Source organism: Anomalospiza imberbis, chromosome 14, assembly GCF_031753505.1.
Source record: "Anomalospiza imberbis isolate Cuckoo-Finch-1a 21T00152 chromosome 14, ASM3175350v1, whole genome shotgun sequence".
Lineage (NCBI taxonomy): Eukaryota > Metazoa > Chordata > Aves > Passeriformes > Viduidae > Anomalospiza > Anomalospiza imberbis.
Window position 1 is genome coordinate 16,268,766 of NC_089694.1, and position 277,657 is coordinate 16,546,422.

Genomic DNA, 277,657 nt, shown 5'->3' on the forward strand with positions numbered 1-277,657 from the left:
GAAGGTGTCCCTGCCCGTGGAATGAGATGAGCTTAAATTCCCTTCCCAACCCAAGCCCTTCTGTGATTCCATGATTCCCACAGCCTGGGTTTCCCCTCACTTGTGGGGTTACCCCCTGCTTTTCACCCTTGCTCTCCTTTCTGCTGCTCAGCGTGGGATCTCCTGTACTGCCCAAGTCTAAAATCCTGCACTTATTTCCATGTGGGGATGGGAGATTTCTTCTCCATGCCCAGCTCCCGTGGGAGCTTGTGCCTGAGTCCATAGCCCCAGCCCCATCACAGAGGTTGAGTTTTCACAGGATCATGGAATTTTCATAAGACCATGGAATGGTTTGGGTTGGAAGGGACTTAAAGATTATTTTGTTCCAATGCTGTCTGGTTTGCTCAATCCATGTCCCTTTCCTTTGGATAATGCTGGGTTTGAGGGCAGCAGGGTTGTGCGTCTTGAAGGTGACCATGTGATTTTCCTTCCACAGCTCATCCCAAATCCCTGCTGTCCCAATCCCGGCTGGCTATGAGGCGTCTCCTGAAGCAGCCCAGCCGCTCGGCCACCCTCGGAGAGCTGGAGATCCCCAGAGCCCTGGCCAAATACCTGCAGCACCAGCTGTGATCCCAGCCTGTCCCAGGGACACCCCAATTAAAACCTGCTCCACCCCCCAGAGTGAATCCCTCAAATCTGCGGAACCCCTGGGAATTTGTGGTCACAAGTTCATTTTTGCTGCTGAGGTGTCTCCAGAAAGCAGTGCCCATGTGGAAAAGTGGGAAGGGAAGGGAAGGGAAGGGAAGGGAAGGGAAGGGAAGGGAAGGGAAGGGAAGGGAAGGGAAGGGAAGGGAAGGGAAGGGAAGGGAAGGGAAGGGAAGGGAGAGAAAGAACAGGAGACCTCAGCTCCCGATTTGCAGCAAAAGATAAGAGCATAGAACAGGATCTGATTCCCCTGGGTTTGCCTCAGACCATCTTTATTGAGGGATTGTACACCTTTAGCTGATTTTGGTTGGAGCAGGGGCTGGGAAAGAGTGTGGAGGAATTCTTGGCTGTGAGGATGAGAATTTTCCCTGTGAGGGTGGGCAGGCCCGGCACAGGGTGCCCAGAGCAGCTGGGGCTGCCCCTGGATCCCTGGCAGTGCCCAAGGCCAGGCTGGACAGGGCTTGGAGCAGCCTGGGACAGGGGAAGGTGTCCCTGCCATGGCAGGGGTGGCACTGGATGGGCTTTGAGGTCCCTCATGATTCCACTATTCCCAGAGAAGTTCCCAAGTGCCTCCTCCACTTGGGAGGGGCAGGATTGGGGCTGGCCCCAGCCGTGTGTGCCCACCCCAGTGGGGGCAGAGCCCAGCACTCCCAGCTGGCAGCACAGGAGGGGCTGGGAGATGTATCCAGAGTCCCAGCATCCCCACTCCTCTCCCTGCCCCAGCTCTGACCCTAAACATCGTCTCCTCACCCCAGAAGTGCTTCCTGTTGTGGCCGAGGGTGTTCCCTGACTGGGCAGGGCTGGGGTTTGGATTAAAATGTTCTGTTCTTGGTATGAAACTGTTGTGGCCTGTCTGGTGAAATATCCCATGTCGGGCAGCCCTGCCAGGATGGCAGGGCAGGGACGAGGGAATGGCTGCACACGGGGAATTCCAGGCTGGAGCAGGGCGTCCCAGCACCATCTTTGTGTCCCTCCATCTGTCCCGCCCTGGACACCGGGATTGCCCTCACCAGTGGGGCTGCAGGTGCCTTCCTGGCTCTTCCCACAGCCAGGAGTGGATGGATCAATGCCGGGGCTCCCTGGCAGCTCAGCGCCCACCCAGCAGTGCTGTTCTGGAGCACTTTTGGGACGCCACAGCAGGTGTCCCATGGTTCATTCCTTCCTGCCCTGTGCCATCCCAAAGGGAAGTGTTCCCAGGGCTCAGAGCTCCAAGGGTCGCTCTGGGCCGAACACAGGCACCTCCCTGCAGGATTTATGGGCTTGTGTCAGGGGTTGTGGGATCTATTAATTAGCATCTATTAATGAGGCTGTGGGGCCTCTCCCAAGGGGAGCGTTAGGGCTTGGAAGGAGCCTGGACAAGGCTCCAAAGGGAATGATGGCACTGCTGCCACTTCTGAACCCACCCAGGCGCCTTCAGGAGCACACCAGGAGGTGGGGGCTGGGACAGGCTGTCCCGCGGGGACATTGCCACGCCCTGCCGTGATTCCCACTCGTGGCATCCTTGCTGTCATCCTCACGCAGAGATTTGAGGGGCTTTCAGGATTTGGGGGTCCCAAAAATGGGGAGGGGTCTTCCCTGCCGGGCTGAGCGGCTGTGCAGCGGTGGGTGGCTGGCAGCGGCGTGGCGTGGGTGACACAGCACGCGCCGGGAGGTGTCCCGCGGCACACACGCCGTGTCACCGCCCCGCCGGTGTCACACACGGTCACAGCCCTGAGCCCCGCGGTGCCACAGGACAGGACAGGACAGAGATCCCCCCGTGTCCGTGACCCCGCGTGGCCCGCGGCTGTCGCTCCAAGGCCGCGCCCCGTGCGAGACCGCGCCCCCTGTCAATCATACCGCGAACGGGGCCACGCCCCCAGGACGAGGTCACGCCCTGAGGCCACGCCCACTCCGCGCCGGGCCACCGGGGTGGACACGGCGGGACGGCCACGGGGGGACACCGCGGGACGGCCACGGGGGGACACCGCGGGGACCGCGCCCAGCTGCCACGCCCCTCATCGTGACCCCGCCCCGTTACATTGGGCCCAATGTGGAGACCGCGCCCTCCCTCACGCAGAGGCCCCGCCCCTCCCCCGCCGCGCCCCGTCAATCACCGCCCCCCGCCAGGAGGCCCCGCCCCGCCCGTCACGCGGCGCCGCCCCTGCCGCCCGCGCCGGGCGGACCCGCGGCCCCGCGCCCCTCGCGCGGCCTGAGGGCTGGGCCGGGGCCGGGGGCCCGGGGCTGCCGCGGTGCCGCCGCCCCGCCGGTAAGTGCTGGGCACGGGCCGGGCGCGGGGCCGCCGCTCCCCGCGCCGCCCCGCCGCCTCCCCGCGGCCGGGCCCGACCCCCCCCCCCCCCCGATCCCTCCCCCGCCCCTCGCATTTTCCCGGATCCTCCCGAAAGTTTGGGAGCGCGGCGGGGGGAGCGGGGCGGGCCGGCCTGGGGGAGCGGCCCCGTGTGGGGCTGGGCGGGCCGGGGGTCCCCGAGGGTCCCCTCTGCGGGTGAAACGCCGCGTTTCATTGTTACGGTGCTGCTTGTTGTTGCTTTTAAACCTTATTTTTCATGTTCTGTTGGTCGTGGCTCTTTGCCCTCGGTGCCCTTTATTTCCCTTTCTTTCATTTTTATTTATTTCGTTTCTCATCCTTCTCCAGCCTCCCCTCCGCAGCAGTGCCGCGGTGCTGACGTGGAGCTGGAGAGGAATGAATCCCAAAAGGAATTTTTGTAACGCTGGCTCTGTCTCATGCCCTTCCCCGGCTGTTTTCCAGCAGCCCCAGTCCAGGTGCAGGTTTGGGGTCATTCCACCCCCATTTTCCAGCAGCCCCGCACGTGTCCAGGTGCGGGCGTTTCTCCCAGGCCCCTCTCTCCAGAGGCTTTGGAGACTCCTGGGACTCGTGGTGGGCTCTGGCAGAGCTGGAAAAGCCCAGTTTGCCGCTGGAGAGGTGGCCGTGCCAGCCGGCTACGCCCCAGCTGCTGCTTCACCAGTGGGACAGGTGAACGTGAGGAGTTATCAGCAATCCCAGAATTCCAGAATCATGGAACGGAACGGGTTGGGAGGGACCTTAAAGGCCATCCAGTCCCAGCCGTTCTGAGGGCAGCGATGCCAGATTAATATAGAGGCAAAGCAACCCAGACCTGAGGAATAAAAATAAACCTGGAATTGCAGGTTTGCTGTGGGGCTGCAGGAGCAGAGAGCATCGTTTGGATGTATTTTTAATTTGGGATCTCTGGTTAAACACCTCGGGAAGGTTTCCTTGGCCTCCTGTCAGTCAGAGCTCAGCCTGGGGCATTAAAGCTTGGGAGCACATTAGGATTTTATTGCATTTAATTTCTCCACCCTCACCTCTGCAAAAGAAACATGATTATAATTGTTTTATTTCTGCTGTTCCTGACAGCAATCCAGGGTCAAATTTCAAGCCTACCTCTCTGCTTCTGGGATAATCTGATCAGGGGGTTCACAGTGGGTGTTTTTAAGGCGATTCTCTCTGGCTGGATAGATTATTTTAAAAACAACTGAAATCTTCTATTGAAAAAAGCCAGGGTAGTAACCAAAGTGGTTTTTCCCCGGACACGTGCGTGGGGGGGCTGTGTCCTGGTTTGGCCTCCCTCAGGATGCTCTTTGGAGCCTGGCATGAGGCCTGGGAGAGAGCTGGGAGGAGGCTTGGGAGGTGCTAGCTCTCCCTTTAAGGTAGCCAAACCTGATCACCCTGGAGATGAAAAATCTGGGAAGCTTTAGGGCTTGGAGCGAGCAGGTGCAGGGGTCAGACCTGCCTGTCCCCAGGCATTCTAGCCAAGGGAGATGTGTGATTTTCCTGCTCTGGCGAACTGCTACATTTAAACGACATTCTGGTGCCTGGATTTTGGAAGTGGAGGAAGAGCTTGGAGGCTCCTCCAGCTGGTGAGAGAGCCCCGAGACTCCGGTGCCTTCAGCTCTGCCCCTTCCGCTGCCGTGTCCTCACCTGTGTCCTCTCCCTGTGCCTCAGGTCGGCGGTGATGTGTTCATCCCTGCGCCCGGAGCGCCGTGCTCCCAAAGCCTTGGGAGCCGCTTCCAGCTAGATCCAAGCCCGCCCGCTGCCATGGAAACGGGCAGCCCGGAGGAGCGGGACGGAGGGGACCAGCGGCGGCAGGAGGGCGGGGACGCCCCTCCCGACAGCGCCAGCGGCTCCGTGGTAGCAGCGGAGCCGCAGCAGCCGCCCCCCGGCAAGCTGAGGAAAACGGCCTTCAAGCTGTTCGGGGGCAAGCGCAGCATCTGCACCCTGCCCAGCTTCTTCGGCGGCCGCGGCAAGAAGGGGCTCAGCAAGTGCAAGACCCACGACGGGCTGAGCAGCGCTGCCTGTGACAAGGGTGGCGGGACACGGCCGGACAGCCCCTCGGAGGGCAGCAGGGATGGGCAGCCCGGCCCCCTGCCCGGCTCCCGCAGCGCCCAGCTGGCCGTGGACACCGGCGCCAGGGGGGATTTGGGCCAGCAGGATGGCTCTCCCCCCGGGAGTATTGAGGGCTGTGACAAAAAGCCCAGTGGGGAGAAATCCTCTTTCCCCAGACCCAAAAAAGGACTGAAAGGGTTTTTTAACAGCATCCGGCGCCACCGGAAGAGCAAGGCTACCGAGAGTGAGAAGGCAGAGCTCCCTGAGTGGAACGGGGACACGGAGGAGGCTGGCAATGCTCCTGGAACGGGAGTGGAGAGCCGAGGGGCTGTGGAGGGCAGGGGAGCAGGGCCGGTCCCTGAGACCACGGCTGGCCCAGGGGACTCAGGGGGTGACTCCAGCTGTGGGGAGGCCACCGAGCCCACGGGCCCCACAGCGGATGGAGGCACCTCAGAGGGTGACACGATAGCTGCGCCAGGGAATGGGGATGTTCCAGATACAAAATCAGAGGCTGAGGCTGCTGCCTGCGCTGAGTTTGACCGTGAGAGTTTGCTGCTGGCCTTCCACCCTGACTTCATGGACAACGAACCTCCCTGCCTGCACTCTGGGGACCTGCTGAGCCTCATGCTGGGGGACGTCACCTCCCTGAAGAGCTTTGACTCCCTGACGGGGTGCGGGGATGACATCGCTGAGCCCGATATCGCCGAGAGCAGCATCTCGGTGGAGCGCAGCCGTGATGCCGCCAAACGCAGCTCTTGCCTCGTCACCTACCAGGGTGGCGGCGAGGAGATGGCCATCCCTGAGGAGGCTGAGGAGTACCTGCACCAGGTGTGGGACAGCGGCGTGCCGGGGGACAGGAGCTACGGGGCCCAGGTGTCCAGCAGCAGCCTGGAGACGCACGCCTCTCACGAGGCTGACGCCCACCCCTACATGGGGGATGCCATGGATGGTGTTGACCTCCTGACTCCCCAGAGTGACCAGCAGGAGTCTGCCCCAAACAGTGACGAGGGGTATTATGACTCCACCACGCCAGGGCCGGAGGATGAGGCTGGAGAGGAGCTCAAGAAGGACCGACTGCCCCGGGACAGCTACAGCGGCGATGCACTTTACGAGTTTGACACCCTGATGAGCCCCTCTCACGGGGAGGAATCCCTGTTCGAGGGCAAAGTCCCATGCCAGGGCATCTTCAGCTACTTCATGGACTTCTGCCTCCCTGCGGAGAAGAACCTGATCCAGCAGATGATGGATCAGAAAAGAGGGCTGATGGAAACTGAAGAAGAGGGGCTTGCAGCCATTCAGAAAGAGCTGCTGTATTGGGAGCTGCAGAGGGAGCCGGTCCTGAAATGCCTGGATGTTTCCAGCAAGAAGTGTCCCCGGGAAAAGCAGTGCATTGAATGTAAAAGCAGAGCAGCCAGCTCCATTGGCAAGAGTCAGAGTGGCCTTGGGAGTGAGCAGGTGGCCTCGCATACCCCAAGCCGGGCTGTCAACGGTGGGGTTGCAGTGGCTAGGGCTGAAAATCCAGAGTGGAGGGATTTTCCAGGGACTGTGTGTCTGGAAAACTGTTACAACAGCCAAAAAGCCCCCGGAAATTGCCTTATTCAGCTCACAAAGAACAACCTGGGGTTTGATGCAGACCTGGACTGTGGGATGTTCGGGGACTCCATCCACGGCAGTGTGGCCCCAGCCAAGGCAGGGATGTTCCCTGGGTTCAGGCTGCCGGAGCAGGAGCACGGCGGCGGAGCAGAGCCCACCCCTGGCGAGCCCCAGGTGGGCAGTGAGCCTGAGCATGCCGTGAGCTTCTCACAGGCTCTGGTGGAGTTCGCCAGCAGCGGGACCCTCTTCTCCAGCCTCTCTGAGAGCCTGGGGAGCTCGGCCTCCAGCTCCTCCTTCACCCAGAACCTCCCTGCCCTCCCTACCATGGTCACCTTCGATGTGGTGGACGTGGAGCAGGACGGGGAAGGGGAGTGTGAGCAGCACCCAGAGCTGACCGCAGGCGAGGACATCGCCGAGGCCTTTGATGATGGCTATGGACAGAAAGAGTCATTGGCTGAATGTGACGAGAGAATGTCCCTGGGCTTCTCCCCGGGCTCCTTCCAGAGCTGCAACTGGGGGGTGGCCAGCCTGCCCCGCCACCTGCGCCTGCACGGGCTGAGCCCCTCCATGCCCGCGCCGCTCTCTGTGGACCGGAGGAGCCGCTCGCTGGACACGGAGAGCCTGGAGTTTGAGCTGGCCGAGCCACAGGGGTCCCGCAGCGGCCCCCAGCCCTGCCGGCTCTGGGCCAGGCATGAAACTGGCAGGAAGGACTCTGCCGGAGCCAGGAGGAGCAGGAGCAAGGAGGAGGGTGAGCTGGTGGCTCCCGAGGGTGGCTTGAGCTGGCCGGGCCTGCGGCACCTCCAGCACGGCACTGACACGGCTCCCGCAGGGATGGAGCTCTGGGACTTCGCTCCGGCTGGTGCTGTGGAGAGTGTTTGGGAGCCGTCGGAGCCACAAGACACCGTGTCCCCTTTCCTGCCTCTCTCCCGGGGTGGCATCAGGGAGGCTCCGGAGAGGCGGCCCCAAGAGCCAGAGCTGAGCAGGCACCCGCTCCGGCCCTCCAACCTCCCCCTGCAGCCCGAGGCGAGGCGGGCCCGGGAGGCGGCTGGGTCCTTCCGGTTCCACGGGGACGTCCCCAAGCTGTCCCGCTTGTTACCCCTGGGAGAAGCGGAGCTGCCCCCGAGCTTTGGCTTTGCCTGCTCCCCGGAGCACCGTGCCAGGGGCAAACCTGTGGGCATTGCCCAGGGCGTGCCACAGCATCCCGGGAACAGCAGCGGGGATGCTGAGAGCCCGGAGTGCTGCACTGAGCCCCTCAAAGGCAGGGCCGCCCTGGGGCACGGCAGCTGCCGTGGCACCGTGTGCAATGTCACTGATGCTGAGTAGCTGCAGGAATGTCACCGTGTCACCGAGGCTGAGCATCTGCAAGAATGTCACTGTCACCAAGCCAAAATGCTGCAGGAATGTCACCATGTCACCATACTGAGGCTGCTCTGGGCAGGGGTGAAAGGGGAGCAAAGAGAGGGAGAAAACCTGGAGCAGTTTGGGGAGGACTTGAGTTTGAGCTGGGCTGATGCTCCTCTCCTGCAGCCATCCATGGCCTTGCCCCTGTGGATGCTCTGGAGGTAGCTTGGAGCTGCCTCTAGGATTCCTTCATCACCACTGAGGCACTTTGTGGTTTTCCAGCCCTCTCCAACACCAAGTGCAGCAGCAGCCCCTGGCAGAAGCTGGGGATGGACCCGTTGCTGGTGTGGCAGGTTGGGGTTTGTGCAGGGCTGAGGGAACGGGCGTGGGCAGACCTTTGAGGGAAACGGGGCTGTTTTCCTCTTCTGGGTGAAAGGTTTTGGTTCAGACTCATTTTGAATGTCTTCCAGCCCGGGCTCAGTGTGGGGAGCTGGGAGGAAGGTTGCCGCTTGTTCCACAGCAAGGACAGGGCAGCTGGAAAGGGGAACTTTGCAGCAACATTTTTATTTATTGGATTTGTCCTCACCCCAAAGGGAAGCAGGAGCTTTTGTGTGTGTGCCGATAATGTTCTCCAGGTCTAGTTTTAGTTTGCTCAGAAACATGTGCTGTCCATGGTGTCCCTTCGAAGAACAAAGTGTTGGTCCCTTCTTTGTTGTGGTCTGTCTTCACGGTGCAGAATTCCTGGTGGAAACCTTTCCCATGCTTTGTCCTGGGCTCCTGGCCTCTCCAGGGCCATGGGGACAGGGATGAGGCCTTTGAAATAAGCTAAATTTGCATCATGCCTGTAGCTGTGAAGTGGCAGATGATGTTACTTTCTCAAAAGGAAGCTTTGTGGCTTTTTAATTTAATTTTATTATTTTACGGTTGTTTTCTTTTAATTTCTTTTTATTATTTTACGGTTGTTTTTGTGTTCCCCAAGGAACACAAAATTTGGGATGGACTGCAGCTACATTGGGCTTCACTCCTCCTGTCTGGAGGGAACAAAAAACCTGGAAGCTGCTGGAGGTTTGGAATTTTTTTTTGCCTCTTTGGAGGAATGTGGAGGAGAGACACAGGCTGAGGGGACAGACTCCATCCTGTGAGCTCTGTGACATCTGTTCCAGGCTCCTGGTCCCCTCTGTGATCCCAAACCTCCTCAGCTCTGATCCAAACCCCCAGTCCATGACACAAAGCCGCTTCCCTGTCCTGTCCAAGCTCGTGTTCTGATTTAATTCCATTACCAGTGATTTTTTGTTTCCCCCCAGCTCATTGCCCTTCCTCTATTTTTCTTTGCAGCAGAGTTTGTAGCATTAAAAAAAAAAAATTAGCCCAAAGTGGAAATACTGGAGTTTTACCACATTTGTGGAGGGATGGCTCTGCTTGGGCCAGACTCGATTTTCCTGCTGAGTCCTGCCCTGCTGGGTCACTCTTCTGCTCCACATGCATGTGGCTCCATCAGCTGCTCCCTGCCATCCTTGGATTTCCAGGCACAAGGAGCTGGTTTGGGTTTGATGGGCTTTTTTCCCCCCACTAAGCAAAATGAGGTCTTGATATTCCTTTTGAGAAAAGATTCCTCTGCCCTGTCCTTGGATGTCTGGGAAGGAGCAGGGAAAGGCAGGCCCTGGCTCGGTTCAGTCTCTGTGTGTGATGTGATTTTCCTGCCGAGGCAGAGCAGATCTATCTGTGCATCCACAGGCTCAAACCTGAATTTTTCCATATTTTCCTGCCAGCCTGCTGCAGGGAGTTCCACAGGAACCTGCTGTGCCATGGTTCTTTTCCCTCATTCCTCTGGGGAGGATTTCCTGGGACACACCTGGCTATTGGTGCCACTGCCACACCCGGAGAGGAGAATGTGGTGAGCCAGGGGAAGGTGCCCTTGCTGGGAGGTTGTCTCCCCTCGTTAGCACAGCTGCTAATGAACATTGGATATCCCTCCCTGGAGCAAGGACAGGACCAGCTCTGTGCCCATCTCACCGCACTCCCAGCACACAAACCACGGGCACACCCTGCTGGGGACACCACAGGGACATTGTCACCCCCTCATGCCCCTGGCTGGGTTTAATCCCTGTTTTATTTCCTTTCAGCGTCTCACCAAAGGCATCTCGGGGGTTCCAGGCTCTGGAGCTTTGTTCAGCCAAAGTCCTGCTGAGGGCTGGGAACGTCTCGGTGCTAAATGAATGTTCCAAGGTGTCCATAGGATCCTGGGGTTGGGTGTAGGTACGAGGTGGGGAGGTTCAGTGGGAGCAATACAGCCAAGGCTTGGTAATCTGACTTTATACCAAAGGTTTCTCCTCTTAATTCGATGGGAATTCAATGAGGCAAATATCTCTGGAATTCAAAAGGGTTTTCCTAATGCAGTTTAGTCACTAATTTGCTGGATTATTGGCAGATTCTGCCCCATTAACCCAAAGAAATTGGAATTTCTAGTGCAGTAATTCAGCTTGTAAATGATCACTGCAGTAGGGATTGGATTTCGCTGCCTGCTGAGCCACTCTTCCCAAAAAACCCCACTTGGGATCCATGGGAACAAACCTGGGCTGGAGCTGGGTCAGTCCAACACTGCCTTACCCGAGGAGCTCACATTTGGGGGTAGTCACTAAGGCTTCTTATGCAAAAGGGCTTCCCAACCAGAAATCAGTTGGAAAAGCCAGGAACAGCAGAATGTCATACTAGGATATTTAGGGAAAAACTTGAGGAATGTGCCTGTTCCTTGCAGGGAAGTGAGGGACTGGGCTGTGAAGCTATGATGGAACCACTGCCGTTGGGGTCAGCCTGCCAAGAGGTTCTGTGTTCCATTCTGGGGACTTGAGGGTTTTCTTTCGTTTGTTTGGTTTTATACACATAAGAAAACAGTCGATTTTCTCTATTTTTGTATAGTTTTGCATTTTATAATCATTGGGAGATTTTACAAACTGTTCTTTTACTTGTGTGTCTTGTCTTTCCAAGTGGTGTGGTTTACTTTTCCCCTGGATAAAAGGCCATTCCTGCTGCTGCCATGCCCGGATCCCACCCTGCTCCCTGGGAATGTGCTGGGGCCTCTGCCCAGCCCCTCACAACCACACTTTGCACACACTTGACATGTCCTTAACCCTCCTCTGTCACACTCAGCTGTCCCTTGTTTGCTTTTCAGTGTTTTTAATCTGAATTTGTGGATTTTGGTGATTTCTCCCTCCAAGTGTTGTAAAAAGCCCACAGGATTCAGCTGAGGCTTTTCCCGCTGTCTGCTGTTGTTATTTTATCTAAAATTGGGGCTTTTCTTCAATCCCTGTGCAGGAGATGCTGTTGGATGGTGCATGGAAATGCTCTTGGACAGGTTTCCTCTCCCCTTGGTGCTCCCTGGTCAGGCTGGGAGCTGGGATTTCGCCCTGGTGCCTGAGGATTTCTCCTTAAATAATCCTGGGATTAGCAGGGCTCCCCACCTTCTCCTCCTCCTCCCTCCTCCAGGGAGCTCCAGCCCTGTGCTCTGCATCACTGAAACAACTCCCAGGAATGACACTGCCTTGAACTTTGGGATCAGAGAGGAGAGCTTCTGGAATGCTAAAATCCAGCCCAAAGCAGATTTCCCCCCTTTTTTCCTTCAGCAGAAGTGGCAATTGTCACTGATTTGGCTCTGCAGAGATTTTTTTTTTTGACTTCTAATTAATAACTTGTCACCTAATGGTGCTTTTAAAAGTTTTTCTGGATTGGGTTTGCCCCATTCCCCATAGGAATGGACGGGAAGGTTTCTCATTGAACAATCCTAGGGCACTCAGACCCATCTTCCACATTCCCTCTGCCCTGGAATTCTGGGCTCCCTCCTCTCCAGCTGGGGCCTCCTGCTCTTCTCACCCACATTGAGTCACCCCAAAGCTCCATTTGGGTGAAGTGAGAAATTCAAATCCCAGAAAGCCTCTCAGTTGTAAGGAAATAATGACTTAGCCCTTGTCCTCGGCTGCCCCATCCTGCTGCCAGGCTGGCAGCTCCTCCCAGGTGACCAACCTGGCTGAGTTTGGGGTATTTTTGTTTCCTTCCTGGTCTCATTGCTACTAGTCCTTTCAAGTTTTTAATGTATTGATTGTGTTTTAAATTGAATGTTCCTTTCACTGAATTCTAATGAATAAACTGCAGATTTTTAGAGAACATTGGATGTCACTGGTGGTTTGGTGTTTTTGTGCTTATTTTATCCTTGATTTAATTTTTTTCTTTCCCTTCCTCTTCGTCTCTGGGTTATTTGCCAGTGAGGTGGAATTTTCCATGGGAAAGGCAACAGAGACCCTTTGGAACAGGGTAAGACCTCTCAAATTCTCATTAAATGAACCCTGGAAATTATCCATCCTTTAAGGCTCCAAGGCAGATTTTCCCTCTTCTTTGGGCTCCAGCAGTGATGGGGAGCAGAGATTCCCTGGCTCTGAGGTGACCCCACCTGTCTGGGACGTCCTGGGATGGCAGAGAAGGGCTGGCAGGGATGGTTTTATCTTTGATCCTGCTGTATGCGTTCCTCAAGTGCCTCCCAGGATTTCCAAACGCATTGGGAGACTCGGAAGAGCCTTGCCCTCCCCAGGCAGAAATTGAATTGTGAGAAGCTGTAATTTTCTGGAGAGCCTGATGAGCTGCGCCCTTAATGAGCCCTGGGGAGGCTCTGTCCTTCCCCTCCATCCACTGGAGATCCCCGGCCACCCATCAGGCTGGAGGGGCGGGCAAAGCTCTGCGCTGAGGCCTGCGAGCCTCTCCTCCCCCTCGTGCCAAACCTCCTTCCACTTTTCCAAACCCTCTCTGGAAATGCTGAGCTTCCATCAGAGCTCCCTCTCTGCTCCCTGGCCCTTCCCCAGGGTTGCACCATGGAGAGTTTTCCCCTTCCCAGCCTGGATCCATTCCTGCTTCATTTTAGAATCAAACAGGATCTACCCTGGCCACGGGTTCTGCTCCTGGGCCAGCAGATGTGGCTGAGCAGCTGCTGGAAGAGCCTCCGTGTGCCTTCAGATACTCTTCAGGCACCTGAGGAGCTTTTCCAACATCCTAGTGCAAATCTCCTCCCCCTGTGACCCCACAGAGAGGGCTCAGGGCTGCCCCAACCCAGCTCTCCCCTGGAGCAGCAGTTGCTTCTTAGTATTTTTTAGTATTTATTGATTAATGTATAATAAATACATAAAATCTAGAATTACATATTTTTATTTTTATATGCTTTTAAATATATATGCTTTAGAAGATTTTAATATTTATTTATACATAATAAATATGTATTTATATAAAATTATATATAGCTACATATATTTATATTTATTTATATACATACATGTTTTAAAATATTTAAATATATATGCTTTTAAACATTTTTTAGTGTTTTTTCACTATATTGTTTTCTGCTGCATTTCAGCTGGGAATAACCTCCCTCATCCCACTGGAAAAGCCTCCAGCAGCTCCCAAAGCTCTGGTGCAGAGGGTGTGGCTTCTCCTTTGGGGTTAAATAAGGTTGGTGTGTCCCAGGAGCAGCTTTGACTGTGACACTCGTGTTTGTCACAGCTCTGGTGGCTTTTACCCCAAACAGGAGCTGGGGGAGGGGGCTTGGGGCAGCTCCATCCCTGCTCTGTCCCCAAGAACCCTCCCACGGGAGCCTCCCGAGTGTGGGGACAGCGAGGGACAAAGGCAGCAGCTGGGGCCACCTCTGACAGAGAACAGAGGGACCAGCACGGGGCAGAGGCCACCAGCCCAGTGCTCCTGTGGGGATGGGGCTCCTGAAAACCCCTGACTGAATTCAGGGAGGGAGAAAGCTGCCCAGGCAGGGCAAGGGCAGAGGGCAGGAGCTGATGGATGAGCTCTGCTGATTTTCCTTCATTTTAAGCGTGGGAAGAGTCTGGAAGGCAATCAGCTGGGAAAATGACACGTGGGGCTGGGTCAGCACTGCCAAGGCTGGAAAACTCTGCCAGAGGAGCCAAAAAAACTGTGGAAAGGCTAGGCAGGGGTGAGTGTGCTGTGCCTGGGGCTTCCTGGGTCATGAGCTCAAAATTCAGGCTTCAAACTCCCCCTCTGGAGCTGTGATCCCACCAGCCTCCCTACAGCCTGCTGGGCCCTTATCCCAGGCACCCTCTCTGCATCCCAAATGCTTCCTGGCTTCAAGAACATTCCCCAAAGCCCCGGGGTTGCCTTTCCACATCCCACTTTGAGGTCTGAGCCCGCAGAAGCTGCAAGAGCATTTTTTCCGAGGTGCTGGCAAAGCTGGGATTCCCTGGCAGGGGCTGGGGTTATCCAGGGGATCCTGGCTCATGCCTGGGGGTGTTTAATGCCCTGTTTTCTGTGGTGCCAGAGGAATATCCCCCTTGGCTGCACCCCCAGCTCTGGCAGGGAGGGATGCAGGGGATACAGGAGATGGATTTCACCTCGTCCCTGGGTTTTTTTCTCCTTCCGCCACCACCTTCCCACTGCGGCAAGTGGCAGTGGAGCGTTGATGATGATGAGGACAGCGGGATCAGCTCTTGGGATGGCCCATCCCACTGGGAACGCTTCAAACCCTCAGCTCTAATTGCCTCCTTGTAAACACAAATTGACTCGTTTGCTGCAAACAAATTCCTGCAGACAAAAAACCTCCCTGGAAGTTGCTTGTCATCACAGGAATGTATCTCACTCTTTGAAGTGTATCTTTTTTTCCCCCTTTTTTTCTCCAAAGTGATTTGAAAAGCACCGACACAACAACTTTGCTCTGTGAGGGAACACGAGGGGTTTGTGGTGCTGCCAGGGTCCTCAGGCTCCTGTGCCCAGAGGCTGCAGGGAACGGCTCTGCCATGGCCTGGTGACCTTTGTGTCACCTGTCACCTCTGGGGCAACTGGTTTAGTTCCTTCCGTATTTCCATGGATCGAGTGGAGCTTGTTCATCCCATCCTATCCTGCGGGGTCTGTTCTTGTCGGGCCTCACTCCCTGATTGGGGTGGCCCGGAAAGGTGGAAAAGTCTCTCCTCCAACCCGAGCTTCCAAAGAAAGACTCAGTAGTCTTCAGTCGTCCAGTCTCAAGGTAGTTTATTGTATGTTATCTAAAAGATTTCTCCCTGAGCTGCTGCGGTCCGTTCAGCAGTCAGGAGAGGGCACACTCCGACGCCCAGGGGGCTGGTGCGCTCTTTTATATTATATATTACATATTAGATGTTTACAGTTTTCCCCCAGTGCCCATCACCTATATTGAACAGTAACTTTCTACTCTAAACCAGTCTGTGAGTGCCAACATCACCAAGAACATGGAGCTTAGGAAGGAGAAGGAAAGAGGACAGGGCACACCCAAGTCCCTCCATCTTAGAACTTCTGACCCCCATGTACAAAACTCAGGCCCCTCTGTACAAGGCCTAAAACCCCCCTGTACAGCACTCAAAAACTCTTCCTTTCACTTTGTGACTACTTCTACTACAATATCTAAACTTTTGTGATTTCTTGTTCTTCCTGCAAGGCTGGTAAATTGTTCCATGGATCAGGTTCAAAGCCACAGGGGTCTGTGGCTGCATTCCAGGGTCTCAAATGCTTCTGACCTGGGCCCGGAACATCCGAGAGTGTCCAAGGGACATTCTGGGTTCCGACACTATCCCATCCCATCCCGTCCCGTCCCATCCCGTCCCGTCCCATCCCATCCCATCCCGTCCCGTCCCGTCCCGTCCCATCCCGTCCCATCCCACCCCATCCCATCCCATCCCATCCCATCCCATCCCATCCCATCCCATCCCATCCCATCCCATCCCATCCCATCCCATCCCATCCCATCCCATCCCATCCCATCCCCACCTGATTTTATGGGGTCAGCTCCCAGCTGGTGGCTCCCACCAGGTCAGCACAGCCAGGGAGAGCCCTGGGACACCTGTCTGGGATACCTGTCCTGGGGACACAGCAGTGCCCCCACCTCACCGTTTTTGGGGGTTCCTGGGGGTTCCCCAGCTCAGCCCCAAGTTCCAACCCCCCAGGGCAGGCACCAGCCCCGGGTGCCACATCCCCACAGTCGCTCCATGCTGGAGGATTATTTCTAATCCCTCTATTTTTAGAACAATGCTGAAATCTGTTTAATGCTGGAGGGATTTGGAAAAGAAAAAGACAAACAACAAAGAAAGAAGAGTAATTTTCTTTCTGATGCAGGAGCTGTCAGTGAAGGGTTTTTTTGGGTTTTTCATTTTGCTTTTTGGAAGGGTCTCTTTGTTGAGTCGTGTTTGCCTGTTGGAAGGGAGGAGTGAAGGAGGAATTGAGACGTAAGGAAAAGCTCTGGAGGCTTGTCCTGGCTGTTCTGGGCATGGAAAATTTCACAGTAGCAGGAGCTGCAGGACCAGGCCATCCTGCTCCCCAAAATCTGGAGCTGGCCAGGCTTTCCCCAGGCAGGGGGGTCCCCCGGGTGGGGCAGACACAGCTCAGAGCAGTCCACGCATGGAAAGGAGCAGGAGACGACCTGGGAGAGCTCAGCTTTTGGGAATATCCTTTGGCAACACCGAGGGGAGGGGCTGCAGGCGCTGGGACCGTCCCCTGCCCACCCTGAAGGGCCTTGGTAACCCAGTGCCAGCTCTGGGCAGGGATTGCAGCCGTCTGCGGGGAATTTGGGGCAGTTTTGGTGCTGGGCTGACCTCTAAGGGACAGCTCCGATATTGCAGCTCATGGAATCCCGGAATCTCCGAAGGGCTTGCATTAGGAAAACCTTAAAGCCCATCCAAGGCAGGGACACCTTCCCCTGTCCCAGGCTGCTCCAAGCCCCAGTGTCCAGCCTGGCCTTGGGCACTGCCAGGGATCCAGGGGCAGCCCCAGCTGCTCTGGGCACCCTGTGCCAGGGCCTGCCCACCCTCCCAGGGAACAATTCCCAATTCCCAAAATCCCATCTAAATCTCTCCTCTTTTAGTTAAAACTGTTCCCCTTTGTTCTATTATTATGTCCAGTGCTGACCTGGGTCTCTCCAAAGTTCCCCTGAGGCAGCCTGGGGCCCTGGAGCACTTTTTGGGGACATGACAGGGGAAACATGGAGATGAGCCAGAGCTTCAGATTCCCTCAGAACCCTGAGCCTTCAGCATCAACAGCTCCGAGTCACAACCCAGTGTGAGGGGTCTGTGACACCCTGGGGACAGATTGGGAGGACAGGAGCTGCCAGGGCGCAGGGATGGATGGGATATTGGGATATTGGGAAGGAATTATTCCCTGGAAGGGTGGGCAGGCCCTGGCACAGGGTGCCCAGAGCAGCTGGGGCTGCCCCTGGACCCTGGCAGTGCCCAAGGCCAGGCTGGACACTGGGGCTTGGAGCAGCCTGGGACAGTGGAAAGTGTCCCTGCCATGGCAGGAGTGGCACTGGATGGGCTTTGAGGTCCTCCCAACCCAAATCAGCCATTCTGTGACCCTGGAGGGGTTCGGTGGCTTTGGTGCCACCTGGATTGGCACCTGGGTGTGAGGGGACTGCAGGTGCTGGGAGCTGTGGGGGTTTGTGGGGTCTCACACCGTGAGGGGACCCTGGGTGCCAAATCTTTGTGACTCCACAGGGACTGGGACCCAGGCAGGCACAGCCACCACTGCAGCGTGCCCAGGCTCCAGTGGCACCCCTGAGCCCAGCGTGCTGTGCCCCAGGGATGGGCATTTTGGGTCACTGCCTTTGGGAGAGAGCTGCAAAGCTGTGCTGTGTTACAGCCCCTCACACCCACAGCACACCCACACTGCTGCCCCTGTCCCACAGCACAGCTGCCTTTATTCTCTTTGGGATGGTTTCATTTTTTTGTGTTTTTCTCTCCTCTGGAGTCTGCTGAAGGTTGGGTTCTGTTGCAGAGCTGGTGGCAGCTCCCGCTGGGATGGGGGAATGTCATCCCACCCCAAACCCCATCGTGGGCACCACAGGCCCCACTGAACCCCACTCCCCTCCTCCCAGTCCCACCAGTCCAGAACTGGGAGTGTGTGGAAACAGCCCAACGTCCAGGCAGGAAAGTTTGGATTCCCTGGCTGCCCCGGGACATCCCGGAGTGGGAGCAGGACAGGAGCTGCCGTCTGCCAGGCACCAGCTTCTCGTGTGTTTCCTCCCTTTCCGTGCTGCCAGTAAAAGAGAAAATCCTGTTTTCCAAAGGAGGGCGGGCTGGGACACGGAGTGCCTGGGGCAGGGCGGGCTCGGCACGGATGGGAGGGAACTCCGAAGGGCTGGAAAATCAGAACGAAGATTTGATATCCGAGCACTGCCCGTGGTTAATGAGGGATGCTTCCAAGCAGAAACTTCCCAAAAAAAAAAAAAAAAAAAAAACCCACCCCGATAAATGAGGGGCTGAGTTCCTCAAGAAAGTGCTGGAGGAGACCATGGAGCCCCTCTGGAGCCAGGCTGGGAGAGCTGGGGGTGCTCATCTGGAGAGGAGAAGGCTCCAGGGAGAGCTCAGAGCCCCTGCCAGGGCCTGAGGGGCTCCAGGAGAGCTGGAGAGGGATTTAGGGTTTTAAGCACGGGTTCCAGAGCAGGAAGCAGTGATGGAAATCTCCCTGGGCTCTGCAGGGCTGGGAAAGTCGCTGGTGTGAAGGTCAGCGTTGTCTGGATGGGACCTGGAGCCTCCGTGGGAGCCCTGGGAGTGATTTATAGGAAGCATCTCCGAGATGAAGGAATGCCAAAGGCAAAGAGGACTCAAATCTGATTAAAAAGTGATCAAGGCTGAGTCTGAAAAACAGGAGTAGAGGAAAGAATTCCTACAGGATAAACAGAAGGATTTCCCTGCAGGGTCAGCCTGGGGAAAGGGCTCGAGCCCCTCTAAGGGCTGCTGAGAGCCACAATGACCCCAACAGCGGCCAAGCTCTCCCTGAGTCCCAGCTTCCATCAATTCATCCTTTTTTTGGTCATGGCATCTCTCTCTTCCTCCTTCCCCACAGGATGCCTTTGGAGCCAGCAGCCCTGGGGGCACGGCCAGCCCTGAGCAGCCTCACCTGGGACCACACCCATGGAGCCAGGAGCACATTTCAGCCCAGCCCGGCTCTCCCTGGGCACCAGAGTCCCGTGGATGATTGATTCCCAGCCCGGTGTGAAGCTGCCTCATCCTCACTGGCGTGCCCTGCTTGGCCTGGGCCACCTTCCTTGTCTTGCTCAGGTACTGTGGGGCCAGTGCTGGGGGTGTCACCCCTGCTGCCTCCAGTGTCCCCAAAAGCCCCTGAGGGCTGTCCTGGGGCCAGGCCAGGCTGGAGCAGGGATGTCACAAGGGCAGGAGGGTGCCAGGGATACCCCAACCCTTCCCAGAGGCCCCTGAGCCTGGCTCCTTCCTCTTCTCCCCGCTTTGGGAAAGCACAGGAAGTATTTCTGGGCACTACCTGGCATCTCCCAAAGGTGGGCAGTGATTTTCCACCTCCCTTTCCCTGCTCCCTCTGCTCCCTGTGGGATTTCTCATTCAGTCACTTTTTACAAGTTTGGCTCCGCTCTGATTTTTTGTTTTTCACTTGGGAATACCCCAGCCACCACAGAGGGGCTTTGGAACCTGCTCCTTCTGGAGCTGTGCTGGGAGCCTCTCCAGTCCCGCTGGGAGCTGGGCCTGCCTCCCTGCTGGGACCAACCCCACTGGGACCAATCCCACTGGGACCAACCCCACCTGGGTGTCCATGCTGAGGGCTCGGTGCTGGGAAGAACTGGTGTTTCCTCCCACAAACCCAGGTGAGACTGGGCACAACTCCTGTGGCAGCTCCCACACGTGTTTCCAGCACTCTGAGAACCTTCCTCCTCCTCCTCCTCCCCCTCCTCCTCCGGTCACTGCTGTGGGACAGTGACGTGTGAGGCTGTTCTAGCTTTGATCTGGAGGTTTGATCTGAGCTGTTTGATCTGATTCCTCCCCCCACACTCTGCTGCAGCTTTCCCTGTGCTTTTGTGCACCCAGGGAAGTTATTCCATGTGCACATGAACAGCCTGCCAAGGATGTGCTGTTATCTCCCATCTCCTTTTTGGATAAACTATTTGTTTATGATAATAAGGTGCCTCTTGGTGTGAAACCAGGGGGAAAAAGTAAAATCTGGACGTGAGCCAGGCCCAGGGAGGGAGGAGTGCTGCTTTCTGTTGTTGTGTCTTCCAAAACAGCCCCAAGAGCCAGTCTAGAACAGAAAACTCCCCGGCGTGTGCCTTTAGATTTTCATCAAGGTGACACTTGGAGCTGGGAAGTGCCTATGTTTGAGTGCCTGGAGCAAAGCTGGGGTTTGCTGCTCCTATTCCACATCCCAAATGTGTCTCCTGCCCTCGTGGGGTGCTGGTTTTGCTGGGTATCTCCCTGCTCTGGTGGCTTGGGGAGGATGGCACAGCTCGGCTTCTCTGGGCTGCCACCTGCCCCAGCTCCGAGGCCCCTCTGGAGATGGAGTTGTTGCACTTTGCTGAGCTCCGTGTGAGAAAACCCGCCAGTTTTGACCCAAAGCAGCATCAGCTCAGGTGTTTCTGAAGGCTGGAGCAAACTGCAGCTCTTCAGGGCCCTTCCCTGGCTGGAGCAAGGATGGATTTGGGATCAGGGCACGGTGCTCTGGCTGTTTTACTGGCACATCTCACCCCTATGCAGCGCCCATTTCCCTCTTGTTGAATCCTCTTATACCCCTGGCTACCCTGGGAATCTTTTTTGCTTTCACACAGCATCCTCAGCTCCTTGTTTTGGGAGTTCTGAGGCTCGTGAGACACCGGTGCCCTGGGGGAAAGGGAGTCAATGAGAGCTGGGACCCAGGGAGAGGTTCATTTCCATTCCTCTGCTTTTCCATTCAACAAAAACGCCCTACCATTTTCTGGCATCTGGGAGAAAGGCTGGCACCTGGGTCTAGGGGGACACGGAGCTCTGTGGAGCAGGGGAGCTGCAGGGGCCACAGAACAGAGGCTGTGACCAGGAATTTTTGGGACTGGGCTGATTTATGGACATGACACCACAACAAGGAATTGTGAAGCCGAGGTTGCCAAGGGTGTTATTTGTGCCTCGGGGTGTGTCAGCCACCACAGCTCCATACTGGAGGGGCTGGATCTCCCCCCTGGCTGGGGTGAGAGGGACCTGGGGGGGTGGGGATGGTTCCTGTGAGGAACACTGAGGGAGCTGGGGGTGCTCAGCCTGGAGAAAAGGAGACTCAGGGTGACCTCATCACTCTCCACAGCTCCTGAAAGGTGGCTGTGCTCAGGTGGGGTTGGGCTCTTCCTCCAGGCAGCACTGACAGAACCAGAGCACACAGCCTCAAGCTGTGCCAAGGGAGATAAAGGTTGGACATTAGGAAAAGGTTTTTACAGAAAGGGAGATAAGTTCTGGAATAGCTGCCCAGGGATGGTGCAGTCCCCATCCCTGGATGTGTTTAACAAAGCCTGGATGTGGCACTGGGTGCCAGGGCTCAGTTGAGCTGTTGGGGCTGGGTTGGACTGGAAGATCTTGAAGGTCTCTTCCAACCCAGTGATTCTGTGAATTCTGGGGATGGGATGGGGACGGGACGGGACGGGACGGGACGGGACGGGACGGGATGGGACGGGATGGGATGACCATCCTGCTGGACGAGGGAGCTCCATCCATCACCTGCAGCCACCCCGGATGCTCCTGGGGCAGCTTAGCAGCTCCCTTCCTCCACAAGGATTTCCTGGGGATTGTGGCTCCATCTCCCCATTCCAGAAGGAGCTGCCAGGACTCCAGGAAACCCTCCCAAGGTCTGGCTGGGAGTGGTCATGCTGCCGCTGTGCTGTTTGAGAGTTTGCTCAGGGGAGAGCCAGGGCTGGAAGCTGCGGGGCAGGAACCTCCCCAAACACGAGGTACAGGATTTGCAGAGGGTATTTGGCAGCTGAGGGTGCTTTCCAAGGTGGGTGGGAGACTCCCCATTGCTCTGAAGGCTTTTATTTGAAATTAGGTGTTTTCTGCATTGTGGGTTTTACCTCCAGCAGCACCTCCAGGGCAGCAGTAGGTGAAACTCCGTGGTTTCAGAGCAGGCTGAATAAATAAAATTATTTCTTTCATGCTGCAATATTTTTCAGGGTACTGGGACCGTCCGTTCTCCCCTCTTTTCCCTGCTGGAGCTGCACCACTGCAGAGCCCACGGAGGAGACGGATCCTTGGGGGATATTTCTGGGGGATCCAGAGATGAAAGGGCTCTTCGCCAGCATTCCACCATTCCACTGTGTTTGCCACCTGTCTGCAGCTTCCCCGGAGCTGGCCGTGCCCTTGTCCCGCGCCCCCGGTGTGCCCGTGGCCGGGCAGGAGCTGTCCCGGGGTGTCCCGGTGGCTCTGCCCGGATCCCGGCGCTGCTCCAGAGGCAGAGCGTGAGTCAGGCTGCAGAAATCTGCCCGGGGCTGCTCCCGGCTCCTGCCTTTGGAGACCGTGCCCATCTGCAGCGAGCACGCTGCGACTGGTTCGGGCAGAGCCGCTCAACTGGGGGAATGGTTTGGCACCCCCGGCACGGGGAGCGGGGCTGGGGAGAGCCCTGGGGGCTCCTGCTCGGGCTGCCCCCGCTGCTTCCAGCTCTAATCCCAGCCCGGCTAACGGGGGTGGTCCCACAAACGCCATCCCCTGTGCCTGGAGGCTCTTGGATGAGCTGTGGCAGGAGGGTGTCCCTGGAGAAACGTGTCCTCACAGGGAGGGCAGCAAAGGATGGACACCGAGGTGGGGAAATGGGGCTTTGGGTCCCCTCGTGTCGCTGAGGGGTGACTTTGGCTGCCCCCTCTATGCTCCTTCTGCCCTGCTAGCTCCCAGCACCATTTGCTTTGCCAAGACAGGAGATCACAGCTTCCTGCTCCCCAGAAACGAGTGAGATTGCAGGAGACTGATGTTAAAAATGCCGTTCCCAGAACCCCGGGCTGGGGAAGCAGGGAGAACGTGGGTGCTGCCCTGATCTTCCCTCGATGCTGTTCTCCTGAGAGGAGTTTACAGGGCAGCTGCAGAGATGTAGTTTAGAGAGTGGGTCCCACCAGGAGCAGCCCCTCCTGGGCACGGAGGGGTGTCAGGGCAGGCACTGGGCTCCGGGAGCCCCAGCCATGGCTCTCATCCACCCTGTGCTATTAATAACTCCCTGTGAGGCTGCCAGGCCGGAGGAAACGGAGGAAATGAAGTTAATACATGGAAATGTTTCCTTGTTTTCCCACTTGCTGCTCGGGGCCGGCCTGTTGCTCCCTGTCACTGCCGTCCAGCCTGGCTTGTGCCTGGGCTCAGGGGCTGGGTGGTGCTTCTGAAAGAACCCAGCTGGGGAAGAAGTGTTGAGGAATGGGGATTCTGCGGATACAGGAGGGAAAAGGAGTGTTAGGTGTGTCAGAGCTGCTTAGAACCAGGGAGAAGGCTGTTCCTTGGGGTGAAGAGGGAAAAAGGTGCCTTTCCTGGGGGATTTGGGGACAGTCCTGTGCGGGATGTGGAGCCTGGAGAAGGAGGCCGGGGCGATGCTCCGTGACTCAGCCCCGCCGCCCTTCCCACGCCGGCAAGTCCCTTCCTGCAGCCACCGGCACGGGCTGGGCCCTGCTCTGCCCAGGCTAAACCCCCTCAGCCGCCTTCCCAGCTCTCGGGTTATTCCTGCCCTTCCGCAGGTGCATGCTGTCCCGGGGGATGCCGCTGTCCCCGGGGATGGTGTCCCGGGGGATGCCGCTGTCCCCGGGGGGATGCCGCTGTCCCCGGGGGATGCCGCTGTCCCCGGGGATGGTGTCCCGGGGGATGCCGCTGTCCCCGGGGATGGTGTCCCGGGGGATGCCGCTGTCCCGGGGGATGGGGTCCCGAGGGGATGCCGCTATCCCGAGGATGGTTTCCTGGGGAATGCCGCTGTCCCGGGGGATGCTGCTGTCGCCCCGGCTCTGACCCCAGGCACACCTCGAGGCTTCACCTCGGCAAGGAGCAGCTTCTCCCGCAGATCCCAAAGCCTGTGGCAGGGCAGAGCACGGCTCGGCCTCTCCTCGGCACGGGGCGGATTTGGGGGATGTGCTAACTCCTGCCGCTGTTGTTCGCTCCTCTGCCGGTTGGTTTCTCGCTAAGACAAGATCCTCCGCAGCGCGTTCCTGGGAGGAGCAGAGCCGAAGGATGGAGCTGGAGCCAAGGACACGCTCTGGGATGGAAGGAGACTCCTGCAGTGGGTGCACTACACGAAGAAACCTCCACAGATGGAGCAGCACATCAGTCCTGCAAAGCCGGGCAAGAGAAACCGGGACACCAAGAAACACATCCTGCAAACTCTCTGCTGAGTTATGGATACCCAGCCAGGAATCGCAGCAGGAAGGATCTCCTGGAGGCAGAGCAGCTCCAGGGAAGTGCCCCACGCTCAGCTCTCACCTCGGGGGGCTGACCCTTTCCTTCAGGTTTTCCTCCCTGAGTTGATTGCCTGCCGTGGTTTGCCACCGCCGGGATCTGGCGGTGTGGGTGATGCTGAGGCAGCTCCTGTTGGTCCAGGAATATACTCCCAGGCTCCTTCCCCTCCCTAAAAATTACCCTTGCAGAGAAGGAATAAGCAAAGCCCAGGGCAAGGACAGGAGTCACGCGTGGATTAACACGGGGTGGGTGCAGGGTGCAGGAGCACAATGAGCCCTCATTACAGCACCCATTAATGAGCGGCTTTGGTAATGAGCTGAGCTTTTCTCTGCCCCGTCCTGCGGCCACTAAAACGTTAAAAGGAGGGAAAACCAGTCTCTATCTCCTGCTGTGGGTGGGCCTGCCTTGCCTTATCTTATCTTTGGGTAACCAAACCCTGGGTGATGGGTGCCAATGCCAGGGTGAGGGCACCCATTCCCTGCCCGGGCTGGGGGCACCTCCCCCTGCACCCCCTCCCAGTGGTGCTGGAGCCAAAGGGCTGAGCTTTATTTAAAACGTGGACTAAATCTGCTGCTGGGCCCTGGGATGTGTGTGCAGCCCACTGTCCCTGACCTGGCATCACACCGGTGGTGCCTAAAGCTGTCCCCATCCGTGCCCCGAGCTTGTCAGGGCCACCACACCCGGCCCACGGGCCACTTGATGAATTAATTGGAGGCTCTGAAAGTGGCTATTGGGCTAAGACACGCGGTGCCTGCCTCCTTTGAGCCCACACACTGGGAGCACCTGAATTTAAGCCTCCCCTGCCCAGTTACAGGCGTTTGTCCATCCTGAGAGCCAGGGCGAGCACCAGAAACACAGCGAGGTGGGAAACTGCCTGGTTTTAGGAGGCCGTGCTTGGGTTTGACTCCCAGGGTTGGGGTGGGGAGTGTTTCTCCTGTGGCGTGGTGGGGGCTGGAGGGAGTTCCCGGGATTCCCTGCCTAGATCAGGGCATGGCACCAACTGCTAGCCAACTGCTAGCCAGGCAAAGCTCAGCCTGTGCCCACCTGGGAGCTCTGATTTGATGCCCAGCTGTGGTGGGAGGGTGCTGGGTCCTGCCTCAGCTCAAAAGGTTTGAACTGAATGTAACAGAAAATGAAAGGAGACAAGAAACTGCTGGGACCTAATAAAGGTGAAAGCTTAGGAATATATTGGGAGTATGGAAGTGCTGAGCCCTTCTGGGCAGGGAAAGGAGCCTGCAGCACCTGGTCTGAATTAAAAATGAGGATTGAGGAGTCTGTGAGCTTGTGTTGTCATGGATTTCAGGGCACCCATCACAGTGAGAGCGAGTTGAGAGTGGCAGGGACTGCAGGTTATGGGATGGGGTGACACTGTGGGTCCCTGCCCTGGGTACCTACCAGGAGAAGCTTATCAGGACCCATTTTTATCAGCCTGGGTGTTTTGTGAGCCACTCCTGACCTGACCCAGCTGTGAATCTGAACCCCTGCAGAAGCCTGAGTTCTCCTGGCCAAGGCAGCTGCAGTTCAGTAGGGCTGAGCTCCTCACAGGCACCCCAGCAGGGAGTGGTGGGGGTGTCTTAATCACATTTAATCGCATTTTCTGACTCCTCCATCACTGCAGAAACGTTGTTTGGGTTTCCAAGAGGCTGCTAATTCCTTATCACTTTTGTGTTTTTCGCACTTCAGAGATATTTCAGGAGCCGCGTTTGGCTGGCTCTGCGGGGGTTACGTCCTTGGATGGCTCTGGATGCAAAAGGTCAGCTGGGGGAGAGGTGAGGAGGGAGGAAGGGACGGCGGCTGGGGAGGCCACCCCAAGGGCTGTGGCCCTGTCTGCTGGGTTATGTTTAAAATTTCAGGGTTGATACATGATCAAAGGGTTTAGGGGGAAAAAAGGGCTGGGGGTTGTGAGGTGTTACCTTCATCCATTTGGACACGTCAGTGTTGCTGCCCCTGGATTTTGTGCTATTTGTGTTTTTTCTTTTCTTTTAAATGCATCCAAAGGTTTTCTTCAAGCCCAGCTTAGGCAGCTGTGTGACCCCCTCGGATTCTCACCTTTCCTGGAAAAGGGAGGGAGCTTTTAGCTGCTTCCCCTGAGGAGGAAAACAGGAGATGACACCAATTAATGTTCCCAGTGGGAATATTAAACATAATTTGGAGGAGAGCCCCATTTCCCCAGTCCCAGGTGTCTGAGCCCCAGGACAGCAGCTCTGTGGGTGCTTCCCGTGGTGCCAGGTGTTTATGGGATGGGGAGGGGGCTGGATGTGACCCCTGTGTGGCACCAGCAGGGCTGAGCTGTCCTTGGGAGACAGCTCAGCCTCAAACGCTGCTCCATCAGGTGTTGGTTCCTGGGAGGAACTGGGATGGAATTTTGCCTCTCAGATTAACTCCTCATCAATGGGCCAATGGCACAGAAAGTTAAGGAGTTTCTTGCTGCTCCTGGTGAATTCCAGGTATTTTCTTTGGCTTTGGTGCATCATGGAAACCATCAGAAAAGCAGGTGGAAAACTCTGCGCTTGTGCTGCTCCAAAGAGTGATTGATATGATGCTCCCAATTATACTTAATTGTGGTTTTCCTATTAACAACAGCCTCGTTCTGTGGCACACAGCTGCCTCTCCATGGGAAACACTGTTAACATAACTTAAAACACCAATTACAAGCAGCAATTAAATCCACTAAGCCTTGTCCAAATAATTATTTCATTTCCTTGTAATATTTTTAATGTTCTAAAGGCAGTTTCTTCAAAGCAATTCTTTTATTTGTGTGATCTCCTATTTATCCATGTGGGAACATGGGTGGAGAGCAGGCCTGGGTTTGTAGGGATTTATGGAGAGGGAGATGTATGGTCAGGGTGGGAAAGCTCTGCCTTGTCGTTTTAAGCTTTCAGTGTTCAAAAAATGTGTGGATGTGGCATTTGGGGACATGGGTGAGTGGTGGCCTTGACAGTGCCGGGGGAATGTTGCATTCAATGGTCTGAGAGGGCTTTTCCAGCCTTCGTGATTCTTGGTTCTGTGGGGAACGGGCTGGTAACGTTCTCCAGGTGTTTCTGGTTTCAAGGGGTGGTTTGAAGCACCTGGTCAGGCCCAAACGAGCTGGATTTGCCCAGGTGGGTTTGTGGCTGTGTAGAAAATCTCCTCTCCCAGCAGGGGAAAGAAGGCATCTTCCTCCCCGAGACAGGGAACAAGAGAAGCTTGAAAGCAGTTAACGTAAAAGATAATGGAATTAAAACAACTCTAGCTGGGAATCAGAACCCCGGATAAAATCGAGGTAAATTTAATTCCCGACATGTGGGCTGCTCAGTAGTGATGGAAGAGCCGGCGTTGGGTGTTGTGAGTGTGCCCGAGGCAAGGCAAGGTGTCCTCTGGTCACTGTGGAAGGGATCTTGGGGCTGATGTGGTTGCAGCCCCCGGCAGGGGCTGGAGCGGCCGGGCAGCTTTTGGGGGGCCGAGCGCGGGGCGCGCAGAGCCCGGCCTGCGGCTCAGCCTGCGGGGCCGGGGGTGCCGGGGGTGCGTGGGACGGGCCGGGGCCGCGGCCGCGCTTCCTCCGATTGTTCTTCTGGCCGGAGCGGGGCGGGGACACGGCGGGGACACAGCGGGGACAGCGACCCCCGAGTGCTGCGTGCGGGCATCGCCCCCAGCCCCGAGCAGCTCCCGGGACAGCGCGGCCGGGCCGGGGCGGCGCCGGGCGGGCGGGGGGGCCGGGCCCGGCGGGCGGGGGCACGGCGATCCCGCGGCGATCCCGCGGCGGTCCCGCGGCTCGCAGCGCGGCCGGCACCGCACGGAGCGGCCGCTTCGCCTCGCGTCGCTCGCCGTCGGTGCCGTGTGCGCGCAGCGGCGGCGGCGCCGGGCGGGCCCCGACGGGACGGGGCTGCGGGGGATGCGCGGAGCAGCACGGGCCGCGCCGGGCCCCGGCGGCCGCCCCCCGAACCCCGCTGCCCGCGGGCGGGCGCCGGGGACGGCCCGAGCCCGGCTCGGGGGGGGCCGCGCCGCCGCCCCCTGAGCGCTCCGCCGGCCCTGCCGGGGCTCCCGGGCCGGGGCCGGCGGGGAGCGCCCGGCGCAGCCGGGAGGGCGGCGGGAGCGGCTCCCGGAGCGGGGCTGCTTTCTGCTTCTGCTTTTCAGCTCGAGTCCCTCTCAGGAGCTCGCACCTTCAGGCGCTTTTTAAATTTTTATTTTGTTGTTCTTTTTGGTATTTTAAAACTTTTTTTTTTATTTTTTAAGATTTTTTTTTTTTTTTTTTTTTTTAACATTTCAACTTTCTGACGCCAGCGTAGAGTTTTGCCCTGATCGCCGGGACGGCGTGAGCGTGCGGCGCCGAGGCCATGCGGTGAGCGAGGTAAGAGCGGGGCTGGCACCGGGACCCCCGACCCCCGTCCCGGCTTGGGGCCGGGGCTGCCCCCGGAGCCGCGGCTTCAGTGGGAGTCAAGTGTCGCATCACTCCTCTTTGTGCTCTCACCCCATAAACCCGTGTCACCCCCGCGCAGGTACCTGCCGCACAAACCCTCCTGTCCGTGTCCCAGAATGGTCACAAAGCCGCGAAGTTCGGATTAGTTTCGCCGAACCTCCCTTTTTTATATAACATCACGTGGGAATCTTTTCTTTGTTGGGCTTTTTCGGCTGTGCTGGAGCTGCTGAGGAAGCACCAGCTCGAAGCTGAGCGGGGCAGTTCCTGCCGCGGGCCCGGGACTGGGTTTATTTTCCGCCGCGTGTGTCACAATTGAGAGGTTTGAGCGTGGTTTGCACCCGTGTGAGCTCCCGAGGAACTGGGTCACTGCTCGCCCAGGGTGATTCAAGGCGCGTTTGAGTCCAGGGGAGCATTTCTGTGGGTTTTGGTGGGAGTTCCGTGCCTGGGAGCGTTACTACTGGTTTGAGTGGTCTTGGGGAAGCTGACGGACAGAAAGTCTCACTCGGGTGTTCACAGAGCCTGGCTGGAGGGTTCCTGTTCCCACCTCCACCTTGGTGGGTTGGTTTTACACCTGAACGTTTACGAGGTGGGAGATTTCAAAACGCGGGGATTAATGGCTGATATCACCTCCCTGCTCCTCCCTCGGGTTTTGTTATAAAACAAGGCACGACTCCTTCCCCGAGTGACGCCAGATCCCGGCACCAGCCCCGTGCTCCAGCGGGACCGGGCTGCGGTGCCCGGGCCAGCCCTGACCCCAAGGGCTGCCTGCGTGCAGCTGATTAAACCCTCGCTCTGCCGGGTCCAAACCTACTGTAACTGTTTAAATCGAGTATTTATGGAATGCTGCTCACTCCCTTCCTGGTATCGTCTCTGATTGGCTTTGTGGAAAGTCAAATTGCCAAATTTAGGTCTGTTACAGTAAGTGCTGGAGCAGGTGGATGCCTTGCTGGAGCTCCTGCACAGAGGGTCTGGGTGTCCTGCTCCAGTGCTGGCAGTGTGGCTCATTCCAGTGGCTTTTGGTGCCTCATTGACCAGACAGGGACTGGGAGTGCTGAATTTCTGCTCTGCCACCTTGTTCTCCTGGAATTAATCTGATTTCTGTGCATTGCAAGGAGAGCTGACCGGGTGTTTGTGTTGGGTGGAGAGGGAACACCATGCTGCCCCTCATCCTTGGTGTCCAGGGAAGCTACAGACCCAGAGCCACTCCGAGTCCCCCTGTGTGGCACTGAGGTGCCCACTGTGGCCTCAGGGAGGGCTCTGTCCTTCAGAGGGGTGACAGTGACCTCGCTGCCTTGCTCTCTTGCTACAAAGGAGCTGTTCCAGAGCTCAGGAGCTTGTCCAGGTGGGACTCCCAGGAGCTCTGGGTGGTGACATCACTGGCACAGGTGGAAAGGCATGGTCCAAGAGAAGAAGCCGCTGGTGGGGAGGAGGAAGAGGCAGGTGCATCATCACAAGAGGAGGGAAAATGCATCCCTTCCTTGGAGGACCTGCCTTCTGATAAATTGAGCTGGAAGTGCAGCAGAAAGGTCTGGTTTGGAAAGACGAGTCTGGAAACTATGCTTGAACTAAAATACACAGGTGCAACAAGTTGATTTCTGGTCCTTTGCTCCGTTTTTGGTTCATCCCACACCTGTTTTAAAAGTTATTTCTTCCCATCCTGGTTCCTAAGCTCCGGAGGCTCCTGCCTGCTGTTACTGCTCCTTTTCCTGTGTGCTAATTGCTCTCAGCCACCCTATTCTGTGGGTTTTTGTTCTCTTCAGCTTGCAGGCTCCTCTGAAACTTCCAGGTGAAGTTCGAGAATGGGTTTCCTTTTCAATTTACCTTACTAAGCCTCAGCAATAGTCTGGGGCATCCCAATGATCTGAGTTGGGGAGCTGAAAACCCCACAGTTAATTACTGCAACCCAATGCCACTTGGAACAGTTATTTCTGCCTGTATTCCTGCTGCTGTATTTGTGTCTGCTGATCCCAAAGACTTCCCCAATTTTTGCACTGATATCAGCTGATTTAATAGAATTCCTCTGCCTCAGGACGGGCGGGAGCAGCTCCCACCCCCGTCCCTCCATGGGCCGGGTTCCTGCTGGCACCACGAGCCAGGGATGTCACCACGTGTGCTGCCCCGTGGCCCTCTGCCAGCCTTGTTTCAGCACATAAGCATCACCAACTTGGATTTTTGTGAGGTGTTTTTTATGAAAAGTTTGTTGTATTTGGCCTTCTTGCATCCAGCAGGCAATAGCTGTGGGGGGAGGAGGTTATTTCTGGCTTGGTGCTGACACTAGGACACAGTATTAATTTTCCGTTAAATGACAGATTTATTGGAGTTTTCTTCATCGGCACAGCCTGACCTGAAAACCTGAGTTGGAATTTGCCAGAAGGGGGCATTTTGCAAACATCACAGGATTTTGGTGGCGTGGAGATGGGCAGGGTGAGCTCAGCTGGAGGATTAGGCAGCGATGCATGTATGGGAACCGTGGAGTTTTGGGGAAAATTCTTGTGGAAATAAACACTAACAAATGAATTTTAGGTCATTTAGGGCTGAGGGCTGAGTGCAAGGAGACCAGCTCCCAGTCCCACTGCAGCCTGCTGGCTCCAAGTAGTTGGTAAAATAAGAAACTGTGGAGTAGCCTTGGATTTTTTTTTCTCTGAGGAAACTCTTTAAAAATGACTTTTCCAGTTATCTCCCAGTAATTGTTTCTTGCTGTAGGTTGAGCTCTGGTGTTCTTGCATGAGGTTTCTCTGCTTTTCCTCTCTGGAAAGAGGGTGTGGAGCCCACAGCTCTGTGTCCCCTCTGTTGGAAGGTGGTGCTGAGCTGCCCATAGCTCATCCTGATCCAGTCCTGCCCAGTAAAGCCAGTCCCTCTCTGAGGAACACCAGGAGCTGTGCTGGGCTCTGGGGGTTGGTTTTTTGTGGGGGGTGTGTGTTGGATTTGGGGTCCCAGGCAGTGTGTATTTTCCAGCCTCACCATCTCTGTCCTCAGCTCTTCTGTCCCCATCCCAGACCCATTAAGGGCCTTAATCCTGGCATCAAGGCTTGGTTTTCTCCTTAATCCTGGCATCAAGGCTTGGTTTTCTCCTTAATCCTGGCATCAAGGCTTGGCTTTCTCTGCCCTTCAACATTTACCTGCTGCAGGTGCAGGGGGGATTGTAAAGGCTGCTTGGGGTCAGCCTTGCCCTGGTGCCCACAGCCTTGGCTGGTGGGAGCCTCGTCCCCTCTTCAGCCCTGGGGAGAACAAGGCAGAGGCAAATCAGGGGAGTGATGGAAGAAATGGGGTGAAAACCTTGTTTCTGTTTCCCTGGTTCCCTCCTTGCTGTGCTAGCTGCTGGGTTCCGGTTTGTGTGCTAAATCCAGCAGGAAGGGACAGAATTTGGCCACTTGTGTTCGTTCCAGGAGGTCTCATGGAGGTGCTGAAGCATCCCCAATGGTTCAGGGTTGTGCTAAGCCAGGCTCAGGTGCCATCACCCATTTCCTGAGCTTTTTCCTTCTGCAGTAAATGCTGATCTCTCTGCACATCCAGAGTGATGGGTTTCCTGGAGTGATGGGGAAGGTGTGCAGAAATAAAACCAGATCTTAAAAACACCTTCCTGCTACTCCTCCCTTCTTCCCAGGCTTGACTTCTGTCCCAGTCTCTTCCCTTTCTCCCCCTCGGAGGTGCAGGGTGATGGAGAGTGGTGGCTGTGGGCCAGCTTATCACACCTTGGCTCTGCCCCTCCTTTCTTCTCAGGGCACTCCTTGTGCTCTTCCCCTGCTCCAGCCTGGGATCATCCACCATTCCTGCTTTGCTATAGGAGCTTGTCCTTGGCTTTTCTCGGGGTTAGGGGCTGTGCTCATCCCTCGTTCCAGACAGACGCTCCAACAATGGGGCATTTTGGCTGCAGTTGCAGCCTCTGTTCTTGCTGCACCTGTGCCATATTTCCAGGAGAGATGGAGACATTTCCATGAGCCCCCCAAACCCCAGCCTGCTCCGTGCTGCTTTCCCAAGCACTGCAGGATAAGAAACATCCGTGAGAGAAAAGCCAGGTCCAGATGTTGCAAGAGGCTGCTGCGGTAATGGATTATCCACAGCCATTCCCGGCCTGGATGGCTCCTGTTCCAAGCCACTGGTGTGGTTTTTTCCCTTCTTCCCGGCCTGGGCTCGGTTGTGGTGCTTTCCCTGATGCCAAAGGAGCATCCCAGCACAGGCAGGAGCCGGGAGGAGCTGCTCTGACGCCGTGTTCCCGTGGCAGAGCTTTCCCAGGGTGTTTTCTCCCGGGAGCTGGCGCGCGCCGCCGCACAGGAAATTCTGGTTGCACCATTATTGCAGAGCCTATTGTTTGGGGCAAGGGCAGGATTCGGGCTTGCTCACATCCTCCAGTGCCTCGCTGTGCTGAAAGGATGTGGTGGGGTAGCCAGGGTTGCAGGAGGAGCACAAAGCTCCGGGCTGGTTTTGTGCAGGGTTCACGCTTAGCCCGGATCCCTGCGTTTCTGACCAAACCCGCCCCTCTGGTTTTTCATGGGAAACCTCAGGGTTAAGGAAAACTTGGAGTGAGGATTAAGCAGGGCATAGTCCTTTGTTGCAGATGGCAGTGTTTTGCTGCTCAGCCCGCTCCTGTCTGTGAGTGGTGTGTGGTGGACACCTTGTGTAGCCAGGTGGGGTGGAGCAGGTGCAAAATCAGGATTTGGGGGGAATACAGAACCCACCAAGCGCTGCCTTGGAGATGCCAGCACACGTGGCCTGGCTCTCAGGGTGTGTGTAGGCAGGCAGAGCACGTGGCAGCTCTGTTTTCACCTGCCACAGCCCCGTGGCGTGACCAAGGCCGCCTGTTCACCCTCAGTGCCTCAGTTCCTTATCGTGGTGTTGGAGTGAGCTGCTCTGCCCGTGTGTGCTTTCGCTTTGCCTTTCCCCCTGCACTAATCTTTGTGGCTTAGATGGTTGGCAGTGATAGCTGCCTTTCCCAGGCTGGGCTCTGTGGGTTGCAAAAGCTGCTCCTCACTCACCCGTGTGAGCCACAGCTCCTTTCAGGCTGCCTGGGATGGTTTGGCTGCCAGCAGGAGCAGGAGGATCCCAAAGCTTTGTTGTCTGGACTGTGCAGGGATGGCTGCTCACCCTCCTCGGGTTTTTCATTCCCTTTTGGCTGCCATCCCAAAAGAGGGAAGGCACCAAACCCGGGCGGGTGTAAAGAGCAAAGCTGCACGTGTGACGTTCCTGCCCTGCTGTGTGCCGGGGCAGAATTCAGCTTGGAGGTTCCCAGGGCTTTCACCTGAGCTTCTCCTGCCCCAGTAGAGCCCTGGGCAGGCTGCGCAGGGGGAGGCTGTGCTGGGTTTGTGGGGCAGGGTGGCTGAGCTGGCACGGAAAGGGACCCAAGCGGCCTCTGTGCCGTGCCCGTGCTGCCACGTGCCTGGCAGAGGGACGGGGAGCCTGGCAGCAGCTGTCCTGTGTCCCTCAGCTGAACAAGCCACGCTGGCGGTGGCTGTAGCTCATCTGCTGCTGCTGCTGCTCTCGCGCTGGCACAGGGCACCAGCTGATGCCGTCCTGCTGCCACTGGGCTGGCATTGTCTGCCAGGGGCCTCCTGCACACCCAGGGCTTGTTTGAGAGAGCCATTAATCAGTTTAAAGCTGCCTCGTGTCACTCGTGGCTGTGAGGAGTGCCTATTGTGTGAGGGAACAACAGCACCGATGTGAGCGGCCGTCCCCGGCACGGGAGCTGTGTCACTGGAGGGGCAGGTCACGCGTCCTGCTGGCACGTGGTGGCTGCAGAACCTCTGGAGCGGAGTTTGGCCGGGCACTTGGGCTCCACCACAGCCCTCTCCAGCCTCCTTTGGCCAGGCTGGGGCAGGGGTGGCACCAGGGTCCTGCCTGAGCTCGGCACTGCAGCTGAGAGTGAGAGGAGGAGGAGGAGGAGAGCGTTCACCAGGTCTTTGAGCAGTGGGAGGTGTTGGGTTTGCACTGGAAGGGCGCTTCCCATCAGGCAGCCCAGGGTCTGTTACCATCTTCCCATCCCTCCCTTGCACTGTCGGGAGTTGGACAACGTTCCTGGGTGCAGAGCACATCCTAAACTGGACTTCCACCCTGTGTACTGGAGCTGGGAAAGGCTCTGAGAGCTGTGAGAGCAGCACACCCCGTGTCCCTCTGCTGTCACACTGGGAGCATCCACTTACAGATAATGGGGAAAACTGGGACAAGCAGCAGGGCTCAGGGTGATGTCCTGGCATTTCCACAGAGTGCCCTGTGCGGCATGGGGTGGGTGATGGCAGCAGGGTGAGGGTGACCCCATGGTGTGGGTGATGGCAGCAGGGTCAGCGTGGCCCCATGGTGTGGGTGATGGCAGCAGGGTGAGGGTGACCCCATGGTGTGGGTGATGGCAGCAGGGTGAGGGTGACCCCATGGGGTGGGTGATGGCAGCAGGGTCAGCGTGGCCCCATGGGGTGGGTGATGGCAGCAGGGTGAGGGTGACCCCATGGGGTGGGTGATGGCAGCAGGGTGAGGGTGGCCCCATGGTGTGGGTGATGGCAGCAGGGTCAGCGTGGCCCCATGGTGTGGGTGATGGCAGCAGGGTGAGGGTGACTCCATGGGGTGGGTGATGGCAACAGGGTCAGCGTGGCCCCATGGTGTGGGTGATGGCAGCAGGGTCAGCGTGGCCCCATGGTGAGGGAGTGCTGAGCATGGCCGGGGTGGGTGCCTGGGAGCCCAGCTGAGCCTGGGGGATGCTCTCTGCACCCTGTGCTCGCTCTCTCTCTCTGTGTTTTTCAGGGAGATTTCACACACCACTGGCTGATGAGTTGACTTTATGTGGTGTAAGTCCTGCCAAAACAATTTCTTCCTGTTATTGCTGCTCCAGTTTTAGAGAAGTGATAAGAACCTTTTGCAGGGACCTGGTTTCTCCCAGGGGCTCTGCTGCTCTGAGCTGGGAGCTTTGAGCAGCAGTTCCCAGGGTGACTTTTCCTCAGTCCTTCAGTTAAATTTCAGAGTTAGATTTAGTTAAATGATTTAAGGAATGTCTGAGTATAGTCAGTGTAGGGTCTCTCCACAGCCAGATGGATCTGGTTCATTTTGGATGATATTTCCTATGAATTATCTCTTCAGTTGCTCATGGGGGTGATTAATGAAGGGCAAAGACCTTGGAGACAAGGCTTGTGTTAAAATGAGAGCTGAGACAATGCAGGGCTGTGTTTGGTGTGGATTGGAGTTGTGGGACCATCCCAGGTCTCAGCCCTGGTGCCTTCAGCTGTTGGCTGCTTTTGTCGCACCATTTTGTTTCCATTCCTGCAAAGGCAGATTTTTAAGGTCAGACCTTAAATATTCCAATGGGGGTGGATCTTAAACCCCCTTTTGCTTTGTTCTTAATTTGTTTTGAATGAACAAACTGAATATAAAGCAGAGCCACCAGAAATACAGAATCCTAGAATGGTTTGAGTTGGAAGGGACCTTAAAGAACATCTTGTTCCAGGCCCTGGATGGGCAGGAACACCTTCTTCTGGAAGGTTTGCAGGGCTGCAGCGTGGGCCTGTGCCAGGCAGTGCTGGATCAGCTGTGCTGACTCAAGATAAAGGAATAATTCTGGGTTTCCCAGTGGCAAGTAGAGCTGGGAGGGCTCCGGCCGCCGCTGAGCAATCTGGGCTGAACAGGCTGCACTCCTGTTCCTGAGAGAGAGCTGCTGGGAGGAAGGAAAACCAGGAAAAAAGGGGTCACTTAGTCATGAGGTGAGGGGCTGCCCCTCTGCTCAGGGTGGCAGGGCTGTCCCAGCACCTCAGGTGTGGAGGGCAAGAGAAATGGGGGCCACAAAAGCCCCTTGTGAAGGCAAACATTTGAGCCACGAGGATTCTGCCAGGAAAAGGAGGGAGCTGAACTCTTCAACTGGGCTGTCCACAGGAGCCTCTGGCCAGGTCTGATGCTGGGAACTGTGTAAATGAGTTGGTGCTTGCAAACAGGGATCCTGCAGAAGAGATCTGCTGCAGGAAGAGCACAATCTTCGCTTCTGACCCTTCAGGGGTTGGTGTTTTCTCACTCTGGGATGCAGCAGCAGTGCCTTGGAGAAATTCTCCAAGGGCAGGAGCTCCTCTGTGGCCTCTCTCTGGTCAGTAATTTCTCCCTGTGACTTCTTGCCATAATAATTAAAGCCAAGTATTTAAATAAACTTTTGTGAAGCTAATGAGTTGCATTAGGTAGAAATATTTGTATAAAATGGAAGTAAATAAATGACATAACCCAGCCCATGTTTGACATAGCTAGAAGCAGTTTTCTCCAAGACACAGATTATTCTATAATTGCTCCTTAATGAAGTTCTTGCCTCTTTGCTCTGAAGGGTTTGCCCTTGTCCAGTACACAGGGGGAAGCAGCAGGTTATATGGAAGCTACATGATCCAGGCTGGCATGTTCATACCCCTTAAAGCTCCTCTGTGATCAGTGGGTTTTGCATCCATAAAGAATGAGGACAATGCTACAAAAAAGGTCTGTAGGAAATACAGGGAGTCCATCCCTGTGATTTCTGGCTGCAATGTTGTGTGTGATAATTACTCTGAAATTTTTCTAGGCACCTTGCTTTGATTCCTGGAAAGCCTCACCTTTATTTACAGCTACAGCATGTGTTAATTAAGATAGTCGAAAAAGAAGAATTTATTTTGGGAAGAGCTTTACTGCTCTTTATTGGTACGTGGATTGATTGCTGGATGCTCCTTGAGGCACTGCTCAGAGGAGCCAAAGCCTTGCCCATCTTCCCTCAAACACACAAAAGGAGGTGCAACTTTGGCTGGAAGCAGGAAGGAGCCATGGATTTAGGTGGTGTTGGAGGACCTTCCGTGGTTCTTTCTATGCCCTCTGCTGAATGAGGATAAAACATGGGGAGAATGAATACTGAGATCCCTAATTTGAATTTAGTTTAGGCACCTAAATACATGTTGGCACATGTCAGTGGGAAATCTGATTTTGGTGTTACCGGCACAGTTTTCCCCCTGGTGATGCCTCAGGTTTTGGCTTTTATATTTTTCAGATTCTGGGCTGCTTTAGTGTGTGGGTATGGGCTTCATGTTAGGGGATGGTGAGCTCTCTGCACAGAGCAGGGAGACAAAACAATTCCTTCTCCAGCTGGGGACCAAGGACAAATTATCCAAATCTCAGGCCCAAGAGCACAGTGCAAATGGAGCAGAACTGATCACAGTGAGAGCCCCCGGGAGCGCTCGTGCATTTTGGGACCATTTGGGTTCATCTTGGGTGCAGCCCTGGCTGGGCTCTTGTGCTGCCCAAGGTGGATCCATGGAGGAGATCCTTTTAATGAATCCCTACTTTATTCTTTAGCTCCATCCAGCCTCTGCTCTAGGGCAGCCTTCACAAGGCATCACTGGGAAGGAGCTGGATTAGAGGTGTCTGGGGGCATTTCCTGAGTGTGCAGGAGGGTCTCTAGAGAAGCAACAGCCTGGGACAGGATCTTGTGCAGAGTCCAGCCAAGTAGCCTTCAGAGCCTGCTGTTAATCTGCTCTTTTGCTGGTGGGAGGGTTTGGGTTCAGACTCACATGGCTTAAATTGTGATTTCTAATTGTGGAGGTGTGGGGACACCACATTTTAAGCTGAATAAATAACAGTTGGGTTTGGTCTGGTGGCTGTGGAGCTTCATTGCTGTAGAGATGGGTCAGAACTTTGTGTTCCTGAGTTGGAAGGGACCCACAAGGATCACTCCTGGCCTTGCACAGGAGGACCTTTAAAATCACCAAATAACCCAGCTCCCAGATGAGAGGCTGGATTAATTTCTCTCTTCCTTTGCTCCTTCTCTGCTCATACCCCCAGTGGAGGGACAGCTTGGGAGGGAGGTTCAGCACAGGCTTCTGCCAGGCTTGGAACAAATGAAACAAGGGCGATGCCTTGGACGCGAGGGTCTCGGATTTCAGTGGGTTTCACTGATTTTCACTGGGTACTTCATTCCTGCCTCCTTCCTGCCCTGCTGGACCTGTCCTGTCACCCCCTGGGGGCTGTGGGGCAGAGGGTCACTGCCTGACCTGTGTTTCTGTGTCCACAGGCAGGACTGAAACACCCCCCTGCCCTGTGCCAGGGATGGCTCCTTGCAGCCCTTCCCAAGTGCTCTGTCTTGCAGGGAGATTATTTCTGGCACGCTCTGTCAGGTTTCTTGATTTTCTTGCTGCAGGTGGTTGTGAAACAGCAGCTGTTCTGCAAGTGCCACTGCTGGGCTGGCACTCGCTGACTGCTCCTGTGGTGAAGAGGGACAGTGAATTAAGGACAGACAAGAAAAAGAGGGATTAAAGTCAATGGAGGATCCCTCTGCTTCTGTGGGAATTGAGTTTTGCTCAGGTTTTCTGCTGGACAAGCCCTTATTCTTTAATGTTTTCTTTTGTGAAGCATGTCTGTTGTTTCCTCTGAAGGAAGAAGGGGTCACTTTTTCCACACTGCTGACGTGAGCTGTGAATCACAGTGCTTTTGGGAAGGTGCTGTCACTGGGACCAGTCACCTGTCAGAATATTTGCTGCCTTTGCCCCTCTGTCCTGAGGCATTTTGCAGCCCGTGTGCCAAAGGGCTGGGTATGACCACAGCTCAGAATGCACTTCTGATGCTACTCCAGGGGGATGGGCAGGAAGGATTGGCTTCTTAAAGGTCTGGGTTTCCAAGCAGCCCTGTAGCCTATGGATGGGAGGTGATTTTACTACAGGAAGGAAATGTGTCAGCACGTAGCAGAGGTCCAGCACATGGCCTGGAAGCCAAGGGGGTTCTGCCTTGGTGCTCCAGCCACAAGAAAGGCACAACTCTGGAGGGGCATGCAGAGAGCTGAGCAGGTTTTGTGGATGCTGGTGGTGCTGGGGAGCTCCTGGGAGCTGGGGCTGGTCCTGCCCTGCCTGTGCAGGCACGTGGAGCCTGCGTGGGAGTTCCTGCAGCAGCTGAGCAGGGTTTGAAACCCAGCACTGAGGAAACGTGAACTGGGGTGCCCTGGCTCACTGCACCCTCCACAGGGGGCACATCCTTGCAGAACTCATATCCTTGTCTCTTCTAAGGATTTGCAGCCTCATGCCTGGCTGCTGTGGAGCTCCAGGGCTTTCCAGAGCTGTGGAAGTGTATCACTGCTGCTCCGCATTGGCTGAACACTGTCTCTTAGAAAGAATTTAGGTTTGTGTGACATGAGCTGGCAAATCAAGATGTTGTTTTTTTTGCTCGCTGGCAATGTTTGGATATCCATGCTGTGCAATTTCCTGCAGAAACTAGATATTGCCTGCACGTGTTCCCAGACTATTTGTGTTTTAAAGCCTGGGTGAAGCTGCAGGTGTGCCGGGCTCATCCTTGGGTCTGCACCTCAGAGGGGATGGGCACTTTCTGGGTGACTGGCCCTGTCCTCTCCTGCTTGTGACTTTTGTATAGACCTTTGCCACACGTGGCAATAAATTTGTTTGCTGTTGAAAAGGAGTAATTGGAGAGACTGTAGAAGATACAGAATACAGAAAAGGGGGAAATAGAAAGGTGCCTAATACTCAGAACACACCCCCCAGCTCCTTGTAAAAAGATTCAGGATTTGTTTCATAAATAGGGACAAAGGGAGCCTTTAGCTGCTCCTGCTCTGCTGAGTTTTGATCCCTAATAAAAGTGGGTGAGCACCCTTGGGGAGAGCAGGGTGGGCAAGCAGAGGAGACACGGCTGTGTGGCCACCTGTGCCTGCTGAGCCCCATCCGTGGGGCAGGAGATGAGAAGCTCATCAGCAGGGATGCTAATTGTGTGCAGTGTTGGCTCCCTGCATGGCTGGAGTGTGGCCCTGGAGCGTGAGCACTGACAGCCCCTTTGGCAGGGCAGAGCCCTGCTGAGGCCACGGGCATGGCCAGACAGGGCCTGTGCTCCTCGTCCCTTCGCCTCGGCTGCTTTAGTGTCACTGTGGCATGGTCCTGGAGGGCTGGCCTTGGTGAACACTGGATTTGAAGCCTTGGGTTAGGAGATGAGGAGCAGCTGGGCTGCACAAATGCAGGATAACTCAGTGCCAGCAGCATTCCAACCAAGGCATCACCCACCCACCTGTAGTTCCTGCAGGGCATCGCTGTGTGCCAGCTTGGGCTCAGCGTGTGCTGCTGGCTGGTGGGCAGTGCCTCTGGATGCAGATAAGGGTGAGTTTTGGTTGCTGCTGTTGAGGGGGAGAGCAACAGAAAGGTGTCAACCTGTCCAGGAGGCACCTTATGACTTTGGAGTGTTCTGCACCAACCTTGTGAGGGAAAAGTAAGGTACAGGCAGGTGTCAAACTACTAAAAGTTCTCTGTGTGACCCCTAAAAAAGGGGGCTGGGGTGAAAAGCCCCAGCCTGAGAGCAGGCCAGGCACGTGGCAGGCACTGTGGTTTTCTAGAAACACCAGAGCACTTCCTTCATGTGCCCAAAGGCAATTCAGGGCAAAGCCACTGGCCTTCCTGAGCTGGATATTCCAGGATGCTGCGATGGACAGAGGCACAGCAGGTGTCACTGGCCTGTTTGGGACATCAGACCTTCCAACAGCCAGAAACTGGATCGATTTTGTGGAAAAACAGTGCAGAAGTCTCTTCAAGGAATTGTCTGCTGCTGAGGGCAAAGACACTTGTACACTTGATACCTGGGGCTCTACAGTGAGACTTGTCACCAATTTCAAAGCAGGGCAGGGAGATACCTCACCTTGTAGTCAAAAGGCTGTGCTGGATGAGGTGGGTTTTCCACAATGAGGTGCTTGGGGAGTTGAGAGCCAAGCCCTGTGCTTGTATGGTTGTGATCAACTGCTGTGAGGAAAAGGGGAAAGGAGGACAAGGGTAAATTCCACCTGTGCAGCTGCCTGAGAGGAACAGGTCACTTGGGATCTGTTTGGAGGTAGAAATAGGGCTGGAAGTGAGACAATGAAGTAGAGGTGAGGTGTTCTTTGACATCACCAGGGCCACGTCAGGGAGCTGCTGAGTAACTTGCTGAAAATAATCCTTGAAAATGTTTGAGCAGAACGGGTTGCTGCCTGTGCTCTGAGTCTCTGCTTGTGAATTTGGGGCTGGTGTTGGCACCCAGCTCTTTGTTTCTAATCCTGATCTGAATGTGCTGAACATACATTAGCACAGAATCCCATACTGGGATGTCTGTAACTATGGCAGTGTCCTCCAAACGTGACCCTCTGCTCCTCATCTCAACGCTGGCATCAGCGGGCTGCTGTGTAATGTGGCACTCCTTTCTTCTAGTAGTAATTCCATGTCAAAGAGGAAATATAAATAAACTCCCCAAACAAAAGAAGCAAGGAAAAAATAATTCTTTCAAACATTTGAGCAGGAACAATAGGGTAGGATATGCACTCTCTGGGGAGGGCTAATGGCTGAAACCGATAGGAGCACAGTGCTGCCTTGGTCTGTACCTAGCTGGGCTCAGCGAGGATTATTTATAGCAAATGTTATGGCAGAAGCATGTGTGACCTGCAGGCTCCCAGCAAGGGGAAGAGCTTTCCTGTGCTGTCTCTGGGATACAATAGACAATTATTTAGACACTATCTTTGTCTCAAGATATAAACAATTAAACGCTGGCTACTGATTTCTGCTCTGATGTTCAGACCATGCTTTCTTGCTTAGGGATTTGTGGAGAAGGCAAGGATTTTTCAGAAATGTCACAGCTGTGACGTTCCTGAGGCATCTCTACCAAACTGACTAATTTGGAATGCAGAGTAATGTCGCAAGCACCATGAAGTTGTTGCTTCCCAAAGGATGGCAGCCAGTGGTTCAGTGTTGTTCAGCTGACATTAATGGGGTGTGGATGGGTGTAGACCCCTGAATCTGCCTGTTCCATTGTGTTTTGGCTCATCACTATGGTATTAACGTACCTACAGCTGCTACGGGATAGTAATTAAATGTTCTTACATATAATTAACTACTTTCAGCTGACTACTGAACAGCTTAAATAATCTACATGTAATGGCAGATATTTTGGTATTAGAATGGTGACAGTTGGTGCCAAATAGCTGGAGAGGTTGGGGAAACAGCTACTGTGCATCAAAACAGCCTTGTTCTGGCAGCTCCTTCAGGCTCCTTCCTTTTCCTGGGGGTCCCTGTCCATCCTGGGTGCCAGTACCAGAAGGATCCTTTTGGATCTCTTCAGGACTCTCCTCAGGTTTATTTTCTGTAGAGCAGAAGAATTTAGAATTGGAAAAAAGGGGAGATGTGTAGGGTGCTGCTGCTGTGGCTCAGTGGGCAGAGGGTGAATCTGCATTTGCAGTTCCTTGAGCAGCAGTGTGGATCTGGAGGAATATTTAGCACAGGTGCGGTGCCAGAGGTGTGTGGGCTTTGTGAGAGGCTTGGTCTGAAATCCACCTTCAGCAAGAGCTGTTCTGTTCAGTATTTCATTCCAGTTCTATTCCAGGGATTTTATATCTCTGTGTTTTTATCTGGAGCTTCTGCTCAGCTTTGCACAAGGAGCTGGGTGCTGGCTCTCCTTCCCTGTGTGTGTAAAGCTGATCCTGGCTTGGTGTAAGGTTTTAGTGCTCCGTGTGCTGCAGAGCCCAGGGCTGGTGCCCTGTTCAGCTGCCTGGCACCTCCCTGCAGTGCCAGCCCATCTCTAGTGTGGAGCTGTGGTGTTTGCAGTGAGCTGCTCCCTGCCTGGCAGCACCAGCCCAGTTTGTCTGACAGATGCAGTGGAGCAACTCTCTCTCTCTCTCTCTCTCTCCCTCTCTCTCTCTCTCTCTCTCCCCCCCTCGGCCGCAGGCAAAATGAGTCTCCTGCTCTAATTTCATTGTGTTTAGCCATCTCACAAACTCTAAAGCTCCCTGAAATGGGAAGGAAGTAATGTTTAAATTTTACATGAGTGAACTGATTTACTCAGCCTGAAGTTTTGAGTTCCGTCCTTACAAATACAGGGCTGGAGCTATCAGTCTGTGCATCCATCCATCTGCCTGGTGAAGATTGAATTAGCAGGAGCACAAATGCAGATCCAGGACTGTAAAAGCTTTGGCTTAAACCAGTGCAAACCATGTGGGGCAGATGCTGCTGCCAAAGGGAACGTGTTGTGTTTGCCTGGGGTTATCTTGTCTGCTAGTCTGCCCTCAGTGATGGAGCAGACCATTGCTGCAGGGTCCCTTCTGCCACTGGCAAGTGGTGAAGTCACGGTCCCTGGAGGTATTAAAAAAGTGTGTGGATGTGACACTTGAGGACGTAGTTTAGTGCTCAGCATGGTTCTGGTGGTGCTGGGTTGGAATCGATCTTGGAGGTTTTATCTAAAACTCAGTATTTGATAATGTCTGTCCACTCCTGACTGGGAAGGGATTCAGACTGCTCCTCTCTCTTCTGCTCCTAATGGAGGGGTTTAGCTTCCTGTGGAAGGGATTTTGCAGAGCATGTGAAATGCTGGTTCAATTCTCTGGTCACTTCCTACGGGCACCGGCCCTGCGCTCCTTGGGGAGCCCGGTGCCGGAAAGTCGTAACTGCGCTCGCTGATGGCCTGGAGATCCCTTTTGCAGATGTTTCACCCAGGTCTCTCCTTCCACCTATGTTGAAATAAACGAACAGTCAAGCTGCAGTGCTGCCATGCCTGGCCGGGGCCCAGCAGCAAACCGTCCTCCTTGACCCAGAAACAGAGGATGCTGGATTTTTGTAGGGGCTGCATTGGTTTGTGGGGTGGGGATCTGCTGGCAGGGATCTGCCAGGTGGGCACGGACTTGATCATCAGGCTGGATCCTCAGGGTGTGCTCTGTGAGCAAACACAGCTCTGCCCTTGGTCCTTGGATGCAGCACCCAGCAAGTCTGAAATGTCTACGGAGACATAAACAGAAAGGGGGAGAAGTCACGATTCTCTCCCTATTTGTTTGACCTAAATACACTGAAGTAACTGTACCCCCATGAAAGAGATAATTTCCTGACGCTGGAGAGCTTAACATCTGTTTCCTCCCATTTTTTTTCAGTGGTAGAACATGGTAACGGAAGAGCTGGCGGGGTTTTCTTTCCTCTTTTTCTTTTGTATAGCAAGAGGCGCTGCATGCTTGGGCTAAATACGCTCCCCGAGAGCAGACAGGTTTCTCTCAAGGGTTATATGATCATTTGTTCTCTATTTTCTCTCCTTCCTGCCTCCCCCCGCCCCTCCTGGAGAGGAGCGGATACAGCGAAGCCCAGGCAGGACTTCCTTAGCTCAGCCATGCCTTCTGGCAGGCTGCGCCGCGTGCCCTCTCCCTGTCACCCCCCTTCCCTAAAAAACAATGGCCAAAGGCTCCTTCTTGTTTGTTATTTTGGATCCTGCAGAGGAAGAGGCGAGTGGAAGATCGTGTCCCCGGGGGCCCTCGGTGCATTCCAGCTCTGGCAGTGCCCGGCGAGGCTGTCGGCGCCTGGGCCGCGCCGGCCCCGGGCCTTTCGCTCCAGCCCTGTGGTGCTGGGGGGGACACTGGCTTGGAAGCAAATTTAGCACTGCTGAGAGGTGAGAGGAGAGGGATGGAGAGCCTTGGAGGGGTGTCTGGAGTCGCTGCTCCACAGTGAGTGCAAGTCCTGTCCTTGGAACATCCAGCACAGCGCAGGTTGTCACAGAGCCAGGAGGAGCTGGCCTTTTCTACCGACTGTTCTGACATCATTTAAACCCTCCAGCTTCTCCTTTGCTCGTGGGGTGCAGTGAGCCTCAGATCCTCTCTGGCTCCAAAACCTTCCAGGATGAGCGTAGGTCTCTCCAGGTGCTCTGAGCCAGCGGCTTTGTGGTGGAGAGCACAGTGTCTGGCACGTGATCCTGTCTAGGCTGCCCCAAGGGCAACCCCACCACCAATTTCCTCTTTGTTCCCTTCAAAGGTTTGTTGTTTCTCAGGGCCCCAGTCAAAATAGTTCTTTCGGGTCACTTGATAAAAGGGATTTACCATTTGCCTGGAACCTGGAATACGCATGCTTCACAACACCAAGGGATCCTGGAAGCACAGAATGGTTTGGGTTGGAAGGAACCTTTGAAATCATCTCATTCCACCCTCTGACATGGCAGAGACACCTTCCCCTGTCCCAGGTTGCTCCAAGCCCCAATGTCCAGCCTGGCCTTGGACACTGCCAGGGGATCCAGGGGCAGCCACAGCTGCTCTGGGCAGCCTCTGCCAGTGCCCTCCTGGTGCTTCAGAGCACTAAATATATTTTTATTTTATATATATATATATATATAAAATAAAAATATATTCTGCTTGTTGCCCAAAATCTGCAGTGATCTGAAGAAGATTTCAGGGACTGTGTAGTGCTTGCCTGGCAAACAGCCTGAACTGTGTGTTGTAAAATGAGCAGTTTCTTTCCATCATTAGGGTCTCTTGAGAAAACTCAGCCTGGATCAGGCTAATCCTAATTTCCTAATCGATGCTTCCTTTCTAGTAGGTCTTGCTACCCTGCTGCCTTTGGACCTGGTGTCGTGGTTTAGCCTGGTTAAACAGCCTGGTTTTGCTCTGCTTGTGGATAACTTGTGTAGGGCAGCTCAGCAGCAGGAGATTGCCTATGGGAAGTGTCCCTCCCTGAGGGGTGGCTTGTGACAGCCCTGCTTGCTTGGGTCTGATTCAGTCCTTTAAGTCTACTAGAACTGTCATCTTCAGTGGGTGTTCCCTGGGCCCGTGCTGTTATTTCTGCTGGCTGTCTGCTAAATCACACTGAAAAGGAGCAAAATTGCTCTTACTCCCACCTGTATCTTGCAGGAAGAGCCTGTTGCCAAGGGAATGTTGTGCAACCACGAGTGAGATACAGAGCACCTATTTCTTTCTTAGAGATGGGGATAATGCAAAAAATATGGAAAGAATTTGGCGGGGGAATCATGGCTGTAGATACAGATGTTTGTGTAACACACCTGGTGCCCTTGGCTGGGGATTTTATTAATCTCAGTTTATTCATCCCCCTCAGTGACCTGGAAAAGGAAAGTGAATTTTCAGAATGAAGGGCTGCTGCTTTTGTGATAAGAAGAGCAGGGCAAGGCAGGGACCCACACAGCCCATGTACACTGGGGCTGTTGGCAGTATTTGCTTGATAGCTGGAATTTTATAAAACCATCTTCCCCTCCAGGTGAGATTCTGTGTGTTTTGGAGAGCAAACACACGAGCCTTTGGTCTCCAGACCTAGATGAGCCACCCTCCTTAGGCTCAGGTAATGTAAGGGCAGTGGAAGAGGCAGAAGGTAATTGTGTTTTCTGTGGTTAAAGCCCTGCTGTAAGTGATGGTAGTCCCAGCTCAGCTGCTGGCTGGTAACTTGCAGCTCAAGGAGGGGAAAAATAAACATGTGGTTGACAAGTGGTGTAGTTTTCTGACTAATAGCTGTTCTCAAAGCGTTTCTTCAAAGCCTCTTTCTCCTGCACCCCAGAAAGGTGAGCAATGGTTCATCAGACACTCTTGGGGCTGCTTTCCTCCATACTCAAATTTTGTTTTGTCATGATGGGCCCAATGCCCCCAAGGCCATGTGGTTTGGTTGGTAAAGCCACCTTTGCCCTGCTTGGCTGGTGGGAGGCACGGGTTTCCCCCGGCAGCTGCTGCAGGTGTTTGCACAGCAGTGGATGCTGCCTTCAGCAGCTCCAGCAGGCAGTGCAGCAGAGCAGATTTTGGCTCCTACTCAGGGAAGATTGAAGGAAGCTGGTTGACATCCGCCTCGGAGGTGGGAGGTTTGCTCTGGGTGAGGCAGTGCCAGTCCTGGGGCTGGAGCTGGTTTAGGGGCAGTGCTGGACTGTGGACACTGAGGAAGCTGTGCTGGGAGTTGGCTCCTGCCGAGGTCAGCCTTTGGTTTTGATGCCTGAAGTTTTAATTTTCATGTTTTCCAGATTCTGTACTGCATTAGGATATAACTCTGAACTTCATATAAAGTGTCAGCAAGTTCTCCTCACAGTTCAGTCAGACAAAGCAATCCTTTTCCAGCCCCAGGACCAAGGACACCGCTGCAGCTTCAGGCCCAAAAAGTGCTAACAACAGGGAGTTGAGGAGAGCAGACTGGGAGGATGGGACTGCATCACCTGGAGCTGTAACTGGACAATTAACCCCAAAATGGAAATGGACCAAAACTTATAAAGGTGTGAAAAGTCATGACTTGGGGTCCATCTTGGGTGTAGCCTCAGCCGGGCTCTTGCACTGCCCAAGGTGAATCCTGTGAAGGCCTTTTAATAAATCCCAGCTTTATTCCTTTAACTCTGGCCAGCCTCTGTTCCAGGAGCCTCTCAAGGCATTAGTTTCAGTGTGTGCAGTCCTGCAGGTGTGACTGGGGGGAATTCAAACACCAGCAAGGTGGTTTTGGAGATGAGGAGAGGTTCAGGTGAGGCTGTGGTGGAAGGGGAGATGGAGAGGAGGAACCAAACACTGGTCACAGAATGGGTCTCCTCTCTGCTTAGGAATGCTTGGGTCTGGCTTCATGGTGGCAGCTCTAATTTACATCTGCTTTAAAGCTTAAAAAAAATAATACACCCCCCCCTTATTTAACTTTAAAGCCACCCATGTGCCCTGTGATTCTGGATTCTGTTGCTTCTCTGGGGAGGGCTGTGCAGGATCTGTCCCTTGTTATGGGCTCTCTTTTGCCTGCCACATGAGGAACAGCCTGTCTCCTCTGTGCTAGCATCCCTCCAAAGACTTCACAGGCAAGCCTCTTCCCTTTGAATCTTCTTTCCTCATGCAGGATCCACCCAGCCAAAAACAATAAAACATAAAACTGGAAAGAGAAAACAAACAAAAAACGAGGACTGTTTGTGATTTCTGTCTTTTGCTGCCAGTTGGCTGCATGACTTGAAAGGACTAAAGTACTCTTTTTCCCCCTCCACTCCTTCCAACCCATTCCAATGTGTGAGTCTTTAAGTTGCAGCAGGAATGTCTGGGAATAACTCACATCCCAAAGTGACAGCCTGAGAAATGAGGAGCTGGTCTCCTCCTCAGGCACCAGATGGAGGAACTGTCCTGCTCAACCCTTGGTTTTTTGGGAACAAAAGCTTCTGTGGACTCTGCAGGGACCCACAACAGCACAGCTCCCACATGAATTTCTGCTACAGGGTTTAAATGGAGACAGGTGGTGCTGAGGCCCCAAAAGTGCTTGGGGAAGGAGGTTCTCTCTTAAAACCTCCATGGTGGTGGGAACAAGAGGCTGAGTAAAGAGGTGGCTAAAGCAGAGCAGGGCAGCGTGTGGAGCATCAGCACTGTGCTTGGGCCGGGTAACTGGGGTGTAACTGGAGGTACCCACTGAGCTCTGTGACTGCATGGGGTGTGTGGCCGTGGTGGTTGGGCTGGGGAGCTGTGGGGTATATCTGGCAGTGGGCATTTAGGATGTGTAATTGTAGGGCATGTTTGGCTGTATCCAGTGGTGCTGTGCAGCTGTGGGGTGTTTTTGGCAGTGCACATTTAGGCTGTGTCACTGTGAGGTGTATTTGGCAGTATTCCATCAGGATGTGTAACTGTGGGTGTATTTGGCAGTGCACAGTGAGGCTGTGTAACTGTGGGGTATATTTGGCTGTATCCAGAGATTTTGTGTAGCTCTGGGATGTATTTGGCAGTGTGCATTTAGGCTGTGTGAGTATGGTGTGTATTTGACTCTAGAGTATCAGCTTGTGTAATTGTGGGATGTACTTGGCTGTATTCCATCAGGCTGTGTCACTGTGAGGTGTATTTGGCAGTGCCCATTTAGGTTGTGCCACCATGGGGTGTATTTGGCAGAGCCCATTTAGGCTGTGCCACCATGGGGTGTATTTGGCAGAGCCCATTTAGGCTGTGCCACCATGGGGTGTATTTGGCAGTGCCCATTTAGGCTGTGTGAATGTGGGGTGTATTTGGCAGTGCCCATTTAGGCTGTATGAAGGGGGGTTTATTTAGCAGTGCCCATTTAGGCTGTGCCACCGTGGGGTGTATTTGGCAGTGCCCATTTAGGCTGTGCCATCATGGGTTGTATTTGGCAGTGCCCATTTAGGCTGTGCCACCGTGGGGTGTATTTGGCAGTGCCCATTTAGGCTGTGCCACCGTGGGGTGTATTTGGCAGTGCCCATTTAGGCTGTGTGAATTTGGGGTGTATTTGGCAGTGCCCATTTAGGCTGTGCCACCGTGGGGTGTATTTGGCAGTGCCCATTTAGGCTGTGTGAATTTGGGGTGTATTTGGCAGTGCCCATTTAGGCTGTGCCACCATGGGTTGTATTTGGCAGTGCCCATTTAGGCTGTGCCACCATGGGGTGTATTTGGCAGTGCCCATTTAGGCTGTGCCACCATGGGTTGTATTTGGCAGTGCCCATTTAGGCTGTGCCACCATGGGGTGTATTTGGCAGTGCCCATTTAGGCTGTGCCACCATGGGTTGTATTTGGCAGTGCCCATTTAGGCTGTGTCGCCATGGGGTGTATTTGGCAGTGCACATTTAGGCTGTGCCACCGTGGGGTGTAGGGCACAGTCAGTGCCACCAGTGTCTCCACCACAGCCCAGAGCTGAGCCAGCAGCAGCAATGGCAGCAGTTCACATGGTTAATAAAGGGTAAAAATGGCCCGGACGAGTGAAAGGGAGATAAAAAACGGTGAGAAGCCGCTCTGTGAGCACTGTGGCTGGTGAGGATGGTGAGGATGGGGCGCTGAACAGGGGGTGATCCCTGGCAGGAGCTGTGGCCTGTGCAGGCCCCAGCAGGTTCTCCTGACAGGAGTGGGACCTGTGATGGCTCCACAACACAGGAATGGGACCTCTGGAGGCTCCACACAGGAGCAGAAGGATTTTCCTGGTAGGAATTGCACCCCACGGAGCTAATTCCTGGCAAAAATTGTAACCAGTGGAGGCCCCCACAGGAGCAGGTTCTCCTGACAGGAACCGTGGCCTGTGAAGGCCCCATGGGAGCCTGGGATAAGTGTGAGAAGGAAGGACAGCTATCATGTCCCAGCCATGCCTCTCCCAGTTCCCAATCCTTCTGCACCCCTCGGTGTGAGGTAGATCCCTCAGAAGATGGGGAAGTTGAGCCATGGTAGGTGGGGGTAAGACACTGTGTTTGTTTTATCTTTGTTTCTCATTATCCAGATCAGTTGACGATAAATCAAATGGACAGGGATTGGAAAGGGATCGCCGTATTTTTATAGCACCCATCAGCTTTTTCCTCTTATTTCCCCCTTTGCCTTGGTTGGGCAGCACAGTGAGTGGACATCTGGCAGCCCACCACAGCAGCAAACACTCATTTCTGCTACCCTAAGCACAGATGGTGCCAAAAATGCTTGGCACAACCCCTGTGGCAGGGCTCACGGAAAGCCAGATGACTGTTGTCCATTAAAAAGAGGGATGCTGTTTGTTTCTGCTGGCTGTGCTCCGCTTCCATGGTGCCTCTGCCATCTGTGGGGGTCTCCCTTGTTGGAGGCAGACATGGTGGCAAGGTAGAAACAGACTTAATTGTCTGAATACAAGGGTCATGAGATGCCCAGGGCAGTAGCTGCTGCATGAATAACCTTAGTTTCAACAGAAACAGCAAATTTAAATGTTTTTTAGTAGATATGGGACTTGTTCACAGTGCTCTCCTGCTGCTTGAGAGAAAGTGGAGAGTTTCTCCATTGTCAAACCCATGTCTCGGGGGTGCTTGCTGTTTCTCTCTCCTTCCCCCTAAGAGTAGGATTGGAAATTGAGGGAATTTAACCCTGTTGGGTGCCTGGCATGTAGTTCTGCTTTCTAGACAGCAAACCCAGGACCAGCAGATCCAGCCCCAGGAAGCTGTAATGTTGAGATAGGGCAGATGTACTCCAGTGGAAGGGAAGTTTTAGGAGCTGAGCAGGAGTTCATCTGTATTCCCATAGCTGCTTCAGAGTGGTTTCCATTGCTGCTCCGGATGGGGGAACTGTATTTTTAATGCTGTCCACTGGAACTCAATTGAGGGGAACACATTTTTTGTAGTGTTGAGTGGTGGCCAAGCAGCTTTCATTGAGCAGACCAGTGCCAGGAGGGATTCCCGTGCTGGTGCCATCACTGCTGTATGAAAACCCTGGCTTGGATATTCCATGAGTTTTCTGATGTTGTAGTATTTTAGAGTTGCATTGCTTCCAGGAAAAGTCTCATCCTGACTTTTCTTTGAATGGCTGCCTGGAGAGACAGAGCTATTGGGAGCATGGTGCCAGTTCCTGGCAGATGGGGATGGTGGAGATGACAGTGACATGTACAGGGACCCTCACTGGAATTTCCTCTCTCCTCTCTGCCATGAACTCTGATGCATTTTGAGTCTCCGCGACTTGCAAAACGAAGATGTGATTCATGGGATTCTGAGCATACTTTGTGGTAGCTTTATTAGTGCAGGAAGTTTATTTGTGGTCACTAAATGTTCAGTCATTTAAAGCAGATTTAAGTAGCTTTAAAATTTATATGGTTTGGAAGCAAAATTTCAGCCTCCCTGGAATCAATGGGGAAAACCACCACTGCCGCTGGGATAAGGTTTGACTTGTGATGCTGTAAGAAATGTGTCTTCTAAAAGTTTTCTGCTCTAATTGCATTCCTTTGTTCTTTTCCCTTAAAGTCTTGTGAAGAAAGCAATCTGAGGACCATGCATCCATAACTCCTGGAACCAGCCTGTGAGCCAGGGCGATGGAAGTTCTAGAGGGCCTCCAGCGTACTGCTTCCATGAGCATTCCCAATGGATATGCCAACAGGATTTTCCAAGGAAACATGGAGGGAGGGAGCACTGATGCCTTGGAGGCCTGTGGTGCTGAGCACTGCGCCTCTGGCGATGCAATCCCCAGTGAGCAGGAGGAAACACACAGGTATAAGAAGACAACCAAGGGCAGCCGGATCTGGAATTTCGTCAGACGAAGGAAAGGACTCTCTACGAATAAAGATAGGCCCCAGTCCATGATTCTGCTGGGAGTTACCTCTGAGGTCTCAGAATTAAAAAAGCCCTCCTTCATGGACAGGGTACGCTCATCAAAAAAGGGAAGATCCTCCAGGACACCCAAGAACGTGGATTTGAGAGCCTCCAGGGTGCAGGACGTGTGTGACCCTGAGGAGGACCTTCATGGCAGTGGGCAGAGAGCTGTCTACAGGGTTAGGAAGCTGGGCGATGGCCGGAGGCCCTCCCGCCACTCTTACGCGGGGTACATCGAGGATTTGGACTCTTCTTTTGAGGACATAGAGCTGAACATCAGCATTCCTGAACTCGATGCCACTGAAAGTAAATGTCTCAGGGATATCAGTGGCAGGTTACACGGTGAGGATAATGATGGTAACTGCCACAGAATACCGGCCAGGAAGAGCGAGTCTTTGAATTTTGAACACATTAAGAGTCCTGCAATTACAGAAGGGGACAATCAAAAGAGGTGTGCTGTGCTCCCACAGGAGAGCAGGAGAGGAAGGAGCTCTGATGTCTGGAGCTATCTGAAAGGAATTTCATTAGCCAGCAAAGATAATTCAAAGCTCCCAGATCAAAGGGCTGAAACCAATTTCCAGAACTTTGAAAATACAACTGATCATTCCGCTTCTTACTTTGACTTTGATACGAGATGTGAGGAAAATCTCAGCCAGCGAAAAAAATCAAACGGTGCTGCCAAAGCTACTCACTTTGGGGGCGTTGTGAGGTTCTTAACCAGCGTGGCCGAGGCAGCTCGGCGGCTGCGAGGCTCCTCGAGGGCGTTCTCCCCCGATGAGAAGAGGCCTCAGCGCAGTTTCCGGGGCCGCAGGCAGGATGTTGCCTCCCCCAAAGAGGGCTTAGTTATCGAGAACGAGAACGCGAAAGCCTTCTGCACAGTGGGAGCCTGTCTGCAGTCCCCGGATTCAGGCACGTGGGAGAACCTGAGCTTTGAGAGTTTGGCAGGGAAGGAGCCCGTGCAGCACTGCAAAACCGCAGATGGGCTGAAAGGCGTTGGTTCCTCTGGCCTGGACAGTGGCAATGGCAGACTCAATGAAACCTCACCTTCTCCCTTTGGGCCAGAACCATCCATATCCCAGATGGCAGAGCTTGCTGATGGCTCTTTCACTGAGCTGAACAGCAAAGACCCTTCTGAGGATCTGGTTGAACTTCCACAGACAACTCTGGCTGAACCAATTGAGGACTTGGGCACTACTCCAGAGAAGACCCAGGTCATGGCCAGGGACCTGCCACCTTCTCATGATCTTCCTGTGAATAGTCTGGATACTGTGGACCTGGGCTGTTCTCCAGCTGCCAGCAGGGACTTTTCTGCAGAAACTGAAGTGCAGACTCACCTTCCACAGGCATCGCCAACTAAATTTGATTCTGGGGATGTGGATTGTGCCCCAGTGGTTGCTAAAGACATTGAGCCCTCTCCAGCAGTTGCTCAGGAGCTTTCAGAGACAGAACTGGATAATCAGGACTTGAGAAATCCTGAGCTGCCTTTGCAGAACTTGTCTGGAAGTGAGCTGGAGTTTCAAGACACTGGCAGTACCCTGGAGAGGGTCGTGGGCAGGGACCTGGCACCTTCTCCTGATCTTCCTGCCAGTAATCTGGATGCTGCAGGCCTGGGCTGCTCTCCAGCTGCTGATGGTGCCTTTCCTGCAGTGACTGAGGCTCAGGCCCACCTTCCACAGACATCACTGACTAAACTTGATACTGAGGACGTAGCTTGTGCCCCAGTGATTGCTAAAGACATGGATCCATCTCCAGCTGCAGCTCAGGAAATTTCAAGGACAGAACTGGATAATCAGGACTTGAGAAACCCTGAGCTGCTTGTGCAGGACTTGTTGGGAGGTGAGCAGGGGATTCAGGACTCGGGCAGTACTCCAGAGATATCACAGGTTGTGGGCAGGGATGTGCATCCCTCTCCTGATCTTCCTGTGCATAAGCTGGGTTCTGTGGACTTGGACCATTCCCCTGCTGCCAGTGGTGACTTCTCTGCAGCACCTGAGGCTCTGATCCACCTTCCCCAGGCAGCTCTGACTGAAGAGATCCAAGATACTGTCAGTACTCTGGAGAAGAGTCAGGTTACGGGCAGGGACCTGCCACCTTCTCACGACATTCCTGAGAACATTCTGGATGCTGCGGACATGGGCTGTTCCGCAGTTGCTGATGTGGACTTTTCTGTAGTGACTTTTTTAAAGTGTTCCACAGTGAAAAGGCAGGGTTTGGAACAGCCTGGTGGCCGCATTAAAAAGCGGGGAAGCACTTCATTTGTGGAACAAAACTCTGTGGAAGTCATGGACAGAGTGGAAGAGTTTGACTGCAGCACAGAGTGCAGGCCCTTCCAGGTGCACGTCTCGAGGATTGTCTCTTCTGGACGCCTCAAAAATGGAAAGGTAGGAGCACCTTTGCAAGGTTTGCAATAAGACCACGCTGTTGTACATCTCAAAAAGCTGGTTTGCACTTGAAACCATTTTTTTACATCCCTCATTGGGATTTGCAGCTGAGGAAGTTGTTCTGTGAATAGTGGCAGCAGACACAGCTCTTAGATCAGTCTGAGTCTGAGCTCTTAAACCTCCAGAGCTGCTTCTGCTAAGACCCTTCGTGTGTATCCGTGTCTCTTGAAGAGGGTGTAGCAGTTTGTGTATTCCTAGACACTAGCTTTAGTTTTTTCCCTCTCTCCATTTAGGTTCATTTGAAGTAGAAGCTCCTAAGAAGAGGAGCAAATGGAGAGTTTTTAAGTGTGCCATGGACAAACAGAATTCAGCAATTGCACATTGGCCTCTGTGTTTTCTTGCCTTAAATAGCTGGAGTGATGGGGTGGATGAAGAATGAGAGGTGGGCAATGCTAGGAGCTCCAGTCATGGTAGGATGTGTCTGTCTGGTACAAGCAAGTCTTTCAAAGCCCTTAAAATCCTCAAAACATGTAAGTGGACATTGCATTTTCAGCTAGGTTCTGAGTGTTATAAATCTGTCTTGTCCAGCTTATTGCTATGAAACCTCAGAAGTCCTGTGGAGCCAGCATGAAGCCCAACTTTAGGGTTCTTTTGGCTATCTGCTGGTTAGTTGAGGCTGGAGTGAGGATTTTTTTTCTTTTTTTCAAGGTGCCAAGTTAAAAAAATAGGTTGGTTTGTGAAGAAACTTTGTCTTTTCCTTTTGGGTTTGGAGAGACAAGAGATATTCCAGAGGTGGTGACACTGTTGCCTGTTGGAAAAGGGGTTGCAGTAACTTCTGAGCCAAGAGGGGAAGTGTTTGAAAATTGGCAGCAGATTAGAAATGCTGGAGGAAAAAATCTGAACTTCTGACTTGCAGCTAAAACAGGCAGCAGTATTGTTAGTTATTCCTGGTTTTGTTTTTCTGCTCTGTTTCTGTGTAATACAAAGAGTTACAGAAGCTCTCTGTGTAATCCCAGGCACTCCAGAGTAGTGAGTAGTAGTTGGTCACTTCTTGGGGTTTCTGGAAGAAACATTTTTAGGAGGAGCTTGAGAGGGCTGTGGTTTGATATCCCTTCACAGGGACTGAGCTGAAAATATTCTGGGCAGGAGCAAGATGAGAGAGGCACGAAAGGATGAAGTGGAGCAGAGGGAAATCCCAGCCAGGGACATCCCAGAGCAGCCACATCCCTGCTGGGAGGGCAGGGGCTACCTGTCTGATCCCAGGGCTCTCAGGGCACAATCTCAGCGTTCTCCCAGCTCAGCTGCATGAACAGGAGATGCCCTAAGTCCCAGCTCAGCTGTTGCAGCTTACTAACATGACCAAGAAACTTAAATATGGTGCTTGAGATAACTGGACAGGAAACTTCCCCTGAGTTCCCGTGGAGCGTGGCGATAGCACACGACCTCCGGGCTGCCGTGGCTTCCTCTGGCCGGGAGGGCTGGCTCCTCCTGGGCAGGAGCTGCAGCAGGGAGCAGGGAAAGCACACAGCCCACCTGGGCTCTGGACACCTCCTGCACCCAGGAACTCCTGCTGCAGGTCTGGCAGTGCACAGAGATCTGGTGGTGGCACCCAACCCAGAGCAAAGAGAGGCTGAAGGAGAGATCTCTTGGACAGGAACAGCCCTGGAGTGTCTGCCAGCAGCTCCAGTAACAAATGACCTGAGATACCCCAGGGATTTGCTCGCCTATCTCCCATCAGGGAGCGGCACTCGGAAACACTTCACCAAAAATAAACATGGAAGAGGAGTAGCTTCAGCCTGAGCGTGACAGTAGCAGCAAACTCCAGCCTCTTATTGTTTTAGGGCTTGATCCATGTCTTTGCTGGCACCTGTTTGTCAGGACAGTTGCTGGCCCTGCTGCCTCCACTCCAGGCTGCTCTGATTAACTGTAGGATTTGTATTTCAAGGGAAGTGCTCAACCCCAGGCAGGAGAAGGTGCTGCCAGGACAAGGTGGCTTGGCCAGGCCAGCTGCTCTGAGCAAGTTCCCAGCAGTTTTACAGTGTGTGAGCAAAGTAGGGCAGAAAGCATTTCCCAAACAACTTAAAAATTGCCCCGAGAAAAGCATAAAAGTGCCTGTTCTCACAAAGGCTCCTGTGGGGAGATGGTGTGAGAAACTGAGGCTGGTGTAGCACAAGGGGTGCTGGAGTGGGATTTAGGGGATTATCTGTACATTGGTTGTCAGTAAGTAAATCTGTTTAGTTGTATCTGCAATTAACGCCCCTGGTTTTTGCTTTCCTGGGCTTGTCTTTTAAAATTGTAATGTCTTTGGGCAGGAGCTGAGTGATGATATGGGCAAGTAGTTTGTTAGGATTTGATCCTGGTGCTTTAAAGGAAATAGCATTGAAGCAGGATTTAGTAAAAGCAGATGAAGAAAAGTAGAAAAGCACATCCCTGATAGTTGCTTTCAGACTCCATCCCAAATTCTCATGTGTTCTGGGAACTTGTGAAACTGTGGGGATAAAATGTTTTGAAGAATTGGAAGAACAGTAAAGGTCAAAACAGTCACTGGGAAATGCATGACTCCATTCACACTGCTGCAGCTCTGGAATCACAGTGCCATCCTTATTCTGAGACATGAGAAATGGAGTAAAAGATGACATGGAAGTTTCACTAGTTTTTGGACAGAATTTCTATATTCCATGACTCTGCTGAAGTGAATTATCTTCCCCCAGCCTCTAAAACCACCACAGCATCCCAACAGGGAAAGTGTTGCTGCAGGAAGTCAGGCATAGCCCCAGGAGTTATCTTTGAGCATTTCCAGTAGCTTGAGATAATGTTTAGATGGAAAACAGCTAGATATCATGTATTTTGCAATTCCAGCCTTCCATCAGGGCTCCAAACTGGCTGGTGTGTCCACGGACGGGGTTTGTGGGTGATTTGATACCTCCTTTGGTGTGACATCAGGAAAGGTTGCAAAATAGGCATCCGAATTCATATTTCAGGTATCAGTTTGGAGTTTTTAGGAGCCAGAAACAAGTGTCAGGTTTATTTCTGGCAGAGAGATGTGCCATAGGGTGAGGTCCCTGCTTGTCCCAGGGCCGTGACCAGGAGCGTCTCGGAGGCTCTGGGCTCGTGTCGCCCTCGCAGTGACCGAGCAGAGGGCTTTCACCGCAGTCTTTCTGTGCCCTCTGCTGGCTTGCTTGGGAAATAAGAGGTTATTTTCATGGGCCAGACAGTCTAATCTTTTCCTTGGAGTTCAGAATTTTATCTGCAAAGGGTTTGCAGGCTGCAGCTTGCTTCTGGCTGTTCTGCACATAGACCCCAGCTGGGTTTGTGAGGCCGTTCTCTGGGGGAATTAGGATTGCCAGAAGTGTGCAAATGAGATTTCTACAGGCTTGTCAGCCTTGGCAAAAGCTGTGTGTCCCATAGGATGAGGTGCCAGGCTGATGGGATGCTGTGTTTGGTTTCAGGGCTCTGTAAGGGGCTGTGTGCTCAAACTCCTGCATCACTGCAGATGTTTCCCTGGAGCAGGTGGTGAGGTTGTTCCTCTGAGTCCTGGACTCAGATCCAAACTGTCCCAGTGCCACAAAGTGGCAGAGGGTGCTGCTGTTCTGAGTGGCTCACATGGATAGGGTGCTGTCAGGGTTTTTGGGGCTCCTGTGCCATAGCTGCTCCGTGTGGGAAAGCCTCTCCCTGCGGTGGGTCGGACTGGAAGCGCAGGATTGCTGATTTGCCTGAGTGTGCGCATGCCAGGGGATGGGTTTGCAGATCTGCTGCCTGATAGCTGGGGCATAGCTCAGATCCTCCCACAGCTTGGGGGTTTGGCTTTAGTGCAGCTCCAAGTGCCTTTTCACAAGATCCAGCAAAGTTCCCTTTTTTTATCTGTGTCTGTGGAGAAATTGCAGGTGATGCCCATAGTGACTTTTAGCTTGAGGTTGGTTTATTATGGGAGCAGCTGCAGAGATGGGATTGCTGAGTGGATTTATCCCTTCCCTCCCACTGCTGAATGACACTGACCAGGAAATAGTATCTCAGAGAGTTGATCTTCAGAGCTTTCTTCATCTCCTGGTTATTCAGCTCCTGGGTTGTGTCTCAGCCTGCTGTAACAAAAGACTTTATAGTCCTTCCAAATTAAGAAATAGTACTTCACTTTCTAAATCCTGCTGTTGCCAAAAGAGTGCTGTATTCCTTTCTGCAGTGAGGTGCAATTTACTTGCGGAATGGAGATTTTGGATATTTATGGCTTTTAATATGGTTGTGTCTGACAATCATTTTATTTTTAGAGGAGACAAAACCTCTAAAGTCTATCTGCAAGCTGTTCAGATTCTTGTATTCATAATAACCAGGAGGTGCTAGCAAAATCTTGAATTAAGGCCTATATTTAGTGCTATCTATAGTGGAGTAGGGTTTTTTGGTAAATGTATTTTTAACATCATTAGGGAAAGGCAGGTTGAGTTTGCAAAGCTGATAGGCTTTGCATGTATATGGAACCAGCCATAGAACACATGGATAATTCAAATTTCCACATTTTTTCTTTAAACACATGGTGTGGCTTTCCTTTATCCCATTCCCAGCCTCAAAATTTTAAACAGGGCATCAGAGTAGGGATGGGAAGGGGCACATCTGGGCATTGCTGGCCTTATGCTGAAGGGACTCTCTGTTGAAAATGCCCTGGACGGCAGGTTTTCTTTGGCTTCTACCTCCTCCTAGCTGTTTTCCAGCCAAGAGAAGTGTGCTGGCTCACTGAATGTGATGCTGCTGCTGGGAGATGGAGCCTTAATTGATCCACGGCTTTCTTCTGTGGTAATTACAGCCTGTCTGCTTTGTTCTTCATCTGTAAATGAAAATAACAGCACATCAGTGGAAGTGAGCTGCTGGAGTCCAGAGGATGGATCCAGCAAACCATCCCAGGCACCCAGTTATTAGCAGGTTCCTGGAAGTGTGACAGATGTGTCTCTGATTGAGCCTAGAAACCTCTTAGAGAGGAACACCTCCTGCTTGCTTCCCTTGACCTTTGTCAAATGATTCTTCTGATTTCTTGACTCTAAGATTATGCACAAGACTTCCATGGTGTCACATGTCACAGAGAATAAAATGAAAATGTAGGAGTTTGAATTGTGATGTTTTTAAAAAGAACATTCAATTCTGCAAAATGTCACTGTACAATTGTCATTTTCAGGAACTTTTCCTCCTGAAACAGAATAATAAAAGTTGGAGTGAGGAAAACACCAACATTTTTCTCCACTTAGCTGTAAATGCCAATTCTTTGGATTAGTGTTACCAAGAATTAAGGTATAACTGAGGTATTTGACCATTTTATGGGTGCTTCAATCAATTGCAACTGTTCTATTCAAGTAAATATTTTGTAGTCTATAGATGCAAGGACATGGTTAGCTGTTGTCATCAGTGAGCTGCCAACCTGTTTGGCTGCTCTTTGCTGTCCCTTGGAAGCAGCCAGCGCTTGCTGGTACGGGGTCCTCAGCACCAGCTAATTCTGGGACTTGGGAAAGGGAGAGCAGCCTCCGCCCCAGAATGCAGAGCAGCAAGTGGATCTCCATCAGGGTCACTCCCAGAACTTCCTGGGACACTCAGTGCCACTGGAAGTGTTGGGCTCAAAGCTGTACAAGGTCTGCAATGGGGGCAGTGGGGGCTGCACACCAGGGCCAGCAGGTCCTGACCTTGCAGTCAGAAATGCACGGGGTGCAGATTGCAGCGAGCTGTGCTGCGACAGTTCTGTGTGTCATTGTGTGTGCTGCGCTTGCTTTGCCCGAGACTTGAGTGCTGTTGGTAAAATTCTTCTGTGCCCCTTCTCTTGGCAGCCGACGTCTCGCCCTCCGCAGCCGTGCCCACAAGCAGAGCCCTTCAAGGCGCTGGTGGAGCGCTGCCGCTCCGAGCCCCTCTCGCAGAGCACCCCCATGGGGCTGGACCAGGTGGGAGGGCGCATGCAGCACCTGCTCCGCAGACGTGGTGAGTGCCTCTTCTCTCCCAGCTCTGCTTTCCTGGGTGTCACCCATGCTGCACAGCCATGGTGGATGCCTCTTCTCTCCCAGCTCTGCTTTCCTGGGTGTCACCCATGCTGCACAGCCATGGTGGATGCCTCTTCTCTCCCAGCTCTGCTTTCCTGGGTGTCACCCATGCTGCACAGCCATGGTGGATGCCTCTTCTCTCCCAGCTCTGCTTTCCTGGGTGTCACCCATGCTGCAGAGCCACGGTGAGCGACTCTTCTCTCCCAGCTCTGCTTTCCTGGGTGTCACCCATGCTGCAGAGCCGTGGTGAGCGCCTCTTCTCTCCCAGCTTTGCTTTTTTGGGTGTCACCCATGCTGCAGAGCCACGGTGAGCGCCTCTTCTTTCCCAGCTTTGCTTTTTTGGGTGTCACCCATGCTGCACAGCCATGGTGGATGCCTCTTCTCTCCCAGCTTTGCTTTTTTGGGTGTCACCCATGCTGCAGAGCCGTGGTGAGTGCCTCTTCTCTCCCAGCTTTGCTTTTTTGGGTGTCACCCATGCTGCAGAGCCACGGTGAGCGACTCTTCTCTCCCAGCTTTGCTTTTTTGGGTGTCACCCATGCTGCAGAGCCAGCCAAGGGCAGCAGGAGTGGAAAAGTCAGGAATGTGGTTACAGCTGGTTACATCCCTGACGCCAGGTGAGGGAGCTCCTAGAGCCGCATGCTGAGGAGTTTCTTGCTGGCTAATAGGATCTTCTTGTGTACAGTGTGTTTATGAAATAAGGCTGTTTTCTCTCTCTAATGTCTCTGAACACAGTCCCCATAATCTGGTTATGAGAGTATGAACAGGGGTAGGCACGTGATGTGTAAAATCTGTTCAGCAACTGCTGTGTGAGTTTGTATTTGGTGATTTTCTCTTGAATTCCTGTTCTCTAAGAATCCTCTGTGGTGAGCACTCACTGAGTACTCACCATTTGGAGATGGTGAATGATGATGGATACTGAGATCACAACTCAAGTCTGGTGTTTGTTTGGAAACACAAGAAGTGAGGGTTTTTTTCCTCTTGTGCTTGGGTACTTTTCATGATGAAGGAGGGAGTCTCATGAGCCAAAGACTGGAGTCACCTCTCTGCATTTGTTCTGCTCACAGTGACACCAGAGAGAGCACCGTGGAATGCATTTGCTGGCAGGGTCTCGTGCTGGCAGGTAAACTGGCTGACGGCTGAATAGATGACATCATTTTCTGTACCTCCTAATTAAAAAGATTGATAATAAGAGAAAGGAAATGCTTTCCTGAAGGGCCACTGCTGGCACGAAGGATCCTGTGATTTAGCGATGGGCGAGCACGGAAGCGCTGCCAGGTTGTGCTGGCATCGCTCAGGAGCGCTCCGGGGATCCGGGCAGCTGATGGATGGTGGCAGCACATCAGGGCTCAGAAGAGCTGGGGAGGACAAGGCCAATTAGCTGCCTGTGCTGTTAATTGACGGCTCTGCTGCTGGGGTGCAGTGGTTCCCAGCACAGGGGGGTCACACAGCCCCTCAGAGTGAGCATTCCCTGTTTGCACGCCGCTCCCAGCGCTGCTCCATCCATCACCTCCTCCTGCTGGAGCCAGCACCGTGCTGCAGCCTGGCTCTCCAAGAGTCTCCAAAGTGAAACGTGGGCTGCTAAAAATAGCAGCAGGCTGCCTGCATCAGCATTGAGGAAATAGGTCTCAGTGCAATCTCTCTCCCAACAACACTGGAAGAAAACCAGGATGGCTGCCCAGCCAGCCTGCAGCAGCATCCCAGCCCTGCTGCGCTCTGGCCTGGGCAGAGCAGAGCCCCACCTGTTTGGTTTGGGGGTCTCCACTCTCCCAAAGCCTGGAACCATTTATTCTGATCTCAAACACCTCAGGACTGACACAGTCTGAAAGCTCTGCCTGGTGAGAGGTACGTCAGGAGATAGAAATTGAGTGTTGTGCATCTTTTAGGGAAGAATTCCAGAGTGTGGCTGTTTTCTGTAGATCTTTGCTCCATGACTGGGATGAGGAGTCTCCAGGTGCTGGGAACACCTGTGGGGATCCATGTACCACATATGTGCACTGCCTGGATCACATGTACCTGTACTAGCAGCTGCTCTGGGGGCACCAGTGGTGCTCAGCTCTGTTTCCTTTCCTCCAGCCCAGGCGATGTGAAGAGCCTGATGGAAGAAGGGATTAAAATCCAAGCTTGCCAAATGTGGGAGGGAAAGCTCTGGTCCTCATACATAATGGCAGCTTCAGCCCAAAAAGAGAGAGATAGGATGTGGAGCTGAAAATTTCGGTTGAATGGAAAAGTAGAACTCATTTGCCTCTTTTTCACAAGCTGCTTTGTGCCTGGGTAGTGCCATCTGCAAGGCCAGGCTGGGGTCTGGTGTGAGTGGTGTAGCTCAAAGCAAGAGCAGAACTGCATCTGTGAGGGCTTGGCCTGGAATTCTGGGGGCGTGAACCAGCCCATTTCCTTAAAAAAACAGCTTTTATGGCCTTACCCATTTCTGTTTTGTGTGTAAATTGGAGGGGCTGTTTCTTTTCCAAGGCCTGGCATCCTGTGGACCATGGTGAGTGTGCAGCTGGGATTGCTGCAGGTGCTGCTGCTGGAGCAGTTGGGACCCAGGACGCTGCTGCCCTGTGCACACTGGTGCAGGTTGATTTGATGAGGGTCTCCTGCTCCTGGAGCTCCTGGCAGAGCATCCTGGCTCCACACCCAGTTGGGCTGACCCCATGTCGGGATGTGGCTCCCGGCTCTGCCTTTTTGTAGTATCCAAGCTGCACTGTTTCTCTTGTATCCCAAGAGCACTGAATAAAGCACCTAAATATACTCTGTGCTCTCTTTTTCTAAAGGAGAGGTTGAATGAGTCTCTTGCAAACAATTTTGTTTCTTTCATTTAAAAGAACAGCCTCCGCCCCCAGCCTGAGCTAAAGCACAGCATTTATCTTTTGTCATTCCTTTTTATTTTTTTGTTCCCGTGGATTTTCTCCTGGCAGCTGAGAACGAGCAGGCTTCAAAGACCCTGAAGGTGCGCGGGAACTGCAGGAACGGTGGCCGTCGATGGAACCTCTTCAAGCCTGGAGCTGAGAAGCTGCAGATCAGTCGGGTAAGGAGCTGTGTGGAACGTGCCAGTGCCTGCTTCAGGGCTGGGATTTGCCTGCATTGGGCTTTGTGTTTATAACAATATGCTTGACTAACGGCTTCCTCAATCCCCGGGTCCTTCAGCCAGAGAAGGGGATTTTTTTGGTTTGGTATTGTAGTAATAAAAGCTCAGGTGCATCGTCTGTTCCCCAAATCAGTGTCCCTTCAATGTATAGCAGAGGCTGTTGGACTGTCACTGGGCCTCCTGTGCCTGTGGCTCAGTGCTCCTTGCAGGTGGAGGGAGTTGTGACGTTTCACATTGCCTTCAGATCTGCTCTGTGGTTTGGATGGGTTTATTTTTTCTCCTTCCTTTTTTAGCCCCGTGTCCTTTGGGTTTGGTGCAGCTCCCAGCACCATCTCGGTGACAAATTCATGTCACTGCTTCTTTCCCAAAGTGTTTTGCAAATATAGGCACAATAGGTTCTTTTCTTGTGAATGATGCTTCTAGTGGGGGAAGTAAAAACTGTTGTGGGCCTGGGAATGTTCATGTTTTTCTCTGGGAAAAATTCAGAAAAGATGGCAAAAATGGTATAATTTGTCTGATATGTTTCCTTGCTTGGGTGAGGGGTTGTTTTTTTTTTGCTGTGCTCTGTGTTTCAAGTCTGGAAGCCTTGGTTATTTCATGGTCTCGTTTTGGATTTGTAGTGCTCACGAGTCTGGTTTCACTGTACCCAACAGATCCGGATTGTCCCAAACCCAACAGATCTCCCAGCTTGCACTGTGATGCAGGCAGATTTTTCTACTGGGTATGGCAGAAGAGGTTTAGCCCTTGCTGTTCCTCTAGGGCACAGGAACAAAGGATGGTCTGGGAGCCAGGAATTTCCCTGCTGGAGTGGAAAGGGGAACTGACCTTCTCTTGTGTCTCTGTGGCTCTTTCCCGCCCCACTGCTGTCCTTCCTTACCAGACCTTTATTGCATTCCCTTCCCCTTTGATATCTGACGAGCTGCCTTCCTGAAATGGGATTTCCAGGAGGTCCCTGGCCTCTGTGTGTGCTTTTCCATCACAGTAAGTTGGCAGTGAGTGATGCTGGCTTCTCCACCCTCCTTGTGTTGGGTGTTGCTTTCCAGGGAACATGCGCAGGGATGGACTGCTGCATTTTTGGTCGCTTGTGACTTTCTGGAATTCCATCTTGCATCACTTCTGTTTTCTTTGCTGAGTTTTTGTGGGCTGAGGTACAAAGGAGAGATAGACAAGGAGTTCAGCTCTTCTTTTTCTCTTCCTTCCCTTTGGGTCCTACCTCACTGCCGAGACATGAATTGCTCCTTTCAACTCAGGAAAGCTGTTCTGGCTTCAGACAAGCTGAACATCTAAAGCTTTGAACAGAGTTTTCCTGGAAGATGAAATGATCCATATCCAATAAAGCTGTTTGTCCTTGGGGCCAGGATAAAGGCAGGTGACTGCAGAGCAGTGAAATAGCCTGATGTGCAGTGTGCAAGCCCTGCCTTGGAATGTCTCAGTGTGTTATCCATGAGCTGTGTCCATGTTCAGGATCTGGTACTGACCAGTGCATGGATGTATCTGCTCCTTAATTAATCACCCCATTACACCTTAGTTAATCACTTTATTAATCCTTTAGGAGGAGCCTTTGCTAGCTGTCCTGGAGGCCCTCCTGGAAGCCAAGGTGCTGTTTTGACACAAAATTGCTTCTGAATTATCTGTGCCCTGAGCATCCTGATAAAGCCAGGCCTGTTTCAGATTGCAAACAGAGCCCAGATTGCATCAGAGACCCTTAGAGAAGCTGTGGAAAACTGAAACCTCAGCAAACCAGGCACCCTGCTGAAGTTTGGGAAAGGTTAGCTAAGAAACTGCTTCTCCTGTGCTGATAGCTGGGAAGGAAGTGGAGCTGGAAAGGGAAGTGAGCTGCTCATGACCCCAGAGATCTGTGGGTGCTGTTTGGCTTAGACATGGCCATGCCAAAGACCTGTGCCCCCCTGAGGCAGAGAATTGGGTTTGGGGAGGTCTGCTCAGCTTGGTTTTAAATCATGGCAAGCAGGCAGCTCTGAAACCTTTGGTTTATAAATCAGAAGTGCTGTGCAAGTGCTGCAGGAGCAGGATAGAGAAATGTGGCTCACACATTTCTGGCTGGAAAACTCATCTGCCACCTCTGTCCCAAGCTCAGTGAAGATCTACAGGGCTGCACATCACCTCTCGGCCAGAAAGAAGTTTCTGCTCCGGCAAGATGTATAAATCTGGGGCAAGATTTGTGGGCCTGGGTGTCTCTGGTCAGGTGCTTTCATTGACAGCTGACAGCAGTGAGGTGGCAGAGCAGTGCAGAAAGCAGGGATTTATCCTTCCAAGAAAGAGTGCCTGAAATCTGGGCACAAGCTGGAGAAGTTTTTTATGGTGTAGATAAGGCTATTGTTCCACTTTGGAGGTGGGAATAAGAAACTGAAGTACACATGGAGCCATACAATATTTTTTTAAATTTCTCTCCTAATTTAAGAAGCAAGTAAAAATAAATAAGGTCAGACTTCTAAAAATTTTCAATTTTTTTTTTTTTTCCCAAAGTACACTCTTCAGCCTGGGGAAAACTGTGTGTTGAAGTGGTTTATGTGCAGAGCATTTTGGTTTAGCACTGAGGTCACTTAGAGCCTTTGCTTTTATGGGAGCAGTTTGGCACAATTAAGACCAACTTGCAGGAGACCTCAAGGTGCCCTGAACTGCAGGCTTTGCTGCAGCAGAGATCACAGAGTGCCCTGAAAGGCTGCCCTGACAGGACCCTCAGCATCTCTCCTGCCTCTGATTTACCCTCAGGCAGGTCCTGCCAGCTGGGATGTGCCTGATCCTTGGAGCAAGGGGAGCAGTGAGTTCCCTTCTGCAGCCCCACAGCGGTGCTGGGAGGTGTTTGATGGTCTGGATGTCAGAAGCAGAGGGTGACAGTCCCATCCTGACCCAAATCACTGGCCTCTGCTGCCCCTTGTCAGGGAACTTTTTGCTTCTTGTTGGCTGCCCAGTCAAAATCATCTCAGCTTTTTCCAGACAGATGCTCTGGGGATGTGCTGCAGGAGGAATCACAGAACCCCTAGATTGGAAGAGACCTTTAAGATCATTGAGTCCAACCCATGCCCTAACACCACCTCAACTAAACCACGGCACCGAGTGCCAGGTCCAATCTTTTTTTAAAAGAAGGGAGATTCAGCCCTTCCTGACACGGGAAGCCTCCTCTCAATGTGTGTTAATTCTCTCTGTCTTACCTGAGAGTTTTCATTTCCAGCCTTTAAAGATGACTGCAGCCATTCCTGTCCTCTGCTCCTTCCCTCCCTTCCTGCCCTGTGTGCTTGTGTACAAGGGACTAAAGCCCAATTTTATGTGCTGGAGGATGCCACTGTTAATTAGCTAGACTGGAAACTTTGCATGACAGGAGCTTCTTTGACATCCCCTATACTAATAATAGGCAGGCCTGCTGTGCAGAGGTGTTGAATATTCACAAAACCCACCCCCCCAGCCTGTCCTTTCTCCTCTGGAAGTCAGGAGCTCTTTCCAGAGCCTGGTGGGGGGTTGCCAGAGCGATGATGGTGGATGTGCCAGTCTGCAGCTCCCCAGAGCTAAATCCCCACTGGCTGTGTTTATGAGGAATAGGAAATTCAGGCAACGTGCAGCCTGCAGGAGAACAGAGTGAAGGGGAAGTTGATTTGGGTGAGAATGCTGCTTGATATTCAGGGCCAGCTCTCCTGCCTGCTATTTTTATCCTCTCACATAGTGCTGAGTGGGCAGTTTGGGCAGAGGGGGGATTTTTTTCCCTTTGCCAAGTGTCCTGTCCTGTGTTCCTGTGTACTTGGGCAGGAAGGGTGTTGTGCTGGGGCTCCTGGGCTGCAGCATCCTGGGATGTGAGTGGGATGTGATCACAGTCAGATTTTGGAACCCCCGTGTCCCTGGGAACAGGCTGGGAGAAAAGCACAGTCCCGAGGCTTTCCTGGTGCTAATTAGTTTAAATATCAGTGTGGTGCTACAAGAGGTTTATGTGCACGTATGGAGGGCTGCCAGGAAAACAAATCCTCATTGAATCTCTCTTCCCTCATCTTAAACATTGAATATTTCTGCTGGCAGGGTATATCTGAGCCATATATTTTGGGGAGGGCTGCTTTATATCTTGATAAACCTATTGCTCTACTTAGCAGTGCTCTGAAGTCTTTATGGATTTTTTTTTTAAAATTTTAATTTATTTAGCAATTTATAAATGTTTTTTGCAAGTTCTGAAAAACCCTGTGTGCTGTTGTACAAATAATTCAAAACTGGCTTGCTCAATCGAGGGGGAAACAGGGATTGACCTTCAGAATAGTGCAGTGCTGTGATCCAGCCCCATCTGTTTGTGTGAGGAGTGCCCAGGCAGGGTCCCTGCACCCCTGGCTGCAGCACTGCAGCCTTTTCAGCACCTGATCTGCTGGGTCTGGGAGCTGAGCAGAGCAGGCAGAGCTGAGTGTGAACTGCAGGTCAGCCCTGAGCCCATTTGCATCCCTCTCGCATGAGCAGCCCTGCTCTGGGCTCCCTCCCCAGGGACTGGCATGAGGAGCAGTGCAAAGCACACATTAGGAAGCCTGGAACTAGAAATGAGTGGTCTTTCCAACCTCACCATGCTCTGGGTATTCAGAAAAACATTCAGAAGTGCCATGGTTTTGTGTAGAGCAGGGCTGGGGGAGCATTGGTGGCTTGGGTGTTGCTCCAACACTGCCATGAGCCAGGTGTTTCCCAGCACTCCTGGGGACAAACAGGGCTTCATTGGCTCTGAATCTTGCAGGAAGGGGAGATTTAAAATGACAGATGGTCACCTTTGAGTTGTGGGTTCATGTGCTGGGGAGCACAAGAGAGATTTGGAGTTCCAGGCTCCTCAGCTCTTCAGCAGTTATGTATAAGTCCATATTAAGAAGAATCTCGGCTTCCAGATCGTGATGGTTTTTATAGTGCCATTGAACCTCGGGGTGTCTCTGTGCAGCTGCAGGTGGTAGGTACTGCATCCTACATGGCATTCAATGTGTGCACTGGTGACTGTACATAATCACTTCTATACTTCAAACGGAGCTCTCAGCCTAACTTTAAATAGCACTTTGGAATGGCTCCTTTTTCCTATTGCTCAGTAGTTCCACCTTGATTGCTCTGCTTCAACTCATTACTCAGCTCTGTCACTGTGTTTCACTCTGGGATATGGTTTATACAAAAGAAGCTTTAATGTAAACTCAATTTGTGTTGCATTGCTAAAACCTTAATGACATTTTGCTTGGCAGCAGCATAGACTCTGTGGTTTGCCCTTCCCCAGTGCACTATGTTCCCAATAAACTAAAGGCCATGGTAGGTGTAGCATGAAAAATCCCTGAGTAAATATTGGAACAAATGCTTTTGTAGTGCTTCCTAAGCCCTGGCTGTGCTCGTGATTCAAGGCCACTGTGGTGTCACCAGCATTCAGCTGAAAATGAGCTAAATTTGGGAAGTTCAGGTGAAAGCACAGGTCAGAGCTCCAAAATGTCTTCTGCAGCTGCTGAGATTCACTTCTGAGATGCATCAGGTTTGAGATGCATCCCAGAAGTGCTGCTGGAGCCACAAGGTGTGTGGATGCACCCAGGTCACCAGAGGACGGTGGGGAATGGTTGTGTGTGGCTCCCTGGACTCTGAGGTGAGCTCTGGGTGCTTCACTGCATCACCAGCCTGACGTGGCCCAGGGCAATTCCCTTGGGATCCTGGAGAGGCAGGAGCACCATCCTGCTCCTGTGAGGAGCTCTGTGATCCCACAGTGTCCAGAGCACTGGTTTGGTTCTGTTGATGACCTGGGAGGAACATCTGGGACCTGTCCCCTTTGCTGTTCACCCCAGCTGCTCAAATGGGATGATCCTCCTGCAGTTTGCAGGGGGTGTGTTCATAAACTCCAAATTCAGAGCACCTGCCCACACTGCTGAGGGTGGTGCCACCTGAAAATTTGGGCTCACAGGGAAACTGCAACTGCTCTGACTTTTGGCATTCAAGAAGCTGAAGTGGATTTGGTAACACTCTGTCCCTAGTACCAAAGGTGGAATAAAAGGTCTAATTTTGTCCCTGGTTTGGTCCTGCAGAATTTTGGAGGTTTTCACACGTGAATTGAACTGGGATATTGACCCAACACTGTGCTTGTACTTGGAGGAGAATGAAATGAACAGGACAGGAGGCTGCAGAGGGGACTTGGGTATTATATCAGCGCAGTCACATGGCCTGCAGTGAAAGCTTCATCTCATAATGGACTGCACAGAATATAGAGAATAATTCCCCTAATAAATCTCTTTCAGTCTCTAATATCTAGGGAAATGTATTATCCTGTTGTCCAAAAACCTTGAGAGATCAGTCTTTTCTGGACAAGAATAGACATTTCATGGTAGCTCTGCTGTGATAGGTTCAGGGATTGCACTGGAAAGGAGATGGAATAACAACTGGCTGCAGTGCTGCTGTTCCCAGTGTGAAATCCCGTTTGCCACCCAGGACCAAGACAGACTGTGCAGCAGCACATGCAGGGAGCATCCTTTGGGGAGTGGAAGGCTGCAGGGATTGCACCACTGTGAAGCAGCAGCAGAGACACAGCACAGAGGTTGTGGCCACTGGGGACTTTTGGAGGGCCTTTGGCCACTGGCCTTGGACCACTCTTGCCCTGAGCAGTGGGCAAACCTCTGAGTGTGGAGAGCTGCTTGGGCACAGCTTGCTTCCCAAGTGAAGCTGTTTTTCCTGTAAATCTCTGAGCTCAGCCAGCGCTGTCTTTGCCCCACCTTGCTGGCACTCCTTGTGCTGATGTCCCCTGCAGGGCTGTCCCCAGGGGTGCCGTGTGTCATCTGGGAACAAGTGCTGCAAGCCAGCAAGGGGCTGCTGCAAGCTGCAGCTGGAGTGGGATGCCCAGGAAGCAGCTCCAAGAGGGTTGAGTCCCTGTGGGATGACTCCCTTTCCACTCCTCCTTGTGCAAGGACTTCACCTAAAAGCAGGAGTGACTCCAGTGCTTTGTATGGTGGGTGCTCCTTAGCTCTGCCTCTTGACATGTTTCCAGATTTTGAGGTGGGTTTAACGTTGCCTGGAGGAACAAACATGTCCCGCTGCAGTCAGGAAGGGATTTGGCTGTCTTTTAGAGGGGTGCTGTGGGGGTACTTGGTGTGTCTGAGGTGCTCAGATGTGGTAGGGGCTGTGTCAAATCAGTGTCACCATGGTGCTGGGAAGGGACTGAGTTGAACAGGGAGCAGCACAGTGCAAGCAGGGCCAGGCCTGCCTTGCTGCAGGTGTCTTCCAGGTACCTGAGCAGGCTGCAGTCAGGAGAAATCCTCCAGCAAGCAGGAAAACAAAGAGACAAAGGTAAATGGAAGTGTTTGGAGCCTTCTGGTGGCAGTGATGCCATGGGGTGCCCTGGCCATGCTGTGTGTTCTGGACTGGTGATGCCTTTTGAAGCCTGACTTAGAACAGAGACTAGAGGGAGTTAAATAATAAAGTAGGGATTTTTTAGGAGGCTTCAATAGATCTACTTTGGGCAGCACAAGAGCCCAGCCAGGGCTACACCCCAGGTGAACCCAAAATGGTCACAAAATGGACAACTGGTCATGGGTCTCACACTTTTTTAAGTTTTGGTCTATTAGTATATGGGAGTTAATTGTCTAATTACAGCTCTAGCTCATGAAGATTTCTCTTTCCTGTTCTTCTCTCTTTGGTCTACTGTTGTTGTTGTTTTTGAGATTTGGATCATCTGTCCTTGGTCCCCAGCTGGAGAAGGAATTGTTTTGTCTCCCTACTCTGTGAAGAGAGCTTACCATCCCCTAACATGAAGCCCAGACCCACACACTAAAGCAGCACAGAATGTGAAAAATACAAAAGCTAAAACCTGAGGCATCAGTGGCACAGGCAGTGCTGGCAGCAGCTGTGCTGGGGGATTGCCTTTGCCTTGGCAGCAGGGAGCTGTGTGTGCCACTGCTGGCTCCAGCACCTCTGGAGATTCCCTAGGACAGGCCTGGGCTTGGCACTGGGGGGCTTCCACCCCACAGTGACCCCATGGAATGGTTGAGACACCAAAGCAGAGCTCTGTGAACATTTGTTTGGCATTTTGTTGCCATCAGAGCTGCTGCACCATGTGCTGCCAGGTGTTTGCTCTGTGATTCCCTGCTGGAATACAGCACAGCACAATGCTGTCCTTCCAGTGCAGGCTAAGAAAGATGTTTCTGGACTCTCCTCCCATCCCTGGCAGCTCAGGGATTTGTGCAGTGAGAAAATCCTGCCTAGAAATGAGGAGGGAGAGCTCCCAGCCTCTGTCCCTGCCCTTCACTGTGGCTGGGCTTTGTGGGGGTTGAGCTGCTCGTGTGACCTCCCCTCATTAGCCATGGCCTTGGACTCCACACATTCATTGCTCTGTGACTTCCCTGGGAGTGTGGGAAGTGGGAAGTGAAATGCCTCAAGCCCTGTTGGATGGAGGGGTTGCTGAGGGTGAGGGATGAGAGGAGGACAGTGAAGGGAGATGTCCCAAGTGGACCTGAGCAATAATCCTGCCCAAATGTGGAGTTCTTGCTTGAGCAGCACCATCCTGGGAGTGAAGGAGGAACCTGGTAATTCCAAAACATCCTGTGCTAAAACAAAAATGGCCAATTCCCTGGCTCAGTTGGCTGTGCAGACTAGGACAGTGTTCACCCTGCCTTTACAGTGTTTTTCAGTGACAAATTTCTTGCAGAAATGGATTTTGTCCCTCTTTTGCCAGGAGTTGGGACTTGGACAAGAAGAACCAGTAGTTGGATCCTTCTGTACGCAGGATTTATTTCCATCCATTCTTTATTTGAGCCATCTTTTTCTTTTCTAAGATATCTCACATTTTATTTTTAATACTGGACAAATACCAAATATTCCTCAAGAGAGATCTGTGATTGCAGCTCAGTTCTGACAGTTGAGAATAGTCCAACGACGTACTTGCCTCATCTGAAATGCTGCTATTTTGAGCTGTGCTTTTGTTTTTAGCCATCAGTGATAAGTTTGCATTTCCTGCAGATGATATTTTGGGTTGACGTGAATTGTTAAGGCCCCACTGTGTAAAATGGTTTTCTTCCTGTGTGACTTTGGGCTTGTCTTTTCTGGTTTGATACCCTCATCCAAAGCAGAAGCAGAATTAAATCCCCACATCCCAGCTGGTCATCACTAAATAATTTGTATTACATCTTGCTGAAGCATTTTATAAGTGATGCTGCAGGAAGGCTTGTTTCCTGTTTGGTTTTTTGGGGTTTTTTTTCTTTTCCTTTATTTTGGACTTAAGATAAAGGCAAACTGAACTTTGCAGGCACTTATTTGGAATCAGACATTTTCCAGCTATTATTTTGCAAACTATTAGAGCGGCAGATCATGAGGTGGGAACCCAGTTATGCAAACAAAGCCACGTCACTCTTGGCCAAAAATAGTTTCAGTACATGTGCAGTAAGGTGGAAATGAAGGCCTTTGGTATACACAGAGCAAACTGGGAGGGAGGAAAGAGGGGAAGCTGCAGCTTTTTGTTTAGAGCAAAATGTATTTTCCAGAGACAAGCAGAGTGTTGCTGCTTTGTAATTTCAGTGGGATAGGAGTTATTCCCTTCCTTACAGATGAAGGGGACTGAGGGTTTGAGACATGGCACTCTGGTCCCAGGGGTGTTGGTCATTTTAACACCCAGGTCCCACGCAGAGCATGAAGAAATACTGAAGGAAAGTTAAAAAATGTTCCCTTTCCTTCCTCTGCTCAGGCCATCTCCAGCATGGGGAAAACCTGGTCCTTGCTGTGTTCCCCTGGGATTCTGACAGAGCTCTGGGGGCTGGCTTCACATCTCATGCAGAGATGCTGCCTGGGCTTAAGTCTTCATCTCCTTTCATTTCAGCCTCATCCAGCACTGCAGTGCCCTAAATAATTATGAGATCACCCCAGTGGCTGTTTGCTGTGTACTCAGGGATTTGCTGCCTGGGAGTTTTCTGGGTGTTTGCAGCAGGGCTGGAGTCTGGCTTCCTTTACAGTGCTGCAAGTTCCTCTCCACCAGGCTTAAAATAATCTTGTGTCTTCCTTCTGTACCATCAGCATCCTGATGGTACAGAAGGAAGCTCCCTTGCAGTGATGTGGTTAATTGCAGTTTGTTACCGAGCTGTTAGGAGATGGTTTTGGGCCAGGAGAGGAGATAAAGCAGGAGCTTGGCTATGGAAAATGCAGCTGTAGGTGTGCAGATGTAGCTTCCATTGGATTAAAGCCTCCTTTTTATGGAGATGTGCAATTTCTTATCTCCCAATACTTTTCTGGGATGAGGCAGAAGGGGGCTATAAAGTTGAGCAGAGGCTTGATGCCTCCTGTAATGGGCAGAGTGATTCCCAGGCCCATTCCCTATTCTTCACAGACAGTTTTTGTCTCAATTAGAAATGGTGTTCAGATTATCTCTGTATTCATCCAGAACTGCACGTGCCTATCAGAGCATCTTAATGGTTTCAGCTGGGATTCTGTATTCCTGCTCCTCCTCTTTCCAAAGGGGTACACAAAGCTTTACTCCTGCCAGAATTCCCAAACATGGGTTTTTATTGCTCAGGTCCCCCCTCCAAGTTTTGTTACAGGTTTCAAGGTTTGCCTGGAGTGTTTTCCATGCAGGATTCCTGTGCATGTTGCTGCTTAGGTTGTGCCAGTGGGATGTTGCTGAATTCCAAAATAGCTGCACATCAGCATGCACAGCTACACAGAGAGGGGAGATTAGTGCTGATTTATTGGCCTGTCAATTAAAGAGGAGCACGAGGATTCTCAGTGCATGGCTGAGATGAAGTGTTGTGGTGGCAGCAAAAGATCAGCATTCTTAAACCTAACTGCTGGTTCCTATACATTTCTGTTTAATTAAAGTGTTCCTACATCCTGCACTCCTCAACATTAATTCAGAGATATATTTTGAACCAGTGCCAGGGGAATACATTGTTATGGCATCCTCTTTCCACATCTATTAGCAGGAAGGGGATAATTGAGGAAATCTCACACAGATTTAATTGGGGACTGAGGGCAGGAGCAGGGAGGGGGAGAAGCACAAGGCAGAAGTAGGTCAGAAGTTGGGTAACTCTGCCTTGGCACGGGGCAGTGAGCAGAGCTGCTGGAGGCACCGCGGGGCTGCTGCTGATGACCAGGGGGGTGACCAGGGAATGCTGGGGTGCCACAGGAGCTGCCTCCCATGTGGCTTTATAGTGTCCTGCAGCTCTGGGCACTTCTGCCGGGGTCCCAGGGACGCTGATCCCTTGGGGAGTTGTGTGGGATGGATAAGGAATGGGGGCTGGGGGCAGGATTTTGCAGTTTTAAACTCTGATCTGGAAGGGGAACATTTTGCTCCAGTTTGCAGCTGCCTGTGCCAAGGTGGAGAGCAGGGTCCTGTAAGGGATGAGCCCTGGGGAGCAGGGTCCTGTCAGGAATGAGCCCTGGGGAGCAGGATCCTGTCAGGGATGAGCCCAGGGGAGCAGGGTCCTGATAGGGGTGTGCCCTGGGGAGCAGGGTCCTGTCAGGGATGAGCCCAGGGGAGCAGGGTCCTGTCAGGGATGAGCCCTGGGGAGCAGGGTCCTGTCAGGGATGAGCCCTGGGGAGCAGGGTCCTGTCAGGGATGAGCCCAGGTGGAGAGCAGGGTCCTGTCAGGAATGAGCCCAGGGAAGCAGGGTCCTGTCAGGGATGAGCCCTGGGGAGCAGGATCCTGTCAGGAATGAGCCCTGGGGAGCAGGATCCTGTCAGGGATGAGCCCAGGGGAGCAGGGTCCTGATAGGGGTGTGCCCTGGGGAGCAGGGTCCTGTCAGGGATGAGCCCTGGGGAGCAGGGTCCTGTCAGGGATGAGCCCTGGGGAGCAAGGTCCTGTCAGGGATGAGCCCAGGTGGAGAGCAGGGTCCTGTCAGGAATGAGCCCAGGGAAGCAGGGTCCTGTCAGGGATGAGCCCTGGGGAGCAGGGTCCTGTCAGGAATGAGCCCTGGGGAGCAGGATCCTGTCAGGGATGAGCCCAGGGGAGCAGGGTCCTGTCAGGGATGAGCCCAGGGGAGCAGGGTCCTGTCAGGGATGAGCCCAGGGGAGCAGGGTCCTGTCAGGAATGAGCCCTGGGGAGCAGGGTCCTGGCAGGGCCGAGCATCCTTGAGGGGATGTGGAAGCTTGGCGTGGGAAGTGGCAGGAAAGCAGCAGAGGGGGAAGCAGCACAGCTCTGGTGACTGGCAGACTCTTTAGCAGCTCATTTTTGGTGTTTGCCAGCCCACCCTGCAGCATGCTGGGTGTGGGCAGGGCTGGGTTAGAGCCCCACAAACAGCAGATAATCACAGCAGATGGGGCTATTTTTTAATCTAATTTTGCTGACTCAATGTGTGACACAGGAAAACTCCCCACTTTTGCTGCACTTGGGCATTCCCATCCCTGGCAGGGCAGCACAGCACGGCCTCCACTCATCCCAGTTTCTCACACTGAGAGTGGCTGGGTACAAGATGTTTCATCTGGTTTGTGTCCTTGGGGTTGTGCTGCTCAAGGCAGCCGTGTCCCTTGGGAATTTTGGATGACTTGATGGAAGCCAGCACTGCTGGGAGGTGAACTCTGGCCCTGCTGGCTGGGGTCACTGTGCCCAGGGATGCTCCAGGAGCAGGAAGAGGCTGCTGCAGGATGCTCTGGGAGCAGAGGATGGCCAGGAGCAGAGCTGGCCTCGGGAAGAGGCAGGAGAAGGGGATTTTATCAGTCTGTCCCTGTGTGCAGGGAGGGCTCAGAGCAGGGCCCAGCAATGGCACCAGAGGAACGGGCAGGGAGTGATCCCAGCGAGTTCCACCTGGGCATGAGGAAGAAATTCTTCCCTGTGCAGGTGATAGAACCCTGATTGCTCAGAGTGATTCCCTCCCTGGGGATATTCCAGAGCAATCCTGTGCTCTGGGATGGCCCTGCTGGAGCAGGGAGTGGGACCAGAGCCCTCTGGGGTCCCTTCCAGCCTGAGCCAGGCTGAGATCCCATGAACCAGGTGCACTTTTCCATTGTCCCCTTAAGTGGAGCTGGGCTAATTCCATGCCTGATGCCTTTTGCAGGCCTGGCCCTGTGGTTTTGCTCCAGGCTGGAAGTGGAGCAGCCCATGGAGAGGTGTCCATGCTGTGTGTTGGGCTGGGCAGAGCTTGTGGCACCATTTGGGGCTGGGTCTGTTGTTCTGAGCTTGAGCAAACAGCAAAAAGCAGCATTTGCCCTCAAGAGCCCACACTGCAAACACAAACACTTTCTAACAGACAAAACATGAGAAAAAAAAAGAGTTTTAATTACAAATCTTGCTGTTGAATATTTTTTCTGGCTTTTCTGAAAGCCTTTTCCATCAGCATTGCCAAGCTGAAGCATCAATAAATACAGTTCTGGCTTAGTGTAATTAGTGTACAGTTCTGGCTTGGTGCAATTAGGAAATGCAAACACACAGAAAAAGGTGGGGGCTATTTACCTCTGTTTTTGAGCCTTGAGGGAGGCTCTTCTCAAGCTTTTACATCCAGTTACACAGAGCAGAAATATTTTCGCTTGTATTAAGGTTAATAAAAAAAAGAAAAATGATTCTCACAATAGCAGCAGGTCAGAGGGTGTTTGTCAAAGGGGCAAACCCCTTGTGCCGCTCAGGGCTGTGGCTGCCATGCTTCCCTGCCAGGGTTTTGGGTTTATTCCCTCATTCCTGCTTTCTAGGATTCTCCCCCACTGCAGGGTGTTGCTGGGATGGGTAACCTGTGCATTTTCTCTGGCATGAGTTTTCCTCTCCAGCTATCAGTTGTAAAACCCACTGGGGCTGCAGATGTGCCAGCTTGTGCTGGAACAGAATGTACAAAATATCCACTCCTCAAGGACTTGGCTTTGTGTTCTCCAGTGGCTGATGTCAGAGCATGGAAAAGGTCTTGTTTTCTCCGGAAATCTTTATTCTTAATGTGCATTCGAGACAGAGAAGCAGAAAAGTGTGTTCCTCTAAACCTAAGTTAAGAAGCTTGTTCAATTTTTAAACAGTTACATAAAGCCATCAAAGTCTGACAGGAGAGAGATGCAAGTTGGTGCAAAAGAAAATGGGAAAAAGAAGCTGAAATGGAGTGTTAAACTAATTCCCCCGGGCTTATACCTAAAACAGCCTTAACTCATCGATGAACCTGCTCCTGTGCTTTCTTTTTTTTTTTTTCCTTCCTTTCTCATTTTTTCCTTTTTCTTGCCAACTGTGGTCTTCATGTTGCTGAACCCTGGCTAAGTGTGAATGCTTCTTGAGCCAACACTGCTGCTTTTACCAGCCAGTTCTGGGTCCAGATGAGCATTTCTGTGCTGCTCTTGGAGAGACAAACCTGTGGACAGGAGTGGTGGGAATGGGACCTGGCTGAAGCACAGGAAAGGATCCTGGGCTCCTGAGTTGTTTTGCTGCTCAGCAGCCAGGTCTGGGTGAGATTCCCTGGTTTTGCTGCAGCCAGACCTGGGTGAGATTCCCTGGTTTTGCTGCAGCTCAGTGAATATTTGGGATACTCAGCAGCACAGAGACTCAAACCATGGTGAGGAACAAGCGCTGCTTTGGCCCATGGCTCAAAGCCAGCTGAGCCTTCCCAAAAAGATCTGCCAGTTCCTGATGGAGGCTTTGTCTCAGTGAAAGGGGAATTTGCAGGGTTAGCATACTGAGCTCGATGCAGGGATCACTCTGAGCACTGGTGAGGAGGAGTTTGGGGCCCATTCGTGGGGGTCACATTCCCCCTTCCCAAGGGAAGGAGGAGGGATGGTCTGCAGGGACAACACTGCAGTCCCACTGTGTGAGTCCCTCAGTCAAATCTACCTGGGAGAGAGCACAAGAAACAGCAATCACACAAAGTTTGGATGCTACTCCTCCTTCACTAGGTTGGATGCAGCTGGAACTGAATCCCTTTGGGTCTGTGCTGTCCATGGACCTACACTGGGCATTCCCAGGGGCTCTGGGCACAGCAGCCTCCACTGGCACTGGGGGAGATGCTGGGGGAGCTCAGTTCATGCCTTGTCTGGGCTGTCACAGGATGGGAAGAAGAATTTCTTTGGAGTTCAGAGTCAGGAACTCACCTGCTGCCTGTAAGGGTTCTGAAGCACAGCCATGGGCATCAGACCCAGGTCTGACCTTACACTGGGTTTTCTTGGCCACTGATTTGACTTGAGCAGTGAGGTTCCTCTGTGACTCAGAGCATGGAAGGGCTCTTTGCCTGCGTTCTTTGGATGCCATTTCCTCATCTTTAAAGTTTACTGAGCTTCAGTTCTGTTGTTGGTTCTGATGGTGTTTGTCACTGCCTCTACCAGAGCAGGAGTGGACTCTGAGCAACTCCCCAGCACCCCTTGCCCATTTTCTCCCAGATACTTCCATAGAATCCCAGAATGATTTGGGCTGGAAGGGACCTTAAAGATTCCAGGGACACCTTCCACTGTCCCGGGCTGCTCCAAGCCCCAATGTCCAACCTGGCCTTGGACACTTCAGGTATTCAGGGGCAGCCACAGCTGCTCTGTCCCAGCACCTCACCACCTGAACAGGGAACAATTTCTTCACTCTTCATTAGCCAGCAGATATTCATGAAGGGCTCTAGGATCACACCTCTCTGGCTAATGCATAGAGACGTTGCAGGTCTTTGAGTAATATTAATCTATTTATATCTACTACCCTGATCCTAGAAATCCATTATAGCTGCTCCTGTCTAGACATGATCAAGGACATACTTTCAACTGCCATTATTTTTCGATAGCATTAATATTCACAGGTCTTTGTCTTAAGCAATGTATTCTGAAAGCTGCGGTCATTGAGGAAATTCATGGAGAATAAAAAGCAGTCCTGTGACAGAAAGGATGTCACCTCCCAGAAATATCCACAGAGGGTGGCTGGCACGGCTGCTCTCACAGAGCTTTTCACCCCAGTGACTCTGAGCCATCATTCCTGTGAGGCTCAGGAGGCAAATGAAACTCAGAAAAGCCTGATGATTTCCTGCAGGTCATGGAGGAAATGAATTGGAGGAAATGAATTACCTGCTTTCCACTCCTGCCCTCTCTGGAGGTTATGAGCCTTTTTATTCAGGCCTTGGCATTTCTGAGGTCACATTCAATCTGGAGAACCTGGCTTTGGTTAACCCCAGGCACTCACCTCCCTCACACCTGCTGAGAAGGAGCTGCTCAGCTGAAAATAGCTCCCACATCGTAATTGTGCCTCTGAATCTTCAGGGAGTCACAGTTCAGTGGTGCTTGGCTGGAGCTGGAGCCCTGCTTTGCTGCTCCTGGGAGAGGGGAACACAGGTGGGAGCCCAGAATCTCTGAGAGAATCTTCTTTACATGAAGAAGCTTTTGTCAGGAGTGGATGCATCTCCTTTCTCATGCACAACAAGGCTGTGGTCTCTGAGAAGGATTCCTTAGAGAAAGCAGCTGGGAGAAAAAATGCTCAAAATTCAAGGTTTGCATAAGTCTGCCCTTTAAAGAATGAGCAGCATTGGAGATTTCCAAATGCTCTCTGTAAATTGCAGTGTTTCCTTCCTGTGTTTGAGCAGTGCCTGCACCTCCTCTGAGCTCTCCTCAAGCTGCAGGACATCAGTGTTTACTGTAGGGTCCCTGACTCTGTGGCTCCAGCCTCAAGGTCTGACCAAAAAAAAAAAAATCTGTTTTCAGCACATTGAGAGCACGAAAGCTTCTGTGTTTTCTGTGCTTGTGAAGAGCCACCCCTGTGTCTGCATGGCGGCGTCCCAAAGGCACTGCCTGGGGTGGGAGGACTGTGCTGAAGGTCTCAGTGATGAAAAACAAGCTGTAAACAATTTTTTTTTCTTTTGCCTTCTCGTCACAGGTTGGGAAAACTTCCTCTCATGCCCAGGTTGCTGTATTGTGTTAGAGCTGCCACCCTGCATTGCTGGGGTGGCTGCAGTTCAGGGATAAATAAAGTGCTTTTCACAGTTCTGGGGGATTCTTTGGCGTGCCAGTATGGAAACACAAGGAATTGTCATTAGAAAACTCAAAATATTTCTGCTCACACAGACTCAGGTAAAGGACTAATAACAAAGATGGGTCACAAGGGAGCCAGTTTTGGTATAATTAAATCCACTGGTGTTTGCTAACACATAAACCAGGAATATTTTATTTTAGGTGGGTGCAGTCACTGCTCAGTCAAAAATCATGGAATCCTGCTGGGTCTGCCACACAGCCTCTCCTGCTTTCAAACACCACAGATGTCACTCACGCTGCTCCTGGAATCTCCATTTGTCTCCTCCTTTCTGTTTTCTTGCTGTTAAGAGGAAAAGGAGAAGTGTGGGGGAAGCAATTTTGTGGCCCCAGTAATTGTTGAAGCATCAGCAATCATAAAGAAGAAGAGTCTAAATGAAATATATTTCCTTCCTTTCCTGCTGGGGCTCAGCTTATCCACTTTGTCACCTGAACTTCCAAGTATCCATCAGTTAAGAGGATGGAGATTTGCATAATTAGTGTTTTTGAGGTACCTTCTGAGATGCAGGAGAACTCTTAGGTGTCTCAGCTCTTACCTAATGAGGTGCTCACAAAGAGGTATCCATGGAGACATCCATTATGAGACACTGTTCTGAAATTGGTTCTTTCCAATGCCTGTTAAAATGCCAAAGGGTTTTCTTCAGCATAATTTATACCATTTCTTTGCTCCATTTGTAAACAAAACCAGTTATGCCTGAATATGATGAGAACCATAATTTTTAAAATGAGGTTGGCAATTAAGAAATTGTAATTAAGAAACAGGGATAGGAGTGGGTTTGGGAGGAAGGTGCTGAGGTTTTTAAGGTATCCTACAATGTATTGATCATGGAGACCTGCAAAGGGCCAGGCCAGGAAGTCTGCAGCCCTTTTGAGGAGGAGAGGTGCTGAGCATGTGGGTGAGCAAATTCCACCCCTCCAAATGGGTCCATCCACACTGTTCATGGAGATGTTTTCCTCACTGTTCATGGAGATGTTTTCCTGTGAGGAGGGCACCCAGGCATCCTCCAGGGCTCCATGGCCTCTTGCTGAGGGGCTGGAGGGCTGTGGCTTCAGTCCCTGGGGCTTGCCAGCGTGGTGGGAGTGAGGGAATTGTTCAGGTGGGGAAATAATCCCCTATTCTGCAGGCTTGGCAAAGTGGGCAGCCAGGTGATCACAGCAGTGTTGCAGTGCTGGATTTTCTTGAATTTCTTCTCTTTACTCCCCCTCTGCCACTGCTCCACTCACAGCACTCTGCACTTCCACAGCTCCTTCCAGGCCTGGAAAAGATGCTTGAGGAAATCTGTGCTGTGCCTTTCCTGCTGCAAGCCTGGAGTTCCAGCCTTCCTCTGTCAGACATCATTCCAGGCTTTCCCAGTGTGGCGTTTGGGATCCTGATGCTGCACAGGATTTCTGTAGACCTCTTATCTGTTGTTACAGCAATATGCTGTTTAAAAAAAAAATCAATCTAACTCCACCTTTTCTCCTTGTCTTTCCTGTTTTCTTGAAGGGTGAAAATAGGAGTTTACAGAATCCTGCATGTCTGACTTGATTATTTATAGCTTGAAGCTGTTGGGGTTTATTTTTGAATTCAGCTAATGGGTTATTCTTTTTTGGAGCTGTGGAAAGGATTGGAAAAATCTACAAAATATTAGAAAACAAACTGAAGTGCTGATTAAGGCATGTGCACTCTCCTTCTCTGATCCCTGATTGTGTGTCCACATGAATACCTGGAGTTGTGTGTTCATTAAAGAATAAATCTCAGTCCCCAAAGGGAAATCTGGCCCGTGGTTTAGGCAGCATTAACTGCTGCGTGCAGCTCACACTGTGCTGCTTGCTTATGTAAGGAAACTAATTGTCAGCACACCCTGGGAAGGCTTTCACTGGAATTTGGGGGCTGGAATTGTGCTCCTGGCAGCTCGGGCAGGGCAGCCCCATCACTTCTGCACAGCTGCTGCAGATGCACCAAATCCAGCGGGGTGAGTGGGTGAGATGGTCCTGCAGGAGTCTGACGAAGGTGGGATGGGTTGTTCAGCATGGAGTTGCAGCATCTCAGTATTTGCACAAAAGGAAGATGGGCTCCTCATGGACACCTGGATAGGGGGATTCTTCACCCAGGGGTTTAGGGCACTCCTAGATAACCGAGCTGAGAATGAGGAGATAACAGATTGACAATTAGTGTACTGTTTCAAAGAGAGGTCACAGCCTAAAACTTTATCCTTCACTGTCACCTCAGCCTTCCCTCCCTCTGTAGGAAAGTACAGGTTTGCTGGGCAGCCCTCAAGCCCTGGAAATTTGCCAAGCTCCAGGAGCTGATGCCTCAGGTGAATCATTTCAGGCTGCGGTTGATGAACTGTGCTCCCTGTGCTGCCTTAGAGGGATCTCTAAACAATAACCAAGAGAAGCGAGTCTAAATAATGAGCAGCTTAAATTCATCTTGGGGTGATCTGTTGCCCTGTGCTTCTCTCCGTGGAAATTTTTTAGGGGCTCTACAAGCTAATTTGGCTGGATAGCATGAGGTGAGGCACCTGGAATTGAGCTGCCTGCTCAGGCATGGCCGTTGTGGACAGTCCAGCAGCTGGAAAGATCTGGAGAAAATTAAACAAACAACTGCACGCCTCTGGCAACGAGCTTTGGGAGAGTGCACCAGGATCAGGGAAGAGACAACTCCAGCACCTCTTCTGCATAAAGGGACTACAAGGGTTGTTCAGAGTGTCTGCTGGTGACATTAGTACCCAAAGACCAAGTTATTTATTTATTTTGGTGATCATACCAAAGGAATGGGAAGCGGGGCCGGGGGGAAAAGGCATTTGGCTGATGAGGAAAACAAAAAAAGATCTGAGCATCTCGGGGCATTTGAAAGAGCTGGGCTTCTCTTTTTTGACAGTCCCCTTTCAGCACAGACTGGAGGCATCCCTTCGTGTTATCTGAGCTATTGGAATATTCAAGTTGCTGTGCATAACGCAGGCTTAAGTGGAAAAACAAAACTGCAAAACCAGCCACTTCTGCCAGTAGATTTCAGCCTGACATCAGTCTCAGGCTGACAGTTTGGATACTGAGCAGGGCTGCACGGAGAGGGAGGAGGGCTGGTGGAGCCAGTTTTGTGCTGAGCAGGAATTCTGGAAGCTTGGAGGAACTGCAGCATCCCAGATCTTTAAATACAGTCTGACAGAATTCTCAGTGGGGAGCTCCCACTACGCCAAAGCAGAGCCTGTGTCACCTCTGCTGTGCTCCTTCCCTCTCCATCCCTGCGGATGCTGTGGCTGCGAGGGCTTTGATGTGCAGATCCAGTGACGCATGTTTCAGTCCCTAATCACAGCCTGGATGGTTTTGGAATAGGGTGAATATTCAGGGTGAATATTCAGGACTCCAGATTGTACTGCTGCGGCAAAGGCAGGAGGAGGGAGGGAAAGGGGGGCACTGGAGTGGGTGGGAGAGTTTGGGTGTAGGGGAGCAGCAAAATGTCACTGGAGACCCCTCTGGGGTGGCCCCTTGCTGCTCCTGCAGCTCTGCAGTTCTCTGGTTGCAGGAATACTCTTCAGAGTTGAGAAAAATGACATTTTGTGGTGGTTCCCCCATCCCTGCAGCACTGCCAGCCTGAAGCATTCACGAGTCCTGAGTCAGCCCTCAGGACCTACCCCCAAATTACAACACTGAGGGGGAAAATTGCATCTTTGTTTTGAGTGGAAGTAAAAGGAATATGTTAGTTTGGGGCTCTTTCTCCACAGCGGCCTTTGGGCTGGAGTTGTTGTGTTGGGTTTGGTTCGTGTGTCTCAGTCCTGTGCCTCCCTGCCTTGGGTTTTGTTCACATCAAGTTCATGCAGACTGGTGGCACTTGAGAGAAAGGAATTAAAATTCAGCACTTGAGAAATACAGGAGTTTTAGGGGATCCATGACTTGAACCAGGCTTCAAAACCTGTCGTACCCTGAGACCCCCAGGCAGAGTTGGGTGCTGGCAGAACTCTGCTGGGAACACCCTGTGCTGGTAAAAGACTTAAATAACCAAACTGAGATTTCAGTTGCAAGGCAGAGAATTACTGAAGGTCTGTGGGCTTGCTAGAGGCCCTTGATATCTTTCATGGATTAGTCAGACAAAAGTGTCAGGACTAGATGTACCACAAGGCAAGGTGCTGTGTTCATCACAGGAGAGATCCCTCTGCTTGCCTTCAGCTCCAGCCTGCAGCCACTATTATTTTTTGACCCTAAGGAGTGTGGCAGAAGTGCTGTTTTGGCATTGGGCTGTGGAGCACCTTGGAGGAGTAAGAGAGCTCCCTGTTTTCTTGCAAATCAGTCCATAAAGACAGCAGATATCAGATTTTTTGACCCTTAGTGCTGCTTGTTATCTGAGCTCCCAATTTCCACAGGACTGGCAGGGCAGGAGCTGAGCAGACTCTTGTTGCCCACATCCCAGAGTGTGTGGCTTCGCTCCCCCAGCTCCAGTGGCACAGGAAAAGGGACTTTCCTTCACTGCTCAGTGCCCTTCTGCACCACCAGCTGATGGCTCATCTGTGTCTCACCAGCTTGGCAGCACTGAGTGGGGTTTATGTCCCACTTGTGGCTAATGTTAATTTAGAACCTCTTTTCTCTCTCTGGCAGCTTCTGATTTGGAAATGAAGCTAATAGCATTTCTGGTAATTTAAAGACTCTGTATGTGAGTGTATGCCTGGTGGGAATGTGCAGCAGGTAGTTTCCCACATAAAAAAGGTGAAAGGCCTTTGTGAAGGCTGGAAATTTCCTCTGCTTTCAAAACAAGCTTCTCATCCAAAAATAGCAGCGAGCTGATAGCTTGGCTTCTCCTTATTTATTAGCAGCAGATGCTGCTGATAGATGCAGAGAGTTGACTGGAAGAGTGATGGGCACCAGGGCACTGAGGTACCTCGCTGATTGCTGATCCAAATCAGACACTCATCACAGGATCAGAGCCACGCATCTCTTGTGGGATTCCCAGGCCTGCTCCCATTGCAGGGAGAATGCAGCAGTGACAAGCTGTCATTGCTCTCAGCTGTCCAAATCAGCAAGGGAAAAATCCACCCAGAAAGCTCCTTTCTTGTGTAATAGTGATTAGCTCCTAGACCTGTGCAGGCAGATGTTCCCTGTCTGCATGGGAGGGTTATGCAGGAATTGGGCCAGGGGGTGGATTTTGAGTTTTGGGGCCCATCTGGGAAAATCCACATCCTTCCACTGCAGAATTGTGCAGTTTGCAGGAACACAAAAATGAGTGAAACCAGGCTGGTGTTCCTGAACAAAGGTGACCTTCCCCAAATGCCAGCACTGCCTGTGTAGCCTCTGCTGTTCCTGAGGTCAGGGCAGCATCCCAGAGCTGGCGTGTTGTTACTCTCCAAAAATAAACACTGAAGCACTGGAAGCTGCTTCTGTGGTTCCTGGGGGGTTTTTGGGGGGTGATGTTCACATTCTGCTGTGGGGTGTTGCCTTCCTTGGCTGCTTTTGGGGGAATGAGGGATACAGCACTGAGAAATTCAGAATGTGCTGTGGAGTGAGCCCGTCTTGCTCACACTGTGGTAGAACTTCCTCTGCTGGCTCCCTGTGCATGGCTTTAGGACAGAGCAGGGCCATGGATATAGGATTTGGCCATGGATATAGGACAGAGCAGGGCCATGGATATAGGATACGGCCATGGATATAGAACACAGCAGGGTCATGGATATAGGATTTGGCCATGGATATAGGACACAGCAGGGTCATGGATATAGGATTTGGCCATGGATATAGGACACAGCAGGGTCATGGATATAGGATATGGCCATGGATATAGAACACAGCAGTGTCGTGGATATAGGATTTGGCCATGGATATAGGACACAGCAGGGTCATGGATATAGGATTTGGCCATGGATATAGAACACAGCAGGGTCGTGGATATAGGATTTGGCCATGGATATAGGACACAGCAGGGTCATGGATATAGGATTTGGCCATGGATATAGGACACAGCAGGGCCATGGATATAGGATATGGCCATGGATATAGGACACAGCAGGGTCATGGATATAGGACACAGCAGGGTCATGGATATAGGATATGGCCATGGATATAGGATGGAGCAGGGCCATGGATATAGGATTTGGCCATGGATATAGGACACAGCAGGGTCATGGATATAGGATATGGCCATGGATATAGGACACAGCAGGGTCATGGATATAGGATATGGCTATGGCTATAGGATGGAGCAGGGTCATGGATATAAGATAGACCTGGGCTCTGCAGACAAGGGGACAGATCCTGCCTGGATGCCGAGCCAAGAACACACCTCCCATCTAATGGGATCCCCAAATCTTCCTTGTGCCCCTGTTGGATGTCCTTTGGTTATTGACTGTTTTTGTCATTGTTAACATCATCTCTTTCCACAAACAGCAATTCCTCTCACTCTCTCATGTGGTTCCTGGAAAACTTCTTTGTGTCTAGTGGTGCTTCATTTTCCATTTCCTCTACCTCCTTGTTTTTTTAGCTGATAAAACAAGGCAGGCACCCTCCTAAATTCCTGTAATTACAGTCATCCAAGCACATTCAGAATGGGCTTAATACGGCCACAATGTGTCAAGCCTTTCATGGAATCATTCAGATTAGAAAAAGCCTCCAGGTTCATCAAGTCCAACTTTTGTTTCTGAGAAAGAGGGAAATAAAGTCCTTTAGTAGTTCAGTACACTGTATGACTATTTCTGTGTAATTTGCAAAGCATTAAAGCCAGGCCTGGTGATGGCCCAAAAAGGCAGAATGCAGTAATGAAAATTGAACCAAATTATGCAATTATGCAGTTGCCTAGTGTTATCCAGCTCCTTGAAAATGAAACATCCAGGAGGAAATTTAACTCATGGTTTTTGATGCTCTAACCTAGTTGTAGCATGGCTTTTTGCAAGGCAGGAGTTAACTCCATTTCCATTTGTTGTGGAGTTGGGTCTTTCCCTCTCCTGACCAAGGTGAACCAAGAGTGAACACTGAACCATCAGGTGATTTATAGTTTAAAAATTAAAGAAATGGGTGTAGGGAAAGGGTAGCAGTCATTTCATCCCAGGGATCCCATGTTCAGGACGGTGTGGTGGGACCAGAAATGAGGAAAATGGGATGGCAGGAGCCAAACACACCTGGTAGCCCAGAGATGACACTGGAGCTCAGGGTCCCACTGCAGCTGTGTGGGCTGCTGGGCTTTGGGTCAAACCCACTTTTGTCTCTTTGGGTAGCAGAAAATCTGCAAATGCTCGTTCAGTTCCCTGAACCCTCTGGGGATTTGCAGTGAGGGGAACACAGAGAGTTTCACCCCATTGCTCCCCACCTGGGCCTGCAGTGTGGTCAGGAACACAGGTGAGGTGAGTTAGGGAGAGCCACTTGAGCTGGCCAGAGGCTCTTCCTTCCTTATCTAATTTGGAGAAGGCCCAAATTCAGCAGTGCATCTGCTTTGGCTGGTGTGCATCACTTCTGTCCCCTCTGCCAGTGGGTGTCACAGGCTGACCCGTGGGCTCTGCCCAGGCCCTCCAGCAAGTGACAGCTGAAGGCTCTTGAAGCCAACAACAGACAGGCTGGAGGAATAAGACCTGCAGCTGCACAGACAGGCAGTTTCATCACCTTTGTTCTCTTTTTAGCCACCTAACTATTCCTGGAAGAGCTAATATTAGCTCCCCCATCTATTTCTTAGAAGCTGGGAAAACAAGAATCTGATTGCACGTCCTGGTTTCCAGGTGAACTGCTGGCTGCTCGGTACAGTGGGCTCTGAAAACCCTCACAAGCTCTTGCATCACCTGCTCTTGGTGTGGGGAGCCATTGAAATCTGTGCTTGTGGAAGTGGCAGCACGAGAAGGATTAAAATTGTTGAGCGCTGTGTTTAATCCCAGCAACATACTGTTTGGGAGGCACTTCCATGCCAGCCCCAGCTGGGCAGAGAGTCATGGAACACACTTGCTTCGTTCTGCTGCACTCAAGCAGGTCCTGAGATGCTTTTAGTCAAGGCTTGGTGCTAAAAGTCAGTTTTGGCAGGGTATTTATGCAGGATTTGCCAGCTTGTCTTGTCGTATCGCTCCCGTGCCGTTGTGTTGGGATGCTAAAGGGCAGAACAGAGACAGGGAAGTGAGAGTGGCAATGGGTTGCAGAGGCTGGGGTTTGTTCCCTGAGTGAAATCCATGCTCTGATTCCAGGGAAGGGATGATCCTGCTCCCTGCTCACTGCCTCTCCAGGCTCTGAGTGGGACCTGGCAGGTGTGTGTGCTCCTGCTGCATGTGCACGTCACAGTTAAAAAAAGCCTTTTTGTCAGCCAGACCCAGGTCAGAATGAACTCTGCTGTTCTCCCAGAGCTGTCATGTTGCTGGGCAGAGAGGGGAGTGAGCAGTACTTTGCCTCTGCATCCCTCTGGCTCTTGGGGAGCTGGGAAGAATGCCATGTGGAAGGGGGATGTGTTGTCCTGGGACTGAAGGAAGGAAAGCAGGGGCTGATGTGAGATTCCCTTCCCCAGAGCTGGGGCTGCCCTGGCTGCTCTGGGACTGCTGGCACTGGAGCAGCAGCACAGTCTGGCCACGTCCCTGCACCTGGGCTGGCCATGGGCTCCATCACGATGTGTCTGTGCTGGCAGCAGTGCTGGGATGCTCAGGGAATATCAGGGCACCCCCACCTGCATGCAGAGAGCACCAAACCCAAGGCAGGTGTGGGACAGAGCCATCCTTGCTGCCTGAAGAAAGGCTGGGCTTCTCCCAGGGGTGTGTGTGCTCAGGGGAGGGTGCTTCTCCTCATGAGTGAATCATGAGTGGCAGTCAGGAGCAGAGGTTTTAATTAAACAGCTCCCTGATAGCTGGCACCTTGAAAAACACCGTGTGTGGCATCCCTTGGTGAGCAGTTGGCATCAGAGCCACCGGAGGCACTGGGATCCATTCTCAAGGACTCTGTAAAACCAGCTAAATAATTAAAACTAATAATAATAATGAAAAAAAAAAAACCTGACAACTCCAATGTTTAAAAATTCAACGTTTTGATGAAATATTAAATGCTAATTATTTCCTTGCACTTGTGCTGGCACCACTTCTCTTGATGTTGGCAATTTAGCATCACATAGCAGTAATTGAAGTGTATTGTCAGCTTTTGTGTTACATTTACCACCCAGGCACCAAACCCAACACTCCTAAAGCTTCTGTTTGATTTTAAGTGTTGAAAACTTTGAAGTCTGCTTTAGTGGATTGGTCATACTGCTGTGAATACCAAAGCCAGCTGGCTAAATGGCTGGTGAAAAATGTCCCGTGCTTGCTGTGAGGAGCTGCCAGTCTGATTTCAGCAGTGAGCACAGAGAGATGGGCTCAGTCAATACACCAGACACTAAATGAAATGCAAAATGAGAGGGCAAAAGGATATTCAGAAAGCATTTTATGGCTTTCATGTTTTATGTGTCATTTTAATTTCTACCCAGTGTGGTTGGATTAATTATTTGATATTAAAAAAAAAGGTGTTGAACTTGGCTCAGGGTGGGCAGATGAAAGATGTGATTGGCAGGAGAAAATGCTGCATAAATTCCTTTGTTTACCTGCTTTCCTTTTTGTGTGAGGATGTATCAGTGCCTTGGTTTTTTGGAATGTGGAGGGGGCACAGGGTGTGGATAGAACCAGTAGAATCATAAAATCACACAACTGCTGAGCTTGAAAAGACATTTAAGGTCACCCAGTCCAACCTGTTGTTTGAAGACTCCAGTTATCTGAAACTGGAGAAATACTTGCATGTTTGTCCCGCTGTTTCATTGTCTCAAAGACATTCAGGCAGCTTTCATGGACAAAGAGGGCTTTTTTTCCCTCCCACTATATCAGTTTATGAATCTTCTAACTGTTCTGATATGCAGTTCTAGCTGGGATTTCCAAAGCAGGCAGGAGATGCACATGAATGCACATGTGGGAATAAGAGCAAGAGCCTCGATGAAGGAGAAGGGTTTGTTGCTTTGTTAGGATGTGCCTTGTTCAAGGCATCTCTCAGCTCTGAAAGAGCAGCTCCAGAAGACACATCAGAGTGGGGAGGCAGTGAGAGCCCAGGAATGCTTTGGGATCCCCAAAGCTCGGCTCACAGTTTGCATTGTGGGACGTGTTTTCAGCCTGGAAGTTGAACATTGAAGGCTGACACTAAATGCTGAACTCTTGGGGAGAGAGCAGAGGGTCTGGGTGAGGATTCACAGTCAGCTCTTTCCCACTGTGCCCAACACAACAGGAGCAGCAGCTCCCAGCTGGTGTCACTGGGCTGGGCAGGGGGAATGGGGTGTGCTGATCACCACATTGCTGAGGAAAAATGCTTCTAAAAGGGTAAAGAAGCAGTGGTTTGTTCTGGGAAGCCTCAGTGGGGTGGCACAGGTGGGACAGATGGCAGCCTCGCTGTGATGGGGAGTGGTGGTGCCTCCTGAGCAGATGCCCCAGTGCCCATGTCTGTGCCCAGATGGGACTGGGAGTGCTCTGAGGGCACATCTGCATGTCCAGGAGCGCTGGCGGGGCTGTGCTCGGCTCCCTGAGGAGGGGTTTGCCCTCAGGAGGGGTGGGTGGGCTCCTGCCCTGGTTGGGGTTACGGTGGCAGTGGCAGGGTGAGGAGTGGCCTGGCTGGACTGTGCTGTTCATGGGGCTTGGTCTCTCAGCCCTGAGCAGTGAAGAGTGCAGGGAGGCTTCTGGTGGGGGTGCTTATCCAGTACCTGCTTTGGAGTCTGGGGGGTGATTAAATTAGCATCTCTAGCCAACTCTAAACTCACTGGTACCTTTTAAAAGCACAGACAATTAGCAGACTCAGTGGGAGAAGCAATTTAATGTGCTGCCAGCCTTTGTTTCAGTGGACTGTATGAATAGAGCAGAGGTGCTTTCCCAGCAAGCTTCACATACCCTGAGCTTGCAGGGTTCAGTAATCCTCCTGAACTCCAGAAAGCACTAACCTCCTTCAGGGAACAAATAAAGCAGGTGGGCAAAAAAACCCAAAGGTAATTTTATCAAGGATAAATGGCCCTGTTGTTCCTGCCAGTGTGCTCAGAGCAGCTGCAGTCACAGAGCTGATCCTCAGGGAGCTCTGCAGGTACCTTGGTGGTCAGACCCACGAGCCCCTGGGACTGGCACTGCCAGGCATTTGGGAGTCCTGCTGGAGGTGTTCCCTATGGAATGTCCCTGCTGGCACCATTGCCCGTCCTGAATTGCTAAGCCAAGAGCCACTTGATGAGCAATGCAACATCTTGGGTTTGCAGTAAATCCAAATGTAAAACTCCTGCTGGAGGCAGTGGCACCACGGTGTCCAACAAGACATCTGCCCATTTTCTCCTCTTTATTCATCATTAACACTGCAGGGACAGGCCAGTGGACACCCAGCCTTTTGCTGGATGGTTTCCTTAAGGGCTGTTTGGACATTTTCCATTGTGGTTTTTGGTCAGAAAGCCAGATTTACAACAATTTTTTGTTTTTGTTCTGCTATCTGGAAGTTTCTCCCTACTTTTTGAGGGTGAAAACTCAAATGGAAAAATCAGAAAGTTTTAAGGCTCTGAACTGTAATCAAGTCTCCACACTTTGCTTTCAGGTGAAAATTTTCTTCAGAAAGCTCATTTAAAAAAATAAACAAAATAAACCCTCCACAACCAAAGGCAGCTTTAATACATGTGAGTGTTTTGTGCAAAAGCCACAATTGAGTGATCAGCTCTGTGCTGGCTGGGGCACAATGGATGTTTGAGTGCTCTTTACTTTGGGGCTTAATCTATTGTAGGGTTTTCTGTGGGCTGCCATGAATGGCAGCCCTCAACAGCCAGCTCTGTTTCAGTGAAAGAGAAAGGGGATATTGTAATTCCTGCAAATTAGTGGAAAATGACTGGAGTGCAAAATCTCTTACAGGATTGAACATTAAAATTATTACAAAGAAGTGAATGTTTGAAGAGCACTAAAGCTCAGCCCCTCTGCCTGGGCTGGTTTGTGTGGGCTCAGAGTTAATGGGGGCAGAGAACTCCTGGGGTGTCCCAGGGCTTGGCCCCATCAGGGGTTGGGGAGCAGAGCTGTTAATGGTGTTAAAAATAACACTGAAATGCAGGAAAAGTAAAGGGAGGGGGAGAACAGAAAAGGAAAAAACTCATTCTGGGGGGAGAGCTCATAATGAGCCATTTTACCTCTCCATGCATTTTTTGTTTTTTTGTAGCCATCAAGTCCAAAATATTCTGGGAAGTTTATGTATCACCAGGAAACTGAGGCTGAGCATCAAGGAAGGAATGAAAGAATGTGGCTGTGATTGGAACAACAACTGTCAGGCCACAAGGGTTGAGCCTAAATATCAAGTCCAAGCTTGCTGTGCTGGATGTGAGGGGTACAGGGCCATCTGGAAGTTCTGTATGAGTTTTCTGTGCCTTTATGACAAAAATGCTCGAGTGTTAGTGAAGGATTAGAGTCATTTAGAGGTGCAGAGGAAGCCCCTCCCTCCTTCCTCTCCATGAATTGCATGGGATTGATGATGCCTTGTGAAGGCTTCCCTAGAGCAGAAGCTGGATGGAGCTAAAGAATAAAATAGGGATTTATTAAAAGGATCTCCTCCATGGATCCACCTTGGGCAGCACAAGAGCCCAGCCAGGGCTGCACCCAAGATGAACCCAAATGGTCCCAAAATGCACGAGCGCTCCCGGGGGCTCTCACTGTGATCAGCTCTGCTCCATTTGCACATTGGAGTTCATTGTCCCACTCCAGCTCCAGCCCATGCAGTCCCATCCTGATTGTTTTTCTCTCTCCAGCCCACGTTGTTTGTGCTCTTGGGCCTGAGATTTGGATAATTTGTCCTTGGTCGCCAGCTAGAGAAGGAATTGTTTTGTCTCCCTGCTCTGTGAAGAGAGCTCACCATCCCATAATATGGAGCCCAGAGCTACACACTAAAGCAGCTCAGAATGTGAAAAATATAAAAGCTGAAACGTGGGGCATCAGATCAGTGTGTTCTTAATGCAGGAGACTCCATCAAATTCTTTTTCTGGCAGAGCTGACACCTGAGCATTCCTATCAGTTGGAGGTACCAGCATCAAGGATTCCTGAACCCAAAGTTGTGCTCAGCCAGACACCAAGTGGGATATTAATATAAATAACTGAGATTATAAATAGAACCCAGCAGCCAACATATGGCTGTGTAGTGGAAGCAGAGTAAAGCATAAGCCACACATTCCTTTTTAAGAACATGCATTCACACCTTTCCCTTCACACAGGATATTTTTGGGATGACTCCACAGTTAGTCTGCTCTCCCCAACAGGCTATTTTTATCTCCTCACAACACGGCTTAGTTAAGAAAAATGGTGTTTTAGCAACAATTCTGTACATTTCAAACCCACTCCCTTCCAAAATAACCCCACCCCAGCAGATGCAGGTGGGAAATAGCAGTGGAGTGCTTGCATCAGCACCAGACAGGGGAATTTTCTGGCTGCATTTCCAGCCTCAGGCACAGCTCGAGCCGCGTTGTGCTTTTCATGGATTTCAAATGCCATTCTAGGGCCCATCTGGCAGAGTGCAAGCAGGCAGGGGCCACACTCCCATCATTTATCTCAGCACCTCTTTGATTCTGGCTTGGTTTTTTCACAGCTGAGACTTGAAGGAGTCTTAGGGATTGTCTTTAGCCACGTGAGCTGCTTGTGTTTTCCAGCAGCTTTAGCTTTGGGGGAAAATCTCAACACCTGGTCTTGCAGCCTTACCTGGCTTACGGAAAAAAATCTTGATTTCTTTGTTGAGGGACTGTATGTTCATCTGTATTCTGTGCAAATTGAGGGTAAACCACGAAATGTATTCTTGTAGGTGGAAGGCAGGGAAATTTCCAATGTCTGCCTGCATCACTTATTTCTCATGCCATATTTTTAACGTGGTTAAAATTGGCAGTTTACAGGAATTGCAGGCTCGGAGGTGTTAGGACACTCATCCTGCCTGCCAGCATCCCTTTCTAAGAACCTGGGAAGATTAGTGCAGTGTAGATTTTTCCCATGTCGAAGTTTCTAAGGATGAAAAGCTCCATGTGGAATATATCTGTGCAACTTCAGTGGCAAAAATTGCTAAGCACATTATATATAGATAGAAAAGTGCCTTCTTTAGGGACTGCCACAGACTGCTCCTGAGATAGCTAAGCAGACAAGTAAATAGTAAAAATATGGGTATATTTAGCACTCCAGAAGGCAATGGATGGTGTTCAGACTTCACATCACACGGGCTCTTAAAGTCCTTACCTCTGTGTAATCCCTTGTAGTCAGCTCTGATGTGGTGGCACATTTGGGACCTAATTACAAGCTCCACTGCCAATCCAAGTACCAAATGGTGAAGGACAGTTCTGGAAGGCAAAAACCGGAGGCATCCTGACTCACAGATCATGAGTAGCAGGGAAGGAGAGGCAGGAAAAGGCCGACACAGTTTAATGGGATTTGGATTAAATGTGGTTTAATGGGATTTGGGTGTAATTGTGGGTTTGAATGCCTGCCTGCCTCTCTGGTTCGTGCAGGCACTGCTTGGGTGGATGTATCCTGGTTTGCATCCACTTCAAAAATCACACTGGAGTGCCTGTGGTCAAACTGGGGATCTGATTTCACAGAGGCCCCTGCCAGGCTTGTCACAGCACATCCCCCTGGGGTAGTGCCTGAAACGGTGGCCAGAGAGCCAGAGGGGTTGTGGGAAGCTCTGGTAACCTTTCCCACATGAGTTCAGAACAGATTTACCTTCTGGATGTTTTTTTTTTCCTTCTTGATGTATTTTTCTTCTGGATTTTTTTTTCCTGTTTGTGTCAAGCTTGAGGCCTTCCCACTTCAAACTCCCCCTCTTTTCCTGAGGCTGTTGAAAAGACTCAGGTGTACTTCTGTCTGCCATGCCAGCCTGGAAAAACTGCAGAGAATATTTGCAAGTGTTATCTTTGAATCAAACCCACCACCTCACTTGGACAGCATCCATCTCCTCTTTCTTCCCTTCTTCCTGGCCTTTTGTAAGAACGTTTCTGCTCTTGTTGAGGATATTCATCCACATTCATACCCACACACAAATTCTGTGGTGTTGTAATGGTGCATTATTGACAGAGCGCCTTGGGATTTTTAGCTCAAACACATGAAATGGTAGAGCTGTATTGCAGTTAGTGGAAAGGAGCTGAGTTGAGCTGGTTTTGATGTTGTTGTCTTCCTTCCAAGGATGCTGTCCCTCTAAAAACAGTGCTCATTATTGCAAATTAAGGTCATGGACCCTGCTAGCTGTCCTTAGAGGAAGACTTACGTGGAAACAAGTCCCAGCTCTCCCATAACTGGAGTAGCCACATCACCAAATCTGGGAACGTCAGGTGTGGTGAAGAGCTTGGTGTTTCTTTAAAATCCTTCAGAAGCAGCTTATTGGGGAACTCTTCCTCCTGTGACAAACTGAGTTACTCCTTGCTTTGTCTCACTGATGTCTCCGTGCATCTCTGGGTGCCTTTTTATGTCTCGTGCTTTCCTACAAGCTCGGAGATGTTGTAAGGAATGAGCAGAGCTGGCAGTCTGGCTGCTGTGGGGTGACACGGTGACAGCAATTCCGAGTAGCTCTTGTGAGTTCCTGGCAGTGGGACATGAACAAGGAGCAGTCTCGTGAAGTGGGGACATTGCAGGGAATCCAGACAGGCAGGGGAGTGACCGGTGCAGTGACCCACAGGTGCCCGGTGGGGAGTGACCATGGCAAAGGGTGTGATCCCTTTTCTGGGCTGGCTCCCTGGGGCTCTGGGGGACAGGCAGCCCGGGACAACCCCATTTGTTCCCACAAATTGCAGGGTCATGTTCCATCCCCTTCATTTCCAAGCCTCCAGCCACTAGAGGGAGAGAATGCCACATATTTATGGCTTCGTTTGCACTGTGTTTAATGAAGGAATTCACCAAAGCTTGCCAGGCAGTCCCAAAGCTGGGTTTAACCCTTTCATTCATCCGGGGTAGTTTTGTAACTGCTCCTGAAATCTGACTGCTCCTGGAGACCTCGGCTGGCGCACGACCTCCGACTGAAACGCTCTGGAAGCTGTTGGGCGATCCCTGCCCATGTTTTACACCTTGTACTTTCTGTCGAGCATACCTGCTGTGGAATGGGAAGCCTTGGTGGGGACACCTTTGGCTGCTGCTGGATGTGCCTGTCTGCTCGCGTTACACAGCCCAGCGCACCGAGCAGCGCGCACAAACCCCCTTCCCTTCTTCCCAGCAAGCCTCAGCCTCCTGGAGCCCACGGCCTGTTCCCTCTGCTGGAATCAAACAAGCCCAAGAGGCAGCTGGTTTCATTTGGAATGAAAGCATCCAGTCAGTAATTACTGTAGGCAGACGAGTTGTACCAATTTCAAAGGACACCAGCAAGAGTTGTGGGCTGAGGGGAGGGAGCAGGGCTAGGAGCTTTAAAAAGGCAATGTCAGAAAGTGAATTTTATACACTTCTGAAAGGGAGACGAGATCGAAACTTGCCTTTGCAGATTGAGCCCAGTAGGGAGGACCTGTGGAAGTCTGAGGAGGGGACTGTGGGATTTGGAGGGGTGTGGAAAAGTAGCTGGGAGTGAGAGCAGCACATTCAGTGGTTTGGAGAACCACAGCCCTCGGCCTGCAGTGCTGTTTATCAGGGGAATGAATTCACATCCCTCTGCACGTGGTAAGAAGGGAAGAGAAAATCGCTTTGCTCTGCTTTTGATTCCAGAGGGTGACTCAAGGCAAGGCTCTCTCAGAAGGGAAGCCTCACGATGCTTTAGCAGACTGAAGTATTGAAAGACAGCATTTCTTTGGGAATTGTTCCTGGCTCTAAAAGTGACTAGTTCCATTTAATAGAGAGGCTCAGCAAAGAGGTTTCCTTAGGCTGATGGAGCATCCATGCAGATGATGCCCCAGCTCTGGAAGTTCTCCTGGTGAGGCTGGGGCTGGTCTCAGCTGCTCCTTTCCCCTCTGTTTGTCTTGCCCAGATGTGCCCTGGCTGGCACAGCTGAGGGCAGGCATGGGGAAGCAGGGAGGGAAATGTGCAGGAAGGCACTAGAAACCTTGAGATTGACCTAACGCAGGCACACGGGAAAAATGGGCATGTAGGGACTAAATGTACATCATCCTGGTCAAAACACTCCTCATTGTCCTGGGCGTCCATCACTGCACAGCCCACACTTGGAGAGCTGAGGTTGGGCTGCTCCAGGAGCCTTCCCTGCTCTGTGTGCTCCTTCCTGCACCTCTGGGCCTCCCAACACATCCTGGAAACTCAGACTGACTGAGGCCATGAGAACAGGGCTGGGAGCTGAGCTGCTTCAGCTCAGCATCCAGGGCCAGGGGTCACAGCTTGAATTAAATACCAGAGCAAGAGGAGCGCTGGGTGAATGTGAAAGGCTCCTCCGATGGCTCCGTGCATTCCAATGAACTGTGCCCATAAATACCAGCTGCTTGTTAAGCCCTCACCTGCCTGGTGGAGATGAGAGGTCCTGGGGGACCAGCCTCCTTGCCTTGTGCTTTGCTGGTGGAGAGCCAAGCTGTAAAGTTGGTTTTGAGGCAGGAATCCCGTGGGTTCGAGTGGGAGCTGTGCTGTGTGTGCATCAGGCCGTGCCAGTTCACTGCTGTGCTTTCCATGGCAGGAAAACCAGTTCTGACTGGGGCTTTGTGTGTGTCTGTGGGTGTAGGACCAGGCTGGGCTGCTCCTCCAAAGGCTCTCAGCTCCAGTGAGATCCCCACAGGCTTTGGGTGGGAGAGAGGGGACAGGCAGGAGCTCAGGTGTGAGTCTGGCTGTTGGTTTGGGACAGGCAGGAGCTCAGGTGTGAGTCTGGCTGTTGGTTTGGGACAGGCAGGAGCTCAGGTGTGAGTCTGGCTGTTGGTTTTGGGAAGGCAGGAGCTCAGGTGTGAGTCTGGCTGTTGGTTTTGGGAAGGCAGGAGCTCAGGTGTGAGTCTGGCTGTTGGTTTTGGGACAGGCAGGAGCTCAGGTGTGAGTCTGGCTGTTGGTTTTGGGACAGGCAGGAGCTCAGGTGTGAGTCTGGCTGTTGGTTTTGGGAAGGCAGGAGCTCAGGTGTGAGTCTGGCTGTTGGTTTTGGGACAGGCAGGAGCTCAGGTGTGAGTCTGGCTGTTGGTTTTGGAAGAGGGCAGGGCTCTGAGAGCCCCCAGGCCATGAGACAGGGCCATGCTGAGGACCGTGGAGCTCCATCCTGGGCTCCTGCACGGAATGTCCCTCCAGGCACCAGGGAGGAGCACAGCCTCAGGATTTATGGACTTGCCAGTCCCTTGTGACCTCAAAATGCACGACCCAGGGCAGCATTTATTGTTTCCCTGTCAATCTTCTCATGAACAGCAATGCTAAGCTCTAGTTTTCTTTAAAAAAAAAATATTTTTTGGCTGCAGATTTCTTAGTAGACAAATTAAATGAATTCATATATGAGCATTGTGCTGCTTGTAAAGCCCTTTCAGTTTCCAATTTAGTTTTATTCCTTTTTTTAATCTCCATAGGATTTTCCCTAAATAAGCAGAACTAGGGCAGTGCTAGTGACAGATGGATATAAAGAAGACTTGGATGCTGGAAAGACTTTACTGGGCTTGAGGATCTGAACTGGGGTGCTTTCCTCATCACCCAAAGAGTTTAATTTGTCTGCGGATTATTAATTTTCACCTCTAAAGCAGAGGGCATGGCAACAGAGAGCGTTCCTTGGTAACAGACTCCTTGGGTTCATTAAAGCAGAGGTGGGAGGTTTGCAGAAGGAAAAACTTGAGAGATATTAGCAAATCAAATGGGTTGAGGCATGAGGAGTCTTGTCAGTCAGGCGGGGGTGACAGGAGAAGGAATAGTAAACAACATGCAAACCATCTTGAAGGAGACGTTCTGAAGGAGGCAGATCCAGGATTTGCCTGTTTTCCTGCCTTCCCAAGGGCAGGATGGGTTGAAGAGGGCTGGGAGGAACCTCTGTGTGTCTGGCAGACTGTAGGCAGTGAACTCAAGAGGTTACTTAGTAAAAAAATTGCTTTTTACAAACAGGATTCCAGACCGTGGTTTCCCACTAGGGCTTTCGTAGAAGTTCCAGTTTATTTTGATCCTCTCCAAAACTGAAGCTGGCATTTTGTTGGTAAAATCCCACAAAAAGCCCTTTGAGGGGAGTCTGTGGGAGCGTGGCCATGCCCAACCCATGCCCAATCCATGCCCTCCCTCCTTCCCCATGGAGCAGGCTGTGTGTGCCACACACCTCTGCCTGGAGCCAGATGGGGGCTGTTTGCACTGTGACTGCTAAATATAAATACTGCAATTAATTAATAATGCCCAATGCACATAATTAAATTAGAAATAGCTCGAGTTTGTACCAGCATACAGAGTGTGCATACAACTGATCCAGACTGGAGAAGGGGTTTGGAGCAGGGGGAGACAGGTTTGGGCTTGCCCTGCCTGTCCCTGCCAGTGGCCACTGTGTCCCCTTGGGAGGTCAGGGGAAGCCTCTGGTTCTCAGGTAATGATCTCTCTCCCTTGCTGTGTTAAACAGCCAGATCCCAATCACATCCATCAGAGCAAAGCATTCCAGGCACTTGTTCCAGTCCTATGGTTCTATGATTCTATAATTTATGACTGAAACTATCTTTGTGTCAGAGTTAGTTCAGGAGGACAGTCGTATCTGGGCTTCTGAATATGTCATCTCCTATTAAAGAACAAACAAATTCCCTTGTAATGTACCATAAATAATAATAATACTTTGCAAGAGCCCGAAGCGCTGTGTTATTGCTGTGCTAATCAGGGAGGCACTGGGCCATTATGAGAGTATTCCATGGGGTTTGGGATTTTTTTCCTGCGGGAAGGTACGTGTTTCATAGCTGTATAGTGTGGCTGATTGGTTTATAAAGGCAGGCTGGATACTTCCTAGTAGAGGTTAGACAAATTCCCCTCCTTTCTCATTAATTAACCTGTAGGATTTGGTGCCTGTTCTTTGCAGTTCAATAGAGACAATGACTGCAGGAACATATTTGTGCTCTCTGATATGGAATGAAGAACATCTGCCTTCTGCAGCAGTGAAATACCAGCGTGTGGCAGGGCTCTCCAAAGGGCACTGCCAGCCTCTCCTGCCTCAGTGAGGAAATTCCAGGCTGAAATTTCAACGAGGAGGTGCTGGCTGGGGGATGTTTTCCAATGCAGCATCATAGCTGGGGAGGGAAGGCCGTGGGTGAAAAGCAAAAAAAGGGAAATCCACTCATGAAAACAGCAGCAGGGTGGAGGAAAAAGCATTTTGGCAAAAATTCCCACGTCCAGAGAGTGGTTTAAAGCAAAACTCTTCCAGTGGGATTAAGGAAGGGAGGCCTTGAAGAGCTAAAGGAGATTTCAGTGGTCATGTGGTAACACAATAGCAGGAAGAAAAGAGGAGAGGCAGGTGAAATCCTGCAGTGCTGCTCTCACAGGCTGCAGGAAAAGGAACCTTCATGTTTGGGATCCCAGGGCTGTGTTCTGGGTATCTCAAACCAGGGTTCTGCTCCCAAAAGCCGCCCTGCAATACTGTAACTAGTGGTGGCAGAGCAGGGTGGCTTCTGGGAGGACTGGATTGGAGACTGGATTGCATTGGGAATGTTGGTAAAGTCTCCTCTGTGTCTTTTCCACGACTCCAGATGTGTTGGATGAGGCACAAGGATGGAGGTTATTTTTGCTGTTTCACTGTGGTGTGATGCTGAGTGTCCTCCTGCTCATACCCAGTTGCTTGGCTTTTGAGTGGCTCTCCAGCTGCAGAGAATTAGGAGAAAATAAGTTCCACGTGGAAAAGTGGCATTAATCTGATAATTCAGGCAGTCACTGCTACTGTAGAGGTATTCACTGTCCCTTCCTCCCCTGCCTTCACTTCTCTGCTCCCCTGGGAGGTTCTTGCCCATTATTGGTGTCATTGGCAGTCACAAGGAGACTCCAGACTGGGCTGGGCTGTCTGAGGGTGGAGCACCTCAGCTGATTTTGGTCCTTATTCTGGAGAGACATTTTTGTCAATATGACATTTGGTCAAATATGACCAAACCACAGCTCTGCTGAGCCTGACTGGGACATTGTTATTGATGAGCAATCCTGCAGTTCTTCCTGGGGATTTCCTCGGGAGTGATCCCCCAGACAAACCACCAGAGCAAAGCCTCGTCCCTGCTTCCCCAGTGGGACGTGCTCACACACGTGGTAGAAATCCCATTTTCTTGCAGGCTAAATCCCAGGGCAGGAGCCTGCAGTGCAAACTCTGTGCCCAAGCACCACACACTGAAAGCTGCCTCTGTTTCCCTGTGGGCAGTGTGGGTTTTCCTACCAGAGCAGTGCCCTGTGGCACAATCCCACAGTGCTCTGTGACTCACACCCAGCTCAGGGGTGTACCTGGCAATATTCCATGTCTGGGGTGTGCTGGCTGGGCACAGAGCCCACTGCACCCTCAGGTGTGCTGGGCTGCAGCATCCCCTGGCACACCTGGCATGGGAGCCAGCATGTGGTGCCCTTCCCTGGAAGATGCTTTCTTCCAGTGGGGGGAAGTGGAGAATCAGAATCACTGAATATCCTGAGCTAGAAGGAGCCCACAGGGATCATCCCAACCCAGCTTCTGGCCCTGCACAGGATCCAGAAGAAGCTCACAGGTGGCTTTTCCCTGCTCCCCCTGCTCTGGCAGGGACTCTGGGCTTGGTCCCCTGCCCGCTGGCTGCCTGCAGAGCACTTTGCATTGACAATGAGGCAGCAGAGGTGCATTTTCTTGGCAGGGAAATGCAGCTGGGTTCTCTCTGAGGTTCCCTGTGCCAGAGAGAACGGCTGCCCCAGTGCTCTGGGCAGGATGGGATTTGTGTACAGCCTGCTGCCCATTCAGAGATTTGGCTGATCTTGGGGCATTCTTGCCTTTCAGCACCTTCACAGGGAGCAAGAACTAACGTGGCAACTCTTGGTTTGCTTCTCAAATCAGCTTAGTGTAAACAAGGCATAGGAAGTGATACAGTGGAATATGAGCCTTATTGACAGGCCTGCTCAACAGCTGGCAGGAGGAGAGAAACTGGGATCATTCTGCTCGTGTGTAACAGTCCTCCACAGGAATTGTCCTCTTCCTCCTCCAGATCCACATTCCCAGTTAGAGCAACAGGGTGGGATGTGCCAGACAAATCCCCTTCCCTTTGCACTGCCAGGGTGTAACCTTGACCAAAGTGAGTGCAGTTACTGGGATGATGCAGTGCATGGTTTAAAGCTGATCTTGTGCTTGACAGGGTCATTGTTGCGTGTGGTGACAACAGGGCAGATATCATTTAGTATTTCCTGGTAGAAAAAGCATTTACCCTTCAGTTAGAGATCATTGCTCTGTCTTCAGTCCAAGTTTCTGAGGGAAGCAATGTCCACTCAGGATGTCTGTCTTTCTGTCAGTTCTGTTGTCCCAGCTCTCCCAGCCCCTGCAGCTTTTGAATCAGTTAGTGAGGCTGTGCTGGCTCTGTCTGACATCCCGAGCAGGTGAGGTACCTGTGAGATCTGAGTTCCAGGGCTGCAAAAAGCCGTGGCCATCACCTGCTGCAGGAGATGGGGCTCTCCCCAGAGAGCACCCTGACTGACAAACACATTCCAGAGTGGCTGTCAGAGGTGGGATTTTCCAACCAGAGCCCTCCTGTGGATGGAAATAACTTACCTGGAGTTTCTGTCACTTGAAACTTAGGCAGAATTCCAAAGTTTGGACAGCTATAAGCGTTTGCCTTCTGACTCCTTCTTTTGTCAGCCACCTCTGGGAATAATGATGGCTGTCAGTGCCTGTGCAAAAGGTGATGGGATGAGGCTTGATGGAACTGGAGCAGGCTGTGTGGGGCCCCAGCAGTGCAGAGATGCTGGGCAGCATCCCTTCAGTCCTGCCTGCACTTCTGGTCTGTCCCATTTCAGTAAATAAGTGAAGACACCTAAGCTCTGATCCTGCTGAGTGGCACAGGACCAGCAGAAAGTGGCAGTCACGAGGAGCTGCGTGTTGTTCTCTGACTCAAAATCTCCAGCTGCAGGAAAAATGTTGACTCTTCCAGAGGCCAGGAGCGGGAGATCCAAATGCCCTTCTGCCCTTGAGGCGTGGAGAAAAAACCTATGCAAACACAACCCTAAATCCTCTGCAGCTGTAACTGAGGAGATTGGAGCATCTCCACAGATTTTACAGCATATCCTGTGCGTGGATCCAGCATGTCCAGTGTCCCCAGTGTCCTGCCTGTGCCCAGAGCACGCTGCTAGCCATTCCCCACGTTGTCTCCACGTTTCCTACCTGCCCTCTCCTGTCCCTGAACCCAGCTGCAGACTCAGCTGCCAAAGAGGGGATTTTGGGAATATTGGTGGGGCATTTTCCTGTACTCAGGGGTGTGTCAGTCCTTCTCCGGGCTGCCCCTTCCTGTGGGCACCGAGCCCCGGGATGGCGGCAGGGGCTGCGCCACCGGCGCCGTGAGCGGCCTTGGCCAAGTCCTGCCAGCCCCGTGTGCTGTGCCCACCATGGGGAGAACCATGTCGACGTGCGTGTCCCGGCTGGAGGATCCGCGAGGATTCAGCCCCGTTCCCAGTTGGCTCTACACATCCCATATGCTGCCGCCGCCTCTTCTAACCAGCGCCAGACACCGCGAGCTCCTCTCCCTCGACGTGGTGGGTGGCCGGATCGATGAGCAACGCTTAACGAGTGTGTTTGCTTTCTTCATTGTGCAGCTGTGACCAGAAAGTGGGGAAAATCCGGGGCAGCAGGCAGGGGATGAACAGCCGGAGTGGGGATCAGGGCGCCGCTGCTCGGGGAGGATCACCCCGGGCAGGTGCAGCGCTGGGCTGGGCCGGGAGCTTTGCTTTCAGTGGGAAGGGGACTCATCCTTCATGTGGAGAGCAGAATGAGAACCTGCTGCCCTTTGAACGTCAGCAAAATCCCCAGCCCTTGCTGAGCGTGGAGCATGTGCTGGCTCTGCAGAGCCGGCGTCCTGCAGCGCTGGGGGCGAGGGTGACCGGCCATCGGCAGGAGGGCACGGGCGCCTGCGGGGACCCTCCCCAAGTTCCCATCCGTCCCCCCTCCCTCCCCTCGCTTCCACTCCCCTCCCCTCCTGCAGAGTTTCAAAGCACGGCAAGGGAAAAAAAAAAAAAAAAAAAAAAAAGAAAAAGGACATCCCCCTCCCCTCAAATCCCTCGGTCCGTGACTGAAATAAATAAGCACAATCCCAGGTAGTGAGGAGGCTGCTAATAACGTGCTCCTGACAGGCACGGGATTGCCGGGCTGAGGGATGGCTGACTGAAAGCTCCAGGCTAGGGTGGGGGTGGGGGGGCTTCTTTTTTTTCCTGCCAGCTCTCGCCAGGCAGTAGGGATTTTTTTTCTTCCCCTCTCTGATAATAAGGACATCATCAGAAGCAAGATGCAGTGGCTAAGGGATGGAACAGGAATGGTGAGTTCAGGTAGCTATGTCTTTCTCTTTTCCTCTTATTGCAGTACTTTGACAGGGAAATGAACCTCCGTCCTATCTCCTGACTCCTCCTTTACTCCCTGTCCTTGAAACCATTGATCACTCTGTAGCCATTTTATAGACTCTGCATTCCCCAACTGCTGAGCAAAAGAAGAAATTAAAAGAGAGGAAGGAGGGTGGGCATGCCTCGGGGCGTGGGAGGGGGTTCCGTAGGGCGAGCCGGTGGGTTCGGGGGCAGAAGCAGAGGATTTGCCCGGTTCCCCGGCGTGTGGGGTGTGCGGTGGGAGAGCACTGGAGGAGAGGAGCGCCGGCACAGGGCTGGGTGCTGCCCGGGGCAGCCGCGACTGTCAGCCGTGCCCCTCCGCCGGATGATGAGTTGCGGTGCGGGGGGAGCCCGATGTGCCGAGCCCTGGGCGCGCCCGCAGCAGCCTGGCAGACTCTCCTCCGGCTCGGCAGAGCCGCCGAGCGCCGCCGCCCCGCCAAGGCAGCTCCTGCCGCCCTGCGAGCCGAGCCGAGCCGCCTCGGAGGGCTGCGGGTGCCGGGGGCAAGCGGGGAAGTTCCCCCAGCCCAGCAGGGCCCCTCCGTTTCATTCAGGAACTTCCCCGGGAAGCGATGCGGTTGTCGTGAGATCCTCCTCCCGCCCCGGCTCCGTGCCCAGCTCGCCTTTGCGCTGGCGTTTCCCGCACGGCTCCGTGCGGGGCCGGGCTTTGCAGGTGGTGTTGGATTTGCCCTTCCCTGCGCTCTCCGTGCTGCGGGAGGCTCGGGCATCCCTGCGGGCCGGTCCCGGCTCCGGAACCGCTCGGGCTCAGGCCGAGCTGGCGTCACCCGGCTCAGCCCCCGCGTTCCGGCTCCGGGGGCACCGGCAGATGCCGCTGGCAGCGGGGAGCCTTAGGGAGGGATCGCTGCCCGTCCTCCTGCTGCCCTCCATGCCCTCTCCGCTCCTCACACAAACGGGCCGGGGGGTGTTGTGCTCCCGAAAGGCTCCGGCGGTGCTGGCAGTGCCGTGCGGGGTTGTAGGCAGCAGCCTGCAGCGGTACACACGCTTGTTTAGGGTCCTGTTTAAGGCATGTCTGCCACCCAGCAGCACCTCGGGGGGTCTGCTGCTGCCGTCCACCTTCGGAGCATCCGGAGGGATGGGATTCCTTCCTCTATCCTCCTTGTCCCGCACTTTGCCCCTCTCCGCCCCCCCTGTCAGGGATAAAAAGTGGCGCCGGATGAGGCTCTTGCCTCCCTTTCCCTCTTCTCCCAGGTGGCTGCTGAGCCCCGCTGGGGAGGGGCTGGGCATGCTGCAGGACGAAGTGCTTTTCTAATTGACACAGCACAGGACTTGACACTTTCTTGTCCTCTCATCTTCACAGATTCCTCCCTTGCTGCCGGCTGTGTTATTCTGTTCTCATTAGACTAATCTTTGCTTTCTTTTTTGAGAGAAATTACAATGGTTACTGTAGGCTGTAATAGAAGATATTTTGGGGGGAAAATAAAACTCCGTTAGTTGATTTTGAAATGGGAATTTCCCAATATTGCTTCTTCTAACAAGGGAAAAATAAAAGAGAGAGCTGTGGTTTCTGTATTTCATACAGCAGTTCAACAGCCTCAGCAGTGTTTGGAGATACTCCACATATCTCCAGATATCTGAAAATAAAAAAAATATTTCAAAGCAGCAAAGTGAAACTGAACCAAATAAGATAAATCCAGTGGAGATGTTTGCAGTCCCTTGGCGGAGAGGAGTCTGTTTCCTTGGGGATGGGTGGCCTGAGGGTTCAGGGGCTCCTGCCCTTGGAGCACAGGGATATTGGGAGCACCTAAAGCTGAGGTCCTGACAACACTTGGTCCCTATAAGTTCTGCTCCTTTAGCAAGACATGATGTATTGGTCCAAATGTCCTGGGCAAGTGCCAGTGTGGATAGCAGTATTCCCTCCAATGCAGATTTTCTTTGCTGTCCCCACTGGTAAGTTATTTGAAATTTTAGTACTTCAGATGTTGATCGTTTGGTGGACTGTGCTAAACAAGTGAGTTATTCCACACCAGGAGTAGCTGCATTTCAGTAATTCAATGGGAATGTTATCACCTCAGTCTGCTGGCTAAAATGTACTGTGGAACTACCAACCATCTCTGCTCCTTAGTGAAGGTTGGCTGCTCTGTTCACACAGCCTCCCATGCCATGCACAACCTCAGCCTTTCATCCTGAGCATCACTGGACCCATTTCCATGGGCACTGTGTCTCTGTTACAGTTTTTTAGCTGTCTTTTTTACTCCAGTATTATTTTCTCTGTGCTGCTAAAGACCAGCGATACACATTTATTTTGGCAGCATCTCTGGACTTTGTTCTGCTGAGGCACATTGGTCAAAACCTGGATTTTTGCCTAGTTTCTCCCAGATTCTGCACAGCAGTGATTTATTCAAAATGCTGTTTTCTGTTGTTCTCAGCATGGGTTCAAGACTCAGATCTGCTTCCTTTCGGAGTTACTCATCTTTAAGAAGCGTGTCACTATTGCTTTACAACTGAGTCCCTTTTGTTCTTGTGGCAGGTGGCTTTTTTTTCCAAATCAGCCCCTAAATCCAAGCTATTATTCCATAATATTAAGCTGTCGGAGCTTTTTTTCCCCCTCCTTTGCATGTGCTGCTTCCCATTTTTTAAACAATTAATCTTTTACCAATTATGCTGGCATCCCACGGGGGTGTTTTCCATGCTTCACTGGTACCACGTTGCTAAACTCTCTAGTATCTGTTCCTAACCTAGAAAAATTCAACTAATTGTCATTGGTAGTGATGAGAATCAATCTGCACATCTGAGCAGTGTGTGAGTGCAATGATTATTTGCTTTAGCATTCTTCAGAGGGTATTAATCCAGCATGGTAATCAAATGAGTTGGATTAAATCAGGACAAAATACAGCCTCTTCTGGAATAGTTTTTTATCGGACAAGGACAGAGTTTTTTCCCAACTCTTTGACTGTATTGCGAGTAACACAAGTGTGAATCTTGCATGGTATTTTCTCACAAAGGGTCTCCTTTTGGGTTTAATGTTGTGCCTGTGACAGTTCAGGTAAGTGCAGCCATCAGCTTTAACAGGTGCAGTCCCAGCTTTTTTCTTTTGCAGCCATAAATAGTGATATTTTTACACTGCCTGTTGTTGAAGTATTTAAAATCAAGCTCCTGTTGATATTTTCCATTTCTCTTGTAAGCAAAAATTAAACTCTTGTAAATCACCACAACCTAAAATATGGTGAAAATTAATTCAGTGAATCAAAGGGCCAAGTGCTGCAAGTGGTGGAGATGCCCCTGAGTGGGGCAGGTCAGCAGCATTTTTCCTCACTTAATCTTTTCCACTTGTCAGTCTGAAAATCACAGGGTATTGGAAATGCAAAGTACTCTTTGCACTCCGTAATCCTAAAAATCTCAATGTGAAGTCTGGAAAAGAGAAGTAGAAAAAAAAAAACAGTTTGGGTTTGACTTTTGGTTTTGAAAGTTTGGATAAGCAAAAGCAGCTGGTGGAGAGCAGCCAGGCCAGGGCAGGATGGAAAGAGAAGCTTGTGGTATACATGCATTAGGGAAAAATGGGACTGAAGAGGCCCAAGAGCAGTTTTTCTGTGGAGATCAAAGGGAGCAGGGAGTGCTGGCTGCTGCTGGAGCAGTCCCAGGCAAGCTCCTGAGTGCTGTGGGTGTCCTGCAGAGGATGCTGCCTGCTCTCCATGCCCTGTGGCCTCAGCAGGGAGGGATTTCCACAGCAGAGTGGGAAGTTTGGAAGTTTGTTCCTGTTCATCCAGGTCCCCTGTCACTGGAGGTTGGTGCTTGACTTGCCTGAGCTCTGCATGCAGTGGAGAATTCTGTGGGTGCTGCAGGGCTATGGAGCCCCCAAAGCCTCATGTCCATCCCACCAAATGCATTTCTTTGTGGGATTTTTCTTACACGGTTGCCGTTCAGTTTTCCATTTCTCTCCCACTTTGGGGTACCTTAACCTTTCAGTTACAGCCTCCTGCTAGTGCTGCTATGCCAAATGGGCAGGTTAAGAAGGAGCTGATGCTGTGGTAAATAAAGTGTTTGATAAATCCATGCTCCATGCTGATGATTGTCCTTGTGTCAGTCCCAGGAGGGGCTGGGAGGAGGCCTGGCTCCATTTCCATGGAGTTCCCACCTGCTGGATAAGGGACATGCCAATAACTCCTCTGTCTCCTGACATACATCAGGGGTGTCTGGAAAACCCTGTGAGGGTGCCATAGGCATAGGAAGCAGGATTTCGTGGAGCTCTGAGCAGGCTGTGCTTGCTGGAAAGCCACACACCCCATGTGGTCACCATGTCCATCTGTCCCTCCTGCTCAGGGTTTGTGTTTGAGCACCGCAGCCTTTGCAAACCACAAGGTTTTTTAACTGCTGAGAACCTGGTTTCCTTGTATCTCATCAAAGGGTTTTTCTTTTTTTAAACACTTCTTGAAAAATCTCTGAAACGCTTCAAGCTGACATCTTAATGTATTTATGACATTAGCTGCTTCTGCTCTGGAATGGTTGCTCTGAATCTCTTTGAGCCTGGCTGTTATTTTGAACATGACTAATTCCCTGAGTGACTAAGCTCTTAGATAATAGGAAAAATTCATCAAGTAATCTCGGGCTCCAATAGTTTCTATTGTTATGAAAAGACAACTTAAAAAAAAAAAATAAAGATGTTTATTATGTAATATGGGCACGGAGAGGAAAGGCGAGTGTTGGTAGGGACTGGCCAGAGTGCCGTGTCTGGGAAAGGCAGGAGTGCAGCTTCAGGCTGTGACATCTCCAGCTTAGTCTGGATGAAAAGTAAAGAATTCCTTGACTGGAGCTCTGGTGACTCCCACTGAAGCCGAGGAGTTGTGCTCTTGTACAGAAGTGTGTTCAGAGGGGATCCCAGCCTCTTCCTCCCCATTCTGCCACACTGCAGAATTCCTGGGATGTGACCCAGGATAAGGCTGGGCACACGGTGAATTGCACCACACCTTCTCTGCCTGGTTGTTTCAGGCAGCACCTGAAGCACTCAGCACTCCTACAGGGCTGTGTTCCAGGCAGCACAGCAAACCTCAGCTCCATCCCACTGGATTTTCCCCTTGGAGCTGCTGATCACCAACACAGAACTGCCAATGTGCTGCTTGGAGCAGCCAGCACAGCACCAGGTGCCTTCCTGTGCCTGTGTGTGCAGCTGTGTCCCACACAGGGGGGGTTGTCCCTGTCGTCCCTCACAGCCAGGGTCCCTTTGGCACGGCTGGGGTCCCTCTGGCATGGCCAGTGTCCCCTTGGCTGTCCCACATTGTCATGAGCTGCAGGAGGGCAGTGCTGGCTGTTCCTGGAAGGCAGCAGCCTGTGCCCACTCTCACTGCAAGGAATCCCACTGAGCTGGGAGAGGGAATGAAGCCTACTGGCATTCACCTGCCTTGCTTGGAGAAAGGAAAAAAAAGTAGAGAAAGGCTCTAAACTTATTTTTTAATGCTGATATTGCTGATAAAAATGAGTGTGCTATGTTCTATTCATACACCTACTGCTATCCATCTGGAGTTCCTACTTCATTAGGTTGGCTTGCACTGTTTTCTTCATTAAAAGAGTGCCAGATTCAATAGGCTGTTCCCTCTCCTTTTTTTTGGGAGGCAGAGAGAGGGGGAGAAAACGATTTCTATGAAACACATCCAATTCTCTGGGTTAATTTGTGTGAAGAACATGAGACCCATGGGTCAGCTTCTTAATGAGATGGTTTTTCCTTTTCTCAGTGTCTTGACAAGGAGAAGCCCAGGGAAGCCAGAGCCAAGTGTTGCAGGAGGGGGGTGAGGAGGATGCAGGGAGCTCTGGCCGATTGCTTTTTGTCCTCATTCTCTTGCAGGTGCTGAAATGCACCCTTTGATTTTCATGCCAAAGAGTTTCCCTGTGCCTATGCAGCTGAATTTCTCTGGGTGACACTGACCCTGAATTCAGAATTCAGAATTTAGTTTCTAGCACGTAATATTATTTTTTTTTCACACACCACTTTGCCCAGACATGTGCTGATGTGAAGATTCTGCAATTTACTGTCAGATTGCCTGGAGGGAGCACTTGCCTTCCCCCAAGGAATGGACGTGGCTTTTATTTTTTTTGCATTTTGGGCTTTGTTTTCCTTACCTTTTTCCAGGCCCAACAGTGAGCCCAAAAGCTGAGTAATGAAATTAAGGAGTAAAGGTCTCTGTGTTCCTTTAGACCAGGGGCTGGGGTTTTTTCAGACAAAGAGAACTTACATAAGGTTGAAACGAGCATCTGAATTGGATGGATCCTTTAAAACAGAACTTGCTTGGCCCTGAAGTCTTTCTCTGTGACCAGGGTAATTGGTGTTACCACATCTGATTTCTGCAGGATTTGAGGGGGGTTTATTTTCTTTTTCACCATTGGGAGTCTGAAGATGCTTCTGGAGTGCAGGCTGGAGTGTGCAGTAGATGCAAAGAGAGCAGAAAGCACTCTCAACACCATTGCCAGGGGCAGGAGATTTTAGTCTGTCTTAATGCTTTAAGTTCAAGTAAACTTAAAAATAGGAGATTTGTTGTTCTCACTGCAATCCAGAGGAGCACAATGGACTCAGCCCCCCCAGACAGGCTCTCTGTGCCATTTCAGCATGGTCTGTATGGTGTCCCAGGAGCTGTGGCACTGATTCCATGGGGACATTGCTGCTGTGGCTCAGCTGCTGCCCATCTTTTGCTGGAATTCTTGTGCATTTTTTCATGGAATGCTTGGAGCAGTGACCCAGAGATGCTCAGGTCCTTCCCCGTGGCCTCTGAGCTTTGTGCAGCTCTTGGCCGGGTGGTCATGCAGGTGCACCTGAATTCAACCTCCAGCAGTGCCCTCTGTGCTCTAAACGTTGCAAAGTGGGCTTAGGAACCTCATTTCTTCTCTTTCCAGCACTCCTGGCCTTGCCAGAAGGGCATCTTGCTTCATGTGGTCCTTCCCTGTGCTCTCCCACATCCACCTTCTCTCCCACTCCACTGCTTTGCTGGCTCTCAATTTATGCAGTCCTTTAGAAAGAGGAAATTACTGGAAAAAAGTCCCAAGTTCATGTGGACAGTGAGGAAGCTTTCCATTTAGGGATGGAGTGGACAGGCAAGGAACTGTGGGTGACTGGGAAGCTGATTTTTCACAGCCAAAATCAGGCCCAAGTCCAAGTCTCTACATGTATTCTTCCATTTTGCAGTTTGGGTAAGACATTTTAGGTGTTTGGGGATTTTGAAAGCTTCCCACGAAGCCATTCTATAAACATAAAAGATTATAGAGATTCCTGAGGAAAAAATCTGCCCTTTGCAGCAGCTCTGCAGTTTGCAGACTGGTGCCTTCCATCTGGCCCAGGATGGAAAAGGGGGCTCTGTCGGGCATTCTGTGAAGAGAAAGGAAAAAGAGGCAACTCCCAGCTTAAGGAAATCCTCCTTTTTGGAAACATAATCATAATCTCACTGGCCTTTAATCTCTGAAACCCCGAGCTTAATTCCTGCCTAGATTTAGGAAAAAAAATAATTTAATGGTTTTCTTATAATCTCTGCTGGAGTCTGTGAGTCACCCCCCACGGTGTCCAGCGTCACAGCAGTGTTTGTGAGCACCCGGCACGGGACACTGGGAATGGAGGAGCAGGTGCTCACACATCCCTGCCTGCCACGGCTGCCTGTTCCTTCCTGGGGGCAGGATTAATTCAGCTGGGAAGTTTAACTTCCCCCAATGTGTCACAAAGCTCTGGGCTGGGGCTTGTGCTCCAGGCAGGAGTACAAAGAAGCTGAGGCAGTTTGGGGCTGACAGTCACCTGCAGTGTTTTCCCCTTGGCCATGGATTTCATCCATCCCGAGCAATTTTGTTCCTGCTCAGGTTCATGAGCCACACTGTTTTGTGTGAAAGTTCCCCCGGTTCACTGAGATTTATCTCCTTTGGCCAAAGGGCAGCAGATTTTAGCTCCTCCTGTCCCATCCCAGAGCCCTGCCACACCACTTCCTACAGCGGCATGGCTGGAATTCTTTGGTTAATTAATTAAGGCTGAGAGTTTAGTGGCTCATTTCCCCAGGTAATAGAAGGTGGAGCTGGTGTGTTGGGACAGGACTCTGCACCTCACAGTCAATTGGAATTGTTTGTGATGAACTAGAGCCCTGACCAGTCTAAAGGAAACCCAGCAGGGTACAAGTCCTTGCCACAGGAGCATCTAACTCTCCAGACTGCCTCTCGGGAGTCTATCTGATTTATTTTGTGTGTGTGGTTTGACATTTCTTCATGTCAGGCTTCAGTTAGTCTTAACAGTAGGAAACACAACATAATGAAAACATGATCTTCCTTTGTAATTATGACACAATCTTTAGTCTGAGTTTCCTCTTCCAAGGTTAGGCATGTAAAATAAGTCACTCCACTCTGCCTGTCCCAGAGTGGAGGCTGTTACTCTGCACAGGGATCGACAGCAGGACAGGGAATTGGAGCTGACACCGTGCACAGCCCCACGCCCCTGGACTGTCCTGGCACCTCCCGTGGTGACCTGGGACGTGTCCTTGCACGGGGAATCCAGGAGCTGTAAGCGTTGCAGCCCCGAATCTGTCTGCCGAGCTGTGTTTGCTGCGAGCTGTGTTTGCTGAGCTGCTGGAGTGGGATGTGCTAATTACTGGAGACATCCATTGGAGGGAGACGTGGTCACGAGGCTGAGCCGGTGTGTTCCGCACGGGAGGATTTGGCATCATCCGTTTCCTTGGCTTGCTCCAGAACCCCTGTCTTGTAATTAATGTCAGTGTAGGGCCCCTCTGGTTGTTATGCGGGTGTCCAGGATTCCCTGTCCGGCACACGTGTCCATCAGATGGGCGCAGATACGGGGCGGGATGGGTGTGATGGGAGCGGGAGCCCCGGCTCCTTCCCTGGCTGCTGTCCCTCCGCAGAGGTGCTGAAATTCCAACCTCCTTTCTGGTCCAGCACGAGCCCTCGCTGGTCCTGCATCACAAACTGTGCTCCCCCAGGCTCCTGTAGCGTGTTCTGTGCACTGAGGGACGTGGTGTTTTATGTAACGGGTACAAATCCTCCCGTTCCTCGTTTCGCTCTGTACGGAACCTTAGGCCAAACTTCCCAGGAAGAATTCCATGAAGTTCAACTTCACCGTGGTTTTATATAAACCACTGCTGTGTAGGTGTGCTTTATCAAGAAGGCTTCTAAGAGAAGGTACCATCCATTTTCGTAATAAAATTAACATTTAGTGCACGCAGAAGGCATGGGAAATTATATAAAGCAGCAAGTACTGTTGGGAATACTGTGAGTATAATTTAAATGGACGCTTCTCTGCAGTAAATCTGTTTGTGACGCTGTTACACACACAGAACCTCCTCCGGAGCCCCAAACCTGTTCCTGGGTGAGGTGAGGCACCCGGTCCTTTCCTGCCTGATCTTTTAGGGGGTGTTTCACCTGGGGAAGGGGATGCTGTGGCTGAGCCTCCCAGGGTGCAGCATCCCCCGGGCTGCAGCATCCCCCGGGCTCCCCAGGGCAGGCAGCACAGCAGTGGGGTCCCCCCCGCCCCCCGTGGCTCCCGTGGTGGGGGTTTTGGGGGCCGGCAGCTCAGCAGGGGCTGGCTCTGTGCCGCTGTGGCTGTTTGTAATCCGTGCCCTCCCCCGCGCTCTGAGTGGCTCAGCTCTTGCAGAATGCCAGCCCCAGCCCTGCCAGGCTCGGTGCTGGCAGTGAAACGCTCCCGTTGGGCTCCGGAAGTGGTTAGTGAGCATGTGTGAGGTGTGCACCTTTGTTCTGGAGGTTTCCCAGCCTCTGCTGCTCCCCCTGCCCTGCTCCGGCTCCCCTGGCTCCGTGCAAAGCCTCAGGGCTTCTGCCGCGAAACCTCGCTGGCACTTCCAGGAGACAGAGCCACAGGGATGGGCTGTGGCTGCTGAGGGTCCCCAGGCCCTGAGGGGGTGTGGACCAGCAGAACGTCTCCACCGGGCTTCTTCTAACATTTCCTCTGTGCTCCACACCCAGGCTCCCTCTGTGCTCACTGCAGTTTAGAGGAAAAGATAAACTGGCCATAAAATCCCTCTGAATTCAGGCTGCTTGTATGTTTTGGGGAAGTCATTGCTGCTTCTGAGACTGAAACTGGAATTTCCTGGCTGTTTTTGTGAGTTCAGGTTTATGTTTTGGAAAATTGCCTGTGTTGTTTTGGGAAAGGATGGTAGCAATAATAATAAATATTCCACATCTATTACATGTTGGAACTAAATGATCTCCAAGGTCCCTTCCAACCTGAATCATTCTATGTTTGCTATTCTGATTAGTCTAAAATTACATCAGACAGACTGGCTATCCTAAAAATGGATCCTTGATAGAAAATGCAGGTTTGGAAGCTGGGGATGAGGCAGATCCATCACCTGGATCCAGCCTGGCACGTGTGCTAACGGGGCAGCCTGGGGCAGCTTTAAGGCAGCTTCCTGTGATTTTACAGGTGAAAAAGGGCTTTTCACTGTCCTCCTGAATGAGAAGCACCCTGCCTGGATGGAGCAGGGGCCTCAGATGCTGGAGAGAGCCTCTGGCTGGCACTTACCACCCAAAATAAACCACCTAAGGAACCCAAACTGCTCTTGTTTCTAATGCTGCTCAACACGACCCACCCTCTGCATCTGCAAACGCATCACAGCCTGCACGTGCTCCAGAGCTGGTCAGAAATGAGCAGCATGGTGCTGGCTGAGTGTTGGTCTGGCACAAACCAGGAGGCCGTCGAGGGAGACCCTGTGAAGACCCAGTCCTGACATGGTCTCTCCTTTGATGGTGTTTGGGGTGGATACAGGACCCTCCTGTTTTTGAGGGAGCCCGCTGGCACAGAGAGAAGATGAAACCAATCCTTGCATGAAGCAGCTGGGTTTGGTGTTGGTGTGAGTGGTGAGCTGGGGCAGGAGCATCACCCCGTGCCCCTTCCCCAGACGCTGGTGCCCTGGAAGGACACCACAGGACAGGCTGCCCTTGGTGGTGGGGCTGAGGTTAAAACATGAAGCTGGCCAGGTTTAGACATGAAAGTCCTCCCCAGCTCCCACCGTTTGCTGCAGGAGAACAAATGAGGTGCTGTGTGGTGCCTGTTGGCCTCGTGTCTGTGTGGGAACGTTCGGAGGCGCAGCTTTCCTGGAAGGTGCTGTGCTCAGCCCCCGGATGCACATTTTAGTGCATTATGCATATGCATTGGCAGCATTTCTATATTTGTCTTTGTCTGGAAAATCATTTGCTTTTTCCAGCTGAGTGTATCTGGTCTGTGTGCGTTGTGATGCCTCTCTGAGGTACTTGCTGGTTCTGGGAGCTAAGATTGGGGTTTGGGATAGCACCTGGCACCTGGACCATAAACCCTGAGCGTGTGTGTGTGATTTTAATGTAGGAATGAACATTTCTGGCTGCTGCAGAATGAATAAAGGTTCTCCATCTGTCCTCCCCCCCCTTTTATAGATCTCTGTCTGTAGAGTCAGAATTCAGTTTAACTCTTAGATGGAGACAGCCAGCGCAGTGCCGAGGGGAGAGGTTACAGGATCCGTGATGGGAGAACGATTGCACAGAGCTAAAACGTGATTCCCCCTGCCCATCTCCCACATTTCAGGCTCACAGCGAATTCCCAGGTTACCATGAGTCGCCTTTTTGTTATTTTGGCCGCTTTGCTGTTACTCCCCTCCCAGCTCCGAGCGGGCTCCCAGCAGCAGCGGCTCTCGGGGCTGCGTTTTCCAGGGAAGCTGGGCGCTTCCAGGGCAGCCGCATCCCGGGGCGGTGCGGAGCGGGATGTGCGCGGCTCGGAGCGCTGGGAGCCGCCTCGGAGCCGCCTCGGAGCCGCCTCGGAGCCGCCTCGGAGCCGCCTGGCCGGAGCATCCGCGCCGCCCCGGGAGCGCGGGGCAGAGCCGCGGCTGCGTGGCGCTCGCTGTCACGGCGGGCGGAAGCCTCGCGTATTTATGGAGCCAGCGCTTCCTTCTGCGTTTGAGTGACAGCCAGGATGCCGTCGCTGCCTGGTCACTGGAGCTGATTAGTATGCGCCAGGGTCCGCCTCGCTCCGAGGGATGCAGCCGCAGCAGCTTGCAGAGCTGTCACACTCACACGGGCTCCGTATCTGCACTGGCTTGACGAATTAAAAAGCGAGCCAGCCAGCGAGAGAGAGACCCGGAGAGAGAGGGGGGACGAGACAGAGAGAGAAGCTTGCAGACAGCGCTCGCTCTTTTCCTAAAGGAAGGATTTTGCATCCCGAGTGCTCACTGGTTGTGATGATGCTTCACTTAGCGGGCTCAGAATGAGCTAGAGACAGCAGATAGGGGAGAAACTAAAGGCAGAGCACAAAGCATTACGAACCAACCCAAAACCAGGAACAGTTTTCTCCTCTATTCTAGCATGGTGGATGTATGGACAGTCTTACAGAGCAGAGGTTGACTTCTCCAAATCTGCCAGCCCCACACCTCGAACACTACAGTGTTCTGCATTGCACCATGACCTTGGATGTTCAAACGGTGGTCGTTTTTGCAGTGATTGTGGTGCTATTGCTTGTGAATGTCATACTCATGTTCTTCCTGGGCACTCGTTAAATGGATTTTTTCTCCTGAGCTGTTGGGGGCTACTACTACCACTAGCAATTCAACAAGAGAGCACGAGCGGGAGAGAGAGAGAGAGAAAGGCGAGAGAGAGAGAGAAAGAGAGAGAGAGATTTCTTACTGAGGGGGGAAACGCGTTGAGCTTCAACATGGCCTCGCTGTGATATGTATGACGTTGGTATTATTATCTCTCCCTAAATCTTTTGTCATGTCTTGTCTTTTAAGTATGCCTGTAAGTGTAGCTGCTTTTGCCGGGGTTTTAAATGTGATAAATAATAATAGCGATCCAGTCCTCCGTGGTTCTGTGCTAGCGAGACAGAGCTGTGCTTCTTTAGGCAGCAGCAGAGTGAAAATGATCTGTCTTTGGTGAGCACTGGCTGTGTTGTTTTGCTTTCCTTTGAAATAGAGGCTCAAGTTAATAATAAGTCATTTTGTGTGCGATTTCTAGCAAGCAGTTAATGTGCAATGTCTGTGAGAGTAACCATGTAGGTGCCAGGTGAGAGGTTCTGCTGTGTGCAACGGAATCGAGCTATGGGCATTTTTTAGGGGGGAGGGTGGTGTTTGAGAAATCCTATTAAAGGATTCAATCTTTGCTAAAATAACATTCAGCCACAAAAAAATGTATTTACTGTATTTATTTATGTTGCCTTGATGATCTGATTTGATTTCTGAAGATTCAGCCCCAAAGCCTCCAAATTCTATGTCCACACTGATGTAACCCAGCTCCTTTCTTTAGAGATGTGAGAGGCACCAAAACATAACCTGCTGGGTTTTTATTCTGGTTGTACGTGGTTTCTGTCTGCAAATTGGGAAGGAAAGATCAAAGGGAGAAAGGGCAATGCAGCTTTGTTTTTCTTTTCTAAAGCAACAGATACAGAGGGGTTGGGTTTTGCTTTGATTTTTGAGAGATCTGATTTTGGCTTGCTTTTGTTTTTTTCATGTGTGTGTGTATATATCAAATTTTGGGGAATGTATCTAAGAAAAATCTTTGCCCACCTCAAGGATAACGAGCTTTTGAGATAGGTTGCTTCGCGTGACTTTATTTACATTGATTTTCTGGAAAATGAAGTGCTAAGTTGTGTATTATGGGCTTGCTGGAAAGGTGTCCAGCAGTTAGAGGTGCTTCTAGCCTGAAATTGCAATGTTTACAGCTTGCAAGCAGGGTTGGTGGGGGATCCAGTGGCAGCACGAGAAGTTTGGAGAGAATACGAAGGGAATATCTGGAAAGAGTAATGCCTTTTCCTCTGGAAAATGTGTCTCTGTTCTATGCTTCGGTTAGAGATCTTCAGGATTTTTTTAATATATTATTTCACCCTTCAGAAAAATCAGAATTGCTTAAAACAAGCAAAAATATCAGTTTGAAAATGTTTTTATCTTTGCTGATAGTCACTGGAATTTTATTGCCTTGATAATTTAATTTGTTCATGCTTACTCCAGCTGTCTATTGTTTATTTGATGTCCTCTGAAAAAAAAAATCATGTAACTGATAGATAAAGACAAAGCTGGAGGTTACAGATGGAGACATGGAGTTATTTCCCAGTGGGGGTTTGTGTGCTGGGAGTTAAATGCCGAGCAGGGCTCGGGAGCCGATATCTTTTCCATGGTGGCATGATTGGAAACGGAGTTAAATCCTGCAAATTTGGCACTTCCGAAGTGCTTTCAGCTCTAAATAAAAGAGAAAAAAAAAATTTTCTGAGTCCCAGGGTGGGAACAATCGTCCCCAAAAATGTTATGGAGCAGTTTTAGTGGGAGGAAAGGCAGGAGCCAGGGATCTAAGCCCAGGAAGATGCTCCGGTGCCTGCTGGCTCCATTTGCCCTCTTCACTTGTAGCTGTCTGCAAGAGGTACCTGCTTCACTTCACAGGGGACTGAGTCAATCTTCTTCCCTAAAAAAAACCTAGTGAATAAAATTGATGCTGACGATGGTTTGGGTTGTTAAAAAGCTGAAATTTGCTCTATTTGCCTGTTGGCCATCCTGTGTCATTAGTTTTATAGGTTGCAGAATCTCCTGGAAAGGTAATAAATGAGCTGAGATCACCATGGAGAGGGAATTGATCAAACAGCAGCCAAAATCATCCTTTCAGGGGAACAGCCTTGAACGACAAAGGGATTTGGAGGAGAAAGGGTGGAAAAATGAGCAAAAACCCAATCCCAGAACTGATCAGTGAGTTACAATGGGCTGTGGCTGTGCCTGAATGTTTATTTTCTCAGGGCTCTCTGGCACTAAGGTTTACCTTTCAATATGATTTCTACGAGGAATGCCCAGTGCCTGCCGCGGTTTCCTGGGCGCATTCCTTGATCCAGAGCTTGTACTCCTGGGGAGATGTTTGGGAATCGTGCGTGTTTGGTGGTGGATGTTCCTGCCATGCCCCACGGCTCCTGCAGTGCCTGCCCCTCTGGTTCCATCCCTGGGGGCTGTGCTGGGGCTGCATGGGGAGGACGAGGGGTTGTGCACGCTCAGCTGCTGGGAGGGAGTGCCGGGAGCCGAGTTCTTCCCATCGCGGAACGTGCTTGGGAGAATTCCTGTGATTTCATTACAACTTTTTGCCTTTTATCCTCCTGAAGGCTGGTGGAGTTAAAGAAGGAAAGTTAATGCAGAGCAATACGAAAAGTTGGCAGCAGCAAACTTTGTTATTGTAGCAGCACCATTCTCGTTATCTCGGGCTTCCTGTTGGAATTTTGGGGGGAAAGAGAGGAAGCGAGAGATGAAAGAGTGAGCGAGGGCTGGGCTTGCTGCTTGTTCAGCTTGCTCTGTTTCCCATGCCAGGCCTCAGTGACCACCTCTCCAGCCCTGCCCCAGCCCCAGTTTTGTATTTTGGCAGCTGCACTTTGGTGTTTCCAGGCGTGCAGGAGCCCCTCTCTCCTGCCGAGCTGGGCACAGCGGCTCAGCCCATGCTGAGCACTGGGAGCTTTCTGGGGTGACAGCACTGCCAGTCCCCACTAGATCCCTGTGCCCCTAAGGGACTGTGCCTGCAGCATTCCGGGTGGCATTTGCATGCTGTGAAATTCCCTGGCATTGGAGCTTTCCGTGTTCCAGAGCTCCGTGGGGCCATTGGGGTCACGCTCGGGTCCCTGGGGGTGCTTCTGACCCGTGACTCTCCTGGGTTTCTTCACCTTTGTGGGGATGCTCAGACCCAGGGATGAGGCAGAGGCATCATTCCTTTAAAGGAATCAGAGTGCTGACCCTCTGGAAAAAAAGGCCCCAAGATAAAAAAAAAGAGTTTGTCTGCAAAAAGCCTATTTGTGATGCACATAATCTCTTTCAGTGTTTCTGCTGTGTGTTTGCTGAGGCTGGGTGATGGGAGACCTGCCTTGCTGTTGTCTGCTTAAGCAGGATTCAATGTTATTTGCCACAGGATTCATGAAAATGCCTCTGCCTGTATCATAGCAACCTCGTTTCCCACAGTCCATAAAAAGTCCATTCCTCCCGAGCAGCAATCTGCCGTCTTAAAGATTCAGGCACCCTCCTCGGCATGGGGAAAGGGTGATGTGCCCCTCTCCGGGTGCTTCCCTGAAAGCTGAAGGGTCGGGATGATCCCGGCTTGTCCCTCCGCACAGCGTTTTTAATGCTCTGTCTTTAAGGCAGATAAAGTGCTTTCCTTTGGGGTTTCTCAAGGCTTCCTCCCCCACGCTGGCTATTTCCCACCTCTGTTTAAAACCTCACATGACAAGTTGGAGGGGATGGGACAGCTCCGAGGTCTGTGACGCGGTGGCTCTGCCCTGTCCTGCCATTTGGCTTTTCCCCCGGGATGGCAGCAGCACAGCCCTGGCTTTTGCCGTGTAGGGAGTGAAGATCTGCCCCGATGCCAGCCCTTCTGTGGGAATGCAGAGGTGCTTTCTTAGCCCGTAGATGACTGTTATTAAGAGCTGCATGTTCACCTGACTCCTGCCCCCATCTGTTTGCATAATGTGGTTATATTTCTTTTTGGATCAGGTATTCAGTACACAGCCCAGCTGCTGTGTATAATGTCTGAAGGAAAATTGCCAAAAATCCATGTAAGTTTTATGGTTTGTTGGGTTTTTTTAAGTTGTTTTGCTTTTTTGGTTTTGGTTTTTTTTTTTTTTTTGGTTGCTTTGATTTCATTTTGTGACTAGAACCCCTGTCTGTGTTGTCATTTCATTTTGTTGTGGTGCTCGGTTTGTGTGTTCAGCTGGAGTGCTCTGTGTGCCGTGCCTGCCTGCATGTGTGTCCGTGTGCTGCCGTGCCGTGTGCTCCGTGTTGGAATGATGATCTCTCCCGGGGAGGCTCCTGTGTTTTACATTTCCTATCTGGATTTTCTCAGCTGGCTGTGAGAATCGTGCTCAGCGTGTCTCTCCCAGTGAAATGTTGGGAGAGATGTTCTGGTAAAACACAAGGGTTTGTCTGGGAGCTGCAGAGTCTCCAGTGAGGAGAAGTTGGGAAGCTTGAGGCAAACTCCCAAATGTTAATAATTATGTGAGAATTGTCCTGTTTAAAGATAATGCTTGTGCAGGGGTTCCAGGGCTGGCAGAGGAGAGTTCTGACAGCTCCTGGCTTTGCCACTGATGTACTCTATGGCCTTGGGCACGTTCCTTTGTTGCCTTGTGGCTTCTCTTCTTCATCTGGGATAGAGGAGTATCTCGCAGTACTGAAGTGTAGCCATGCCTGATGTTCTCCTGTGTGTCCCCTTTCTGACTGGGCAGGTGGGGGACGTGTGTGTGCCCACGTTGGCCCAGCTCTGCCTGCCTGGGTTTTGCCTGTTGGAGCTGTTGTAGACAGCAGGAGCTGTGGTGATTGATGCTTCCCACTAAAAATAGATGCTCCTGGAGGAAGAGCTGCTGGAGGAACCGTGATTTATTGTCTTTATTTTATTAGTTGTGGTTGAATTTCTTTCCTGAGTGGAAATGAGTCTTAATCTGCAAGCACCGACAGACGGCTGGGTTGGCTCTAACCAGCAAAGGGCCGTGTGGCCTCCGCTCCTTATTCCTGGTTTTCCTGGGAATTACTCTGGCCTTGTCAGAAACACCACCTTGATGAGGTGTTCACAAGGGCAGGAAGCCCCCAGAGCTGTGCTGCTGGGGACTGTGTTGGGCAGCCTGAAAGCTTCACCATCTGTATTAAAGAGAATTTTGGGGGATGAAGGGAGTGCGTGCATGCAAGGATTTAAAGAATTAGGTCTGGATCTCAACTGACTCTGGTTTATCCACAGGGATATAATCTCATAGGAGTGTGCTGCTTTGGGGAGCTACCCCTCATGCTATCACAGAGCTGGGGAAACTGAGGCACGGGGTGGTTGCAGAGTGGCACATTCTGAGATGGGGGTTAGTGGTTCTGGGATCTGGAGGAGGATGTGGGGCCTGCCAGTGGGGGAGGGTGTTTGGCGCCGTGTTTGGGGTCTGGCTTGTTCATTTTTCTGCAAACCTTGCTGTGGGGCAGTGTCGGGGGGCCAGGCTGGTGCCGGGCTCAGGATGCGTTTGGGGGATTTTGGAGCCTGGAGCAGCCGAGTGTGGCCGTGCCCATGTGAAGGGCCATGTGGCTCAGCGCCTGCCCCTTCCTTTGCATCAGCTGAGACATATATAACACAACGTATGGGCTGCTGGCAGCCGGCGTGGGGCTATTCTCGGCTGCATCTGCGCCTCGGCGGAGCCGGGGCCGCGCCGAGCCCGCCCTGCTCGCCGGGCTGGGCTCAGTCTCCAGGGATGAGCTGTTCCCAGCCCCTTCCCCTCCTCCAGAACCTGTCCGAGATGGGCAGGGCAGGCACTGACCCTTGTGGGTGCTGGGGACAGCCGGCAGCCCGCTGCCAGGGAGGCAGAGCGGTCTCACCCCGGTTCAAGCAGCCCGGCTCTTTGTTTTCCCCTTTTGTCCCTGGATAAAGCCCCAAGTGGATTTCCGGGCTGCTCACTGTGGTGACATGAGCCGTGTGTGCTCCGGTGTCCTCCTGTCCTTCTGGAGCGAGGCCGTCCCTGCCCGGCGTGCCCGGGGCTCTGTGCTCTGCCGGGGGGACTGAGGCTGGAGTGTCCTTCCCGCTGCTCCTGCTTGGGAAGGCGGCGAGCCTGGCTGCCCTACAGCCTGCCAGGGCCTCTGTCCCCAGCGCTGCTCCCCTCCTGTCCCGCCTGGAGTGGTGAGGACAGTGTCTGGGTTTCAGGGATGTCCTGCCCTGTGCCGCAGAGAGCCCGCAGCCTCGCCAGGCATCCCTGCGTGTTGCTGGCTGGGTTTGTTCGCTCCCGGTCCTCGGGATGTTTGCCCCAAAGTATCCAAAGGGTTGAGCTGCTGCTGCTGCCAGTTCGGGGGGTTCTGAGCCCCTGCACGGGAGCTCAGAGCTGTGAGAGCGGCTGCAGCTCACGCCGGGAGTTGCCAGGAGAGGAATGGGCCCAACTCGGAGGGCTTGGAAAGCAGAAAGGATGGAATTGTGCACGGAACTGTTCCCTTGTCATCGGGCAAATGCAGTCTGGCCTCAGCCACACGAACGGGAGTGCGCAGCAAGCCCCAGAGGATCCGTCTTCTACCCCAATAAGTGTGGGTTAATTTGCCCGGCATATCTGGGGAAAAGTTTTGTCAAATAAAATTTTTCCGTTTGGCAAAAGCATCAGCTCTCGCTGGCATTACCAGAAAACAGGGTTTTTTCAAAGCATTTCTGTGGACCTCATTCCCCTGCTATTTCTGCTGCTCCACTCCCCTGTATTGTGTTCAGTAAATCTGACAAGGTTCTCTCAGTACGTCGTGCACTGAAGTTTCTGTTCTGATACCAAATTTAGGGAAGGCTTGTTATCTACAGTTCTTTCTTCCTGGCTTGATAAGGTGCTGATTAATTTAATGCAACTCTCTTTCCTTATCTAGTTGAGCTTCAGTGAGTTTTAGTATAATCTTGGAAAACCGTGATCAATCTTTAATGCTTGTTTTCAATGTTTATTCCAAAGCCTTTTAGGCATGCTGGATGTTTGCTCTTTTGTGAAGTTCTAGGAGAATTAAGTTAAAAAGTAACAATTATAAAACTGGTTTTGAATGCAGATGGAACATTTTAAAAGTTGTTCTAAAACAAGAAAGAGCAGTTGGCTCTGATGAAGTTTTAGGTGTTAAACTTGAATTGTCTTAACTCTGGTGCTGGCTGCGTAAGGCAGGGAATATCACCAGAGCCCTTGTATGGGCACGAGGATGGTGCAGGGCTGAAGGAGAGGGCTTGTTCCCCCTCCAGAGGTGTATTTAAGGTGAGAAGGGACAGGGACACTGTCACCCGCCCCTGTGTGTGGAATTGTCCCCTGCCTTTGCCCGAGCACACAGGCACGAGGATCAGGCAGTGCATGAAACCGGGCTGTCATCGGTGCGGAGCTTCTGCCGTGATTTGGTGATCAGGGGCTGACATCTGGATAGATTTTCAGTCTCCTCTGGTCCAGGGGAGATGGATTTCTGTTCCAATGCCCAGCAGCAGATCGATCCCATCTCCTGGATACTGAGAGTTTTGCAGAATTGTCAAAAAGTCTTTTCTAAGGAATTAAAAGCGCACCCAGGCATGGAGCAGAGGAGCTAAACCTCCCAAATCTGCAGGCTGGGAAGCAATTTGCTTTAACGGGCTGCCTTAGAATTAGAAATGTTCAGGCAGGAGAAGTCTGGCTTCTTCAGTGCACACACAGAGCCTGGGAAGTGTGTTCCCAGGCATTAACAGGAGCCAGACTGTAGATTTATGGAATTCAGGGAGCACTGGCCCTGCTGCCCCCAGCACCCCTCTGCAGGGGTGGGTGCTGCTGAGCCACGTGCTGAGGCCACCCCTGATGGCTTTCTCAGCCCACTGCCATTTTCAGATTGTCACCGTGGCCCCAGCTGCCAGAAACCCCATTTTCCCAGCTGGATTTGAAGCTCAGTACGAGTCTGTGTCTGGTCCCCAGAGCCCTGGTATGGCTGGAGGTTGTTGGCAGCGTGTGCTCGGTGCTTCTCCCTTTGCTGTCTCCCTCCCTGGCTTCCCTGGTCCCTGGTCCCTCCTGCACTGTGTTAGAGTTGTGTGCTTTGCCCCAGAAAGCAGTGCTGCTTTAATCTCTGTTTTCCAGCAGCTGCCAGGCTGTCCCTGTCCCTCCTCCCCAGCCGTGTCAGGGCACACATGTGTACACCCGTGTGCAGGCAGCACTGCACCTCCCTGTGGGTCACTCTGGGCATGGGCAGGGAAACCTATGCATTAAAACACATGTGCATATGTTTTCCTTCCCAGATATATTTTGGAAAATATGAGTCAGCAGCAGCAGCAGCAGCAGCAGCAGCAGCAGCAGCAGGCAAGAACATGTTACATAATCTCTGGAAACCAAGAAAACCTCACAGTTTATTAGGAGGGAGGCTTTCTGCAAGCATTTTACCAAATTTTTGGGGCCACACATTGGCCTGAGCCCCTTGGTCAGTGGCCTCCTTTCCATCTTATTCTCTTCTGTGCAGTGCTGGGAAACAGTCCTAGCAGCCTTGGGTTTTGTTATTTTTAAACCCCCCAGTGCTGGTAGAATCTCAGGGCTGTGCTGTTGGTAACGACTTCTCTCTTGTTCCTTAACATGTTCTCCTGCACAGAGTCTGTGATTTTCCTTTTTGGTTCCCCCCACTCCCCACCTCCTGCTGTTTTCTCTCAACTCTCAGCACTGAGAGAAATGGCACATGAGTGCAGCTGGAAATAGCTGCTGCCCCCTCCGCCTCCCCTCTGCTCACAGCCACCCACCTCCTCCACCTACTCCCTAATGGGAGAGTGAAGTCAACAGCCGCTTTTAGCCCCGGGCTGCTGCTCCTCGGCTCTCCCCCTCTCCCTCGCCGTGCGTGCCCTGCCCACGCAGGATTCAGAAGGGCTTCATCGCTGTTTTAAGGCTCCTGCAGCTGGAAGAGAGCTTCTCTGGTCCCGTTGGCATGGGGGGATCTGGCTGGAGCATCAGGGATGAGAGGGATGTGCCGTTTGCCCCGTGCTGGCCGGGCAGGGAGAGGGGAGCAGCAGGAATTATGGACACGCAGAGGAGCACAAACAAAAATCCAAGGGAGTCAGACAGCAGGAATGTCAGGGGTTTGAATCCTGGGCACGTCCGTGTGAGCGTTGGCACGGGCAGGGATGGGAGCAGGAGGCACGGAGCCCTGCACGGTGGGTGGGTGCTCTCAGCTCTCCACAGAGCTGCATCTCTGCTCCTCCAGCTCTAATGCCAGGCTTAATTCCAGGCTGCTCATCGAGTCCCTGTATTCCTGCAGGATGCCTGGAAAGCCTAGGAGGGGAATGGGCGTTAGCAGAGAGAAAGGAAAGGAAGGAAAGGCCTTGTTTGTTATTAATTTGCCTGATAAAAGTGAAAGGTTTTGAGCCACTTTGATCTCTCAGGGCAGTGCAAACGCTTTCGCAGTGGCTGAGCCCGTGGGTGCCCTTCAAGCAAAGAGGAAGCTCGGTTGTGGTTTTCCAATATCAAAGCCTTGCCAAGGAGGCTGAAAAATGCCACGCTGGCTGAGAGCAGGAGTGCAGGCAGCTCCGTGCCCTGGCTGGGACAGTCTGAGCCACTGGCTGCAGAGCACATTGAGAGAGACACAACAGTTGGTGGTGACAGAATAACCTGTTTATCCAGAGCACTCTGTCTTCACCCCTATTAGCTCTTGAGTTTCTGGTGTTTGGAGACAAGAGAATTTAAATCTTCTATATTTTTAGAACCACAAAAGTCTCTGTTACAACCAGAAATTCTAATGAGCTTAGCAGAGGGGGTGGGCTTTTCTGTCCGCCGTCCATCAGGGCTCTCCATATTTTATTGAAAAACCTGGTTTGAGCTGTGTCTGCCCAGTGTTTGGAGCAACTGGGGAATGATGGGGCCCTCCAAGGGCTGGGGTCTGGGAGAACTGCCCCCCATTCCCCACCCCTTGCTGCCAGGGTGATGCTGCAAGGGCTGTTTCATCTTTCCATGTCTTTGTTTCACTTTCTGTAAAATGCATAGAAGGAAATTGCCCTTTCCTGTTCAAGGGTTTGGCAAGTGAGGATGAAAAGTGCTGTGTTGTAGGCAGGTGGGATTGGAGCAGATGGATGAAAAATGCCTCTCACCCTCTGGGGCTTTGCGGGGGCCCCTGGCAGAGCAGAGCTCCCACCCAGGAGCTCCCTGCTTTAATTTAAAGCAACATCTTGAATTCCACCCGAGATTCCAACAGTGATGTCAGCAGGGCTCCACCAAAGATTCATTTGGCCTCAGATATTTTGCATATGCAGCGTCAGAGCTCAGCCTTCTGTTTTTGCAGCTAGAGAAGAGCTCTGCACCTCTTTAGAGCCTTCAATAATAATACACTTGCTCTCTGTTACTAATTCATCTAAATGAGGCTTTTTTTTGTTTCTCTAAGCTGTTTGTGGTATTTCTGTGCTGTCGAGAAATTAATCTGCATTAAGTAAGAATACCTCAGTAAAACGAGGAGCTTTGGAGTAGCTGTTCAGCCCCTCGTGGCCTAAGCTCTGGGGCAGAACCACTCAGGGTATCCACAATTCCCACCCCAAAGCCAGCAAAAAAAGCCAGGAGAGGCTCATGGTGCACAAAGGAATGGCACAAAAGCCACCCAAGGCAGCCCAGCCATGCCCTGGATACTGGCATGGCCTGGAAGTGCTGTCTCTGACTGAGTGACATGAGTTCACATCTTTATTCCCAGATCTTTCCTTTTCAAGCTTCTGTGTTTGGCCATCCTCTCCCCAAAAGGAGGATTGTTCCCTGGGGCACGTTCCCTCCCGTTTTGTCAGGACAGGCAGGACGTGTCTGTAGTGGTTTTCTCAGCTGGTCAGGGAAGATTTCTGCTTCTCCTTTGAACAGGTCTCCCACAGCTGGAAACATTTCCCCATCACTGCAGTGGGTTTTGCTGCCCTTTTTGCCTCTGTTTCTCCTGCAGACAGTTTTACCTTTGCAGGGTTTTTCCAACTCAGGTTGAAATTCAAGCGATAATAATACTTGACATTCTTCATCCTGGCATCTTAAAAATATTTTCTGACGTTTTAAAGCCTTTAAAGCCTTTGTGCTGTATAAATACTTGAGTACTTCCTCTATTTTTAAATGAAAATGGTGCCTGAAAACCCTCAAAAATCAAATGAAGATCAAAGGCTTGGGAATACCAGCAGTTCTCTGTATTATTCACAGCAGCTCAAGACTGAGGTTGTATTGGCTAACTGCAAAAGGACTGCTGTGCTCATAGTGATGCAATCATGGAATTATGGAATGGTTTGGGTTGGAAGGGACCTTAAAGCTCATCCCATTCCACTCCTGCCATGGGTAGAGACACCTCCTACTATCCCAGGTTGCTCCAAGCCCCATCCTGGGGGCATTTCCAGGGATCCAGGGGCAGCCACAGCTTCTCTGGGCACCCTGTGCCAGGGCCTCCCCGCCCTCACAGGGGAGGATTTAGGATTTCTTCCCAAAACCTGCCCTTTCTCATTGGTCTCTAGTTAGTCTGTCCCAGCTACTCTGTAGAACTCAGCCTTGGAGCTCAGGAGAGCTGGGCTTGGTGTCTGACATTGCTGCTGCTGCCTGGATGGAAATCCCATGTTTTATCATCTTGTTTTCATGTCCATCCCAGTGCAGGAATGGCCAGTAAAGGGCTGGAGCAGGGATAGTGGCAGCACTGCCCTTTTCAGGGGGAGCTGGCCTGGCTTTACAAGGTTTTCAGCAAAGTAAATCTCTTTTCCTGTAGTCCAGCCTTCCTCAACGTTTTCCTCCCTCCCTGTGGCTTCTGAGCAGGAGTCAGGACAATAGATGGAAATTGATGTCCTGAAGGCATGGGACAAGGGGATCCTGAGGGCTCAGGGCAGCTCACAAAATAATTGCCTCTGATAAATGCTCAGAGGTTTCTGTGGGTTTGCTCAGAAGCTGCAGTCAGGGCTCACAGTGGGGATTTTTACCACTGCCCAGGGAATTGTTCCAGGGCTGTGTGAACCACCACCAGCAGCATCCTTGCTGGAATAAAAGGTAAAAATGGATGCAGAGCAATTTGGCCAGAAGAAGAGTGGAAACAAACAAACAAACAAAAAAGTTAAGATCCAAGGAGTGGCTGTTGAAATGCAAAAGGATCTAGAAAGCAAAGATGCAAAAATAAAATCTGAAACGGAAATGAGTGATGTTTTTCCAGCATTGTGTAACTCATTTTAATTGCAATCCATCTAGAAATCTATTTGAGGCAAGAAATCAGTGCAGAATTGTAGAGCAAAGCATTGGCCTTCCAGATGTTTGCAGCTTTCTGGATTGTTATTTTCAGCTTCCTCCCACAGTTTATTTGAGTCCCTCCTTCCTGACAGTGGCCAGGGAAAGATGTCCCCATGAGGTGTGGCAGGTGGGAAGTGAGGCCTGTCCTGGGGCTTTCTGCTCTGAGATTGCCTCTTGTTATGTCTTAAGGAGCAGCCTGGAGTGGTTTTGGTGCTGGGAACGGGGTGTTGGGATGTGGAAGCCCCAGGGTTTCTGTAGGGTCACCGCTCATCTCCCAGGTGTGGCTGAGGGCTCAGGGCGGGCTGTTGTCCCCTCACAGGGAGTTTTCCTGGGCAGGAATTCTGTGTGAGCGGTGGAGCTGGGGCCCTGCTGTGCTCTTCTCTCTGATCAGCTCCTTTAAATCCATGGGATGAGGTCGTATAGCACAGGCATGGGAGCTGCCTCATCATCTGGAAGTTCTTTCACCGGATGGATTTTCCCAGCCTAAGAGACTGGTGAAAGTCCATCAGTGCTCAAGGCTTCTGGTAATTCAGCAGAATTAAGTCCTTACTTTCACAGATGTCATCCATGTCATTCCCAGCAGTCTCCTGAAAGGCCAGCATGACATTTCTCTTGGATTTGGTGGCATTTGTGAGGGAGGTTTTTCCTTGTTTCTGGTCCATCCTCAGCGTTGGGCTCTGCTGAGGGTGCGTTGCTTTGAATCCAGTTTTGGCAAGGGCCTCGTGGAGACTGCCCAGGGATGTGTCTGGGCCGAGCTGGGGCTGCAGGAGGATCCCTGTGCTCCTGGAGGGAGGGAGGCTGTGCTGCCATGGCCTTTGGAGTGTCCCTTTGCTCTGCTCCTGCCTCTTGTCCTGCTTGGAGATGGAGTCAGGCAGTGAGGCAAGGACAGAGTTCCCCAGGAGGCAGCCAGGCTCCTCAAAGATCACAGAGCAGCTTCACAGGCAGGTGAGGCTCTGAGACAGCAATCCAGGGATCAGCTGAGCTTCCTGGCAGCCAGACACTCGCATTCCCAACAGAATAGCCCAAAAGCAGTGGACTCCTGGTATGGAATATCTCCCCTGACCTCCCTCCTGACTTCCAAGCGTGTCCCCCTCACCGTGTCACTCTCAGGCTGTCACTGCAGGGTGTTAAATGTGTTTGTGTTGAGAATACTGGCTTGGAGCAGCAGAGAGAAATGGGAACAGAGTTTGCAGCAGGTTAGGATGAGTTGGGATGAATCTGATGGAATTGCGTGCAAAGGAACCATCCTCAGTCTGGGAAAGAGGCAGGGAAAGGGAAGATTCAGGCTTTTCCAAAGAGAGTGTGGCTGAAAGAGGGGGAAGGATACAATGCAGGAGGTAAAACTAAGAATAGAGGAGTGTGTTATAAAGGGAAATCTGGGGCTGGAGGTCAGGACAAATTAGAACATGCAGAAAATGTACTCCACTAGGCCATGGATTTGTAATTCTGGAAAATAACTGAAGTGTCTTCACGTGGGGCAGTTCTCATGAGATTATAGAAAATATCAGAACATGTTCTCAAAGAGACAGTCTTCCTTTGGCCTGTGAGCAGAGCAGAGGATTAAAATCTGGGTTTTGGAGCACAGAGCCCTGTGAATTCTGAGAGGCATGGCTTTTCCTGCAGGCACCTCTGGGCAGTAGAGCTTCATGGAGGGCCAGCACCAGCAGGCTGTGCCCAAAATACAGTTTATTCTGATGATGACTGCAGAGAGGGGCAGCAAATCTCCCCAGGACAGATGGAATCAGGAGTAGGAGGGCTCTGGAAATGGGTTGTGGGTGAGGCTCAAGCAGGGGAAGGCAGTGTTTTATTGTTATTACCTGGAGTGTATCCAATCCTTTAACAGACAGGAGGATTTGCCAGTTTGGCTGTGCTGGAAAGCTGGGCAGTGGAGCCATCCATCCATCATCCATCCATCCATCATCCATCCATCCATCCATCCATCCATCATCCATCATCCATCATCCATCCATCATCCATCCATCCATCATCCATCCATCCATCCATCCATCCATCATCCATCCATCCATCCATCCATCATCCATCCATCCATCCATCCATCCATCCATCCATCCATCATCCATCCATCCATCCATCATCCATCCATCCATCATCCATCCATCATCCATCCATCCAACTACCATCCATCCCTCCATCCATCCATCCATCCATCCATCCATCCATCCCTCCATCCATCATCCATCCATCCATCCATCCATCATCCATCCATCATCCATCCATCATCCATCCATCCATCCATCCATCCATCCATCATTCATCCATCATCCATCCATCCATCCCTCCATCCATCCATCCATCCATCCATCATCCATCCATCCCTCCATCCATCATCCATCCATCCATCCATCATCCATCCATCCATCCATCCATCCATCATCCATACATCCATCCATCCATCCATCATTCATCCATCCATCCATCCATCCATCCATCCATCCATCCATCCATCCATTCATCCATCCATCATTCATCCATCCATCATCCATCCATCCATCCATCCATCCATCCATCATCCATCCATCCATCCATCCATCCATCCATCATCCATCCATCCATCATCCATCCATCCATCATCCATCCATCCATCCATCCATCCATCCATCATCCATCCATCATCCATCCATCCATCCATCCATCATCCATCTATCCATCCATCCATCATCCATCCATCCATCCATCCATCCATCCATCCATCCTGCAGTGTCCTGTGGCCAGCAGTGCTTTGGGAAGCTGCTGGACTGAAAGGTCAGGGTTTGCTTTGGTGGTGGTTTGGTGCAGACTGTGGTTGGAGGTGCCAGGAGCTGCCCATATGTCTTGGGTTTGGCACTGGTCCTAGAGAAGGAGAAACAAGTGAGATTCTGCAAATGAGTGTTTTGATTATTGCTTTTGAGAAGATGGATAGAGGTGGACTGGCTGCAGGAGCAGGATTTATCTTGGCAGTTCAGCAGCCTGCTCCAGGCCTTCCTGGTGTGTGTGGTGTGGCCAGAAGTGCTCTGGATTTATGGATGACCTTTGGAAGCACAGACAGTTCTGGGGGAGCTGGGGTGCTGCAGAGACAAGGCCACAGAGCCTTATCTGTGTCCAGCAGCTTCAAGGTCTGATTTTTAAAAAGGCTCCTGTATTCATTACCAAGAGCACGGGGCTCTTCTAACATAAAATAAGCCTTAATTCTTAGATAATTCTGTTGCATCCTGTGCTACTTCTTCAGAGCCTCTCCCCACCTGATGTTGGTGCATAAATACAGACCAGACTTTCCCCCCATTTTCTCTCCCTGCAGTAGCTCCAGCCATTTTAAATCTGTGAGCTGGAACTCCAGGGATCTTGCTCATCCTGATGGACCTAAAAGTGGAGCACACAGGGGACATTCTGGGAGTTTGGCCATGAGCCCAAGACCTTTAAAATCATGAACCAGATTCTTGGTTAGCTAAGACTTTGGAGCTTTCCAATGTGTTAGGAAGTCACAAGATTTTTTCAGCCATCAGGTTTTAATTTTTTTTGTCCTACACTGCCCTGCATTGACATAAGATACCAATAATTTAAAGCACTCCACTTCCTGGAGAATCCTTTTGAAATAAAACTAAATATGTAACCAGTTTGTGGAGACAAACATAAAGGTTTAGTTTCTTTGGAGTCTGTATTAATGGATATGGCCACGCATTTCTAAGCTGCTTTCTACACATGCTCACTACCCATCCACCCCAAGAAAAGCCTGTTTTTTACTACCTGATGTATATATAGGATATCTATATATAAATATAAATACAAAGAATATAAATATAGGCTGTTACATGTTGCAAACACACACAGTGTGAGCAAGACATTGATTTGCAGCCCCACACATCAGAAATGACCTGCCGAGGTGCTGGGGGGTCCCAGGGCAGTAAAGGTGACCCTCTGTGCATGCAGGGACTGTTGAGCTGTGTGCAGCTCCAGAGACCCAAATCAGTGGGTTTGGGCACCTGGGCTCTCAGGTGGCTCCTCTGGGCAGGGATGTTGCACATCCAGACAGAGCTGGCTGCTCCCAGATTCCCACGGAGATGCTCACATCCACTCTGACTCACATCCATGGCATTTTATTGTTGGGTTGAAGACTGTCTAAAAATTCCCTGGCATTTCTCCAGAGAGAGTGCCAGCAGCCCTTAAACTCAACTCATTTCCTTTCCATCAGACCACGGAGCTCATCAATAGCAATCTCAGGCTCCAGCAGGGAACTCAGAGGTGGGTGGGATTTGCCACCCTCCACAGCCTGGTGGTAAATAGGTCATTACCAACACAACAGCAGGAATAAAGCACAGAAAGGGAATTTGGAGAGGGAGAGATGATGGTCCTTTCCCTTTGGTAGCAGGTATTTTTGCTGGTGCCAGCAGAATGATTTAGGGATTTTTTTGCTGGTTACTTTATAGAATCAATGAACAGCATCTTATTGTAGGTCTGTATCTGGGGATTGACAAATGCTTGGTTGCTTTTGCACCTCTGTGGTTGCTTTTATTAACTAATGGGAGATGAAAAGACAAGGTGAAGCCCAGGAGCTCCCTGCAGACTGGAGCTCTTACCAGTTCATTGGAGCCTTTTCCCAGCAAGTTGCTCTCAGAGCCCTTTTTTTCTAGTAGGAATGTCACATACTATAGAGGGACTATAAGGGGCCAGTTTTACCTTTAAAGTCTAGGTTTAATTTTTTTTCTGTTAAAAAAAAATGTGTTTCGACAGTTTGTCACATCGGCTCAGCCTGCCACGTCGTGGGCAGTGAAGTGTTAGGAAGGAAGAGCAGAAAGTATTTTGATGAAGGATCAAGTCAACTCACTAATGTTTTTGAACATCTCCTGTGTTGACCTTGGTCCGCACAGACACCCGCCCGCTCCTGCAGCTCTCCTGGCTCCAGGAGAGCTTCTGGAGGTGCTGAGGGAATTGCCAGGCAGGGTTTGGGGAGATAGCAGGAGAAGTTCTTGCAGGAGGTCTGTGCTTTGCAGCAGAGGCATTTGCCAGCTTCTCCCAAAGCCTCCATCCTGTGTTTATTTTGGAGCTGAGGAGGAGGGAAGGAGGGAGGGAAGCATCATCATCCTTTTGGTAGCTATGGAGAGTGGGGAGGGCAAAGTCTGTGGAGCACAAGAGCCCCCAGATCTCCACGCTCAGCTTCCAGAAAAGCTCAGTCCCTCCTGTTGGGCTTGTTTTTATCACCAGACAAACATTTAATTATTTTACCTTCACGCTGCCGCTGAATCAACTGAGAGAACTACAAAAGATAATGCACTTCTATTTTTATATCTTATACTAATGAAGCTCAGGCTGGAATTTTCCCCTGCACGATTGGCTGGAACAGGGGAGGAAAAATTCTGAGGGAGAGGAGGAGGGAGCGAGACGCTCAGCATTTAGCAGTGAGCATGGCTGTGGTTGGAGCAAACCTGCAGCACTCCAAACACTGCTGGAAAGTGAGGAGAGCAGCATTTTCTCCATCTGCAAGGATCATAGAGGATTTTCTCCGTGGTGAGGGATGGATGGAGGCAGTGACACTCCAGGACTGTGCTGCTGGCTCTGCTTTCTTGGCAGGGCTGAGCACCAGGGCTGGGCTGCCCCCCTGCCCCCAGCGTGGGCTCACTTGCTCCCTGGAAAACATCCCCTGGGACTTGGCAGGAGCCGAGTGCTCCATCAAAATTCATTAATATGTTGAGTTGCCACACGGCTGCGTGCAGCCTGCTGGGAAGTCCAGCACTGGGACAGGGTGGACCAGGCTACCTCAGAGAGAGTGAAAAATGCGTAGGGACTGTAACATGAGTGGGGAGGCAGGTGCTTAGGGCTGGCCTGGGGTGACACATTAATCTGAGGTGGCGCGATGGCAGTGACCGATGGCCCCTGAGCTGGATGGGTGTCTCTGGAGAGCTCGGCTTACCCAGAGCTGGTGTTTGCAGCTCAGCATCGAGATGAAAATCCGATCTAAAGTCTCCATATCTGATAAGAATTTCAGTGCCTGGCAGCAGAGATTTGGCCTCACTGCTGGGAGTCAGCCTGGCAGGATTTGGATTGCAGCTCTGCTGGGATCAGCAGTGGGGTCTGGGGCTGTGTGTGGAGCAGCCTCTGTGAGCCCCTTTCTGAGGTGAGAAACTGCTGCTAAACTGCTCAAAGGCTCCTGAAAGAGTCAAATGAAAGGATTTGACATTTTCTTTCATAAAAAAAGAAAGGGAGTAATCAAGGCATAGTCGTGCATGGGTTTGTTAATTTGCTGAACCGCAGCGCTGTCAGTCAGTGGGAAATGAGACACTGGGTTTTAGTTGGGAAACACGAAGGGGAAAAGTCAAGTAGAAATCCCAAAGAAACAGCATTTTCATAGGTTTTCCAGCATCTGATTTGAGCTGACCCGAAGGACCTGAAGGCCGTGGGTCCTGAGCATCCTTGCGGGCATTTTGGGCATGACAATGTTCAGTATCTGCACCCTAGAGAAAGCAGCTGCAGTATTTCAGTACCTGACTGGGTGTGTCACAGGTCAGATGTCCTTTGAAGGGGACAAAGAGGATGAGGCCCAGTGAGGAAAACCAGGAATGTGCTTGAAGAGTCACCCTCAGATCCCAGAAGGTCCCTGTAGAAATTTGTCCTCTTGAGCAGTGCCCAAATGTGGAATGGTGCTTTATAGTGCTCATAAAAAGAGCTGTTAATAAAATTAATCTGGGAGGGAAGGGCAGCACAGAAAGAAAGATGAAATTTTACAGCCCCAGCCCTGAGTAGATGAAAAGTGTAAATCCAGTGGTAGTGCCTGGAAAGGCACTGTTTGACCCCAAGGAATGTCACAGCTTCAGTCCAGCTGGACAGGTGCCACCAGCACCATCACTGCCATAACTCCTGTCCCTGTGTGCAGACCTTGGTCAAGGCCAGGGATGGAGCTGCCTTGAGCCCAGGGACTGCCTGTAGTGTCCATCAGCAAATTGGTGTGGCACAGCCTTGGGCAGGGCTTCAGGCTGCCAGGGAAGAACAGTGTGGCCATGAGGGCAGGAGAAGGGAGAAAAAGAGAAACCACTTTAGTCCATTCATGGGAAATAGGGAACTACATGGAGGAGATTTAGGGAAACTGTACAGCCCAGGAAGGTGGGCACCATGATTCCCTGGGATCCTGAGGCTCATCATGTGATGCTGTTCAGCTTGAAGGGTCCCATGACAGGTGATTTCAGATTTTTAGGAGAAGTTTTATCTCAAAAATGCAAAAAGAGCACTGGATATTAGGAACATTGTTTCCCAGAGAAGCTGTGGCTGCCCCATCCCTGGAGGTATCCAAGGCCAGGTTGGAGCACCCTGGGATGGTGGAAAGTGTCCCTGCCAATGGGCTGAGCAAGATGAGCATTAAGGTCCCTTCCAAGCCAAACCATTGTTTGCAATCCTCCTTCCTTTGATGACACAGACCAGCTGGGTGCTGCCACACCTTTCCATGATTCAGTGATGAGGAAAGCTGGGAAAAGTAGATGGCAGCAGGTTAGCATGGGAACCAACTCCTGTGCACTGGGAGGACAAACCCGGGGAGCTGGGAGGGACGGCTGGGTCCGTGATGGATGCTGATGGCTGAGGCTTCCCTGGCTCAGGGAACAGTTTGTGCCTCTGGCCTTTTAAAAATTGAACCTTGAAAATCTGGAGGAAATAGACTTTTTATCTGGTTAGTGTTTTGGACCTATAAAAGTGGAAGTCATAATACCCTGTAAAACATTTGAGGCAATTTGGGAATATGGCATTCCTTATTAAACTCTGTGGGTTTTAGAGACTTCTTAGGTTTTCACAGTGGTGCAGGCTGTGACCTCTATAATGTTCAACAGGATTCTTGAAAAATTGAGACCAATTTAACAAGAATAGCTGCTGCCTTGGTGCTCCAGCTCTTCCATTTCTTTCCTGCCTGGAGTTAAGTTCATAATGGTTTAGCAGAACCTTTTTAGTTGCTAAAAAGATTATTGTGGTCTGGGCATAGGGGACCACTTTGTGACAGATATTTTAGCAGAACCATTTGTCCATGGCTGGAATAACAAAGTGAAATGTCAGAAGTACAATATTTTGAAGGTCAGAAATCATAACTCTTTGCATATTTTCAAGGTTATTTTTGGCCAGTGTAACAAAATATACTGTTATTTGGGTGTTTGAGGGAATATAAACCTCTGTGTATAAAGAGGAGACCTGGCAGTTGTTTACAGCTTTCCTTGCTTTCCTCCACACATCATGTTTCCTGATGTCTGGGGGGTGGCAGAGTGTTTGTGCCAGAACTAGAGATCCCAAAATGCAGCAGCAGGGATGTTTTTCTGTAGCTGGAATTTTACTCTGTGTCTGAAAATCCAAAGCCTCTAATGGTTTAAACTGAGAGCTGGTGCACATCAGAATTCTGTGGCACTGGGATGTTTCCTCCTCTGGGATGCCAGACTTGTCTTTTATCTCATTTTCTCTTTATTCCTGAATGAACTTTGCCCAGTTTGCTGCACCAAGCAGAGAATGTTGGTGCTGTGCTCTCTGCAGGTGGGATGCTCTGTGCCCTGCAGTCTTCCCTGGAATTCTGCTCCCAAATCTCTGTGTGTTTACAGGGTAAGCAGCATCCCTTCTATGTACCTGTCTGTGGCACTTGGGAAGAGCAGGCAGAATAAATATTCCTGTATTTCCTTCACACACCAAATTCCCTGAGGTGGCATAAGCATGGGGCTGCATTTCTCCTGCAGGAAGCTCACATGAGCTCTCAGAGGCTGCAGGACCCTGTGCCACAGGAGCTTTTGGTCTTTAACCTTCCTCTAATTGATGAATAATTTGTTGCTGTTCCATGCAGATGTGAGTTTTTTTAGGGATCTCATAGCACCTCCCTTTTCCCAGTGTTGCCTAATGAGGAGTCTGAGCTGAGAATTCGTTGCTCCAAGACTTTCTTCCTCCTGATGCCTTGTGAAGGTTGACTTGGAACAGAGACTAGATGGAGCTAAAGAATAAAGTAGGGATTTATTAAGAGGCTTCAATAGATCCACCTTGGGCAGCACAACCCAAAATGGTCACAAAATGCACAATTGGTCAAGGGGTCTCTCACTTTTATAAGTTCTGCTCCATTTGCATACTGGAGTTAATTGTCCAATTGCAGCTTTAGCCCATGAAGTCCCATCCTGCTTGTTTTTCTCTCTTCATTCCACATTGTTTATGCTCTTGGGCCCGAGATTTGGATCATTTGTCCTTGGTCCCAAGCTAGAGAAGGAATTGTTTTGTCTCCCTGCTCTGTGCAGAGAGCTCACCATCCCCTGATATGAAGCCCAGACCCACACACTAAAGCAGCTCAGAATCTGAAAAAAATCAGTAGGAATATGTAAGAAGGGAGAGTGATTTCACTCAGGTCTGGCTGTGGTTATCCCAAAGCTATTCCCGGGAATGCCACAGGGCTGCCCACAGAAGGATGTGGGTAGGAAATGCAATGGAAAATGAAATGGAAATGCAGAAACTGCTCACCTTATCTCTCAGTTAAGATCCCATCCTCTCCTGACATCCACGATCCTGGGTGTCAAGGTTTGGAAGACAGCATCAAAGGAGTGCCTTGGGCTGAAGCCTGCTCAGGCAGAGAGGCTTTCCTGGGAGGAGTGGATCTGCCAGGCTGGGAGGGGGTGGATGCTGGTGCTGCTGCAAACCCCAGTGTCTTCCTTTTCAATTGTATAATTCATCTGCATGGACTGTGGGAATTATCCACGTGCTCTGGAGTCAATGTGACAGTCCCAGCTTGGCCCAGGGAGCTGAGCTTTGGTTTGGAAGCAGGGATTAAATGATGTCTATTAAAACTTGACCAACTGAGGAAAACCTGCTGGCCAGGTTGTTGGGAGGAGAGGGGAGTGAGCATGGTGAGCTGCTTTGATACGAATTGCTTTTCCACAGTGTGGGATGCTGCACACTGTGAGATCCTGTGGTGATGGAAAATGGGAAAGATCAATCCAAGATTGCAGGGAGCCCTGGCCAGGCTGCTGTTCCTCCCTGGTGGAGGATATGCCCTCTCAGCCTGGCCTGGTGCTCACCACAACCACCACAACACAAACATTCTTGGCTGGTTTACCATGACCTCAGCATCTCCTTGGACTTCTGTCTCCCAGCTGGATTTGAGCACAGTTTCCTCTTGAGTTTAATAATTTGTGAGGCTGCTCTGCTCCCCTTGCCAGGCTTGTGGCTGATGTCTGTGGCTGCTGCAGGGAGAGGCAATGCCCTTCCTGTGTCTGCAGCACAGCTCTGAGAGGGTAGATCTGGATGGCACAGAGGTTTTGGAGGTGTGTGTACCCTTTCATTGGGCCCTCAGTATATTCTGTGCCAAACTCTCAAGCACTCAGTGGAAGCTGAGTGAGGAATTGCTGTTGTGGGACCTTCATCCCACTCGTGGTCCTTCAGAACCAAGGCACACACAGACACAAAAAATCTTCTATCGGTGTTTGCAAATTACTGCAGACAGGAGCTTACAAGCTCAGAGCAAATCTCTCTTGCTAATTTTCCAGAGGCAGCACTGAAAGAAAGAGAATTTCACACAGGACACTGAAAAAACACTCAAAAAAAGCCAAAATAAAGGAAAGTCCCTCCAGCTTTCAGTTCCAGAATTACCCTGATGTATCAGCTGCCCACGGTTTTCTCTGCAGAATGTCCCTTGGGTCCCTCTGAGTCTGGAATTCTTTCCAGCACTGAGCATGGGGAGTGGAGGAAAACAAGGAAAGCTCCTTTTCATCCAGAGCTGTGCCACAGGAGGCTGAGCATCCTCAGGGCTCCAAGCATGGCTCTGGTGCCTTCCCCCGGGCACCATCCCAGCTGCCAGCTGGTCTGCAAAGGTTGGCATCTGTAAGGTCTCCAGTTTAAAAATAACAGAGAGAAATCTCCCTTCTGCAAGGCCCAGATAAAAAGAGGATGGTTGAGGTAACAGTGATTTAAAAACTCCTGGTACTGCCTCGGGCACTGCAGGGAGGGAATTGCAGGGCCATGACAGCTTTTCCCATGGACACCAGGTGCTTTCCTTGTCATCCAGCTGGGGGAACCCAGTTTTGAGTTTCATTTTTCTTTAGGTTTTCTTCAGTTTCTGTATTTTTCTTTAGAATTCTTAAGCTCACTCTGTGCTTGTCAGCCCTGCTGCACTGGTTTGCAGTGGGGATAAAACAAGTTTAGGAGGGTATGGGAGAAGGCTGTGTTGTGTTGAGCTTAATTTCTGTTAAAAACCAAGGTGCTGGAGAAAAGGACTGTCTGTGCTGGTTGAAGCAAGGAATTTGGGATGAGATGCTGTAAAGTGCTCAGAAGCTGAAAATGTGGGGTTGGGAGCAGCTCATATATCTGTGACCTGCTGAGCTGTGTACCTGCAGCACCTTCTAGGAGAAATTTGGTGGATTTTGGGGTTGGAGGTATAGATAAGTAATGCCAAGTGATGCTTTGCAGCCCTGAGGGAGGCCAGACACAGGCATGGTGCTGCTGCCTCGTGGCTGGGATCTTCTCTGTGAGCCTGGAAAATCTGAGGGATGGATGGATGGATGGATGGATGGATGGATGGATGGATGGATGGATGGATGATGGATGGATGGATGGATGATGGTTGGATGGATGGATGATGGATGGATGGATGGATGATGGATGGAGGGATGGATGGATGGAGGGATGGATGATGGATGGATGGATGGATGGATGATGGATGGATGATGGAGGGATGGATGATGGATGGAGGGATGGATGGATGGAGGGATGGATGATGGATGGATGGATGGAGGGATGGATGAATGATGGATGGATGGATGGATGGATGATGGTTGGATGGATGGATGATGGATGGATGGATGGATGGATGATGGATGGAGGGATGGATGGATGGAAGGATGGATGGATGGATGGATGATGGATGGATGAATGATGGATGGATGGATGGATGGATGGATGATGGATGGAGGGATGGATGGATGGATGGAGGGATGGATGATGGATGATGGATGGATGGATGAATGGATGGATGATGGATGGATGATGGATGGATGGATGGAGGGATGGATGGATGGATGGATGATGGATGGATGGATGGATGGATGGATGATGGATGGATGGATGGATGGATGGATGATGGATAGATGGATGATGGATGGATGGATGGATGATGGATGGATGGATGGAGGGATGGATGGATGGATGGATGGATGATGGATGGATGGATGGATGATGGATGGATGGATGGATGGATGGATGATGGATGGAGGGATGGATGGAGGGATCGATGGAGGGATGGATGGATGGATGATGGATGGATGGACGGATGGATGGATGGATGGAGGGATGGATGGATGATGGATGGATGGATGATGGATGGATGATGGATGGATGGATGGATGATGGATGATGGATGGATGGATGGATGATGGATGGATGGATGATGGTGGATGGATGATGGAGGGATGGATGGATGGATGGATGGATGGATGGATGGATGGATTGATGGATGATGGATGGATGGACAGACTGAGGGCTGGACTGAGGGATGGATGGATGACTCTGTGAGTGTTTTCACCCAGGTGGAGGAAGCATTGCACACACCTTGATGGCCTTGGGAATGAGGAGGTGGTGGAGGCCCCTTCGGATCCTGCACAGTGACATTTCCAGAGCAGCCTCGCACTGCAAACTCCCGGCTCTGTCCGAAGCAAGTTCCTGCATGCTGGCATCATTTGCATGCATCAGGATAAATCTGCCTTGCCCGGGAAAGCTCTGGCAACAAGAGCACTGCAGCTCCCAGTGCAGGGCAATGCTCAGATGAAAGCTGCTGGAGAGAAAACGTAGGAAGAGCAGTGAGGGGAGAGGGGAGATAAGGGGAGAGCCTGAGCTGGCAGCACAACTGGAGCTTCAGTCCCAGCTTGGCAGGGCTCACAGCTGTGCAAGCCCAACATGGGGGGCTTGGAGGGAGGCAATGACTGGCAGAACATCCAATGTGGCCAAATAAAAGGTATTAAGTCCTGGAGGGAAGGATCAGGGGGGTGTTCCATCTCTTATCCAGGGGGTTTGCAGTGGAGGTTGACAGACATGTTTGGTAGCTCTGAGAGGCACTGAAGTAGCGGTAATGGTTGAGGCAGAGCTGAGGAGCTGCAGGGAAGGGTTGTGGGCATGTGGCTGGTTTTGCTGTGCTGCTTCTCGGTGCTCCCTCCCCAAGCATGTCCCTTGTCTCCTTGAGCTGCTTAGTTTTGGTGGCATTCAGTGTTCCCAGGTTAGACACTGGAGCAAGAATCACTCCTGGAGATTGGCAGGCCTAGAGCTTCCCACATTTCCACATGTTCCAGAGCTGCAGAAGCCTGGACAAGCAGCACTCCTCAGCTGTTCAGTGGCTTACAGGAGGGGAGAGATTGCTCTTGGTAGGCAGATCCTCGGATCTGTGCTGAGGACCCAGAGCAGCTGTGCTGTGTCAGGTCACTTGATCTGAGCGCTGGTGAGTCGCCAGTGACAGCGCCTCCAGCTCCTCACATTGTGTTCCTCTGCTTTAGCCTTTGCCTGCCTGTCCCCAGCCCTTCCTTGGGGCAGGTCCTGGCCTCAGTCACAGCAGTTCCATCTGGGGTGAGAGCTCCGTGGGTGAGACATGGCTCTGGCTCCAAGGGTGGCAGGGGACTGTGTCCAGAGCAGGGCGTTATTGGCCCCCGGGTTCATCCAGGGTTGGCTCTGACAGGCAGAACTGCACAGCCACACCCACTGAGCAGTTCACAGGAGTTTTTGGGTTCTCTCTGTAATAAAGACATCGAAAGTCCATAAGCCCCACTTTGTATAAGGAATTATGGCCTGAAGCAGCTGGAATTGGATCATGGCATTATTGTGTGTGGGCTGTACCTGCACCTCTGCATGTACAGGGCTGGTAGTGCATGGCTGTGGCCCCTGGGGCTGTGTGCATGTTTATTATTTTTTCCTGGATTTTTTTTGCTTGGATACTCACGAAATGCCTGGGAATTATCCAAGTATAGTCATATCTTGTTGAAAATTTGGATGATCTGTCTACTTTCCTCATTTCCCTTAATTCTTGATCTCCCTTGTTATTCTTCCCTTTACCAGGAATCCTGCAGGAGCAGGTAACCCAATCCTACCTTGGCACAAGAAGACCCAATCCTGATCTCGTTCACTCTCCTAAAACCCAAAAATTAAATCTACTGGATTTAGCATATTGACACTGATTTCCCAGCTCTGCTGGTGCTTTCTGGATTCCCATCTGCTTGAAACTGGACGGAGAACTATTAATTCAGGAAACAGCAATTTGGGCTTGATGGGGATGTACTGACCTTAAGCCTTCATTAATATAATTAGTGCCCTTGGTTTGAGGAGGGCTCTCTCCACTTGGACTGTGACATGAAAGCTCTGAGTCCCTCTGACCTGAGGTAGAGCAGCGGGCGTGGGGGCATGGGAGATGCTCTGCACTGTCAAAAAGTTGTTTTTCCAGAACCTGAGTCTTTCTTGTTTTAGGTTTCCCATTCAGCTGGGCTTTGGAGACCAGCCTTGGTTTAGCATTTCTGTTCCTCACTGTTTATGTCTTTTTTGGGCCCTTGATTTATGTAAGAGGAAAGCAAGTCACTGCAGAAACATCAGCCTGTGAAGGAAAGTTTCTGGAGCTTTTAGCACAAGGCACAAATGTTTTTCCCCAGAGTTTGGAGAGTATTTTGAGGAGGGATTTGAGCTTGATGGAGATGCCAGAGAAGGTTTGAAAGTATAGAAAATGTTTTCATCTTCCCTTAGGTGCAAAAACGACTATTTATTCAAGATGAGAAAAACTCCTGCAGGTGGATTGCTAGAAAATTATGTGAAGGGCTGGAGAAACCTGGCAATGGGGATCTTCAGCTTGATTTCTTTAATGGCTTGATGAAATTAAATTTTCTTAATGTGGATACTCCTGGAGAAGCTGAGCTTGCCCTCATAACTTGCTCTGGTGAACCTGAACGTCCCATTCTTTCCCTTAAAATCCAGAGGTGTGTGGGTTGGTTCTCATTACACAGCTGTGCTGAGCTGTGGCATGGCTGGTGCTGCGGTGTGAGAGAGGAGAGGATCTGCCGAGTGGGAAGCAGTCCTGGAGTAGGAGGAGTTGTTTGGAGGTGGGATCATGTAGGAAGCCACCACACCTTCTGCAGGGACATGTTCATCCCTGTTCCTTCTTCAGGATTTGACACAAGCCATGTATATCCTTCTGCAGAGAAAGAAGGGGAAAAGGGTTAAAAATGTCATATCTGGCTCCTTCCTAGTGAAGCCTTTGTAGGTGCAGGGGGAAGGTGGTTGCCCTCAGCAGGGTGGGCTCTTCCTGGGGTCTCTGCTATTTCACAGGATGGAAAAGCCAATATTCTTTCTCTTCCAGTAAGTGGAGGAGAGGGGAATCTGCCTTGACCTGCTGGTGAGCACCTGGCCTTTCCTTCCTCAGGAGCTGGCCCAGCAAACTGCAGGCAAATCCCTGCTTTCTTTCAGGTTTTGTTGGCTGGGGGAAGCTGGGATCTTGTTCTGCTTCTGAAATACCTTCTTTACCACAGTGCTGAGATTTGGGTCTAATTTTACCCAGATAGTGAAAGTGGACTATTTAGAAGCCTTAAATGTTCCTGCAGAGGAGGATGTGGAATATTCCCAGGGTTCCAGCTAAGCAGCCAGCAGGATTGAGATCCCTGGCAGCACAGGGCAACAGTGTGAGGCTCCCAGGGACAGCAGTGCCTGCTGCAGCTTCCAGGACAAAGCCTGGCTCCACCAGGGGATCAAAGGCTGATGGGGAGCTGACAGTGTGGCATGGCCAGGAAAAAGCAAGCTATGATTCAAGGATGGATTAGAAAATGGATTTCCAGGAGAGATTGATGCCCTATACCAGACAGTGGTGCAGCCTCACTTGGACAGGGGCAGACTGATGGCCAGCATTGCACAGGAGTGGAATTGCACAGGGACAGGCATGGGGGAATGAAGGATGGGTCTGAGCAGGTGAGCACAGAGAGCTTTGGCTGGCCTGGCAGGTGCTGCTGGAGCAGAAGCTGCTCTGGGAGTGCTCTGAGGACAGAGCTGCCGAGCAGAGCTGCTTCAGGGGAAGGAACCAGCAGGTGTGGATGATCCCAGCAAAATCCAGGGTCTTAGGAGGAGTGTCTGATCACCAGGCAGGAATGTGATGATGGAGAAGCCTCCCTTGGGGTGTCACAGGGCTGCAAATCCAGAGGAAGAGAGGCTTGGGAGTGGAGATCCCTCCAGGCAGGGGGTGTTTGGGACCCCTCCAGAGCAGCCTGGTCACTGCCATGGCTCACCCTGCTGCTGACAGCAGTTTGTGCCACAGGCTTTAAGCTGGGGAAAGGTTTATTGATAATCATTGATAATTATTTGCAGTGAGTGCCTGGGGCTGGGCACATGCCTGAGCTTTTTTCATACACCCTCAGCTTAACCTGTTTTGCTTCACTTTGATTCCTGCCATGGTCCTAAATTGTATTTGTTAAACATGAGGAAAATGGAGCCGGTGCTCAGACTGACCCTCACAGTAACTGGCCCTGATGTCACAGAATCCCAGAAGGATTTGGATTGGAAGGGACCTCAAAACCCAACCAGTGCCACCCCTGCCATGGCAGGGACACCTTCCACTGTCCCAGGCTGCTCCAAGCCCCAGTGTCCAGCCTAGCCTTGGGCACTGCCAGGGATCCAGGGGCAGCCACAGCTGCTCTGGGCACCCTGTGCCTCCCCACCCTCACAGGGAAGAATTTCTTCTCAATATTCCCTTTAAATCCACTCTGCTTCAGCTTAAAGCCATTCCCCATCACCACAGATCCTTGCAATATCCAGGTTTTTAGAAGTTTTTCCAACTTACACGGAGCAGAGAGACGTCAGAGCCTCCATCAGAGAGCCAATCTGGCTGCAGCACGTCCCCAGCTCTGGCACTGTTGCTGCTGGTGCGGGGCTCTTGCCCACGTTCACTTCCAACATGGTGAATTCTGTGGTGCTAACGAGTGTTGCTGGGTTCCCATGGCAACCCTTGCGCTAATTAACGCACAGTAGCCAGGGAAAAAAAATCTGTCCTTACTGATGAATTAATTGGACAGGATTGATATGGGAGGAAGAGTTGGGAATGGCCTCTTCAAAGGTGTGTGCAGGGATGGGACTTGCACTGCTTTGGAAACACAAACCTGTGTTACTCTGACCTTGCAGCTTTCAAACTGAAACCCTGCTCACCATTTGGAAAGGGTTTGTGTTTTGGAAGGAATAAAATTATCCTGACAAATGTCTAGGAGCATAACTCAAGCAGTTGCACTTTTTTGTTCCTTTTTTTTTTTTCCTTATTATGACATTTTAACTTGTTTTTTTGGTGTTTAAAAGATTAAATAAAGCCCAAATCAATTTTAGAAGTTAAATGCTTGAAAGAATCAGAAATTGCACATTTAAAGACTACATTATTTTATGTCAGGAAAAAACCTCCAGTTCCTGAGAACTCCTCCCAGATTCCAGCCTCCTCTGCTGGCTCTCGCTCCAGTTGCCCTGGTAGCTGTAGCTGTTAGAGATGGGCCCAAATGGAAACCATGGATCCAGCCTGGTGTTCTGAAATGCAGAGGACATTGCCCATTCCCAGCGTGGTCCTGGTGGTGTAGTGGTGGCCTTGGAAGTAAATCAGGAGTAGGAAAAGCAGTCTCTGTGTGCTGGGGATGAGTCACGGAATGGGTTCCCATCAGCGGTGACAATTAAAAACTCCTTCAGCACTTTGTGCACAAAGCATTGGGCTAAGTCACAGTGTCCTGGCAAATTCTTCCTTGGATAATTGTCCTCAGACTTGCTGAATGCTCCCCTCCTGCAGTTTTAATTAGCTGGAGCTGTGGCTCACCAGCTCCTGCGTGGTGATGGCCACGACCTAGCAAACCTTGGTGGAGACCTGTGATCCCATGACTTGCTGCCTCGGTCCTGTTGTGCCTGCAACGATTACCTGCAGCCAAAAGGAGCCTCAGGAAATAATGACTGTACTTTAGGACTCTTTAATGAGTTTTCCAAACTCTCTGCTGCCCTCAGCACCGAGAGCTCCCAGAGTCTCAGCTCTTGGTGCTTGGGGGGTCAGACATTTGCAGGTGGGAAACCAAGGGGTTTTCCCTGGGGCTGTGGCTCCAGGACGGAGTGGTTGTTACACTGCAGGAGAATTTGGGGTGTCATCAGCAGGAAGAGCTTTGGTTTTGGCTGATTGGTTATGGGTTTGGCTGCTCTGGTGCATGTCCCTAGCTGGAGAGCAGCGACTGACTGGGGATGGTGCTGCCATCCCAAGCAGCTCTGAGGAATCTGCCTTTCCCCACGTGTGCAGCAGGACTGACAGGATAAGGACTGAATGAGGTTCTCCCATGAGACTTCAGCCTCTCCCAGTCTCTGGGCACTGCAAGGTTGTGCCTTTTCCTTGTGACAGATCTGTGCTCCCCTGGGAAGTCTGTCCTTAGGTACCTGTGCCAGGTGACAGCATGCACAGGTCCCCTTTGCCAGCCACAGGTGCCTCAGGCTGTGCACACCTGAGACAGCAGCATTGGATGGACACAGCAGCTCCTGGAAAATGTGTTCCCAGTGTCCAGAGTTCACAGAAAAGTAGGAGCATTTATTATCTCTGTCCATGGTGGCCCCTGTGAAACAGGAATGCTGCATCCAGGAGAACGTTCCTTTCCTTTCCCCTGGATAGCTGCTGCTCTTTGAGTGCACCTGTGCCAAAGCTTGATACCAGCACCTAATTTGGATTTTATTTCCTCCAGCTCTAAGTGCAAAAAATATTCCCAGTTCTTCCTCTGAGTGACCCCAGGGGCTTTGTCCAGTGCAACAGTGCTCTAAACTGGCACTAGTGATAGTGCAGACACCTTTATTGCAATGTTCTGTGGTATTTATATATCTATTCTTACTTAATTAAGGCTATTTTGGGCACTAAAGTGCTTTGAAACATTGACAAATGTCCTCTGGATTTACTGGCTGGTGATTTGAGTTGTTAAAAGTTGTTTGAGGAGCTGCATTTCCAAGGAGTGTAATAAATAATAGAGATGGGATTATTTTTGCCTTTTTAAGGAGAGAAAGAGGATGTGTCCAAGTACATAGGTACCTTTTGGGACAAGTGAGTTCCCAGAAGGGTGAAAAGGTGAGGCTGAACGTCCAAACAGCCACAGGCTGTTGGCACAAAAGTGTGGAAGGATTTGAAGGAATTGCCTCAAGTTTTTGGCAGCACTGTGTTCCTTCCAGGAGGGAGGCTGGGGCTGCTGGGGGTAGGTGGGTCCAAAGCTCTCATGGTTTGGAGAGTTCTGGTTCCTGGTGCAGAGAGAGGCTCTCCCCTGGCTCTGCTCCCTCCAGCCTTCCTGGACTGCCTTGGTAAAATTCCTTAATTGATTTTATATTTCTCACCTTGTTGATCCTCTGTTTGAAATCCTTTGTTGGTGTTTTCTTTTCAGATGGTTAAAATGGAGCCTTTCTCCATTTCAGACTCTCAGCTCTCTCCATTATACATAACTAATGCCTCTCTGGAACTATTGAAGCTGTGTTAGCAGGCTCTGAAATGGGAGTTTAGCTGAGCTTTTAACGGGTTTAATCTTTTCCTGGGTATTAATCCCTCCAGAACCTCTGATAAAATTTGTTGCTATTTCTCTGAATGCCTCCCACACTGTCGATATCTGTCTGGAATGAGTTGCTTGGTGCAGAACAAGCCATGGAGGGGGGAATCCTACAGCCTCCCATGGATCTTGCTCTCATTTCAGTGCATTCCCAGCTCCTCTCTGACTCCCTGCCACTGCTGCTCCTGTGGTTCCTTGCCCTCGGAGCATCTCTCCCATTGAATATGGGGTTGGAATGAGTTTGCTTCCTGTTTATCAGATGTTTTTTGGTTCTCAGATGCATTTCCAAGGTTTGCCTGTTTGATATCAGCAGAGAATGTCAGGGAAGAGCATCACCTCTTCCACACTGCCATGGAGATGGAAAACTATCAAAGACCACAACAAATGTTGGCTTTGGTTTTTTGCACTTTTTTTTTATTGCTTTGTGCTGCATCACAGGATCCTAAACCTGTGTGACAGCAGACTTGGGCTGTGATCCAGATTATCAAAGACTGCAGCTGAACTGGAGGGGAAATGATCCTTTTTTCCATCATGTTGGTGTGGAGATGATGCCATCTCCTGTGGGGTAACAGCAGACGTGGGACAGCCCCTCCCACCTGTGTCAGCTCTGGGAAACACAGGATCTGAGCCAGAAAACCAACCCAACATAAACCCAAGGAAGAATCTCTCCAGGCTTTTGAGGTGTCCAGGTTCTCCCTGACTCCAGCTATTACAGATGAAATAGGAAGGAGAAGGGGGTTGTCCATCATGCCTGACTATGGAGGCACTGGCCCAGCTGCTCATCCCACCCCTTGGCCACATCTATGGCCACACGTCTCCAATGGCAGCTCTTTTCCATAGCTCTTCCTTTTGGATGCACACCCTGGCTGCCCCAGCTGTGCAGTTCCAGGAAGGCAGCTCCTTTCTTGAGCAGAACTGACCATAAAAATGATTGTGCAAATTTGTGAGAGTAGGATAATTTATCGTTTCCATGGCAGTGCTGGGGGAGAGAAGAGCACTGAGGAGTGAGGTATGGAATAGCAACAGAAACCTGGGAGACACAGATCACATTCCATCTTCCCTGTTTCTTTTCTTCTGAATGGGTCATAAAACAAAAGCAAATGAGGCAATTGGAACTCCCTGTCCACTTTCCTGGGGCTTGTTTAAATGAGGATTTACTTCAACTAAAAGCTCCTTAGAGCCACTTAATTCTTCCAGGTGAAGTAAATATCTAGGCCAGTAGTAAAAATTCCTTACAGATGTCTTCAGGAGGGTACTTAGCAAGCACTTTCCTGAAGAGAACATCTTGGACGCCTTCAAAGAGCAGAAGCAGTTCAATGATGGTACATTTGATAGTGGGGCAGGACTTGGTATAGCCTTGGGAATATTTGGAAATTGCTCCAGTGTTAGAGGAATGAAATGGGCTTCGGAGAAGTGAGGGTACATGCTCTGATTTTCAGCAGTTAGTCAAAATAACTCTAGCTAAAGTTTTATTTCAGAGATTTGGGCATATTTCACTATCAATTAAGATAATCTCCTGTGGTACTGCATTGCAAAATCCCTGCGAATTCCCTGGGTGGATCCCTTTGCCATGCTTGTCCCTTCCATAGCGTGGTTGGTATGACCTGCCCACCACATGGAACATCTGAGGGAAGCTCACACGTTCAACTTCTGCTTTCAGCTGAAAAAGAAAACCCACACTGAAAAGAGCTGGAGATTGTCCATTAGGTCAGAATTTCCCACCTTTGTTATTTGGTCTCTTTTCTGGATATTCCTGTCCTAGAAGTGCCAATCCTTTAAGGCATCCTTTCCATGTTCTGCCTTGGGAAAACCTGTGTCTGAAAGGAATAATAATTATATACTGGCTATAACTGAGTGTAGACTGCTTGCCAGGCAAATAATATATGGAATAGCTGAGGCTGAGCCTGAGTGGATCCTTGGATGGGAATTCCTTGGACTCAGCCTTGACAGCTCCATTTTGGCATGTTTCAATCCAGACCCAAGCTCTGTGTGCACTCAAATCTCTTTGTACCTGTGTGTGCCAGCCTCCTGGACTGCCATTTATGCTTTACTCCAGTTTTGCTGTAAAAATGGAAAGCAGCACTGGAGTTGTCCATCAGCCACAAGAGCTGTGTGTTCCTTGAAGGAAGAACCCGAGTTGTTTGAGGAACGTGGGCTCCCAGGTGTTCCCATGGACTTTGGTGACACTCCTCGGTAAGGACAAAGCCTCACATGAGGCTGGCTGTGCTCAGTTGGCTGCAGGAGGATTGCAGAGAAATCCCAGCTTCCCCCAGTCCTGTCCAAGCAGGGAACAGCAAGAACCTCTTGCAATTTGGGCAGTCTGGGGGATGGATCAGAGGCCCGCTGCTCCAGCCCAGGAATGCATCACCTCCATCCAAGAGCTGCCACTGCCCACCCAGTGCTGCTTCTGGAGGCACCTTTCCACCAGAGGCAAAGTTGAGATGCTTTGGAGGTCTGACTGAGAGGGAAGTTGGTTGCTTTTCTTCAGAGTAGGAGCCCATCTGTCTGTGAGGCTCCTGGATAATTTCTGAACTGAAGCCAGAGCAGGACTTGCATTTACCCTGCTCATTCCTGGCACTCCATGGTGTGGTGACATCTGGTCAAAGGTTGGATTTGATGGCCTCAGAGCTGTTTTCCAGCCTTAATGATTTGGTAGCTCTGTGACTATGAGTGCTCCTGGCTCGAGGGCTATCCAGCTGCTATGAGTGACCAATTTACTGCCAGTGGTTACCCCAAACATGCAGGAGGAGAGAGCCCAGGCCAGGCAGGAGCTCTGCACAGGGAGCCAAGGAGGATGAGCAGAGCCCTGCTGTTCTCATGGAAACCACTGCAGGATTCTGTAGATCAGGTAGTGGGACAGGCCAGGGAAAGGACAGATCTTCCATATCAGCACAGCCAAGGGTTAGCTTCACATGGGCTCTGCTGCTGCCAGTTCTTCTGGGGTGAATCACATCCCAGACGAGCTGCTTTCCACCCAGAGGCTGCTAGGGATTTTATACACACTCCATTTGCCTTTCCCCTCAGCTTGGACAGTTGAATTTTTTTCAGGTTTGGGGTTTTTCTAAGCTTAGGTGTTTTGAAGGTAACATTTTGGTTCACCTTTGGAGTTGCCATTTGACTTCTCTGTAGCACGTTGTGATTAGTGATTAATTACACAGGACATGTTGTGACTCCAGCCCGTGTCCTGGGGTGCTTGTCGCAGCAATGATGCACTGGGTGATTACTCACTCCCCTTAACCTGACAGCTGTATTTCTTCCCCTGACTGCTTAATGACCTTGGCCAGGTACGTGCCTTGTGTTTTGTTGGAGGGCGTTGGGGATGTGCAAATTTTTCTTCCCCTTGTGTGACCTTCATCCTGCCTTGGGATGAAGAGAAGGGAACTGTTCCATGAACAGATGGAGCATTATTTCTAGAGGAAGGTGGATAACACAGGAAATTATTCATTCAAAACCCCTTCAGACAACTCAGATGTTTGCCCTGAGAGAGTGTTGCAAATCCTAGTGCAAATACCTGCTCACACAAACTATCCAGCTATCTTGAAAATTTCATGTGAATGTGGAAGTCATCCAGTTCCAGAACAGAACAGTGCCAGGGGACTTAACTGAGCCATTAAGGAAATTAGGAATAAGCAGGATTTTAAGCAGTAGTTACAGAAGAGATATTTTGTAAGCCATGTGTAGGCAAGTTAGACTAAAAAAGGTTGTCAAGTCATAGCAGGTAAAAAAAAAAAAGTGCAAACCAGTCTGGGGATACATAATTCACTGCTAAAAGCAGCAAGGTTTGCTGCAAGTGGTGCTTGGCTCTTGTTATTCCTTAATGAATCAAATCTATTAGCCAGGGAAAACATCATGTTGTCTTGAAAAACAAATCCTATTTGGATGCCTCTTCCCCTGCATTTGTACCCATTTTAACATGAGCACACTAATTATGCTGTGGAGATGATTTTGTTATGGCAGAAATGGAGCTGAGTTTGCAGCTGTAACTGTGGAGCTCTGGAGTGCTGGAATAGGTACATGGGGAGAGATGCCTTTTAATTCCATTGCCTTTCTCTTTAGCATTTGTATCCCTGTGCTTCACAGTGTTTCTGCTCCCTTGGGTGCAGAGGCAAAGGCCCAACTTTGGGGGCTCAACAGCCTCCAGGCTCCCACGGATGCCGGAGGAATGGTTAGAGGAATCATGTCCACGGCCCAGTTTCTACACAGATGGCAACGGGCTCACAAATTCCCAGGCTTCCTGACATGTTTCCCAATGCACAGGGAGCTGCATGAGTCATATTGCTCCAGCTCTGGTCCTTTTGGATGGAAATTATACTTTTAAATACATTCTGTGATTACATGCAGGGCGATGGGCTCGTTTGGAGGAGCTGGAATTCGAGCCATTAAGTTGAGTGGCTGCCATTACGTCCCGTGTTTGCCAACAGATAATACACAGACATACTTCATCTGTGACAGCTTTGCCCTCTAGACTTTGAATAGAATTATCTTGGTACAGAGCTGATCTCTCCAGCACCTTCCAGGTGCTCATTTCCTTGCACCAGGCAGCAAATGTGACCTCCTGACGAGGTGAAGTAGGACAGGGAAGGGACAGCACTTGCTCGTGTCCTGTGCAGCATGACCTGGAGAGAGGGGAAAGGGCCAGTTACACAATGTGACACTGATGTGTCCTGGTGGAGTCCCTGCCCATCCCACCCCTCTGTCAGGATTTTCAGGGCTCCTGCCAGAGCTCTGAGCTCGCAGGGTGTGGGGCCATGCAGGCAGCTGTGAGGTTGGGAGATGGGAACAGGAAGATGTGGATGCTCATGGCTGTTCTCACTGTGCCTGGATTGCTGCTGGCTCCCTGAGCAGCCCAGAGGGCAAGGGGGGAACTCCTGGGTCAGAATGTGGTGATGGCTTGGAAAAACATCTGCTATTACCTTTCCATCCTGTGGAAGTGTCATCCAAGCCATAGCCCAGCTGAGGTAGCAAGCTCTAGCCAGTGGCTGCCTTGAGTTACTCCCGTTGAAGGGAACATTTTGGCTGTGACATTTGTCCATGAAAAGTGAGAAGCCATCAGCCATGACTTCATTCATTGCTAGGCTGAGCTGAGCAAAGCAGCTGAGAGCTGGAAGGCTGCCTATCCCCGTGCTGATCTGGCCAGTCCCTGTACTGGGCTCACAGGATCCCATGGCAGTCTGTGGGACAATCCCGTGCCTCTAAGGAGCACCCAGTCATTGCCTCCCTGATGAGACAGCCTTCCCAGCCAGCGCTGTCCTTTCAGTTTTTCGGAGGCAAAAGTGATGGGAATAAGAACATGAAGTCAGATCCCAGCTGGATTGTCACTGTTGGAACCCAGGGACAAAGGTGGGGTGTGACACAGCCCTGCAGTGCCACCCCTGTGCTCTCCATTGCCCCAGGTGCTGCTTCCCAAAACAAGCAGGAAGGCAGGGTTTGCTCTGGGAAGGTTCAGTGCTTTCCAGCTCTGAGTGAGGCAGGGCATGGGGCAGAGTGTTCCTGGGCCACTCCAGGACCTGGCAGAGCCAGAGGATGCCACAGGCTTTGGCTCAACCAGAGTCTCAAGGGGAGAAACTGCTTTGCTCTCATCTCCTGGCTTCATCTCTTTGAAGTCCTGCCTCTTTGCCCTCTCAGGAGCTTGGGATGGAAGGTGAGATGTGGGTGTGAGACGTGGTTGCTGTGAGGACCTGAGCTGTGCCTGGCTGGGTTTGCTGTGCTCTTGCTGCCAGCATGGGGGTGCTGGATGGCAGGGACTGCTATTCCCTGTGTTCCCTCGGGATGCCCATGGATGCTTTTTGGTCCAGGTGCTGGAGTCCTGGAAATCATGAGGAAGACTTGTGGTTTTGCTGGAATAATTCTTATGAATATCATCATTTTGGTGGCAAAAAGCTTTGTCTGGCTGTTTCTTATTCTGGGTGCTCATCTTGGTTTTTCCTTTTGCTACTGGAAGTGGAATCAATGGGGTTTTTCACTGGGTGGCTCTTGGTTTGCACAAGAGCAGCTGGATGGGCTCTGCTTCCCCCTGGCTTGGGAGAAAAGGCTTTCAGTGCCCCTGCAGCCACCCAAAGCCCAGGCTCATTCCTGGGGCCAGGCGTTGCTTCTCCAGCCATTGCTCCTTTTGTGCTTCCTTTAATTTAATTTTCTGTGAGCTCAGGGTCTGTGAAACAGTTTGTAGATGTCGTTCCCCTCCTCTGCCAACAAGCCCCTCCTGGACTTTGTTAGATGGGAGCTGCAGGGACATACCCTGCGAAACCAGGAGATGAGAACAGCAAATAAGGAGCCCAGGTGGTGAATTTAATCAGTGTAATACATTCATCTGGACTTTAATCCAGCCTGGGCATTGATTTGCACTAATAGCAGCCACCACTTTTTAAGTTCCAAGTTCTCAGTACTAAAAATATCCTTTTTTAAATATTATCATGTTGGCCTCTTACTGCAATACCAATATATGCATTATTGAGGATTCCTGGGGATGTGTTTAATACATTGTGGTCCAACATGACACAATCCAGGCCTCTGCTTCATTATTAAATTGGGTTTTAGAACACATGGCAGTGACGAAGGGGCTCTTGCTGCTGCTTCCCTGTTCCTGGCCATCCAGGACTGATGTTCCTGGTTTGTATTCATAGCTCTGCATTTGAGTTCATTTCCATCCCATGATTTTTAAACCTGGCCAACTGTGTCAGCTTTTAGAGGACAAAGTATCCACACAGAGTTTTGTGAGCTCTGCTCCTGTCACTTTCTTCATTGCCCTGGGGATTCCTGGATCTGGGTGAGGGAAGTGGCTGCACTGGATGCTCCTGGTGTGCCATCACTCCTGCTGGGGACAGCTGCATGGCTGAGCTGTGTGTCACCAGCTTTGGGCTGGCTGGTGGCACTTGTGCAGCTGCAGGGATACAGATCCCATGTCTGGGATGAGCAGATACGTGTGTTGTTCCCTTTGTAAGGAGTTGTGTTAAAGAATTCAATCCACTGGGAGTAATTTGTGTGATTTACCCCTTAATTCCTGTCTGCTTTGGAAACTTCCATGTCCAGAGTAACAGGTGACGTACATTTTAACATAAATATCCTTTAAAAGGAGGGTTACTCTTGCTTTCCTCAGAGCAATGACAATTTTATTTCCTCTCCTTGCAGAAACCATTCAGTTGCTCAGATGAACTCAGTTTTCCCAGTCTGCTCCATGGCAGGGAAGTTGTTTGCTTTCCAGTTCGAATAAGGACAGGCTTTGGGGGTAAAATGAGCATGGATTTTACATTCCTGACGTTTCCAGTCAAGTCTTGGTCCTCCATGGAGGGGTTTTGAGGCTGTGGAGTGGCTGCACCATGGGCATAGGGATGCTCAGGATGGTGTTGATGCTGTTTGTCCTCACTGTGTCCCTTAGCCCTGGGCTCAGCATTCCTCAGCAGCATCTTGTCCTTCTCTGTACATTCCCAGAGCTGAATTTACAGCTATTTAGTGATATTTATATTTATTTAGTAATATTCTGTTTGCTGATCTGCCTTACTCTGTCCCTTGGGTGACTGAGAGAGAGCCAGGTCCCTCCTGGAGCTGCCGTGGGCTGTTCACAATGCCTTGATGTTACTGGGCCCAGTGCTTGCTGGGCTGGGACTTTGTGGAACTGGGAGCACACCTTGGGAATCCTGACTGCTCCCCACCCAGGCAGCATCCTGCAGGCTCAGCCAGTGAGGCTGGACTGGGTGTAAATCAAAGCTCCAGCCCCCTGCTCAGGAGGGATTTCAGTACAACTCCAGGTCTTTGAGGCTGTTGTGGCCTTGGCTCGCGAATGTCAGGAGTCCCTTCTGGGGGCAGGAGGCTGGGCTTTGTGTGAGTATCTTAGGTTTGGATCTTGGAGGGTGTTTATTGTTTGTTGCTGAGTGCTGCAGTGAGGGATCCGTGCTGACAGCCCCTGCCGGCCCCGAGCCCACAGCCCTGGCAGCTGCCCTGGCTCTGCTTGCTGAAGGTGCTGCTTGCCCTGGAGCACTTCAAACTTGGACTTCCAGCCCCAGTCTCATCATTTATCTGAGTTAAAAGTTGATGGCAAGGGGCTATTTGTAATTACTCTACATGAAAGATGTGATGGGGCAAGGGGAGGCTTGCTGTACCCCATGCACAGGAGGAGTTGGGGAGCGATTAGGGTGACATATGCTCCATCCAAAGAGCTCACACCTGCGTGGGCTGTGCTTCAGTGGGGTCCCTCTGCCTCCTTACCACCTTCCATTCTCCTCCTCACTGCTGCCAGGGTTTTACTCAGCTCTCCATCCATGGCCCTGCCTCGTGGCTGCTGTTATTAATAGGAATGACATGGGCACTACTCAAAATAAGGTGGAAAATGAGATTAATGCCATCCCCTGGGCTCTGCTGCTGCAGCCTGGCTGAGGCCAGGTAATTTCCTATCTTGCCAGGTGAGATCTTCTCAAGAAAGTGGAAATCAATGAAAAACAGAACAACCCAGTCCTAAGGAACCTTTCTGTCTGTACTGACTCTCCCCATAACATATAGATAAAGAAAAGATAGAAAAAGCTTCCAACCAAGTGTGGCAGCCTTCCCAGAATATGGGATATGGGAGACTCTCACTCCAATCAGCCTCTTTCAACTGAAATGCAGTCATTAGTTAAATTCATCAAGGGGCTTGAAAGCAGAAAGGGAAATTCTTTGACTTGTGCTTAACCTTTGGGTGATTGCACCTCTTGAGAGAATGAGCAAATCAAGAGGAGCTGCCCTCCCCTGTGTTTGGTGAATGAGCCGTGGGGCCATTCACCGAGATTGGGCATTATTCACTTTGCAGAATTCCTGACGAGAGGTTTAAAAATAAACACACCATCAAAGGGACTCTGGGGAGATTATGCAAGAGCAGGGATGCAGCGGGATGGGCTGGGTGATGTTCTCCTGTGCTCTGCTCCATCAGCTGAGTGGCCCTGTCCTGGCTGGGAGGAGCAGCAGGGTGTGGGACTGAAACATGGGATGCACTGCTCCCCTCCTCACTCCGTGGGCACGGCTGTGCTGGGAATTCACGGGAGTGAGTCCCAGCAGAGCTGTGGGGGGGTCCGGGAGGTCCCAGCAGGCTCCCAGCCCCAGCAGGCTGTGTTGCTGTGGAGCAGTGTGAGGTGCCTCTCCTCCGGGATCACCGGGAGCAGAGCTGTGCTCTCCCTTGGCTGGGGCTCTGTGGAGCTCTGCTGGGTCCTGTCCTTCCCCTGAGCAGTGATTGCTTTGAACACCAGCTCTGTGTATCCTTCTTTGAAGCTGTTTTGGCTGCATCCATTGTGGAAGGGCCGGTGAACACAGTGTGGGAAATGCTATTGTGATTTTACAGGGCTTTTATGTTGTCTGAACAAAGGGCAGCTCTGTACAAGAAAAAATTTGAGCAAATGGCATCCACTCACCACATTTCTCCCTCCTCCCCTCACAGCCTGCTCCTATTCCTGCATCCTGCTCCTGTGGAGGAGGACACAGTTTATGTAACACAGATTTGAAAGGGAACTACCCAGAGCTCACATTTTTTACTGTTACAACTCTACTGATGCAGTAATAAATGATCTAATAGAGAAACACTTTCCTGCCTTAAAGATTATTCATATTCCCAGAGACCATGGTGCTGGAAACTTTGAGGTCCTTGATGTTTTTTAAGGAGATGATGAATGATGATAGATTTATTTGGGGGTTTTTGGGAATGTGGTTCTTCATAAAGTGCATTTTGGATTAGTGAGAAGCTCTGTGCTGAAAAGGGTCTTGGAATCTTGTGGGCTTGCAGTGATTACTTATCCCTGAAAGAGGAATGGACAGGTGAGAGTGGTTTGAATGGCCCTTTTGTGCATATTTCAGTGTCCATGGACCACTAAGCCCCTGATTTCTTCTTGAAGTTGGCCCATAAGAAGCCAGTAAGTGTTGATAGCTTGGGAATATTTAGCAAAACGTTGCAGTAGTGGCTGATTTCACTCAAAGATGTTTAATCCTTGACTGCCTCACTGCAGGCAGGGGCTGAGGTGGAGCAGATGTTCTTGTCCAATTGTGCATCTTGGCTTGGGAAGTGAGCAGAGCCAGGGAGAATGCATCAGACTGGAGGCAGAGGCTCACCCATTCCCCAGAATGATTTTCCAGTTGGCCCTGTCGTGTGGAGCTGGAGCAAAGTCCCTCTGCAGGGGCATGGCTGGGTCATGGCTCAGAGATTTAAACGCTGCAGTGGCCGGGGAGGAGCTGTAACCCCTGGCTCAGAGGTCACTCTGTGAATGTGCTTTGGGAAGCCATCCTAGGTGGTGCTCCTGGGCTTTTTTCATCAGAATGTGCTGTGAAAGGCTGTGAGAGGCATTCCCCTTCCCTTCCTCTCCTTTGGCTCATGTGGATTTGCTCCAGACCTGCTCCAGTAACAGGGTCAGACACATCCCACCAGCTCCTGTAACAGGGAGCTGTTCCGGTTATTCCTTTTATTCTTTATTTTCCTGTTTACTTTGATGGGGACATTTATTTGATCTTGAAAAAGGTGCCACAAAGGCATGGCCAGAAAAGAAAGTTGTAAAATCTGGAGTCAGACTCCCACTTTTGAGCACCTCCGTTTTATTCCATGGAAGCTCCCATTTGGCATTAATGACACCTTAAAGCCCTTTGGCTTTGGGAAGTGCAAGGGGAGAGGGAGACAGAGGGGATCTTTGGCCAGATGGACCTTTCTGAGCTTTCCCAGCACAGGTGAGGACTGAGTTCAGCATCCCTGGCATGTGCTGTCAGAGGTGGGGCCTTGCAGCGTCCCCTGAAACCCGTTTTTTACTGTTTGTTGTTGTTGTCATTTTATTTTGGCAGCACCTCTAATGTAATTCTGTATTTCCAGTGGCCACGTTCCATCCTGGAAATGCACCAGATGGGAAGAGAAATCATAATCCCCCCCAGCCCTTCAGCAGGAATGGTTTCATTCCTTTCCTCTGGCTTTGCTCGCTGGTGTAAAGCACTCACCTGTTGTGCTGGGCTGCTGGGAGTGTCTTGAAGGAACGTCTCTAGAGGAAGGGTTTGTGACTGAGTTCTTGGAGGTTTGCTGTGGAAACCTGCAGAGAAAATCCCTGGGAAGGCTGAGGGTGTGGTCCTGGTGGTTCAGGGATCATACACCCTGTTCTTAGTGTGCTTAAGCTGTGCATGGAGCCCTGTCCTTCTGCCCTTTTTCGTTTCCTCATTAAATTCATTTCTTTGTGGTGCTGGGATGTGGAAGTGGCCTCTCCTCCCTGTGCCCTGGAATTTCGCTTTGCCCATGGTGTTTGTTGGACCAGTGCCTGGTGCCCAGCCCACACAACATCCCAAGAGTTACTCTTCTCTTCTGCCCACTGAGAAAGTGTTTCCTCCACCCCAGAAAGTGCTCTGCAGGCTCCTGTAAAGCAGGGATCATTATTCTCAGGTCTGCAGTTCCCAAGTGCTCCTGGGCATTTCTGCACTGATGTTAGGGGGTGAAAGCATCGAGGAATTTTCTCTTTGAGCTCCTTACTTTGAACAAGCAACTGACAAGAATAATTGATTTTAATAGGAAGTAGAATTTCCACCTGGCAGACAGGCAGTGTTCAGGGGATGTCACACTGAGTGTCCTTGTCACCTGCTGCATTTCTTCTCGCTGCTTCTCTTTTCCTATGGGTAGGACACTTTCCCAAATATCTAAGTTCTAATGGTTGTAAATTTACAAGGCTAAGATTTTGTGAATTCCTCTGGTGGGCACAGAGAACATAACTTTATTTCCACCAACCTTCGCCCTACAGAAAACTTATGTGTCTGGGAGAGTGTGCTTTAATATTTCACTATTCCTATAGAGATTATTATTCTTAAATTCTGTCCTTTGGTTTTGATATGGGCCAAATTGTAGATGGGATGAACATTAGGATGTGGGAAATGTAAACTTCGGCCTCAGCCAGTTAAACACAGAGTCAGTTCTAGGGCATGATTCACCTGGCTGGAAGGTAGATTGCTGAAATAGCTGGGATGAATCACACTCCAGATGTGTCTCTTTCTCTTCACTGGCCATCAGGGAGTCCAGATGACTCTCTCAGCTGCAGTGTGGGAGAATCTTTACGGCAGAGAAGTTCTTTCCAAGGTCTTTGGCTGAATATCTCTGACCAGAGCAGTAAGCCCGGCTGTGAACTTTCTGGAGTGAAGAGCTCCTGTGTTGAATTCTGTGAGAAATAATATTTCATGCTGACCTTTCTCCAGTTTGTCATCTCCTGCTGCTGCAGATGTCAGGTTCTGTCTCCATAACCCTGCCCTGAGAGAGCTGGGTGGCTCCACAGATGCAGCAAGATGTCCTGCAAGATAAATTCAAGTGGATCTTTTCATTTTAGGCCCTGACATTCTCTCAGTGGACTCAGCATGTGGGATGGCTGGAGCTCCCGTTCTCGCCATCCTTTTGCTACAGGCTGAGCTGCATTTGTGTTCCAAAAGGGCAAGGCTTGCTTGCAGGATTCCTGAGATGTGGATCCCTTCCTTGAGCTGAGAGCAAGGACCAGGAGCTGGGCAGGACCAGCCCCTGCTGGCACTGATCAGTGAGAACCAAGGACTTGGAGCTTTTCCCCTTGAGATCAAGAAGCACCTTGCAAAGCCACCCCAGCTCCTGACATGCCCTGAAAGCACCTTGCAGACCTGTGTGCTAACAGCTCTAAAAGGCTGAGATGTGACCCCCTGTCCCTCTGTGTCCCTCTGCAGTCCCTGTCAGCTCCTCAGAGCTGGGATCTGCGCCTCGGGCTCAGGAATGGATTTTTGCAAAGTAGGCTGGGAGGGTTTGAAGCACAGTCCCTCTGAAGTTTGGGCTCAGTGACGTTTCTGTGGCAGTTTGTGCCCAGAACTGGCTGTGTGCGAAGTGACAGCAGAGTCTCTGTCAGCTGAAGCAGAAGCAGCAGGAACACAGCTCCTGCGTAATAGCTCTGTTCCTGGTTCTTCATCAGTGCAAAAGGGACTAAAATACCCAGTGGCATTAACAAAAGGAACAAGTGTCAGGACAACCCGATTCATTTTTTGACAAGAAAACTGATTTTGGAGCCAAAGAGAACATACTCTAGTGCATTTACTGAGAGGAGCTGAGTGCAGGATGCCTGTGAGCCACGGGTGGGAGGTGGCCGTGGGGAAAAGGGGGACATGTGAGGTGTTACTGGGAGTTCTGTGACACTGGAATAAATATTTTGTGCTGTTCCACAAATCTCTGGTAAGGTCCCTTTGGGAATAGTATTTGCAATTCTGGTCATCTGTGCTCCAAAAGAATGCAGGCAGGGTACATGGAAGCCTGAGAGGGCTGGTGAGATGCCTGGGGGAGGTGAAAGCTGGGGGCTGGAAGGGCAGAACTTCCTTACCTGGGAAACCACACCTGGACAGCATCCATGAATATGGCAGAGGGCAAGCACTGGTGAAGGAGAAGAGCTCAGTCCTGGCAGAAGAACAGATACATGGTACCTGGTTTCCAGTGTATTGTGGGGTTTCTTCAGCTCTGAAGTCTCATCCCTTCCAGATCTGTCCTGGGGGTGTCTGTGCTTTAAACTGATCCTTATTTATGAGAGCATCCAGGAACCCTGACTGGGAGCAGAGCAAGGGGTTGTGAGGAGGCACTGAAACACCTCTGAGCATCCAGCTGTCGCACTGGGATCAGAAATCAGTCTCTGTGACTGTTAACTTCTCCAGATGTGGCTCCCCTGCTTTGCTGAGCCCAGCTCTGGGGTGAGCTGGGGGTCCATCACCATCTGACTGCAGCTGCTGCTGGTTCAGGTGGGACCCTCTGGTGCCCAGCTCCCTCCAGCTGTGTCTCAAAAGCCCAGCTGTGGGATGACCCCTCACTGAAGCAGGAGGTGCCCACGAGTTCAGCCATCACCTGAGGGCTTGTTCCATGCTTTGGTTTTCTGCCTGGTGTCCCAGGACCTTATGAGGCTTGTGTGGACAATCCCCTGCATGACACACAAAGGGGACAGGTTTCTTCTACAACTGATTTTGAATTAGAAGGGACAGTTTGTCAAAGTGGAAGTGGGAGGAGCACAGCTTTACTTTGCTGCTCGCTGACTGGATCTGCCTGGGTTTTGAGCATGAAAGGCACTGCCAGGTTAAGCCTTGTAGGTCTTGCTGCTTTGTGTGACTGACTCTACAACTGGCTGGAACTGCAGCTCCAGCTGTCCAAACCCAAGGAGATCGATTTGTAAAGGAGAGCCAGTCCAAGGCAAATGGTAAATCAGGCCCTTTAATCTGTTGTCTGGATTGTCTGGACAGCTTCAGTGTTCTCTGCTGATGCTGAGAACCTGAAGCTCTGCTGGAAGGTCTCCTTCAAGTTCTCACTGTGCAGGCAGTGATTAACAGGGGTTTGGGGATGCCAGACTTGCATTAAGAGCTTCTACACTTGCATACCCACAGCGAGGGGTTATTGTCTGTGTGCTTTGTGTTCTTCCCCCAGCTGAGGGGACACACTGGCTCTCAGAGCCTTGCCACAACAAGGTCTGGAATGGTTACAGGGTTGAGCTCTGTCCCTGTGAGCTCCAGCAGGGACTTGGAGGCAGCCCAAGTCCATGGTCAGGGTGTCTCGTGGCAGAACTAATGAACCCAGGATGGCTCTGACAGGCTGATTAGCACATGGGGAAAATCTGTGTTTGCTGGGGCAGCCTCAGTGCTCAGCACAGAATGCCTGCAGTGGGCAACACATAAACACAACCTATTACTCTGTTAAACACAACCTTTTACTCTGTTAAAAACACACAGCTGTCAGTCAGAGGGTCAGGGATGTCCTGGGCATGGATGGATGGCTGGTGGTGTGGAAGCCACCAGTGCTGGGATGCTCCCTCCTGCCAGCAGGGAGCAGGAGTTTCATGGCTCTCACAGAGGAGACCGGGGCTGTGCTGGGGCACTCCTGAGGCTCCAGGAGCTCCACAGGTCCTGTCAGACACCAGGCTGGCCTCATTGAGAGTCCAGGGTCCACGATCTGCTCCATGCAGACTGTCACCACAGCCAGGAGCAGCAGGATTGTCCTGGGCTGTGCTCCAGGCCAGGGCTGGGGCAGGGCAGCAGCGTGTCACAAGTGAGGGGTGTCAGTACATCACCAGCACTAAAACAGGCAGCCTCCGGTTTCAAAAAAGGCCTTCTAAATACGTGCACTAACTTTGCTTGGGTGTGCATGGAAAGCTTCCCCAAGCCTCTGACATTTCAACTGAAGTGAAAATTCCTTTGCGGGACACCATCGCTTGTTTTTGGGAATTGCACGTTGTGTCAGTGGACTTGTCCCTGACAGATGTGTCTGTATGGAGGTGGGAGGGGAGGTGCCAGGCCTTGGGGGACACGGGACACGGCACCTGGAGCTTGCCTGGCATGGTTGGGAGCAGGCTGAGGGCAGTGGGAATGGCAGGGTGGAATGGAAATGTGGTTTGGCTGCGAGCTGTGCTGCGTGTGCTGCTGTGCATGTGTGGGGCTGGGCTGCAGGCATTCCCTGACTGTGCTTTTCTCTCCCCAAGCTGATCAGTGGTGGTTCCATTGTCAGTGCTGAGGCAGTATGGGATCACGTCACCATGGCCAACCGGGAGTTGGCGTTTAAAGCAGGAGACGTCATCAAGGTCCTGGATGCTTCCAACAAGGACTGGTGGTGGGGTCAGATCGACGATGAGGAAGGATGGTTTCCCGCCAGCTTCGTGAGGGTGAGTGACTTTCTGCTTTTTACTGCTCTAATGAATCACTGCCGATGCTCAGGACATCAAGAACTGAGCTCTTGCTCAGTTTTTACTGTGTTTGTTCTCACTGATGCTGATTCCCACTTCTTTGCCCGTTTTCTGTCCAAAAAATGGGGAGCAAAGAATGTTTCTGCTTGCTGCTGTCCCCCCACCACACATTTTTTTTCCCCTCTGGTGCAGCTCTTTTGTTTTCCCCAGGTCTGGCCAGTGCCAGGAGTGAAAGATCCATGATTGGAACTGGAGCTGGGCTGCCCAAAAAAGTTCATGCTGTTACTCTGGCCTAGGATAACAAATTGTGTTTGGTATTTTCGGTATACAAATTGTGTTTGGTATTTTGGGATTTTGGTATTTTGGGATAACAAATTGTGTTTGGTATTTTGAGTCTGACCCCGCAGCTGGTGGTGGCAACAAGTCTGGATAATGGATTTGTGTCAGGTGTGATTGAGGTGAAAACCTTCTTGCAGAAACACTCTCACCTCTTGTCACTAACACATCTCCTCTGTGCTGCAGCTGGAAAGGCTGAACGAGAACAATCTCATTTTGTTTGCTTAATTTAAACACTGAAATATTCTGGGCCAGTTTAACCTCTCAGTGCACTGACCAGTGCTGATTTCTCTGTGGTTCTGGGGAAAAGATTTAACGGCCCTTTGGAGTGGTGTCACAAACAAACGGTCTTTGGAGGTTTAAGAATAGTCTGGAAAACACTGTCCTGTTTTTTTAAAAACACACCAAAAAACCAAATGAACCAGTGTCTTTAGGGCCCCAACCCATGGATCACTTGTCTTGGCTGAACTCCCCATCTCTCCCTACACTTTTCAAAGGCTGCGAGGATGGTTTTAGAAACTGTGGGGAACAAAGGAGAGGGGACTCAGTGAATCTCAGACAAATGTCTGGAACAAATCCTAGATCCTCATCCTTGGTCCTGGGGGTCACAACAGCCTGACCAGGCAGGTTTCTTGCCTGTTCTGTCCAGTATCCCATTGAGAGGAATCCTTCCATCAGCTCTGCAGGGGGCTGGCTTGGCTGTTCCATCTGGGAATCACTTGTTGGGGGCAGGCAGGGACCAGACACCTGCCCTTTCCCCCCACCAGAGGGGAGCAACGCCTGGCTGTGCTGCCTTAGTGAGAATTAATATTTAAAAACAAAGAGTTCTGGCTCATTTTATCTGCAGGTCTTGAAGGGAGACTGGAGGGAAAAATTTGCCCCTCAGGTTTCCAAAGCAGCTGAATAAGGAATGAAAGAACTGCGAGAAGAGCAGATCATCACTCACATCATGAGCAGGCTGCGTTTTTCTCTGTTGTACTTTGAGCCCTGCTTTTTTAAGATGATGCCAGAAAACTGCCTGATTTAGCCTGGGTGGTTCTAGTTTTACTTGCAAAATGATTGCTTTTCTTTATATCTGTATTTCTCTTCTTCAAGCACAGAAGGAAAAGGGAGCAATATGTTGCATAGAATATGAATAGTATTCAAGTGAGGGATGTCAGACAGACCAGACAGGTATAAAGCCAAATAGGATTAATTTCAGGACACTTCAGACTTCAGGCCTCTTGTAAGTACTAACAGGAGTGCAGGAGAAGATCACTGCACAGTTGGGCTCCTCTCAAAGTCCTTTGAATCACTTCTGAGGACAGAACTGGGCTGGGAACCCAGTTTGCAATGAGATGTCTGACGCTTCTTGCTCTCCAGCCAGATCATCTGAAAACCTTTGGCAAAGCATTTGGCACTCACGAAATCTCATAGCAGGGAACTTCACATTTGCAAGTGAAGAGGAAAACAGGAGCCTGCTGATTCCCTTGGCCTCCTTTACATGACAGCCAGGGGTGGCAAACCAAAACGCTCCTGAATTCCCTGCACACACAGCAATTGTTGTCTCCCTACGCACACCTGCGCTAATCCTCTTAGTAGCTTGGGACTTGGAGAGAAGGAAGGTGGGGAGAGGGAACCACGGAGGTTTGGGAACTCAGGAACTTTCAAGGAGAAACTGGATGGATAAAGCAATGTTTTTCTGGGGGAAGAGAAAGCACAGCGTAGGAGAAGTAAAATTTGGAGCCAGCAGGGAATGGTGAATGATTTCTGCAGGGAGCTGCTGCACTCAGGGAGAAGGTTATGAACACCCCTAAGTCAGAAAGGTGGATAAGAACTCCAAAACTAAATTTAAGACCCAGCAACAAGCTGGGTTTAGACAGGTGAAGGTGTCTGTGATGTATTTTAGCCTGTTCTGAGCACAGTGGACACCCACAGGGTGCAGCCATGGTGGCTGCACAGTGTCTTTGAACATCCTGTCAACTTCCAGTGGTCTGACAGGTTAGGAGGTACAGCTGAGAAAAACCAGGAGGACTTTCAAACAAGATTTCACATTCTTGTGGTGGTAATGCCACTTCTTTCCCCTCTGTGGATGGCAGAGCCTCAGGCTGTCTGTACATTGTGGGCTAGAGATGAGTTTTTGCATAACCAGCACATTGACACTGGCTCAGAAAAACAGGATCAGTGTAGGGAGGGATTTGCAGCAGAGAGTAACAGTCCAGGGCTGCCCATGGATCCATTGTTGTACCTTAGGGTCTCCTTTAGAAAGCACAGCAAGCCTCAAAACAAAGTTTTGATTGCAGAGCCCCTCATCAAGGCTCCAAAACAGCCCAGGTGAGACACTCCAAACACAGGAAATCAAATGGCTTAATGTTTGGGCTCTGACATATTTCCACTGCAAGAGAAATAAAGAGTAAAGCTTATGGATGCTGTGCAGTGGAATCTCTCCTCAGAGACATGGCAGAGTGCCCCTGTCCTGGGCAGAGAGGGGGATTTATTCCTGTGTAAAGCTCTCCTTAGTCTCTTTGGATACCAGACTGAGCTTGCAGAATATATTTCTTCTCACCTCAGCAATACTGAGTCTCCCTTCCTTATGTTGCTAAGCCAAGGTAAAGAGCAAAACTGGAGCTGAGGAGCTTTTACTGCAGCTTCTTGTAGTGCCTGGTGACTGAAGAAAGGAAGAAATGGTCCTGGCAAGGAGCAAGGAGGGGCTATGAAATCTTCATGGTCTCCTCTTCCAGGAGAAGGTGCAGGGGTGGAGAAGTGCAGGGGTGGCAGTGCTCCATGTTCTCTCTCACCACTGCCTTGGTTCTCCTAAGTGTTGTAATTTTAGATTGATTTTCCTGCTGAAAAGCTGCCTTTGACCCACTTTATTTTCTGCTGCTAAAAGAGAAGTGCTGGATAAATTGGAGTGAGCTTTTAAGGCACTGTGGAGAAGGAGACTCTGAACCCAGAGCGTGGTCCCAGTGCCTGGCAGCTCGTGCCTTTACTGGGCAGCTGGGTTTAGCTTTTAGCTGTGCCTGCACTGTGTTGCAGGTGTAATTCCCCATTTTGCTGCCCCATCTGCTTCTTTTTGCCTGTAAAATCTGATTGTATCTTGTTGAGCTCATCACTCACCTGTTCTTCCCCTACTGCAGCCCTTGCATTAGCATTCCCCTCAGAGCCAGGGGCATCAGATTTCCCAAAGAAAGAGAGTGGAGCTGCAGTCAGAGCCGTCTAAAGGAGATTTGATTCTCCTGTGGCAAATCCAGCTTACAAATAGCTGTGCTGGAGGTAGGGCCCAGCACGGGCAGCACTGCTGGGGACAGGCTGAGCTGCAGAGTTTGGGGTTTCCTAAAGGCAAGGAGCATTTCAGCACCCCAGGGCTCCCTGTGCCACCTGCAGCCCAGACAGGTCCCCCAAAGGGTCACACACTGGCACTGTGCCCTTCCCTGGACAAGCTGCTTTGGAGGTGCAAAACCAGAGCTCTGGGGCCTTCCTCCGAGTCAGGCAAACCAGGCAGGAATCTCCAGAGCCCCTTCCCTGGTGCTGCCCTTCCTCAGCCTGGCAGGGCTCTGCAGTGAGCTCCGAGCCTCTGCTCGCCCGCCTGCGTGTCAGCAGGGATTGGCTTTTGGGAATGGGAGGGCTGAGCCCTAATTCCCAGCGTTCTGATGGATGTAGCAGAGCACATCCAGTTTGCTGCAGTGTCCAGGCAGCTTTTGGTCCCCGCTGGAGCTGCAGCCCCTGGAATCTGGGTTTGGGTTGCAGGGATCAGGGAGGGAGCACAGGGCCTGTTCTCTGGAGCTGTTCTTGTTCACCTTTTGGGGATACAGAGCCTGAAACTGTCCCTACAGAATCCCTGTCACTAGAGGACACAAGGAAAAATGGTGCACCACGGCTATGGTTATGATGAAGAGATTACTTTATTTTTTTGATTCTAATATTTGTAGTTTTCAAAAGGTGCCAGTGGATTGGAGGGTGAACGTGTCACCTCTCCAATGACACTGGACAAACTACCAGTACATTAAATTTCTCTGCTCTATGAAGGAATGTAAAACAATAGGTTGTTTACAGAAAGTTGTGTGAGAAAGTTCTCTACAAGAATGTAAACTCAGAAGGCTTTAGAAAATCTTAAAAAATCAGGGCGACAAATCCCCTGTTTTCTCCTTCTCCAGAAATGAGTAAAGGGTGTTTCTTGTTTCTGACCTTGGGTAAAGGGAATTTCTGAGGCTGAGAATGGAGAGTTTTAGAGAGAAGAGGAAGAGCTGAAGAGGCTTTGCTAAAGCTGTGGGGAGTTGGAGGGAGGAAAGAGAAGGAATCAAAGATACCTGGGCTGGAAGGTGAGGACACTGAGGCTGGAGCCAGATTACTGAGGGAAAAATTCAGGCTGTGGAAGAAAAGAGTAAAGAGTAGCAGGGCCACAGGAGGGGAAAGCACCTTGCTTCAGCTGCCTTTCCTTCTGCTGCCAAATGTCCTATTCCTGCTCCTGGAAGGGGATCCAGGAGATGCCCTGTGCTTCCAGCAAACTGCATCCCAGCCACATTGCCAGCCCTCCCACGCTGGGCAGAGGCCGGGGCTGGCTGGGACGGCTCCGGGGGACACACAGCATCTCCTGGCAGCGCCTCGCTCCTCCTGGAGGCTGGGGAGGGGGAGCACCTCGGCAGAGCCCAGCACAGGCTGAGCCTGGAGGCTGCTGATGCTTTACTCGTGCAGAGCTCTGCACCACGGGCCCTGCTGGGCTGCAGATCCTGAGCAACCGAGCTCCTTAATCCAGCGGGGATGGACAGTGCTCGGGGATGGACAGTGCACAGGGGTGGGACACTGCCCAGGGGTGTGACACTGCACAGGGATGTGACACTGCACAGGGGTGGGACACTGAACGGGGATGTGACACTGCACAGGGGTGGGACACTGCACAGGGCTGTGACACTGCACAGGGTGGGGATGTGACACTGTACAGGGGTGTGACACTGCACGGGAATGTGACACTGCACGGGAATGTGACACTGTACAGGGGTGGGACACTGCACAGGGATGTAACACTGCACGGGGGTGGGACACTGAACGGGGATGTGACACTGCACAGGGGTGGGACACTGCACAGGGGTGTGACACTGCACGGGGATGTGACACTGCACAGGGATGTGACACTGCACAGGGGTGTGACACTGCACAGGGGTGTGACACTGCACGGGGCTGTGACACTGCACGGGGATGTGACACTGCACAGTGGTGTGACACTGCACAGGGTGGGGATGTGACACTGCACAGGGATGTGACACTGCACAGGGGTGTGACACTGCACAGGGTGGGGGTGTGACACTGCACAGGGATGTGACACTGCACAGGGGTGTGACACTGCACAGTGGTGTGACACTGCACAGGGGTGTGACACTGCACAGGGATGTGACACTGCACAGGGTGGGGATGTGACACTGCACAGGGATGTGACACTGCACAGGGTGGGGATGTGACACTGCCCAGGGGTGTGACACTGCACAGGGGTGGGACACTGCACAGGGGTGTGACACTGCACAGGGTGGGGATGTGACACTGCACAGGGCTGTGACACTGCACAGGGTGGGGATGTGACACTGCACAGGGCTGTGACACTGCACGGGGGTGTGACACTGCACAGGGATGTGACACTGCCCAGGGGTGTGACACTGCACAGGGGTGGGACACTGCACAGGGTGGGGATGTGACACTGCACAGGGGTGGGACACTGCACAGGGGTGTGACACTGCACAGGGTGGGGATGTGACACTGCACAGGGCTGTGACACTGCACGGGGGTGTGACACTGCACGGGGCTGTGACACTGCACAGGGCTGTGACACTGCACAGGGGTGTGACACTGCACAGGGTGGGGATGTGACACTGCACAGGGGTGTGACACTGCACGGGGATGTGACACTGCACAGGGGTGTGACACTGCACAGGGGTGTGACACTGCACAGGGATGTGACACTGCACGGGGATGTGACACTGCACAGGGGTGTGACACTGCACAGGGGTGTGACACTGCACAGGGATGTGACACTGCACGGGGATGTGACACTGCACAGGGGTGTGACACTGCACAGGGCTGTGACACTGCACGGGGATGTGACACTGCACAGGGATGTGACACTGCACAGGGGTGGGGATGTGACACTGCACGGGGGTGTGACACTGCACAGGGGTGTGACACTGCACAGTGGTGTGACACTGCACAGGGGTGTGACACTGCACGGGGATGTGACACTGCACAGGGTTGTGACACTGCACAGGGTGGGGGTGTGACACTGCACGGGGCTGCAGACAAGGCCCAGCCCTGCAAGCAGCTCAGAGAGGCAGGAAAGGGAGCAGAGCCTGTGGGAATGGAGCTGCTCCACCGAGCAGGGCAGGGTGGATGGGTGGGAGAGGGTCCTGAAGCTCTGTGCTTCCATGGATTCCTGCAGATTTTTGGAGCCTCTGGCACTGTAACCCATGGCACTGCCCACTTGTCCTGTACAATCCAGATTCCCTGGGATGGCAGGAGCTTTCTGAAGGATGTGTGTGTACCATTAATCTGCCACGTTAGTTAATTGGGAGTGAGAATCCAGAACGGCACATCATCTGCTGGTTTTGTCCTTGTGAATATCCAGTGGAAGCAGGTTAATCATCCAGCTGGCTGGTAAAATGTTTGCTTTATTGTGGTTTCTGATCATTACGAGGTGATCAGGCCTCGGTGCCTGTTGAAGGAAAAAGTCCTCTCCATGCAGTGCCTGCACTGAGCAGGGTAAATCTGCAATAATTGCAGGTCAGTGGTGCTGGCCCAGTGCCACCGGGTGATTTTGTGCACCATTTGGGTAAAGCTGCAAGCTGATGAATTGTATTTATAGAAATTTTATATTATAGAATACCAGACTGGTTTGGGCTGGGAGAGACCTTAAAGCCCACCCAGTGCCACCCTGCCATGGCAGGGACACCTTCCCCTGTCCCAGGCTGCCAAGCCCCAGTGTCCAGCCTGGCCTTGGGCACTGCCAGGGATCCAGGGGCAGCCCCAGCTGCTCTGGGCACCCTGTGCCAGGGCCTGCCCACCCTCCCAGAGAACAATTCCCAATATCCCGTCCATCCCTGCCCTCTGGCAGTGGGAGCCGTTCCCTGTGTCCTGTCCCTCCATCCCCTGTCCCCAGTCCTTCTCCAGCTCTTCTGGAGCTCCTCAGGCCCTGGCAGGGGCTCTGAGCTCTGTAAGGACCTTGTCACAGGTCACTGACTGTGTCAGGCACGCTCTGCCCTCAGGGAAGCTGTGGTGGTTTTCACCAGTCACCTCCTTGTCTTCCACGTGCCTGAACATATTTTCCAGGAATCTGCTCCGTGCTCTTGCTGGGCACTGAGGTGAACCTGCCTGGCCTGTGGTTCCCTGCGTCTTCCTTTTTTCCCTTTCTAAAAGGATTTCAGTCATGGAGAACATGAATTAGCACAATGCAACCAGCAGCTCTCTGTGGCTCCCAGAAGTGGTCCTTAGGGAAAAGGGCCTTTTTTATGTGATCATTTTACTTTTATCTGCCTCTGCAAGTTCTTGCATTACGCAAGAGCTGGTCATGACTTCCCAGTTAGGGTTGAATTTTGAAATAGGACTGGAAGCCTCACCATAAGCCTGTTCCATCCCACATGGAGGGGTCTTTCAATGAGAAACATCATGTAGGACCAGCATTATGCAACTTGATTTTTTTTTCTGTAGTTTTCACTGATTTCTTTTAATTAGTTCTTGATAGAGTGCTCAGAATGGCTCTCGGGGCTTGGTGGTTTGTCTGCTGGACATTTTTCATGGCCTGGGGGAAGCCCTCCCAGTGCTGTTTTATTTTACAGCCCCTGATGTTTTCCATTGCAGAGGTGTTTAAAGAGACCCTGGATTTATTATTGTAGAGTTCCCTGGAAATCCCCACAGGGATGGCAGCCACCCATCCTGAGCTGGGAATGCTGGAGAGATGGGATGAAACTGGGAGAAAACAAGATTTCTGAAGTTTCTTTTGTAATAATGGAGATACTTGCACTGAGAGGGAGGGGCAGCTGTGCATTTGTGTCCCTTTGGAGAGATGGGGAGCAGACAGATGTTTTTCCAGGAATGTGATCTCAGCTGTTCCCCACAGGAAGGAGGGAAATTCAGGCATTTTGGGGAGCCCCATGTGTGTGAAACAGAGGGATCACCCTATGAGAGGTGCTGGGCTGAAACAGGAGCGTTTGCAGCTTTGTCCACATCACTCAATCTGACATTCCAGAAGTTTCTGGGCAAGGCCAGCATCTCCCCAGGGTGGCTGTGCCACCTCGCTGTCACCTGCAGCTCCATCAGTGTCAGTGGGGCACAGAGGATCCAGCCTGGGCTGGTGGCACTGGGACAGAGGCCACAGTTAACCCTTGAAGTGCCACCTTGCCTTGGCCCAGCACGGCCCAGCTCCTCCCCAGTGCTGAGAGCTGGAGGTGCAAACCCAACCCCAGGTGTGTCTCACCAGAGTGCTGCTCATGGCTGAGAGCAAGAGTCTGTGGTGCATTTCAGCCCATATTTCAACAGCTCCATCGGTTTTTCCATGATTATCCCTGGATTTGGGTGGGAAAACTTCCTCCAGATGCAGGGACTGGCCCAAGGTCAGTGCCAGAGCTGCCACTGCATCTCAGCTTTTATTAGTCATGGTCCTAACTTCAAATGATGCCCTGGAAGAAGGATCCTTGCTGGAATTTCAGAGAACTTCAGAGGTTTAGATGGAAACAGGAGTGTTTGAACAACACAGTGGGATTCATCCTTCCAGCAGCAGAGGCTGCAGAGTGCAGGGTGGAAACACCTTCAGCTTCCTCTGGAGCTGATAAAATTGTTGCATTTGTTTTTAATCTAAGGCAGAAGTCATCCAGACTAGAACTGTATTTTTTTTTCCCTTTGGGAACATGGATCCTAGCAGGAAGGAGCAAAAATTTCATTAAGCAGGAAAGCAGGACTCCTGAGATTTGCAGATGAGGAAGGAGGGAATGCTCCTGCTGTGCACAAAAGGCAGCCTGAATTTGAGGAATCATGAAAGTTTGTAAGTTTGCTATCTGCCTTGGTCTCAAAGCCTTTAGGATTCATGACTCAGGCTTACACACACATGCCTTGTAATGATTAGATCTTTCTGGCTTTTTTTAAAGTGAAAATCGAATTTTTTTCTCACAATCACCTGACTCCAGGAGGTAGAGCTTTAAAAATATGCTCTGCTGCCAAACTGGCAGGAATGTCATCAAACTTGGAAACAAGCTGTTCCAGTTGGGTTTGGGAAGGCTGCAAAATCCCTTTCTGTAGGAGAAGAAAAGCAGGGTGGGAAGTTATTTTAAACTTCAACCAGCAGGATTTAATTCCACCCTGGCCCTGCTGGATTTTCCACATCTGTTTGTTGGAATGCCAATGAAGCTGTCACCAGGACACATCCCTTGGAGGACTCCCTGTGCCATTCTGTCCTTCCCAGGACACATTTTCCCTTCTCAGGGTGCCCCTAGGTTTTCCCAGCACTGAAATTGGTGGCACTGATGTCAGTAGCTGGCCCCCGAGGTCACTTACCCCAAGAAGGACATTGCTCAGCAGCAGCACTTCTATTTATTTATTTAGTTTTTATTTTTAATTCATTTTTCAGCATAAACCACTGGTTGTGTTCGTGGGGTGTTGTTCTGCCTCAGTGGACCCCAAACCTCTTCCAGAGGAGGGTGGGTTTGCTGAAAGAGACTTTTCTAGCCAGCTTTTGGGTGGCTTTTCTGAACAGGAGACATTTGTTTCAGTGTGCCAGGAGAGGTTTTCCATGCTGAGTTCCACTATATTTGGTGGGATTGGATCAACAGCTCCCTCACAGTGACCCAGGGCTCAGCCAGGCCTCCAGTGCTGATGGAAATCCTACAAAACCCCTTTTGGATCCCCCAGATTTGCAGCATCAATAACATCCTGCTAAAGAAGAGATGGGTTTGGGATTTTTGGTGGTGTTTTTTTTTTTTTTTGGCCTGTACAACTCCCTGTGGGAGGGCAGAATGTGGGAGCTGCAAGAGGTGGTTTAGCAGAGCAGCTGCTGGTTGGGAATGCAGGGAAGGAGCAGGGGTAGGTTTGGAGATTTTACTTTCCTAATTTACAGGAACACTGCCCTTTACAATCTGTGGAAAGCCCGGTTTAAACTGAATAATGGGAAAGCAGGAAACACTATTAACATTGAAAGGGAGCCTGAAGATCAGGTTAATGATGCTGCTTGGTTTCCTTGTACTCTGTGTGTGGACAGTTCCACTGCGCACAGGAAAATGTATTTTTAGGTTTGAAAGTCCCCAGGATTTGGGGACTTCAAACACTGAGAAGTTGCTTCATTTCCATCACTGAGGTGAGGTGGTCTGTGAAAGACAGGGGTATTTCTGTCAGCTCTAAGCTTTACTTAATGTTTGTTTACAAACTACCCAGAGCCCAATTTGAGTCAATCAGAGTTATTTTAAGCAGGTTTTGTGGGAAAAGGTAACAGAAGGAGCCCTTGATCCATATGGTGTGTGCAGAGCTCAGGCTGGTTCAGACACACAGGGGAGAGCTGGAATTTGCAATTTCTATGGATGGTTTTTATTTGATATTGGAAGGAAGCTTCAGTGTGCTGAGAACACACAGATCTTTTTCACTGCTTTTTGTAATTTTCAGTGCCCAGTGCACCTGTCCCAAGCTGCCCTCAGCCCCCAGGTTTGGGAGACTTGCTCAGGGGTGTCCATTCTGTGTGCTTTGGGGATGCCATGGTTTGGGGATCCCAATGCTGGGGTGCTGAGACGTGGGATTTGCCTGAGCCAGAAAGGCTGTCCCTGTGAGTTGATGAGGAAAGCTGCTGAGAAATGGGACCAGGGCTCCTTCACAGCCCTTGGCCTGGGAGGTTACAGAGCTCCAGAAACACAACCCAGAGCTGATGGGCACTTCAGATCTCTGAACCAGCCACATCTCCACCTGGAATCAGTCCCCTGGGACGGGCTTACCCCTGCTCCCAGAGGATCCTGTGTTCAGGGAGACCCCAGCTGGCGGTGGCAGGAGCTGGGACAGCGGTGCTTGCCACCAGCACTGCAGTTTTCCTTGGGCTGCTCTGTCTCACTCGTGTCCGTCTCAGTCGGGAGCGCTTGGCAGCATTCATTCATTCACCCTGTCACAGGGTCATTTTATATTTGGGGTCCAAGCAGCCAGCACTGGCAATCCCCAAGAGATAGGGAGAGTGTGGGGAGCGTTTGGGGCTGGTTGTACCAGTGTGGAACTGGGCAGTGTGGGCTGGGAGCTCTGTGCACACCCCACGGGGTGAGGAGGGGTGGATCCAACATCTCCCAGAGCCGCGCAGCCTGAGCCAGCCCGCCGAGCTGCTGCTGCTGCTGGGAATGATCCCTGTGCTGTCCCTCTGTCCTGCAGCTATGGGTGAACCAGGAGGATGGGGTGGAGGAGGGAACCAGCGAGGTGCAGAACGGCCACCTGGACCCCAGCGCCGACTGCCTGTGCCTGGGCAGGACCGTGCAGAACCGCGACCAGATGAGAGCCAACGTCATCAACGAGATCATGAGCACCGAGCGCCACTACATCAAACACCTCAAGGACATCTGTGAGGTACCTGGGGCTGGGGACAGCACGTGGGGGCTGGGGACAGCACATGGGGGCTGGCCTGGGCCTGTCCCCACTACATCAAATACCTCAAGGACATCTGTGAGGTGGCTGGGAGCAGGACATGGGGGCTGCTCTGGGTCTGTCCCCACTACATCAAACACCTCAAGGACATCTGTGAGGTGCCTGGGGCTGGCCCACCTGCCCGTGATGGGGAGCTGGCAAGGGCTGAGCCTAGGTTTGTCCCTTTGGGAACAAGCTGGAGTGTCTGAGGACTGTGTCTAATGGAGGAGCAGCATCTGTCAATCTGTATTGACAGTTCTGAGAATTTCCTGCTGGATCTGATAATTCCTTTAGTTTGTATTAACCAAAAGTGCAATTTCCGGACCTTTATTCCACAGCTCTTTGACTAAAACATGATGAGGTTGAGATCCTTCAAGCAGTCCTCTTAATTAAAACCCAATGCCATCTACTTTTGAACTTGTGATTGAGGAAATTAGGTTGTAATTAAACCAATCAGTTACCCATGTCATCTGTGCCTTTCATGTCGGGTTCACAATTTCCCCTGGCTCAGGATAGCCCCCATTTGCCTTTTTTATGGCGAGACTGAGGGCAAAATGTTTCCACCATGTGAAATGAGGAAGGGAACCAGCAAGCAATGGACTTCAGTGACTGACCCCACAAATCCCCAACTTGGTTCTTGTTCATTAGGTTACAATTAACCTCTACAACCCCTTAAGGTCAGGATTAGTGCCCTGAGATGAGCCCAAAGTGCAGAGCCTGTGGTGCTGGGTGTTTGGGAAGGGGAACACGTGGCAGTGCCAGAGAGGTTGGGCACTGTGTGTAGAGATGTCCTTATCACCGAGAGGCAGAAGTTTGTGAGCACTGAAATCAAAGTCTGGGGATGGCTTTCAGCTCATCCCTCGCAATGTTTAGGATTTAGTGAGCCTGTGCCCAGTCAATGTGGTGAATCCCCTTGGGAACTGTGCTTAGAGGAATGTCTTCCTCCCTTCATCCTTGCTGCTTTTCTCCCAGCAAGGCAGAGCAGCCATCCAAAAAGCATCTATGACACTTTTCAAATATGGAAGAGCCTTGGGATTTCAATTTGGAAACAAATGAGCTTAATTTCAATGTGCTATTTCAGTCAGAGAGCTTTGCATTGAAGAAGGGAAGACTGCAGACACTTCTCCACATATTGTTTCTTTTCCTGCATTTGCACTTTTCTGTTGGAAATGAAAATAAAAGAAGCAAAAATAAGCCTTAACTTGCATCTCCAGCCATATCACCATGTTTCTGCCAATTGGGATTCTCAGGAGGTGCAGACAGGTTCAGCTGCAGTGAGGGAACACTGATTTACTGGCCCAGTGATGTATCCCAGACAGCAGAGATCCAGAAAGCTCTCTCTTTTCTCTGTATGATGCAGACTGGGATTGAGGGGATAAATCTTACCTGCAGGTAGAGCACCAGGAAATGATTCAGCTGAGCAGGGAGGAGGACTGAAATGGGCATTCTCATCTGTGGAACGATGGGCTGTGCCTTGCTGGAGAGAGGCTCATTGTGCTCAGTTAAATCCCAGCAATCCCTTACTGGGGAAGGCTCCCAGAGCTCTGTCAGCCGGAGCTGGCACAGCAGGGTGTGAGCAGGGCTGGGCTTGGAGAGCTGGGCTGGACTGGGAGAGCTGGGCTGGATGGACTGGAGGGCTGGGCTGGACTGGGAGAGCCAGGCTGGACTGACTGGGAGAGCCAGGGCTGGACTGGGAGAGCTGGGCTGGACTGACTGGAGAGCTGGGCTAGACTAACTGGAGAGCTGGGCTGGACTGGGAGAGCCGGGGCTGGACTGGGAGAGCCGGGGCTGGACTGACTGGGAGAGCTGGGCTGGACTGGGAGAGCTGGGGCTGGACTGGGAGAGCCGGGGCTGGACTGACTGGAGAGCTGGGCTGGACTGGGAGAGCCAGGGCTGGACTGACTGGGAGAGCTGGACTGACTGGGAGAGCTGGGCTGGACTGGGAGAGCCAGGGCTGGACTGACTGGGAGAGCTGGACTGACTGGGAGAGCTGGGCTGGACTGGGAGAGCCAGGGCTGGACTGACTGGGAGAGCTGGACTGACTGGGAGAGCTGGGCTGGACTGGGAGAGCTGGGCTGGACTGACTGGGAGAGCTGGGCTGGACTGGGCTCCCCGTGCCCCTGGTGGGGTGGGCAGGGCTGTTGTTTTGTGCCACAGCACGAGCAGGCAGCAGACAGCCCCTGATGAGCTGCTCTGACAGTGGCACATTCCCCTCTTCCCGGGGCTCTTTGTTTTAGGGTGTTTTAGGTGTAGGATGAAGGATGTGAGGTGTGAGAGGGATGGCAGAGCAGCTCCGGCTGGCCTGAGCCTGGTTTAGTGCTGAGTTTAGCAGTGTGTGGTTTTTCTCTTGTTTCTGAGCTGCAGTGAATAACAAATCCTGATACCAGTGAGGCACCTGAGGATGGGAGGTGGTTCCTGGAGGGGGGTGATGAAGAGCCCTCCCATTGCTCCCCTCTGCTTCAGGATGCATTTTCACTCCCTGCTCCTGTGTCACTGCACACCCTGTTATTACTCCCAACACCCATGCCATGAGTCTGGCCAGGCAGGGAGCTCAGGAGCTGGCCAGCACCAGGGTGAAAATCCCCTGTGCCAGCCAAGACTTGTGGGAAGCAGCTGGATTGGAGGGAATTCCTCACCACAGCAAAGCCCCACTGCTCCCATGGCTTGCTGTGGACCAGTATCCAAGTCCTGGCTGCCTGGGAGCAGCTCTGGCTCTGGTTTGCCTTTCCAGTTCAAACAGTCTGAACTTTGCTCCTGTGCTGGTTCTGGTTGTGTGCCCTTCAGCACCACCCTCACCTGTGTGCTGGGAGCCCTGCACAGAGAGCACTGGGTTACAGCCCAAGGGGTGCTGGGCCTGGCTTGGGGGTGGTTCCAGGGCAGTGTAAACAGCCCCAAACTGGCTCAGAGAGGAAAAAATGTGGAATATTCTCACAGCTGCCCTTGAAGTTACACCCTGCAGCCTCTTTGGTCTTTCCTTCACCCTGCTCTCAGCTACACAAGGAGGATGGATGGAATGGATGGATGGATGGATGGATGGATGGATGGATGGATGGATGGATGGAGGGATGGATGGATGATGGATGGATGGAGGGATGGAGGGATGGATGGAGGGATGGATGGATGGATGGATGGATGGATGGATGGATGGACTGACCACCTCTCCTGGCTGTCTCTAAGCCCACTGTGGGGTGAAGAAAACTTAGCACTTAACCTCCTGCAAATCCTGCCCAACTTTGGCCTATACTTCAGGGACTACATGGAAAAGTACCTTAAAGTCAGACAGTTTGGCAGCTATTTTTAGGTATTCATTGAGCAAAACACTCTCCAACATCTGCTCATCAGTCAGCTATCCCTTCTCGGAGCAAACCTGACGGGATGAGCAGAAGGAATATGACACTGTTTTATGTAACAGAAGTAAATTTACTGGAAAAACTCTGCCGCAGCCTCCTCTGCTGCGTGTTATGGATGAATCTTCAGTCTCCTTTTCCTGTCTTGGGCTGGAAACCACCTTCAAACGCACAGAGAGGATGAGGCTTGGGAACTACTTGCATTCCTTTATTCTGCCTGTGCTTTCAGAGGTGCCTGCACAGAAATGTGCTGCTTCAGCTCCTCCAGACACGTGATTCCAGAGAAATGATGAAGCAGCACAGGGAGGGTGAGAATAGTGAGGATGGGAATTGCAGCCAGTGGCAACCCCGGGGCTGGGAGATGTTCCTGTGATCGGGAAGGGAGGGATGTCACAGAGCACAGTGAGGGGACACTGCCCCATGGGCACAGGGAGGGCTTTCTCCTGGCTTTTTCCTTGGGTTTTTTCCCAGCTGTTTTGAGATCAGCAGGTAAACAGGAAAATCTGCATGGAGAGATGCTCTGTTCCATTTCTTCCCAGTTTGAATTTCAGTTTGGATTTTTATTTTGATGCCCTGTGACCATCCCACAGAGTGGGAAGCAGCCTGCTCCCATTCCTCATGGCCTTGGAAAATCAGAGAGGGAAACCCAGGGAAATGAGTCATCAAGGTGCTCCTGGGAGAAGAGGGACCTAGATTAGGAAGTATAGAAGGTGTTCCATAACCCAAACTTCTCAGCTGAAAAAGCCAGTAAATTTAGGGTGACGGCATCTTGCAAGCTGAGCTGCACATGGCAGAGGTTGGGTCCAGGCCAGGTCGGCCAGAGTTGAATTTCTCATTCATGCTTGAAGTTCTCCCTGCCAGGAACCACATGGTGAGGGCTGAAGGACAGTTCATTGCAGGGTTCCAATGTTCATTGTGGCCCAGCAGCTGCATGTTACCAGCTGGCAGTGTGACTAAGCATCCTGAGTTCCCAAATTTAGCCATTCCACTGGAGCTGCTGGCAGTTTCTTCACTTCATTTTTTTCCCCTTCCTACATAATAAAGGCAAGCAAAGAAAGCAAAGTCATCTCCTGATGACCCCTGTGTTGTTTCTTTCCAGTCAGGATGCTGCAAAATGGACCAGGCCAGTTGCAACATCTGAGATTTGGCCTTGCAAAGTTTCTAGTCTAAATCATTCTGGTTAGACTTGATGATGCTAAAGGTCTTTTCCAGCGTTAACAGCTCTGTGATTCAGTGATGATCATCCTGGCAGGTGAAGTGTGGGAGGATAAGGGGATTTGCTCAGAACCTTCCCACCCTCCAGCACATCAGCTGCAAACTTGTTGGGGGTGCACTCCATCCCCACATCCAGGTTGTGGATAAAGACATTAAACAGCTTCCTTGTCCTGATTGCTGGGCTGAAAGGAGAAGTCAGAGCAGGCTCAAACAGCCCTTCACAGCTTTCTGTGGAAGCTGTGCCACTGGAAGGATGGGGAAGCAGCAGTGCTTGTAGGAGACCTGGGTAGGAGGTGTTGGAGGCAGTGGGGTTTGCAGGAGCAGGCACCCAGCACTGAACACCCCTCCTTGCTGCTCTCTGCAAATCCTTCTTTCTCACTCTCACAGGGTTACTTAAAGCAGTGCCGGAAGAGGAGGGACATGTTCAGTGACGAGCAGCTGAAAATCATCTTTGGGAACATTGAAGACATATACAGGTTTCAGATGGGGTTTGTGCGGGACCTGGAGAAGCAGTACAACAACGAGGACCCCCATCTCAGTGAGATCGGACCGTGCTTCCTGGAACACGTGAGTCCACCGGGCATTTGTCCTTGCATGGCATTTCCAAAAGGGTGATAATTAGCATTGACTCCATGCTTCTCAGAAGGCTGATCAATCACTTTATTATACTGTACTAATTAAGAAACCCATCACCCTTACAGACAGTCATGATACAGGTGGACCCAATTGGTCCTTGAATCTAAACATCATCACCGTTGGCCGATTAAGAAATCATCCTTTGGTAAACAAATCTCCATAACACATTCCACATGTTCACAACAACAGGTGCAGCAAGTGAAGATAAGAATTGCCTATCATTCTTTTCTCTGATCTTCTCACAGCCTTCCACAGGACAATGCCTGGGAAAGTTGTGCCTGCTCTCTGTGGCCAGAGAGCTGCTGCCACAGGCATTGTCCCTCCAGAGCTTGGGCTGGGAGGGAGAGAAAACTCCAAAGGCAGGAATCTCATCTCTTCTAGTAACAGATCAGGGACTGCTCTGTGGCTCTCCATGTACTTTGGGAGATACAGAGGTGGGAGAACTTGGATATGCAGCTGGTTAACCCCCAGTACATCTGAGTCACATGGATGAGAAGATACGGGAGGATTTTGCTTAGCCCATCCTACTGTTCCATAAACCACCTCCTGCAGGAGCTGATACATTGGCCAATGTTGTAAATATGGCAGGAAATGTCAAACAAATGCCAGCCCTGGAGCTGGAGGCTTTTCTGGAGGGAGAGGAGAGCAGGGTATCAGAGCTCACAGGTCTGCAGCTCCTGTGTTGTGTCAGGGCAGCAGTTCACTGCTTATCAGGGAAACTCCTGATAAACATTCCTGAAAATTCAGGAGGACATCCCTAAAGAGTTTCAGAGCATCTTTTAAACATCCCTGGGTCTCTCATTGGGCTTTTCATCTGAGAAGGTGCATGAGGTGTTAACATGGCTGGTTCTTATCAGATCCTGCAAAAAGCAGCATCACATTCCAACTCTGTGCTGGGAGGATGCAGGAAATCTTGCTGAGAATCAGTAACTCAAATGTCATGACTTGAGGCTGTGCTGTCAATTCATTGATAGTGACAATAGCAAGAATTGCTGCTGCGATTCGGAGGAAGATCTGACACTTGCCTGTCACCAGACAGGGGCTGAGAGCTGGCTGATAAACTCCTGATAAATTGTCCCTGCTTAGCCATTTGGGAAACCAAGGGGTGAGGATGTTTAGATCCTGTTTAGGGATCTCCAAAGCTTTTTGTTCCTCATTTTCTTCAGGAAGAGAGAGCTGTCAGTGCGTGGCTGGGTCAGCTGTGGGGATGGGAAGGACACTGGATCCCTGTTCCCAGAGAAGCAGCTTGTTTGGACCCTCAGGGATTGAGAAGTAATTGCTGGACAGGCGTGTATTGGCTAAATAGAATCTGTCCTTTTTTTGGAAGGCATTGACCACAGCTCGGTGGAACTGGCTGGTTTGCAACACCTGACTTTGACCTGGGCTGTCTCAGAGTTAATTTGTGGTGCTGGGCTTTGCCCATCTCCTTCCCAGTGAAATCTTTCTCATGCCTCTGATGACAGGGCATCATTTCATTGCCCTGTCTGCGTGGCCCAGATGAATCAAGCCCGAGTTAAAGGTGACAGTCTGTGGTCAGTGAAGGCAGAAAAAGGACATTCCAACAAAATAGACACCAGAAAACTTGCTAGACCAGTCGAAAAGGTGGATGGACACATGTGTGAGTGGGTTTTTTGTTTGTTTTTAGTGTTTTCTGGGGCTCTGTTCCTGGGAAATCCACACAGTGCCGTGGATTCCCTGTTGGTAAAGGGAATTTCAAACATACCCAGCCCCCAAACATTTGCCAGGCGCTTCAGGATCTTTCAGGGAAAGAGCTGTAGAAATAACAAGGTTGTCCTCTTGTCTTGCCAAAAGCCAGAGCTCTGCTGGGTTGTGCCTTTCAAACCCTCCCTGCATGATTTGAAGCTGAGAACAAGCACAGCTCTGTGCAGGACTCACATTAACACACCTGTACCTGCAGAGACCTCGGCCATGTGTCAGAGTGCAGGTCCCTCTCTGCAGTCCCTCCTTTCCCAGCACCTCTTCCAAACAGGAGGAGCACTGTAGGATCTGTCCTTCCTCCTGCTTGGGCTGTGCTTTCTTGGAAATCCAGACTGGTTTGGGTTGGAAGGGTTGAGTTGGGAAGATCATTTTGTTCCAGACCCTGCTGTGGGCAGGACACCGTTATAGACCAGGATGCTCCAAGCTCATCCTTGAACACTTCCAGCGATGAGGCAGCCACAGTTTCTCAGGGAATTCCATCCCAGGGCTTCCCCACCCTCCCAGGAGGAATTTCTCCCAGTATCCCTGTTGTGGCAGGCATTGCTCAGAGTGCTGTGACCTTCCTGAAGAAGCATGGTGCAAAAGACACTTTGGGGGCACAGGCACATCTGTGCTCATGCCAGGTGATTTCAGCTCTTCTGGGATCCGGGTGATGCAGAAGGAGAAATCGCGTGGGGATCCAAGGAAAGCTTTATTGTGCTCCTTGCTTGAAGGGTTCAGCGACAAAGGAGCCACTGAGGCAGGGAAAGCAAGGGTTTATATAAGGATCATGAGGGGCAGGGCAGAACACTGGGGCCAATGGGATACATTGAATTTGCATGTCACAGCAAGGCATGCTGGGAGAAGCCTTTTTCTCACCCTAACAACGGAGGCTGTCTCCTGAAGGGTTCTCCCTCCAGGGGAAAGTTGTGGGTTCTTTCCCTCTTGGCCCACCAGCCTCCACACACCCCACGGAACGCTGCCCTTCCCAGCCCTGGTGGGGCATTGATCAGCCAAGTCTCTGCCTGACCCGTCCTCCTCATTCTGCCTTCACAGCAAGATGGCTTCTGGATCTATTCCGAGTACTGTAACAACCACCTGGACGCGTGCATGGAGCTCTCCAAGCTGATGAAGGACAGCAGGTACCAGCACTTCTTCGAGGCGTGCCGCCTGCTGCAGCAGATGATCGACATCGCCATCGACGGCTTCCTGCTGACGCCCGTGCAGAAGATCTGCAAGTACCCCCTGCAGCTGGCAGAGCTGCTCAAGTACACGGCCCAGGAGCACAGGTACCTCAGCAGGCACCCCGGGGCTGCTTCCCAGCAGGGTTTGTTTCTGTCCAGGGCTCCTTCCCACCCAAGGCTTGGGGTTTTCTGTCCAGGGCTCCTTCCCACCCAAGGCTTGGGGTTTTCTGTCCAGGGCTCCTTCCCACCCAGAGGTTGGGGTTTTCTGCCCCGTGCTCCTTCCCAACAGGGCTTGGAGGTTTCTGCCCAGTGCTCTGTCCCACCCTGGGCTTGGAGGTTTCTGCCCAGTGCTCCTTCCCTACACAGGTCTTGGGATTTTCTGTCCAGTGCTGCTTCCCAATGGAGATTGGAGTTTTCTGTCCAGTGCTCCATCCCACCCAAGGGTTGGGGTTTTCTCCCCAGTGCTCCTTCCCAACAGGACTTGGGGTTTTCTGTCCACTGCTCCGCCCCCCTCCCAGGGCTTGGGATTTTCTGTCCAGCTCTTGTCCCTGTGACATCCTGGATAAACAGGAGCAGGACAAAGGGTTAGCAGGCAGTTCAGTCTTCTCAAAGCAGCAATTCTCGATGGAGACACACTCAGCTCTGTTCTAATCAGACGTGAACTCATTACCCTTGGATGTACTTTCTGATGCTACCAGTTACACTGGAAAAATTACCTAATTAGCATTCAGTGGTCTGAGAGGCTCCTTCCCTGTTCCTGGGGAGAACCTGGGCACAGTGAGTACAGGGCCAGGGTCTGCAACTGGAGCCTGATGTGGGGAGAGCTCCAGAACTGCTCAGCTTTTCAGCCCAGTCCCATCTCTGGTTCTGCCATGGAGTTTAGGTTCAGAGGAGCACCTGCAGTTTGATTGTTTCCCAGAAATTTCCAGGATCTCTTTTGCTGCTGCTGAGGACAATCAGCCTGGCTGCCTGACAGTGTGAATCAGGAGCAGTGCCTGTGATACCACTTGGGATTTACTGCTGTGAAAATAAGGTGAAAGAAAAATCAGGCCCTGTAAGAGCAGATTTGTTCCTACCCTGCCAATTTTCTTACTTTTTCCAAAACCCATTTAAAAGCAAGTGAGAACAGAAAAGACCAGAGATGTTTCAGAAACTTATGCAAGTGTTTGATGGCTTGTTTTTCCCAAGCCCAGAGCAGAAGTGTGATGTGAGCAGAGAGGCATTGATTTGCTTTGACCTGACCCACAAGTCTGAGTGACTCAGGGTAGCCAAATGCCCAAAATCACCAATTTGGTCAAGCTTTTGGCTTCAGATCCAATTCCTGCTTTCTCAAAGACAAAATCAAACTTGGAATGGACTCGTGGGAACCTCGGGGTATAAGAAAGCAGCTCTGGGATCCCACAGGTTGTGGGTTTTCCCTTCAGCAGCCATGGGAGGACCCACAGCACTGGCTGGGAGCTCAGATGTGGCTTCCCAGCAGGAGGGTGTTTAAAATGACCCTCTGTGAGTTATTTGGGAGCCACAGCAAAGGGGGAGATGTGGGCAGTGTGATAACACCAGGGTTGGGTTATTTTATTTTGGGAGCACGTTCCTGTTCCCTGTGGGATGTTTTAAACTCACCATGTTGTTAAGGAATCACACAGAGTCGTGTTCTGAGGAGCCTTGGGAGCTCTCCATGGTCAGCAGCAGTTGGGTGACTCAGCCTGAGGACTCTGTGGCACTGGATTGCCATGGACACCCTGTTTCTCCTGTTCCTCCATGCTCTGGGAAGGGAAGACAGGGTTTGCAAGGGGAGGTTTGCTCACCTTGCATTAGGAGGAGTAACCCCTGAAGCTCTGACAGCACCGGGAGGAAACCTGTGGCTGCACAGTGGTGCCATATCCCAGCCTGGAGTGAGGCAGAACATGGGAAAGCACAGGATTCCCAGGGAAAGCAGGGATGTGAGCTTCATCTAACAGAGGAACATGATCCTCTTTTTGGTTTTTTCCTTCCTTTTCACTACCACCACACCTGCAGAGCTGTGGATTTTCCCTGCACCAGGTCAGGGCAATGCTGAGACCAGAATCCAGAGCACGCTCCCCAGAGATAGCACGTGATGCTTGGCAAGGATCTAGACTTGGATTCTGATGGAGCACTGGGAAGTGATCACTGCAGCCCCAGCAGAATTGACAAACCATTTATTTACCTTCATCTCATGGTTAATGGGATCCTATTATTGCTTCATGGCCAAATGCTCTGCTCCTGTTGTTTTTTTCTTCTAAGTTTTTGCCAGCTCTGCCACAGACATGGGCTGGGAGCCCAAAAAGTTCAGTCCTGAGCCTTTTCTTCATTACAGCATGACAGGAAAACATTGCTGGGGTTTTCTCAGTGGAATTAGGGAATTAGCATTCCCAAGATAAACGGCTGGCACCGTCCCACTCTGCATGGAGGCAGGATGGGGGTGAGCTCAGAGCCTGCCTCCCTCCTTCCCTGCCTGTCTGCAGCCTGGTTCGTTTGAATTTTTCACAAAGCCACATCTGTTCACCTCTTAAAGATCTACTCCAGTTTAATATTAATTAAATATAGGACAGTCCTAAGTGCAGCTTGCTGGAATCCTGAGCATTCCCAGAGCAGAAGGGAGCTGGAGTTGGGGATGTTGTGACGTGAGGAGACTCTGCCAGGGAGTGCCTTCCCTTCTGAGCATGAAGATCACTGCTGGGAGATCATTGGTGACTGTCTGCAAACCCTGCACCTCTCACTGCCTCTCCAGATCCTTCCTGGCTGTAGGCACTTCCCTGTTTCCCTATAGAATCCATGGATGTTCTCCAGGCCACCCCGATGTCCCCCTGACACAGCTCCTTTCCTGCCTTACACAACCAACGCTCCCTTCACACAGATGCTCACACAGAGGAAGGCACAAGAACTTCTTCATTGTGTAGCATAAGCCCTTCCATCCCTGGAAGTGTCCAAGGCTGGGTTGGATGGGACTTGGAGCACCCTGGGACAGTGGAAGATGTCCCTGCCCATGGCAGGGGTGGAGCTGGATGGGCTTTAAGGTCCCCCCCCTCCAACCCAGACCTCTCTGTGATGGATATATCAGGCAGCCCATCCTCTATTTTCCTTTATTTTGCTGAAGGCCCAGTCCTGCTGTCCTGGAATTTGTGGGGTTATTTTTAACCACACCTAGATTTTTGACATAAGAATTTAGGAACAAAATGAAAACTCAACTCAAGATTTCATCCCAGCAAGAATGCCAAAATAGCAAATAATATTTTTTGTATATCACATTGTGTTATTATTAGTATTTATCCTGCTGGGAACACATGGAGAGGGGATCTAATTCCCAGTATTCACCCCTCTCTTAGCTGTCACCAGCACAATCCTTAGCAATAATCAATAAAGCCATTCCCCCTGCAGCTGCCCAAGATGGCAGTTTTTCTCATTAGTCAGCAATCAATAGCAGCCCTTAAGTTAATAATACATTGTGGTGGTGCTGTGGCAGCTGGCCTTGCCTGTCTTCCCAATGGAAATTAACGTTACAGCTCCTTGGAATGGAAAAGCAGGCACAGGGCAGGAATCAATGGCATTGATTTCAGCATCACTTTTTGAAAAGACTGATCATCATCCTCAGTGGCCCTGGCAGGAGCCTGTTCTCACTCTGTGTTACTGCACTCACAGGGCCATGCAGGGAAAAAAAAATACAAATAAAGAGTTGTTTGATTTGCTCACCTGAAATCTGCAGTGAGAGTGAATTCCATGGGGTGACTGCTCTGGGAGTGGCTTGGAAAGTCCTCTGGTCTTTGTCTAAATGAACCTTTTACTAAACATTCATTTTAAAACCAGAAAAATCCAGGCCTAGAGACAGAGGCTGTAAAAGTGTTCAGCCTGTCTTTAGAATGCTCTTCAGCTGGGCTCCTTGAGGCTGCAAAGGGCTCACCAGTGCTGGGTTGGTCGAGGCCAGACTGGGCTCCCAGCTCCAGTTTCCATCGAGCTGCTCCATTGTGACAATCCAGATGGAAAAATCCCATTGTAGCACTGAGGGGTCACCCCTGCCCGTGTCCCTTTGGGCTGGTGAGGTTGTGACAGACTCCTGGGCATGTCCTGCTACCTTTGATGGCCTTTCCCTCTGTGTCCAGTGACTACAGGTACGTGGCCGCTGCCCTCGCCGTCATGAGGAACGTCACCCTCCAGATCAACGAGCGCAAGCGGAGGCTGGAGAACATCGACAAGATAGCTCAGTGGCAGGCCTCTGTCCTGGACTGGGAGGTACAGTAAACCTGGCCTGGCAACCTGGCAAATTCCAGGCTGTTCTTGAGTTAGCTAATAAGACCGTGTAGTTCATTTCCCACAGTTTGGGATGAAGCCTGGGGTGGAGACGGCACAATCGTGACTTTGGGGTGGTGCTCAAACATTAATGGTTCCCTAAAGAAAATCCAGCTCCAATTTCATCACTAGCAACCTGGAGTGACTTTTGTGGTTGCAGTGCTGGTAGTAGGTGAGACTTGGAGCAAACACCATGTGCATTCTGCCTCTGTGCTGTGTCACTGGGGAGGAGGGAGGGAAAGACGTGGCAAAAAGCCCTGGAAATTGCAAGAGGTTAAGAAAATGAAGAAAATCCTTCTGGGGGTTGCTTTATGACTGGAAGCCAAACTGTTAAACTGGAGTTAGAGATGCTATTTGCATTTCATAAATGACATCCCACTTAAAGATATTTCTGAACCAGCCCTATGTGTAGTGATGGTGTAATTAAGGAGCTGAGAGGCACAGGGAAGGCAGAGTCAGCAGAAGGATTCCTCACCAGCAGGCCTTCAGTCTCTACATTTGTGCCATGTGTTTGGAAGAAAAGCCATACTAAAATTATGTTCTTCCTTTCTTTTCGTCCCTGATTTTTAAAAATGATTGTATGGAAGTAATCCACAAATAGGGTTTTGCAGCAGATTGAGGACAAACGTTTTTGTAAATCCTCTCGCTGTTGTCATCAGCCCATGTGTTCAGCAAGGAGATAATCAGAGTGATGGAGCAGCCTTTCGGCTTCCTCACTTGTGAAGTCTGAAATAACTCCACATTCCAGTCATGGGGATCATTCTGTGGAAATGAGTGTATGGGAAAGAGGCGTTCATCCTTTAATTCTTTTATTTCTGGCAAAGATCTGCGAAGGCTGGGAGGAGAGGGAGCGAAATACAGGTGCATCACCTGTGTCCTCCTTGGCTGAACTAGTTTCATTGCTGTGATGGAGGATGGAGGTTTATCACCCTGGATCTGGTGATAAAACACACAATAAAACACATAAATGCAGCAATCAGAGCTGGGATTGTGGCTGGCTGGGAGAACAGAGAGCACAGACAATGTGTCTGATTGTTTTACTGCTCAGGAACATCTCTCACTGCCAGGCAGACTCATTTCCAGAATGAGGAAACTGCTCTGCAGGAGGCACAGGACCATCAGCTCCACGCTCAGCCCTGGAGTGTGCCATGGGATGAGCTAATGCGGGTCATTTGTGAGGAGCTCTGAGACCCTCACTCTAAATAAATCTCAATTAAGGACAGATCCATTCCAAGCCAGTGAATATTCATGTGTGAGAGGGAAGACAAGGTGACCTCCACACAGGATCTATGGAATAGCAGTTGCTTTTTCTCTTCCATTAGCTCAGTTGATAATTCATTTTTATTTAGCCCTGTCCTTGATAATTCAGTCCTGCTTAGCAGTACCCATTCTTTATCTCCATCCCATCCTCAGGCACTTGCCAAATTATTCTTCCAGGTTTTTTTCAGCTATTCCAGATTTTGAGCACATTATTGCAGCAACATCCTTCAGCTTCTCATAACATAGCACAACCTGCTGCTGGTGTGCTCAGAAATCCCATGGGAACACAGCTCCTGGTCAAAGGAAAACACCCTCCTTGCCCTTTTTATTCTGGATTTTGGATCAAGAAGAGTCACAGAGTTTTGATGAGAAAGTAGAGGATGAGAGCTGGACCCAGCAGAGGATTTCACTGCTTGATTCCTTCCTCTAAAGCAGTTCTGAATCACCAGATCCAGCCCCCACTGCACAGCTGTCCATGAAACAGCCAGAAGGATGCACAGAAACCCAAAATACCCAGGAGTGAGCCACAGTGTAATGCAGGAAGAGAGTGGGAGAAATGAAAAGATTGGATCTTCGGCAAGTGCTTAAATTTGCTGAGATGTGTGCAGGTGTTCCCTAGGCACTGCAGACCCCAAATCCCACTTGGTGGCTGCAGGGATGTCCCCAGGACATGGAGCATCAGGGTTGGCTCCTCACCCACCCCCTGAGGGCTCAGAGCTTTGTCTCCTGTGCAGTTTTGGGGTACAGGAGGGACCTCCTGGTGTGTGTCCCCAGCCTCTCCAGGCTGTGGGGAAGGGACAGTTGTGGTTTGAGGAGAAGAGCACAGCTCCCAGTTGGTGTTTGCTGTCAGTGCTGTGCTGCCACAAGGCCTGTCCAGTCTGTGTGGAGCTCCCTGAGCAGAGAGAGGAACCCCCAGCTGTAATTCCCAGCTTTCCTGGCCTTGCTCCTACTCTAATCAGACCTTTCTGTACCTGTTCTGTCCATCCCAGTGGCTCCAGAGCACAGGCACAGCACAGCCTTCCTGCGACCCCCTGGTGACAGCAAGAAAACAGGAACCAGGTGTAAAAAATTACCAGTTCAGTCTTTTTCCACCAGAAATGCAGGCAGGGCACAAGATAGAGCTAATCCCAAATTCCCACCACGTTGGCACTTCACGAATGATTTCAGTGGCTGAATGTTGCAGCACGTGGAAATATTTCATTTGGAGGAATGTCTGTTTTTCCTCAGCATCTTGAGACTGATGATGCTGATTCTCTGCTCTGAAGTTGCGTTTTCATTTCTAAATTTACCCATGTTTTGTCAGGAGATGGTGGAAAAAGATTTTTTTAAAGAAGAAGGGAAAATTCCCAACCAAACAAAAAATACTTAGTGAGGGAATATCTGAAATGTTCTCATATATAAAATGTGTGCACATTTTCTTGCAAGTGGAGGTGGTGTTGGGAATGCTGATCCTAAAACAAATAGAAAAGGTAAGGCTGTGTCCAAGCTGCTTTAAGCAGAGGGATTTTACTGAATCCCATATTTTAGGAATCATTTTTATCCCCTCCATGGGATAAAAATTTATCACATGCATGGCCCCATGGTGGTGAATTTCAGGGTGAGTATTTGAAAACTGCAAATATCCTTGACAAAAGACAGAGGTTTTCCCCAAGAAATCCTGCAAGCAGGATCTGATTGTTTATCTTGCCAGTGGGACCAGGAAAGGGTGGCCTGGCACGAGGGACAGCCAGGCCTGAAGTCTTAAGGAATTATTGGCAGCTTTGGCATCTTTAGACAAGTAATGACTGAGCAGAATTGTAAGGGCAGATCCTGATCTCACTGGCTGCTGTAAATCAGGAATAATCCCAGTCACTCTGAGATGAGTTCCTGTGTAATTTGTGGCAATGTGGGCTTGACTGAGAAGCCTGGCTTGGTCTGCTGCCACGTGTGAGTCACTTATTTATTTTGTAACCTGAATTCCCAGCGTATAAACAGACCCAGAGAGGTGCTGCCCACACCAGTCCTCCAGTGTCTTTTGTTCTTTGAGCTGGTAATGGCTCAGAATTTGGGGCTTCCACCACCTCCCACCGAGCCCTTTCAGTGCCTTTCAGTTCTGAAGTGTTCCCTGATGTTCCAGCTCCATTCCCCCCCGCTCAGCATCGTCCCCGTGCTTGCAGTGACACACCCTCAGATCAGACCAGTGACATTTAAAGGCAGCAAGGCAAACCACCACACAGAGCTGGCTTCAAAGGGGGCAGCCAGAGCATCCTGGGCAGCCTTTGCTGCTCTCTCCCTCCTCTGTTCCTGCCCTCAGAGGGAGCTCCAGCCCTCAAAGCTTGGTGGGAATAGCTCCACACACACACACACAGAGCAGGATTAAAAGAGATTTCCACAAAGCCCATCATCATTTCCAAGTCTTTGCCAGCCCCAAGGCTGTATTTACACCCCTCAGAGCTATGTCCCTGCCTTCCCTTCTGCTCCTGGTCCCTCTCTTCTGCCCTCTAGATGGATCCTGTGAGCCTGAGGAGCCCTGTGTCACCTGTGCCACCCGTGTCACCATGCCCAGCTCGCTGGGCTCTGCTTCTAGGCAGATCTGGGCTCTGTTCCCATGGGCAGGGCTCAGCTCAGGCTCCCCGAGTGCCCTGTATGGATGATGTGGAGATGGAAAACAGGTCTGTGCCTCAGCACACCTGGAATTGCTCAATTTTATGCCTTTTCACACAGCTCTTGAACTACATCAAAACAAAATGAAGCAGCAATCACTGCAGCAGTTCAGGCTCCCTCTCCAGCCACACTTTCTTCCCTTTCAGCCCAGTTTTTTCTCACAGGAGGGAGAGATCTTCCCTGGGAGGAGATCTGTGGAGGTCCCTGATCCAACAGGGGACAGTTAACCAGGTTTGGCAGAGGACAGAGCCTTGCTCATCAGCTTGGATAGGTTTGAGCTATTTAAACAGATTACTTTGGTTTGTGTAGATATTTAGATATTTCTACCAAAGATTCCCATGGGTTGCCACTATGGCAGCTTCCAAGAGTATTAAATTTCCATGAAGGCAGAAATATATAGATACTTGAGAAATTTAATGAGCATTGTCCTTTTAAATTTCTTTTCCTTCCTGTTATTTACGGGTCCTTTAAATCAGGACTTGCTGCCCTTAATTATGTAATCTATAATCACTGGCCTCAGCCTGATACTGCATTAGTGAATCCAAGAGTGCCACGATAGGAAGCTGCCTGTAACCACCAAAGTGAGGACAGCCTGATGAGAAATCCTCCTGGGAAAAAAAACCACGGCAGGGACTGAAATGGAGCCTTCTTTTTTCTCCTTCTTTTATTTTTTTCCCCCAGCAACAGAAGGTATCAGAACTGAGCTTGTTGAAAAGGACAACATTTCGCTGGCGTTCGTTTTTGTGATCTCAGTGTAGCCCCGGGTGCTAATCAGCCTGTCAGTCTCTAATTGCAGAACAGCAGTGTCAGGCACGAGAGAGCCCTGCTGGCTCCCTGGGAGCTGGAAAGGGCACAAATCCCCTCCTGGTGCCCAGCAGGGACAGCACGGGGCCGTGTCAGGGTGGGCTGGGGGCAGAGGGGCAGCTCCGGTGGGCTCTGAGCATTCCCGAGCCCGGGGAAGTGTCTGGGAGGGGGAGCAGTTCTCAGTGCCAGCCCTTCCTTGGTGTCCTGGTGCTCCCATTTATTTCATGACACTCTTAAACCTCTGTGGTTCCTGCCAGCTGCCCATCACAGAGCGTGGTGCTCACTGCAGCAGCACTGGGGAGCTGGGGATGCACACCCTTCCAGGCAGCAGCAGCAGAGCTGACCCCGAGCTGTCACAGCCAGGAGTGGCCTGTGGGGACTGGGGACTCAGTGTGTCACTGCAGGGCTCGAGGGAGCTCGCATCCAGCCCAGAGCCGGGTCCTTCTGCTCCCAGTGCTGCACACGAGGGACTGGGGCTCTGCCTGGCACGGCGTGGGGAAGAGAGGAGCCAGCTTTCCCTGGCTCCCTCTGGATGCTGCAGGATGTGCATGAAAACCCTGCATGCGTCTGGGGGGGAAGCTGAGGGGTTTTCTGGAGGCTTCTGGGTCAAAACTCAGGTTGGGAAAGGTGTCAGGAGTCAGGGTTTCTCTTGGCCACTCTGCTGCTGTGCTCTGCTGAACGTCTGCCACTTTAGAGCAACTAAAAGTTCAGCCTCTTCCTTTTTCAGCAGCATTTATCTTAACTTACAGAAGGATACGGATGATCCAGCCTCTGTGGGAGCTGGAAAAAAATGGAGAAGAAAAAGGAGATTTTTTTTTTTCCTGGTTCTGTACAGATTTGGAGGCATGGGACTGGGACAGACATTTGGGGAGGTCTGTCTGGAGCAGGGATTGAGGCGTGCTGGCAGAGCCACGGTGGCAGTGGAGCTGAAAAGCCAATGTCTCTCTTTGCCCTCTACCCTGCAACTGCCCCCTGAGCCCCTCAGTGGGGACCAGGAGAAGACAATTTGTGCTTTTCAGAGAGGTACAACTGTGTCAGGACAAGAAAAGCCTTTGGAGGTTCAGAGGTTGTGCCCTGAGGCTCCGCTGTGGGAATTGGCACAGCAGCCCAGGCTGGAGGAGCAGGACAGGACCATGGACACGCTGCTTCTGACAGCCACGTGCCAGTCCCAAACTCTTTGCAATCTGCATTTCCCAATTTGCTCACCCCAAGTGGGAAATCAGCTATTTCTGGCCTATAGACTGGATATAGAAATTGTTTTCTCCACATAAGAAATGCAATACAAATCCCATCATTTCGGATCTGGATGTTTTTGGCTTATGTTGCTTGCAGGGACTACACAGTTTGGATTCAGCTAATCAAGTAGAAGTGTTTACAGAGCCCTCTGTGTGTCCTCAGGCTTCAGATGCTACCACAGGAGTAAAAGACAAAGCTGGCTTTCTATTTTTAGCAGACAGCCTCTCCTAAGCTCGCCCCCTCTCCTAAAGCTCCCATCCATAGGCTTGTGGGAATCTTCTTCATGTAAGCTCACGTGTAGCCAGGAAATCTCACAGTTTCTGGGGCTGGTGTGTTTTCTTCAGAGGCTTCTTGTTCTGGGGCTCATGTCCCCCTGAGCTGTGGCAGCGGCACTCGGTCCCTGGGCTCTGGCCAGGCTGAAGTGGGACCCTGCTGAGGCACTGGGTGATCACAGCCCATCCCTGTGGGCAGTGACCCTCTGTGGCCCTGGGAAGCCATCCCTCGTGAGCCCCTGGGGAGCACAGGCACAGGAGCGAGGCAGGGAGGTGGATAAAGCCCTGGCTAAGGCCATTTGGAAGTCTGTGCTGCAGCTTGGTGATGCAGTGACTTAATGAAGCTGCTGCTGCCACAGGGCCTGGGGACACAGGCGGTCGCTCCCAATCAATGCTGAGAGGTTAATTACACATTTACCTGAGCAGCAGTTTGAAATCCTCACCACGGAACCAGGAGTGGGGGGAACTCCTGGCTGCCTTGGCACCTGCAAGTGCGAGCAGCACCACAAGTGTGTGTCTAGCTAGATGCCCCCCATAGCTGGCTGAACCTCGACAAGCTGTTTGCTGGGATTTTTGGGATGCTCTCGTCCCAGAAATCGGTTCCATCTTGGCATCAAAGCCAGAACTGCAGTAGTTCACAGCCAAAAAGAAAAAAAAAAAGCTCTTTTCTGTCTTGCTCCTGAGTGCTGCTCCTGAGTGCTGCTCCTGAATGCTCTCCTGAGTGCTGCTCCTTACCTTTCAGCTGGAGCCATCCCGCCTCCTCCTTCCGCGGTGCTCCGCCGAGATGCCCACAGGGCAGGTGGTGGTGAATTCACCCATTTTTAATAAATAGATTTTAATTAACTTTTTAAAAAGTCCAGCTCATTCCAATTAGTGGAGGGTGAGTGCATTTGTTCTCTCAGAGAGTGGGAGAGAGAGCACTGTGTTTTCAAGACCATCTGCTCATGAATCCTTAAAAAAAACTCGGGAGAGGAAAACAAGCATTAGCCGGAGGCAGGGAAGGGTGAGGGCACTCTGGCAGCCAGCAGGGAGGCCTGGCCAGCCGGCGGGGGCTGGGGCTGCCACAGGAGCCAGGGTGGTCCTGACAGGATTTTGGAGGTGGGGAGCTCTAATGAGCTGTGGGAGAAGGGACTGGCAGTGCCTGGATGAGTGAGAAGAGAGGCAGCAATCCAGAGGGCTGAGTTCTGGCAGCCTCAGAGATGGGGAACTGCTGCCCCAATGTGTCCCAGGCTTTTGTAGCTGGCTGGAGATTTCAGGAGGGGAAGTGCTTTGGGATGCTCTTCTAAAGGGAGGGCGTGCAGGGAATTTGGTGCCCTGAATTCCAAGTGCCTCCAGGATGGGCAGGAGGAAGGGGCTTTGTTTTCATGATGCCACCAGCACCTGCAGCAAGATCCAAGAGTCTGGGGGTACCTGGAGAGGGCAGTGGGGACAGTGTCTGGGGCAGCTCTTTCCCCACTGCAGTCTGAGCTGCAGTGAGCATGTTTCAAGCACCCACACCTCTTTCATTTATTCCCCTTCCTTCAGAATTATCCCCCAGTCCCAATCTCTGGTCCGAAATCAGGTGGGGTGGCTTTGACAGCTGCAGAAGGGCCAAAATCTTAATAAATTGCTGCTTCTGCCCATCGTGCAAAGACAAACTTTTCAGTGCAGTTGACTCAGCCTCGTTCCCTGTGCCCTCCAGGGAGACGATATCTTGGACCGCAGCTCAGAGCTGATCTACACGGGAGAGATGTCCTGGATTTACCAGCCTTATGGACGGAACCAGCAGCGAGTTTTCTTTCTCTTTGATCACCAGATGGTTCTCTGCAAGAAGGTAAGGACACAGCTAAGGGCATGCTGTGGGCAGGCTTGCCAGTCCAAAGTGGTTTTCAGGGCACGGTGGCTTTTGGCTGCACGTGCAGAAGAGGGTGTGGAGAGCCCTGAGGAAGGACAGTCCGCATGCTCGGGGTGGGGAGAACTCTGTGATAGAGGGATTTTTGTGCTCATAGCAAATCCAGCCTCCGCTTGCTCTTTTCATGCCTCTATCTCATGTGCCCCTGGTTTGGCTCGTTGCCTCCCTTCTCGTTTTAGGTTTTGGCTGCAGTGTATGATCTGGGATTAGATAGCCCTGCAATTCCTGTATGAACTACAAAACCTGGCACTGGGGCTGACAGCCCAATTGCTGCATTGAGATGGTGATGAGCAGCAGCCAGGCTGTGCTGGGTGTCTGTGCTGGTGCTTGGGGAGAGGCTTTTCAAGCCTCAGCCTCCTGTCTCAGCTGTGCTGGGTTTTACAGGGCAAAAACTGGAGGAAGCCACGGAGAAGGAGGGAGGGCAATGCAGGATGCTGGTGCTGGTGTGCTGTGGGGTTAGTAGCAGCAGGTGAGCTGTGATTCACAGAAACTGTGTCCAGCAGCAGCTCTGGTACCCATGTGTCCCACTGAGGTGACCCCAGCTCGCTGCCACCACACCTGTGTGACACAAAGGGACAGAGCTCCTCAGTGCTGGCTGTGACAGGTCAGGATTTGCTGTCACTCCCTGCAGCCACACAGAACTGTGCATGGGAGTGTTGCTGGGACAGCATAGGGCTGTGTTCCTGTCACAGCCCCTGAGCTCAGGACAGGCTGAGCCTGGCACCCTCTGAGGAGGCCCTGGCACCGTGGGAAGGGCGCGGGTGGGGACGTGGGTGGCTCCTGACTCAGCGCGGCATCACTGCCCCCTGCGTGGCCCGGGCACTGCAGTGGGTGGCACTTTCTTCTCCTGAGTCATGGCTGACTGAAGTTCTGCCTTCTGGAATGCCTGTGCTTGTTTCCCCCACTTGTTGCTGTGCCTTTCCCTGCTTGCCCAGCCCTGTACAGGAGCATGCACAGAGCAGCAGTGAGAGCTGCAGTCAGCCTGGAGGGGCACAGCTGCCGACCTCCTGCTCTTTGATTGTGACCCTGAATTTCCAATTCAGAAGGCAGCATCCAGTCTGGCTTGTACTGGGTCTGGTCCAGAGAGGTATTGAGCATTCCCTTAACTCTGGGAAAATCAGGGCTGGGGTTCCCGTGGTCATCAGCACGAGTGGACAGTGGTCAGCAGTTCACAGCGGGCTGCTGGGGGCTTGCAGGGTTCATCAGAGCTCAGCCAGTGTTAGTGTTTCACTGTCCTCCCCCTTCTGCAGGAAAAGGCATTTTGGGAGGTGTGGAGGTGCTGCATGGAAACGCCTGTGGGTTGTGCAGGGGGACTGGGCTTTCCTGGCTCTGTGTCAGGACCTGCCAAGGCCTCGTGGCAGTGCGTGCCCAGCCAGCCCTGGGGTGACAGGGCACAGGGTGGCAGTCTCTCTGGTGACCCCGTGGGCACAGGGTCAGACCCCACTGCAGTTCTCCCTCGGTGTGCCTGTTTCCAGCATCAAAGTGCAGCTGCTGCTCTTCAGCCTTGGGCTAGGAGGGGAGATGAGGTTCCAGCTGGACTCTCCCATCCTGATCACACTTATCCTTTATTCAGAATGAGTGTCCAAGTCTGGAGTTAGAGGAGTTTTAGCTCCATTTTGGGACCATACATCCCATATATGAAATAAATGTGGGTGGTTTGTAGTCTGTGCTGTCTTGACCCCCAGACAGATCCCCAGAGGCGGCATCAGCTCTGCCTCAGAGCTGGGGCCTCTCAGGGAGGCACCATTTACTTCGAGATTTGGGAAGCTGGGGCCAGCCTTCCTTATCCCCTGCTCTAAAACTGAGGGGTGGAATATGATCCACACACCTCTGAGAGCAGCTTTGGAACCACTTAGGATGGCACATCTCAGTGAATCTTCAGAAAATCTGCATTTGTGGGTTTTCTTCAGGTGTAATAAATTAACAGGTATATAATAAATTAACATCCTTCATCATGACACAGTCTATATGAAAATACTTTTTAAAAAATTACTATGGTGATTTTTATCTTTGTTGGCCCAAAGATATTTTTTAATAAAAATAAGGAGCTAGTTCCTTATTTAAATATGCCACAGATGCTTCAGTTTGATGAAGGCATGGGAGGTATCCTGAGTGGTTTAGAAGGCAAACACATATTTCAGACAGGATCCCTCACTCCTCCAGATCTTACTGCAGTTACCTGCACACCCTCCTCTCCTTCCTGACCTGTGAGGGTGTTTGCATCCCCTGGTAATTCAGATGGATCCTGTGGGTGGGGAGATGATACAGGAGTTCCTGGTGGGACAGAGTTTGATACCAAACTGTCCCAGAGCCCTGTGACAATTCTGCTGCTGGCACTCCCTGTGAGCTCCATTGTCCAAACCTTGTTCCCCCGTGGGCTCACCCTGCAGGTTCCTGCTCCCAGTTCATGCAGTGGGAGATGAGGGTTTTCCTGCTGGCCCATCCAGTGTTCCCTGGGTGAGGAACACTGTTGGCTGTGCAGGTATTTCCAGTGTCCAGCTGCCTGCTTTCAGCAGCAGGTAACACATTTCCAGACAAAGCCCATCTGCTCTGCTCAGGTCCTGCTGTCCAGAGGCTTTGCCACCCCTTTCTCTTGGTGTCTGAAAATGTTTCAAGGTTTCAGGGCCTTTTTGGTTTTTTTTGTTGGACACCTGGCCAGGGCATTTCTGTGAGGGGGAGTAACTCTTAGGGTGATCATTCCTGACATTATCACCTGGTTGTTGCCTTTTTTTTACACCTGCTGCAAGACTGGGAATTCCTAAATGCATTTCCATGAGCACCATGCCTTCAGACAGAGACCTGGGTTGGGAGGTGAGTGATTACCCATGGCTGCACTCAGATGTGCTTGGCAGAGGTTATTTCAACCACTGTGGGTGTACTGAAGTCTTTCCTCCAAGCAGGAAAGCTGCACCAAGGTTTCCAAGGGCTGCAGCAAGTGGAGAAGCTGACGCTGTGGCAGGCACCTCTCCCTGCTGGCAAACAGCTTGCAGAGCAACTTGTGTGGGATAATTTTCACAAAAACAGTTTCCAAGCTTTACAGATAAGTCCCTTTGGCTTAGATTTTGCCACCAGAGACAGTACTGGTCACTTCCTGACATCACCACTGAATGCTTTCCTGGTGCCAGGCCGTGAGGAGTTTGATAGATGAAATGGCCTTGTCAGCTATTCCAGGGTTCAACAAACTGAATGCTGAAACACCAATTTGGGTGCAGCAGTTCCTGATCCAGAGCCACTGGGAGAGCTCAGGATCCAGGTTTTCCTTGCAAAGCCAGGTAACTTCCAGCTGTTGGATCAATGTGAAAGTCTCCCAGTGAATGTTTCCTGAACCACAGGCTGGGACACTGCCGTGGCCATGAGGACAAAGTGGTGCCTTTTCCTGCCTTTTCCAAAGAGCTGGTTGGATACCCTAATTCAGAACTGCCTTTTGGGAAGGCAGAAGGGAATAGGCTGGGCAGGAACAAGCAGTGCCTCAGTGTGCCTTGCCATATGTGTATAATCAGGACAAAAATGCCTATTCTGGGATGCTGGCCGTAATTTTTAAGAAATGAAGGCAATCCTGGATGATGGTAACACTAAAAGATGTTGCCTTAAAGGCACAGGGTCCACTTTCCTTACCACCCTGAAGCTGAGAGAGTTTGACACCGAGATGCTTTAGATTTGCAAATCATGGTACTTAACATCCAGGCCTGTGACACACAGCATTAATTATGATCACTTTGGGGCTGCTCGAGGTTCTTAGCAGATGAGGATCTTCTTTTTCCTGTTCTGGGTAATAATTTGAATTCCCCCAATGGGCTCCAGGGCACTGTGGCATGAGGCTGGGAATGACAGTGTGAAGTAGGAAGGGTTAACAGAGTTACTGCTCTAAATTCCACTTTTCTTTCACCAGTAGCTGAGCAGACCTTGATGGGGCCCCGTGTTTAGTGTTTTCTGACAGTGCAGAAAGATCAGTGACTGCATGAAACACATTTAGTTTTCATTTGTGCTTTTTATGTGTCTCTTGTAATCAGGAGGCAGTGCAAGCTCCAGCTTGTGGTTTATTGCTGTTGCTGTCTCCCCTTGAGCTGCCTGAGCAAAGCAGGTTGGATGGGAAGCAAAATGAGACCAGTTTAATAGCAGTAGCCAGACAGCCAGCCAGAAATAGCGGTGCTACAGGAGATGGAGTAAAGAAAATAATCCTGTCAGACCCCATTGCAGTTCAGGTTTCCAAATGGGAAAATAAAAGAGACATTTCTGAATCCTTTCAGTGGAAGAAGGTTTAGCTCCCATGTAGCTTCTGTTGGAAACACCGAGGTGATCTTTGCACCAAAACAACGGCCCTGCTTTTATTACAGGCTAAAGAGGGCCTGTGGGAGCAGCCAAAAATCTTGTTTGCAAACACACAGCAGCCCTGGGACAGTTCTTATTCCTTTAAGTGGGTTTTCAACTTCATCAGCACCTCCCAGCTCTTCTCTTTTTCTCCCAGTAACACAGATCTCCACAAAATGCCACGTTTATGGTCAGGCCTGGGCCGAGCCTGCAGCAGGTGGCGAAATGGGTCACGCTGGGTTTCAGCAGCTCGGGAGAGACTCAGTGCTGCCCTGACAGGCAGAGCCTGCTGCTGGAGCTGGGGTGATTCCTGGGGTGTCCTGTGCAGGGTCAGGATCTGGGCTCTCAGGATCCTCGTGGGTCCCTTCCAACTCAGGACATTCCATGGTTCTATGAGGTGGGCATGGAGACACCCAAGGAGAGCACAGTGGCTTGGTCACAAAGTGTGACATGAAGTTTTTAGAGAGCAGTGTTTCCCCAGCCCTGCTGACAGACCCCTGAGCTCTTGTCCAGCTGGTGCTGTCTGCAGGCAAGAGGTTTCTGTGGGACCACAGGGCATGGAAGGGAATTTGGATGCTTCACCAGTCCCTTAGCCACGGAAGGCAAGTCCAGCAATTAAAACCAATTATGAAACAGCACTCCAGCTTTCAGGCAGGGGTACTCCAGGGAAGAAAATATTCCTGTGAATGGTCTCACAGCCTGGAATGTTGGGCAAGCCTTTGCAGGGCTGTGCAGGTGATGGGTTCTGAGCAGTGTCACAGGGGCCCATGACACAATGTCCCAGGGCCTCACGTCACAGTGTCACAGGGGGCTCATGCTGACCTGGAACCTGCTGCCCTTCCACTGCCTGGGGGGAGCAGAGAGGGGCGAGAGGGACTGGAGGAGCTAAAATCCAGAAAGGGCTGAATTTGGAGTCCTTCACCTCTGTGTGGTTGTCTGGGCAGGGATCAGGTTTAGGCTCCTGTGACCATACAGATTTGCCGGATGCTCTGCAAAATGCTCTGTGCCACACTTACCCCTCCTGGAATTGCAGTGGGTGTAAATTTGGCCCACAGGCAAACCTCCAGAGCTGAAAACTTACCCCTGCTGCTGTGGCTTTTCATCAGCACCATGTGAAGCCCCTGGGAGCAGCTGGGCGGGCCAGCAGAGCACTGATGTGGCTGCACAAGGGTTTCCCATCTCCTCCTGCCACCAGTCCTTTGGAAAGGCACTCGCCCTCGCCTGGCTGCTCTGCAGCCACAGGGGTTGGGCTCGGGGTGGAAGAAGGCATCAGAATGCCAGTGCTGCCCCACTGAATCCATGGAGTGAAACAGCACTGCCACACAAACGCTCTCAGCCCCAGCCCTCCCCTCTCGGATCCACACTGCAGCTCCATGGATGCCGAGGATGACTCCAGCGTCTCTTCCCCGCTCAGGAGACAGACAGTGCTGAATAATTTGGCAGGGATGTGCCGACCTCCGGCACAGCTGGCCTTGTGCGGGAGGAGTTACGTAAACCGAGAGCAGCTTGGCTCCCGGGCCACTCCTGCCAGGTTTGGGGTGGGATGCGAGCGGCTGAGAGGGTTTCGGGAGGTGGTGGTGACATCCCTCTGTCCCTGATAGGATCCATCCTTTAGCTCATTCCTGGCTGGGCTGAGCAGACCCCATTTCCCTCAGTCCAGCTGCTGTGTCCGAGGGCTCAGAGCAAAGCTCGCAGGCTCTGGCATCCAAACTCTTAGCAGGGCTTGGATTTATTTTCTGATATCAAGAATATTTAGGACAAAAACAGTCCAAAGGGTTCATTGAGCTTTAGGGTCTCATTTGGACCGAGGAGAGGCCCAGTGTGGTGCTGCACTGAACTCCACCATGTGTCACTGTTACTGTCCCATCTGAACACTCAGCCATTTTAGAGTTAAATTAAATGGACAAATGCTGTCCCCTTGGTGTTCATGAAAAGCAGGCTGGACTGCTTTCATCAAAGGGTCTCTGTAAGGTAAATTAGACTTTAAAAATGTAGGCTTGGAATCTTTTTTTAAAAAGTCAAAGAACGTTGAAAGCCTTCATGACTAAAGATACCCAAAGACATGGCAAAGTGGCAGCGTGCCATGCTCTCATTGCTCACGGCAGGCTGGGCAGAGGGAAGAGACAGAGCAGGCAAGAAGGAAAATCAGGACAAGTTCCAGGAGTACATTTGAAAACTCAGCTCCTCTGCTCTGCAGTCAGTGCCCAGGCCAGTGGGAAATCACAGAGAGGGGTCTGAGACCCACCCACAACTCAGTGCAAAAGGCAACTCAGCCTCTTCCCAACCTCTGCCTTGCCCAAACCATGAGCTGGTGTTTGGGTGCAGTTGCTGTGAGCCCTGGCTTAGTCTTTGCCTAATTCCAGCACCAGCTGTTCACTGGGCATCACCCATTCCCATGGCAGCTGCTCCCCAAGGGCTGGGTCTGTGTCCAGCCTCATCCTTGGCTGGCTGCTCTCCCCTGGACACTGGGGACACTCACCTCTGCTGAGGTATCTGCTGCTCAGATAATCCCTATCTGCAGGGATTGCTGCTTTTCATCCCTGCCCAGACCCCCCAGCAATCCCACCCTGGCATCCCTGGCAGCGCTGTCCCAACGCTCCTGGAGCTCTGGCAGCCTTGGGGCCGTGCCCATTCCTGGGGAGCCTGGGCAGTGCCAGCACCCTCTGGGGAAGAACCTTTCCTGATCTCCAACCTGACCCTGCCCTGGCCCAGCTCCAGCCGTTCCCTGGGTGCTGTCACTGGTCACAAGTGAAGAGATCAGAGCTGCCCCTCTGCTGCCCCTTGGGAGGATGACAAAGACCTCACTGAGATCTCCCCTCAGTCTCCTCCAGCTGAACAAACCAAACCAAGTGCTCTCAGCTGCTCCTCCAGGCCCCTCCAGAGCCTTCCCCATTCTCATGGCCTCCTTTGGATGCTCTCCAATGGCTAAATATCTTTTTTATATTGTTGTGCCTAAAACTGCCCCAGCACTGGAGGTGAGGCCACCCCAGCCCAGGGCAGAGCAGGACAATGCCCTCCCTGGCCCCAGGACAGGGATGTCCCTCATGGCTCCAAGGCTCTGCTGATGTTCTGTAAAGCTGGTGGGGATGGAGTGCTGATCCCTGTTGGAGGAGCCACTGTGTTGTTGCCTGTTCCTCTCCTCCCTGTGCCTCTCAGGCTGGAGGGGCTGTGCTGTGCTGCCCACAGGCCTCCTCTGCTTCCCTGGGCTCTGTCAGCTCTGATCCCAAGGCATGGGAAATGCTGAGCTGTTCCCACACAGCTTTGAGCTGTTAGAGATCCACCATCAGAGCCCTCCAGTGTGTGTCTCACTGATTGCTTAGAGCTCCCCACTGATCTGTACAATAAATAAATGTCATTATCCCATGGTAGAGATGGGGAAGGGCTGAGGGAGAAATGCCATTTTACCTGGAGCCCAGGAGCTGTCCTCACAGGGCCTGGCTGCATCCATGCCCTCAGAGCACATAATTCCTCCCTGAGTCATTTTGCAGCTTCTTTGCCACTGGAATATACAGGGTTTGAGAAACGGGAGCACCAATAACCTACATATGCAGTGAGGAACTTGTAATGGATTATTCTGTGGCTGGCATCTCCTGTCCTGTCAGCTCCTGAGAGGGATCTAATGACTCACGGCTGGAAATGGCTCTTTCCCCATTTGTGTTTCACGGATGATTTGCATGAGAAGTCGAGTGTGACCTAGCACAGAGTAAACCCTCAGCTTTTCTCTGCTGAGAAAAGGCACCATCCTAAATCCAAACCCCTGCTTGAGGCCTCCCCATCCACCCCTGTACACCACACACTCAGGAGTTAACAGGGGGAATATGAAACTCCTGGAACGCTGCACACATGGGGTGAAGCTCTGGGACCAGGCCAGGTCTCGTTTCCTCCTTGGGTGCCCTGTACTGCTGAAACCCCTGAATGGCTTTTGGTGATGCCATTTTGCACTGGTGACTGCAAATTGCCCTCCTTGTCATTATTCTTCTTTTTCCCCTTGAGTGTCCCAAGGGGGGTTGACCTTTCCTCTCCCACAGGCAGTGCCAGGCACAAGGAGCTGTGCTCTGGACTACTGGGGCAGAAAAAAAGTTAGAGATGAAAACTGGAGAGCAGGAGGAGCAGTACAGAAGACAAGCATGACTCAGAGAACTACTGAACAGTGATTTACAGGTGCAATCCTTCCTGCAGGTGTCTAAATCCACTCCAACAGGAGCATAACTCATTGTGGGAGCCCATCCCAGTGTCCAGGTTTTCCAGTAGAGCTCAGCCTTGCTTTCCTCATGATGGCCACAAAGATTTCTTTCCTTCCAAGCACAGCTACATGAAGTCACCTTCCCCCTTCCAGGAAGGGACAGTGATGGGGGTGGGAGCAGAGGGGCTGGCCCTGGCAGGTCCCAAGGCGGGGCCAGCCCTGAATGTGGCCAGAAAGCCCAGCCCAGCACCTGGAGAGCAGAGCTGGGGGGGGGCTTATGTAACCTGTCAGAACTTCGCTTTGTGCTCCTGTCAAACCACTTTTTTTGGCTTCATCTTTTCCTTGTGAATCCTTAGTACAGATTACATGAACAGACTGCAGAGCATTATTCAGAAGAGCTTAATTAACCTCAGCGAGGGGAAGAAAAGGAAATCATAGAAGCTGTAGGGTAAAAAAAGATCATATTTAGACAAATAAGTGCAAATGACCCAGATGCATCAATTTCCTTTAGAGGCAGGCAGGAAGGCTGGATGCTCTGCAGAGGCTGCAGGTCTGTGCCACTGCTGCTCCTGCTGCTGGCCCCACTTTGCCCCAGGTCCTGCTCATCCTACCTGCTCCCAGCCCTGCTCCATCTGGCACCTCCTCTCACACACCATCCAGCTGCAGAGCTGGGCAGAACCCCGGGAGAGCAGCTATTCCCTTTGCAGGATTAAGCACGCTCAGATCATCTCTGATGGATGTTTGTCTAACCTTCTTTTGAAAATCCCCCAGGAGTGCCGTCCCACGACTTCCCTATTTTGTCTGTTCCAGGGTTTAACTACTCTTCTGGATAAAAACTATTTTTTTCCAAGTTTTTAATCCTGTTCTCCCTTGTGGTAAATTAAGCCAAGCCACAATCAAAATGGAGAAAAAATGATCACCAGCCTCCTTAAAAGAGGAGCAGCTTTCACATACTGGAGTACCAACATCACATTCCTTTTTAGTTATGGCCTTTCTAGATTAAACAGCTCCATTTCTTTAGCCTTTGCCCACTGATAAGGTTTTGAGAGTCTTTTTGGGGGTTTCTGTATTTTCTTGGTCTTGCCTGAATTAACTTCAAGAAATAATCTTGTGTGACATTCAGAACTGGCCAGTGGAGAGTAGCCCATGATCACCCTGGCTGAGCCACAGGCAGGATAATAAACAGGACCAAACGAACAGAGCCAGCCTGTGAACAAAGCTATATCCTAGAGATTAATAATTTCTTCATTTCTCTCATTTTAATTATCTCATTTATCCCTGGATAACTCCTGGAACCCTGGATGCTGAGAATTTTAGACTTTCTGTGATGAAAGGCACAGACTCACAAGGGAATACTACATTTGACCTGAGGCCATGGAGAAGGCTTCCAAAATCGAATGATAGCACTGGGATTGTGGAGTTTGAGTAGAAGTGTGTAATGTCACAGGGTGGAAAACTTAGAGTTTAAGGGTTTAGAATATAGCAATATATATAAGGCAAGATGGAGGTTTTAGGGCAGTGGCTAATTGTTCTTCTTCACCTTCTTCTCCGTGGGTTTGGGTGGTTTTGTGTAACTGGACAGAAAAGTCTGCATTGCAGGACATGAGTGATTACTTATTGGGTTAAAAGTGAAAATAATTTAGGTGTCATTTCTTAATTGGACAGTTTAGCCTTAAAAGACCTCGTAGAGAAAGATGGTTAGCCATTTTGTAGCTTGTTAGTAGAATGCTGTAGAACTCACAACTTGTAGGACAGTAATATACAAGAACATTTGAGCCCGGACATGAAATACTGTCTCTAGTGCTTCAATCCCAACCTTCACAGAGGCAGAAAAGAAGTTAAAGAATCAACATTTGGTGGTGCCCCGTGTGAGGATGGAACTCGCGACCTTCAGAGATAACCAGGAGCAGGGGCAGCATTCCTGTGCTCACAAAGGCAGAGCTCCTCTCAGCTTCTGCAGCAGATAAATCTCCATTTTTGTGCACAGATCTGCTTTGTCCTCCTGCCATGCAGTACTTATACCAGGCTGGTGGAACAATCCATTTCCCTCCTCAGCCTTACAGTGCTTTCCTTAATCTCATGTTTTGTTTAGCTCCACGGATATGCTGGGAAAAGGACAGAACTGTGCTGGACAAAGTGGTGTGAGGAGCAACAGGTTCTTGTGTGAGCACTGCTGCTGCACCTGGCAGAGAACACACCAGCGTGGCCTCTGTGCTCTCTCAATTTCTATCCTCTTGTTCACGTGCACAAAAAGCTCCTTAAAACAAGGGTTTGGCCTTGTCTCTGTCTGCTCCAGGCCTGATGAGTACCTGCATTTTTTTGAGCTCAATTACACCCCAAGGTGTTTGAAGAGGGCCATGCTTCACTGAGGAGCTGAGTAGTGTTTTTTATTGTTTAAAAGCTGTGATAAAATAGCCATGGATCAAATAATTATTGTGCTTCCCATATTATGGGTGTTAAAATTTAGTCAGTTGGGAAATAATATCCATTCACGGAGTGTTGGCAAGAAGAAGGGAGAATGATAATAGGAAATGCAAATGCTGAGCCCATTAAAAATGGAATTATCCAGTTTCAGCTGTTAATCTATGGACTGAACTTTCTGGAACCAGATGTGGACAAAGTCCACCATGTCCAGGCACGTGCTGCTCATGAGATGTTTGTGTGGCGAATAAAGTGTCTCATAAATTCAGGGTACCAGTGTGGAGTTCATGGCCAACAAGTGAGGAATGGGCCTTCTTTTGAAGGAAAGCACTGGGAGAAAAGATGATCCGTTTCTTCTGGAGTCACTATTGAATTCCTTCTCCCAGTGACAAGGGAAGTGGCAGACAGGAGCTTTGTGCTGTTGCCATTCCCTTGCTCAGCTCGAGGCCAAACGTGGCATATCCCCTCTGCAGCTGAACTGCTGCTCCCCGCTCCTGCATTTCCCCAGCAATAACCTGTGGGGCCATTTGATCTCCAGAGGCACTTGGAGGATTCCATTATCTCCTCACTGCTCCTTCAGGAACTCCTGGGCAGCACCTTTATCTTCACATCCAGTACTCAGCAGCTCAGGAGCCTCACTGGAGACAGGGACAGCTCCTGTTGCATCCCAGGAGGAGAAATGTGTGGACCGGCTCAGTCAGAAATGTCAAAACCCATGGATTGTCCTCTGCAAGCACAAAGCTGGTAAAGCATTCACTTGGCAGTAGCTGTTAAAAATAGCTCATAATGTTCTCTGAGTCAAAACTGGGGAGATAAGAGGGGGAAAATGTGTTTAGTGTGTGTAAGGAAAGAGGCAGTGCACAGAGCCTGCGAGTTTCAGAGCTTGGATTGTTGATTCTTGAATACCTTATGAAAAAATCTCTCCATAGTCATGAAAATTGCCTGGAAAGGTCCACTGGATCCATCCTCACAGGAGCATGGTTTGTTGGGGCTGGTTCTGGAAGTTCTCAGCAGCAGTGGGAAGGGGAAAGGCTGCAGTGCAGCTGATGTAAGGAGCACATCCCTGCTGCTGTGAGATTTGGTATCGGGTGTTTTTGGGAACGTGGTGCAGATAAGTGTTCTCTACGAGAACAAGCCCCAGCCTCCATTAAACACCCTGTGTGGTATTGACTGATTGATCAGGCTCTGGGTGGCTCTCACAGCCTTTCCACAGGGGAACGAAACAATTTCCTAAGTTAGGACAAGACTGAAAGGATTTTCTGTTGCCTATTCAGCCTGAAATACCTTTTTCTTATGTTTTGGACTATCACTATTTCAGGCTTACACCAGAGGAAGGTTTTTGTACAAGATACTAGTAAATGGAAATCCCCCCCTTGCCCAGAGCATTCCAGAGAAAGGAGTCAGGATTTAAAGCCTGTGAGCTTCTGGCCAGTCTTGTGATAGTTAATACTGTCTGGCAGATTCATGAGCAATTTTGCTAAATCATTATGATGTAGAGTTTATTTTCTAAGATTAATTTGTTTAAAATAATATCTACTTCTTATCTTGAAAAAGCCTCACTGCTAAATATTATTTGAATAAATAAATGTTGTACATTGTCTTCATTTTTCCTCTCAAATGAATCCTTTGACATAGCATTTATCTTTAGGGCACTCTGAAAAATCCAAAGGTATTTAGGTTAAATTGATTTAATATACCTAAATATTAAAAATATTAATATTTTGGGAGTAGTTAGAGGAAGGAAATCTTAATTGTGTTGCTGAATTTGGTTTTTAATAAATTGAATCACCTTGTGTGGCCGTGACTAGAGAAATAACATTCTGTTTTCTGGTGATCATCTTCTGTTATCTGAGATAAAAGGCACAGAGATATGGGGCCAATGGGGAATTTACTTATCCCTTCCCAAAGGAGAGAAATGAGCTGTTGCTGAAAGCTGAGAAAGGAGATGAGTGTGAACAGGTTTGCTTGAAAAGGTAATAATTATCAAGGAGAGAAAAATACAAAAAACTAAGCTGGATCAAGAGGTTAAATCCAGGGTGGAATGAGACCAGAGGTAGGTTAGGAGGGCTTTGAGCTGAGGCTCAGGGTGGTTTCTCACCAGTGAGCTGTGTGTGATGGGAGTGGGCCCCAAGGAGAAGGGGCAGAGACCAGCCCCCCCGGGCTGGGGATGTGTGTGGAAAACAGATCTGGACTGTGCTGCCCGAGCAGTGATGGCACAGCCTGCTGGGCCTGGGCCTCACATTTCTCACCCTGTGGAGCAGAGCCTCCCATATGGAAATGCTGGAACGTGGCACCTACTCAGAGGCATTTCTTTGTGCCTACAAACTGAATTTTGCAGCTCAAGGATGTATTTTGTTCCTCTCTGCCTGTGGTCTCCCCTCTTTGGCCAGCAAGTGATGTGTTCACAGAGGTGAGGCTGGAAGGATCTGACCAGGTTTCACCATCACTTCTTTCTCTCCTTCAGCTCTCCCAGGAACTGAAGGATCTGACCAGGTTTCACCATCACTTCTTTCTCTCCTTCAGCTCTCCCAGGAACTGAAGGATCTGACCAGGTTTCAGCATCACTTCTTTCTCTCCTTCAGCTCTCCCAGGAACTGAAGGATCTGACCAGGTTTCACCATCGCTTCTTTCTCTCCCTCAGCTCTCCCAGGAACTGAAGGATCTGACCAGGTTTCACCATCGCTTCTTTCTCTCCCTCAGCTCTCCCAGGAATTCCCTGCTGAGCTCAGGCTCTCCATGAGATCTCACCATGATCCCTGTCTCCTTTTCCCTCTGCAGGATCTGATCCGAAGGGATATCCTGTATTACAAAGGGCGCATAGACATGGATAAATATGAAGTGGTGGATATAGAAGATGGGAGAGATGATGACTTCAATGTCAGCATGAAGAATGCCTTCAAACTGCATAACAAGGAGACTGAGGAAATGCACTTATTCTTTGCCAAGAAACTGGAGGAGAAGTTACGATGGCTTAGAGCTTTCAGAGAAGAAAGGAAGATGGTAAAAGAAGATGAAAAGATAGGTGAGGAATGTGGAAATGAATCTGAAAGGAGGCTGTTGGTAGTGTTTAATTTAGCCCCAATGTGTGGAGGAGCCCATATTTCCTTTGTGGTAGAATTACAGTTTAACCTTGTTGAAATGTCCTTGGTTGCTCTCCTAGTCATAAATAGGTCTCTTTCCAGCTCAGGTACTGTTCTTTTTGGCCCTCAATAAACAAATTGTGCCCATAGCTCATGCCTGGAGCTCTGTGGGTTTGTGGGAGAGAGCAGTCTTTGGCCACCCACCTTCAGGGTCTCCTGACTGCATCCTCCTGCTCTGGTTAGGGATGTTTCATGCAGAGGGGAGGCAGCAAAGTCAGGGACAGCCCTTCCCTTGCACCAGCCCCTAAACTGACTGTGAGCAGTGTCAGTCCAGGCTCAGTTTGTTGCTCAGCTCTAAAGCACCGGGCATATTTATGACACTGTATAAATAAAAATGGCTCTAATCTTGCTTTTCATCCAGCCCCTGCACAAGTGAGATTAGAAGGAGGCCAAGGAAGAGTTGATTTTCAGTAGAACACCCAGAGCATTCAGTGTTTGCAAACAGTGCAGAGCATCCCCCTCCCCAAAAGGAAATGAGGCTTTGTGAGCAACCTTCTGAAATGTGTTTGCCGTGTTCCCTTTTCCAGGCTTTGAAATTTCTGAGAATCAAAAGCGGCAAGCGGCAATGACAGTAAAGAAAGTCAGTAAGCAAAAAGGTAACCGGCAACACGCTCTGTGCCTGGTGATGTGAGGGTGGAGCGGGCTGGGCTGAATCCTGCTGGGTTAGGATCCAGCATCCCCTCAACTTCCCCCTCCCTTCTCTTTTTATATCAAATACCGTTTGTGCTTTGTATCCTTCCTTAATGTATCTGTGGGCCAAATTAATCTCTGGTCGAAGGTGGTTGAATGCCAATGGAACTGCACCAGAGATGAATTTGATCTTGTGTCTCCAGTCTGATGTCCAGAAGCTGTCCCTGGGGGCAGAAATCTATCTCAGTTGTTTATCTCAGGCTGAAATGGGAGTGAGTGCGGAGGTGTGTAGAGGTTCTGCTAATACCCAAAGTCTCCCAATTAGCAAAAAAAAAAAAAAAAAAAAAAAAAAAATTGCTAAAATGCTGGAACTGGGGAGGGAGTACCCCTTTCCTGCTGCTGGAAAGGAAAGGGACACTCTTGTTTCCCTGGGGCTGCCTGTAACTTTTTAAAAACAGCACAGTAGCATCAACTCTAGGAAATAAAGTATTTTAGTAAAGACACTGTACCTCTGGAATGTCAGATTCATTTCCCCAGCCAGGCAGGCTGCAGCCAGCTGAGCAATGCCCTGCCTGGTGTTAGGCAGAGCCTCAACTGGCCAAAGCCAGTGTTAATTCTCTCTTGCAATAACTCTTGCAGCTACAGGTTTTGAAATACTCAACACAGAGGGAAGGTCAGAGAACTCATTCCTCAAGTTCTCCAAAGCTTCACACAGTCTTGGATGTATTGATTTGTTACCAAAGTACCATAGCACAAGTAGGCCTACAAGTGGGTTTTGAGAGAGCTCCTCAAGGCTTGGCTCAGGTCAGGTGCAGGCAGGTTGGTCCCCGCTCTGTGCATATGTTCTGGGGGGTTTTGCAGAAGCTGAAGGAGCTCTTTGCTTTCTGCCTTTGCCTGTGTGTTGTCTACTAGCTTTGCTGGTCCAGGAGTGGTTTGCCAGGCCAGCTGTGAACTCCTTGGTTTGCTGTGTCTCTCCATTGTCATCAGTCTTCTCCTCTCTACTAACTTCTTCTGTTGTCTCCTGAGATGTTCTCTAAAAACTCTCCTGGCCAGATGTTCTAAGCTCAGAGTGTGCACACCCAGGGCAGGCCCAGGTGCCTCACACTGTCCCCGTGCCCCTGTCACAGCCCCTCAGCACCTGCATGTCTGTCCCTCAGCACGTGAGCATCCACAGGGCTCGTGGAGCTGCACTATGAGAGAGCCTGACTTGCATGACCGCCGTGGCAAAACGAGGTTCAATTATTGTTAGCTGTTCAGTTCATTATATTATTAATTAATAGAGGTATTAATTAATAATTGTACTGTTCAGCCAGTAAGTGACACAGTTGGGAGGTGCCTGAGCATGCCTGCCAGTATTCCCACGTAAATTACTGGACTTGCATCCTGACAAATACAATCTGCCTGACAGGACTTGTGTCTTACACAGTAATTGCTCTCTGTCTGCTCTCTTTGTCTTTCTCTCTCTTTCTCTCTGAGATGAAAAAGGAGGGGTTGTTATCTTGGGCTTCTCGGACTATGAAATTCATTAGCTCCTAAAACAGCAGTCAGCATTTCTGTACTGAAGAACAAGCTTAGGCTGTGGCACTGGCAGTTCTTTTTATGGGATTAAGTCCTCGAGCCAGACAGAAGTTCAGTCACATCCCAGCACTGAGTTAAGCACAGCCTGGTTGGTTTTAGGATGTGAAATCTGAGAAACAACAAATAGGGTCATTAAAACGGTAGCTGTGTATGCTTTGCCCTACACTGTGGTGATCATAGCCCAGTCTCAGGTTGATTAAATTAAATATTGACACTGAGAACTCTTAGTTTTGTTACTCTGTGCTTTGTCCTGTGCCCAAGACCCAACAAGAGGCACGAGGCTGCCAGAGCAGGGAGCTGCTGGCACTGCTCAGAAGAGGGAGGTAGGAGGAAACTCCTGAGAGCTGGCTTTTGGTAACTGATTTTTAAAATGTCACCCTATGCATTTTACAGATATTGACAATGTTTTATTTTGCCAAGACTGTGGCAGCACTTGGGGCTACAGGTGTGCCTGTGCCAGGGGCTGTGCTGCTGCCTCTGCCCTCCCGCAGTGCCACCGGAGCCTTGGGAAAGGGCTTGGAGCTGCTTTTTGAGCATCAGCTGTACCTGAAAAGCAGGGAAGCCCTTGAGAAGGAGGAATAGGCCACTGTATTCAATAGATTTATTTATTTAAATGCAGGATGGTCTCAGTGGCTGCAGCAGGGCCTGACAGCTCAGCAGCTCAAGGTGCTGCCAGCCCAGCTCCTGTGTCACAGGATGCCTATTACAGACTTGTTCCTAGATTATCTCACTTGTTCCCTGCACCTCTTAAATGGGAAACCATAGTAATTCCCCTGTCACAGAACACTTAAGGAAGAGAGAAAAGCCGTGAAGGAGGTGAAATGGAAAATGCAATCAACTTTGTTAGAGGTGAAGCAGAAAAACATTTTTCAAATAGTATAAACTGCTGCTTATTTCATGCACTGTTGTACCACACCTCCCAGAAGTATTGCTCTGGAGATGGCTGGCATGTGTTTGAGAAGGAGGCATTTCAACCTCTGCTGGCTGCAGCAGGAGAGGGGGAGAGCAGCTGAGAGCAGCAGAAGAAACCTTAAAACTCTGCTATTTAAACGAACAGGACCTTTATCCAGGTGATTAAGTGGGAACACTCTCCGAGTGTTTTGAGATGTGTTTGATGCCCGGCTGAGGGTGCTGTGTGTGGGGCAGCAGCCCCCTCGTGGCTCTCAGGTGTGCCCAGCAATGTGTGCAGGGCCAGGCTCCCTGCCAGACCCCCTTAATGATGGGCAGTAGCCCAGGATTTGCACTCCTTCTTGGATTGGGCAGAACATAACAATACTAGACCAGGTGCCTTAAGACAGCATTAAACCAATTTTTGGCCTTCTTTAAGCCCATTAGACATGCAGTGGATGGGTGGTGCTGGCTCTGCACCTCAGTGACAGAGAAAAGGGCTGGTTGCTGCTGTTTGCCTTTTGCATTGATTGTTGAAGGTTTTGCCTTCTTGGTTCTGCCCTTCAGTGGTACTGTGGGAACTGGGAACAAAATTCAGTCTGGTGTCTCCTAGAAATAGCGAAGTAGCAGGAGAAATGTATTTGTTTTATCTCAGAAAAACAAGCAAAGCCCCTCCCTGCAGCCCTTAGCAGGCTGCAGCCAGGCAGGAGGGCTGGGTCCCCCTGAGGGACTGGGCACCACAAGGGTGGCACTGGCCTCTTCTGCCAGCACCGTGCTTGTCTCTGACTGAAGGAGTGGAAACTGCCTAGAAAATGGATCCCTTGTGGATCTCCAGTCCATTCTTAATGTAGACAAAGGTTAATCCAGGGTCATTTTCCCATTTCTGAGCATTTGAAAATGGAAGCTCATGGAGTGCCTCCCTCCATGAGAGGCCTCTGTTCCCTGGCCACTTGTGATCCCCCCCTCCAAGGGTTGGTGTTTGCAGCCTGCAGGAACACTCGTTCCCACTCTGATCCCCAGCTCTGTCCACATCTGGCCCCTTTCAGGACAGCCTGTCCACGGAAGGGATATTTGTTCATATTCCTAGCAGCTGCCAGCCACTGGTGTCAGGGAATTAGAGGTCCTTCCAGGAAGGAGACTCCATTCTTAATGCACCTTTGCCCACTTCTGGAAAAGGAAATGTCTGTTGAGATTGAAATAAGTGACCTTAATGTGAGCTGGAGGTGTGTCCCACCTCTGGAGAGCTCTTGAGCCCCACTCTACACCCAGCTCCTCTCCCTGCCCTTTGCACCCTTCCCCCAGGAGATGCCTTCAGCCCTGGCAGGTCTTTGGGATGAGGTAAGCAGAGATTCAGTCAGCATCACCTGAGATGCTGCCACTAAACCTGCCCTTGAGCACTCAGCCATGCAAACTCTGGCAGGGTTAAATCATCAGCCAGCATGAACTGCCTTGGCCTGTCACCAAACACCCTCTGAATCACTGGATTTTCCTGTTAATTTTTTCCTTTCTGATCACTTGAGCTCACAGCCAACTATGTCATAAAAGCCCTGACCCAGACATGCAACAGCTTCTCTGACTTCCCACACTTCTGCTTCCCCAGCAACGCTGCACAGCAGAGCTGGCCAGGACAGGGCTGACCAGGCTCCCTCCCGTGGTTCTCCTGGCTGTTTAATCCCATTTTATTGCATCTTCCTCGCTGAGGAGATTGACGTGGCCCTGCCGTGCTTCCCCATCGATTCACACGTGTAGGCACAGCCTCGGGGGATTGCAAGAGCCTGAGCAACCCAGCCCAACTGCTTGAAAACAAAGAGGGGCATTTGCATTTTCGGATAATCAGGGTCACTTCCCTATTTTCGCAGCACAGGAGGTGAACGAATGGAGCTGATCGTGTTGTCAGTGGTATTTCCCCACAGATTCAGGGCAATCTCAGAGCTTAGCCCATTTCTTGTAAAATCCAGACCCTACCAGTGTTCTGTGCTGTGTGTCCACGAGCACCATCCCACTGATGGCATCTGGAATGCAACTGGGATGCTCAGCCTCCTCCAGGAACCAGTCAGATCTACCAGCTAAGGCAGATGAGGAATAAATCCTTGTCTGGGGGGCCTCTGCGCATGGTACTGGTGACACTTGCTGAGCAAGTCCCCCCCCCAGGCAGTTTTTTGGTGAGATATTAATGACCCTCATGGGAAGAGCCAAGGTGTTGACATCAATGGTGACATGTTGAAATTCCCACTGAAATGTGTCTGTGAGCCCAGATACTCCTGCACCTTGAGTTTGGTGAGGGGTTTTAGGAAGGCATTGCTCCCCAGAACGTGCAGCAGCATTCCAGGTGTGAGCTGATCCTTTCCTATCAGTGAAACCCACGGAGTGAGCTGTGTGATCAGGGTGCTGGCTCTACAAACACAGGATGGCAGGAATTCATTTTCACTCAGCTCTGATGGATAAATCCCCAGTATCATTTATTCCATCTTGCCTCGATTAGCTTTTCTTATCACACGAGGAATCATTATCTTAATGTCTGCTATAATGACATCAGGCTGCAGTAGCAGACTTGATAAATAGACTCCAGAAGGTCGGGTTAGCTCAGTGTGTGTAGGTAGATGTTGTGGTTGTCTGGGGAACATCAGGACATGAGATGACTGTTTCCTCCTGTGTTTCTCAAACTGCAGCCAGCCCTCTCCCTCCTGAACAGAGAAGAGAGGTTTGTGGTTAGAAAAGGGAGCTAAGGCATGTTCACCATCCCTGGGAATAGCAGGGCCTGGAGAGAAATCCTGGTTGTGTGAAGAGCTGTGGCTGAGGCACCACTGAAACTCCTCTGGAGCTGGGCAGGTGTACCAAAGTGGGAGTTGGGTGATTCAGCAGGGAGGTGTAAAGGGAGGAAATCCAGCTGGTCAGGACTGCCTGGGAAGGCAGAGGGTTCCTGTTCCCAGCTCCATCCTCACCTCGGGGACAGCCATCTCCAGACACATCCTTTGCCAGCCCTGCACGTGGCCCAGGGAGTGGTGGGGCAGTGCTTTGAGATCCTCTGTTGAAATGTGCTGAAGAGGGCAAAGGACTGGACCCACTCAGCCAGTTGTGCTCTTTTCTTTAACTTAAACTCGTTGCTGTGACAGGAGTAATTAACCATAGAACAATTAGTGCTCTGGAGGCGCGTCCATGGCTTCCCTGCGTGTGGGGTTACGGTATTCAGGAGGAAACTGAATTTGTGGGGTTTTTGAGCACCTCCTGAAAGATGCAAGTTGGCTGAGCTGCTGTTGAGCTCTGAGGGAGCTGGAAGGTTCCTTAGGCAGCACTGGCCAGGGCAGAACTGCCGGCAGGGGTGGCGATGTCACTGTCCCCTCCCCAGCTCTGGCTAATGAGCAGCATGAGACCTGGACAGCAGGGTGGGGGCAAAGCCTGGGCAATAGCTGCTGATCAAAGGATAAGCTAAAATCTCCTAGGTGGAGGGTGGAGTAAACAGCTTGTAAGGCAAGTCTCCATGGTTGTGTGGAGGAGATGTGCGTGTTCTCTGTGTCTGTGTCGTGTGAGCCTGGGGAGGGGCATTGTCCTGCTGGATGATCTGTCTGCACGAGTCCCTGTGGATTGCCTGTGGGTTACCAGCATGCTTCACGTGCTGCTGAAATCGTGTTGTAACCTCAAAGAGAAGAGACACTTCAGGAAAAAAAAAAAAAAAAATCACAACCCCCCCCCAACCTAGAAGGGAAAAACGAGACAGCTTAAAATCTTTTTAATTGTTTCATTCTGAGCTGAGAAATCCAAAAGGCTCCAAGTGACGTTGCCTGGTGCTATAAAAAGACATGATTTCAAGTGACAGCGCAGCATCTCTCACCAGTTTTGTCTAGCCAAATTATGAATCTGGGAATTTTCTTGTTCTCCTCGTGAGCAGCTCTCCCCAGCCCCGCCCTGTGAGCAACCCCTCCGTGCAGCTGCAGCCGCGCTGCAGAATGAGGCACAAACCAGCAGAAGGAGCTCCAGCTCTGCCCGTGGGGTGGACTTGGCTGCTGTGCCTGGAAATCGTTCCTCATCCATTGATTCTTCCCTTTGTGCTTTGAATTCCGCTCGCCACGTTGCCCAAAATTGCCTTGGAAAAGAGCATTGCTCATTTCTTTCTGGTGAATTGCAGCGGAGTTATGGCTTTGCATATTAAAAAAATATCCCTCAAGAGACAATTTTGCATGATGGCCCTGAGTTCTGATGAGGGAACAAACCACTTCAGAACAGAACAGAAAAATACCTGCCTGCTAGACCTTTCCCAGAATTGCTCTTTCTTAGGATTCGAAGATGTGCAGATTAGGTGAATCTTGCCCTCCCAGTTTCTGTTTTCCAGAACATGGGTGTGTCCAAAAAAAAAAAAAAAAAGGAGAAGTCATTCTTGGGGCACCTCAAGCTATGGCAAAGTGCTGTCTCACACTTCCACAAGGAAATGTGTTCTGGAATGACCAGAGCACAGTGGTTTTATTTGCATGTCCCACACACGGCGATGGTGCATGTCCTTGAGATCCACAGGTTTGATCCTTCAGGCCATTGGATAAACAAGAGAAATGTGAAACCTTCAGCTCCTTATGCCAGTAGAACCAGCCAGGAGCTTTTGGCATTCATCCAGCCCAGATGTTGATGCCAGTAGCCCAGATCTACAGGGCCACACATACACCTGTGGGAAGAGCTGCTTTACGGAGGGAGGGGGCAGGCTGTGCATGGCTGTGTTTCAAGCAAGGACAGACATCTTTCAGGAGTTTTGGGAAGGAACTGAATGGGGTTTGGTAGTGATCTGGCCAGGGGAGTCTGCCCTTTTCCCTTTTGGAGAAGACAGACTGTGGATTCCATTCCTTGCAGTATTTCCATCACTGTCAGTGGACATCAGCCAGACTGTCCTTTCTCTACTTCTTCAGCTTTCCAAGTGCACAGTATTTTGCTGATCCAGGAGATTTCCTAGCATTTTGTATCATCATTAAAATACATTAGTTCACTCTCCTCAAATTGGTTTAGAGGCAGTAAAGAGCCCAGCCACAGGATGCCAAAGCCATGGAGCCATGTCACTAAAGCAAGGTGGCTTTAAGGACTTCCAAAGCTAAAAACAATTTCTGTGTTCCCCTCCAGTAGCAGCTTTAGATTCACAGCTCTGCTGTTGTAGAACATGAGTAATTTTAGTGGCACGAGAACTGTTTGAGGTAATTTGTTGTCAGTCTGCGAGCCAAAGCAGATTTATTTCCCAACTCTAGCCATGCAAGGGATCTGTAACAGATCCTAACATTCCCACAGATCCTAAAATCCCTCACCAATCATTTGCTGGGAAAATTGGCCAAGGGCTGGTGGCCTCCAGGAGAAGGTTGACACTCCTGGATGGGCTCAGGGCTGGAGTTTGTCCTCTGCAGTTGGTCTCATTGGCCACACATTGGCCAGCCTGGAGATGGGCAGCTTGGAGCAGGACAGTGCCAGGAGAAGGGATGGGAGAGGTGGGCAGAGAGGAGCTCGGTGTCCTGTCCTTGTGGGTTTCAGTGACACGGTGATTGAAATTCAAACTGTTCCTTGGAGATCTGTTCCAAGGAGGGTGGTGCAGGGTTTGTGTCAGGTTTTCCTGCAGCTGCCCCTGCCCAGGTGTGACCCCAGCACAGCCCTGGCTGCCCTCAGCTCTGCAGGTGGGAGACAGGACTTGGGAAGACAGGGTAGAGAAGTCCTTGATGAGTGACTATTCCAGCATGCAGGTACAGATGCAGAACATCTCCATGTCAATCTTCCAAGTAAGTTTGAACTGCTAATTGTGATGAATTCGTTAAAGGTTAATGAGTGTGAATTGCAGAGCAGTGTTTGCCCACTGTGAGGAATGATCTTGGTTATTCTCTACAGTGGACAAAGAGCTGCAGAAAATACAGTAAAGAAGGAGAAATCGGTTAGATGTACTCGAGATGGTCTGAACCTTTTGAGCATTTTCACCCTCCATTGGTAAATTCCCTAGCAGGGAGAAGCGAATCAATTCTCTTCCCTAAAGACACGCCTTAGCTCCTACCCCAAAGAGGCCCTGCCTGCCCAAGCAGCACCTGGCCCAGCTGTGTGGTGAGCTCTGTGGGTGCCCTCGTGAGGCTTTCCCTGTGTGTCAGTGCCCGTCGTGTGCCGCCGTCCGTGCCCAGCCAGCGCTGGTGTGTCTGTGTGTGGTAGGAGCCGCATTGCTGTGCACACCTTGCTCTGGTACCTGGGTGCTAATCACCGTATTTTGCCTTCTCCAGCACCTTCCCAGCCGAGGATCTCAAAGTGTTTTACAAACATTAATTAATTTAGCTTCACAACCCTCCTGTGAGGTAGGTGGGGGATGCCATCCCGCTGTCCAGATGAGGACACTGAGCTGCTTGGGGACAGTGGCCTCGCTGCTGTGGTTAAAGCCTGGGGAGGCGACGGCCCCCTCCTGCAGAAGGAAGAGCAGTTCTGCATGATCCAGAGATGGCCAGAGCTTACAGCAAGCTGCTCCACAGCCCTGCTCCTCTCTCCTTCCTGGAGTCATGGTTTCCAGCTGGCCCCGCTGCCCCGAGGCTGAAGGAGGGGTTGTCTTTGTGGGGAAGGACATCCAGACTGTGTCACTGTGCCCCGTAGGCTGCGCTTTGGTGGTGACACACATCCCTTCTGTTCCACTTCAGCCACCCAGAGCCACCCTTTACACGCCATCCTTTACAACAGGATGCTGAAGCCCCCTCATTCCGTGGGAAAGCTGTAAGGGCAGCATCCCCTCTCCCCGTTCCTGCACAGGAGCCGTGGCTCACCCGTGTGGGAATTGAACATCTCAACCCTAAAAGCGTAGCCTTGCCAGTCCATCCATCGCTCCCAGTTTGGATTGAGCAGAATCAGCCTTTTCTGCATTGTGTGCAGCCGTTTTTGGGCTGAAACCAGACTGGTCAATTGAGAACAAACCCTATGGAAAAGTCCTAAACTGTTCTAAAGAACGAGTTGTCCTCTGTGTAGGTGCACCCCTGCAGGGTAGGGCTTGTTCCACAGCAGCTCTGCTCCGTTCTGTACGGGAACCGGAGCGGGGTGGCGCTCGGGGTCGTGCTCGGGGCTGGTCAGCGGGGCATGTTGGGGCAAGGCTGTTCTCCAGGGAGAGCTGGGAGGGAGGGTGAGCAGGAGCTTGGAACAGGAGTTGTTAAATCGGAGCGGGATGAGTTGGCCTCGGCGGGGCAGGGCCTGTCCTGGCTCTCCTGCCTCACACAGGACTTTTCCATGAGGGCGGGCAGAGCTCTGCCCAACAAAAGTAAAGGATCCTGTCCCAGCCTTGGAGCTTTGGCATAGGGAGGCAGCCTCGGAGCTGAGAGGTCAGGCAGGCGCTGAGATTGGAGATTGGCCAGCCCTGGCACGTCCTGGCGTGTGGGACCAGTTAAGGAGCGATAAGGAGCGATAAGAAGCGGTAGCATGACGAAGAACGACTACTGACCCGATTGCTCTTTGACTGATCTGTTTCTTTTTCCCCCCAATCATCGATGCAGGTGTGAGCTACTCCAAGTCGGTTCCTCCAGCCTACCCACCACCCCAGGATCCATTAAATCAGGGACAATACATGGTGACAGATGGCATATCCCAGTCCCAGGTCTTCGAGTTCACCGAACCCAGACGCAGCCAGGCACCATTCTGGCAAAACTTCAGCAGGTTAACACCATTCAAAAAATAATACCTAGAGAGATGGAGAATTTTAACTTAAAAGAACTAAAATTTAAAAAATAAAAATAAATAAAATTATATTTATAGATGGACCTTTTTTCGGAGAAGCACTGTTGCAACTAAATATATATACATATATATATGTATACACACATTTTAAAAATAATAATATATATACATATATGTATATATATAGAAGGACCAAAAACTTTTTTTGTTGTTTTTGGGAAGTAATCTGCTACTAGATACTAGGAAGCACCAATGATTTCTAACCATGTGACCTGTTTTATTTTATTTTACTCCATTGGTCGGACATCTCTTTTTGTTGGTTTTTTTTTCCCCCTGTTTTCCTTCATTTCCATCCGAGTCGTCATTGGCATCCCAGAATGCTTTCTTGCTTGTGTGACTCCGTCATGGAACTTCCTCATGGACTACATTGGTGTATATTTTCTTTGATTTAATTTATGGGGGGTGTTGTTTGTTTTTTGGAGTGCTGGGAGGTCTCTGCTCCCTGTCCCTCCCTCTCCGTCCCTCCCCTGGCTGTCCCCAGTCCCGGCCCGGGGCGGGCCCGGCGCTGTCCCCATCCTGCATCCCCCGGTCTGACTCGTGCCTGTCTGGATGTGCTCCCTGTGCTCCCGCTCCGCTGCGCAGTATTTCTCTGGCTTTAACTGTTCTCTCGTGGGCAGGTGAAACCCAGCAGAAGGGCAAGCAGCTATTTAGGAAGTGAGGGATGGGTTTTCCTCAGTTCATCTTTTGCGTTTTTTTAAGCACTTGTCTTTTTCTCAGTTCGGTGTGATTTGTTCACACTCGGAGTAAGACGGAGAAAAGAGAATCTGGGGCTTTTCTTCTTTTTTGCTTTGTTTCTGTGGGCTTATCTTTGATTTATTTTCTTTTCAAGCTGAGACATTTGAAAAGCCCACTCCTATCTTTGTTTTCCGTGCAAAGATAAAAGCTTAAAAACCGATGGCTTCATGCCTCCATTGCAGAGAGGAAAATTGGCTCCGAGGCTCTGACAAGCGGCCAGTTTTCTGTCTTCAGGAACTAAGGTCCCATCCTTTGGCCACACTCAGCCTGCACAGCAGCACCTAACGAAGCACTAATTAGCATTTGCAGGAGCAGTGACCCCAAAAGTGAGGCCCGTGGCTGCTTTCAGTGCCCACCCCACGCTGAGTCCCCCCAGCTCAGCCCTGTTAGTGGAAGGATCCTCGCCCCAGCCCTGGGAGTGCCCACCTGAGGTTAAACCCGAGCTGCAGAGGAGCTGAGAGCTCCTTGCAGCAGCTGTGGGTGTGACTGGGCAGCGTGGCTGTAGCTCTGTGCCCAGTCCCAGCTGGTGCTGGTCCAGTCCAGGCCCCTCCGTGTCTCCTGGAGGGGTCAGCGTGGTGGGCCTGGGGTGATGGACCAGCCCAACCCTCCAGGTCTCTTTCTCTCTCTTTTTCTCCCTCTGGAGATTCCCAGCTCTATTTTTAAAGACCCTTCCTACAATTTCAGCCTTAAGTACATTTGTTTGCAAGTGCAGGAGCTTATGGTTAAGCTTTTAAAACAGACCATTGTCAGGAGGAGGATTTTTCTTTTTCCTAGGGCAAATGAGACTGTTTAACCAGATTTAGAAGATGAACTTGAAATCTTTGCAGAGCTATTCTGCAAGCTCCTTTGAAAATGTGGGATGAAGTGATTGATCAGGGTATTTGTCATTTTCTTTGGAATCTGATCCACAACATAAGCTCCCCAGGACAAAGAGTGTGGAGATACATTTTTTGGCTTTTTTTTTTGCCCCCGAGAAATCCAAGTGAATGGGAAGAGCAGAGAGTGCGATTTCATTGTTTCCATGGAGCCTGGTTTTATTTCAGGGCATGTCACAAGGGTGGCATTATTTTTATTTAAATCCAAAAAGAATCTCTCTTACACTTTTGAATAATCGAGAAACTACCAATAACCAGCAAAGCCAGATTAGTGTTTTGGAGAGGAGGAGTGGCCCCTCTGTGACAGGCAGCAGGCAAACACCAGGAATCCCAAATAGGAAGCAACCCAATTTTATATCAGATATTATTTTTATGCTCTTTTGTATCGTTGCATTTTTATGGCTAGATTTTAATGTGGGATATATAGCAAATATTGTTTTGTTTCTTTAACAGAGTGGGTATTTAAAGCAGTGCATGAGATGGGTTCTCATCAGTTAACTGAAATGTTTTACTCTTTCTGAATGGCTGGAGAGAGGCAGAGAGAGAGAGAGAGAGAAAGAGAGATTCCAAAATGTTGTCAACATGATGAAAATTTCACTTATTCCTTTTGCCTTTTTAATTGCTTAGGGTAAAAAAAAACAACCGAGTAACAAGCACATTAGTTAAGCCTGTTCATTTACTGTTTTGTGCCTCAGAGAGTGAGAATGAGACATCCATAATTTTTATGAGAAGATGCTTCCTAAATATTCAGCACTAGGAAAAAAGAAACACCACCGCCACACCATTATTTGCATCATAAATCAAGATCTGACAAGGCCACTTGTTGGACTCGCAGCTTCTTTGTTAAGTGGGAAGCCCGCCCGGGCAGCGCCGCTCGCGCTGGTGCTGGCACAGCGGCCGCAGGGACGAGGGGCTTGGCTCTCGGGCCTTCAAGAAAGCTCTTCCCCTCCATAAATTGCCAAGGTGCTGCAGGAGATGGAGCATTGGCACAAAGAAGAACCAGCACTGGGTCCCACTTGAGCACCTGCTGTGGCTGTCCCAGCAGGGAGCAGGGCTGGAGCGTGTGTGACAGCGCTGGGAGCAGCGCCCATGCAGACGGGGGTGACTTGACTGAGCATCTGGTACAGACTTTTCATTCCAATGCCAGACAGGAGGAACCCACTTCCCATTCCATATGCAGAAACAAGAGAGTTGTAACAAACTTACATGTTTACGGTATTTCTCTGGCTGAATATATATATATATATATATATATATATATATATATATATATATATTAAAAAAAAAAATAAAAAGAAACCCTCTTCCCTAGGTAAATGACATGCATTACCCTTAACCTAGACACTAGAACAGAGGATCTAAATTCAAGACTTTCGCCTCCCCACCCTCTCCAAAAAGTCAAACAAGAACCAACCTAGGTGCATCTAACAGTTGTAAATAGAAAATACTACATAGAGAAATATATTTGAAATTTGTTTCAGTTTCTGGATGGGCACCAGCCGTCCATTGCAATGTTATTGATAGTACACTGTGGTGCTTTGGGTTTCTGGTTTTGTTCTCTTTATGCTCTGTCATCTTTTCATTGCAGCTACATTTCAGGGAACATGTATATTTAGTAGCTATTGTAAGTTCTGCATGGCATCACCAAGCTTATTTTTCCTTAAGAAGAAAAGAAGAGTCTGTAGGAGCTTAAAGGCACTATGACGACAGGGACTTGTAGCAGAGAATTAAAAAAAAAAAAAAAAAGGTTTTTAAAATTCTAGTTTGAAGCCAAATACTGATATTTTAGTGCTTTTGGGGTTTTAACAGTAAGAGCAAAAAAAGAAAAAAAAAAAAAAAAAAAAGAAAAAAGGATTTTGGTAACCCAGCTGATCCGCACTTGCCAGTTTTATTATTTTGTTTATATTGGACTGTTTGACCCTGTCAAACAAGTGTCAAAGTTGTGTGTATAAAACAAAAAAAAAAGTGTTTTAAAAGTGTTGTAAAGACACTGAGCCTTATGAAAATATTTATGGAATTAAATAAAAAGAAGTGAAAAGGCATCTGAAGGCATTTTAAATCATTTTCCTCAGAGCGGGGTCACCCTTCTCCCAAGGCTGAGCACGGGGTGGGGCTCCAGTGACCACCGAGGCAGCCGTGTGCCACCAAAAAGCAGGATTGTCTTGGAAAAATGCCCCTGCCCTTGCTTTGTGCCCTCCCTCTGAACCGAGCAAATTGATGAGGACAGAATGCCTGGCAGGGGCTGCTCCGAGTGCAGCTCGGATCAAATACGGGTTTCAATCCTTTCTGTCCCTGCTTTGCCCTGCTCCCAGCCCACAGGGACAGCCAGACTCTGGGGACAGATATCCCAGATGTGAGCATCCCAGATGTGCTGTCAGCATCCCAGATGTGCTGTGAGCATCCCCAATGTGCTGTCAGCATCCCAGATGTGCTGTCAGCATCCCCAATGTGCTGTCAGCATCCCAGATGTGATGTGAGCATCCCAGATGTGCTGTCAGCATCCCAGATGTGCTGTGAGCATCCCCAATGTGCTGTCAGCATCCCAGATGTGATGTGAGCATCCCAGATGTGCTGTGAGAAGCCCCAATGTGCTGTCAGCATCCCAGATGTGATGTGAGCATCCCAGATGTGCTGTCAGCATCCCAGATGTGCTGTGAGCAGCCCCAATGTGCTGTCAGCAGCCCCGATGTGCTGTGAGCAGCCCCGATGTGCTGTGAGCAGCCCCAGGCGCAGCTCGGAGCCTGTGGAATAGAGCAGGGTGGGATTCGAGGGGAGGGAGCCCGGCCACACCCGGCTCTGCTGCAGAGTCCTGTCCCGGGACAAGGAACGGGGGATTGTCCCTGCAAAGCCAGGTGCTCTCTCCAACCCCAGTGGCATTTCCCAGGTAAGGCAGGAGAGCTGTGTATTTTCTAGACAGCCTAAAAATGCGATTAGAAGCAGGAGAAGGGGGTTGGGAGCGGTGCTCGTTGTCCCACAGGCACAGTGGAAATAGTCCCAGCCAGATTGCTCCTTTTTCAGGGAGGGCTTTCCTCTCGTCCCTCTCTGCCCTGGGCTCCCTGTCGGGGTGAGGAGTGACCAGGATTCTATCACACATCCCGCACAGGTGAGGGAACCAGTCAGGGCAGTAAAAACCCACAAACCCCGAGGAACTCTGCTCTGAGAGAATGAGGGAGAGGAGAGAGGCAAAGCCGCCCGAAGGCTCCTGCGGGGCCGCGCTTTGAGCAGCTTCAGGAGCAGGCTCGCCCAGACCTCAAACATCACAGCTTCACATTTGCCTCCCGCTTCAGCAACGCCCCCAGCCGAGCTTTTTTCTCTTGCTTGCCTTGCTTACAGTGGAGAGGACGCTGGGGCTGTGCTGGGGTCACCTCTCCGAGTGATGCTGTGTCCCTCAGGGTGCACCCGGAGCCCCCGGGCAGCACAGGCAAACTGCGGCCCCGTGTCAAAGCTGCCCTTGGAGAGCTCCTCTCCCGCCACACCGCTGGCTGTGCAGGCCAGCAGGGTTCTTGCCAGCATTTTGCTCTCCCCGGGTTTGCGGCAGGAGCTGTGGCGAGGGACGGGGAGAGCCGGGAGCGCAGGATCCGCTGGGGATGGGCAGTGCACCCAAAGCAGGAACCCAGGCAGCCAGCTCTGGGTGTGCTCTGGGAGCAGGAGCACCACCGAGGCTTCCTCAGCTTCAAACGAGCCCCGTCCCTGCCCTGCAGCCTGCTCCCACCCCGGCTTGCTGCTCCCGCGGTGGGAAGAGCCCTCCATGGCCGGGAATGCTGCTGCCGCCTGTAGCTGATGGCCAAATTCTGTCTTTCGTGTGATCTGTTTGGTTTCAGCTTTTCCAGCCAGCCAGCATTCAGCTACTCCGAACTTTGCTTGCATAAAACGAAAAGCAAAACCAAAGAAACCCATTCCAAAGCCCCTTCTCTTGTGGGTAGGGTTGGGGGTGCGTTCCAGGGCGACAGCCCAGGGTGTGTCTGTGCCTCACCTGGAGCACAGGAACGTTGTGTGGAGCTGGAAACATCCACGGGCAGGGTGGGCTGGCTCCTCCTGGAGTGAGTGATGTGTTTGTGGCATGGTAGGAGTGTTTGGGAAGGGCTCTATGGCAAAGCCAGCTCTGGCTGGTGTTACAGACGAGCTTTTGCTTTTTAAGGAATGAGACTTTCGGTCTGAGTGATGGTGAAGGGATTACACATCCCAGTCCACCCCAAACAATCAATTTTCTTGTTATTCTGGAGCTAAGAAGCAGCACCAGGTTCTGCACTAAGTGCAGCAGCAGGGCAGCATCCCAAAGCATGTAATGCACCATCTGTGCTGGTTTATAAGGAACAACTGAAATTGCATGTGCTGGGGAGATTAAATGGGAATAAGTGGCATTTTCAGTGTGTTTCCAAGCCCTGTCCACCAAGGCTTCCACAGTCAGCTGCTAAGGAAAGACAGGAGCTGTTAAACTACAAATATAGTCCCCAAAGCTGCAGGTACAAATTGTAAAACTGTCTTTATTTGTCTGCACCTCCCACCTTTGCTACAGAAAAGAGACAGAAGGTATTTCTGAAATGCTTTTAATGTTCACATCCTTTTTTCTTCCAGCTCTCTCCAGGCAAAATTCATCCTGGTGAAGATTTGCACCTTCTCCTGTCAGAGCCACAGGAGTTTGTCACCTCTTGGAGGTTTGACAGATCTCTGTGCTCAGCCCTTTCCCCAGGCTGGAAATGGCTCAGAAGTTTTCCCTGTTTCAAGAGCCCCTCAGGGCACATCCCCAAATTTCCTTCCAGCCCCTCCCTGTCCAAAACCAGGGTGGCCTGTGTGTTGTCTGAGGGACATGGAGCATTTTTCTCTTCTCCTGATACCAACAAAATGAGACAGTGAACACTGGGGAGGATTTATTTTCCATTCAGGAGAGGGTGTTAAAGGCGCAACGCTTGAAGGAACACGTGTCTCATAAAAAAATCATCAGTGCTGCAAGCAGTGCCTGGTCTGGGTCGTCCTGTCAGATGTGACACTGCTGGCTGTCACAGCTCCCAGCTGGGGGGGAGCTGGGAATGACACTTTGGGGGGAGAGGAGGGGTGAACACAGAGATGGGAACACACACGGGGCTGGACACAGAGCTGGGACACACACAGGGATGGATACAGAGCTGGGACACACACAGGGCTGGACACAGAGATGGGAACACACACAGGGATGGACACAGAGCTGGGAACACACACGGGGATGGACACAGAGCTGGGAACACACACAGGGATGGATACAGAGCTGGGACACACACAGGGCTGGACATAGAGCTGGGAACACACACGGGGATGGACACAGAGCTGGGAACACACACGGGGATGGACACAGAGCTGGGACACACACAGGGCTGGACACAGAGCTGGGAACACACACGGGGATGGATACAGAGCTGGGACACACACAGGACTGGACACAGAGCTGGGAACACACACGGGGATGGACACAGAGCTGGGACACACACAGGGCTGGACACAGAGCTGGGACACACACAGGGCTGGACACAGAGCTGGGACACACACAGGGATGGACACAGAGCTGGGAACACACACGGGGATGGACACAGAGCTGGGACACACACAGGGCTGGACACAGAGCTGGGACACACACAGGGCTGGACACAGAGCTGGGACACACACAGGGCTGGACACAGAGCTGGGACACACACAGGGCTGGACACAGAGCTGGGACACACACAGGGCTGGACACAGAGCTGGGACACACACAGGGATGGACACAGAGCTGGGACACACACAGGGCTGGACACAGAGATGGGACACACACAGGGCTGGATACAGAGCTGGGACACACACAGGGCTGGATACAGAGCTGGGACACACTCAGGGATGGACACAGAGCTGGGACACACACAGGGCTGGACACAGAGCTGGGACACACACAGGGATGGACACAGAGATGGGACACACACAGGGCTGGATACAGAGCTGGGAACACACACGAGGATGGACACAGAGCTGGGACACACACAGGGATGGACACAGAGCTGGGACACACACAGGGCTGGACACAGAGATGGGAACACACACAGAACTGGACAGAGCTGGGACACACACAGGGCTGGACACAGAGCTGGGACACACACAGGGATGGACACAGAGCTGGGACACACACAGGGATGGATACAGAGCTGGGACACACACAGGGATGGACATAGAGCTGGGACACACACAGGGCTGGACATAGAGCTGGGACACACATGGGACTGGACACAGAGCTGGGACACACACAGGGATGGACACAGAGCTGGGACACACACAGGGATGGACACAGAGCTGGGACACACACAGGGCTGGACACAGAGCTGGGGACACACACAGGGATGGACACAGAGCTGGGACACACACAGGGATGGACACAGAGCTGGGACACACACAGGGCTGGACACAGAGCTGGGGACACACACAGGGATGGACACAGAGCTGGGACACACACAGGGATGGACACAGAGCTGGGACACACACAGGGCTGGACACAGAGATGGGAACACACATGGGGATGGACACAGAGCTGGGACACACACAGGGCTGGACACAGAGCTGGGACACACACAGGGCTGGACATAGAGCTGGGACACACACAGGACTGGACACAGAGCTGGGACACACACAGGGATGGACACAGAGCTGGGAACACACAGAACTGGACAGAGCTGGGACACCCACGGAGATGGACACAGAGCTGGGACACCCATGGGACTGGACACAGGTCCTGCACAGAGCTTTGGAAACACAAAACTGCACACACAGAGCTCTGGAAGCAAGCAGATCCTGTTCACACACACAGCTCTGCGCACACACAGGCCCATGACATACACCTAGAGCCTCTCTGACCTTATTCCTGTTTCACTGCTGGATGGGAACAGAGACACATTTTTGCCAGGATCTGGTTTTTCCACAACAAATCCTGGCACTAAATTCACTTATAAATAACCTCTGAGAATCAGCTCCAAGACACTCCGGGCTGCCTTCATGGCCAGCCCTGGAAGCCAGTGGAGTTAACTTGAGAAGAGAAGATCCATTCTCTGTTTTTCATCTGGAGAAGCAATTACTGGATCTGTTGGTGTATTTGCTTCTCTTCTTATCTCACCTTTACAAAAGCTGTACAGCTTTTATTCAGTAAATCCTCAGATGGTGTGGATGTGCATTCAAACCTCTGCAAGGTCATAGGAAATAAAAAAACAGCTGGCCCTTGCCCACAGTGTGGTCTGCCCTGGGTGGAAATGGTTTAGGACTTAAGAGGTGCCTCGTCCTAAAGACAACAGTCTTTAAGTCTGGTTTTACAGAGGCTGGGTTGATACCCTGAGCACTGCAGAAATGTGAGGGGAGCAGCAGGTTTGAACAAAGAAGTCATTTACAGGAGTCAGTCACTGCTGCTGTGTCACAAAGTCCTTTGTCACTGCCTGGCCTCCCCAGATGAATGGTCTGGGCAGAGCTCTGCTGAGCTGCACTGCCCAGGCTGGTTTAATATCAATCTGATGCTGCTGACCTGGACATTTGATAGCTTTTCCTTCATCAGTCACTCCTGTGCAGGGAGATTTGAGTCTGAGGAAGGGTAGCACGTCTTGAAGTGGAATTGCTTTCCACCATTTGAGCCATCACACAAGTCCTCTGCCCTCTGTTTGGAAGCTGGATAAAGCAAAGTGCCGTTTGCCTTGGTTTAAATCCTCAGCAGCCAAACTGTGCTTTTTCCATGCCAAAAAAAGAGCAGCCTGACAGCATCAAAGCTCAGGTGACAGGAAAGTGGGTGATTTTTACAGAGCCTGGTTTTTACACAGCCCTAAATCAGCAAAGGACAAGACAAGCAAATTGCACTGATAGTGCAATTGTCAAATCTCTGTCACTTGCTGCCTTATCTGTCCTAAACCAGACTGTTTGTATTTTGTGATTTATTTTAGTTGATTTGTGATTTATTTTTTGGCCTGGCTGGAGCCCAGCTCTGCTGTGTCGGTGTCCATGGCCAGTTGCAGAGGGCTCTGGCGTTCCCAGGGGACACCCAGGTGACACAAAGGCCTGGGACAGTCCCCAAGAGCCCTCCCACTGCCACAGGTGGTTCATTCCCGGGGTGGGGCTGTGTGCACAGGGAACAGGGAAGGTTTTTCCCTGATCCCACCAAGGGGAGCTACCCCCACCTGCCTTAACAAAGCCTTATCCCAAAGGCTTTTTCAGGGAGTATGTGACCAACACTCTGCTTTCCTCAAAGTTTCGCTCCCCCACAGATCCAGGGCAGCACGAGAGGAGTCCCTGGCCAGCCCTGCTGCTGCGGTGGTTTCACGCAATTCAGAGGAAATCCCGAATCTTTGGACCAGGAAAGGAGAATAGGAGCACATACAATAAATACCCGTAACTGCTGGGAGCCCAGGGGGGGCCGTGGCCTCTGGCTCTGCCCCAGCAGGGATTGTTCCCCTTCCCCAAGGACGGAGCAGGCTCCCCACAGCCCCACTGTGCCTGCTCCTGCTGGATCTCCTGCTGGAGGCACCTGCTGCTGCTGGGACAGGGGACTGGGACACTCCAGGTTTGTATCCCAGCCCCTCCCCGGCTGCCACGCCATGGCTGTGCAATTCCTGCTGGAAAGGTGGGGGCAGAAGGAAAAGGACGGAGAGAAGGAAGAAATGTTGGCTGGCCCAGGCCTGGCACGTCCTGCCGGTGTTCCCGTGCTGCCAGGGGGCCTGGCCCTGTTTCTCCTGTTTGGATGCACCATTAAAAGTTTGATTTTGCTGCCTGCTTAGAGCTGAGTGGTTTCAGCCTCCAGAGGGCTCCATTACAGACATCCCTGGCTGTGTGGGGGTCCCAGGTGGGTTTGTGGAGCAGGGGGGGAACAACACTTCCCTGGCAAAGGGAAATGGGTGCTTGGAATCTACCATCCTTGCACGTGGGACAGGGACATGCTGACTGCTGGTTTCCAGCACAGGGAAACCAGGCTGAGGTGGCAGGGGCTGAGTTCTGTCTTCTCCTGCAGGCTGCAGAAGGAATCAGAGCCCTCTGCTCCCAGAGGCTGCTCCAGCAAAGCCCACGTTCACCCCAGAGCTCATCCCACTCCCCACACTGAGCTCCTGGGAGTGCGGGGTGGGAGCAGGGTTAGTGGGGGTGGCTGGCACTTAGGGAATGACCAGTGCCCAAAAATCCAGAGATAACAGCTGTGAGAGGGAGAGAAAACCTGCTCACCACTGGGCTTTGTCCTGACTCTGTGATTCTTCTGGCTTTTCATAAAAAGGCACATTGGTGATAGGGAAAGGGGGGTAAAGGCCACACTCCTCCTGCAGCAAACACAAACAAAGGCTGATCCAAACTGCTGTAGAAATGCCAGTTTGAATGTTTGAATTCCACCCCCCACCCCAGTTATAATCCCTCTGCCATTCCCAGGAGAGATTCCAAGAGGGCAGCAGGAAAAGGACACTGCCTTCAGTGCCAGGATTATCCATCCCTGCACCAAACCACATCACCCTGCTGTTAACACCAGGGGCTGTTCTCTGGGACCTGCCAGGTGTGCAGAGTCTGGACACCAACGGAAAAGTTGTGCTGGGCTCCCCGTGTGCCAGTGCAAACAGATGGTTCCAATGAGTAACCGTGGCTGGGAGGGTTTCTATCCAAACCTTGTGAGGGGATCCTTCAGGTGGAGCTGAGCATGGAGAACCTGCCAGCAAAGCCAACAGCAGCTCTGTCCAGCTGTGCTTGGAGCAAGGAGGCTCCAGGCTGAGGGGGCTGGAAGAAGCCTTAGCAGCCAAGGCAGAATTAATGACATGGGAACGCTTGTCTAGGTAAAATATATGGAATTTTTAAAAAATTGTTCCTCTTGACTTGTGGGTCATAACAAATTAAAGCTGCTCTGGGAAAGGCCTCATTTGTGTTTGGCTCCAGTGCTGGAGCTGGGGAGGTCTGGGCTGGGCTGCAAGGCTGAGGTGGCCTCAGGGACATCACTCCAGACTGCTGGGGCAGCAACAGAGGGCTGAGGGCTCCCAGAACCGGCACTGTGATCACAGGCAGTGTGTGCAGAGATCCCAGTGCCGCTGCAGGGGACTCCTGGGGACACAGCACAGGTGAAAGCCCCTTGGTGCGTCGTTGCCACCGGGCTGGGTGTCCCCAAGGGCCGCCCCAAGCTGGGCATTTGTGACAGCACAGCCCCTCTGAGGCATTTCTAGCCACCTGGTCCTGCAGGGATGGACACAGAGCTGGCTCCACAGGCTCTCTGCAGCCTTTCCCAGAGCCTGGAAAGGCACCCTGGGCATGCAGGGGCTGGGTCAGCTCTCACCTCTGGGTTCAGGCTTCATCCACAGCTGAACAGTGGGGCAGGAGCAGAAGGGGGTGCTTTGGTTGGGCTTCTGAGCGCTGAGGAGCTGGGTCAGCTCTTGCTGGATGCCCACAGATTCCCAGCTTTAATCATGGCTATGTCGGCTACTCCCCCTTTATCCTCACTTCTCCAGAGTCAGTCAGGGTTTTACTCTGGACTTCCAGGATTTCAGCCTTTCCCAGGAAATAAAGCACCATAAGGGTTTCAGTGCAGCTTTGCCCCTTCAAATCACACCCTCCCCTAAATGCTCCAGGAAGAACAAGGCTGCTCAGGCAGCAGCAAGGCTGCCAGGGAAGGACGGGATCTCAAGTGCACTTTATTGAGCTAAAAATAAGTTTATTCAAGGAAAACAAAGTCCACATGCAACAAAAATGCGAGGGGATGATGGCAAAGAGATGATGGCACTACAAACCAGGAGAAAGTCCCTTTTCCCAGACTTTGTGCTGGAACCACAGGAGGGGTGAGATTCTGCTGCTGAGAAAGAAAAGGTTGTTGGGAAGCAAGTGTGTTATAAATGATCTCCTCAGGAAAGCTGGAGTGCAGCAGAGCTCACATTAACAAGGCAGAATTAAAGAGAGGCTCCATCATATGAGCCTTACCCATGGTTCTGCTGGCTTCTTACACAATTAAACTCTGAGCTTGGGGCTGCTCCTGTGGCCTGTTCCTAACCAAAGCTGTCCCACTCTCGCCCTGCGAGGCACAGCTAAAATTAACTGGGCAAGAATTGCACAACCCAGCCACAAATTAGCAGATCCAGAGCGTGATGCTTGACATTGTCCCAAAGTCCTCAGTTCCCACTGAAAAATAAAGCTGGTCTGGAGACTTGGACTTGGCAGGAGAAGGGAAAGCTCAAAATAGATGTGGCTGCCTGCTCTGGGTACGGAGAGTGCTGGCTGAATGGTTTAATTAGCTCGTGTTAATGAAAAGTAAATTTTGAATACTCTCTCCTCCAGATTTTCATCCTGCCAAATGTTCAGATGATGCACTTTCAGATGGCTGAACTTCTCCTAAACCCCAAACAGTTGGAAGCTCCATGGTAGCAACAATCCCAAGGTTCAGTGCTTGACATTCCTTCCATCCCCATCAGGGCAGGTTGTTCTCAGGATGGAAAACCATGGGAACAAACACTCCTTGGTCCAAGGGCCAGGATTGCCTTTTCCTCTGTGCTCAGCTACAAAGATCCTTAATGGAGCCCCATGTCAGCCTCAAACTACTTCCCAAAATCAAAGCTGACATGGAGATGACCCAGACTGGTGGGAGAGTTGACAAATGTCCAGCAAAAAATACCTGAGAAGAGCCATGACAGGCAAATTTAGATTTATTTCAGTGAGGGCAACACCCATTGCCTGACAGTGCCTGCCCAGCCACCTTTACTTCCATCAGAAATAAGGGAGGACAAATCCCTTCCCAACTCTTTTTTGCTAAAGCCCATCTTCACTTAAAATGGGAGAAAAAATAAAATGCTTTCTTTCCAAATGAGCAATCTGCACTTTTATTTTCCTCTTTCTAGGGGCATTATTTTTACCCTCTGGCTGTGGGTCAGAGGGAGAACAGGGGAAGAAGGACTCTTCTCCCCCGGAGCAGCAGAGCCTTTGGCTTAAGAAATCCAGACAAAGCTGCTGAGAAAATGATGCCAAACAGCACCCATTCCAGGGCAACCTTTGAAACCATTCCCTTTGCCTGCTGCATTGCTGGTTTGATTTCTCCTCTGTCCATCTGTGCTCAAAAAAACACCTGGAAAAAGTTCCCCAGGGAAGCATCCATGCCAGAGGAGGACCTGTGCTTGAAATCAATACAAAAAATCAACACCACTGCAAGTGCTTTTGAGAGGAGACAACAACTCCATTTCATTTCTTTGTCCCCATTCTCTCTCTAGCTGTGATCTCTGACAAAACAGTGATGAGGGGGTTTCTGGCAATACAATAAATCCAGGGAGTTGTGCTGCTCCCTGTTTCTGGTTCTGACTGCCCCCTAAGTGCTTGTTCTTAGTGGGGGGGGAAAAAAGTGCCCCCTTTTCTTCTCCAGAGTGCTGGAAATGCAGAAAATTTGTATTTTTGATGCATGCCAAATTCAGCAGAACAGGGAAGAATTTGATTTTTGCTTGCAGGCAACATTTGCTGTATCACTATTTCCATTTATTTGTGCAAGTGTCTTCCCTACTTCTGCTCCTGCTTTGTACTGGCAGCTCATAAAAAGCAGATAAGAGAAACTGTTTTTAGTGCCTGCAAACTAATTTTGTGAAATCAATTAACACATTAATGAATTAAAGAGTGTTACCATTTTCACATTTCTTCTCCTTGATAATGCCAAACAGTGGAATTGGAGGGTAAAGATTTGCACAGTTTGTTATTGCTGGGAGCTAATTATTTTTTCCTGCATTTCTGTCCCAGGAAATGCCATCAAACCGTGGTGAGGAGGGAAAGTACCGAGCAGGGTTTAGTCCCCACGTGAAAAACACTTGAAAAAATTCAGGGAAAAGGCATCCCAGAAGGAAATCAATAAACCACAGCCCTTCAGGGCCTTGTTACTCCCAAAATGTGAGAGCAGAGATGGTGCTGGAGAAAGCAGCTGAGGAGCAGGAGGGGAGGAAAGGAAAATATCCCCCAATACATCATTGCCATGCTGGTGAACCCTCCTCTGGGTCAGTCAGAGGGGAGAAGGGAGCTCAGCACAGCAAGGGCTGAGGAGTTCCTGACCCAAACCCAGCTCTTCCCCCTATTCAGTTTTCTAATGACAAAGCTGCAAGTGAATTGTATTTCCCTTCACTGCCCACCTGGCTCCACAGCCTCTCTGCAGGTATTTCCCTGTCTGAGGGGAGCAGGAAGCCAGATTCACACACAAAATTATTTCTTTGTGCTTTTTACAGACCTGGGGGCTTGAGGTTGCTGAGGGAGAAGGGGGATTTGCCTTCCCATATTTTTTATTTTAAATAATTGAATAAAAACTCTTCCAGCACTTAGAAGAGAGTTGTTTCCATCCTGATACCCCAATCAAACACACCCAGCAGAGCATCCACAAATGTCACTCAGCTGGAAGGAAGATGCAAAGAATCCAGAGGGAATTCACAGTGCAGCATTATTTTCCTTTCAGTGGACACACACATCACATCCATCACACAGGGAGAGGGATCATCCTCTCCTGGCTTTGAGGGAGACAATTCCAAGAGTCAGTGGTCAAGGTCAAACACCTTTACAGCAACACCAGCACACCTGTGTCCATCCCAGGGTGGAGGATCAGAGCAGGCATGAGCAGAGAAGTGTCGGAATTCCCTCCTCCATCCAGGATTATCCTTTTGCCAAGTGCCAGGCTCAGAGGGAGCCAGGAGCTGATGTGGGAGAGGTGGGAGTTGGAGCAGAAAAATGTGTGGGGTGAGTGGAGCTCAGTGGTGTTTCATCCCTTCAGCTCTGATTAGGACTCTCCCAGTTTCGGTTGCACTTCTTTGAAATGGTCTGGGAGCTGGGAGTGGGGGTGATGAGACTTCCAGGAGCTGCTTCCTAAAAGATGCTGGCTTGGGAGAACTGCCACGGGGGAATTTGGATTGAAAAATCTGCATGACGTCATAGCTCTCACCCAAAATAACAGGAAGAAAACCAAATTTCTATCAGGCTCAAAGCAGACCACTGATGCTGCAGCCTGTGAGTCAAGACCAGATCCTGCCCCTCACTCCCAGGAGGAAAATGGGGCAGGAATTCCTTCTCCCACACAGGCACAGTGGGAGTGGGAGCAGCAATGCAAACCCCAGCAGGGTTTGGGGCCCCCAGCCCTGGCAGGCAGCAGGAGCAGCTGGGAATGTTCCCTTTGGCTGAGCAGGAGCACACGGGCAGCCCCAGCTTTGCCAGGACGCCCCCAAAAAGGAAATCTCATGTTGGAGCTCAGAATAATTCACTTAAATATTTAACAAATATCCATGAGAGGATGGCTCTGCTTGGAAGGGCCACAAATGACCACAAAGGCTCCAGGTGCACCAGGCACCACTCTCTGAAGAGATAAAAAGGTGCAGGGGATTCTCTGGAAGGAGGTTGCAGGGTCAGCTCTGCGGGTTTTTCATTTTTTCTCTTTTTTTTTTTTTTTGCCTTGCCTTTTTTGCCTTTGTGTCTCAGAGGCTCCTATGCTGGGTGTCAGCCCAGCTCCCACAAGGGGAACAAGGGCAGATCACAGGCCCAAAATTACTGCCCAGAGAAGAAATTTAAGCTCCAATCCAGAGTCCTCCAAACAAGATGAACACTTTGATCTCACCTTTGGAGAGGTTTAATTTCTCTTTCCAACCCCAAACCAACAACCTGATTTTGCAGCTTTCACCACAGACACCTCAAATCTTGCTTTTTGGCAGGTGAGATCTGCCTTTAGGGGAGGAGGGCTCTACCTCCACAGCCCAGATTCCACAGGCTCCTGTTCCAGAATTTCCTCCCAGTTGCTGTAGGATGCATCATGTCTTGTCCAGGCTCTCAGTCCTAAACCAGCACTGCACCAGGGCTGTTCCTTCTCAGCTTTTGTTATCTCCCAGTCCCTCAGGCTCATTAAGGGCTGAATTAGAGTATCCATGGCCCTAATTAATCCTTCAGCTCTCTGGGAAGCAGCCAGGACTTTTTTAACCAGTGCTCCTTCCCCGTGGCATCCACTCCCTGCTGTGATGTGCAATCTGCAAGGGCTTGGAAAGAAAGCGAGACAGGCACCACTCCCCTGCTGTTCTTAATTGTTGTTAATTGCAATGGCCAGCACTGGGAGTGCCCAGAGGTGAGGGGACACTGCAGGACATGGAGATGCAGCCTGGACTTGGCTTGGGAGGCTGTTTTCCCAAAGAACACACGGAGGGTTTAGGTACAACCACCACCTGTGGGGATTTCTGAAGGGCAGGAAAGCTCCACACAAGGGCAGAGCCATGGGTAAAACCTGGAGGAGTAAGATCAAGAACATCCCATGCTGAGATCTCTCAGGGATGCACAGGGTGGGACTTTTGGGGTGTTTGTGCAGTGTTGGATTAAGCCCTTTTCTGACCCAGAGCTGGGGCAACTGAGAGGCATTTTAAAATCCTTTATCCCATTTTCAGTCTCACGTGAAGGGTGAGACAATACAGATGTTACAATTCACACCATCACAATCAGAAGCCAACTATTTCCTAATTACAATGCACTGTAAGTGTTTCTTGGCCTATCAGCTTTTTACCACACCATGCTGTAAATGCCTTAAAACCAAAAATCTAAAATTAACCCTTGTGGGTCCTACTACAATGCATCTTGCATAGTTCTATTTCTCCACAGTATCCAGTCTTATTTGTAAGGCCATTCTTTGTGCCCTGGATTGTAAAATAATGTGTGTGTTCTATCCCCACCTGTCAGAGCTGGGGCAGCTCTCTGCTGTTCCTTGGGCAGTTTTCTTTATCTCTCCCACAGCCAATCCTCCCTCCAGGAGATCTCTTCTGTTCATGGGCCATTAATTATTAATTATCTCCTGTTCATGGCCAGTGAGTGTCCCTGCATGGCTGAGAAAATTCCATCTTCCATGGGGAGATGCTCCACCCAGGGGGAGGAGCCAAGCATTCCTACCTGGATACAATCTGACTTTTGGGACACCACAGCAGCCTTTGCCCACTGCATTCCCAGAGGAGCAGCTTTCTTCCCCACTGCATTCCCAGAGGAGCAGCTTTCTTCCCCTCTGCATTCCCAGAGGAAGCCCAGGCCCATCCCCACCAGCCCTGGAGCTTCAGAGGAAAACTCCACCCTTGTGCAGGATCCCTGCTCCAGCAGAAGCACAGCTGGCACTGCAGGAGGGCTGAGCCACCACGGGATGGGACTGCTGCCACCCCCCTGACCCACAGGCTGCCAGGGCCTGCTCTGACTCTGGCAGTGGTGTTTGTACTATTGCATTTTTATTTTAATTTTCCTAATAAAGAACTCTTATTCCTATTCCCATATCTTTGCCCGAGAGCCCCTTAATTTCAAAATTATAATAATTCAGAGGGAGGGGTTTACATTTTCCATTACAAGGGAGGTTCCTGCCTTCCTTAGCAGAGCACGTCTGTTCAAACCAAGACACTGAAACTTGTTTCTACTTCCATTTCTCTCTCCACAATGTCTCTCCTATTCCATGGCATTTCTAAGTCAACCTTTCTTATCTCAAGGTTTCCATGCAGATGCTCACTATGTGAGCCTTCTGTCAGGCTTTGAGAATTCCCTACAAATTCATTTCCCACATTGCAGGGCCAGGAGCTGGACTGGGTGATCCTGATGGGTCCTTTCCAACACAGCACATTCTGTGATTCCATGACTCCGACAAACCACAGAACATCTCTGCCCTGATGGGGAAATGAGGGCAACACCTCCATTGTGAGGCAGCTTGGGATCCCAGACTGCTGATCCTGGCAGCTGCTCATTGGCCTTCAGAGTGTGTGGGATGGCTGGGGCCAGAGAAATCCTACCAATAAGATGTGTCCATGCTGTCAGTGCACTCTGGCAACCTGGGAACCTGTTTTCCTCACAAACATGTGGCAATGCAGAGAATTAGAGAGAATTGTGCTGGAGGTGTTGAGGAGGTTGGGAACACTCATCAGATCCCAAGGAATGGGGGTAGCTGGGCTAAACACTGAGCTCGGCCCCAAAGCTGGCACAGGGCTTTGGGAAACCATTTTGCTTGTAAAAAAGGAACAGGCTGGGGGTATCTCAACATCTCGATACAGCAGCAGCAACTGTGCAGGCTCCCTGCAGGATAAATCTGAATGAAGCCACCACGGCAGCAGCAGAATTCCCCTCAGAACACCTGGCCTGGCCCGGGAGCTGAGCCACGAGGTCACCTGAGGTGTGGGGTCACCTGAGGTGTGGGGCCACCTGAGCTGTGGGGTCACCTGAGCCAGGGGGTCACCTGAGGTGTGGGGCCACCTGAGCTGTGGGGCCACCTGCATGGCAGGAGGCAGGGGTTGGGTCAGCAGCTGAGGGGTGGGAGCTGTAGGATCCCTTGGGGTGGCTGTCACCCCTCGCTGTGACACCACCCGTCCCACCAGGGCTGTGGGGATGCAGCCAGGTCGGGCTGCTCTGAGTGCATTGATTAATTTGGCCACAATCCCTTCCCAGCTCCAGCACTGCTGCAGGCAGGGACCTCCCAGCACACCCCCAACCCCAGAGCTCAGCCCATGGCAGAGGGCAATTCTAGGGAAAAGGCAAATCCCAGGGGAAGATGGGCTCGGGAGCTCCAGGAGCCACCCTGTGTCCCCAGCCCTCAGCAGCCCCAAGGGAACAAACAGCTCTGCTACTTAAGAGCTTTAAGCTTATTCCTAGGAAACGTCCTCCCATTCCCCTGGAGTGACAAAATCAGGAAGGGATCCCATTCCACAGCTGCACAGAAAACCAGCTGTGGGCTCTTATTGCTGCAGGGGGAAACCCGGGCCTTGCTGAGCACTGGGCCTGCACTGCTAGACAGCTCAGAAACCAAACGATATTCCATGTTTGCACCATCAAATTGAGAAAAGCCCTGCTGCAAGTACTGTTTCAGGGAGAATAAGGCTGGTCCAGAATTGCCTTTTTTTTTTTTTCTTCTTGACACAATACCAGAAAAGTTGAACTGTCAGAAGTGTGGTGCAACTTTGGCACTGCGTACCCACCCAAGAGGCTGTTCAGACCCTGACGGTTCAGCAGGAAGTCTCAGGAGATTTTGTTAATACCAGAAACAAGTAATGAACAGAGACCTGCAAGTGCAGCCCCAGTTTATAAAGCAGCATCGAGAAAAGTTAGGGACTGATTCCAGACCAGAAAGCAAAAAAACCAGAGGTGCAGACCTTGTCCTGCCAGTGGTGATACTCCTGCTGGCAGGTGCATGACAGGGTCCCTCCAGATCTGCCTTCAAAAGAAAATACCTACTTTTATTTTTGAAAATAGCCTTGGAGTCAATGCTTTGTGCCCTGCAGAGGACACACCTAAGGAGCCCTGGATTCTCCAAGCAGAACAGGAGATCCCTTTTCTATGGTTCTTATGGCACCTGTCCCATTTGCCCAGCAATCCCTCTTGATTTTTGACCCACTCGCAGTGCACAGCTGCAGGTGGGGGCACTGCTAAGTAATGCAAATTACCTGTGTCTCTGTTAACCCCCACCTTTGGCTCACAAACTCGGTGTCTCTTGCAGTAACTCTCCAAGACAAGAAGGGGTTTTTGGTGCAGTGCTTGCAGGACTTCAGGAGGTCGGGCCCCACCTGTGTCCCCAGGTGTGAGGCATTCTTAGGGCCAGGGCAGATTTGGGATGCAGCTCGCGGGGTGGGCAGCCAGGGCTCTCATTATGCAAACAGCTCTGATTAGCACCACAGCCAAGGCCTTCTGCAATCAGGCCAGCTTATGGCTTTAGGCTTCCCACTTGAAGTTAAAAATAGTTGGCCTTTGTTTTACTGCCGGCTTGGGCAGTGGTGACCTTTTGTGTCTGCTGAGCCTCACCCGTAACGCGCCCCTTAACATTTAGAGGATGTGCCTGGCCCCAGTGAGCTGCTCCTCTGCTCTCTCCACTCTGCCTCTTTCAGCTCGTGCTGATTTCCTCAGGACCAGCCCTGCTGGGGAGCATCAGGGAGTTCAGACAGATTTGGAGATATCAAACCACGCAGCCACTGGGAAATCCTCCTCTGGCACTTACAAAGCATGTACAGGTCTGGGCATGGCGCCCGTGCTGTCCCTGTGCTGCCCTGCACACCTCAAGCTCAGTCTGGCTCCCATTTTCTTCTTAGAAACTTGACTTTGCATCCTCTGAAATGCAGAATTTCCACACATCCTTGTAGCTCCCTGAGGGATAAGCTGAGAAAGGATCACTGTGTTGGAAGAACCCACACCCAGTACTCATCCAACACCCATCTCTCACCCTCCCCACTGGGAATTTTCAGGCCTTTAAGGCGTGAGCTGCCATGCAGAGGATGTTCCTTTATGCAGGCTGGGAATATTTAAGGTTCGGCCAAAAAGGAGCATTGCAGCACATCAGATTTCATAAGCAAACCCCAAACTTTTGCTGGCAGCACCAAAACCAGGTGAGTTGTCCCTCAGGCAGGAAAAACCTCGCAATTTGCAGGGAGCCACTGAGGAGTCTGATAAGGAACATGGACAGAAGGAATTTGAACCAAAATCTAATAATCTGGTATTTTTACTGACCACAGGAAGTGAAATTCAAAATACAAAGGCATAACAGACAGTGCAGACAGTGGCAGATGCCTTCATTTTGTCACTTTAAAATGCGTCCATAGGAAGAATTTTCTCTAAGAACCCAAGAGAGAAGCATTTATGAGAGCAAAAAAAATGCAAGTCCTCCTCAACTCATCCACCTACAATTTCCCACCAGGCTGGATCTTCTCCAAGCAGTTGGGAGCAGCGGGGACCATGACACGTGGTGGCTTCATGCCCCAGTCCATGGCTGAAGTTTGAGCAGGTGAGCTTCAGAGGCCCCTTACAACCTGAGAGCCCTCAGTTACCTGGAGAGGCTCTTAGAAACTCTATCTTAGAAACTCTATCTATTTCAGATTGTGGAAATGGATTTGTAGGAATTCTCACAGCCTGACAGAAGGCTCTCGTAGTGTGAATGTGCGTGCAAACTTTGAGATGAGAATGGGACAGACATTGTTAAGACAGAAATGGAACTAGAAACCAGTTTCAAAGGATGGCTCTACAAATAAGACTGGATACTGTGGAGAAACAGAACTGTGCAAGATGCATTGTAGTGGGACCCACAAGGGTTCATTTTATATTTTTGGTTTTAAGGCATTTACAGCATGGTGTGGTAAAAAGCTGATAGGCCAAGAAACACTTACAGTGTATTGTAATTAGGAAATAGTTGGCTTCTGGTTGTGATGGTGTGAATTGTAACATCTGTATTGTCTCACCCTTCACGTGAGACTGAAAATGGGATAAAGGATTTTAAAATGCCTCTCGGTTGCCCCAGCTCTGGGTCAGAAAAGGGCTTAATCCACATCAGAATGCTGTGCTTGCCCCACATTCATCTGATTTTTCTGCTCTGCCCTAAAGGTCACACCAAGAATTCTGGAATGCTGTTTCCAAGCAGTTTGTCTGCTCCTCCTGCCCTCTGTGGGATGAGGTGTTCCCACCATCAGAGGGAGATGGAAGGGCTGCGTCCCTGTCCTTTGGAGATGTTGTAACAAAGTGCCTGGAAAAATAGGGATGCAACTCCACAGCCAGGCTTGCAAAGGCTGCATCCCTGTCCTTTGGAGATGCTGTAACAAAGTGCCTGGGAAATGAGGGATGCAGCCCCAGAGCCAGGGCTCCTGACAGAGCAGCTGAACCCACCAAGCCCCAGCAGCACCTCCAGTGTCCCCAGCTGCTCGAGGCAGCTCTCAGCTCTGGGGTACAAATAAAGACTTAAGGGAAGGATCCCCCCGAGCAGGGCACTGGGGAGCTGGGCTGGGGACTGAGCCCACACAACATCCTGAGCCACAGGACCTGTGAGTCAAAGGAAGTGGGAATGACTGGGAGAAGGATTAGGAGTGGCTGCAAAAGAACTGAATTTGCTGAAGACCGCTGAGTTTCCCTGAGCCATCTTATTGGGGATCAAGTGGCAGCAGAACAGTTCACACAATTCTTATTGCAGGTCAAAGCCAAACAACTCTGTGTTTTTAAATTATTTTTTTAAATCCCCATATCCTGTCCTTGAATGTGATTCTGACAACAGCAGTGGTGGAAATATATCAGCCATTTAATATAATTCCTTTCAAAGAAACAAGAGTCACTTCAGTTTCTGAAACAAGCCCAGGAACAATTTTCTGTGGGAGAAAACAGACACTGATTATTTACTGTCATTGATGCAGAAAAATTTCCTAAGTTACTCCTGGTGCATGTCAGGCATCAGTCAGAACAGGATGGATCTCAAAAGCATCTCTAGCAGAACTTCTCTGAAGAAAGATCCTCAATTTTTTCCACTCCTAAATACTGAGAAAATATAAAACCAGGCAATGTGTCCACTAGAGAAAAGAAGCAGAACATGATACAAGGAAAAGACGCTCGATGATGAAAACAGAAGATGCTGAGTTTTCTGTAATGTACCAGTGCTGCTTTCCAGGAATCAGGCACAGCTCAAGATATTCCCATTATTAGGACAAAGATTAATGCGTTGCAGAGTTTGCTCACTTTTCCTTCAGCACAATGAACAGTTACAGAAGTGGCTGAAAGGATTTGTGGCCACTGATGCCCTGAACCAAGGAAGTGGCCAAGTGGCTCCCAAAAGTGTCTGGCACTGCTGGGAGAGGAGCAGTGTGTGATCCCATGGGATCCCTGAGCGTGAGAACTGCAGGGATCTGCCCCTCCCAGGGCTGGGATTACCCAGGACGTCCTCAGCCTTGGTTTGGGGGCAGCCAGGTGGCACCTGACAGCCACCTCTGTGCCCCTCTTTGGGAAAAACCCTCCCAGGAGGTTCCCCACCCGCCTGGGTGGCTTTCCAGATGCAGAGAGAATGCTCCAATCCTCCCTAATAATCCCAAAAAGCTCTCAAACCTTGAAAGGAGAACTGTGCCACACACTTTACGCCAAAGTGGAGAACAACACAGGGATTGCAAGAGGAGTCACACACGACAGGTGACAAGATTTTGATAGCTTGTGTAAAGCACTGAAAAGACCACGTGGCAAAGGAGGAAAATGATCAGGGGTTCGGTTTGGTTGGTTCTCCACCACCTGCCATAACTTCCACAGGGAGGAAAAGGGAAAAAATATAAAGAGGGGGAAAAAATGAAATAAAGATGGAGGGAAAAGGGAAAAAAGGGTTCTGAATTAGACTGAAATGCTGAGCCTTGCCTGAAGCTTGGCCCCAGAGAGTTTCTTAGGGAAGCTGAACTAATTTCTAGAAAACAGAATGCCTGAGCAGCCACAATCCACCTGGCAGGGTTTACCCAGCAAGCTGCACCTGGGCACAACCCATTTTGAGGGCCAAAGCATGAAGTTTTATAAAACCAGCTGGCAGTGCCTGCAAAGAGCCAGCCCTGGTGGGTCCCTTCACATGCAGCACACACAGCCTGGCAGCAGAGCTCAGGTGCCCCCCTCTCCTGTCCCTGCAGGGATGTGTCCTTGTAGGAACAAGGCTGTAGAGCCAGGTTTTGGGACAGCCCTTCACTCACTGCCCTGTTAGTGAGGAGCTCTGTGGTTTTTTTAATCTGTTTTAAAAATCCATTTTTAGCATTGTTTTGGAGAGGAGCAAGCTCTAAGTGGACAATACTGCATTAAAACCCAAAATCCTCAGGCTCTGCTGCACACCATCAGACTCTACTCTCCATTAAAATGAGCACTTTTAACTATTTCCTTCATCTTTGGCTGCCTTCCAGAACAGCTGATTCTACAAATCAGCCCTGGAAACAATGAACCTCCTGCAGCAAACACAAATGTAGGGCTCAAAAGCAGTGAGAGGGGAAAAAAGAAAAATAAAAGCTCTTTACATACATCCTCTGCAAAGTTCTATGGTCAGTTTGCCCTACAATTCCTGAAGGGAACAGCCCAAAAGAGAAATATATAATTGTGCTCCTAACAAACCCCTTCTTTCCACCTAAACATTTTTGTTCTATCCACATCCACTCTCAGTTTACAAAGGTTTACTCAGCTTATTCCAATTCCTTCCTTTCCATAGGCATGTATTGCCTGTTGCCTTGGGAATTCTTGGGTTCTCAGCACACTTTATTTCCCAGAACAGGGCACGGGGACTTTGTGAAACTCACTCATAGGCTGGCAAACAAAGTAACTTTTCTTTCCAAAGTGACTGATAAACACCCAGATTGCTGGAAGAATTTCTGAACTCTGATCTGAAAATCTTAAACCACTGCTGGCTGAAAGCAACTCTTGGAATTTTGTCTGCCATTGGTGATTTTGCAGGATAAAAAGCTGTGCTCTCTCCTGTCTCTCCATGAAATTCTGTGCTGAGCTAAGCAAGCAAAGAGCACCCACTGTGCTGCAAGGTGATTTCTGATTTACAGCATTTTAATTATGAGCAGAAACAGGTGGATTTAAAATGGTAATGCTGCATTCTTCCAGGAACACCTGGGTGAGGAAATCTCCTCTTTAATTAATAATGCTCGTGGCTCACATCTTATATATGTTTATCCAAGGTCCACTCTGCACTTTATTTAGAGCAACAGATTTAATTTTTTTTTTACCATTGTCTACATTTTTTAAAAAAATATTATTTCCCTCTTATGTGAATTAGCTTAAAATATAACTCAGAATCATTGCAGGTCTTTCCATTTTCATCACGGCCTCACCCTCCCTCCCAATTTTCCCTGTAAAACAGGAACACAGCTGTCCCGAGAGCTGTGGGAGAGGCTGGATTGTTTTGCTCAGGGTGGGGATGACGGTCACTGCACTGGCATCAGCAGAGGTGGCTTCACCCACCTCAGTGCCCTGCTCTTCCAGGAGGGTAGCCATGGTGACAGCTGCATGGCAGTGGGCATTTCAACTCCCTCCCTCCAAACCACCACCGCTTTCCCACCTGCCTTGGCTCTGCTGTTTGAGGAGAGACAGGGCAGAGGAAAGAAAGGATTTGGGGTTTTGTCTCCTTGCCCTCTGCTCTGATCCACCCCTGAGAAGCAGCACCACGCCCTGTGCCGCTGAATTTCTCACCATCAACTGTTCTTTTTCCAAAAAGCTTGGGAAATAACGATGGGCCAGGCTCTGGGTTTGCCCCTGGGTTGTGCAGAAGGGTGGGAGCAGCAGCAGCCAGGCTCAGCTGTGCCGCTGAGCTCCCTGTGGGGATCCTGACCTGTCTGCACTGGGCAGAGGGCACGGCTGGGCATCAACCCCCTTCCGCTTGCACATCTTGACTCTGGAAGTTCTCTGAAAACAGGCCTGGCCACTGAGTCACAGCCACTAATTCTCCTCCTCACCCTCTAAACAAATCCACTAATCCGAGAGCTGCTGGTTCTGTGCTGAACTCACCTCACCCCATCTTTACTAAAGGAGATTTCTTGGAAAAAATTTCCAGCATGTCACCGTGGTTTGTTCTGCAATTTCCAGCATATAAACACAATAAAAATAGATGGTTCAGAGCATTTCAACCTACAGAGCACTACACTCTGACATTTGTTAACAATTCCACGTCTTTTTCTAGCAGGGGTTCCAGAAACTTCCTTGAACACAGTCATCAACCTAAAGCCCAAACTGAGCAGCCAGGCAGCTCCTCAAGCTGAACCCACTGTTTTGCAGGGACACATGCACAGGTTTTTTTACACAGACACAGCTGAGTCATTTCTAAACAGTTTTTGCATAAATCTGATTTTGTCTACTGGAGGAAACCACAGAAAAAAAAGAGGAAAGACAGACAAACAGGAGGACAGCAAGTGCAGTGTAGCTGCAGAGCTCAGCACAAACCCGCCAGCGGCGTCTTGAGCAAACTGCCCCCACACAGAGGTGACCACGAGTCTCAAATCTTCTGTGTTTTTAGAAAAATGTGGCAAAGCCCAGACAAAAACACCTCCTGCAGGTTAGTAAAACCCTCAGTAAAGGATGACTGCAGGTGCCTGTGCTGCCAGTGAGGAGGGGGCTCAGCAGGCAGAGCTGTGGTCCCTCAAGGAATTCCAGGACAATTTGCAGGATTTGCAGGTGCCTCGGTGCTTTATCTGAGCAGGTGGGAGGATGTGGCCCTCAGTAAAGCAACCAGAACCACATGTCTGCTCACAGCCAGTGCAGAAAAACAGCCAAAAGTTCTGGGAGTTGTTCCTGCAAGAATTGCAGCATTCCTGCACCAGTCTGGCCTGTGGCAGTGCACAGATAACACCAGCACTGGAGTTACGTGGATTTCCAGCCTGGACATGTGTCCACTCCGCTGTCACACACATCCCCCAGTCCATCAGCCCCCAAGGGGCTGCCTGGAGCTGTTCTGGAGGTGAGGCTTGGAAAGAGAACCCTGGGGTCCTCCAGGATGGCCGTGGTTCCTCCATGGGCCTCCAAACCCATGTCCTCTTGATGCCTTAAGGTTTAGGTTCCATGTTTTCCAGATGCTGTACTGCATTAGGATATAACTCTGAACTTCATATAAAGTGTCAGCAAGTTCTCCTCACAGTTTAGTTAGATAAAACAATTTGTCTAACTAAACAAATTTCCAGCCCCAGAACCAAGGACACCGCTGCAGCTTCAGGCCCAAAAAGTGCAAACAACAGGGAATTAAGGAGAGCAGACTGGGAGGATGGGACTGCATCACCTGGAGCTGTAACTGGACAATTAACCCCAAAATGGAAATGGACCAAAACTTATAAAAGTGTGAAAAGTCATGACTTGGGGTCCCATCTTGGGTGCAGCCTCGGCCGGGCTCTTGCACTGCCCAAGGTGAATCCTGTGAAAGCCTTTTAATAAATCCCAGCTTTATTCCTTTAATTCTGGCCAGCCTCGGTTTCAGGAGCCTCTCAGGGCACCACCGTGACCCACAGATCCCCTCCATGGGGTCTGCTCTGACCCCCTGACCCTCAGGGCAGGTCCCAGCCCCTGGTGCTGCTCAGCAGCTCCTGCAGCCCCACCCCAGCCCAGCTCCTTCCCAAACCTCCTCTCAGGTGTGGAATTCAAACTAAAATTGTCCAACACCTTGTTTTTCACAGCCCAAAGGAGAATTTCTCTCCTAAAGCAGTCCAGAGCAGTACCTTAAGTGCTGGTTATTTGTTGACTTTTGAGTCAAACTCTGCAGCCTGCAATGTTCTGCATCTAAACTGGGGAGCAGAGAGAGCCCCTGTGGAGACACACAGCCCCTGACATTTCCAGGCAGTGGGAATGGAGCTAGCATTCCACAAGGAGCCCTGAATAAGAGTAGGAAACCTCCTGAGCTGCAATGTCTCCATTTCAGGTGGAGTTTATCCCCCAAAATCTGACTGATCCAGCATGGAGATCCAGCAGTGGGGCTCTTCAGGAGCCACAGAGGATCTGGGATCTGGGATCATCGGGATATAAATGGATTTTTGTGCCTGGCAGTGTGATCCGTGCTGAAAGAGAAGGAATGGGAGCAAACCTAAGCAAAATTGTAGAGCTGAGCCCAGACAAAATATAGAGGGTTAGGATGTATTTGCAGCAAATGCGTCTGCTAAAATTATATTTTTTTTTCTTATAGGAAACTTCCTTCACAAAATGCTGTCTGAGTTTTTTTTTTTTTTTTTTTTTACTTCAAACAGGACTCATTTCATGCAGATATGAATGTCTTAAAAAAAAAAAAAAAAAAAGCTTTTCAATCTAAACTGGACATCTAAGCTTGCTCTCTAAAAGCAAAGCAAAGTTCTACATTGAGAGGCAGTTTCCAACCACCCCCTCTAAATGTCACTTCAGCTTTCTGTATCATCTCTTTTTAAAATTAGCACTGGGAGTGTAGTACATCAAATATCTGCCCCAGCAGCCCAGAATGGTGCTGAGGTCAATTAATATTTGTACACTTCCCTTTTGAATTCATTTCTGCCCAGTGCTGAAGAGGACGAGGAGATGAGCAGGAATTAGAGGGCGTTTGAAGTGGAGTCTGAGCTCAGAATTGTGTATTTGCACTCAGGCAGAGAATGGAAATAGTAATGGGTGACCTAAGCCTCCCCTCAAGATTAGCCACTGCAGCAGAAACTCTAAATATAGAACTGAGCAAGGAAAGACTGAGAATTACTCATAAAACTTATCTGATGCATACCTGGTACCTCCCAGGAAAGAATGGGGGTGTTGCACACCATTGGAAGCTGTTTAGAAGCTGCTCAGGAAACTTTTGTGAGCAGAAAAGAAGAGGCAAAGTCGCTGAGTAAATTATTCCTTTGATTGAGATTTCATTGTTTGAATCCCTGCAACATAGGAGCCAGGTTTTAAGGAAATGAAATTTGTGGCCAATTTTGTAGCTTTGCTCTGCAGCTTGCTAAGAAATTAAATGTCACCATGTGCCTGAATGTGCTTTCTGAGAAATGAAGCTCTCTTGAAGTCATTTAAATTCCTAATCTTACTGAGTTTAAATGTTGTTCCTTGAAGTGCAGGAATAATTTAATGAAGTACAGAGTATTTCTGCATGGCACATCAGAAATGTCCATCTCATCAATCTTTTATCACATCAGTTTTCTGTTCCCACTCTGGTTTGAAATGCAGTGACCCCGAAATGGTGGAGCTGAGATCCTCAGGGCAGTGAGCTGTTTATCCTGGATTTCAGGAGAGCAGATTTGGCCTCTCTGGGGATATGCTGGGACAGTCCCATGGGACAAAGCCCTGGGGGAAGAGGGGCTGGGATGATATCCAAGGATCAGCATCTCCAGGCTCAGGAGTGGCACATCCCAGCAGAGGAACACACAGCCCCAGCCAGAGCCCGAAGGCAATCAGGGACTGGGGAAAGGAAGGAGAATCTGAGATTGGAACATCCAAGGAAGCTGAAGGTCACAAATCCATGGGGCTGGTGAGAGGCAGCCGTGCTCCTGAGGGAGCTGGAGCGGCCGAGCCACTTCCCATCATATCCTGGAATTTGTGGCAATCCAGTGAAGTCCCACTGCCTGGAAAAGGGGAACATGAGCCCACTTTTAAAAGGAGGAGAAAAGGAGGAGAAAAGGAGGAGCTGGGAACTCCAGGCCAGTCAGGCTCAGCTGTGCCTGGCAAGAGCACAGGGCAGATCCTCCTGGAAACTCTGCCAAGGTCAGGGCACCTTCCACTGGACTGAGCTGCTCAGAGTCCCACCCAGCCTGCTCTGCAACACATCCACGGATGGGGAAAACATTAAATATTAAATATATTAAATACAATTAATTACATAATCCATATTATATGTTTTATATAATATTAAATATATTATTATATAATGCTAAATAGTAAGTATAATAGTAAATAATACAAATAAATATTTAAATAATAACTTTAATATAATAATAATAATGTTAATTTAAATAATTAAATAATTAAATATTAAATATTATGCATATTAGGCATATATTAATATACATGACTATATTAAACATTTGTATTAATATATAGGAAAATATTTAAAATGTTAATATGTGTATTAAATATTGAAATCCCTACGTCATTTAAAACCCTCACTGTAAACTGCTCACCTGGTTACTGGGGATATTTCTGTGTCATTCATTCAGTGGCACATGGCTCACGATCAAGCTTGATTTGATTAATTATGTAAGCACTTGAAATAAAAAAAAAAAAAACCAAAGATTTTCCCTATTTATCTCATTTTTACATGTTTGTTTAAGTTGGAAAAAATGAACCAAAGAAGAATGCTGGGGACTTGCCTTCAGCAACTCATTTTTAAACTGCAGTTTTCCCTCCCCCTGTCCCCTCTGCTCCTCAGGAGGGATCATTTGCCTGCAGTGCCAGGGGGACAGGCCCGTAATCCCACATTTCTCACCCTGAGAGAGCAATTCCCCCAGCCTGCTGTGCTCCTCTCAAGCTCTGCAGGTGGGACCAGATTCTTTGGGGACTCACACGGCACAGGGAGGTTCTGGGATTTATTCAGCTGCTCCAGGTGCTCAGCAAACCTCAGCTTCCCTGCAGCATTTCCAGGGTAATTCCAGGGGTTGTGCCCTGGGGGTGGGAATCCTGAGGTGTGGGAACCCAGGACATCCCTCTGGCTGCCCTGGCTGTCTCAAGACCCTGGCAGGGGGCTCAGGGACCCTGGGATGATGTCAAACACACCTGTGGCTTCAATTTTAGCCTGTGGAAAAACTGCCAACTCTGTATGAGGAATTACAAGCCACAAGGGTTGGAGTAGTGTGGTAGCTGAATTAACACAGGGTGAAAAAGTAGAATTTTGGGGCTTTTTAGAATGGGGTTCGAGGGGACAAGATGGAGGGATTTGGGCATGTCCTGACCTTCTTCTCCTTCTCCTTGCCCTGCATGTCTTGCTGTGATGGTGACACTTTTCTGTTGGTTTAAGGCACAGACACACTGTCCAACAGAAATGACAGACATTGGCACGTTATTGTAAACATGGCACACGGAGTTTTGGTATAAAATGTGAACACCGCCCTGAGGGCAGACAGAATGCCATGGCCGACCTGCTGGACAGAGCTCAGCAGGGCAGAGAGAGAATGTGACAGACAAGGGAAAATAAACAACCTTGAGAAGCTGATCCTGCACATTCCAACTCTTTCTTTGGCTGCACGGGCTGGGAAACGAGGACTTCTACACTCTTGGGGTCACCTCGACACCCAGACCCCGAGACTGAGGCACAGAAGGGGTCCCACAGCTGAGGATAGCTGTGATGCACCTTGTCCTGCTGGCTGGGGCACTTCTGGGGCATCGTGATGGATGGACTCTCAATCCCAGCATCACTCAGGAGAAAGCAGGGAAGGTGCTGAGGAGTAAAAGATGAGCTCAGAGCAGTTTGCTAATGATGTGTGTCCTCCCCAGCAGAGAATTTCTGTGTCAGGTACAAGGAAGTGATCAGTCCCTGGCACTGTGACTGATGCCCTCAGGATTTCAGCTTTTATATCTTTCATATATTTGTAACCTTGCAGTTCTTTAGTGTATAACTCTAAACTCCACACACAGTGTGAGCTGCTGCTTTCACATTTTGGTCAGGCACAGCAATTCTTCTCCGGGCCTGGGAATCAAGGACACCTCACTGCCTCAGGCCCTGAGAGATGGAAACAAAAATGAGTTGGGGGGAAGCACACTTGGGGTAAAGACTTCATGACCTGAAGCTGTAATTGGGAGATTAACCCCAATATGCAAATGGACCAAAAAAAAAGTGTGCAAACCTGTGACCCATGGTCCATTTTGGGTGTAGCCCCTGGGGGGCTTTGTCTGTGCTGAATGTGCCTGAAGGCCCTTCAACAAATATAACCACTTTTTAAATCCTTAATTTGGTCTGGCCTCTCTTTTTAGGTAGTTCCAACAAGGCATCACAGGGACAGGGACAGGGACCATCCTGCAAGTGCAGGGAATCACCTGGGCTGGAAGCCACTCTGGCTGGAGAGCTGGGGTGAACAATGAGCCCTGAGAATTACTCACTGTGGCTGTGTCACCCCCAGTTCCCACACAACTGTCACCATCATCTGGGTGGAAGTGCAGGGCACACTTCAAACTGGAGAAAATCATTAATAATTGTCATGAGAAAGAAATTAGAAAGCTGCAGTGAGGCTTCTGGTGCTGTCTGAGTGTGCTATCAGTGGAAATTTGAGTGTGGTGTCAGTCCTTAGCCCTCGGGCTCTCCACTGCTGCCCTGCAGCCCCGCTGGTGGCTCTGGCCGAGGGAGGAGATGCTGCTGGGGAGGGTGGTGGTGCCAGGGCAGGTGGGCACAGCCAGCAGGGCACCAAGTGCCACCTCAGGAGGAGGGCGGTGATGACCTTTCTGTTCCTATTTAGGAGCTCAGGAAACTCCTTTACAGCTGATCTCAGTGCCCCCAGTCCCTGCCCAGTTACCCCAGCAGTGCCAGCACTGCCCTTCCCACCCTGCTTCCCCGTGGATTCTCCTCAGTTCATCTGTAAAATATTCCATGGATTTTTTGGGCCAGTCCCCACCCTGTCCCCGCTTCCTTCCGAGCCCCGCCGGAGCCGCGCTGGCAGCCCTGGAAGGAAACTGGCAGCGTCACAATGGAGCTTTATCAGCCCCAAACCTGGAAATATTTCCTTTCAACGTGACCCCAAGTCAATTCCCACACCAGGCTGCTCGGGGCCGCCCTCTCCTCCTCCGAGTCAGTCCCGAGGTGTTTTGGGACTGTCAGCCACCAAAAAGGGGCATTTTCCCTAACAAGGCAAAGCTGAGTTTAAAACACAAGCCTAACAAAAAATCCCTGCCCAGGGACTTATCCAGCCAGGAAGGAACAGGGGGAATGTTGGGTGGTGAAACAAAGGTGAGCTACATCTTCAATTCATCCATGGATCCTAAATTCATCCCTAGATCTTCAATTCATCTCTAGATCATAAATTCATCCCTAGATCCTAAATTCATCCCTGGGTCCTAAATTCATCCCTAGGTCTTCAATTCATCCCTAGGTCTTCAATTCATCCCTGGATCTTCAATTCATCCCTGGATCTTCAATTCATCCCTGGATCTTCAATTCATCCCTAGATCTTCAATTCATCCCTGGATCCTAAATTTGTCCCTAGATCTTCAATTCATCCCTGGATCCTAAATTTGTCCCTAGATCTTCAATTCATCTCTAGATCCTAAATTCATCCCTGTGTCCTAAATTCATGCCTAGATCCTAAATTCATCCCTGTGTCCTAAATTCATGCCTAGATCCTAAATTCATGCCTAGATCCTAAATTCATGCCTAGATCCTAAATTCATCCCCAGATCCTGTGCACAGTGGGGAGGGCAGTGCCTTGCTGGCAGCTCCTGGCTGTATCAGCCCCACATCCCCACATGGAAGGGCAGGTCCATCCCCATCCCACCAGGAACAGGAGCACCAAGGCTGCACAAAGCTACGCCAGGCTCCTGTTCCTGCCCTCAGCCCTCCTCTCTCACAGCTGCACCAAACCCCAGCTCAAATGCAGTTTCCCCTCTGAAGGCAGCACGTGGCAATTTATCCCCAGCTCATTCTCAGATCTTTTTCTCCCCTGTAAATGAAACCCGGGGTCCTTGAGCCCCAATTCCCTCAGACAAGGCTGGCCCTGGCAGGCAGGGGTGCTCTAATAGAGGCACAGGGATGGAAATTGCCACACAAGTGGGAACAGTTCTCATCCTTTTAATAATCTACCAGCAGCACAGGTAGAGATATTCCTAAACTCTGATTTTATCATGATGGCATCAGTATCAGAGATGTGTTTTTCCTGAGGCTAGACAGGAGAGAAAGGAAGATATTGTGTTTCCTTGACTACCTTTCATCTGCCTTTAAAAACATATTTTTCCTTTATTAGCTGGTTTCTTTGATTATTTCAAGTAGAATAACACATCCTGAGCCCTGGTAATAACTTGTATGTCGGTGGCCTTCCCCCTTCTCTCCCTGCTCTGCGCAGATTTTCTGGTTTCCTCCTCCTCCTCTCCATGCTCCTCTCCCCACCTCTCCCTCCACATTTTGAACCAGGAAATGTTTTTTTGTTTGTTCACAAGCAGGAGGGAGAAAATATTTAGCGAACAGGTGATGTGCAGGGACAGATTTTGACTATTTGCCAAATTTCTATAAAAGCAATGATTTTTCAGCTGGAGCTGGGCTGGTCCTGAGGGGAGGTTGAGAGGCCTCCAGGCCTAAATTGCTGCTCATTGATCATCCCACCCCAAAAATCCCCTCTGTCTCCTCTGTCTTGTCCCTGGGAACAGGAAAAGCGTGGAAGAAGCAATGAGCTCTGTCTTGTTGGCACATACTGAGCTAATTCAAATTCAATAATTTTGTCCAGATTGGAATTTAAAGATATCATATATTTTCTTTTTTGCTGCTCTTTGAAATGCAGTAGTTCTGTATAAACACTGTTTTTGCCCTTAAATGCTCATTATCTGATGCAAGGCAAAGCTCCAGGGGGCATTTAGGGAGCGCAGATTGAAAAATGAATCCACCTGGAGCTGCTGGGCAGGTCCTGATCCTGTCCTGGCCCAGCCCAGATGTGCTGGCACCACAGCAAGGACAGCAGGTAAACTGTCACGGGGGAAAGAATCCTTATTTTTATTTTATTTTTGTCCTTCAGCCCACAGAAAAACCATCTGCAGGTTCACTGAAAATTACTTTTCAGGCAGTCAGGTCCTTCAGCATCGAAATTCTCGATGTTTTGTCCACTTGGAGAGAGGGAAGCAAACCCTGGGTTTTGTCTGTGCTCTGTTAATCCCAGGCACTCTTCTTCTCTCCTGGCAATCCTGGGAAAATCAATTTCTGTCTGGAAAGATCATTGCTGCAGCTGCTATCAGCTCCTGCCATATTCCAGGGGAATCAGAGGGGCCTCTCCATGTTTTCCCCTGGCCATGCTGGCTCTTCCAGTACTGTGCACATCATGGCCCTGCTCAAACATGAACTGCTCTAAAAAACTCCCTGATCCCTCATCTCTTGGGCTCCAGGGGCTCACACACCCTCTGGATTTCTGGAGAGAACTGAAAAAATGTGCTGGTTTTTGCACAATGCCTCCAGACTGACCAGGATCACACCAGTAAGATATTTTAAAATACAGTTATTTATAAACAACATGCAAATGGAGACCTTTGTTAAATATATGCTCCACAATAGTCCCAGATGAATTTGCCACCATTCCCCTTCCAGTGTCTGGATAAGAACATGCTGCTGTTCCTGCTGGATGGAATGTCCTTCCTTGGACAGGCTCAATTTTAGGGTGAGAAATCCCACTTTTGGGATTGGACATTCTCAATTTTGGGATGAGAAATACCACTTTTGGGATTGGACATTCTCAATTTTGGGGTGAGAAATCCCACTTTTGCCTCTGGATGCCTGGCTGGGAAAGATGGGTTTTTCCAAAGGAAGGAAAAACTACCGTGTCTTTGGAGACCTCATCTTCTTCCTTATTCTGCAAGGACCCACCCAGAGGGCAGAAAAACTGTTAGGATAATAAAAACTGTTAGGATAATAAAACTGGGGTTTTGCTCATGTGAGTATTACTCTTTAAATTTCAGATAAGAGCCTTGAGGCGGTTCTGCTGAGGTTTTTGTGCCCTGCTAGAGGACACAGACAATCAGCTGGTGGATGTTCCCCACCAGAAGGAGCAGTGGCTGCACTTTGAGCAGCACAGGGACACACAGTCCAGCTGGGCTGTGTCAGATTATGCCCTTTTCTGACCCAGAGATGGGGCATCTGAGAAGTGTTTTAAAACCTTTTATTTCATTTTCAGTCTCATGAAAGGTGAGATGATACAGATGTTAAAATTTACCTTATTACAATTAGAAGTTAGCTATTTCTTAATTACAATACACTATGAGTGTTTCTTGGCCTTTCAGCTTTTGCTGTACTATACTGCAAATGCCTTAAAGCTAATAATCTATAAAAATTAAATATTAAAAAAAACAACAGCATCTTACAGTTAACAATCCCTAAACAAATACTAACACATTTACTTAAAAACTAAAATATATTTAAAAAAAACTTTTATAAACTTTTTCTACAAATGCATTTCCCACAGGGCTGCACAGGGATGTGGGGATGCAGTCACAGCAGGGACAGCCCCTCACTGGAGGTCCCACCTGGGCAAAGTTTGGGGTCCCCAGGACCAGCAGTGGTGCCTAAATCCTCTGTTCCTGCTCATCCCTCCTTTACACCACTCAGCTGCCCAGCCTGTATCATCCCACTGCTCATATATGCAAGAAGAAAAACTGCAGGAACAAACCCAAGCCAAAATTTGGGCTGTGGGTTTGCCCATCCTCAGCCTGAGAGTGTTTTTCTGCCAGAGGACTCGCTCCAAGGCACGCTTTGTGTTGCTGTCTAAAGCACTCCATGGCACTGAGATGATCCCACAGGAACCACTGCACTGGGGAATTTTCCTTCATAATTCCAGACCTGATCATTGAGAGCAGACGTAATGCAGACACAAATGGAAGTAAACAGAAGCAGAAGTCAAACCCAAGGTGAAGGCCAAATACAGGCAGAATTCAAGCCAAAGGAGCTGTCATGGGGTTCTTTTTAATAAGTTACTTTTCCACTCAGGAAATCCTCAGGTATTCTGTGACTCATCACCGGGCTTGTGAAGGGCATCCCAGTTTGCATCAGCCTTGGACAGGAAGTAAATAAATGCAGATTATTCTGTTTTTTAATGCTAAAATCTTGTAGCAAAATCACACATTTGTTTTTCTCTGTTTTAAGCTTCCTGAGAGAATTTGTGGAGGCTTTATTGAAATGCTGTTCAGTTACATCTGACCTGCTGTCACTGTAGTGCCACAGGAACTGGGGGTGAATCTGACACACGGTGCTGCAGAGCAGCTTCTGCTTCTTGAGCCTGTGATTCCTTTGCAAGGGAAAACCAACACGTGGAATTTGTGAGCTCTCACCTGGGCTTTCCCCCTCAGCTGTGATGGCTGCAAACTTCCCTGTCCCATGAAAACTGAGCCTCTGGCACACCCTCCTCTCTGCAGGACACAGCACCAGGCAAACACGAATGATCATGAGACCCTGCACTAAGAGATGCTCAAAGCAACGTTCTTCCCAATGAGGAAGTGCCACACTCAGGGTGTGATGAGCCATGGTCTTGGTTTGAACAGACAGGTGTCTGCTAAGGAAGGCAGGAGCCTCCCCTGAAATGGAGAATGTAAACCCCTCCCTCTGAATTATTATCATTTTGAAATTAAAGAGCTCTTAAGTAAAGTTATGGGACTAGGAATAACAGTTCTTTATTAGGAAAAAAATAAAATACAAATGCAGTACTACAAAACAACCCTGCCAGAGTCAGATCAGGCCCTGGCAGCCTGTGGGTCGGGGTGGTGGCAGCAGTCCCATCCCATGGTGGCTCAGCCCTCCTGCAGTGCCAGCTGTGCTTCTGCTGGAGCAGGGATCCTGCACAAGGGTGGAGTTTTCCTCTGAAGCTCCAGGGCTGGTGTGGATGGGCCTGGGCTTCCTCTGGGAATGCAGAGGAGAAGAAAGCTGCTCCTCTGGGAATGCAGTGGGCAAAGGCTGCTGTGGTGTTCCAAGGTCAGATCGTATCCAGGTAGGAATGCTTGGCTCCTCCCCTGGGCAGAGCATCTCCCCATGGATGATGGAATTTTCTCAGCCATGCAGGGACACTCACTGGCCATGAACAGGAGATAATTAATAATTAATGGCCCATGAACAGAAGAGATCTCCTGGAGGGGGGATTGGCTGTGGGAGAGATAAAGAAAACTGCCCAAGGAACAGCAGAGAACTGCCCCAGCTCTGACAGATGGGGATAGAACACACACCCCCAAACCATATCTTACAACCCAGGACAGCCATGAAAAAAACAGAAATGGAGAGAAGAGACCCCTATGACATGTGGTGGCCAGCCAGGTTTATCTCTGGCTCTGCAGTTTCCTACAAGCCTTTGTAGAGATGGGGTGAATCCCCTCTAATTGTGTCTTGCTGCAGCTCTGCCCTGGGCTGGGCTGTTGGCAGGAGGGCCAAGGCTGCTTTGGGAGGCCCTGACACCTTTTGCAGTTGCTTCGGTGAACCCATTCTCCTCTAAAAGAAGTCCCATTCATCCCCATTCTCTTCCAAAAGCTCCCCTAAATCATCCTTCCAATGTGTTGTAGAGATAGACTCAGCTTTGCAATGTTGATCTTCTTTGGGATCCCTTTATTTGCAATTTTCTGGCTGGCAGCCTCCCTGCCAATAATCACAGAGGAAAGAATGGTCACAGAAGGAGGAAATTCATTCCTGTGGTGAGTACAGAGGTAGCAGAGCCAAAAGTTTTAAGCCCTCCTCCAAACTGTGCTACACATAAATTTCCTTTATGCAGGGCAAACCATTTAACCTCTTTATCTGTTTGTCCTCATCTCCAAAATGAGGAAGGCAGAACTGACCCAGTTCTTATTATAAAGTCAAATGGTTTCAAAGCATTTTGAAGTCATTAAATAAAAAGCCTTGCAGAAGGACGATGCATTGTTCCTGCTGGAACACATAACAAGAGGTAAAATAGGAAATCAAGGGAAAGCTGAAATCCCTCCTGAAGCTTTTAAAGGTTCAAGCTCTGCCTTCAGATTGCAGCGTGAGAAGTGTCCTGAACATGCTACACGTGTTTGGGATGAAGAAGTAATCGAGCTGACAAAAAAGCAGCTGCCTGTCTCTGCTTGGAGAGGCTTTCACACCTTGACAGCAGCTCTTGCCTTGGTGACAAACAGACACAGGTCTGGGGGAGGTTTGGCTCCTCTCATGAAGGCTGCAGCAGGTGAGGATCTGACTCAAGGTTTTGTTTTGTTTTTTTCTTTTTCCTTCTCCTTGTACAGCTGAAATTATTACACTATAAAGCTGTTCAGGAGGGAAGGGTGGTGCTGAAAAAGCAGTCTCGAGGTTCAGGGGGTGGAGTTCAGCTCTTGGGTACCAGAGCAGAGTTCACATGAACAACTTTTAGAGGGTGCTTGGCTGCTCCATCGTGCCCAGTCTTGCTGGGAAATGAACATTTAATGCTCCCTTTCAGCATCAGCCACATCTGCCTGCATTTGTCTTAGAACAAGGCATTGCTGCTGCTGCTAGAAATTCATTTAGGGGTGTGTGGGTGCTGTTTAAGGTCAGGATCTGGGTATGAGACCCTGACTTTTGTGTACAAAACACTCTTGGAAGAGCTGGTAGGAATTTCTAACTGGAGGAACCTGGAAGAATTGGTAGGAACTGGAGGAAGCTGAGAGAGGCAACCCCCATATCCAGATTTTAACCTGAGTATGAAATAAAATGAAATAATATCTTGTATGATCAAATCAAGACCCTGAAGTTCAAGAGCAAGAGCCACAGATATTCATTGCAAGACCTAAGACAGCACAGAGACTTGGTGAAGCTGCTCTGGAGGCATTTAACAGGGGGAAAAGATGATCCTAAGGTATGGAAAAAGAACCCAACTTCTTCTGAATGCCCCAGAGATAACCTGAGCACAATTTCCACTTGGACATGAGCCCCAGATCTCCCCCTTTGGTCTCTGCAGAGCTGACCTGGTGATCCTCAGTGCATTTATTTCGGTGGGATTTACATTTTTAATACAGTTCATTGTTCTCCTGGTGGGACTTCCAGCGTTAAAGTGTTTATTGATCCCAAGGAAAACAACTGGCCAAGACAGAGGAAAGAAAATTAAATGCAACATCGATGCTGCTCATCTACAATCCTCCTGGAGGAATTGTGTCTATTTTTCTGTGAGCAGGAGGTGTGCTCTGTATTAATGTCCTCAATCCAAGCCCAGGATTTCATTCTTCCACAAGGTGCTCCCTCCTCTCTCACTTCCCCTGTCCCATTATCAGACAGTATCTTGGGCAGGAAAATGTTTTATAGGATTCTCGTTTTTCCTCAGAGAGAGGAAGACAATTATGACTGTGTCTCCAAGATGAAAAGCTTTTCCTGAGTATCCCTGTATTTAGCTCGCTGGAGGCTGCTTTGTTTAGGCTTTGGGGTTTTTTCCAGGATGTTCTGTCTGCCACCAGGGAATCTTGCAGCCCATGGATCACACAGCTTGGGTGCTCTGAAAGCTGACCTGGAGCCACTTGGTTCAGACCAGGGAGTTGCTTTATCCGTTGCTGGAAGGATGTGGAATGTATTTATAATCGCTGTGTGCAGCAGCATCTCCACCCTATTCCCACCAGTAAACACGGAACTCAGGGCACTTCACCAAACAGGGCCTGCCAAAAAACAGCCACAGCCAGGAGTGACCTCAAAGCAGGCTTTTCGTGAGAATTCTGCACAGGGCTGGGGTCAGGCTCTGGTGTCACCCCTCTGTTACAAGTTCTGGAGAGCCTCCAGAGGCAGGGCAGTGTTTGGAGCAGGATGGAGAAGGTGCTGGGGTGAGGGGATCCCAGCAGCAAGGAACAGAGTCCAGGCTGGGCTGAGGCTTTGGAGGATTTTTCTGCACAATCTTAACCCATCTTCAGAATCACTTTGATGGACAACACTCTGGGGCTTTTTCAGCCCAAATGATTTTTAAATTGTTGAGATGAAGTGAGCCAAATACCTCAGTTGACATTCCTGGGCAGCTGGAAATTTGGCTTCTTCCAGTTGGTGTCAAAGCCTAATATTTGTTTAAAGCCAAGCTTTATAGTGCTCATTATTACATTTAAATATTTCCTTTCCATCTCAGGGAAGCTGCCAGCTCATTTTAGCCAAACGTGACTCCTGCAGCCTGAAGTGATTGCCTGGCCACATGGAGCCCATTTCTGGGACAGAATGAGGAGCACTCTGAGGGATTTCTGCACTGCAGAGCCAGCCAAGGCTGAGGAGCTGCTCAGGGCAGCAAGTGCTAACAGGATCATCTGTTCCAAAGCCAAAATCAGCATCCAGGGAGCAGCAGTGGCTTCATCACCCCTGTGGGAGCTGAGGGCTGGCCTGGCTGACACACAGGGGACACCCAACCGGGGCTGGGAGCTTGTCCCAGGAACCCCCACCCAGGGAAGAGGGAAGGGAGAGATCCACGTCCCACAGTTCTGCAAAGGAGCTGGGTTATTCCAGCTCTGCTCACCTGTCGGAACAGCCTTCTGGTGGTTTAGTGCACCTGAGGCATCCTAAATTCCAGGAATTGATCTACTAATCAATAAACAGCAGCAGAGATGGTGAGCACATGCTCTTGGGGCTGCTGGGGAACACCAGAGGACACTGGGGGAGAGACAGCGCCAATGGACAGAAGGAAACAGCTCTCTGTGAGGGATCAGACAGCTCTCCATGAGGGATCAGACAGCTCTCTGTGAGGGATTAATGAGATCTCCATGAGGGATCAGACAGCTCTCCATGAGGGATCAAAGATCTCCCCATGAGGGATTAAAGATCTCTCCATGAGGGATCAAAGATCTCCCCATGAGGGATCAAAGATCTCTCCATGAGGGATCAAAGATCTCCCCATGAAGGATCAAAGATCTCTCCATGAGGGATCAAAGATCTCTCCATGAGGGATCAAAGATCTCCCCATGAGGGATTAAAGATCTCTCCATGAGGGATCAAAGATCTCTCCATGAGGGATCAAAGATCTCTCCATGAGGGATTAAAGATCTCTCCATGAGGGATCAAAGATCTCTCCATGAGGGATCAAAGATTTCTCCATGAAGGATCAAAGATCTCTCCACGAGGGATCAAAGATTTCTCCATGAAGGATCAGACAGCTCTCTGTGAGGGATCAGACAGCAGCAGAGGTCGGTGGGTGAGGTGTGATGTGGGGGATCCCCCAGAACAGGCCATTCCTGACAACAGTCAATCAACCTGCAGATCCTGCACCGGAAACAGTGATAATTGCTTTGTGATTAATGTGGAATGTCAGGAAAAGTCACCATGGGGCAGGAAGGGGAGGATGGAATGTGTAAGTGGAAATAAATCCTGTGGTATTTTTAGCTTAATACAGGCCTTGGAAGTCCTGTGAGCACTACAGACACATTCCATGTCTAGAAACAAACAAACAGAAAGGATGTACTACATAAATATCGTGGAAACCTGATACAGAAATATATAAAAATACTAATTATTAAATAGATAAAATACATCCCAGGCCTCGAGAGATGTTCTGCATTTCTGCAGGCCCAGCCCTAAGGCTGGTACAGCCCTAAGGGGTCTCAGCCACCTCCAGACCCTGCACAGAGGACAGGCTTTGGAGAAGCCCCTCTTGCAACCAGCAGACAGAGCACTGTGCACGAGAGCCCAAAACCTCATTGGGAGGAAGGCCACAAAGTCCATGGCTGCTGTCCCAGCCTGAAGAATTCAGTGTTTATTCCGTTTCCTTCTTCCACGTCAGTGATAAAGTTCTGGTACATCTTGGAAGGCAAAGTAATCCCATTTCCCAGCTCACCCAGACACACAGACATACAAAAGCTGGAATCTACCTTGAAAAAAACCCAAAAGTCTGACACCAGCACCTGGCACCTCCACGCAGCTCCAAGAGCCAGAGTCACCAACAGCTGGAGTCAGCTCGGCTCTCAGGCTCTGGTGTGAGCTCCCCACAAAAATCTGGGAGGCTCCAGCTCTGGGAACACAAACCCAGCCCTGTCCTTCCCCTCTTCCTGTGGGGCAGCACATTTCCCAGCTCCTGCTGGAGCCACAGCTGAGATCCCAGTGTGGAAGCTGGAGTTGCACCACAGGAAAGAAAAGGAAAAGAAAAGAAAAAGGAAAAGGAAAAGGAAAAGGAAAAGGAAAAGGAAAAGGAAAAGGAAAAGGAAAAGGAAAAGGAAAAGGAAAAGGAAAAGGAAAAGGAAAAGGAAAAAGGAAAAGGAAAAGGAAAAGGAAAAGGAAAAGGGATCTTTATGCCCAGCTGATCCATGGAACAAAGTTATCCCAAAATCTCATCCCAGTCAGGAGCTTGGCAGGGCTGCTCACAGCAGGGGAGGCCCCAGGCTTGCACAGAACTGCATAAAAACCTGGTTATGTTCTGCCCCAAGGTGTCCATCACTGCACATTTGGCTCAGGGAGCAGATGCACCAACAAAGGCAGAACACTGGGTTTGATCCTGACCTCAGCCCCCGCAAGAATTCCTTTGTTTCTGTATCTCCTCAAGAAGGGCTCTGTGTGTCATTTGAAGAATATCTGGTTTATTTATTTCCCATCTTTTCATCCCTGCTCTCCATTTTTATAGATCTATTGGCATAGGAGCTGGATACTTCAGCAAATGAGGTTAACCTCTGACCATAAATTACTGCTCCCTCAGGAGGAAGTGGCCATAAAAAAGGAAATAGCCACAACTCCAGCGGAGAGCAGCAAAGGCAGAGAGAGCCAGGGCTGTACAAATTACAAAACCACCAGCCCCTGAAACCCTTACCAGGGCTGGCCATGCAAATAATAAAGTGTGACATAAACACACACAAAACTGGACTCAGCCTGGCCAGAACAATCATTCGGATGCCAAGAAAAATAAGCCGCTTTCCCATTTTCCCTGGAGTTTTCTATATAATGGCTCTTGGGGACAGCACGTGGCCAAAGACCACAGGCAGCTGAGGAGAGAAATGATCTAATCATCTGTAGCATTGCTTTTAACTGTCAGGGCATGCAGGAATAGAGGGCCAAGACAGCCCTTGGTAACAGTGGCCAGGATAAAACCTGAGGGGTTTTTCCCACTCTGATGAGAGTGAAAACCCAGTCAGGCACACTATCGAGTTTCCACCGTAATTTCCATGGCAGAATTGTGGGCTCATCCCACAGTCTGTGGCTGGGATTCACCTCTGAGAATTTACATGCTCATCATGGGAGTGTTTAAAAGAATGAGAAAGAGATAAACAACTTCTTTCTCTTTAACTGATCTCTGAGGCACCTCAGGCTGAGCTTCAGAGCGTGGAGGGACCCTAAAATTGCTGCCACTGGGGTGAGAAGTTGCACAGCTGAGTTGATGGAAGGGAGAGGAGAGAGGATGGAATTCTGCAGGGCTGTGGCTGGGGGGATGGGGTTTCTGGATGAAGGGTTCAGGTCTCTGCCTGGGGCTGTCCTGCACAGGTGGCTTCCTCAAACACCCTGCAAAGTGTGAGCCTGGGTGAAAACAAAACCTGAGCTCAGCACGGAATAAACAGGCCCAGGCACTTGGAAATTTGTCTCAGAAACTCTCCCAGACAGCTTCAAGAATGCTTTCTGCTCTGCTTCTCATTTTCTTGGCTGATAGGAAGCTCCTTCTAGTTCTCTTAGAATATATTATGGGTTTATGGGGGCTAAAACCTTCTCCACATGAACATCCTGGCCAGCTCCACCACTCCTTGGTTTTTGTTTTTTTTTTTTGTTCCACAGGGTGCAGAGGAAGGAATTGCTTCTTTTATCAGCATCAAGTCAGAAACTCCATTGGAAAAAGTAAAAAATAAAAAAAAATAATAATAAGGTGAGATGGTACACCTTCAATACCAGCAATGGCTAAGGAAACTGTGAGTTTCCAGTCTGAGGATGGGAATTATGTAGGTCTTTAAATTCAAGGAGGTGAAGAGGCAGCAAGAGCTGCACTGAGAGCCTTGAGGAGCAGCAGATGAAACCAGCAGGTGACATGCTGGAAAGAAGGCAAAGGAGAGGCTCCTGTGTGGACCTTGCTCTGGAAAACCTTGCTGTGGGTGTTAAAAGCATCACATGCCCTCAAGGGGAGCATGGGGAAGGTCACATCAAAGAAATCAGGATTATTAAGCCAAAAGACAGCATCTCTCTGGCAGCTTGTGCCAGGGTGGGAAACCAACCCTGGAAAAGACAATTTCCTCACTGCCGTCTTAAAAGCCTCCAGTCCGAGCCCCTGGCAGCGGGGTGGTGGGGTGGATGAATCTCTGACAGCATCCACTGTGGGTGATCTTATGTTCTGAAATGTTTTGGTGCTGAATGGAGACATCACTGGAAGCTGCCTCTCTTCTCCCGTTCCTGTGTTCAGTTCCCAGCTGAGCCTTTATTTCCTGCTATCCTTAGATATTCCCTGCTTCTCCACAAGCATCCACAGGCAAGGTCTTAAACCTGCCTGTCTTCCCTGGCTGTGCAGAAAGCAGGAGGAATGTGGGAGCCAAAGGGAAGGTTTGGTGTCTTTCTGCTGGGAACAGTTCTGTCCCAGCAGCCAGGGCTGTGGAGGCACACCGGGAGCTGGCTGCTCCCATGCTCCTGGCTCTCCTCCTGATTTCCAGCTGCTAAAATGCATTAAAAAAAGGTAGGAGTGCAACTGAATAACAGGACTTTTCAGTGGGAGCAGCTGCTACGACTGCCAGAGGGATGTGGCCCTTGGAAAGGAGCCTCATCCAGGGTAGGGAAGTATTCACACTCACTGTTAAAGTGAGAGCCACGCTTTCCCTCCTTTTCCAAACCGTTTTCCCTACCTTGTTTTTGTGTTTGGTGGGGGTGGAGGAGTGACATCAGCACTGCTGTGAGATTGAAGCAGTAAATAATTCTTTATCACCACAACATTGCAGACCATTGCAAAATCTTTGCAATTGCTGTACAGGCCAACACTTGTAATAAGCTACTGCCAAACTGGATGGCAAAAAGCAAAAATTAGCAGCTTTCCCCTGTCATCCAGAGGCATTGCTTTCTTGATTCAAGGAAGAGGACAAAGAACAGTGAAATCACACAGAACTGAGCTGATACCAGAGCTGTGAGGATGTCATGACATTACTTGTCAAAGGGACTTCTAAAATCCAGCCTGGCTTTCCAGGGTGAGGAGTAGGGGTCTGAAGGATGCTATTATTTTGTTAAGGAAGCCATTATTTTATTACATGATTTTGTCTCAGCAACAGTGTGGCCAGCAGGGAAGTGCTCAATGCCACACATCCAGTCCTGGGGGCAGTTCACGAATGGCATTTTGGGGCTGGAGCGTGTCCAGGGAAGGGAACGGAGCTGGGAAGGGGCTGGAGCCCCAGGAGAGGCTGAGGGAGCTGGAAAGGGGCTCATCCTGGAGAGGAGGAGACAGCAGTGGCTGCCACCAGGCAGGAGGACACCATCCCTGCCCCACTGCTCCGTGTGTGTGCAGGACCTGGACAACAGCAATCCCAGCCCATGGAATGCCCCACCGTGCCACAGTTCTGCAGGAATCCCAAGCACCAGCGTCCCTCCCACAGGGACAAATGGGAACTTTTTGTCTGTGGCTCAGAATCACCTGGAAAACTCTGCCCGGCCGGGTGCTGGCACCTCTGACCCCAAAGCACTTCCCAGCCCGTGCCCCAGCCCGATCCAGAGGCTGAGGGAGCTGGGAAAGGGGCTCAGCCTGGAGCAAAGGAGGCTCAGGGGGGCCCTGTGGCTCTGCACAACTCCTGACAGGAGGGGACAGCCGGGGGGGTCAGGCTGTGCTCCAGGGAACAGGGACAGGAGGAGAGGGAACGGCCTCAGATTGTTCCAGAAGAGGCTCAGGTTGGATATTTGGGGAAATTCCTTCCTGGAGTGGGCTGTCCAGCCCTGGCACAGCTGCCCAGAACAGTGGTGGAGTGCCCAACCCTGGAGTGACTTAGAGTCACAGGGATGTGGCACTTGGGGACAACAGGGCAGAGGTGGCCTGGCAGTGCTGGGCAATGTTGGACTCCGTGGTCTCTGAGAGCTTTTCCAACCACAATCATTCAATGAATCTCTGATTCTGTGATTATTCAGCCACCAAGCTCTAGCACTTTGATGTTCCTGGAGCCAACAGAAAAACTGTTCTAGGAGAATGTCCAGTGTTTTAGCACAGGCTGATAACTTCAGTCCACAATTTGGGACCAGCAGCCCACGACAGACAGCTCCTCTGTCACTCAATTTTATGGCACAGACATGTACAGCAGAACAACTTCTGATTGTGCCAGTCTGCACTAATAGAAAACACAGAAAATGCTTGATTTCTAAAACAATATCTGTAAAACAGTGTTAGATTTTCCTACAGCACCTGGGTGCTTTCATGCCTATTAAATTTTAATACAGCAGATAAAATTGGCAGAAATTACCTTGTGAAATGCTCCTTATTACATCTCTGTATCAGTCTCTGTCTGCCAGATTCTGCTACCTTGATGCATTTTGAAGAGCCCCTTACTCCTGAAATAGTCTCATGGAAGTGGTGGGAGCACTTCAGTGTGCCTCTAACAGAGCACCAAAACCCTGCAGGACTGGAGCAATAAATCCAGCCCAGGTGGGGAACGGAGATGTGCTAAATTGCACCCTCACCATTGCACACCTCCAACAATCATCTGTCTCCTTGGAAAAGCGACACGTGGCAATTTTCAGAACCTGCACCTTGCCTTTTCCACAGGAATTATCATCACCTTCACCAAGGAAAGGGGAGGGATGCTGCTATCAGAACAGAGCAGTCCAATCTTCCTGCAGAGGCTCTGGCAGTGCTGGTGCTGCCAACTGTTGGCTCCAGCAAGTGGAAATGGGAAAGGCTGAAGGAAAGGCTCGAAGGACGGCTGATTTCCTGAGTGCTCTGGGATAATGCTGGGAAGGAAGAGGCAGATCTTGGCCTCGGGACACCCCCTCAACCCACGGGTGCTGGCAGCAATCCTCGGTGGCTCTATAGCCAGGGCTGCCTCACAAGGAGCTGCCAGCTCCATCCTTCTGCAGGCTGAGGGTGTCCCCAGGGAAATCTCACCTGCTCAGTGCCAGTTCATGGACTGTGAACGAACCAGGGGAGTTTTCTCCTCCAAAAGCCACTTGAGATCCTGTGGGGATGGTAAAAGAGAACACTGCGGCATAGAGTAAGGGTGACACACTGTGTGGACACAGAGAAGTGCAAGTCCTCCCCTCCTGCCCAGCTTTTTTTCAGAAGTTTGGTCTTTTTTTTCAAAATCTGAGTGAGGACTGAGACAAACCCAGAGCAGTCCCAGTGGAGATCCCCTTTGGGCCCCTCCTGAAGAAAGGCTGAGGCTGCACTTTCACATCAAGCACTCCCACCTTGGATGAAGCCAGAGCAAGAGGCAATAAATCTGAGGATGTCCCCGGATTCTGGAAAAGAAGAAAAAGGTTTCTGTGACCTACTAATTGCTGCCACAAACCTGAGTAACACACAGCACCGAGCAAATGTGCCTTTAGCTGCAGAAAATCCCTCCAGAAAATCACACTCCAGCAGCCAGTGTGGGCTCAGCACTGCCTGGAGAAATGCAGCAAGTCTGACTCGAGGAGCTAAAGCTCAGAGAAAAAAAAAGATTAAGCAGCAGTTTCATGGTGTGGTTTCATTTTTAAACCAGGCTGTGAATGTAACCCTTATCTGAAAAAAGTACAAGCTAAAAAGGTGGATCTCGACCTTCCCTGCCAAACACAGAGACTGAGCCAAATGCCTGGACAAGGAGATGATAAGAGAAGGAAGCAGAGATGAGAAATGCACAAGCCAGTCCTCAGAGCCCACCTTGCTGATTTTTAAATCCTTATTTTCCTACTGAAAGCCCTTGTTATTCCACCTCTGTCATTTAGAGTAGGAAATCCCTGCAGTATTTTCATTCCTCCTGATGACAAGAAGACAAAGAACCTCTGTACAGAAGAGCCTTGTGGCACTGTTAGGGATACCAAGGCTTTTATAAAATCACTCTTTGTTCCTTAAAGGCTGGGAGATGGCAGGTGCCTGGCCTGCAGAGAACACAGAGTTTGGGGGCTTTAAGAAAAGAAAAGCAGCATTTTTTTTTACCTGTAAGCTTCACCTGTTACTGAACATCGTGGGCAGGAAGAAGCAGGATTCCCAGCCATGGGATACAGGTTTTGCTGGAGTGCAGACCCAGCTCAGCTTGCCAGGGCCTGTTGGGCTCAGCCCCATGCCAGGGTGCCAGGGGAGGCTGCAGTGCCATCCTTCTCCTGTTTAATCCCACAGCACATTCCCTCCTTGCTGGCAAATCTGGGGTCCTGGCGGGCTGAGGCTCCTTGTTCAGGATAACCTCAGCACCCAGTGGCTGTGTCACTGCAGATCTGGAGCACAGCTCTGATGGGAACATCCCTGATGGGTGAATCCTCAGCCCAGCTGCGCACACAAGGAACAGGACACGGAGACCCAGTGGCTCTCCCAGGATCACACAGGTGAGATTTGGAGCAGGAGCAGTTTGGATCCCACCAATGTATCAGGATGCCCTGACAGGGAGATGGTTCCTCCCATCCCACCTCTGACATCCTGCTGAGTTTGAGTGTGCTGAGGTAGAAACCTGGGGAAGGGAAAGAACAGGGAAGAACATATCTGATTTATTTACAGGCCAAGCAGCATGATGCACTTGCTGAGACAGCAAGGTCTTGCCAGCTTTTTTCTTGGGAAAGAGCATCCAAGAAATGTGTGCTTTATCTCTGGAATTCATGGGCAGAGAGTGCTGAAGGAAGGGCCTGAGCAGGGCTGGGGACTCCTGGGGGACAAAGGAGGGCCTGTTGTCTCCAGCTCCACATCAGGCTGCTCCTGAGCGCTATTCCTGGCCCTGCCCTGACTCATTCGCTGACCTTGCTGAGAAAGGCTCTCACATCCAGCCCTGCCTGCAAAAGCCATCATGGTCTCCTCAGATTGGATTCCATTCAAAGCATGGATGATGAACAAATATGGAATACTGCTGCCTTCCTCCAACACCCAACGCCTGGGGTGAGCAGGAACTGGACAGACAAATGAACCCTGCTGTCCTCCTATAAGCTCTCCTTGCATTTCCTCCTTAATTTTTCAATTAACTGTGTCCATGTCTTGTTTTTGCTGTGCCCCAGGGCTGCACCAAGTCCTTCCAGCAAGAGGAAACACCACAGCCTTGAGACAGGTGCCCATTTTCCTGTAGCACTCTCCATTTACATTCAGAGCTGTTCACAGCTGCTCTTCTCAATGTGACACCTGCACTCCAGGTAATAGGGCTGGCCTTGGTGGGAGGGGGACAAAGGAGCCTGTTGGAGCCAGGACACATTTGGGATCCCTGCTTTGAGGTTCCAGCCTGGTGGCTGCAGCTGCTGACCCATGCAAGGACAACACTCACAGCTCAGCCTTTCTATTGCATGTGGGACAACAGGCACCATTGGGAAAAACTGCATGGTAAACAGATTCCCTCTGGCACTTTACTAATTCCAGCCTGTCCTGTCAAAGGTGAAGGGATTTTTAGAGTCCAGTTTATTCACTGCTAGTGATGTTTCTTCATGTAGGTTCAGAGCCAAAACTCATTAAAGGCAGTGGGAATCTCCCCATTCCCTTCTTTTCACTCCCACTGGCTCCAGTTCAAGCTTTTATTCAGTCCCTCTTGGCTGGACAATGCAGATCAGTGATGGCAGCTCCACTATCAGGGTCTTTGTGCCACCATGTCTCGTTTCTCAAACCTTCAGCACAATGTCCACTTGTCCTCAGCAACTGCTTCCTTTCAGATCTCGAAAATAAATAAGTCCATGGAAGAAACATTTCTTTTGGCCCTGTGCTGGCTGAGAGCTCATTTGCAGACATTTTAGTTTTGGGAGACAGTGTCCCTTTGATTCTCCCCATCATCTCAGCACACCAACCTGCTATTTTTGCCTCATGGCTGCACTGAGTCATGGAGCTCGTGCTGGTTTGCTTTGGAGCCAGTGCATAAACCAGGGATGATCCCAATGCTCGCCCCATGGAGACAAGGAGCATTTACTTGTGGAATCTGACAGAGCCGTGGCAGCCCAGCCACAGGAGTGCTGGGCATGTTCCTGTGGCAGCTGCAGCGGGGAGAAAGAGCAGTGCCATGATTAATGACACTCCCATCACTGCTGGATGGGGACTGGGACAGCTGGGGCTGGATGGGGACTGGGACAACTGGGACTGAACTGGGACATCTGGGGCTGGATGGGGACTGGGACAACTGGGGCTGAACTGGGACATCTGGGGCTGGATGGGGACTGGGACAACTGGGACTGAACTGGGTCATCTGGGGCTGGATGGGGACTGGGACAACTGGGGCTGAACTGGGACATCTGGGGCTGGATGGGGACTGGGACAACTGGGGCTGAACTGGGACAACTGGGGCTGAACTGGGACATCTGGGGCTGGATGGGGACTGGGAGCTCTGGGGCTGAGCTGGCCTCTCCCCACTGGCCTTGCAGGGCAGTGCTGGCGGGCACATCTCACCCTGCTCCAGATGCTCTCTGTGGCTCCTGCAGTCACCAAGGGCTGAGGAAACAGCCAGGAAGGCTGATCCAAACCTCCCCCCAGTTTGGATTAGGCAGCAGGAGGAGGGACAGCATTTATAACATTGGCATTTAAACCCTTCAGAGCAAGCACTGGTACCTGGTAAGAGCTGAGTGATAAACTGGTGCCATTCTGGTGCCAAATTAAAGAGTTCACAGCACAGGACTCCAGCCTTGAGCTTTTGGCTGAATTAACCCCAACACTTCTGGGACTGACATGGATGGGGCTGGATTAATGCAAACCACTCGTGGGTTTCCTGCCTTGCCACTGTCCAGGCATACCTGTGCTTTTCCTCCCTCTAAGGCTTCCCTCCCTGCACTCCTGTTATTTGAATCATCTGAATCATCTTGCTGCAGACGTGAGCACGAACCTCCAGTGGGAAGGGAATGTCTGCAGAGCACCAGGACACAAACCATGCTTCTCATTCCCAGTCTGAGTGGTAAGAAAATCCTGCTTTATCCCCACAGAGAGAGAAAGAGTAAGAAGGGAATTAGAATCCAAACTAAAATAAATAAAACAAGCATTCTTGGTCGCTGGCTGAAGCCCATTTTTTCTCACACTTTGAAGTTCATACTCTGGCAAAGGAAAACCCTGCACACGAAATCTGGCCTCTGACTGAGGTCAGTGCTGGGAGAAGGTCTGGGTGAAGGTACCTCAAAGGGCTGGAATATTTTCCCTACCTGAAATGCTGTGTGTTGATGAAACCTGGCTCAGGAATTTCTTCCCCATTAGGTGGATCTCTTTGTCTTCCTGCCACAGACTCTGGCAGAACAAAGCAGATCAAACCCTGTGCCTGTCTCCTTTTTTTTGATGGCTATTTATTTTCCTTACCATGGCTCTTGTTTCGTTCCCTTGGCTCAGAAGTCTGGCTGCTGCTCCAAACCAGTTAATTCTCTGTAAGAGCTGTACGGGCCCAAGGCCTACATTATATTTACAAGCTGTAAGGATCTCCCCAGGCAGACTCAGAAAGAAAGGATTCAAGTCAAACAGCTACAAGGAGATGCTCCAAAACAACCTCAGGGAGGAAACACAAAGAGGTGGAACATCAGCCATTCCCCCATGCTGAATTTTAAGGGAACACTCCAGCTCCTGCCATGGCAGGGGAGGTGAATGTTCTTTATCCTTTCATCTCCCATGTTTCCAGCACAAGGAGGAAATGTCCTGCTTTCCTCTGCTGTCTGAACATGTGTTTGAGGAGTTTTCACTCAGGCTGATGGAGGGAAGAGCAGCAGGACAGGCTGGGGCTGGGCTGGATGGCCACGGATGCAGCAGGGGCAAACCTCAGCTGGGCAGGGATGGGGGAACCTGACAGGATGGCAGGCAGGGATGGAGAAAGGGTGACACCAGACGAAAACTCCTCATTCTTCACAGTTTTTATACAAAAATAAATTTTTTTTGCAGTATATTACTTTATCTATACTTTGCTGGTGTTAGAAGTGACTGACAGGCCTCTTCCAGCTTTGAATTATTCATAAATACCTTTTTTTGTTGTTTTCCCTTCTTGCAAAAAGCAGAAAGTTGCAGGGAGGCTCTGTCAGTGACTGTGTGTGCTTCCTGTCCCTCCCTGTGACACTGCCACCCCACAGAGGACACCAGGATGTGCCCATGGCCCTGCTGGTCCCACAGCTCCCGTGGTGCTGAGCCCCCCTGAGCGCTGCTCTGTGCTTAACAAAGCTGGCCAGGAAATGTTTTTCCCAGCTAGAGAAACATTTTGTTCCCATTCTGTGCTTAAGCCAAATGGGGTTTTCTCGAGGCCTTTTTTTCTTTTTCTAAACAAAGGAATAAGTAAGCAAACACGTCTGCAAGGAGCTGATTGAAATGGCCAAAGCTCAGCCAGTGGACTTGTTGCGGAGTCTGGCAAGAGGTGCAAATACAGTTTTCTGGCCCAAATCAAGCTCACGACTCAAAACCAGGCCTTGCACCCAGGACATCACCGAGTTGCAGGCAAGGCTGGGATGATGCTTTCTGTCCCTGGAAAGTCCATCCCTGGCGGAAGACACCCTAGCCAGAGCACTCCCACAGAAGGTTTGTTTTGATAACATGCCATTTTCCAGGGAAAGATATTTTTATCTGAAAGCTCTCCACCCTGTTTGCCCACAGAGTGATGATATTAACTTGGATTTCCATCCCCAGGGACTGGAGGATGTGTCTGCAGGGCACTCAGCCAGCCTGGGCTGTGGGGAGAGGCACACCCAGCCCTGCAGCTTTCCTGGGAATTAGGGCAGCAAAGCTGGCAGTGCTGCTGTCCCTGGGAGGGATGTGGGGCTGGACTGGACTCTGTGCCCTGGGAACTGATGGCTTTTCTTCTGTTTATGGCTCAGGGAGCACATCCCGTGTGTAGCCAGCATCTTGTCTGTCCTGGAGGTCAGAGATGCTCCAAGGCAGCCTGGAAATCAAATAAACAATAGCTGAGTTCAGGGGCAGGCAGGGTTTCATCACAAAGAACTGCAAGGCACCTTGGCAATGTCTTCTCTTCTTCCACCACCTCTTCCAGGGGCAGGACGGGGGACACTGTCCAGCCAGGAAGGGGACAAGGATGTGCATGCAGCAGGCCACAGTGGCAGCCTGGGTGTGTGCCAACTCCCTGGCCCTAAAGGCTGTCACAGGCACTGGAACTGAGATCACCAACGTGGAGAAATGACCTTCCATCCCTTGTTTTGTCCTCCTTGCTTCTCGTTCCGTAGGCAAAGCTCAGCTCTGGGAGGCCACCCCAGCTCAGCCGTGGCTGGGGGTCCCAGCTCTCTCCAACTGCTTTGGAGCTCCTTTGGAGAACAATTCCACCCTGCAGAACGGAATCTGCCAGGGTTCTCTGTGTGCAGCTGACAGCAAGGGCGCCCCAGTGCACCCACCCCAACACACAGGGCAGAATTACCCAGCTAAAATTCAGCATTAGGGGCTAAACTCATCTCTTCCCTCTGGCTGGGGGAGGCAAGCAGGCACCTGGCAGAGAGAGTTTGTGAAACAGGGGCTGAATCAGGAGAGCCTGGCTCTGACTCTGCCTCAACTGGGCCTGGGATCCAGCCCAGAGCTGGACAACTCCACCAGGGTTAGAGACATTTTACCTTTAAAGCTAAAAGCAGCACAGGATGCAATTCCAGACCCAATCCACAGGCATTCCCTCGGTCCCTTTCCATGGATGAGCACCAAGAGAGGAGCGAGATGAAGGGAAGGGTTTCCAGCTCTGGAATTGTTCTGTGCATTAGAAGCTGGCAGAAGGCATTAACATGACACAGGTAATCCTCTGCCAAGAAGGGTGGGAGATACTACAAAGGGTGACCAGGCATTTCCTGGGGACAGTCAGGGCCCACAGACTGCCCTGCCTTGGTCCTACAAGGAGCACATTCCACATCCTGGAATTCCAGCCAAACTCCTGCAGGTTACTGCAGGAATTCCCATCCCAGTTGTGTGGGACACAGGCACAGCAACCTTTACTCCCCCATGTTGGGATTATTTTTATTTAGTCATGGTCGCACTGCTACAACTGCTGGGTGCCTTGCAAAGCTCAAAGCGCCTCATGAGGAAGGGAAATTATGACCCTTTCTAGCCCTGCTCCTGCTCCCCTGAGCATGGCAAGCCTGGTGTTTGCTAATATTGGTAAAGAGCTCCGAGCTCCTCGGGTGGAATATCTGTCATGGAAAAATGAGCTGGGTTATTATGAAGAGTTCTAGCCCAGTTAGCAAACGGTTTCTCCCATCTGTGTGAGCAGAGCAGGCTGCTATGCCAGGGAAATCTGCTTTCCTTTGGAAAAGCTCTAACAGGTTGCTCCAGGCACAGGAAGGTGCTCAGGAACACATTGTGCCCTTCTTATAACTTTAATTTTGTATATTATGAGGGGAAAATAAAGTATTATAAACTCAGGACTGCTTGACCAGGTTCTAATACTGAATTCCTTGTGAAACAACACGCTAGAGGCATTTAATCTCAATTAAAAGATCATTACATTTATCAACAGATAAAAGATTATCTGGGGCATTTTACACAAATACAACACAATTTATTACCAGTTGATAAGTAACCTCTAATGAATTTTTAAACACTTCTCCATAAATCACAAATAAACTGCAGCCCTATAATTATGTTAGAGTTTTGATTCTCCAGTTAAGCTCCTATGGAGCTTTACTTTTACTAGCTGGTCTTTACTATTATCCATACTTATCTAGGATTCCTTTACTATAATCCATATCTGGGGAAAGTTGTATGTTCTAAAAATTAATTTTATCCATAGTTATTCAGGATTCCTTTACTGTAACCCATATCTGGGGGAAGTTGTATTTCTAAAAATTAATTTTAGGCATAGAAAATGCAATTTTCCATCTTGACAATGATCTAGACATTTATATGAAGATCATGTTGAGAAAAGCATTCATGATTTAACACTGTGCCTGAGAAATGAGGCTTCTTGTTCATAGACCTGGGAATATCTGAGGCCTGTGTTCAATTTCTTGTTGAACTTGGGACACTTCTTCACCAGGTATCAATCCTGATCTTCTGAAGTGCCCACTTGCCTTTGGATTTGTAACTCTCAGAACTGAACCTGCGTCTCCCTTTGCTCCAGTGCATGGCAGTGAAGAACTCAGAGCTGTTGAGGATTTAGATTTTGGACTAAACTGAGGAGTGAAAAGGCCCTCTCACTAAACCCCATGATCTACATCCAGTAAAAGTCTGGAGCACCTGCTGGCTCTGCCTTTTCTTTTGCAAACAAACTGAGTAAGAGGAACAAAAAAAATGCAAACCAACGCCATCACCGAGCCACAGGGACTGGCAGTGCTCTGCTGCAAGGCTCTGTAGGTCCTGTAACACCAGTGTCCCCAGCGGCTCACCTGTTGGGATTGGGATTATTTGGGTTATTGGGATTATTTGGATTGTTGGGATCATTGGGAAGGACAATCTGTGGGGGCAGCTGTGGAGCTTCCAGCACTCTCTCATTACCAGTGCTTTTACATTAAAAGCCACACATCTGATATGGGCACTGAAATAGCACAGCAGAGCTCCCTCCTGGTCGCCTCAGTGCTGGCTGCAC

General features: G+C 50.7%; 5 protein-coding genes and 1 long non-coding RNA gene across 18 annotated transcripts in view; 5 read left to right on the plus strand and 1 right to left on the minus strand.

Moving 5' to 3' along the window:
* Positions 1-641, plus strand: part of ASB12 (ankyrin repeat and SOCS box containing 12) — a 3,609-nt gene extending 2,968 nt beyond the window's left edge. Inside the window, exon 3 of the mRNA XM_068205149.1 lies at positions 476-641. Within this exon, the coding sequence (XP_068061250.1) occupies positions 476-609 (134 nt within the window). The 3' untranslated portion in view covers positions 610-641. The remainder of the gene's footprint in view (positions 1-475) is intronic.
* Positions 642-2,849: 2,208 nt separating this feature from the next.
* On the plus strand, positions 2,850-12,115 carry AMER1 (APC membrane recruitment protein 1). The gene is made up of 2 exons (XM_068205115.1): positions 2,850-2,929; positions 4,643-12,115. The coding sequence occupies exon 2, from the start codon at positions 4,736-4,738 to the stop codon at positions 7,937-7,939; it is 3,204 nt and encodes a 1,067-aa protein (XP_068061216.1). The 5' UTR covers positions 2,850-2,929; positions 4,643-4,735; the 3' UTR covers positions 7,940-12,115.
* Positions 10,235-85,210, minus strand: LOC137482655 (uncharacterized). Its single transcript, XR_011004176.1, has 2 exons — positions 84,894-85,210; positions 10,235-10,980 (listed from the first exon to the last, which is right to left on the minus strand). It is a non-coding gene; the product is annotated as an uncharacterized lncRNA (long non-coding RNA).
* On the plus strand, positions 50,183-54,317 carry LOC137482777 (uncharacterized). The gene is made up of 3 exons (XM_068205377.1): positions 50,183-50,303; positions 51,863-54,252; positions 54,288-54,317. Exons 2-3 carry the CDS (start codon positions 51,931-51,933, stop codon positions 54,315-54,317), a joined length of 2,352 nt encoding a protein of 783 aa, XP_068061478.1. The 5' UTR covers positions 50,183-50,303; positions 51,863-51,930.
* On the plus strand, positions 54,278-231,800 carry ARHGEF9 (Cdc42 guanine nucleotide exchange factor 9). 13 transcript variants are annotated; one of them, XM_068205126.1, is made up of 13 exons: positions 54,278-54,588; positions 60,387-60,534; positions 63,509-63,618; positions 164,342-164,521; positions 176,222-176,413; positions 181,420-181,599; positions 184,423-184,655; positions 188,666-188,795; positions 196,749-196,880; positions 210,649-210,892; positions 211,538-211,606; positions 221,573-221,732; positions 224,119-224,681. In XM_068205126.1, exons 1-13 carry the CDS (start codon positions 54,340-54,342, stop codon positions 224,123-224,125), a joined length of 2,034 nt encoding a protein of 677 aa, XP_068061227.1. In that variant the 5' UTR covers positions 54,278-54,339; the 3' UTR covers positions 224,126-224,681. The 13 variants fall into 13 exon arrangements, with proteins under 13 accessions (XP_068061227.1, XP_068061230.1, XP_068061228.1 ...); XM_068205129.1 differs by lacking the exon at positions 224,119-224,681 and adding an exon at positions 220,328-220,399 and having other exon boundaries at positions 221,573-221,710; XM_068205127.1 differs by lacking the exons at positions 221,573-221,732; positions 224,119-224,681 and adding an exon at positions 231,658-231,800.
* Positions 117,110-117,408, plus strand: LOC137482654 (uncharacterized). The gene has a single exon (XM_068205162.1). It carries the CDS (start codon positions 117,110-117,112, stop codon positions 117,287-117,289), a length of 180 nt encoding a protein of 59 aa, XP_068061263.1. The 3' UTR covers positions 117,290-117,408.
* Positions 231,801-277,657: the final 45,857 nt, after the last annotated feature.

Bases quoted from the DNA above. Each gene is read 5' to 3' on its own strand.
- AMER1 (XM_068205115.1), top strand. From the start codon at position 4,736: ATGGAAACGGGCAGCCCGGAGGAGCGGGACGGAGGGGACCAGCGGCGG.
- LOC137482777 (XM_068205377.1), top strand. From the start codon at position 51,931: ATGGAAGTTCTAGAGGGCCTCCAGCGTACTGCTTCCATGAGCATTCCC. The intron at 54,253-54,287 runs GTCAGTACTCTG...GGTTACGGGCAG, and splicing joins CTGAAGAGATCCAAGATACT to GGACCTGCCACCTTCTCACG.
- ARHGEF9 (XM_068205125.1), top strand. From the start codon at position 54,340: ATGGGCTGTTCCGCAGTTGCTGATGTGGACTTTTCTGTAGTGACTTTT. The intron at 54,589-60,386 runs GTAGGAGCACCT...TTCTCTTGGCAG, and splicing joins GACGCCTCAAAAATGGAAAG to CCGACGTCTCGCCCTCCGCA. The intron at 63,619-164,341 runs GTAAGGAGCTGT...TCTCTCCCCAAG, and splicing joins AGAAGCTGCAGATCAGTCGG to CTGATCAGTGGTGGTTCCAT.
- LOC137482654 (XM_068205162.1), top strand. From the start codon at position 117,110: ATGGACAGTCTTACAGAGCAGAGGTTGACTTCTCCAAATCTGCCAGCC.